Source organism: Varanus komodoensis, unplaced genomic scaffold (assembly GCF_004798865.1).
Source record: "Varanus komodoensis strain SLA01 unplaced genomic scaffold, ASM479886v1 scaffold85, whole genome shotgun sequence".
Lineage (NCBI taxonomy): Eukaryota > Metazoa > Chordata > Lepidosauria > Squamata > Varanidae > Varanus > Varanus komodoensis.
The window spans coordinates 1-253,147 of record NW_025336543.1 but is presented as its reverse complement, the minus strand read 5'-3'; the positions used below and the strand labels follow the sequence as shown (position 1 = coordinate 253,147).

Below are 253,147 nucleotides of genomic sequence, written 5' to 3'. Positions count from 1 at the left end.
TGGGGAAGGCTTCTTTAGGGGATAATCGTATGCATGTTTAGATCGGAGAAGTTCTTTATGCTGCCCAGAGAATGCTGAGGAAAATCGGAGTATTTTCTGTCTAAGCGTGCATAGGATATTGCCTTTGAGGTGCCACAAAACTTATTTTTAAAGAACTCTGTGACACCTTAAAGATGAACCTATTTTAACCTATCTCCTAGGGTTGTTGTGAGAACAAAATGGAGAGGAAGAGGCTGCCCTTGCGGGTTCTTTGCAAAAGGAAAAAAGGTGGGATATAATAATAAAATTGTAGCAGAAGGCTTCATGGACTGCACCTGTGTTAGTCCTTAGGCTACTGTAAGGTGGTTTTTATAGGTCCCACAAAGACCAAAGAGAACAAAAATCACAAGGGAAATAGCTGTGTTGGTCATTGTATAATAAGATGTGGGTCTATAGCATAGGGATCATTTTTGACGGGAATGGGGAACATGTGGCTTGCCAGATGTTGAACTGCCATTCCCATTAGACCTAGAGAGCATAGCTAGTATGAAAGTCATGCCTTAACATCTGGAGGGCTAAATGTCCTTCACTCCCATTTTGTGAAAGCCAGAAGTCCAGAACAGTGTGCTACCTTTCCAGCTTTTCACCGCTTTTTCTCAGGATGACTGTCAAAGAATGTATCATCCGTTTCTACGCCCCCCTCCTCATCTCTTAGATTTCTGTGAAACTCAAAAACTCACTGCTCTGATTTTTAGTTATGAGTAAATCTCATAACAGAATGATGCCCATGTGCTTTTTGTTGCCACAAAAAGGACTTGTGTGCTTGTAGCACCTTGAAGATTAATAGACTGCTGTGGTGGAGAAACTTTCATGGACAAAGCATAGTCGAAGTTAATGAAAGTTTAGATGACTGCAAATATTAAACTTCACCATCATCCAGTAAGCTGCCTTGAACTCTTTCCCAAAAGCATCATGGTACATGTAGTTCCAGCTTCTTCCCACAATATCTGTAGTACTCCATAACTACATCTCCCAGAATGCAAAGGTTCTCTCTAGGGACAGTGCAGGCTGTAAACAGCCTGTTGGAGCTATTTTGACAAATTCTAAAGGTTAAGGTACAGTGAATGCTGAGATTCCTTGAGAAACCACTAGAACATTATGAACTAAGCAAGGATCGCTCAATCCTGTGCCACAATTACAATAACAATTGAAGCAAAAACATTGTGGTTGCAACCCTATACACACTCATCTGGAAGTAAGTCCAACTGAACTCAGTAAGGTTTACTTTTGATTAGGCATGCATAAGATTGCACTGTAAAACATGAGCATTACCCCAACAGTGAGCAAGTTTGCTTTCACACCAATCACCTCACCACATAAATAAGTGGCGAATCAAGTGAATGTTTGCCTCTGCAACCTTTCTCTCTCATCTTTCCCTGGTGTGAGGCAGAATGTCCACATACACCATTTGCTGAGGATCTTCAGCAATAGGGAGCTGTTACACTCATTTCTTGCTTGTGACTGTCCCATGGGCAGCTGTATGAACAGAATCCTGGACAAGATGGATGGATCCTTGCTGGATTCCAGCAGGGCTTTTCTTATGTTTCCTAAGTATAAACATGGCCAAAAAAAGTCTGGAAATTTTTATCATGCACGGATTCAAGAAACCAGGATTGGCCACAACTCTTTATTGTGCACACACAGGGACGAGCAAATGTTTGCCATTGCTTTAATTTCAAACAGCTCTACACATTTATACCAAAAGTGCTTTAATTTGAATACCCTCTAGTCAACTTTCAGCCCTACCAGATTCACCATTAAATCATTTCAGACATTCAATCCCAGCATTATTTTGGCCTGCCAGAAGAGGTCACATTTGTACTACAGGAAAACAAATTAGCCCTTGATGCTGTTGCTGTGCATTAGAACAACCTGTATTAGCAAACTGCTCTGGGTTGTTGTTGTTAACAAGCCAGAATCTACCTATTTCATGAGCAAAGCTGGATTTTCACTTCTCACACAGTGTCCATGTAAATGACCCAGTACATCTTTACTCAAGTGATGCTGTCATCAGAAGGCTAACAGCCCTGTCTGGAAATAGAACTGGCAGCAGGAAGTATTTTAAAGCAAGTATAAGAACCTCAGCCCTGCATGGCAAAGCCAGTCTTCTTAGGGCTCCATCCTGGCTTTCCAGGGTTCTCCAAGTACCACCCCATCCACCCTTGCCTCCCTTCCCCCACCCATCAATCATTTGATGTTTCCATGCTTTTTAGCATTTTTCCCCATTCTGAAAGGTTGTGGTTTCTCCGAAGGCTTAACTACTGGTGGTAAGAGCTTTATGACTGAAACCTGAGCATAGTTTTTTGCAGGTAGCTCTACCTGCTTTGCTTTCTGCCTCCGTTACCAGTGGATTGCAGCCGCTCAAAGTTTCTCCAAATTGGCCCTCTGGCTGAAAGAATTTTCCTGCTAGGGATGCCCTACTTTTCTCAACAGTTTATGACAATTTTGATTGCTGGTGAGGCAAGAAATAAATGTGGAATTCATTCCAGATGAAGTAAGTCCGTCCTTGATTTCAGTGACAGTGATTTAAATGCTTTGTGTTTCTGCCTATTACTTCACTGAGTTCAATGGAACTCACTCCCAGGTGTAACTCTACATGGCATCAACCCCAGTGAACCCAAAAGGATGTATTGTTAAGTAAACATGCACAACACTGAGCTGCAATTTTGCATTTCAAATCAAAAGCACTTCAAATAACGTTGGCTGGAAAAAGCCCTGGGTGCTAAAGTTTTAATCCTAGACTGGCATACTGATTATAAAAGTTACAGAAATCACAAGTGGATTGACTCCCTATGTGAAGACCTGTTAGCCTCAAGCATTACAGAGCAAGAGTACATAACTAAGTATAATAATCTAGCATCACTTCTACAATGATGCTCGTTTCTTTATATTTGCCATTCAAATTAAGAATTTTAGAACAGGCACAATTTCCTGCTTCTATTTGTAAGAAATTAGGATAAAGAAAAGTAGACCATTTACCACTATCATCCCAATATCAGATATCTAAAATAGGAAAGTCCATGGGATTAAAATTATTTATTTATTTATTTATTTATTTTATTAAAACATTTCTAGGCCGCCCCATTCACCGAAGCCTCGGGGCGGCTCACAACATAAAGTTAAAATACAAAAAATAACAATATAAAATAAAATAAGTCACCCTGGCCAGATAAAATAAGCATAATATTAACAATTAAAATGATGCTTAAATAAAAAGGTCTCAGAAGAGTTGATAAACCCTAGCAAGATGCACATTGTCCTTGCTGTTAGAGAAACACTCAACTCAGCTCACACTGTCTCAAGTATTTACTGCCCATGGATCACGTCAATAAAAAGGAAATGGAATTGGCATGGGGTAACGCTCCTCTGAGACTCCTAAAATGCTGATCTGGAATGGCTGCTTTGATGTCTGAAGAACCAGAGGAAGGGGTGCTTGTACTGTACTTGCAGGGTCAGTCTGATTTCATTCCCATTACTCCACATGACTAATGTGGAGGTCAGCCTTTTCGGTAATGGAGGTTGGGGCCATTGAGAGAAGGGGACCCATTCTCTGCAGAATGATTGCATCTGGAGGAGCTCTCACAAATCATGGGTATTATGAACCTGATCACAAAATATCCTTCCTATAATGCTGGGGAAAGCAGACTGTATTTATTTTCAAAAATAAGCTGACCCACTGAGGCAAGGTATCATTTTTAAATCCCAGCCAGGAAGATACACAGGCAATCTCCAGTCTCCTAGAAGAGTCCTTAAGACACTATGGCTGACACAGCCCTGCAGGTGTACTTGAAAATATACCTCTCAACCCTGCTGGGTCCTAAAATTAGTGGCTAGCAGGGACAAAGTGCCATGAGAGGAAAAGAATAGGTAGGGGCACAAAACATTCTAGAAACATCTAAAGGGAGCCACACTTCACTGGACCAGAGAGCCAATTTACACAAGCCATTGTGCTGCAGTTTCCACTTCTGCACAGTTGGATTCCTACATGGTAGTGGGAATGTTTATAGCTAGGGATGCAGGGGGATGGGATGGTTGCTTCCCTCATGCACACTTCACAACACGGGGGTAGACTTAAGCATATAAATGACCACAAAAGCTACTGGGTACCTGGCTACAGATGTTAACACTGCAGTATAGGGATCTGAGTACACAGAAGTAACAAGCACATTATAATAGTTTATATATATTGGCCCAGAGCAGAGGTCATTAGGTGCAGTCAGTTGAATAAAGAGTGTCTGCTACTAATCTTTAGAAATCTACAGATGCTTCTATGAAACACAAACATTCTGAAATAAAAGCAAGTACTAGGGAGTTGAGTCACTAAGATTTCCTTAGTTTCCAATATTCCAATGGGATGTCACAAAAATAACAATATTAGAAGGCAATCAGCAGCCAGAGACCATAAAATAAAAGAAGTAAAGATATACAACATATTCCAAAATGCAGTATTATTTGTTCTAAAATGAAATATAAATAGGATATATTTTTTAAACATAACAACATTTTATGGAATGATCCATCTGAAGTTACAATATTATGCATGTTGTAGCAGGGCTATTTATGCATAGCCCTATAAAAGAGGTCAAAATCCCACAATTAGGTTTTTGGCAGAGAAGCAAAGGTAGAAACTAAATCTACCCTGTCCCTGCTTACAAACACATATACACACCCCTACCTCCCGAACAGCTAATTGGCAAAATTCTCCCTTTTTATCTTATAAAAATGGAAGTGTGAATATTTGTTTTCCTGATTTAAAGTCATTTGCAGGAACAATGTATGATATATCCCTTGCTCTGGAGTAGCTTTCCCCTACCTGGTAACTTCCAGATATGTTAGACTCCCAGAATTTCTGGCTATGCTTACTTAAACACATGTGGCGGGCATCTAGTTTGCCATTATACTGCTGAGATATACTCTGCCTCTTGGGAGTGCAATCTGGATGTAAAAACAGGGCATGCACTTGCTGTGCGCATTGGTTTATAGCAAAATTGCCAGGTTGTTGTGGCTTTTGCACTGCCAAATGTCTGTAGCAAGTTCAGCCTGACAGCAGACAGTGAACCGCACATTTAAAGCAAGGGTGAGAAATCTGTGGCCTTCCAGATGTTTGTTGTTAGACTCCAAATTCCATCAAACCCAGCCAGCCAAAATAGCAGGTCATCAGGGATTATGGAACTTGCAGTCCATCAGGATCTGGAAGGCTACAGGTTCCCACACCCTTGCCTTGTACTCAGTCTTTTGGGCAAGTAATTTGTCTTTTGCAACACCAGCTAAGGCAGCCATTTTGTGCCCAGTCAGTTTCTCAATTTGCCAAATGTGCCCATAGCCTCAAGCATTTGCTTACACCTGCCCTTACAGCTACTGATATCATGGCCCCATTTTACCTTCTGGTCCAAATCAGTCTTTTCTTCCATGCTCTTCTGAGATGTGAATCGTTCACTAACCTTCTTGCCCTCCCAGGCCAATTTGCATATCGTATTTTGATTGGTTGCAAGGAACAATGATTTTTCAAAAGGGAATTATTTATGTAACAATCATTGTACATTACAGTCATTATGACTCGGGGTGTAATTTTATGCCATGTTTAGAGAGAGAAAAGGCCTGCACCCTCCAGTGAGCCCTGGCTAGTTACACTGGATGGAGCATGCGGGGAGTGCCAAGCCTTTTCCCTCTGTAAACACCAGTAGGATTTTGCCTTTAGTGCTGCTTTTGGAGAAGTAGCACTTTATATAGTATTTTATGACATTGTCAGATTGCAAACTAAAGCGCATATTTTACAAGAACCTTTTTTTAAATAAAGGGATGTTAAAGAAGCAAAACTTTAACTGTGCATGTTTAATCAGTTATGTTTAGTATTTAAATTTTGGATTTCCACATAATTAGGATTTCAGCTAATGACTGCATCCACATTAACCTGCAATTATATCTGCAATGCCCACTGCTTAGCATCCAAATATATATTTCTTAATTTCTAGCCTGCCTTTCTGCATATCCAAGGCAGCTAATACTAACACATGGCATTACAATATAATCATATTACAATATAATCAAAAGGTATCAACATTTAAAAAGAGCAGTCACTAACCCCAGCAGCTGTAGTCCAACATGCCAAAGACCAATTTTTTACGCAGCAGCACTACACGGATAGGCCTTCCTAGAATTCCGGAAACCTCTTGCATTAATAATAGGGAAGACCCTCTCTTACACTCCCCCAAATCCTCCTTCAACATCAGTAGAAAATAGAGAAAGGTCTGTTGCAAAGATCTGAATGCCCACCAGTACAGATTTTATTGGACAAGACAGACCTCTGCTGGTTTACTTTGTAGGAATATGAGGTTTGAAACAGTTGATCACAAACCTGTGATAAAACTTCCACTGTTATTAATAAAGTATATATAAAGAGTTTACATGTAAAGTATATACAGAGCTTGATTGGTCAAAACTATGTCAGGTTGTTTCCAAGATCAAAACACTGCTATTTTAAATTTGCCTATTTTAAAGGATTTTGCCCAATGATGGTTGCAATAGTCCCTGATGTTTTAGAAATAACAGGATGTTGTTTGTAACACTCTTGAAAAAGAAAAAAAAGCCTCACATTGCAAAGACCAATTAACAAGGCACAGAAAATCCTTCTACCTACATAAATCATGTTGATTCTGGCCACTCTTGCTTCACCACTGGACACAAGTGATATAATTATGATCTCTACTTCCATTGATTCCAGGGAGTGCAAGGGGACTGGCCGCTCAAGGCACAAGGTAGGTAGGATGTTGCAATGATGCATGAGGCAACTGGATGAGCAGGCCATGTCTATGGGGCTACAAGACCAGAGGGGCAGTTACACGGGGGGGGGGGGGCGTTAGGGTGTGTGACCTATAAACACTGGTTAGTTCATGCCAGAGCTGGCCAGTGCTGCATTCCCCAACTAACTCTGGTACAGAAGCCCCTCCTGAAAGAGACCCTGGCAGCTCCTTTTTGTGAAACCTCAGGTTTGGGTGTCTGGTGGTTTGTTTTAATTAATTAGAGAGGGCACTTTTGGCCGTCCATGCAGTATTGGCATGTATGACCAGATCTTCAGGATGTGGGAGCGCAAATGTCCCATCATGTATCTGTCCCCTGTCTGCTGCTACGGCAACAGGAGCTATTCTATTTGCTTTTTTGTTGACATTATATGTCACTCTATAACAGATGCTCTCTGGGTGGCATTACAGGATAAAACTGAAACAAGTTAAAATCAATAACAGCATAACCATAAAATAAAATGTAATGTTGCATAAATTCAAATCAGACCCTAAACCTTTGAGTGATAAAAGGATGCCTCTTCCAGGACAACGCCTGCTGCAAAATGTGCAAACATCTAAAACCTGAGGGAGAGTTACTTTTTCTTATGTACAATAGTTTAGGTGCTTCATACATGTGCAAATATATAAACCAGATAAAAGTCGTATGAGAAACTGACTAGGATCGCTTTAATTAGATGGTAGCCCTACTCACTATTAATTAGACAGTGACATCACAATTGCAGCTTGATTTTGTGGTGCACCTATTAAGCCAATTGAGTTCAATGAATTTGTGCACCTAGATCTATATAAGCTGAGGCCATGGTACTGTACAGGCTACAAAAGTTGCCTTTAAAATGAAATGCAAGATCTTCTCATTTCTAGACCTAATAACCCAGTACCTAATTCTGCACTTGCCAGTAAATTGCGTAATACACAAAACTCTATAGACGGAGGCACAGTTCCTCCTCCAAGCTGCTAAGGATGCAGTTGGGATGCCCAGAACCCTCCAAATGCACGATAGAAGAGTGCAGAAGCAAAGTTTGCCTTTGTGCTCCTCCTGCTCTGTGAAGCACTTAAGTGGCTGATTTTGGCAAAGTGTGGTGTTTTCCAACAGGAAAAACATTGAGGCACTACCAGAATACATTGTATCTTGGTGGCATCAGTTTCCTCCCCATCCTGCCCCAGAAACTCCCCTGTAACCTTTGTATTTTACATAGGCTTCACCAGAAGAATGGTGAGCAGGTTATTAAAATTCTGGTACTGTAATGAACTTTCCCAGTGTCCAGAAGTGAAATTAGTTTTGTGAAGCCATGCCAAGGCCTAATGGCCTTCAGCTTGATAGAAGAGTACCAGAGATAACAGCCTTGAAGCTACCTCCCCCAGTCATTCTATAGATAAGGGCTATTGGAACAAAACCAACACCTCCCAGGAAGGGGTGTTGGAGCCTATGTCTGAAAAAAAGTGAAAAGAGGCATTGTTGCTTGCTCTTAGGCACAGGGGAGGAACTGATGCATCGCTTGCCTAGGCAATTTTGGAGGCCCCTGAGCCTATTCATGGAACCAGTACAGTCACAGAAAAGGGGAGCGTGAGCTTTCTTTCATGTGCTTATATGCTGCATCCATAATTCATCACTATATTCAATAAACTCTGTATCATCTTTGATCCAGGTAGTTTTATTTCATCCTAAGTGTCTTCAAATATAAAGCAGGCTGTGACACCAGGCTCTAGGATAAAAACATCTCTTCTTCAAGGTCGTTCTTGCAACTCTGAGGAAACAACCTGTGCGGTTATTTTCATGTCAATTTGTGAGGGGTGAGGAGCGGGATCCAAATGCCAATCCCCAGCTATGAGGTCAGAACAATTTTGCGCAGGAACTGAAATGGGCAAGTGACAAGACCGCTTTAGCAATCATCTGATTGAAGTGCCAGGGAGAAGAGAGAAGATTCCTGCTGTGCCTCGAACGCCAGCTCATTGCAACTTCAAGAGAAAGATCATCATCCTTCCTAATGGACCCCTGGAATAGTGTTAGAGAACCGAGTGATGAACTGGTCCCACTTTTTTTGCCAGATCTGCAGAGCCTTTTCTTTCTCGTTGGGTGTCATGCTGCTGTATCTGTGAAAAGAAGTCTGGGTCAGTAAATAAGGGATAGAAAAAAGTGCTCTACAGTCTGACTGATAAGAGCAAAAGCCAGAAATGGGCAGGAAATTAAAACTCAGTTGAGTTTGTGTTGCACTGAGTAGATACCTGCTGCCTAGGAAGAAAGTCTTTCTGAATTCACAACTGCACTCCCAGGTAAGTATACTTGGGAGTGCAGCTGTCAGCATAGCTCAGCTGAGAGCTGAGCTGGCAGATATGGATCATCCTAAGAGCCTGGTGACAAAATAGTCATCCTTATCTCTGAAGATTCTCAGGCTCTGAAGTGTGAGACTGGAGGGGCTCTCGAGGCAGGAAATGGTGGGGAGAGAGAAGTTTGAGAAATTGAGCTTTATTGTTATGTGTGTAATTGGAAAGGAGCAAGGGGAGTTTCTTTTATTGTTAAAGGTAATCTAAGAAACCCCTTTCAATGAACAGTAAATACAGTTTTGAAAGGTGCCATCTTTGTAGCCATTTTCTTTAGGCTGCCAATCCTAAACTTGCAAGCAGTCTAATCCTATGTTTATTAACTCAAAAGTGAGGCTTATCAACATCTGAAATAAGTGTAGATAGTTCCCAGCCTGACTTGAAGTAAATTCCACTGGAATCAGTGACTGGTATACTATACATTCCCATCATACAGAAATATATAGATTCTGTTTACAGATTATGAGCAGGCATTTTGCCTGCAGCAGCAAAATATCAAGCTCTAGAATTCTCTAGCAAGTACTCTCCCAAATCTGCAACACCTTCCTTCCAAGTTCTCTTCCACCCAAATGTTCATCAGCAATACTATTCTAAGCAGGAGCAAAATGCTACTTCATCATTTTCAAAAAGGGTAGTAGAAGGGACATGGGGAATTACAGACCTGTTAGCCTTACATCCATTGTAGGAAAAACAATGGAAAGGCTCATAATAGAGATCTAATGATGCTAAATAGGGAAGGGAGGCTGACAGCCACACAACACGGCTTCCGCAAAAACAGGTCCTGCCAGACAAACCTTGTGGAATTCTATGACAAGGTTTCGAGATGGCTAGATGGAGAGGATGCAGTGGATGTGGTTTACCTGGATTTCAGCAAGGCCTTTGACAAAGTGCCCCATGATATCCTGGTGGAGAAACTGAGGAGTTTTGGGATACACCAAAGCACTGTCTGGTGGATTAGGGCATGGCTGACTGACCGAAAGCAGAAGGTAACCATTAACAGGGAATCATCGGGATGGCGGCCAGTGACAAGCGGGATCCCCCAGGGCTCTGTCCTGGGGCCGATCCTATTTAATCTTTTCATCAATGACATGGAAGAAGGGGTGAACAGTCTGCTGATCAAATTCGCAGACGACACTAAAACTGGAGCAGTGGCCACAACTGAGGAGCAGGTACTCCAGATCCAAAAGGATCTGGACAGACTACGGAAGTGGGCAGGAGACAACAGGATGGCGTTCAATGTGGATAAGTGCAAGGTCTTGCACTTGGGGCATAGGAATAGCTGTCATAAGTACAGGTTAGGTGACAAGTGGCTGGAGAGCAGCACTTGTGAAAGGGACCTCGGGGTACTGGTTGACTGCAGGCTAAACATGAGTCAGCAGTGTGATACTGCTGGTCAAGCTGCTGGTCAAGCAGTGTGATACGGTGGTCAAGAGGGCGAATGCCACCCTTGATTGCATAGGCAGAAGTATGGCTTCTAGATCAAGAGAGGTATTACTACCACTCTATACGACTCTGGTGCGCCCCCAACTGGAGTATTGTGCTCAGTTTTGGGCCCCTCATTACAGAAAGGATATAGCCAGGTTAGAGTCAGTGCAGCGTAGGGCCACAAGGTTGGTGGCCGGTTTGCAGGGGATGTCGTATGAGGATAGACTGAGGGAACTGGGTCTCTTCGGCCTGGAGAAGAGGAGACTCAGAGGGGATATATTGGCGACATACAGGTATGTGAGGGGATGTCACATGGAGATGGGTAGAGACCTGTTCTCCCCTGCAGAGGAAGGCAGGACGCGCTCCAACGCAGCAAAATTCAGGGAACCAAGGTTCCATTTAGATGCCAGGAAGAATTTCCTGACAGTTAGGACCCCGAGGGTGTGGAATGGGCTTCCACAAGAGGTCGTTGAGGCCCCATCGGTGCGGATGTTCAAAGATAGGCTGAATGTGCACATAGTGGGCATGTCGTGAGCGGAGCCGGCTAGTGCCGAAAGTCAGACTAGATGGCCCGGGAGACCCCTTCTGACTCGCTCTGTTTCTATCATCTTTAGTTTTGTACATATCAAATAAATTTGCTGCATAATATGCATCAAAATGCATGCAGCAGGATGAAGCCGGTTGCTTAAGGCTGTGCTACGTTTGGTTGTATATAAGCTCTTCCCTCAACAGCAGCTGCTACCCAAGGAACAGGGAAAATGCACTGCACTCATGGGGTTTCAGTTCCTGGCATTAGCTATACTATCAGAAACATAACACATCTTAGTTTTTCAATCCTAATCTTCAAGTTTTCTCTTTCCTGATGGATTTCCAGTGTCATTTTTGCCTTAAGTTCCTCATCTGCTTCTGCACTCCATTAATTGTGGCAACTTTGTAAAACCATGCATTCAAACTCCATATTCATAGTCTTCTAGAGTCTGGACAAAATAACCAGGTTTGGGGAGGAGTGGCCCTAGGTTGTTTTCATAGCAGGAGTGGGCAGATGCATGGAAACCAGCATGCACAGTTGCTCACACTACATTTTCAACAACCATTAACAAACCATGGATTGTTGCCAACATGCAAACTGGGTCTTCATGCACATGAGAGCAGACATGCAAACCAAGGCAGATCTACTCAGAAGTAAGCCCTACTAAGTTTAATAGGGCTCTCTAGTAAGTATGCATAGGATGGCAACCTTATGACAGTGGAGTTAGGGAATAGGTGAAAACAAGAACTAGTGTCTGAAGTAAATGGATTGATAGGGGTTCAATATGGGCTCCACTTCAGTTATCAAAATGCCTGGAACCAGCAACATATGTGCCCTGACTCACAGAAAATAGTTTTCTTTATTGCAAAATATGGGACATAGCCATGAAGAAATGACAAGCAGATAGACATGGTTTTAAATCTGGTACTCCGGACCATGTGTGAGAATCCACCAGGCTCCAAACTCCACCACTTTTCTTGCCATGACTTCAGACTTGTGCATACATATATGGGTTAAAATATGAGAGAGAAAGAGATCACTTACTCTAGAGAGTTTAATGCCAGTTGTTTCAGAGTCCTTAGATCAGCTCTCATCCCTCCGATGCCCATAAAAATCTCATAGAAGTCATATGACACCCCCTTTGCCCCAAAGATTGGTGGATCGTCAGAGGCAACCACAATGCGATGGCCCTCTGACATCAGAAGTGCAGCAGGATGGTTCCTCAGATCTGACACTAACATCAGGACCTTGAAGAAGAGGTACATGTCAGAGAGATGCTACCACCGTTTTATGGAAAAATCTGCATATACTTTAGTATTTCACACAATGAATAGGGCAGAATTTCAATCTCACATGTTTCAGTGTTCTTCCTCCCCTCCTCTCTCAAAATTCTGCCCCTGATGGGTTACAGACACAAAACAAGATTCAAACAAAGTGAAACATTTGTGTGACTCAGTCCTATGCGTATATGGAAGCAAGTCCACTGAATTCAATGGCATTTCTTCCACAAAGGTGTACATAGGCTGCAACCCTACACAAACTTGTGAACAATTCTTATTAAACTGAGTATATTTCCACAGCATTGGCTAACATCTCCCTCATCTAAATGAGTGGAATTCCACACTGTTTCAGATAATGAACAAATATCCTGGTAGCAGCTGCTACAGACTTGCAGGGACATTTACAAGGTCCTTCTTACAAGGTCAGACTATTTGTCTTTCTACTCCCAAATGCCTGCTCTGACTAGAAGCAGCTCTCCAGGGTCTCTAGCAGAGGTTTTTCCCATCACCTGCTACCTGGTCCTTTTATCTGCAGCTGCCTGGATAGAACCAGAAACATGGAGCTGCATTATTAGAGTACATGAACTACTCTGTCAAGCTACAGTTCTTCTCAGTCTGTAGGTTCTGCACCTCTCATCTCATGCCTTTTACCATGACTCAGAGTCAAAAATATTCTGAACTCTGTGAACACCAAAGGTACTCAATGTATATAATACTTCAAAAGAGATAAAAATGCTAACAGCACACTGCACATAAAAAAGAGATGCGGAACAAACAGATTACAAAAATAACGCCCAGAAACAACAAAAGCTGGCTGGAAATGATCTGGTGCAGCTTGTGCCAAAGCACTGAAGCCATTCCGAATGGCTGCACAGAGGGAGATGAGAGGGAGCACAAGGTCATTTCCCCAGCCCTGCTGAAAGGCCTCACTCATGAAGGCGCCTCCCTGCTCAGCTCTTAGTACCAGCAGCCGTTCCATACACTTACAGAGATACATGAGAAGCAGAAGTGGAACCATTTCCCCAGTGCTGCTGAAATAATTTTGTTTCCTTCTTCCCTCCCCATCCTTCTTCCTTGTGTGCATGGCCTGTTCTTTAAAAAATGGCTAAGGAACAGAATAAGAATGTTTCAAATAAATAAAGGTGCCTTTAGAGGCATTCCCAGGAGGATAGCAGAAGAGGCCATGAACCAGAAGTGGGAACAGACAAGCAGTGAGTGGCACCACTGGCATCACAGCCATGTCAGCAGCTGCACAAGCAGCCACGGCACCAGCCTCCAGCCGTGGTGATAGTGACACGTGTGCACACAGCTGCTGCTACTAGAAGAGGAGCTGTTTGCTCAAGGGCTATTCTCCCCCTTCAATGAAATGCACCAAAGCCCCTCCCTTCGGGTGTTCTGACTGGTCATCTCCACCTCCTTATCATATGGTTACAGGAACACAGGAAACGGCCTTGTATTGAGTCAGACCTACACTGTGTCTAGTCTAGCAATAGCTCTCTGGTGTTACACGCAGGGGGTTTTTCAGCCCAGCTTGGAGCTTAGGATCAAGCTTAGGATCTTCTGCATGCAAAGACGGTGCTCTGCCTCAATGAGCTATGGCCCTTCCCAATAGTCTTTTACCATGGATACATGACATCATCATGATGGTCTGCCAGTAAGTGAGCCAGTATGCCAGTAAGAGATGCCAGCAAGAAGGTGAGTCCTGCCCACCAATCTGGAATCCCTGCTCCTAATCCTGGATGTGTGAACCCTGACTCTGGTTACTCAGCAGCAAGTAATTCTGCACAAGTTTGAATGCAATCACATTTTTTATTCATCACCACATTACTACTCCCGCTATGTACATACCATGAGCAGAGACCTGCTTAGAGAAGGCTAAGTAAAGGTGCAATCCTATGTGAGTCCAGACAGAAAGAAGTGTTGGGAGTTGCAGGACATTTTCCTTTCTAAACACAAATAGGACTGCGCCCTGAAACAGTTGCCATCTTCCCCATTATTTAAACAGTACCTGATTGGAAATAGGGCAGATTTCTATAGGAATATCCATCTTCAAAGCTAGATCTCTGGCTGCTGGATGTTTGGTGAAGGCAAATCCATGGCCAATGCGGCTGGTATTCAACAACAGAGCATCTAACAAATTTTCATCAGCAGGGGTGCCCTCCCAGTCTGAGTGATACAGAGAATTCTTACATTATTATATAACTACAAAATGTTTGTCATCACATTGCCAAGTGTTTCCCGAAGGAGAAAGTGTCAGTCCAGTATAAAAAGAATTGCCTGAGCTGGTGCCCTAAATAAATAATAATGAAGAATTTTTACTAGTGTTTTCTTCCAAGAATTTTCTTTATATTATATATCCAAAACAGCTAAACAGGGATGTCATAGATAGGGCATTTTAGAGGGTTTTCATTTGCAGGGTCACCATAGTACAGGACAACTTGACAGCACATAACAATATATTAAGTGCTCAAAACAGGTCACAATACATTAAACCCTCATTGTAAGAGGGTTTAAGACAAATAAAATAACTTACCCACAGTTGTCAAGCAAATTTCACAACAGTGCAAAAATATGACTATGAATTTTCCCAGATCCTGCCTTTTACATCACACTAGCTCCATGAAAAAGAATTAACTTCTAACACCAGAAGAACCATGTTCAAGATCTCCCACCATCATGCAGCAAAGCATTTTGGAGCTGTTAAACCAAAGCAGTCACCTGCAGAGGCTATAGCAGGAGCAGATGTCAAACAAGCAAGCTATTCTAGATGGGATCGCACCCCCTTGAGGGGGACAGGGTCATAACCAGGGAGTGGCTCCTTGAGCTATCTGTGTCACTTGAGGCCCAGGTGGTTTCAGTGGCATGGAGTGTGGCTCAGCCAGGTGTGGCTCAGCTACACCTGTGCCTAGTCAGAGATAACCTGCTATCAGTAATCTGCATTCTGGTAATCTCTAAACCAGGGGTCTCAAACTCAACTTACCTGGGGGCCACTGGAAGTAGAGTCTGGGTGAGGCTGGGCCGCATCAAGTATTCACCATGGTGGTGGTGGGCCGCTCATCCCGCGTCGCTCCCGGAGGCCGGCCCGGGCGCCGCCGGCGCTTTGAAGGCTGCAGAGCCCCTCCTCCGTGCCCCGCCCATCCCGACACGCAGCTTAGAGGGAACATTGCGCCCAGGGTAACGACTCACGCAGGTGCGTGTGAGAAAAATGTGCAGGCCACACAATCACTAAACTTTGATATCAAGTGGGGGCCACAAAATATCGTCCCACGGGCCACAATTGACTTGCGGGCCGCGAGTTTGAGACCCCTGCTCTAAACTATATTAGTGCAATGCATTCTATGTGAGGCTGCCCTTGACAATGGTTGTTCAAGGATAGGCTAGACATGCACATGGTAGGCATGTTGTGAGTGGAGCTGGCTAGAGCCAGGGGTCAGACTAGATAGCCCAGGAGACCCCTTCTGACTCGTTCTGTTTCTGTGTTCAGAAGCTGCAGCTTGTGCAAGATGCAGCAGCTGGATTAATGATAGGGAATGGATAACACTACATAACTAGTTCTGCCCCCCTTGCATTGGCTCCCTTTATGCTTTCAAGCCTGATTCAAGGTGGTAGTTTTGATCTATAAAGCCCTACACAGTCTTGGGACCACACTATCTGATGGAGCACCTCTCCTGACCTACCGGGACACTACAATCAAGTCCTGGGGCAAGCCTCTGATTGCCAACTCTAAATGAGGCTCTGTTGGTGGAGAAAGGACTTTTCAGTGATGTTCCCTCAGTTATGGAATGAACTTCCCACTGAGGCCCATCTGGCACCAACTTTAATAGCCTTTCATATTCCAAGTCAGAGGTTAAATGACCACCCAGTTCCAGACACACAGTTGTCTTAAAAAATCAGCAGGACTCCTTTAAGTATCTGACTAGAGAGAAGGACTCCTCAAGAGGATGGAACCCTATAATGGCCTATAATGTACTGCATCACTGCTGCCATTCCTGAATCTTATGTCCTGACTTGTGTATGGAACTCTGTTACTGATCTTTGGACATCTGCCCAATGCCGCCTCATGGAACTCTGATTATATTTGACTGATATCCCATGCATTTAGCCTGGCTACATCTAAGACTTTTCTCTGGAAAATCCATTTCTGTTCAGTAAATTGTGCTTGGCTTTTGGTTTGCCTTAAGTTCTCTACTGCAATTAGCTTTGTGTTTGCATAACAAAGAGCTGAACTTTGTAAAAGCAGTACAAAACCCCTCTGAGATCTCAGCAAGAGTTCAGCCCACAGAGTCCTCTGAATGAATGTTGGCCAAGAAGCCAATGGGAATGTTTGCATGCAACACAGATGGACTAGCAGACTGCCATCCTGTTTAAGCCTCTGAGATCACAGGCTGCTGTGGCAAAGCAGTCTGGAGCTGTTTATGCAAAATAATGGTTTGACAAACTGCTATTTGCTACTCACCATTCCTGTAACCTGCAGACCTGTCCACACTTTTCTTATGACCAATGCACAACAGATTTCTATGCATGTTTGCTCAGAAATTCAGTGGCCTTATTCCTAGGTAAGCACTACCTAGTACTGGTAATGCATGTGTAAGTTGGTCTACTGACACAAACATGAATGCACATCTGTCACACATACACAAGGACAGAATGTTGTCAACTACCTGATTTCATCAAATAGTTAAACTCACTAAAAAGGGCGCAAATTCCATCATTGAGATATTTAGATGGTAAGATTTTTGCAGCAGGGACTCATTTTCTTTTTCAGCATAAATTACTCTATAAACTGTATATCTGGTGTGGGAAACTTAAGGCCCCTCCACATGTTTTAGCTTACAACGCCCATCAGCACTAGCCAGAAAAGCCAATGGTGAGGAATTATGGCAGCTGTAGGCCAAAATGTCTGGAAGGCCAAAGAAATCTGGAGGGCCCACTCTTGCTGTATACAGAGGTACTAAATTAAGTAGTTGAAGTAACAGCAACAGTAGTCATTGTTGAGGTCGTATGGCTAGATGCTTATATTCATGGAAAGCCTTGGATCAGATGTCCATTTGCCTCTTATGGGTGCCTGCAGACGGGGCTCATAATACTACTAATACTGTACAGCTATTCCACCTTTTCCCTTTCAACAGGTTGTCTCTGGTAAGATTAAAGAATGGAAGAAGCAGTAAACATGGAAGAGTTAAGAATGGAAAATGACATTGTTTAGATCCCCTGTAAAATTCGATAAAAGAAGCATTCCAAGGCTGCGGTGGCACCACTACAGATAGAGTTATAAATAGCAAGTCACTGCAGAAAATGCATATGTGCCTTCTGGTCTCCTGCAAGACAGAAACGTGCAGCCTGATCCAAACTGTGCAGTGCAGATGAAGAGAGTTTTACATGCCTTCTATCTGTACAATAATGTGGATGTTGGTCCAAGAGACAGCCATATGGCATCTGTATATGCAGTTCCCAATCAAATGTTGTTTTCATATGTAAAAGTTTTTCTCGGCAGTTTTCTCTTTCTGGATTACAGCATACAATCAGAACATATTTGAAACACCAGCCCAACACATGTTTATGCAGAAGTAACCAAGACTGTATTAATGGCATTTACTTTGAAATAATTATGCATATGTTTTCAGTATTCATCTTGTAGTTACATATTACCTTTATATCCTACCTTTTTTCTATTTGTGAGGAACCCAAGTTGGCTTATACGGACCAGCTCCATTCCATTTTATTCTCACCACCACCCTGTGAGGTAAGCTAGGTGGAAAATGAGCGACAGGCCCAAAGTCACCCATTTATAGCCAAATGGGGACTAGAACCCGGATCTCCAACACTCTAAGCACCAGTTCACATTTGTTTTCTTTCAAGTAAGCATTGTGGTACATACTTACCAGTCTCACCAGCATGAAAAAAGTATGACAATTCATTTCCTAAAGTTTGTGGAAAGATCAAGGCATCCTTCAGCTCCAGGAGGGAGTATCCTCCATCTTCCCAGCCAACCTGCAAAGAAAATTGCTTTGAATAAGCACTCAGTTCTTAGATTTTATCTGCATCAAGAGTAAGGACCAGACCTGACATACTTTCAATCCAGTTGGTGAATAAGGTGGAAATAAGTTGTACCCATAATTCCAAGGCTGAGTGCTGCAAGCAGAATTTTGCTTTGCTTTATTTCTTAAGTGGGCACAATTACACACAAAGCTTAAGCATGGGTAAGCATATCTTGTCGATGTTGAGTAAACTGCTCTATTTAACTACTGTGAAAGCTATTTGATCATTTAAAGTCATGATGCTTTCATATAGCACCCATCACAATTCTAGGATGCAAAATGTTACAGAGTAAGTTTTGTCTCAGATCACACTTGAGACAGCAGGCAACTGCAAACTTTAAAGAGGAACTTTTATTAGTATTAAAAGATATAGCCTGAAACATTTTGGGTGGGGCCTGTATAAGAAAATCCCACTGCCCCCATCCTGTAGACTATGTCTTTAATAACATGTGTCCTATCTAAATATGGTTCGGAACAGAAGTAAATACTATTTATTTCAACAGGACTTTTTCGGCATCTTTTGTATAAAAATGTGTAGCCCACCATTCATTTACAAACCTCAAAGATAGTCTTGCAAGCACCTTTAGGACTACAGATGTCTTCTTCTAGTCATGATATACTTTGCTTACTACTGCTCTCTGTTTAAAACACACTCTGTTATCCTGGATGTCACATGCTAATCCTTAAAGGACCAGTAAGTGAAGAATCTTGCCTTTTGCCATGGTACTGGATAACCCTCAGATCCCTTCCAGCAATTTCTAAGTTCTAAGATTGATTTTTTTCCATTTAATAATTATTAGTAATAAGTATTTTCAAGGAATGCTGCATATATTGTAAGAACATAAGCCACGCTGGATCAGAATAAAGGTCTATCTCCTCCTTATACATGGTGGCAAACCAGCTGCTTACAGGATCCCTCAGGCAGGATGGATGCAAGACCTCCTCTTGTTCAAGCTCCTCAGGTAAAGGAGGTAGCACATAGCCCACAAGGCTAGTAGCCACTGATAACCTCATCCCTCAAAAATCTGTCCAATCCCTTTTTAAAACCATCTAGATTGGCAGCCATCGTCACTTCCTGCGGCAGCAAATTCCATAGTTTTAACTATACACTGTGTGAACAAGTACTTCATTTTATCTGTCCGAAACCTCCCACCAATCAGCTTCATGGAATGACCCTGAAGATTCAGGTGCTACGGAAGAGGGAGAAAATGATCTCCTTCTCTAATTTTTCCACATTATTTTAAACACATTTATCAAGTCTCCCTTTAGTTGCCTTTTTTTCTAAGCTGAAGGATCCCAGTTGTTGTAGCAGTTCCTCATAAGCAGCTGCTCCAGCCCCCTGATAATTTTTGTTGCCCTTTCCCTGCACCTTTTCCAACTCAATAATGTCCTTTTTCAGGTAAGATGACCAGCATGGAACACAACATTCCAAGCATGTTTGCACCAAAGGTTTGCATAAGGGAAGTAAGATTGTGACAGTTCTATTTTCTAATTCTAGTCCTAATTAAGCCCAGCACGGAGGTTGACTTCTTCATAGCAGCTGTGCATTGCATTGACATGTTCATCAAGCTGTCATCCAAGGTTCCTTTCTTGCTAGTCATTGCTAGCTCAGATCTCATCAGCATATATGTGACATTGGGATTTTTTGCCCCTACATGCATTATTTTGCACTTGTTTATACTGAACTGCATTTGGTATTTTTAAGCCCATCCTCTCAACTTCAAGAGATCCCTTTGGAATGCTTCACAATCTCTTTTGGTTTTAACCATCCTAAAAAATTTAGAGTCATCTGCACATTCAGCTATTTCCATTTATTCCCACTCTATGTCTTATGTTCTTTAACCCATTAGTGACCGATAAGACAACATCCCACCTTTCATTCCATGACTGCTCAGTTTGCTCAGTGGTGAGGAACTTTGTCAAAAGTCTTTTGGAAGTCCCAGTAAACTATGTCTACTGGATTGTCCTGTCTATGTGCTTAATGACACTCTCAAAGAATTCTAATAGGTTAGTGAGACAAGACTTCTTCTTGTGGAAGCCATGCTGATTTTTTTTTTTTTAGCAGGACTTGTCCTCTATGTGCTTACTGTTTCCATCTCTACTAATATTTTCAAGCGGCTTACCCAGAACAGATGCTAAGCTAACTGGCGCGTGATCCCTTTTTAACAAATTCATGTTAATTGGCCATTGTCCAATCCTCTGGTACAAGGGCTAATGTTAGGGACATGTTAAACATTTTGTTAAGAAGGTCAATGATGTCATGTTTGAGTTCTTTGAAATCTCTAGGATGGATACTATTTGGACTGGGTGACTTTTGTCAATAATGTTGAGATCGTTCTTTTTCAATACTATCTGCCCTAATTCCTCAGATTCCCTTCCAGAATACATAAGCTCAGGGACAAGTATCTGCTCTGCATCCGCCATTGTGAAGAACGATTAAAAGAATTCTTTTAGCTTCTCTGCAATCTCCTCCCCTGCCACCTTTGTGCTCCTGTAATTCCATTATCATCCAATGGCCCAAATGCTTCCTCAGTGACTTTCTTTTCATATTTTTAAAAAATGCTTTATTGTTAGGCTTGATATTTTAGTGATGTGCTCCTCATAGAATCATAGAATAGTAGAGTTGGAAGGGGCCATGAAGGCCACTGGATCCAACCCCCTGCTGTTGAACACCAAGTTACACCATCCCACTCAGATGGCTGTCCAGTTTCTTTTTGGATGTCTCTAGTGTGGGAGAGCCCACCACCTCTCTAGGCAGCCGGTTCCACTGACATATTACTCTGACAGTGAGGAAGCTTTTCCTGATGTCCAGCCTGAATCTGGGTTGTCACAACTTGAATTGATTATTCCGTGTCCTATACTCTGGCATTAGCAAGAAGAGATCTTCTAACTGTTTCTTTGCTTCTCTGATTGTCTGCTTGCATTTCCCTCGAGCAAGCTTGTAGTTCTGTCTGTTCGTTTCATTTGGGCAAGATTTCAGTTTTTTGAAGAACACTTTCTTCTCCCTAATAGCTTCCTTGATTCTATGTGTTATCTTTTGTGCTATCTTGTCACTTGTGGTATGCATATTAACTGTGCCTCTATTACAGTGCTTTTGAGTAATCTCCAAGTGTTTTGAAGCAATTTAAACTTCTTGATTCCCTTCTTTAGCTTCTTCTTTACAAGTTCCCTCATTTCGGAGAAGTTTCCTCTTTTCAAGTCAAATGCAACTGCATTCAACCTCTTTGGCAGTCTTCCAGCTGACTGTATATTAAATCTGATACCAGCATGGTCACTGTTACCCAGGGGATCAACAACATTTACATCCTGTACTATGTCCCGGGCAACCCTGCCTAGGGCCAGATCCAAGATTGCTTCCCCTTGGCTTGGCTGCATGGCCACCTGTTCTAGGGCACAGTCATTTAGGACATTGAGACATTTAACCTCTCTGTCAGAACTGGAACGTGCATTTTTCCAGTCAATGGGTGGGTATTTGAAGTCTCCCATTATTACCGTACTGCCTTTCTTGGAGGTCTCCCTGATTTCATTTCTCATCTCAAGATCACCCTAAGCATTCAGCCATTATGTTTCACCCAGAAACTGCAGCAACTGGTCAGAAGCTCAGCTGATAGCATCAAGTGTTATGTCACATCCCATGTAAGGCATTGTTACAATAGGGCTGAGGCCTAAAGAAAGCTCTAGCTCCCCAAGCACATTATACCCTTGTTTCCTGCAATCTTTCCAACATAAAACACAAAATATCTAAGCAAGGAATATTAGATATTACCAAATCAAATCCTGCCACAGTGTCTGGAAACTCAGCTTGGAGTGCCAGGGCTGTGCTAACAGCTTCTTTAATCTTGGAAACATCCTGATCCCTAAAAATTAACAGAAAGAGAAGAGTACTAAAAGAGTGACAGGTACCATCTGATTAAAAACACAGTTTCCAAACCTTGCATCAGTCTCTTGGAGGTTCTGAATAAAAATTCTTTAGTTAAGGATGTGTATAATATATGGACACTATAAGGGTGTGTACACTACATGGAGTATACTCACTTCCTTTTGTGCACATGCACAAACATTTACCCTGGATCAAGCTTGAGGGAAAGCTATTTTTCCATTTGCAGCAGATTTACTCAGCGTTGATTGGCTGGCCCTGGTTTTAACAATGAAGGCAGCATTCCTGGAGCAGTTTTTCATCTTGTTGAACAAGTGCATGACAAGGTAAATTTGCCAAATGCTCAAGAAATTAGCTAATACACAGCATGACCAGCCCACCTACAGAATGGGGAAGGGGAAATTATACAATCTGCAGCTCTTGCAGAAACAGTACATGTGACCTTTCAAGGGAGAAGGCAAGAGGGAGCAGAGCTGCCCCTGCAGCAGCAAAACCATACCCAGATCTCTGTCCACAGATTTGCCAGTGTGGACCCACCTGTACCCACATTATTGGGGGCAGTGGGGAGGGGCAGCCGAGGAACAGAATCCAGGAGCAGCCATTAAAACCATCCAAGGCTTAACAGGATCATTTTGCTGCTGCTGCCACAGCTGCAACAGCACATAAATGATGCCAAAAAATTCTTACAGAGTAATATTGATGTGCAAATTCCTCCAGAAGGAAATGGAACTTACCTGAAATAAGCCAAACTATTCTTGTATAAAATTGGCAGACAGCTTGGCTTAAGCCACAGTTCCAAAGAGATTTGGGACCCACTGCATCCTTGATGGAAGATGCAATTCATGGCCTGCTCTCATAAACTTCCATGCGCCTTCCCTACAAACCACATCTCCTGTCTTTCCCACTGAATCCCCTTCCCTTGCACCCATTTACTTGGCTGCTCCTCCAGCAGTAGTCAACAAGACAAAGGAAAACAAGGGGGGAAACCTCTCTCTCCTTCCTCTTTCTGGCTATTTTGTTTGGCTACAAGTTAAAACCTTCGCCAAAGAAGAATTACAGGGTCCTAATGATCACATAATATTTGAAGCAAACATCATGAGCTTTCAAGGTGATAAATTATATGATAAATTAGAAATGAACAAGAATCTGATGACTTGTTTTGCTGCAATTTTCTGATTTTTAACTGATTGCACTTTTCTTCTTGCTAACATGGCCTGTAGCTTAATCAATAAAATGATATTTAATTTTCAAACAGATGGGCTTGCCATTGCCAGCAGAATGATCTAGATATCCCTTACCTATGTGCTGTGTATATAATCTTTACACCCACAAAATCAGGATGGTCCTTTACAAATTGCTTGGCCACATCTTTGTAAGCTGCCATAGACCAGGATTTGTTATGTATGGTTCCATCCAACTCATATACCTATAGGCAGAAAAAATCACAGGCAAAGGCAAAAGTAAGAGAGAGAGGGCAGTAAAAGTCAAAGGTCAACTGCTATTTGCAACCAAATATCTATTAATACAATGACATTCCTCAGAATTGACTCTGCATCAGTATTGGCAACTGGTAACATGCAACAAATATGGTTTCCAGGTAGCGGTACCTGCCCCCCTTCCCCCGTTGCTAGCCCAGTGGGACATAAGGAAGCATGTGGATATGGGACCGGCTGCTGGTTCAGTGTGAGTGATGCAATCACAAGGCCTCAACCTAGTATCCTTCTTCTCAAAATACTCCTTCACTTCTTTCCATGAGACTCTATCTCTCTCTGAAAGTCATTTAGGCATAAGGGTCAACTACCTTCAACTAGTTTTACTGATACCTAAAATCAGAGTTTGTGGGAAAACTGCTATGTTGTAAACTGCCTAGAGAGTCCTATGGGTCTATTAGTACAGTAGACAGGCTTAATAAATTAATTAATTGCATAAAATTTTCACGCCATAGCTACTAGCCTGTGGAAAGCAGACCGTGGCTCATTCTCAGTACCCGTAATAATATTTTAAAACAATAGTGTCCATCCATCTACCCCAGATATTGCTCAAAATATCTCTCACTATGGGATGGAGAACCCTAGGAAGGAATGACTTTAAATAAGAATGAAGCAACAAAAGGAAGCATTACCGGAGGCAGCATGGCTCTTATTTCAGCATACTGAACATTATCTTCATAGAGCTCCAACAGCCCATGATAGAAATAGGCCTTGAACACAGGTGCATAGCTGATAAGGCCAGAAGCTGTGATGAAGTTATTTTCAAATTTCTTCCAAATGACAGCCTGAGTAGGGTAGGCCACTTCTGGGGCATCTGTTACAAGTGTTAGGTTCCTCAACAAACTGGGGAGGGTGGGAGAAAAGATTTAAGGTTTACAATTTTACAATGCCTGCAAAACTTTTGCCTCTATGACTGAACTGACGTAAAACTATAATACTTCCTATCAACTGTAACTTCAAAGCCAAGTATATTTGTGACATATTAATTCATTAGAAAGCTCAAGAAAACTCAAGAGGGATTTATTCTCTAGCAAGTGCATTTAGGAGTGCAAACTGAACAATGCAATCCTAGACATGTCTGTTCAGAAGTTAGTCCCCATTGTCCCCAATGGGGCTTACTCCAAAGCAAGTGTGCCTAAGATTAAAGTCCAAACTGTTAACGACCATCAGAATCTGTGGTGGGCAGAGCCTAGTATCTGCCTGAATCTAGCCCCTGATTTTGCTTATCCCTGCTAGCCAATTAAGCTTCCCCTTTAAAGGGCAATGCCACTACTGTCACCTGGAACATCTGTGGACAAAAGAGGATACTGAGCTTTGGCCCAACTCCTCACTGGTTACATGGGGGAGGATTAGAACGGATAAAGCCCTCAAGATTCTCTCCAGGGGAATTGGTGGTACCTCAGAAAAGGGAGGACTGTCTCTTGTAGCCTTACTAGTACTTACTAATTTTACTGACCCAAATGTTATAATAATAATAATAAAAAAAAATCCTAGTAAGGATTTTTTTCTTATTTTTTTTCTTTTTTTTTTTTCCAGCCACTGGGAAGAATATAAGGACCTACTGCTTTATTGGCCTTTCTACAAGCCTCAGCATAGCAAAACTGCCTCATCCCTTGTTGACTTGGACTGCTTGATTACAGGTAAGAATCAGGGATGTAGCGATTAGTGCTGGGCTAAGGCTCAGAAGATCTAGGCTCTAGTCCCCAATCTGCTATGAAACTCACTGGCTAACTCTGGGCTAGTCACTAACTCTCATCATCACCTAACTCATAGGTTGTGAGGATAAAATGGAGAGGCAGAAGACCATTAAGACCAGCTAGGCTTCCCTGCAAGATATACAAGGTGGGATATAAATATAAAAAACACATATATGACAAAATTTAGAGCCCACTTATCATGAATAATTTGCCACTGTCATATATATAGTCTGGAGAAGAACATAAGATGATTAAACTTACAGAGTATTGTGTCTAGGTTTGTACTGAATACTATTAGTAAACTCAGATGCTGAATTATGATGGCTATATAGCCAAAACAGTGCTACTGAGAAGCAAGGGAGAAGGTATTGGAGAATGCCAATGTTTGCAAAAGTAGAAATAATCTTTTAGCAGGGAAAAAATTTTGGGAGCAAACCCCCTGTATAACCCAACAACAACTAATCATTCTCAATAACCACAGAATATTAAGTGTTTTATTTATTTGATTTATATCTCACCTTTTTGATTTTTAAAGAACTCAAAGCAGCTTACATCATTCTCCTCCCACTGCTCTCTCTCTCATCGCCACAACAACCCTGTAAGGTAGATTGGGCTGAGAGTCTGTGACTGGTCCAAAGTCACCTAGTTGTTTCCATGACTTAGCAGGGACTAGAACCCATATCACTTGAGCCCCAGTCCCGCACTCTTAACCACTATACCACACTGGCTTTCTCACAACAAGTCTATATTGGCAGGGAATAAACCTGTTCACAGTCCTTTTGTTGTTATGTTTTGGTTACTTCTGGTACCTGTTGACCATCAGGGAGCCCACCTCTGGTTGGTGACTACAGTTTTGTAATTTTTCCTTCCAGGGAAAGTTCTGGCTTGATTTGATCTAGTACCCACATGAACACTACATACTCCAGATCAGGGTTGGCAGAAGATAGATCTCCAGATGCTCTAGAATCTGGAGATGCCTTCCCAGCATCTGGAGATTCAGGAATGCTGAGAGTTGAAGCATAAAATGACTGGGGTTCTACTTTCTACCCATACCTTATTGTGTATTCATATTGTCTACCGTACATGTACACACACACAGTCTAGAGTTCATCTCTCATAATTCTAGCTTTCCTAGTGATTCTTGCTAATGGTTACATAACAGAGTTTGTATACTTAGTAATTTATACTCATAAGCATTTTAAATGTCCCCAAATAAATGTTACTTTATAGTTCACAATTTCTATGTTCATTTTACTTTGTTCTTGTTCCTTGGTGGGGACTATACAACAAGGTTTTTCTCATCTGGGGTTAATCATTCTGAGAAACAGCCTGTATCAGAGTAAGAACAACATGCCCATCAGCTGTGGCTTGGCATATATCACACGCCCATGTGAATAATATGCAAATATGCTCACTGCATGTAACAAAATATGCAAATTGTGTCTGTGAGATTCCAGCTTGGTCTGTTTCTCCATCAGGACCCTTGATAATGAAGTTGCTAGCTCCTGGCCTAGGCCTCATTCCTTCGCTATGACAACAGTGACCACTTCCAAGGAGTCATTTATGTTTGGTGGCTTGCCTAATTCACAGCCTAAGCAATTAAAAGTACACATCATTGCACATGTGAAATCTGGAATGAATTCATACTTATTATCTGTGTCTAAAAATCTTTATTGTTCATCAGAAACATTGTGCTCATACAGCTTGCAAGAGGCAGCACTGCCAATTCTAATAAAATGAAGTAGCTCTGGGCCTGGTCAACAGATGGGATGGGAGAACACAAAATGGAGTCTGTTTGCCACACGTTTAATATGCCAGCTGCTGTTATCCTACCTAGAAGTCCCTTCCTATGCTTTGGACTGCAGTTATTGTTCACTCCATTTGGTTGTTTATTACTTTTTTTTAAATAAGATGAGGGGGTAGATTGGGGGAGTAAGGAACAAAACTAAAAATTCAGTAGCCCTACCTCATCCAGGGTGAGTTTTTAAAGTGCCCACCAGTCAAGGAATTCAGAATTAAGGTTACCACAGCAACCTTAACTCTGCCCTCTTGTGCATGACAATGCAGCTCTTTCGTTACATTAGCAGACAAAAGATCAGGCAATGCAAGAAACTACTCAGTAAACAATGCAACATAATGGAAAGGAAATGAACCATAGCTAGAGAAGGACACACACAGAAGCATTTGCTCCTAGTTTATGTGTGGTAGTAACTGGCATTTCAGGCCTATTCTGGTGACATTGCAAACATCACCCTAGAAACCAGGAATGAATGGAGTGCCAGAGGCATCTTTTGCAAACTTATCTGTAGTACAACAGCCAGCCAATGAATGGGAATTTAAAAAGATAGGATCTCCTCTGGCTCAGCAGGGGGGCAATAGAAAGATCTTGTGAGGAGGGTTGGGGGAAGAAGCAGGAACCTGGAATATTTCTTTTTACAGATGCCTTGGGCAACTTGGTCCCATGCATATTTACTCAGCTAGCCCAGCTATCATCAACTACTGAAGTTCTTGGAAAACCAAACAGCCCCAGTTCTCTCATCCTTTTCCATATTGGAGGAGAAACAAATTGGGTTCCTTGCAGATAAAAAGGGAAGACAAAGAATGTTTACCCTGGCTGACTGAGGTAATTACAGCTTCATTATGAAGAAATGTGAGGCAGTTGCTATGGTCAGCAGTTTCCAGAGGGGGGCAACATTTTCCTGCCGCCTACCATTATTCCCTATAACCCAAATGTAAAATGTATATTGCACTTTATATTTGATATAAAGGTGGCTCTTTTCTACTATCTTATGTTAATCACATTCAGACATGTACAAAACAATGCAAAAATGCTTCCATGTTGCTATTTTAAGGTTTACTTGGATGTAAGTCTCTGGGGTTGCAGTCGTGTTATTTCCACGTAGACAGGTTTAAGGTAACAGCAGATTCATGTGGCAAATTGGAACCCACTGCTGTCCTCTGTGTTCACTCATGCTAGTACACCATACTGGCCCTTCTGGGGCCCCATGAGATGGTTGAGAAAATGAATCAAGGTCTGGTAGAGGGGTTAAGAACTGCTGCTGTGAGATAAAATGCCTGTTTCAAATCTCCCTCTTCAACCATTAATTTGCTGAGTGGCCTTAGGGAAGTTGCTAACATTTGGTCTCATGTCCTGACCCCATCTTCACACCTGGCCTACATAAAATGTTGTTATAAGGATAAAGTGAGATAGTTTAAACAATTAAGGAAAGCATTATATAAATAGTAAGTTTTGTTATTTATTAGATTTATATGCCACCTTTTTCTTCTTTTTTTAAAAAAACTCAAAGAGGCTTACATCATTCTCCTCCTCCTGCTTTCAGTCTTATCCCCACTACAAGAAGTCTGTGAGGTACGTTGGTCCAAAGTTACCCAGTTACCTTCATGCCTAAGCAAGGACTAGAACCCAGATTTACCTTTAACACAATCTTTCTTCTACTGAGAAGTTGTGAAGAGTTCTAGATTAACAAATCCAGACAGTGATTTGGAAGGAATAAGCTTACATCACCCATATACCATTTTATAAACATCCAGCTGTTGCTCCAAACGAAGAAACAACAGCATGGTTCACCTGTAACTCATTGGAAAGATGGTCACCTACCTCTTATCAAATTCAGTCACATTGTTCACCTCCTTGCGGTAAGTCTCTAGCAAGACCCATTCAGAGCAGCCAGAAGGAATCATCTTGGGAGGAACTGGCCTGGAGAACTTGAACTGGACAGTCCACAAAGGGCAGAAGCAGATGTAACAGTCAGGCAGGTAGCTGGCATGGTACACCAGCCATTCAACACTCAGGATAGCATAGTCATGTAAGTGTAGTGCACCACCTGCGGTGATGTAAGACAATGCAAGAAAGCAAAACAAAAAACACAGCTGAAATTGTGTGAACAATGAATGGAAGAACTTAAAAGAGTATGGAAGAACTACATGTTAAAGTAGCACAGGAATTGTAGTGGTGTTGATGATAAAAGACCGTGGCTGTGATTGGCTGATCTGACCCAAACAGAAGGCAAACCAAGGGAGGAGACAAAGGAGGACTAGGAGAAGAAATGTGAGAGATTGGATAGGATTCCATCCACACAGGATATAGCAAATGAGGATCTGCATTTCCATCATGCTGTTTGTCTGTGAGTATCTATCAATGGAAATCAGAGAAACTGGTTCTCTCCGGTACACATGCAAAATATTTCAAAACCTGGGATAAAACTGGCTGCAAAATTTTGCAGCATAAAAATAAGCACTAGTCAAGATGTCTCATTTCTGAAACCCAATGAGCTGGTGGTTAAACAACCCATATACTGTCATGCATGGGCAGAAGACAGAAAATGTGCTGCCACCTGTCACTTCCACTTTTACTCCAAAATTGGAACCTGGACTGATGTATGATTTAAAGAATAAATGGGCCAGCAATTAACCCTTGGTTTGTTGTTGGATTAACTGCTTGGTTGTTTCAACTCCTAAATAGCTCAATGGTCCAGGTATACATGTTGGACTGTCTGTGAAGGAGTCAATCACTGGTCTTCTTTACTTCCTCTTTTACCACTTTGGGTGTCGAAAGAAGGAAATCATGTTAAAAGGTGGTTGTGTGGTAAAAAGGAGGATGTGAGCACACTGCAGGAAGGATTTCTGCCTAACAACCCAGTGGTTTTTAAATCAATAGAGGATCTCTACATGCAAACAGCCCAAGGAGCAGTCTGTGAATTCCTGAGATTATAGGATTACCAAAGTTGAAGCACAGATCTGATCTGCTCCTTGGAGGAGAGACCACCATAAGGCTCATGTAATAACATAAGTACAAGAAATTCATTTTTGAAAGATACCACATTTACAGTGCTTCTTTCACTTTCTAAAGTGAATTTCAGAATTAAACATTGTGCAGAGCTGAGACATTTCCAAGCAGTGAAAAATGACAAGCAAAAAATATGAGTCAATTCAACCTTATAGGCTATGCTATCAACACTAAGCAAAGCTGATGTGTTTTGGCAACTAATCACCTGAATGGAAATTGGGCAGTTGCCCTTGGGAACATTTTCCTGTTACACAGATGACTTGTGCTACAAATGGACTTGCAGGCCACTGTCCTGCTAAGTTATCTGACCAAAGTGCTGTAGCAAGTCATTCTATGACTTTTAGTGGAAATTAGTCCCTAAAGTAAATGACAGCAGGAGGAGCAGTTATATTTCAGTCCAATGCTCTTATAAACCAACATTCTGGAAAGATTGAGAAGAAAAAATATCAAGCAAACCCCAATATAAGAACAATAAGAAAAGTAATCTTTCTGTTTCTTTTCACTGAAAGAGAACTGGCTGCAGATAAACATGCACACATGCGATATTTGCAAGGCTTTGTTAGTATATGATTGGTAATGTTTTTAAATTAGCAACAACCAGACCTCAAATTAATATTTGACAAAGAGCCAGTGTGGTACAGCAGTTACAGTGCTGCATAAAACTCAGGAAATCCAGATTCTAGTCCTCACTCAGCCCTAAAACTCAGTCCTGGGTGACTTGGCCAGTCACAGAGTCTTGCCCTAACCCACTTGACAGGATTAGTGTTGTGAGGATAAAATGGACAGCCTTCTAAGCTGCCCTGGGTTCCTTCTGAGAGGAAGAAAGGTGGGGCATAAATACAATGGGATAACAATTGTAATAACAGCAGAGAGTAGACAGAATTTTACAGGAAGCCAAGTCATACCCAGCTACCATGAGGAATGATGGAAATTGCAGCCCAGCACATCTAGACAGTAACAGCTTGAAGAACACTGCTTTAGTGTCTTATAATCACAAGAATGTCTGTAATAAACTACTACCCTGCCTGCTTAATGCACAGAGATGCTTAAGGAAGCTGAAATCAGTACCTTTTGGCATCTCTTTCAGGATGCTGAACACAGCACTTTGGTCAATGAGGGCTTTGGCCTTGAAGAAATGCAAGCTAGGTGGAAACAGTCCAGTCTTCCTAGCCTGAACCACTTCATTCTCTTTGAGTTTCATGAGCTTCTCGTCTGCATATTCTTCCCCTACTCCAAGCACAAGGTTGCCACCTGTACGACGGGCATTCTCTTTTTCCAGAAGCAATTCCCGCTCATCCAATAATGGAAGGGGTACACAAGGAGAAATGCAAATGAAAATGAAGATCACTTGCAAGCCAATTCTCTGAGCAATTAGAGGCATCATGTGAGAATACACCTAGAAAACAAAGTCAAAATCCAAGTGTTAAAATAAATTTTATTTTCTTTGCAGGAACTGATGATTGATAAGGTCCAATGCTAATCATTTCAAAAATATACTAGCCAGCCGAATCATTTAAGGTAAATATCAAGGTTTCTCCAAAAGATCAGCCAATCAAAACCCCATTCTGCTTATGAATTTATGACAAAGTCTAAGCCAAGACCATGTCTTAGTTTTGAATTTACATACTTTTAGGTCAGAAAATAATTACAATCTTATTGGACAATTTCCTTCAAATAAAGAGCCAAATACTATAAAATATATCAGTAGTTTTCACCAAACTTTAACATAAAGTACACTACACCTGTCTGATAATGTGAGTGAAAAAGGTTAATGTGCCAATTTTCAGAACATGTTAACTCTCTTTAGTTACAGCAATTTTTAACAGATTGGAATATGGAACAGCTGTAGGCATTGTTATATAAGGTTTGCCAAGCTTCAAGTTACTAGAAATAAAATATAATTGACTCGCCTTAACTAAAGGAGCTCTACTGTTTTGAATACTGCCATCCAACTTATGCTACATCTACCTGGTAGGATTATAAATCATTTTTCTTGCGGGGCGGGGGGGATCTGTCTGCTCTGCTGGAGTCAACTGTCACTTGGCACCTCTCCTCCAAGAAAGGTCTATCAGCAATAACTCTACCTGGTTGCATCAGAAGAACAATGAGACAGCAGGACCCGTCCATTTGTGACCAACTGCCATGTGAAAGTCTCCTACTCTTCCAGAACTCTCTTTCAGTGACTATTCCGCATAATAACAGCAACAACAATACAGAAGTGGTAACTAACTATGCTTATTTTCCTTTTCCATTCTCATCCTTTCAGTGTTTTGCTTCTTTGGCTGCATGAATTTTAGGGACATTTCTTGGAAGAAAGCCACCTTTAACTCTGAGACCTTTTTCACTGTAAGCACACATAGGATGGTGCTGCGTGATTATAAGCTATTATACAACGAAAACCAAGTTGATGCTTCAGGAGAAAATTATATACAAATCTAGTAAATTACATAAGTAAACCTTAATACTAATGATAAAGCATCCACAGTGTCATAGCAAATAGGCTATTCCATTTATTTATTTAGGAGACTTCTATGCCGCCCCATTCGCCGAAGCCTCGGGGCGGCTCACAACCATAAATAAACTTCAATAGAATAACATAAATTAACAATATAAATTAAATTTAATGTCACTTACTCCCTAGTAAAGGTAGAATTGCAGCTTAGAGAATGTTCCAGGCACGATTCAAATTGAATCTGAGTTTTCCTAAACCATAATACTATTTGGCACACCCAGTACTAATCCCTTTTGGTAATCCGAGTTTAGCTCCATACAGCCCACACATGAACGCCATGATTCATTTCCTCTGTATTGTGGTGTCCTAGTTTTTTACATGGTTGCTACTACGCCAACACTCTGCTGGTATTCTCTTTTGCCAATCCTGTATCTGACTAATAGAAACCTGATCCAGTGGCAAAGAACCTCAAACAAACTGAGTCAGGAGCAAGCATGACATAAGCAGATTTACAGAAAACATACCTTAGTTGTGATAATAACAATGGCAAGAGCATCCTGTAGAGACTCCCCAGTGATTCACTTACTGATGACTTTTCCATTCATCTGTCTAGCACTCAAAAAAGTCAGAGCCCAAACAAGGAGCACACAGGCAGGTTTGGCTGGTGCTATAAAACTGTTCTCCTAATAAGAAACAAGCTAAACTCAACTAGCCTGAATTCCATTTTTAAGAGCTTTGGTGTAAATACTTGATTGCTACATATTAAGATGCATATCACTGTTTTATGGAATAGAGGACAAGACAAGAGAAGACAGTTCCTTGGACACTTACTTAAGCAAAGTACAAACATACACACACAAAACTGCATGGGCTTTTATAAATTTAATTTTCCTCCAAACACATTAACTTTTGGTCCAATCCTACCAAGGAGAAAGATCCATGCTGTGGTGGTAAAGCAGATTGACAATTCAATGGTACTAAAAGTAAAACAAAATCCCTACAAATTATTATTGCTGCTGCTAATACCTTCATCCTTACCTTAGAATATATGTCAGATGCTCCTAGAGAGATGCTTTCTGTAGCCGCTCCTCATTTATGGAAACTTCACCTGGCAGTTCACAGAATCTATGACCTTCAAGCTCATGTTATCAGCAGTTTATTAATGCTAAGCAGATTGCCGATGTACTCATTTTAGGTATATCATTTCTTGCTTGGAAACAACATGCAGGACTAGCTATTCCCTATTTCCCTTTCTAATATAAAGGTGTGTTTTGTTTTCTTAAGCTTCTCTGCTGACATGGAAAGGAAAAGAAAGCATAGCCATGGTTTCAGCATTGTTGCCACAGTCAAGACCTCTGGAGGTCCCTCTTCTATATGACAACAGAAGCCATTTTTGCCTCCTTCCATTCTGATCCCGCTCAGCAGATCTTAACAATTGCTACCTGCTGACATGCAACACAAGAGGGCCAAGGGAGCATGACACAAAGGCTTCTTTCACATGATGGGTTTGCCCTAGAGCAGCCAGGCTTGGAAGAGGCTCAGTGAATAGTCCCCTTTCCAATCCCCCTGCCTTGCATTTCAATCAAAGTCAACAATCAGCTTGGAATCCTTGGTATCCTGCTGCTTTCACATTGTATGGCTCATCCTACCTGCTATCTCCTGGTTACCAGTTTGACATTCAAGGAATTGAATGTTCATATTACTACAAGGGAAAGCAGAACTGAAGGGGAGGAGAGGCACTAAAACTAGTGCTTTATTAGCATATCATCCTAGATTAAAGTGGAAAGATGAGGTTGGCAACAATAAAAGTGCCTGCATTCAGTATCCTTGACCTAGGTAAGTTAGCACAGAAATATGCCATAACCTTTCAGGGTGAATCTAGGCAGTATAAATTAAGCTAGTTTAACAGTACTTCATTCCTCCTTCAAGGAAGGGCTGGCAATTGCAGTTCTGTGAGGGGAGATATGGATTTCAAACCAGTCATTCTCTGCCCCTTCAGCAAACCACATATCTCATCTGCTTTAACTAGAAACTAAGATTATTAAACTAGTAGAAACTTGATTATATTTTGTGGTGTGAATAGGCCTCAGATCGAAAAAGGTAGAATATATTTATTTTTTCTGACTTTCATTTATATGCCACCAACTACTATAGTCTCAAGGGACTAGGGAGGGTAGGATCCCAGGGCCGTCTTAACAGCATTATGGGCCCCGGGCAAAACAACTACAACTACTGTTAATTTTGAAACTTTTCCAATTTTCCAAGGGTTAACATACAGATTTGTATGGGGCCCATGGGCAAGTGCCCATCAGGCCCATGTGTTAAGACAGCCCTGTAAGATCCAATGGGGTGCTTATGCCCTGCCAATTCCTTTTTGTACAAAGTGGTTCCCTCCAATTCCACTGTCCAGGTGGGGATCCACTGCTTACTCATGAGAGATTTAGTATTTTCTAGGAGAGGCCTCAACATGAGTGGAAGCACTTGTTTCTGGAAGGATGCAGGTCAGTGAAGCTCCTTTTTGTGAGCTTCACCAACCTACCTCCTTCCAGAAACATTTCCACTCATTTCTGGTTGCTCCGGAAGCACTAAATTACTGCTTGTGTAACAGTTGTGCTGAGACAAAATATAACTAGTGTGGGTGGAAGTGCCCTTTTGGATTCTACCTACTGTAGACACTTATGCCCCATCAAAAAAGAGGCCAAAACAGGGCAAAACTTTGCATAAAATGTACATATGCTTATAAGTACTGTGATCTAAATTGAAATACATCTCTCCAGAGTAAAGGGGCCAGGGCTCAGTGAAGAGCACCAACCTTACATGCAGGATATGCCTGGTTCAATCCCTGACATCTTAAGGTAGGGCTCGAAAAATTCAAGCGTGAAACCTGGAGAGCCACTGCTGATCGGTGTCAACAGGACTGGGTTAGAAGGGCCACACGATAACTTCCTATGTACCTGCAGTGGCTAAGGTTGTGCCCCTTGCCTGCTCCAACTTATCTTTGAACAAACCTTCTTTGAACAAACCTGCTGGACAAACCTTCAGCAAACACCTTCAAATGGAGGTACTCCCTCAATAAAGTATGACATATGGACACCCTTTACAGAGGACAGACTTCAGTTTGAAGGATTGTCCAAACCAAAGCCCCCAGGGAGTCCCAAGAGACAGAATTCGCAATTGGATCTCACTGGGTCCAATCTGGCTTTCTACTGAATATCCCTCCAGTTGTGAAAGCAGGGCAAAAGAGGGATGTAAGTGGAGCGATGTCTGTGGCAAATCAACTTTGCCAGTGGACCACTTAGGGGTGGGAGGGAATTGGGTCTCCACCCCAACTCCATTCTCAGAAGTCCTTCTCCAGGAAACCTAGTTGTTGACATCTTAAAGAACAATTCAGTGTTGCTGTTTCTTGTCAAAGTGTCAATATAGGTTCATGTAGTAGCTGCCTAATAATTCATCTAATAGTACCAAACCTGGATAATTTTGAAGTGGTAAGCTCCACGTTGTATTAGAAATAAGTGCCAACATCCATCTTTTTGCCAGGGTTATAATGCATCTGCCTTTCAGGACGCCATCCAGCCTTCTGTATCACATTAGTATCCCACCATTTTCACTGTGGATTGTTTCACTATAGGGTGTACAAGGTAAGAAAAATGCAGAAGCGTTTACCATTGCCTTCCTCTGCACAGTATTAGCCAGAGTTAGCTTGAGCATCACTGTCATTGCCTGTGAAAGCTCCTCAGCTGGTTTTGAAAAACACAATGGTTTCCCATAGGAAAGATATGAGACAAGAGGGTTATTTTATATCCCTAGCTGTTCATTCTGTACATAGAACATTCCATAAGGAAAGCCAAACTGGGATCAGAGGAAGCAGGAGTAAAAATTGGTGGAAGATATATCAATAATTTAAGATATGCGGATGATACCTTATTACTGGCAGAAAACAGCAGCAAATTGAAGTGACTTCTAATAAAAGGGAAAAAAGAAAATGCATAAGCAAGATTGCAGCGAAGCATCAAGAAACCAAAAATCATGACTACAGAAGAATTACACAACTTGAAAGTCAAGAGTGAAGAAATTGAAATTGAGAAAGATTTTATATAACCTGGCTCAGTTACTGGTTCAAAGGGAGACTGTAGCCAAGAAATTAGAAGAAGCTTGAGACTTGGAAGGACAGCAATGAAGGAACTAGAAAAGATTATCAGGTGCAAGGATGTTTCCACTGTAAACCAAGGTCAAAATCATGCCTACTATCATATTCCCAATGGCACTGTATGGGTGTGAAGAAAACTAACAGAAAGAAAATTTATGCATTTACAACATGGGTGCTAGGGGAAAGTCTTGCAAGTCTTGCAACCAGAACTTGCCCTGGAAGAAAAAATGATGAAGCTGAGACTGGTATACTTCAGGTGAATCATGAGAAGGCAAAACTAGGGAAAGTCAAAGGCAGAAGAAAAAGGAAAAGACCACCTTGAGATGGATCAATTCCACAAAGGAAGCCACAGCCTTGGGTTGTGGTTCAGGTCCTCACAAGAGCTAAGAAGGGATCTCAAGTCAGAGTCAATTTGATTACACTTACCCATAAGATCCCACCATTTCTCTAGGAGTGCAGGAGTATGTTCATAAAGTCCTAATTCCACTCTCACAATAATTTATGCGAGTAGCCCTACAGAAGCATTCAAAACTTAATGGAGGGGATAGAGAGATACTCTGTCCTCAACCTACGCAAATTAATATGCCTGAAGTGAATCACTTTGTGCCCAAGTTCTGATTACTGCCCATAGGCTGGGGTGGAGTCTATTATTGAAGTGTTCTCCTGCAGGGCTCCCTGACATCAGATGTGCAGCAGCTGCCAATGCCAAAGGGAACCTTCTTAGTGGTGGTACCCAGCTGTGCAGAATACTCTTCCAAGAAAGAAGAGTATTCAGCCAATGCCTATTTTGCTATATTTCTGAATCCAAGAAAAACTTTAACTACATTGGACTTTTGAATAATTTTACTCCGTCCCCAAGTTGGCTTTATTCAGCTTTTTATGCCACATCTTTTTTTACAAAATGTTACTTATTGTGTACTTCTGATATTTTATTGATATTTGTAAGGTGAGAAATTAATTTTTAATAGATTACATACCCATACACTAATTTTCCATTGTGAATGCTTGAAAGTGGCTCAAATGATTTGCCCTAGGCCCCTCAACAAATGTTATGAGTAAGCAGGAATTTTAATGCAGGTATAGTGAAGTCATCTTTATTTTTCTTATCTGTTTATTCAATGGTGTAGTTCTTTTAAATTATTTCAAAAAGTACATCCAGTGTTCTTAAAAATGCTCTGCTTGAATAGATTCAACTAATCTGAATTGATTTATTTTGCTTGCCTAAAGTGAAATGACACACTTGGAATTGACCTTACTTGCAACTTATCCTTGCAATGTTGTAACAGTTTTCTAAATAAACATATAACTGTGGGTGCAGCTAGATAAAATGTAGAAATCACATGACCAAGTGTGGCTTCTCCTGATGAAGTTCCTCTTTCCAGGAAGCTGCTAAGGCACAAATAATAAACTCCTGTTTGGGTGCACAAAGGAGCTTGCCAAGACTGGACAAGTCCTCTTGCCCAGCCTAGTTTGTCCACTCTGGCTGACAGTGGCTCTCTGAAATTTTAGATACAGGCTGCTTTCAGCTCTGCTCTTCCAGATACATTTAGTCTAGAGAGTGGGAATTTATACATACAACACATATGCTTTGCCACTGAAAAGGAGATAAAAGCTTGGTGGCCTGGTTGCAAAAGCAGGTAGTAAGTCAGCTAGACAGGTGAGAATTTCATTACATGATATTGTGACCCAAGCAGATCACTTGCTAGATTTGTTACTCTTCCCTTCCCAGAATACTGTATAGGCCAAGGCTCAGTGTTTTAAGAGAGGTTTGCACTCAAGCATTATTTTATTTCCCTCATATATTTTTTTCAAAGGAAGTCTTGAAAATACAAGCACAATATGTTGATTCAGGTAAGAACATTGGATGCCTTTTAATTTCAAGAATAAACTGCAGTTTTCAATGGCAGATGTGCAGTTTTCAGAGGTCTGGCTGATAAAAAGTTTAAAGATGTTAAGTTGATAATTCCACAACTGCAGGCTCTCATTTGCTTCAAATGAAATGGCTTAATGGCTGCCAGGACCGCTTGTCCCTGTTGGCTGCCTCGATTAATCACAGAAGAGGACAGCTGCAGACCGCACAGTCCAGACCCACTTGGATCACATCTGGCTTGCAAGCACATTATAGCCACCATGTGTTCCACTGACATGAGTCCTTCATTGTTTTACTTAGTGACCTTTCTCAGTGAGGTTATTGCATACACAAGGCAGAAAGAATCCCTGGCAGTGGATCTGTTTCTGTGATATCGCTGCTGGGTTAATTGCATCAAGTTAGGGCACTTCCAGGCAACTGGCTTATTATACACATGTCAAAAAATGCTGCTGTTACTCAACTGTTGCAAGGAATTTAGCTCTATTCTATTAAGGCAGTGCTTCTGTGGCAGGAAAATTACATCTTGCAAGATTTTATTGCACATAAAACAAAATCCCCTCCTTTCCCCTCATCCCCAGGGCTTCTCTACATGAGGCATTTATTGAGCACTTGTGATCCTTCACTCATGGAATTTGACGGATCCTTTATATGATGTCATCAGCCTCCAGGGCCTCTCCCAAGGTTTGTAGCCATTTGGGGGCTTTTTAAAAGAGAGGATAATGAGGTATTAATTTTTAAAGGCATGGCAAACTGGAATAAAGGCTAGTGTAATTCAGCTGTTGTGCTGTACTGCAGTGCCACCTTGCTATTCTTACATACAGGAAAGCAAAGAAAGCAACACCTAAGGAAACCCATAAGTAAATAACACTTCTTTTTCTTGCAAAGTGAAACACCAAGTTAAATACCTCAGGTAGAAAAGCATGACTCAGGTGCAGTGGGGAAGAATGTGAATACCTGCAATTGCACCAGGGCCAAGAGACACAATCCCTTCCCACCTACTTTGCAACAGTTTGTACCTATACTTGGTACCACGTCTAGATTTTTAAAGAAAAAAGTATCACCAGGTATCCTTCCCTTCCTGCAGCAAGGCTCCCACCATTCCACAAAAGCTTAATTTTGTTCTGCTAGGGGTTTTTTTAAGATCACATGCTTCTGCTTTCAACTAAAATTGAACCAAAGTGAGAACAAAATAAAACATTATGGTTTTGATGATTCGATATTAACTTCATTTAAAGCCATTAGAGCAAAATAAGCCTCAACTTAAAAATTTCCCTTCTGCATCAGGAGTTAAGCACCAAGCAAAATATTGCCACTGTTAATAACCATCACAACATCAGGCTGGGGAAGCAAAAAGGTTTAGTCTTGGCAAGATAAGCTGCAGTTGGCATAACTTTGGCACATGAGGAGGCTCCTGCTAGTCTGACCGAGAGTCCCTGGCCTTCTGGCTGGCCCCGAAGGGCATTGCCAAGGCACTTAGACTGACGGAGCACAAAGCCTACTACCAGGAGCACTTGGAGAGGCACAGCTGTCCCACCCTAGGGGATGCTGCCTGCACATTAGCATGTGCAGAGACTAATGTTCATCTTAGAGACCACTGCCAAAGCTCCTGCTGGCACACAGCAGGGCCTTTGGTGGGGGGGGGGGAGAGAGAGAGGGAGAGAGAGAGGCAACCACCTCATGGCCCTATTAAGACACATCAGAAACCCTGCAGGGTAATACACGGCTGTACCGTGTACCCGAGGGCACTACCATGGTTCTCCCAGAGAGCTCTGTTAGGGCCTGCGCTGCAAGCAAATTGCTCTCTGGTTGCTGTTTGTGCTATGGTTACAAACCTGAAAGATACAGTCTTAGAGAGACCCTTGATTTCCTTCCTTCTGCCAGCTGCTTTTGTCTGTCTCTGTCAAGCCAAGCACAACAGCTGAGCAGATAAACAACTTGCCACCTGCTCCCACCTCCAGCCCCGCCTCCCCTCTGAATCGGATACATTTCTCCACCCATTTGTCAGAAGCTCAGCCCTTTCCTTCCCAACCCTTTTTGCTGAAGTCTTCTGCCTTAGTGTTTTTCTTTTACAACTGTTCCTGCTTCTGCTCCTGCCTGGAGTTGCAGAACTGCCTTCCAGCCAATTCTTATTTCTGCCACAGGGGGAAAAAAATGGTAAAACAAGGAAGCAAGTTCAATGTTGACACCCTAGGTATGAGGCATTTTCTGGTAAAGATGGGAGCCTAAAAGAAGCAGAATGCTTTGATGCTCCCTCTTTTGAATACAGTAGGCAGGCTTGGAACATCTACTTGTAATCCCAAAAGTTAGCAATGAAGGAAAGGAAAGCTAAGAATGGAAACCAGAACGGGGAGCATGAAACTAGAGAGCCTCTTTTTCCTATAAATGTGCAGATAAAACAATGGAAAGTGCTTTATGCTCTAACGTTAATTTTATGACTTGGAATGACTTGGTGTATTTCTGTTTCATGGGATGAACTGCTCAGGAGTGGAGAGTGCCAGTAGTTTTTTCTTCTGGGCAAAGGGTATCTTCATAATATCATGTGTTTGATTACACACTATAAGACACAATTCAGTCTTATAACTGGTTCTTGAACAGGATATTTCTCTTTTCTAAGTGGCCAGGTCCCCAAACCATGACAGTTTCAGGAATGTGTCCACAAACCCAACAAGGGTGGGGGATACCTGGCAGGTAGGTATCTGAACGTTAAGGTAAATAGCAATTTCAAGGACAAAATTTTAAATGGAAAAATATGTAGACAGATAAAGTATTAACCCTGCTCTTTCCCCAATTCCATGTGTCTGATCCCAAATATGCTTCCCCTTGCAGTTGCTATTCATACTTGAAAACTGGAACAGATTCTATTCACAAATCTCCTGCATTAGATCTAATTTGGCTAGCATTCAAAAGGGCTATACAGATCACAAACTTAATCCATTCCACGACTCTGGTCGCAACCCGAGTTGGTCGCAATCTAAGTCAAATTCCCCCTATAAGGTTCAATGTAAATAAGGTTAATTCATTCTGCAAATATTTTTTAATCACAAAATTTGAAACAAAGTACAAAGAACAAAACAGTAACAAAGTCTAGTACAGTAGAGAACACTAACCTATTGGGGGGGGAGGTTATTGTTTGGAGGGAGAGTCCAAACTATAATTGTGCGATAGTGATTACGCTCCGAGGGGGGGAGATAGCCACGATTATGCTCATGCAGGGAAGATGGCCATGATTGTGATCGTGTTCGTGCGGCAACATGGCCACGATCATGGTTGTCATCCAATGCGGAATTCACGAACTTAGGAAATTTTTTTCTGAAATTTCTGTTCGCGACCCGATTTGGTCGTGGACTGAGGCCTTCGTGAGCCGAGCTACCACTGCATTTAGTTATTTGAAAGATTTATAAGCTGCTGTACAAAGTAAATAACTGAAGAGTAAAAAGCATGCTAAAGGGTCTTCCAACAAACAATATACAGCGGAAGCAATACATCTCAAAGGCCATGGACAGCAGGCTGACGGGCTGGAAGGCAGGCACACAGGCGCCTGGGAGAGGGGCAACTAGGAAGGCGCTCACTTTAAGAAACCCTGAAGAACACCAAGGCAGGCAAGGTGACAGCCAAGTGCTTTTGCTTAATGGCTGTGCCATTAAGGTCAACTCTAGCAATACCAACTTAAGCCAGTGTAGTGTAGTGGTTGAGAGTGCAGAACTCAGGTGGTTTGGGTTCTGGTCCCCTCTCAGCCATGGAGCTCCCTGGATGACTTTGGGCCAGTCACAGACTCCCAGCCCAACCTACCTCACAGGGCTGCTGCTGTAAGGATAAGATTTAAAGGAGGAAGAGAATTAGGTAAGTTGCCTTGAGTTCCTGAAAGGGAAAAAAGTGAGATATACATATAATACATAAAAATAATAATATATAAACAACAGAAGTATATTCAATACTTTAAGTAAAATCCTAATGCAATTATGCATGCATTTGCCAACTCAAAATGTTTTCTGAGGTATGATTAAACCTGTCTCCAGGTATGGGCTGAAAAGCTTACAGAGCATTTGCTGCAGCAAAGGAGCAGCTGGTGGTGGGGCTTTCTGGTTGCCACGCATCTGGAAGATGTGGCTATGGTGGCTTTTAAGAGAGCTTGTGAGAACTTTCAAGAGCTCCAAGCTGCAGCTGTCCATAAAGCTGTGGTGGTGAAATGAAGGGGGACAGGGCAGGGAGAGCGGATGGGGGATGCAGTGAGGCAGCAGCAAAGTGTACGATGCAGGAGCAGGAGGGTGTTGGTACAGCGATGCTCTTTCCTACTTATGGCCATGAGGAAGCATGCCCAGCTATGCAATTGCTGTTTAGGTTCTTCGCTCAGCACAGTTGGGATCTCCTGCAACCCATTTTAAAAATAGACATACTTTTCCTCCAACCACAACAATTCTGGGATTTCAGTCTGACCCAAACTTCAGCTCCAGGAATAGGTTGTATGAAGCTAGGGAGAAGAATCTTCTGGGTCACAAAGAATAAGGCTATCAATAGCTACTAGCTGTATGCAACCTCTAATTTCAGAGGCAGTGTGCCAGCGTACACCACTTGCTGGGGAACATGGGCAAGAGGGTGTTACTGCATGCATTTCCAGGCTGTGAGTTTCCCACTGTGTCAGAATAGAATGCTGAACTAGATGGATCCTTGGTTTGATCCAGCATGGATCTCCTAGTGTTCCTATCTGTAAGCCTACCCTATTTCCAAAATGTTCTTGCATAAAGTGTAGCCTCTTTCTTGGCACCTTTGGGGGTGGCGTTTGTGTAAATGCAAATTTGATCTCATTCAGAATTGTATTTGGTCAGAGCCCCAACTACTTAGTACAGTGAACTAGTAGAAAGGATAGTGGCTGTGGTCCCTTTGATTTGGAATACTCTGCAAGTTTACTCAGAGCAGGAAAAGCCTCCCTCCAAGGTGGGGTGCAACTAGGAGGGTCCACTACTTGCCCTTCCAGTGGGAGCTTCAGAAAGCCCTCCCAGCTGCTCTCCTGCCATGGCATTTGCCTCTGGAGACCAGCGAGCCTGAGGAAGTGGCAAGCACAGTTCTTCAAAAAGCCACCCAGACCGGTATGACTTCCTGTGGGTGGAGAATCCCAGGAGATTGCCTCTGCAAGCAATCACTGGGGACACTTACCCGGTGCCTGGCTTTGAGGAAGGACCCCCTCAGAGCCAGACATTTTGGCCTCCTGGGCCCTCTGAAGAACCATGCTAGCTGCATCCTCAACGTGTATGATTCAGCAACAGAAGCAAGAACAAAGAGGCACGGTGGGACGGGATGTGCTGTTGTAACAGGAAGGGGTGTGGTGCAGTGGCAGTAAGAGGAAGATGGTGCAGCAGGCAAAAGGGATGCGATTCAGGAAGGGTTAGGGACATGATGCACATGGCATCCTGAAGGGTAGTTGGTTGGAGGTGTAACAAAATTAAGAGGTCGCAGGTGTCATGATGTGGGGGGCACTGCGGCAGCAGAAGTGGTGCAAGGCTGATTCAGCAGTATGTCTGCCTGTGTGCAATCTGACGTATCCCCTAATAAATGTGCTCAGAATTGCAAACCTGCCGTGCAATTCTAAGTAAGCCTACTCAGAAATGAAATCTCACACCTTAAGGCATACTCGCAGATAGCAGTTCTATGCATGCCTATCTGCATTTATCAAGGACAACCCCTTGCCTGCTATTTTTAAAGGGATGCAAAGTATGCTCTGGAACTGCAGCAGCTGGTAGAACACCAATTTTATTCATTTATATATTTATATATTATTTATTTATATACTGCTCCATTCCCATAGGCTTGGAGCAGGTTAGCTTTAATGGCAAAAGGCCACTAGGAAGGATTTCTGACTTTCTAACATCTGAGGAAGTTGTCATTCTGGCAGCTCAATCTGTTGCTTCATTGCCCTGGATCCCAACATGTTCAGGAATCTAGCCACAAGTTATAGGACTGGTTTCATGAAAGCAATCACCAGTTGAGGGAAGTTAGTAGAAAGGAACTGGTATGAGTTAAACCTGGGAATGTTTATGAGAATGAGAGAATATCCACATTACAAGCTTTTCTGTAATGTGCATTTCCATGGCGCATTAAGCGTGTAGATAATTTGGTGCAGTGCTAGTCTTTCCTCACAGAACAGCAATTCCTTGGGTTCCCTGGGAAGAGGGAACAATGCTTAAATCCATTGAAGTCTGTAGTGTAGATATGTCCATAGCCTTTGTAGCACATTGTCAGGGCGGCATTTTTACTGAGTGGATTTTTGAGAACAGATGGTCAGCCAGATCCTCAAAATACTTTACAGAGTACAAGCCTCATTGAAACAAATGGCACTTGCACCCAGCAGAGCACTCAGAGATTAATATCTTTCCAATGACACATTCATCGTCTCATCTGCGGAAAGCAGAAAAGGCTTAGCCCACATAAACTTGACACTTCCCTGTCAGTCAGCCAAATGATGACCTCGTATGCAGATAGTCTCCTAGTCTCCAAAGGGAGCAATTAATGCCATGCACAAGGTTCTCCAGATGTGACAGAATGGCTCGTTCCCATGGGCTGTAGTGCCACGACATTCTATTGCTTTTATAATATGCCTAAACATGAATGAAACCTTTTAAGTAGCCTCAAAACCAAAATAAATAAAGGATTACCTTTAGTTTCACTGAAGGAAATTGCTTGCTGTATCTGGAGCAGAACAGAGAACAACCCATGTAGTCATGACAACGGTCACTGCCATATTAACACTAACGGAGCGTACATCCATGAAGCCTCATCCTATTGCCTTTACCCGGAAGTGTCACACTGACTTCAGCGAGACTAATGCTCACTTACGCCTTCATCCTTTTTAATATTAATGCATTTGAGAGTATTTCATCAATGCTGTTGCTCTTTTCTCCAGCAGCAGATATCCTGCTGATTATATCAGCAAATTCACTCATAATTTTCAGTGGCAACACTCATGTTATGGAACTCCTTCCCTAGAAAGGCCCACTTCACTGTTCCTTTGCTGGCCTTTAGGGACCTTTTTCTAAATCTAGTGCCATGCAGCTAGTGGGTTTTTTTTTTTTTTTTTGAGGGGCAGTGTGTGGGGAGGAGTAGCATGTCCTTCCTCAGCTGCCATTTCAGTGAAAAATTCCCCCATTCCATATGTATCATTTAGGTTTTGGGGGAAAAGGTGCCATGCACACAAACTGCTGCATGGGGTGGGGAGTACGAATCGCAATGGCAACATACAGGGAGATAATTCTTCCCTTCCCAGCTGCCAACTCTATCAAATCCCTCCCCCTCCATGGGTTTAGGAAAGGTCCCATTTGGATCCTTTTGGCTGCAAGCTAATTTCTGTATGAGGGTTTGGGGGACAGAGGGGAAGTTGTGGTTAGATACAAATGCTCTGAGGACCACAACTGATTCATGGATTAGATATTCCCCACTCACTTAAATGTTTTCTTAGTTTTGATTGATTTCATCTAGATCTGTTTTATGGTTGTATTGTCTTCGTGATAATATTCTGATGTTGGTTCATGGGAAGCTGTATTTGAAATGTTGTAAGTTGCCTTGGGGATCTTTTAGGCTGAAAGGTGAGATATAAGTGTTATTTAAAAAAACAAACAAACAGAGCTGGTGTGGTATGGTTTAGTAGATAAATGCCATATTAGTAGGCTTTAGACTTGGGAGAACTAGAGTAAAATCCCTGTTCTATCACATAGTAGATGATTCTTTGATTACCAGTCACTGTCTCTTGGCCTAATCTACCTCACAGGTTTGCAGCAAGTATAATGGGAGAAGCCCATATACTAGCACAAGTTCTTCAGAAATGTTAATAATAAAAACAAATAAATGAATCAGACATACAGAAAACAGCTCACAACATTGGATCCTACTGGTACATACTTTCAACATCAGGTTTAAAAGAAAGGAACAGCTATCCATTCCGAAGATTTTTCCTCCCTCCAGTTAGTGGTTATTCCCTGAGCCCAGCTGATGAAAGACACAGATGTGGTTACAGAGAAGCAGCTCTCACTGCCTCCCTTGTTCCCCAGAGCCCTTCTCAGGCAGTCTGATATCTAAGTGGAAAGGAAGAAAATAGGCTGTCAAGTGAGGTTGCCACCCAAACGATTTTCTGACTTGATTAGCACCCCCCCCCCCACACACACCCCCATCACAGATCCAGAGATTCTGCAAGCAGGGATCCTTGCAGATCTTACAGGCTAAGTAAAGACACAGGGAAACGGAACTCTGGGGAAAACCTAGATGGGCTTCCCTCTTGTAGAAAATGAGACAAAGGGAAAGGCTGAGGGAAAAACAACCCAAAAGGGGCACTAAATAACTGCCAGAAAGAAGCACAGATTGTAACAGTCGGAGACCACCTTGGGGCTGCAGCTGGTTTTGTCTCTCTGACTTAAAGGAGAGGCAAGGCGAGCATGCTGGGAAAAGACTGCAGACTGAAGAGTTAATTAATAAGGGATGGACAAGCAGGCGGAGAAAAGGGAGGCTTAAATCCTCAACTTTTCTGTGGACCAAGCCTCTGAATAAAAGATATGCTAAGCAGGAGCCTGCTACAGAAGCTAGCTATGGTCAGCAGTGGTTGTACTAAGACTTGTGCACAGAACTGGTGCAAAATGCCACTTAGAATAGCAAACAAACAAACAAAGCAAAACCCACCAAGCATCCAAAAGTCAACATTTGAAAGTTCAGCTTGCATAATACTCAGACAGCTCTTGGGACCATTAAATTAAACTAGAGAAGTATTTCTTAATTTCTTGCTAAGTGACTTCATTACAAGCACCAAAGGTGTTTTGGCCTACCTCAGTTTCTGCAAGCTTAACACACTGAGCTCTCCACCCCCCACAGCCCATGCTAATCTGAGTTTGGAAGCAGTATGCTATTAAATATTGGTTGCTGCAGAACAACAGCAGAAGAAAGGTGTTATCTGGCAGCGTTGCTCATGAGCTTCCTATAGGCATCTAGCTGGCTACATATTGGATTAGATGATGGTGATGATGATAATTCCATTTCTATACTGCCCATAGCTGAAGCTCTCTGGGCAGTTCACAACATTTTAAGTCACCATCCAGATTTCAACTAGGCTCAACCCTGCTTAGCTTTCAAGATTAGGCAGGATCAGGCACTTCAGGCTATACGGAAGCTATATATTAGATGAACCTCTGGTCTGATCCATCAGGACTGTTCTGACAATTAGCGCAGATTACCTTGTCCAAATAACCCATGACCCTGGAGCAAAGGCCATGCTAGGTAATTAAAAGGTCCAGGGCTCAGCCTCAGGATGGGTTATGAAAAGTGGGATTAAGTGTTCTCAGGCTAGTAGCTGATGTCACTGATGGTGCTGAGGTTGGGTCAGTGGAAGAAGTTCCACGGGGGATCAGAGGAGGCAGAACAGTCTTTGAATCCCCAACAGCCAGCAAATTACACCACAGAAGGGGAATACTGTGGCATATGACCAGGGAAAGAGGGAATAGAGAAATTGCACAGCCATTTTAGCAAGAATTCCCATTCAAAAGAGAATCGTTTGACTGAGTTACACAACCACATACATGATGCTGCCACTGCTAATGATAATATTCTCAGTGTGGCACAGGCGGAGTCAGATCAAGGCCATGATAGGCCTCAGGGCTAGCTGTCTGTAATGACCCCCTGCTGTGTCCCCCATACTGAACTGGCATATACACACACACTCAGAAAGGAAGAAACAACAATATACAACAATAATGCAAAAAGCATTTCCAGTGCATAATTTAGTGGAAATTGGCTTTTCTGTTAACATCCATTCCATGGTAGAAAACTCAACACAAGCTGTCATTTTATAGCACACAGACCAAAAACAAAACAAAACAAAACACACAATGAACTGCTCTCTTTCTGTCACAATCAAGAAAGAGACAAGAGACTCAGTGTCTTGTTCAGATGCATCAGTGAAATAATCCACACACATATATAGCCACAGCTAGCCCAGAATATGTTGCTGCATGAGGAGTATCAGTAAATGCCTCCCATTTCTCACTTGATTATTTGGACCAATCACTACTTCTGAGCTTAACCTATCTCACAGAATTGTTGTGAGGAAACAATAGACAGGATGCACCACCTTGTAGGAAAGGCAAGATAGAAATGTAATAAACCATAAGTTCCTCAGGCCAATAATCATTCAAGTTAATTTTAGAACCTGGACTTTATGGTCTAAATCAGTTGTCATCACTAGAACTTCTGGTAGTAAACTCCACAGTTCAATAATGCATTGTGTGAAGAAGGGTTTCCTTTTATGTGTCCTGAATCAGCATGATAGGATGACCCCACGTTTCCCCTCCCATAATATTAGAAAGCAGAGTTTTCCCATGAAGCTGATTGGTGGTAGATTCAGGACACATAAAAGGAAGTATGAAGCCGGAAGTTAATCTACAAAATCCAGTTCCATAATGTGCAATGATGGCCACCAATTTGGATGGCTCTACAGGGGATTTCAAGCAATTCATGGGGGGATAAGGCTATCAGTGGTTACTAGTCCGGAAGGCTATATGCTGCTTCTAATTTCAGAGGTGGTATGTCTATGTACACCTAATGCAGCACATGGGTGGGAGAGAGAAATGTTGCCCTCATGTGCAGTTTGTGAGGTTCCCTGTGTGAGTGGAATTACATACTAGAATGACCCTGTGTCTTATCCAGGACAGCTCTTACTTTCTTACCTTATGGTCTTTTACCATCCCAGCAGACAGTTGCCTTTAGACAGTCATTTGTATTACTACACTTAAGGCTCACAATTAACATCCCCAATACTGTACAACGATTTCCCAAAGCTAATAAAAAACACTCCAAGCAGGTGTAGTTTTATACTTTAAACTCACTTAAATCACCTTATGACTGTAGAAATGTTTTAAAAGTTGCTTCTGCTGCCCTGACTATAAACACAATTAATTTGAAACAAGTTCCATTTTTTCCAAATAAGATGCTTTTAAGTTTTTAGAATGCAATCCAATGCACATGTAGACGGAAGTAAGTCCTACAATGCCCTGCATGGGTGTTGGGAGAAGCTTGGAATTTTAGCACTTCTGTCTAAACATATATAACATTATACCTTAATTGTTTTCCCTCAATCCTTCCTGAATCCATTTTTTCCTCAAGTGCCATGTTTTTTTAGATTAGAAGCCTGCTGGCAAAGATTGTTGTATTTTACTGATTATTTGTAAGAAATGTTTTCCAGGAACCCTTCTGGCAGATTGTAAGGCTGTGATCTTATACATACTTACTAGGGAGTAGCACCACTGAAATCTATGAGAATTACTTTGGAGTACACGGGCAAAGCATTGCACCATAAACAAGTTGCATACAGTTGTTGCAAATGCTTTCAAAAGCCATGCCACCAGAGACTGGTTTTGCTAATCTGACTATTCCTTGCTGCGCCCTTGCATAAAATTAGCAAGGGGGAGAAAAAGGGTAATCAAAGCACTGAATGTCTAAGCTTTCCTTCCAATAAGAATCACAGTTCTTACCTACCAAAACTTGCCCAAACTCATCCAAACAGAATACTCACAGAATCAAGGAAAAATATCTTTGAAAAATAATCATCATCTCCAAGATAGACAAGAAAACTCATTTATATCTTATTTGACTACATGTATAGAATGTTTTAATGCACCAGTCAGAGTCACTGAAGAGCATATACGAACTTTTAATACTTCAGTATGAGTGATAAGAACAACAGTAAGCCGTGTTTCAATGCACACACTAACTGGGCTACATCACAGCAGCCATGTAAAAGCAGCCCTGCTGGATCAGAGTAAGCGCTATCTGTTCACACAATGAGCAACCAGCTGCTCACATGAAACCTACAAGCAGGACCAGTGCAATAACACTTTCGTACCTGTATTCCCCAACACCTGATGAACATAGGCATGCTACCTCTGATATTGGACACAGGATACAGCCATTCCAAATATGAGATGGACTGACTCCATAAAGGAAACCACAGTGCTAAGCAGAGCTGTCATGGACAAGACATTCTGGAGGGCTTTCATTCTTGTAATCACCATAAGTTGAAGGATGGCACACAATAACAGCAACAACTTATAACAGCAGGACTAATAGCTATTCACCTTTCAAAGCCATCCAAATTGGTGACCATCACTACACCTTGTGAAAATGAATTCCATGGCCTAACCATGCACTGTATTTCCTTTTATCTATCTTGACTCTCCCACAAATCAGTATAATAGGATGACCCCAGGTTCTAGTATTATGAGAAAGGGAGAAAAATGTCTCCCTATTCACTTTCTCCACATTATGCATAAGTTTATACAGTTCTGTCATGTCCCCCTCCCCACTCACTTTTTCTTTGAGTTAAACAGAGTCAGATGTTGTAACCTTTCCTCATAAAGGAGCTGCTCCAACCTCTTTAAATTCCTCCACAGGGAACAGGTTTTATTAGAAGGCAAGCCATTCCCTTCAAGCCACTACAGCCATTTTTCTTCCACACCTTTTCTGAGCAGTTACATAAACCCAGTTTCATCAGAAGACAGTCTGCGTGAACAGCTTGCTGTGCTATGCAGCACCAACCTACATATAAGCTCTTAGCAAAATCAGATTGCAAATGTAAAAACTTAACATTAAAATGTTTCAAAGTATACACAACCAAGTGGGTTTGAAACATTACTAATGTGGCCACTGAGCACTGTATATCAGATCCTTTTAAAAGATGCATTTGGCAGGCCTACCTACCACAGCCAGTTTTGGGCAAATTGAGGTTTTCCCCTCTCCAAGGTAAAGTTTATGGATGCATTATTCTTTCCCAAGTAAACCACCAAGGTCCCTGTTGCCCTGATGAACTCTGCAGGGAATGCTACCTATTCTTTCTTCACCACGCCCCCCCCCCCGCTCCCCAAGGTAAGAAGCTTAAGAAATAGATGGTTCAAAAACAATCAGTTGCTCTGAGAAGGGAATGTGTGATCACGGCTACCAGTCCTAATAGATGCATATTATCCCCATGATCAGAGGGCAGTGGAGGGGTTCACATGACCCAACATGTATTACATTTCTATACTGCCCAATAGCTGAAGTGTTCTGGCTGGTTCACGTCCATTTAAAAACATAAAAGACTCTATAAAGCTTTAAACATTTAAAACTGCAGCATAAAATAGAAGTAAAAACCAGAGCAAAACCTAGCAACAGTACAAAGATTTAAAATACAGAAAAGGATTCAAATCAACAGAGAGTCAAAGCAAACTTTTTGGGAAAATCAGGTCTTCATCTGGCACCAGAAAGAGTATATTGAGTACTTAGAAAGCTATGCAGTGTGGCTTATACAGACCACTGGGGACATCTGGAGGGACACCTTCTTGTCCCTTGCGCCTCCTACGGGTGTCCCAAAGGAGACCGCCCACCCCCCGTAGCAAGGTCGCCGCTCTTCCCACCACCCCTTGTCAACTGTGGCTGTTGTGAGGGCCCACCATCCCTGCAGCCCCTTTGTGAGTAGGCTAAAGTGACCATAAACCACTGCACCTATCCAAACTTGCTTTTGCCAGTGACATCCTTTCAAAATGGGTGGCAACAAGAAACCTTCATTTTGTATTTTTTGCTTGTATTTTATTGTTATTTTAATGTATTATTGGTTTTTATTATGTTTTATTGTGTTTTTATCTTGTGGTTGTGAGCTGCCCAGAGGTGCTGTGGCACAATTTGTATGTTGTGGCATACAAATATGGGGGGGGGGGGTGAGAGAGAGCAAGAGAAATATTGCTGGTTGGAACTACCTCCTCTTCCCTGCTGGCCTGAAATAGCAGGTGAGGATGCAGCCAGTTATTACTGATCCTGGCAAAGAAGGCTGCTTTGTGAGGATTAGGAGCAGCTACCATGTGGGAATGGTAGCTTCCTTTTTTATGGCACTTCCAACATGGGTTTTGCACAGTGATACAATCTTGCTTTTTGCTCAGAAACACAAGCGGGGGGACACCTGGTCACCTCCCTAGTTGAGCTCCTCTTTGGCAAAGTGTAATCTCACTTTGTAAGGAGCCTAGTCCCAACTTGTCAAACTTTTTGTGAAGCAGGGGGAAGGGGGAATACTCAGCTGCAACCAGTGCTAGGCATTGTAGAGGGTGGGAAGCTGCTGGCTTTGGCCAGTACATGCCCCAGGATTCCCCATTTTTTACCCTTACCTGCCCTGTTTGCACAAATGAGGCAGTCCGGGGATGGGGGATGAGTAGAATTATTTGAGCACAGAATTCCATGCTGGAACAGACCAAAGGTTCATCTAGTCCAGCACTCTATACACACATTACACAAACCAGCTGCACACAGGATGCCTCAAGCAGGATGAATGGAAGACTTCTACCTGCCCACATCCTCAGGAACTGGTGTATGCAGACATGCCACCTCTGGTAAACAAGGAAGCATATAGACAGCAAGGCTAGTAGCCACTGATCGCTTCCTCCCTTATGAAACTATCCAATCCCATTTTAAAGCCATCCAGATAGGTGGCCATCCCCATTTCCCATGGAATCAAATTTCATAGTTTATAAGTTAAACTTACAGTTTTATCTGTTGCAAACCTCCCACCAATCAGCTTCATGGGATGACCCTGGGTTTGAGTATTATGGAAAAAGTGGGGAAATGTCTCACTTTCTTCACAGTGTGTATTATTTTGAACATCTCTATCATGTTTCCCCTTACTGGTGTTTTTTCTAAGCTGAGCAGTCCCAGTTGTTGTAGCCGCACCCCTGGTGCAAGGAAGCCACAGTGACTGTCCTGTGTGTCATGCCAACCCACCCATTGTAGCTCTTCTACAGTCAGTCATGTCTGTTGACAGGGAAGACACTCCTTTTGTACGCTCCATAAATGTCTTAATCATCACCTGCTGAATAAATGTCATTGTCTTTTGTAATGATGATTAATCCAATCTGAAATGTAGTGTCTTTGAGTGAGCTCTAAACATGGAACATGAGAACATTACATTCCAGAGTTTAAAAGCTCCTGTTTATTTTGGGTACATTTCAAATATAATGTTCCATTTTGCATACTGGAGTATCCTATAGACTCAAGGCTTGTGATCAAGTATCTAGGAAATGCAATAGCTTTCTGAACTATGAATATATTGTAGCTCAAGCATATGGGAGCAACTTTTGTCATTTCAGGTGCAAACCCTGGTTTATGGTGTTTTCCATTTAGGAAATACTAAAACAGTATATAGTGAAGCTACAATGCATTTTATCTTTGCCTTTCTTACATACCTGAATTTATAAACTTGAATTGCTTTTCCTAAATTCTTTGACTATCCTAAAGTTGTGGACCTACATTATTCAAAATCTCTCATTTAGTCCCACAAAAGAAACAGCTAGCTTGGTTCTAAGATAATGTATGTGATACAGAACTAGATATGCTGTATTTTCCTAAAGAAAATAAGATTGGCACATTCTTCTGCAACTTCTAGATTCACTTACATATTTATCTACCTGCATATAAATGCATGGTAAAGAGTCAAGTATTATCCTAACTGAGATGCCAATACAGAAGTAAGCTAGCCTATACCTTTTCTTGTATGTGCATGCAAGACTTTCATTGGATCTGCTAGATAAGTCCAGACACATCCAAAGAGAAGCCAGTAACTGGTCAGTTATATCCCCAAATCAATATATATTGAAATAATTTCATTCAAAAATGCTTGTATCTTGAAAGCTTCTCTAGGCTGTTCTCAAAGACTTCCAGAGAAATTTATATGCTACCAATAAAAATGAAGAAGTCACTGCCTGCAGGTGTATGATTTAAAAGACATAGCAGAAGAGGAAAAGATTAGGAAGAGGGGAAAAAGTCAACTCAGGCATCAATGGCTTGGGAAGGCTTGAAGTTGTAGGGCTTTTCTCCTATCTTAACACTTCCTGTTGGAAACTGCCCAGAGGGCTTCAGCTATTGAACAGTATAGAAGATAGGATTGTGCCCTGAAATGAAAGCAGGACTGGGTCAATTTCAGGCATCCCAGAATAGCAGCAGACATGTCAAACTAGAGTAGTTTGCATCCCCTTCTTTTATACTGGATTCAAAATTGCCAAGTCCAATAACTCAGTCACATACAGCTCAGCGAGTGTTATATTGTTAGTCCCTAACATGGCCACCATCACTCCTACAAGGGTATTATGCAAAAATATGTAAATTTGTTCATTTTGAAAGATATATTCAGGACATTAAATTCCACTTGTCTTTGCATAAAGTTTGGATTGCAGGGACACAATGTTATTTCATTTTTTTGTACCACACAGTAAACTAACACATTGAAGGAGAAGAAATCTATACTAAAGGCTGGCCAAGACTGGTGAGAGAGACTATGGATGCGATTCTGTGAACCAGTGAGTACAGTTTCTTGGAGAAAGGCATGCAGGCAGGGTGAAGGAAAGCAGAAAAATCATGATACCAACCCAGCCTTAGGAAAATGAACATGGTCATGCTCTGTCAAGATAGAATTCAGTCCATATATTTAGGGTCACTTAATTATTCCCTTACAAAGACAGCAGAATCCATTTTGTGGACCACATATTGCATCACAAGCAACACCGCTACAGACAATCAAGGACTGATTTTAGATAGCATAAATAGGAGCACCACACACACAAAAAGGGAAAATGCCCTACTGTTACACCGTAGTTATGGCAGAGCATGAAGGCTGTCATCTATCAAGCTCTGCCAGCAACTATCTTGGGTTTTCCTCTGAGGCCTTCTGTCTGAGTATTTAGACAGGAGGCCTCAAACCCATTTTATCAGACTTAATAAGATCACAGCAAATTTGCACCTCAAGTCACTGCACCGGTCTGTCCTGTCTCCCAAGGGAGGGGAAGGAAAAACAATATTCATTTGCATTTATTTCTGCTCAGAATTGTATCTGCCATGTGGACACCAAGTGTCTACATGTGTTCTCTCCTCTTCAAATTGCAAGAACAGCCTTGTACATCGGAGGGTGGGGATGAAGGCAATTCTCATGGGCAAACTGGAGATCTCAGGGTTCTCAGACATCACTGGAGTAAGGTGCAGAAGTGCCTGGCCTACCAACCGCTGTGTTCCAAGCCATCTCCTTTTCACTTCCACCCCTGAAAGCTCCTGTCAGATGTCCCTAGCCAGTGTTCTTTAGCTGGCATTTTAAACCAGCTGTTCTAAGAAAGGTGGCCTAAAATGTCTTCAAAGCAATTTCCTTACAAAGTTTGAGCATGGGCAGAAGGAAATGGACAGAAATGGTGAGGCAGGGAGAGATGCAAGAGAAAAGGGGGAGGTAAGGGAAAAGCAAAAAGAATCAGAGATTTGGAGAACAGGAACCTAGTGCACTGCTTTACATGCTGGTACGTATATACTTTGTACACCATGGCAGCAGGCAGGAATTTTTCCAGCCTTGCCTGGAGATGCCAGGGATTGAACAAGAGATCTTCCGCAAAGATCTACCATAAGAATAAGTAAAAGAGAAAGTAGATGACTTGGGGGAACGAGGCAAGAATCAAAATTGGGAGGAAAAGGCCAACGGGTCTGACAACTCAGGAGAGAGGAGGATTCTGCAAAATGCAGCACTGTGTGCAAGCATGTGCACATGGAACAGTATGCAAGTGGCTCAAGCTACAGGTGGAAGACAACCTCTGCATGGAGGGATGTGGAGGGTTGTAATACAGTAAAGGAGAACACATGTAAAATATGGATATTCTGTTCATATATTTTAATGCCATATTACTACCCATTCTCATCCTCCAGGCTAAGATCTAATCTACATTTTTAGACAAGGATTGATTACATTATTGCTTGTTCACATGACAGGCTAGTATCACTTTCAAAGATCCAATCCTCAGAGGAAAAAGTAAGGAGACATGTCCCATAATTTAGTGACCATTTTTTTTAAATTAGAAGGTTAAACCTTTGGGCGCTTCAGCTTGCAGTCTAATGTTTTCCAGTCTTGTTCTGTCTGGTAACGTGAATGTAACAAAGGCGATAACTGAAAGGGAATTTATATAAAAATAAATCAATTTATCCCTTCAGATTCAGAATATAGTCTGTGTTCAATAGCACACAGATCTGTGGTCAGAGTCAGCAAAATTTGCACCCTCTTTCATGAAAAGATGGATTAAGAAAATTAAAGGGAAAGGTTAAAGAGCAGAAAGACATCCATTCTTCAGATATTCAGAACTCCACACCCAGGCATATTTACTCAGAAGACCGACCAATAATTTCAATGGGACTTCCTTCCAGGCAAGTACAGATAAGATTGCAAGCAAGCTCAGCTGACTGAAAAGCACATGGCACCTATCAAAGAAACGCAAGCACATTTTTGAGAGCTGGAGGGCTAGGAAAGAGGTTCCTACAAACTAGCAACCTAAAGCTTGACACAGCACCAGTATTAATTGCCTGGCAGGGGAATAAGACCTGAATTTCAGCAACTCCATTACAAGAAAGACTCCTCCAAGAAGAGTCTGCAGATGATTAAACAGATTAGTCAATACTTTTCCTCTTGGAGCCAAAGTTAAGTCCCTTTTCACCATTAATCAGACAAACACAATCAGTCCCAAATCCTCTAAGCTTCCTGCTATTAATGTATACCTTCAGCTTACTGTTACTTATTATTTTCCACTTTGGAGCTCAATCTATAGCAGTTCCAAACAGGACATATGTCCTATATAGTATTTGTAACATCAATATAAAACCTCAAGAGTGCAATGAAAGCATGCTTAAGACTGTAGTTCATCCAAAGAAAAGGGTTAACTTACAACTTAAGTAAGGGTGACTTGTGGGGCACAAAGCATGGGAATGTTATAAGCTTGCACCTGCATGATTTCTTACCTTACATCATGCCAACTTTATGTCTACAAATATACAGACCTGGGCACTCTGAGGCAGGTGAGAATGCTGGGCTACCTTGGCAGTCCTTTTCCCCCCGCCCCCACCTTGTTTGCCTCTTTTACCATCCCTTCCAACCTGCCTGACTTTTCTCTAGGCTGACTTTGTTTTCAGCTCGATTGGGCCTCTGCCTGAGAGAAGTCCCAGGAGATCCAATCAAGAGGAAGAAAACTCTCCAGAGCCCTGCCTGCCCAAAAATGCCAGCCACCTGGGAAAGATGCTCGGCAGGCCATTTACTCTGCTAGCCTGAAGTGAAGCCTGGTTACCTGAAGGAGCGTCTCCTTCCATATGTGCCTGCCCGCCCCTTAAGATCTGGGGCAGACGCCCTTCTCCGGGTGCCCTCCCTGAAGGAGATTAGGAGGGTGACTACCCAGAAAAGGACCTTCTCTGCTGTGGCGCCCCAATCGTGGAATTTGCTCCCCAGAGAAGTTTGCCTGGCACCGTAACTTTATTCTTTTTGGCACCAGGCCCAAACTTTATTTTTGCAATGTTTTAAGACCTGACTGTTTTAATTGGGGTTTTATTATTAGTTGAATTTTAGGATGCTGTGTTTTAAATTTTTAACATTTTGTATTGCTAAAACCACCTTGAGACTTCAGTAATGGGACAGTCTAGAAAACTTTCAAATACATAAATAAGAGGCGCTGCTACCAAAGGAGGATTTCCCTTTGGGCAGGATCCACTTCAGCGGGGATGCAAGGAGTCACCCACTCTAACATCTTGCCCAACTTGGTTGTTTTTAGAGTTGGAGGGGCTTGTCCCTCCTTCACAAGACCTATGTGAGCATCAAAGAGGGAAGCTAAGGGGCCAAGTAGAGGGACTTAAGGGGGGCAATTTGTATAGTGATGGATAGAAAGAGATATGGTGTTGGTTTAGGGCTAGCCAGATAAGGGGAATGTGATGCAATCAACAACTGTGCTGGCAGTTGCATTATCAGCCTCCAGATGCTGCTCTTAAAATGATTTAATAGAGGATGAGGTCTGATAACCAGCTCCTGGGTGAGTGAACAGGAAGGCATTTCCCAGCTGAGCCCACTGGGTACTTGGTACACCATCAGGGCAGACTTGCAATAATCTATACAAATTCTCTCTTCTCAGGCTCCCTGTCCATCTGATTTCTAGTCTACAGTGCTCCATCTTGAGCTGGGCCAATGGAACAGGCTAGGGAGATCCAGGTGCTCTTGGCTGAGATTGATTATCTGGATCTCCATTGGTTCAATGTAGAAGGTCTATTTTCTGCTAGAAAGAAAAAAAATGGGAATCATTACTTCAGTGAAGGACAGCAGAAAGGCTGCTATGCATGATATAGTTTAGGTCAAGTCAAAAATATTCCATCTTTGGGAATATTTCATGCAGGTGCAGGGAACCCAGAGGAACTAAAGGAGCAGGCAGGAAAAATTATGCAATGGAAGGAGGGGAAAGCCTCCTTCTAGATATCAGTTTAGACTTCTGACAAGAGTGATCTGCTGTCTGTTCAAGCAGCCTGCTGTGCAGGAAGGAAGGAAGCAGAGAAAGGGACACTCTCATTCATTTTTGGCTTGGAGCCCCACCAACTACAACAGATTATCCCCAAGGGAGCAAAACCTCAAAAGAAGATGTTTTCTCACCTCTATTCTTCTCAACTTGAATGGAGAACACAACTCTTAAGTCCACTGGGATCAAAAGGAAAAATCACTTTACATATGTTCTGAAAGGTGGGCCAGGAATTCTAGCGCAGGCAGAGAACAAAGGTCAATACTTTGCTAAATCCTGGCCTGCCTCTATCTCCCCAAACTAAACGGTCACCTTGATCCAAGGATGACGTTTGGATTACTTCTGTTCTCCCAGCCTAGATGGTGTGACATGGTGTCCTGCAACAGCAGGGGGTTGGACTCGATGGCCTTCATGGCCTCTTCCCACTCTTCTATTCTATGAACCTTTCACTGGAGAACTTCTGTTCAAGGTGTTGGGGAAGCACCTGACAAGCATGGAGGAAAGTGGGCATAGACTGGGGAGCAAAGTATAGCGCTAGTGACGCTCTCCAATAACCAGGGCTAGCTTGCAAAAAAAGAAAAGAAATAGTGCCCTGTCCTAAGGCGGCCTAGAGAAAGCACGGCCTACCCTGCATCCCTGATTCCGTCTTCAGGTTAAAATGGCAGTGGGGAGGCAGGGTGGCCCAGGTGTTGGGACTTGCCCAGGCAGGAAACAGCAGCTGCTCCCCTCAGCATGGACAAACCCCAGCTGTCCGCAAGAGACAGTAGGCCAACAAAAGGCACTGGCAGGGACGAGCACGAGCCTGTTCTAACACAAGCGAGCCTCAGTGGCCAGGCCATTTCCCCACTGCTACTTCTGATCTCAGGGACTGACGTGTAGGCAAGGAAGGACAGCTACTTCCCCCAGCAAGGCTGGGTCAGGCCCAAGTTGCCCAGCATCCCCACTGGGCTCATTGATCACGCAGGGGCATGTCAGCAGAGGGGCCCCCACTTTTATCTGAGTTGAGAGTAGGGGGTAGGACTTGGAGCCTAGAGGAGGAACCCTGAGCTGCAGCCCTTGTTAGATTGGTCTGCCCTGTGGGCCACAGTTTCTGCCCCCCTCCCCACCTTGAAGATCCTAATTCAAAAAACTTAGGTGTGTTAAGCCTTTCTTCCTGCACCTCCCCCATTAAAATCCCTCTATCCATGCTGTTTGGCCCACTACCAGGAAAGCATTTTCCATCAGGAAAATGTAGGTGCTATTTGCAAGAATGCAAGAGAGACAGGTTCATAACTCTTCCTTACATATTTTCTCTTTCCCTGCATCACTCTTCTAGATTCTGAATGTAAGCAAGGCTGTAGGGAATATTTATCTTGTGACTGTGAACAAGTCAGTGGAGGCATAAAGCTTATCTCAAAAAATAAAGCCTATAATATTGGTATCCGGTAAGAATAATGTTTAACACTAATCGTTCAATTATATCTCTTTGGGCAAACTTTATCCAGGACTGCATCCCCTTTCTCATGTTATTTTTGGGCATAAATGTGTCATGAAAGAACACAGCTTAAAAGCGAGATTAGGAGTGTTCTAGAAAGTGGAGTCCTAATGCTTCCAATCAAAGCTTTTTGTGCACCTGCCCTGTCTTCTCTGTCTCAGCACATTCTCTGCAGTAAGTATGGAAGTAGCAATGAGAAAATGTGGATGGATTACAAGTGGAAAACTAATGGAAGTGCCTCTTCTACAACTCCTACTCCTGCTGCTTGCACCATAGCTACTTACAACACCAGCCAGCTTACCAGTTGTTGGGTAAACAGCAGGGCTCATGAAAACAGCCTATCAGAGGGGAGAAGATAACAGTTAGCAATTTGCGACATTTCATTTCTATCTCACTCAATTCTTGAAGCACTGGGCAGTTGACACTAATTAAAACCATAACATTCAAGACAAATACAATATAAAAGTTTAAAGGTACCGTATGAAAAATAAACAGAATCTAAGAACCATGCACATATTTAAAACACAGTACGGGGAAGTGAAAGAAGTATGAAATGCCTGGGAAAATAAGAAAGCTTTCACCTGGGGCTGAGAAGAGCATGATGTAGGTGCCAGAAAAGCTTCTCTAGAAAGCTCATTCCACAAGAGCAAAAATAGGCCCTTTTCTTTACAGGTACCCACCTTACTTTCTTTGGCTCCCTGAGAAGGACTGAAGAAGGTCTTTCTGCACGGGCACTTTGGAGGTGCTGTCAAAATGTGTCTCGTGAAAGCCAGCTGTCAGGTTGGCCTTCATAATCTCTAAAACGGAAGTATAAAGAGGAAAAAAGCTGTAGTGAGCCAAAAATGGCTTGTGATTGTGGCAGTCAGTGGCAAGCCAGTACCAGCCACTCCCAAGAGCTCTTGGCACTGCTAAGTGCCAAGACAAGCTGGACCAAGGGTGTTTTGCTGTTTTAGCAAGAAATTGACTAGCCAGTTCCTCGTACCCACAGCAGGATCAACTACTGAGGTTCAGATGACATGATTACCTATTATGGGTACTATAACCCATGGCTTATCAGTGTGACTTGTTGCTATTGACCTACTGATGGCCCTAGGAAAGCAACTCTTCCTCTCTCAGACCCACATCCTCAAGAGCAACCTGGGGATAATGATGCTACCTAGAGGTTACAGGTGTGAATTATACAATACAGGCAGAGGGCATTGAGCCATTCTTAAGAAATCCTTGCCTGGGAAAGTCTCAGTGGAAAGAGTAGGATTTTCTTTTAAGCAGGCACTACTCTGTGCATGTTGCTACCAAAAGTTAAGCTTACCAGAGCTCCAAAGGTCTTGAGATATCTTATACTGAACAACAATATCTCCTTTTCATCTTGAGTGGTACTTTTGTTAGGCTGTGGTCTTCTCTTATGTACTTCATCTACCATAGTTAGATCTTGTTAAATTGAGCAGAGGCTGACAGAAAACACAGGAGGCAGCTGCTTCCCAGAGCAGTGTTTCTCCAAACAGCTAAATGATCATTTCAGCCTGACATTTTATGGGCATGTTGCCAATAAATCACCTGTTCCAGCCCCAATTTTTCTTAAAAACGAATCATGTTCATAATCAGGGAGAAATAACACAAGAATAACAGTTGCAGGAAAACAGACAACATACACCCCACCTGTACGCACTGAAGTAATGAATTGCCAGATCTGTTGCAGGTGTTAAGATTATAGGGAAACCAGCTTCTTTGAATCTAAGGAATGTTGTTGTTTCCACTTGTTTTATAGTAGCACAAATACTTATCATTAAACCAGCCCTACTAAACCATTTCCATCATATTAGGAGTATTACACACCAGACCAATGGTCCATCTATTTTTGCATCCCTTTGCTGCTAGCTCCCAGAATGAAATGATTTTTTAAAAGTGCTTAAAATCCTGGAGTAGACAATTATTGAAGAACCTGCACAAAAAGGAAGTTGCTCCCTAATCCCCACCATCAGTAAGTTGTTATTCTGTGCCTTCAAGCAGGAGGATTTTTATATCCCCTGGAAAAAAAAGAGTTTTAGTCCCTACTAATGTAGTCACAGATGGTCTCAATAGCCATATAAATGTCTGCTCCTTTTTTCAAACCTACTAAACTCTTGGCCTTGGCAAAATCTTGGGATAATGAATGCCACATGTTAATTATGCATTGTGTGAAGTATTTCCTTTTATCATTTTAAATTTGTTGCCCTTTAGTGGCACTGCATAGCTGTTTAATCTTACGTAATGAGCATGAGTAAACAAGAAGTCCAGCCACTTGTAAATACTATTTGATTTTAAACACTAGAAGGATCATTGTTCCTAGATCATTCCACCTATGAACCAAGTCTAGAATACCCTTTTTCTGAAACATGCAAAGATTGGCATTATTCTTAATAAACCACAGAAGATGGTTTTAAGTGTCCCATGTTTGTTCACTCCAAGGAACCCAAGGTGGCTTCTCTCCTCCCATTTTGTCCCCAGAACAACCCTGAGGTACATTAGGTTGAGAGTGACTGGCCAAAATCACCCAGTGAGTTCCATGGCTCAGTGGAGTCTCAATCCAACACTCCTACCACTACACCACACTGACTCTCAGTTTTGCTCTGAACAACTATATTGTCCTGAAGTAAAGGGCACTTCCAACACTCTGCTTCTATAATTAAAAAAGGAAGCATGTATAAAAGGCCTACAATTTCTTTAAAATTAGCATTACAGATGAGGTACGTACCTGTGAAGTATTTCTGGATTTCAGTCAACCCCAGGCCATGGTGTATGGGACCACACCTGTGTATGTGCACATGGATCTCTGTAGAGTAGGGATGGGGAACCTGGAGCTTGTGGAGGCTTTGGTTTCTTTTCTGAGCCCTTCCTCCAAGCCCTGCCCTTAAGAGCTATCAGAGACTGCAGGAGAGGGATTGCTTTCTTACCTTCAGTCATGAAGTGGAAATTACAGAGGAAGTCTCCATACTTCTTGAATTGCTCAGTTGGGAGGGGAATGACACACTAAATTCTTCACCCACCCCTAATTCTTTTCAGCAGGAACACAGACAGTCACCCTTACTGAACCGGGGGGGGGGGGGGGGGGGGGGGAACAATCCTCTACCTTGTGTCTAAGTTGAAACAAGTTTGATTTCTTCCACTGGGGAAACACACTGAACACACTAAAGTCAAGATCCAGGTGAGGCTGTGGCTGGAGCCACCACTTCTGTCAGAATGCTTGTCTGTGTCACACCTTCACCACCACAGAAGGCATGCAGTGGCAAAGCAGTCAGACCAGATGACATACCCCGATACTGTTCAAACTATACACACTGTCCAAATACAAAATATAGATCGAGTACAATGGTCTAAGAGAATTTAAGTTGCCGGGTTCCCATGCAATTAGCACAGAAGTGATATGGTAGAAAAGGTTTGACCCTTGTTCCTCTATGCATATTGTCTTCAAATGACCAAGTTTTCTGGCATCTGCACCAAAGGATGTGCTGTCAAAAACAAAACAAACAAAACACACCTGAATGCAGTGGAACAGCTGGAAGTTGCATTTTCCCTCAGGCCACCTGTGATTCAACTGAGATTTAAACCCATGCTTCCTAGTTGATAGTTTGTATAGTAGTTCTCAGCTCAAGATTAACAAAAGTCACTCTGAAATCTTCAGGCTGACCCCAGGACTCCTCATGAGGCTGATGTTTGTTCCTTACATTATTTAAGACTATATACTCAAATGCTGCCTCAGTAAGTAGGAGTTGAATATCTCCACACTCTGAGTTCAGTCACTTCCTGGAATAAGCAGTTCATGTCCTTACCACTCCAGAGCTTAATTCCACAATATTAAGTTTGGTAATCTTGGCTTCAATAGGTTTACAACAAGATAAACTGTTGCTTAGATAAACAAGATTGCTGTGTCTCCTCATTCCATTGCAGGAGTGCTTCTGTTCAGGATTCCAGCTTCATGTTGTCCTCCACACTTGTCTAGCTCCCACCTCCATTTTTCTTTTCTAATCAACAATCAACATTCCTTGGTTACTGAACCCTTTATTGGGCTGGGTTTTTTGTTTTTTTTGGAGGGAGGGTAGTGACACATTTGGAGAGGAATTGGGTTGCAACTCTGATTTAAGTCCCACTGAGCTCCATACAGCTTTTTCCCAAGACACTGGATGTAGAATTACAGACTACAGTTATATGCATACTTAGCAGTAAGCTCCACTGAACATCACTGGTTATTTATTACTAGGGAAATGTGCACAGGACCAAGCTTCATGACACAGGTGAAAGACTGAAGAGTAGTCTGAAGCACTCCATTAAAACCATCATTAGATATACAGTGTGGGTAGTTCAAAGACTACAGCTGAAGTATTAAGCATACTTACAAGGAATTAAGCCCACAGAACTCAACACTTTCAAGTAAACATGTTTAGTTTCAAGCTGCCATCTTATGTTCACTTATCTGGAAGTATGCTGTACTGAATTCAGTGGCACTACAAAATAAAAAATTATAGAATTGGGTTGCAATGATATTTTGCTTCCATTTGGGAGAAGTATTTACGTCAGTATTATAACATGCTATTATGGAAAATCAGTAGAAACCTTTTCTAAGCCCAGTCCCATCACAGAGTTTAACATTTAAAAACAGGTTTTATTCTTGTTATGGGTTTATTTTTGGGGGGGAACTATTTTAAAAATAACTGAACAGTATTACAAGGTCTAGGGTTGTGGGGTTTGATTTTGGTAACAGTGAAATACAGTGCAATTGTCAAACAGTTGTCAAGTCATAAACAGACTGCAGCAACACTGTAAAGCTCTTACTGCATAAAGGCTAGAGCTAGACCAATCCTCCTGGAACCTGTGATCCATCACAAATAATAATATCTGCCAGTCTATATGCCACATTGGGGTCTTCTTGCACCAAGTATTTGTACACTGTACTGCTGAATTAGATCACAGAGAAGGTTTGCTTCAAAAAAGTTGATATTTTGCTTCAATTTTTTTTCTCGGGGTAGCTAGGTTTAGAAACTATTGGATTCAGAAATTTTTAATTATTTTAAGCAACAATAAATATATCAGACTGGACAAAGTTCATTTATATATACAGTTCTTCCAATTCTCTTCAAATTTTCTAATGTCTATGTACCCCAACAATCTGCTTCATGTTACAGAACAAATAGCTTTAAAGTGAAATATTACTAGGCTGATTGTTTAGGTTCAATTGTACAGAGCAGACAGAACTCAAATTATAGATCAAAATATTAATCCAGGTGAAATTTTATTCCCCATATTTGTAAAATTGACTGCTATAATGCAACAAAGCATTAAGTGTGCTTAAAGTCATTTTAACAAGCAGATTAAAACACTTCGTACTGGTTTGTTTAGATCTGTTTAGTTCATCAAACCCCAAGCCTCCATGCAAATTATTTCTAATGTATCACTCAAATATTCAGTAGAACCCACAAAAATGAAACTGAGAAGCAAACAGGAAAAAAAAAACTTTCAAAAACCATTTTTCCCAGTTAAGCATACATCAATCTTCCCTACTCTAAACTACAATCTATATACCGCTTATTCTAGTGCCATTTGCCAGGAGTCAGCAAAAGCATTTCAATTTTATGAACACTTGCTAGGGAGTAAGTCTCATGTAATTTCTTAGGACACTTTCGTACTCATCATGCAAAGGATCAGGCGGCACAGAATTTGCAGCACCGCTTTCTAGTCGGCAGAGAGGAAGGCCCCCTGACCAATAGAAAACCATTATGCCTAAGCAAGAACCTGTGCGCCACAGCAGTCTCATCCGCACTACGACTTAAATCCTAGACACACTTATTTGGGAATAAATCTCCACTGAGACAAGCGAGGCTTATTCCAAGGGAAACAAGTTCAGGATTCCATTGCCGAAGCCCAGAACATATAATTTGTCGCAACACGCAAACGATGTCTTTCTTCATTCTTTCTTTCCCACTTCTTGAGCATATGAAGCAAAATTTAACAAAAACAAGTTTAAAAAGTCACATTTTTAAGAATGAACAATTCAGTAGCACAGGGCCAGTGAACCAAAAATTTCTAAGTTCAGACATCTCGGGGTCCCTAAAAATCTTTCAGAAAACGCTCCGCAAACTCTTAATGAAAGTTCAGAAAAAAACAGCTAAAAAGCCAGTAAGCTAAATTTCTACCCAGAAAAGTCGGAAATATGCTCAAAACGCTGAAAAGAGAAGAATTCGGAAAAACTACTTTTCTCTTTTATCTCTGAGGACCATGAGTACCGTTGGCGGATGCGAGCTACTAGTATTAGTTAACTACAGCGTTGCAAGAATAACCAAACCCCAGAAAAAGGAAAGAACCTCCTCTTCAATCGACCCTCTTTTCCTACAAAGGAAGGATCCCGTTCTTCTCTCACAGCCATAGAGAACGCTTTCCTCCGGCGCCCCGCCCACTGCACGAGTCCCAATTGGCTGTTCGCTGAAAAAAGGCGGAGCAACTCTGTTGTTATGATAAAAAGCAGCCACGCCCACGCCTCGTGCGCGAAGAGCAACGCCGGCTTCTCGCTCGCGAGCCTTTTAACCTCTCTCAAGAAACCCGACCCTTTCGCTCTCGAGGCCACGCCCCTTTCCCCGCAGGCTTAAAAGTTCTCTCAAGACTCCTCCTCCTCCTCCTGCCCGTCTAGGTTACTCCTGACCCTGCTGCTCGCAATATTCCTGAGTTTGCTCTAAACGCGCACACGACCCCCTTGCTCACGCTCCTCCTCGAGGGGTTAAGACCCCCCCACGGCACCGTTTGAGGCCACGCCCTCTTCCTCGCAGCCCCACCTCTTTCTCCTCTCGGAGCCCGCCTCTTGCCCCCGCGCGCTCGACTCCCCAGTCACTCTCACCCGCTCCCCTCCCCCTTCGTAGCCCCATCTGTTTCTCCGGCTGTCCGTGGCGGCTCCTAAAATACATTGTACGGACAGGACAAGCGGCAGCGGCGGCCTGAGGTGAAGGTGGAAGATGGGTCCGCGCGGCGGCCGCCCACAGCAGCGCCGCCCCCGCCTGCCCTAAAGAGCCCCCGAGCTAGCAGGGAGGAGGAGCAGGAGGCGGCGGCTGAGGAGGCGCCAGCCCGGAGAAGCCCCATGCGGAGGAGCCGGCGCGGAGGGGGCAGCTGCGGCTGCTGAGAGAGAAAAGAGGGTCTGTCGTGAGGAATACCGCGCGGCGGCACCGGCGAAGCGGCGGTCTCCGAGGAGCGCCGGGCACGGGGGCGATGTGCCCGGAGGAGGACGGGGGCTGCGGCGGCGTGGCGGTCTCGGCGGCGGCTGCTCCCGCTGCTTGTTCAGCCGCGAGTGGCGGTCCGGAGGGGACAACGGCGACGGCCACCGGCGGAGCGGCGGCGACCTCTCCGAGCCTCCTGAGCGAGCTGCGCTCCTGGTGGGAAGTGCCGGCCGTCGCTCACTTCTGCTCGCTGTTCAGGACCGCTTTCCGACTGCCCGACTTCGAGATCGAGGTGAGTGGGGCGGGCGCAGAGCTGAGGAGAAAAGCGCGAGCGGGCGACCCGCGTGCTCCCTCGGTCGATGGGACCGGCCGATCGATCCACCGGCCCCGCCTCCGCCGGAGGAGAAGGGATGGATGGGGCCGGACAATAACTCGCGCCCTGCCCTGCTCGTGTGGGGAGAATCCTCTCGCTCCTGCCCGCGCCTTAGCAGGGAGGCTCTTCGCCAGTCCGTCCATCCGTCCGTTGGAGGGGGGCGCGATGGGGTGAGGAGGAGGAACCGACCGCGAAGCGGCCCCTCCCGATTATTATTTTCAGCCCCTTCCAATGTCCTCTGTTCCGTTCGCTTCTTTGAAAGGGGGCTCGCTCTGTTCTGCAAGTTCGAGGATGGTGTTTCTGCGGAGGGGAAGATGTTGGCTGAGCGTTTCCGCCCAGAGCTCCCATTCCCGGGGATTTAAAAAAAAGTCCTTTAAGAGGTGCTGCTTGCACACCTCCCCTGCTGAATCGGGTTGGCCATGCTGTGCACGCTTACCTGGGAGTAGGGAGCCCCACCGAGTCTTACGCGGCTTTACTTCTGAGTAAACAAGCATAAGTTGGTGCGGTTGAAGACGGAGACGGATATTGTTATGTTGGGTCTCCCAAGTACTTTCAGCGATTTTGTTAAACGGAGGACGCGGAGTTTGGGGGAGGAAGTAAAGTTGCATGACGCCCTAGGTATGGAGCTGTGTCTAGCCTTTTTTTCTGGTTTGCTTGTCATTTGTTTTAACCGTTTAGCTTGTGCTTATCTTAAGTGTTTTTGAAAAATGTGGAAGAGTGTCGCTGGGGCCAGCGCTTGGCCGCCCGGGTTCTCCCCCCTCCCTGCTCCCAGTATAAGTATGCTTTACACTAGAGGAAGCCTTCCTAGTTCCACCGAGGTGTGTGGTAAAGTCTAAATTAAGACATGTGAATTACCTCCAAGCCCCTGTGTCTAAATCTCAATCTCCCCCGCCCCCATTTTACCCACCATCCGCCAGGAAACGTGTGTGTGTGTGTGGGGGGGGGGTAATTTTAAAGCCACCAATTTCGCTGTTCTTCCTTCTTTTCCAAGCTCCGATATCGGGCAGGGGAGAGGGGGGAGAGAGAGGTTTTGATATGAAAGAACAGTCTTTATCTCTGTTCTTCCTTCCCGCCCCTTTCTTTGCCCTGGTTCAGTTCGATGGCTTGGAAGAGTTTGTTGTTTTGCTTGCATTATCCCTACATGGAAAAGATGGGAAGGAGCGAAGAGAGTTTCGCCTGCCTGCTGTGAAGGTGCCACACACGGCCACAGGGCTTTGTGACAATCACACTCCGGGCTTTGTGATAATCAAGCAGGATATGTCTGAATGTCTTGATTCTGCAGTTCTACTTTTTCAGCTTTTCTGCGGTGCTTGGACTAGTCCTTAGGATGGCAGCATGTTTAAATTCATCCAAATGGCTTAGTTCCTATTGATGGGTTTACCTACTTTCTATTACTAAGGTTCAGTAAAATGATAATAACTTGAGTTTCAGAAAAAATACTATTCTGCTAATATGCTGATACAATTTAGAAAGCTGGCTTTGCTTCTTGGTCTTACACTTTTAGTAGCTTTTTTTGTGGAACATTGGATGTTTTGCCTTTCTATTCAGCATTACAGTTTCAGGGTTTTGTAGAGTTTTCTCGAAATGGTTGCTCATATGTTTGTTCCAGTGCATATCCTGAGAAATATATAATGAGCATTGTTACTGTTGTACATTACGGATAAAAGTGCATGAACTTGAGGCAATAACCTTACTTCTGGCTTCTTGTAGAGTTTCAGAATTATGGGTAATAATGAGATGAGATTGAGGAACGTGGACTGGGGTGTGGGGGTGTGTGTTTGCATGTGTTACAGTTCCCCAGCAGACCTCCCGGAGGCTCTGGCTCATACTCCAAGATTCTAAGCGGCTTAGGCCAATGTGATTAAACCAGGGGTTTACCATCTGTTTATAGCAGATGTAACAACTTTGGTTCCTCTGATGCTCTTTCAAACTTTAAAGTGTACATGAAAAGCTGTTCTTGCCAAGTAACAGAGGTTGTTTTCCTGAGTGTCTAAGAGAAACCACATATGTGAAATATTAAGTGGTTGAGACATGATGGCCAAAGGGGTGCTGTGGGATTGGTGTTTCAATTATTATGGAGAAGTACATTTTGGAAGACAAATGAAAAAGGGTATTTATTGACATATACAGATCGTTAGAAGCCAATAAGAAACTAGGTTCCTATGATTAATTGGTACTTTAACATTGTGCATTGTCATATATCATTAGAGCAGTTGCTATCCATCCCAGGATTATAAAATATGTATGTCATGGACTGCACTTTGGAATATAGAAAACATGTTCCCTATCCTACAGCCTGTTTGAACTGGTGGCAGTGTTAGGAAGAGTTTGGCCTTCAGTAACCTATAGCCATAACATCCTCCACTGAAGAGATGAGAAAAGCAGTGTAGAGGTTGACTAGGCAAAACCGAGTATAGGCTACATTGCACCCCAAAGGAATAATAAAGGATCTGTCCATTTTTTCCTTCTAAAATGTCACTTACCTTCAAATGTATTGATGGGTATTGCCCTTTTTAAAAAGGCAGGGGATGATATTCTGCATCTTAATGGTGGAAGGATGCAAGTGTTCCTATTCCCTATTGAGATTCTGAGACATCTTACTGTTGGGTTCGAGGTCCTTTAAGTGGTATGTTCTATTAGTGATCTAGTTTCCAAATATTTATATATAGAATAAAGCAAATCTTGAATGAATTTGCACTATCATAAGCATCCTTCAAATTGTCTTTAAATGTTATTGTTAGCTAAATTCACTGCAGGAGAATTAAGAATAGAAGTGAGATGCCTGTGATTTTCAAAGGTGGGTAGGCCCCCTTTCCCAGCTCAGCAGGATGTAAGAATTCTTAAAACTCCTGGAACAGGATGTGAATTTTGGAGGAGGTGGGAATCCCTTATGCAGTGCTAAATTTTTGAAAGGGGAAGCATCTCCTAGAGATGCAGTTCTTAGCAAAGAGAGCCCTTCCCCCACCTATTGATGTAGACTCTTAAAAGAAGGTTCTCTGTCCAAGCATGTGAAGCAGGGAAAAGATCTTGAATTTACAATGATAAAGGGCAATTGCACTAGCCTTTCACCTTTGGAAGCCTGAATTAGCATCTGGTTTGCTTCATCAGTGAGTCAGTTTGGACTCCAGCTTCTAGAAACATTCCAAGTGGGAACATTTAATATAGACGACGGCAACTCTCTCCCCGCTTAGGGCTTGGGGAAGAAAGCATTGTGGTTATGTGTTATACATCATGTTTGATCACTTTCCTCTAAAGAAACTCCTGTGTTTTCAGGATGTGAGTGAACTAAAATTTGTCAGGAAATCTGGGGACAAGATAAGACTTTTTGGTGGGACATGAATTAGAAGCTTGTTATCAGTGAAAATAAGTTGGGACTGAGACACTGGCACAGAAACTTTAAAGACTCTCAAATGGGGGATACCATTGGTATGAAGTGGTAAAAGGGGTTTCTGGGAATGTGCAGCTATCAGTTCTTTAAAAATATTTGGGGAAAGCAGATGGGAAAAACTTAAGAGATGGAAGTCAGTGGAGAGTGGGGTGGTAGTCTCCATTTTCCCCGGAGCGATGGAGTCCCATATGGGCACTGATCTGTGAAGGAGCCTGGCACAATACAGTGCTGCTTGAGAGCCTTGGCTACTGGGTGGTATAAATAAAAGTGAAACAAATAAATACTTCATACCTTTTCAAGTCTTCACAGCACATACTGGTGAAGGTGCAACAATGTGTGCTTCTGCAGGAAAGGAAGAAGGGCCTGTAAATTGATAAAGTCCTGAATTTCCCTTTTCAACGTTGCTTTAGTCCACCACAAGGATCACACATTTTCTCTCTTACTATACTTCACATCTAATCCTAAGGTTACATAGGAAAGATGCACTTTGTATTAAATGATTTGTATGGCTACCACATCATGGGAAGAATCATGTAAATAAAAACAGCTCTTTTCCCTCAGATGTACTTCCTGCCTTCCCACACTTGTTCTAAGTACCATTGTATAACAAATGGTGACTCTTAGGAATATGCCTATAAACTGTGGTGTTTAGTATTACAGGAAGATACTAAGTTCAGTTGACATGCAATGATTTTTATTTATTATGTAGCTGAGTATTTGTAATCACTTTACAATGATTGTATGACTGACCTAGTAATCTTGTGAAGCAAATAATGGTGAATTGTAATCTGGAATTCTTGAAACCAAGGGCCTGCTTTTAATACACACAATTGCCAGTCAATTTCTGAGAAAGCCATTGCTCCTAATCTGGGCCACTGCCAGTGACTATCAAGTGGCTGGGACACTTTGGAGCCAACATCAGTGGTTTGGTCTCCTCCACGTAAGCTATGACAGCTTTTGTGGTTGTTGCAACTTGTGTTCCATTTGCCCTTCCCTCCCCCACTGCAGTATTGCTTTTTGAAAACTCCAGCTGATTGCCAGTGACAGCCCTTTCAATGAGACAGCCCATTCAAAGTGCCCAAGCAACATATTGAAATGGGTATCACTGGTTGTCCCATTTTTTAAAAGATATGTGCAATGTTTTTGTACTTCTTGTGGTGTATGTGTATTGGATTTTTAGAGCTGAGCAAGTGTACAGCTCTCACTATTCCTAAATGAACACCTTTGCCTTCTTAATACCCTGGACAATGCTTTCTGTCAAAGTGCAAGAGGCACTTTCCATGGATATTGACAAAGCAGCACTACAAAGAAGTTAATTTATTGTTTTGTTTCTCATTTGAAAGCTGTCAAATGATGAGCTATCAAGTGTGAAGTGATGCACAGGAAGATCTTTGCTTGTGAAAGAGGGCAGCATATATCTTCCCAGCAAGATCCTCTGGTTTGTTTGCTTTTTGTTTTCTTGGACTTGACTACATTCATTGTCTTCCACCTTTTCCATCCTTTTCTAACACTGTAGCTACTTGGGAAGGTGGAAAAATATGAACTGTCCAATATATGGGAGCCTGGAGTTTTGACAGCTGTCAAAACTCAAGTTTCCTTTTAAATCAGAGATTTTATTTATCATTTATTTCATTTCACATCAATTTAGGCAGGACTTCTTATGGTTTTTTGACAGGTACATGTGTAGGTATGAAATCCATGCAAAGTTGAAAAAGGAAAAGAAAAAATTAAATATTTGCACAAATCCTTGGAGCAACTGTAATTAAAAATGGTCAACAAGCTAGTGACTACCATTTTAATGTGCAGCTTGGGAGTTTGGATGATCTATCACTTTAAAAATTGTGCAAAGTGATCCCCAGGAGACAAAAGAAAAGAGGTCACAGCAGGGAGAAGAGACAAGATGGGTCCTGATACTGTGTCCCATGGGATAGACAGGACCAAGGGAAAAGGAATAGGGGGACAACCTATTATGAGCCTGATTGTCCAGTGCACTCTGGCTTGTACCATGAACAACCTGCAGTGTATCAGCGTATATGAAAAGTGTTTGCAAATTCAACTGGTATGTTTTATGGGTTGATTCTATGCACAGTTATGCAGAAGTGCATAACACTTTTCATGCAGTGAGACTTGTTTTCACATATGTGTAGCATAGCTCATTAGTGTGAATGTTTATCTTGAAAGAGTGACCACTTGGCATGTCTACAGTTTGTTGGGAATCTGATGAACAAGGTTAGGAAGGAAGGAAATAAGTTGGCTTTTCCACTTTTTCTGTGTCCAGAGATGGTGCATTGCTTTTCCAGAGCCAATGCAGGGAGCTACTTTGCTATGAATTGTGTGGGAAATTTGGTTACTAGATGTGTGCTCTTATTAAGGGAGTTTGCCTCATCTGCTGGCCTTCTTTGGGCTTCCTGTATTTGCACACAAAACCATCCTTAACCTTGCCCTCTGCGAGCAGAGGGAATGGCCCACACTTAAAAGTTCTTACTATTAGACCTCAAATTGACAGTATTTGATCAATTACTTGAATGGCATTAAAAGTCCTACATCTCTCTTTTGTCAGATAGTATATATTGATATGTACAGTATTTGACACATCATCAAAATTCTTATTTGGCCAATGGCATCACTAATTCCCAGATATACCTATCAACCAGCTGTCTTGTGCCTTACAAGATGCAAGATGGAGAGAAGTTGGAATTTGACATGATCTTGCATCAAACATTATTGAAGAACGCTTAATGATACATTTCTGGCCCTTAATGCACATTGACTTTGCCAGGCACGCATATATGTTCCTGGGACAAATGGCTAAGGATTTCTCAGATTTTGTATTAATGGTGAGGACTTCCACTGTATGTTTCTCTCTGGTACTGGGCGGCATGTGAATCCAGAAATAATAAAATAAATACAGAAAAAATGAACTGAGGGCAGTTTCATACAAAATCGAGTAATCACATGAATGAGAGCATTAACAGAGTTATATTGTGATTTTGTTATGAATTACATGGAAAATTTGCTTGCTAGATCTGCACTGTTGTTAAGGATGAAAGCTGTTGATGTTATTTGTAAGATCCTTAATGTTTGCTTTCTTTTTGAAGAACACAGAAGGCAGAATAACACAAATACATTGTAGGAGAGAGGGTGCATGAAGTCAAATCTTTTCTAGGTGTTGTACAGAGATTAAGGGAAAAAAGTGATTTCTGTCTAGTAGATATGGCACAAAAGAAAAAAGGGATAGAGAAAGAACAGGAAAAACAAAGTAATTTAGCACTAATTTTCCAGGACCTTCTCCATGATGGCTCACAAATTTGGAAGTATCCTCCTTAGAGAGGTCTGCCTGACATTGATGATGCCGGACAATAACTTTTTATTCTTCCAGACCTTTAACTGTTTTAGTCTGCTATTTGTTTTAAACTTGTTTAAAATATATATGTGCCAAATGCAGTTTTAAAGATATATGTAAAACTTGTCTCTAGAACTGTCTGGATAGTTCTCTTCAGCTATTCAAATGTCAATGTTGCTACTCTTGCTTTTATTTTTAAGTGATGTTTTTGGTTTTAATATTGGTGTCATTGCATTTGTTTTAATTATATACATTGATCTGAATACTCAGGCTATTGAGCAACTCCTAACCTCCTTAACTAAGCTGATGGTCATGCTGTCTCCCTCATTTTGCTGCAGCCAGGTAGAACAGCTACTTATACAATTACGAAGTTACCTGAGAAGAACTAGGTAGTAAGCAGTGGGCTGAAAGCTGTATTGGGTCTTTCCATTCTGTTTAATAACTCAAGACAATCAGAGGTTTTGGAGACCCCTCTAAGTTTTGATTGACTTAGAAACATGGTATTCCCATGGGTTCATAGGGTCCTTCAGAAAATATCGAAGAGAAGGAAATGATACTGGTTATTGATTGACAGGAACATGCACAAAATCAGAATTTGATATACATACATTGCTTCTTAAGTTTTAAAGTCTGTATTTGCTTAGGCAATAATAGTAGGCTTAGTAAAATATTTTACATTCCCAAATGCCAGCATCACGTTTTTAGATGACAGCCATATACAGCACAAAAGTACTTCAGCCTTGTATATGAGTAGGCAATCAGGGCATAGGGGAATTTTTCAGCTCTGAATTTATACCCCCAGTTGGGATGATCAGTGGTGATAAAGTACGGAAGAGATTTAATAATTATATCTCTCTTCACAGAAGATTCTTGAAAAAGAGTTTGGTTTTCATCCTTGAAACATGAGCCCTTTTCCATTGCCAGTCTTCAACCTTGTGCTTACTAGACTGGAAGAAGGTGATGCTTCCAGATGTGGGCTGCCACCAGCAGCTGTATGCCTAAGAATCTGGGAAGCAGATGTTTCATTTTCTTTTTCCTGGACCATCGCGTAATGAGAGGCTGAAGAAGGGGAATGGATTTACGAAGTTGTTTGGCTCAGATAAAGCAGTGCATCCATCAGACCAGGCTCTGGGTATTGTTATGGGAAGAGAGTGTTGAACAGCCAAGCCCCCATGCTGGCTTTAGCAGAGGCAGCTGCCTGACAAAGCTCAGGGTCCTTCTTTTCAAACCTTTGCAGCTGTGGGTTTGGAGGGGAGGAGGTGGCTCAGCATTGACCAGGTCAAAAGTTCAGTGGGACATGAGGGATATTCATGTGCAAGACAAATATTACACAGTTATGAAAAATAGATGTGGGGCTGATTATTTCTGAGGCAGGCCCAGGGCCTGAGAACCTCAAAATAGAGTGTATTTAAAATATAGTAAAAGCTTATTAATCTAGTTGAGGAACTGGGAATGATATCCAGGACTCTTTCAGCAGTTAGTTTTAAAGGTGCGCAAGTAAATGTTCTTTAAATCCTGATCTCCACTGGCAAATTGTCTGGTACTGCTGTCTGGTTCCAAAAGGATACCCTTTCTGAACTAATTTCTATTTATACCTGTTTTTTTCTTTGTCTTCTCAAAGAACACTGTCATATATACAATATAGCTTTGATGACTTGTTGCTTTTACTTATTGTCTTTTCCTCTAGTTTGTACTAGTCAACCCTCTTATTATTTCAGTGGTTATTTTTGAGAGACTGAAATAGTGTGTGTTTCAAGCACCTTCTGTAGTAATCAATTCATTGCTGCATACGCTTTTGGAAATTGGGCTCATTGGAAGCATAGAATATTATCATTAGTTAGCAGGTAAACACACATGAGTACAGAGGGAAAAGATTTTGAACAGTGGGATTAAAACATCGTGAAATTAAAGTGTGTCTGTTGCAAGATAAGAATGAAATGGCTTGCCCATTCACAAAAGCAGTCACTGTGGTAATACTATGCTATGCTAGCTTAATGCTTGTAGTGTGAAAGAAACCCAGGGTTCTGATTGAGCTCAATTGAACAAAATCAGATTTACTGATGAAGTTGAGTTCATACTAGTTCCTTACTTCAGTGTGATGAGTTATGCCGACTTTGAGCTAGGCAACAGAGAGTACTAGACAATTAAATGTTTTTCTAGTAGGTTCTAGATATTACATATGTTTATGTTGTATTTATTCTCTTGTGTCATAGCTGAGTGTTATGTATTATAAACAACAGAAAGATGTTGTTAGCAAGTGATGTTATATATGACATTGGAGAATGAACAGGTAAATGGACTTCTGGTATAATTAGGTCCTGCAACAGTATTACCTGACTAAACAGGACTAAACTCAGAAAAAGAGATGACTGATGGGTTTGTTACAAACCCTAATTACTGATATGAGTCTGGGCCTCTCTGTCCCATAGATATGTTACTGGTAAATATTGGAAATATGGAAAATCCTACAAGTGAAGGCCTATGGGAGGGAAATTTCCTTCTACAAGACTGGCTGTAGATCACCATTGATACATTAATGTAATAAATAGGATCTGTAAAGAACATCAGATAGTGTTGTGTCAACTTTCTGTTCTTGCTGCTCTGTAGTATATACTCCCAGGGTACCTGTCATTATCATTCTTTTTCTTCATGCATTGGGTGGCTGGATATTTTTGTTTTAAGAATGCCTGAAGTATTCCTAACACTTCTCTTTTAGACACGAGTCTCTGTCCAAAAAAATTAAGCGAATGCAGTTATATCTTAGGGCTAGTTTTAGAGGGTGCATTGTGGTATTTCCTGGCTAGTAGAAGGACATATTCAGATGTGTAGTTGTTAATGGGTTTCCAGTATAATGTGATACTTATATTGCATAGTTTCCTGTTTCAGAAAATGAAGTAGTTGGCTGATAGTAGGGTAGGAATACTTGTAATTATTCCAGTCAAAATTCCCCTATTTCTCAAGGGCCCTCATCAGGAGGGTTCAAATTTTATCTAAGGCAGAGGCCTTGCTCCATCAGCCACAAACAAGTTGTTAAGAGTTGGAGGGGATGGGGAGTGAAAAATTGCAGGGAGGCAGATAAGCAATTGAGAAATTACCTTTTTAGTGTAATATCATGAGATTGCAGGAACTTGTGTAGACCTAAATCAGTGTGGTACAAGCTTGAGGTTGGGACATTACCTTTCTGTCATCTAAATATATGGAAGAGGTTGAGAACAGAATTGTTGCCAGGGCCCACAAAGCCATTAATTTCCCTCTTTCCACAGTGCTATAAGCTGTTGGGAGCTCTGCTGTCTTAGTAGCTCAGAGTCTTTGGTGATGTGATTAATTGATTAATTAGAATTGAAGGTTTAAGTATAAATAAATCCGTCTTTCTGGGATTCTTTGTTTCAAAGTAGTCAGAGCTCTTAAAACATTATTTCATCATGGACTGAATGGGACAGGGAGAGAATTAAGACTGGAAGATGCACATTCATGGCACACAACCTCTGGTCCTAATTGCTTACCCCTGCTAGGATATTATAAACTGTTATGGGTTCAGTTAGACAGATAAGCATGCCCTGGCTGTGTCAGTCTGGAGGAATCTCTTCTTTTAAAGCATGCACACTAATAATTTTCTGCATATCAGGGCATCTACTACGTATGGAGAAACCCCTGTCTTCTCTGTGGGTGTCCCAAGCTTACTGTCCTGCTAATCATCACAGAATCATGGATCAGTGGCAATACTAATAATAGTATAGAGCCATGATGGTATCCATGGTGTTGACCTGCTTTCAGATCTGAAATACTTGTGGAGGAGGACAAACTGGCAAAAACTGTTGGTGGCCAGATGGGTTAATATTTCTGATAGTTTTCATTGTCCTTTATAGAGAGTCTTGGTATAATATAAAGCATCTTCATGGAATCCTGCCAGAATAATGTTCTTGGGTGTGATTGTCAGTAAATTATAGAAGGCCCTGCTCCTGCAATTTGTCTGCACATTTGCTCTTGTGCATCTGTAGGATACCCATTTATTCATGATGAAATTATTTGTATTCCACAGCATTGTAATCCATAACCTGCTCTGGTAACAATGGCAGAAAAGTGGAATATGGTTATTAATGTTAAGATGTGATGGTGAGACATGCCTCCTTACCATACTTATCACATACATACACGGATACTCCAATTTAGGATGACAGAAACTCATCCTTAGTCTGCTCCCTTGATTTTAGTATCTGAATTGCTTTTGAAACTGTGTAGCAAGCACAGCAGTTATGCTGGCCTGAACAAATTCTCTGTAAAATATGTAAGGTTAGGCTAAATCCCATTCCCATTTTGCTGAAAGTAAAAATTAGTAATTATTTGGGGAAATGATGCCAAATCTTGCAGGAAATTTACTGCCACTGTCCAGAGCTTCTTTTGGTAGCTACTAACTTGTTGGACACCACTACCCTCCAGTTAGCATGTGGCACTCTGAAAGTGGCTTCTAAGAAACAATAATGGATCATTTTCTCTGAGTAGCTCCCATTAGAGCAAAACTGTGTCATGTAGCAACAATCTGGGGATTTGCTTAGGAGGAACTGTAGCTGCTGAAGAGTTGTGGCCAGGAGTGACTTTCACCCCCTGACTTTCATTCGCTCCACCAAAGATTTCCCCAGAACCCTTGTGATTTAACTCAAAATGTTTTTCATGTGAGAATGCTTGACTTAATTGCTGTACCAGGCTTGGAAGAATTGGAAGACTATTTGGAAGAATGCATGAGGAATTCTTCTTCTGATACAACTGACCGAGGCAATGGAAGTTGTGTTGGTGAATTGTCCAATGGTGTAATTGAAATAGATGGTGAGAGTAGGATTTTGGGTCTTTGTAGAACTGTGCCATAGATATTTTTGCTGCTACAGATTACTCAGTATTTTATGAAGGGCTACTCTCATGCTTCATCAAGAAGGTGCAGCTAAAGTAAAAGGAAGTGGCCAGGATGCTGAATGGGATGCTTGACCATGAACATACTTCACTGGTTTTGAAACAAGTGAACTGGGTACCTATTAGTGATCAATTAAACACCTGTCTTTGGCAAGTAAAGTTCTGAATAATTTGGGCCTAGGTTGTCTTCTGATGACCTTCCCTGTTATAGACCTGTTCAATTGTATAGATCAGGGGTCCTCAAACTTTTTGAACTGGAGGCCAGTTGAAAGGTGCTGGCGATGGGCGTGAGCTGCCAAGGCGGTGTGGGCGGGGGGCACGTGCACATGCGGTGAGGCAGGGGCAGGAGTGTGCAGAGATAGTTTTCTCCGAGTGCGTTCAAAACAATCTCCTTGCGAGCAAGCCACTGCATGGTGAGGCACTGTCTTGCTCGCAAGGAGATCCTTTTCTCTGAGTGAGTCCAAAACTATCTCCACATGAGCAAGCCACTGCCTCGCCACGTGCATGCTGAGTCCAAAACCTTTATGGTGGGGTGGATCCAGCCCGTGGGCCGTAGTTTGAGGACCCATGTTATAGATGATCAGAGGTGGTGTTGCTGGTTCTATTGCAGCACCTTGATTTCTGTCTGGTGGCAACCAAGAAGATGGCTTTCAGCATGGTAGTACTCATTTTGTAGAATGCCATTACCCTTGGTAGGTTGGAGGTGCCAGCTGTGGCAATGAGTTAAAGACCTGTTTTCAACCAGGGCTTCCTTGACTGGTCATGCTACCCAGTATGTTGATTGTTGCTTTTTTGGCTTAAATATTAAATATTTTATTTAAGGATGGTTTTTTATTTTAACTTTTTAGAAATGAGACATCCTACATTTACTCTTTTAAGGATTTTAAACTGTGGATGTTTGGGATTTTAATTTTTCCTTTTATTATTGGATTGTATTTATATCGTTGAGGCCCCATCGGTGCGGGTGTTCAAGGATAGGCTGGACGTGCACATGGTGGGCATGTCGTGAGTGGAGCCGGCTGGTGCCAGAGGTCAGACTAGATGGCCTGGGAGACCCCTTCTGACTCGCTCTGTTTCTATGTTTCTATGTTTATCATTCTTGTGATTGAAGGTAGTTTACATAGTCCTCCTCCATTCCTTTTTTATGTAGTTAACTGTTTTGGATTTTTGTTTTGTTTTGTCAAGTGGTCTAGAAATTTGATTAAATAAATTACAGATGGAGAATGGCTCACTGGCTGCCTCTCCATGCTGAGAACATTTTCTTTAGAGAGGGAAAAAAGGGAATATTGTGATGGGTGTGGAGGAGACCAGGATATGATTTAACCTGAGCTTCTTCCAGCCTCTTTTCTTCCAAGTCCAAGGTGCACTCCATGGTGCACTAGTAGGGCATTAAGAGTCTCTGAAGTTTCAGTGTTCCTTTGGTCTGAGACCTAAGACTAAATTTATACCTCCTTTTCTGAGGAATAAGCCCCAGTGAATTAACTGTGATATCCTCATAAGTAGATATGAAGGATTCTGGTGCAAGTAGCCATTTAGTATTTGTCTCATTATAAAAGCAAGGTGCTCACTTTTTATGTTGTATTTCTCTATACTTGGCAAGTATTTCCAAAATATAAATGGTACAACTTCTGTTGAAAAGAGACAGATTTGGCTTCTTCGTGTCTTTATATCAGGCCAATTTGTTGAGTTGTTGTTATATTAGACTTTTCCTTCTGGTCAGATTTGCAATATTCATGCTTGAATTCTCTTCCCGAAGGGTTTGCCCTGGGTTCCCAGTATGTGAGAACAGATAGGGTGCTGTCTACAGGTACAGCTGTAAGAGAGAGATGGCACACAGCTCCATGTCAATCACGCTTGGAACTCTTTTAGCATGCAAATAAACTGTATGGGAAAACTCAGATTTAAAGAGTGATGGACTTGGATGGACAGGGTGATTTATACTTAAGATCAGCTTGTAGGTCCGGATGATGATTTTGTCATTCTTTATCCTGTTTGCTAAATATAATTTACCAGCTACAGTTGATTGGCAATACATGCAACTGAAACATCTGTTAGAATCTAGGTTGGCCGAGCTGGTTTTACAATTTCAGAGCCTTCTTTCATATTAGAAGTATTGAATGAGACCTGGAATCCACATTTATAAATATTATTGGTGAGGACATATGATACATAGAGTCTTAAGCAAGAATGTAATAATGAATTGGAGTATCTTCATTTGCCCAATTAATGGCTCATTTAATTAGCATCTGTCTCAGAAGGGATAATGGATCTTAGGTTATATTTAATTCAGCAGAAACTGATGTTTTAGCTATCTTGGAGGGCACACATCTTTTAAATAAGGGTTTAATAGGCCAATTGTTGGATGTGTAACTCAGCTATTATTTCTCTCATACGCATATTTTCATAATGCTCAATGGCTGAAGCTTTTTGAAAGCAACAATATGGATAAACTTTGTGATAGAAAGTTATTAAATATCTGTAGATACACATGTTCTGAATTAGCTGCCTATCTCTTGGAACTTAACACAATGTTGGCATAAATGGATCCTCTGCAGGTTTGGATAGTTAAAAGATTAATATTTCAACATTTGAAGGACAAATGGCCACATTAAATAACAGAGTGGGCTGAGGGCTGGATGAAACTTTTAATTTTTGAACCATTGGACTTTAGGCACAATTTACAATGGATAAATACATAGAAATTTGGGCTGTCTTTGTTGAAATATATGCATTACTATCCTTAAGAATTGTAATATATTTGGCTAACTATACAGTACATAGAGGCACATAGTATATATGTATTGGTTTACTCAAATTTCATGTAAGAAAACTAATTTCATTTCTTTATTTTTCTATTTTGATTTAAAAATCAAAACTCTCCATTTTAAAAATGCACATAGCAAGAACCTACTGAATGTTGTTCTGAAGTTTGACTAGATTGGGAGGAGGGAATTCCTTGAAAGATGTTATGTTAGGGTAAAAACAGGGGAGTCTATTAGAGGGTGAAATGTAGGGGCAAATAACTGAGATTTGTCAGTTAAAAAGCAGTTACTAGGTTTGGGGAAGGATACAGCTCTTATGTGAAGTCTAAGGGATTTTGTGTTTCTGTGCAAGGAGTTCTCATCAAAGGTGAAAGCATTTGTGGTGGCAGCCTTGTGCATTCTTCCCTGGGAGTAAAGCACTATTGAACACAGTAGAAAGTCTGAGTAAATATGCATTAGACTATACTGCATGGCTGGTATATGATCAATAAGCCAGATTTTAGCTAAAGTTTGTTATTTTAGTATATCTCCTGGAGAAGAGTGTATTAGTAGAAAATGTGTGGTGATAAATGATTTTCAGTGTCATAGTAAAGCTTTTTGCACCTTTGCTGTTTGCCACTTATTTTTTCATTTGTTGATTAATATAACCCTTCCCTTCCCTGTGTCCTTCAGATCAGTATATTTTGACATGAGCAAAAACCTAGTCTAGAAGACCATCCTCAACAAATCTTCATTGCTTGTAGACAGACTGATGAAATTGAAAAGCGGGGAACTTGTTGACCAGCCACACAGACCTAACTGGATTGCAGCTGTTGATTATATGACACAGTGATTTGATAATATGATGCAGAGGTAGATGTATCTTTCTACTACATTTGGGCAGACTGTACTGAAAAATGGCAATGAATCTTGACCAGTTATTACATGCTCAGATGCCACTGAAATGCAGTGTGAATAATCACCTTGTCTGTGTTTGTTTGTTTGTTTTTTTAGAGGCCTGAATGGAAAAATTAGAAAATACTGACAAATACTTTCTTTTTAAGGATGAAATGCTTGCAAAAGCAGTGTTTTAAAATATTTCTATGTAGCCTGTTTACATAACAAATCTCTTAAATTCAAAGTATTATTAACATTAATTTGTATTTAATTAGATTATGAAGCATGCAATAGAGAAAATGATAGAAATTTTGAGAACACTACAGGTTATATTAAAGATATTGTTACAGGACTGCAATCTAGGATTCTGCCAAACAGCATTGGTAGTAAAGCATTTCTAGATACAGCTCCTGACTCCACTTACGTCAGTTTAATTTATCTTCAGCATTAAGTGAAAGAAACTGATGAATGTTTGAAAGTACACATTCCAAATAAAGGAACAAAATATCACATGAAAAGAAATGATAGACTTATTACAGTTCATGCAAACCTATTTTCTGAAGTCTACATAGCCAAAATTAAAGTTTCAAAGTAAGCTGTGAATCTTTGACACTAATTTTGATTAGAGATATGAATTTGAGTTATACCATTATTTTCATGGAACTTATATTTATTAGATTTATATCCTGCTCTATCCTAACAAATAAATAAGGATATTTAATTTTGTCTGTGGTGATGAAACATTGAAGTTTTCAGTAGTATTATAAATATGATAGTATTTATAACTGAATATCCAGATTTATTGTTGCTTCTTAATTATACCATACAGGTTTATTTTATTTTTTTTTCTGTAAAAAGTAAGATTTTCTCTATGAGAAGTCACTTGAAAAAGTTTGTGATGAGGCAGACATAGTAAACTGATAAATATTAATGTTTCTAAGACCAGATACTAAAAATCCCCTTTAGGTGCACTGTTCATACTTTCACTTTCACTTTCTAGTCTTGCTTTCTTCTTTTCTGGCTAGGAGAAGCTGAGGGAGTAGATGTGGTTTTGTTTTCATACTTTGCATTGAGAATCTCTCAGAAATGATCCCTAGCATCTTCAGGTACAGGAGGAAATAATCCTTGGTGGTAGTTGGTATGAACTCTCAGCTAGATTGACCACCGGTCTTACTCTGTAAAAAGCAGCTAGCTTCCTGTGTTGCTATGATAAACCTCTGTACAGGCAGTCCCCAAGTTCTGAATGTCCTAGTTCAACCCATACTTCAAACTGCCCGAAAACCTATTAATTTAAAAATTAAAGTTAAAGGTATCCTGCAGGAAATCATCATCATAGACAGAGAAGGAAGCCCTCCAAAGCGTCACCAGAGAGGAAATGAAAAGCAGGTCTTCCTGCCCCATCCATCCAGAGAGGAAAATCCCTCAAGCAATGCCTTGCTGCAAAGAGGAGGCACTGGTCGGGCAGGTGGCAGCATTAGAAGTATTCAATGTTTTTCCACCTGTCCTGTGCTCCTAACCTTCGCAAATGTGGAGGGCCGACCATATGTGGTCCAACTTGCATACAAATTTGACTTAAAGACTAATTTTCATTTTCTCAGAAACAGAACTTGTTCTTAACCTGGAGACTACCTGTACCATAGGCTGCGCCATGATGCAGTCCCATGACTAATTCTGGGTCTATTTGTAATTTATTTAATTTTTTAAAATAAGGCATTTATAGTTTAAGTCATACAGTTCAGTCTTGTACACTGAAGTTTATACACAGCATATTTCATGGTTTAAAGCAATCAAAGTTTAGGTTTGATAAGAAAATATTGCAAATATTTCCCAACACTGCATTTTACGAAACCAAAACGAAAAACCAAAACAAAGCAAAACTGGTATAAACATCAGCATTTCAATAGTATTGCATTTCTGCCAAAAATACATGTGCTCAGTGCAGGTCCTCCATATCTCAGAAACAGAACCTTTGTTCTCTGGTATAAGTGAGAGATTAATAGTGATTAATAATAAGAATAGCTGTGAGTGTAAGCCAAGTGCTTTTTCTCTAACTAGTAGCCATTTTCTGAAGAAAGAGCTCTTAAGTCAAAGGCTATAATTTCATGGTAAGCTTCAATCCTGGCACTTTTCAGATGACCCAGATGAGTTGCTGTTTACAAGCTGCCTTAAAAATGTTTGATTGGTTATGACCACTGTAGGCCAACTAATAGAAGGGAGTTTAATAAGGGTAGCTGCAACTTGTCTGGTGCTAATGGATGCTGCTGTGGACCAGATAAACAATTTGGACCACACAGGTCCTGTGCAACATTAGTGCAAGAGCCTATCCATCTGTGCATCTGCTTTACTATTACGAACTGCCGGTATTCATTAGACTAGATTTAGTATGAGTAGCTATCATGGCTGATGGAGAGTCTTGAGAGACTGAGTAGAAAGGACTCCTTCAACTGTATACCCTCCCTCACACAAATCAGCAGTCAGATGAAGCCTGAGAGTGTGTACCCTCAGCCAACAGTATCCTAGTAAAACAATGCAACCAAGTTCTGTAGGTCTGCTCAGGATGGAAACATTGCTAATACTGTTTCATCAATTAGGATCGTTGTGAAGTTTTGTTAGTAAATGTTAAGTTTTAGCAGTGAAATGGGGAAGATGGAATCCAAATATCAACATAAACTCAAGGCTCTGTACAGAACCCCAAGTTTGATACATTGAGATAAAAAGGTAAACATTGTGCACTCAGATTACTTATAGAAACTTGGATGCAGGGTTGGATGTATTCTAAGTCCTATGATAAAGCTCTATCACGCAACTGCTGCAGCAAGGCAAGCCCTAATTTCAGCTCTAAAATGTCTTGTGTTAAAATCAGTCAAACTTTGTGTGCTGAGCAAGCCTAATGTGTCGGCTTTCTCTTCCTCCCTGCATGCCATTGTGTATCTGTGCCACTCCACGCCTGGCATCTGTTCAGTGCCTGTGTGGTGGGGTATGGAGGAGGGGAAAATCTTTGCCCTTCGTGATGTCTACAGATGCTTTCATAGACCTTTTCAGGAGAAATCTGTCTGAGAAAACGGGAAAGATGTCTGCTAAAGAATTAGAAACTGCTGCATCAGAAGGGAGACAAATTTAAAAATTTGTTGTAAAGACATATTTGGAAGGTAGATTTTTAAAATTAACCTAGTTGCAGCAACAGTACTTGCTTCTGCTTTGAGTGGGAGAACAATGCAGCCTAGCCTTCTTCCTTACAGTAGAAAATCCAGCTAAACATACAAGCTCTTTGCCTCAGAGTGTATCCTTTTCAGTAGACTTGTTCCTTTTAATGGGTGCCCATTCCTGGGGTCTCCATTGTTTCAACAACAATGGCACTAGAGGCAGCTGATTTGGTTGACAGAAAATGTGTTAATTTAACAGATCTATTCACTGTAGCAAGTCTCCTCCCTATTGTGCCAGTTCCCTTTTGGTTCCTTGGAAAGCTAAGTTAGCAGATTATGCTAGGTGGGGTACCTCTGTAATTAGAAGTTTTTAAGAATTGCTTGTTAAAAAGGAAACACTTGCTAAGAAAATTGATTATTTGTGGATGTTGTTTGTTACCCAAAGTTTTCAGAAATCAAATGTGTTTCTTCAAGTTATTTTTCTTGCCATTTTACTTTTTAAAAATTCAGTTGATAAGATTTTATAGGAATTCCTCTTTGAAATGACTCCTGTGGATTTAAACAGCTAAAATTTTATGAAGGGATTTTATTTTCTAATTGTTAAAGTGATTTAAAGCATGAACAGCACTCCCGTGTATAACAGCTGCAGAAGAAAAAGTGGTTTGGGGGTGAATACATTTTTCTCTCCTATAAATATAGCAGTTACTAACTGAAGTAAACATTACTTTCCATGCTGCTGTAGGTTTAGCAATTTCAGTGGAATATATGTTTGTTGAAGATGTCGCTGCTGTTAAAATGAATGCATTATTTTTTGGAGAGCCGAAAGCATTGGTCAGTCTAGGTAGGAGCTCAGGTTAAGACTTGTTCGGATGTAAAAATAGAATTCAGGGCCAAGATGGACAAGGACAATGTGACAATTCTACAAGCTTGTCTATTTTTCCTTTTTTTTAAATGTCAATATCATATGGTCAGGAAGTACATGAATGTTGATTGGTAGTTTAATTTTGTGGTGACCCAAAAAAACAACAATGGTTGTGAAATCTAGAAACTGAAGGATTTCCTTCACCTCTTTTTGTTTCTTTGTTTATTCTGCACTGACAATCTAAAATCTTGGCCTTGTTCATCCTTTGTGTGAACTTAGTAGACAGATCGAAGTAGTAGCACTAGATTTCATGATGGAAGACAGCAATCTGTATAAAGGCATCTTTATATGTTGTACTTCTAGTACATTTGTAATTTGTGTTCCATTATATATGTATGTATGTATATGTATGTATTATAAAATATGTCTGAAAGCATGGGTCTTGTTATGTGCTGTCAAATTATGAGAATATGAATGCCCTCCAAAATATCCTGGCCTTGACATACCTGCTTAGTTCTTGTAAACACAAGACTGTGGCTTCCTTTATGGACCAAGCCATCCCATTGTTGGTCTTTCTCTTCTTCTGCCTTTGCAAATTAGGCAGCTGAAGGGCGATGGCCTAAGGTTGTTGCCGTTTGGGGCTGTTCAGGGCTGGGCTGGGCCAGGAACTCTGTATTTTTGTTCAGGGGTAGGTTGAAGGGTTTTTATTGTATTTCTATACCACGACTGAGTTTTATTGTTTTATTGTCTGGTGGGGTTGCCGGGGGAGCGCTACCATTGGGGTGATGTTGGGCAGGGGAAATTTGTCATTTCAGAAGAAGGGGGGGTCAGATGTTTGGTATCTGTCCCCTCTTCTGGTTGTTCCCCCAACCGGAAGGTTCTGGGTAACTTTATCAACCGCTCCTCGGGCCTGATGGTGCTGCTGCTAAATTACAGGTCGGTCCACAATAAAACATCCCTCATCCATGATCTCATAGTGGATGAGGAGGGCGACCTGGCTTGCATTACAGAGACCTGGGTGGGAGAGGGTGGGGATGTAGCCCTCTCTGAGCTGTGTCTGCCTGGGTATCTGATCCAGCACAAGCCATGCCCTGAGGGGAGGGGGGGTTGGTCAGGTTCACCAAGCTGCAGTTTTCCTCACAGGGCTTCCTGTTCCCTCGACACCAAGCCTAGAGTGCTTATACCTGGCGGTGGGCAACAGAGACAGATTAGGGATTCTGTTGGTGTACCGTGCACCCTTCTGCCCATCAGACTCCCTGCCTGAGCTGATGGAGATCGTCTCGGACCTGGTGTTGGAGACCCCCAGGATGGTGGTCCTGGGGGACTTCAATCTCCACGCCGGGACTGTTCTGACCGGGGCAGCTCAGGACTTTATCGCTTCCATGATGGCCATGGGGCTGTCTCAACATGTCATTGGCCCAACCCACGAATGAGGTTACACTCTGGACCTGTTTTTCTTGATGGGGCAGGAAGAGGGTGATCTGGAAATGAGGAATCTGTGTCTGACCAAGTCATGGTCAGATCACTTCCTCATGAAGTTTGAGCTCGAAGCTGGCCTTTCCCTCTGTAAGGGTGCGGACCCCATTATGATGGTCCACCCTCAGAGCCGGATGGATCTGGATGGATTCCTGGGGGATTTTCCGGTTGATAAAGCTGGTGCTCCTGTTGATGCTCTGGTTGAACTGTGAAATGGGGAAATGACCAGAGCTATTGACACGATCGCTTCTAAGCGGCCTTTCCTGCCCATTCATCTCCATGGTATACATCTTTATTATGGGCGATGAAGCGGGTTGGGAGATGGCTAGAGCGCAAGTGGAGGAAATCATGGGATGAATCTGACCAAACATGCTTATATGCTCACTATTGAGCCTATGCTGTGGCGGTGAGGGCGGCAAAGAAGACATTTTTCTCCACCTCCATTGCCTCCTCACAGTGCCGTCCAGTGGAGCTTTTTCGAGTGGTACATGGGCCAATACATCCAGGCCCTAAAAAAGAACCTGTGCCACCATTGACTGCCCGCTGTGACAACTTTGCCCGGCACTTTAAGGAGAAAATCGCTCAGATTCGTCACAAGCTGAACTCCACAGTTGATACAGTTCCTCTGGGGGAGGTGTCCAGAACTCTGTCTGGTCCAGCTTTATTGGATGAATTTCTATTAATGAGGCCTGATGGTGTGGACAAGGTGCTTGGACAAGTACGTCCAACCACCTGCTTCCTTGACCCTTGCCCTTCATGGTTATTTACCAAAGCCAAATACGGGATTGGTTCCTGGATCCAGGAGATTATTAACGTCTCACTGAGGGAGGGCCAGGTCCCCGCTTCTTTAAAGGAGGTGGTCCTAAGGAAGGCATCCCTGGATCCAGAGATGGCTGCCAATTACAGACCGGTGGCCAACATCCCGTTTCTGGACAAGGTGTTGGAGCAGGTTGGTGGCAGGACAACTCCAGGCACTCTTGGATGAAACTGATTATCTGGACCCATTTCAGTTTGGTTTCAGACCTGGTTACGGTACTGAATCTGCCTTGGTCGCCTTGTATGATGACCTGTGCAGGGAGAGGGACAGTGGGAGTACATCCCTGTTGGTTCTCTTGGATCTCTCAGCGGCTTTCGATACCATCGACCATGGTATCCTTCTGGATAGGCTGTCGGGACTGGGAGTAGGAGGCACTGCTTGGCAGTGCTTATGCTCCTACCTTGCCGGCTGATTCCAGAAGGTGGTGCTGGGGGACTTTGGCTCTGCGCCATGGCTACTCTGCCATGGAGTACTGCAGGGCTCCATTTTGTCCCCCTTACTATTCAACATCTACATGAAACCGCTGAGAGAGGTCATCAGGAGGACTGGGCTGTGGAGTCATCAGTATGCTGATGACACCCAGCTCTACCTCTCCTTTTCAACTAATCCAGGTGAGGCAGTGGCTGTCCTGAACCGGTGCCTGGCTGAGGTAATGGGCTGGATGAGGGTCAATAAACTGAAGCTCAATCCAGATAAGACGGAGGTCCCGTTGGCAGGTGATTCAAGTTTCCGGGTAAGTGACCTGGGCCCTGCCCTGGATGGGGTTGCACTCCCTCTAAAGGACAGGGTCCACAGTTTAGGAGTGCTCCTCGACCTGGAACTGTTCCCGGAAGCCGAGGTGACAGTGGTGGCGAGGAGTGCTTTCCTTCAGCTCTGGCCAATCTATCAGCTGCCTCCTTACCTGGAGAACTGCCTGGCAACAGTGACACATGCACTGGTTACCTCCCGTTTGGACTACTGTAATGCACTTTACGTAGCGCTGCCCTTGAAGACGGTCCGGATACTTCAGATGGTGCAAAATAGAGCTGCTATTATGCTGTCGGGGACTGGTCGTTATTCTCACATAACTCCAGTCCTCTATCAGCTCCATTGGCTTCCCGTTGAAGTCCGGCCTCAATTCAAGGTGCTGGTTATTACCTATAAAGCCCTAAATGGCTTGGGACCAGGATACCTAAAGAAATGCCTTTTTCCCTATATGCCCTCCCACCCCCCAAGATCGGCAGCAGAGGCCCTCCTCCGGGAACCCTCTTTGAAAGAGGTTAGGAGACAGAGTACTTGAAGGAGAGTTTTCTCTGCAGTGGCGCCCCTATTATGGACTGCGCTCCCTAGAGAGGTCCACCTGGTGCCGTCATTATATGCTTTTTGGCACCAGGTCAAGACCTTTTTATTTAACCAATATTTTAACGTTAATTAATTTTAACAGTATATTTATTTAATTCATTTTAACTATGTAATTTTATACCGTTGTGGTATAGCCAATTTATTTATTTGTTTAGGATTGGTGGGTTTTAATGTTTGTAAACTACCCAGAGAGCCCTCTGGGCTATTAGGGCGGTATATAAATGCAAATAATAAATAAATATGTACATACGTATATGTACCTGAGGGAATATTTCATTTGCTGTAGCTCTCCGCAGTAAATTGGGGAACATGTGATTTCTCAAAGGTAGCATAAAGTAGTATCCTATATACTGACTATAGGAAACTGCTTTAGGCTAGATTATGACCCACCACGTCAATAATTCCAGGCAGATTAACACACACACACACACACACACACACACCAGAGAGTCATTCTTACTTCTTTTTCATGTGCTTATTTTTTACTTTTTAGGGCTTGCATGACATGACAGCCCATTATAGGTAACTAACCATGTTGACTTTTTGTATCACCCAAACCTAGACCACTTCATGCAGGGTAACTTATTTTTAGCAAGCATAAATGATAACCTTTAGTTTGACCTAAGGGTTGTTTGATCTATGATTGGTTGTCATATCATCTGAACCAGAGGGAATTATTCTGTTGTGTGTTGCAGAGAGCAGCTAGTAAGCTACTCAGCCAAAGCAGCTAAAAATCATCACTATTCTTCACAATCTTGCCCATGTGGCTGCTACTGACAGCCTTTCTAGAGATGCTCAAGTGGCACTTTGAAGCAACCATAACTGTCTCACCATCTTTTTTGTTGCACATCTTTTGGAGCCACAAATAGTACAGATGTCTTCATTGTGTGTGTTTGTGTGTATGTTTGAGGGAGGGAGGGTTACAAAAAGAAGTTGAAAGTGCACACCTTTTGGTCCTGACTGATTAATATCCTTGTCTGTTTCAGCAATCAAAGGGTGTAGCAAAATACAGTAAAAGCCAGTATGAAAGGGTAAAGACTACAGCTGTCTGTTAGGCAAACTGTAAGTTGTTCTATAGCTTATAATCAGGGTGACTTAGCATGATGTATGATTTTCTCTTTTTTAATATGGGAGAAGTATTAAAAAAATTGCAAGCTGTACTTGCAGCATGACTATACAAACAAAAATGATCATTTCCACAATCACATGGCACAAGTGGTAATGGATTTCTTGGAAACATGTTTTAATTTTAATACATGATCATTGTGAGTATTACTTGGTGCTTCCAACATTAACAGTATTTGAGTTGCAGCATTTCCTTTTGTATTCAACAGGGTGCTTCTTTGCTATAAGTGTTCAATGGTCATTCAACAGGATATAGATGCAAGTAATTGGATAAGAGGGAACCCTCACTTCACTTGGTGACTACAGTGTTTATTCATATTCCTGAACGTTAATTAAATAAACATGGAAATATTTTGAGACTAAATCTTGTAATGTGGATGTTTGTTTTAGGGCTAGGGTAGTGCAGTTTTTAACCTATAACATAAAAGTCATTTTGAAATGGAGGGGACGTGGCAGTCATTTATTCATGGAAAGATACAACAATGCATTCTATCATCTTTTCATTATCTATTGGATAAATTCTACTGTTCGGAGTCATAGTTGGAATCTCCCAGGAAATTTGAGTATTTTGGAGTCTGATAATTCATTGTCTTATTTCCTAATATGGTTTTCTTGGTAATTGGTATCTGTTATGGAGATAAAATGGCAAAGAACTTAGTAGAAAAGTTCATTAATTGCTACCTGTGGCTGGAATTTGACCAGTAACTCATTGGTTGGGTGAGTTGTTAACGAATGAGTGTATCAAGCAGAATCACATATATTTTCTAGCTTGAAGTTGGGCTGTCAAGTCTGGGGAGGGGAACTAAATGATTTTGCCCCCAAAACTTATTCTGCCTTACACTAAATATTGATAGGATCAGCCTACTGTTGCTTTTCAGGAATTATGTGTTCCATTGTAAAAATAAATCATGCTTGATCCTGCTTCCTACTCTCTTCTTCTCTGGTGTGACCAAGAGGAAGAGATGATACAGAAGCAAATGCATTCAAGTCACTGTAGTTTGTTGCTGAATTGGAACAAAGAACTGTGGTTAGTAAATATGGTTTAGGAAACAAAGTGTAAACCAGTGTTTGAAGTTTGCTTTTCTATTTCTTTCTTTTGTTCATTCATTTGTTTGTTCTTTCATTTCTATACTGTCCCACAGCTGAAACGCTCTGGATGGTTTACACTATCCATAAAAACAAATGATAAAATACTAGGTAAAAATAAGAAAAAATAAAGTTTATAATAAACCTATAACAAATAAAAACAATACAAGGAATAATAAAAAGAGTGACTCTACAAACACCTGGTGATCCCCCTTAAGCCCCTGGGTGAATGAGTAAGTCCTTCAAAGCCTCAGAAAAGATGATAGATTTGGCACTAGCCAGTTTACCATGGGGAGGTTATTCCATAGATGGGGAACCACCACCAAGGAAGTTCTCCCCCTTGTCTCTGTCTTTCACACTTCCCTCAGAGATGGCACCCGGAGGAAAGCCTGAGAGTTTGTGTTGTCCAAGTAGATTGTGATTGGGAGAGGCACTCTTAACAGGTTTTGTGGTCCTAAGCTGTGTAGAGCTTTATAGGTTAAAACCAACACCTCGAATTGGGACTGGATGCATACAGGCAGCCAATGCAGGTAGGCTAGAAACAGTCTCATGTGTTTGGACCTGTGGGTTTTAGTTATTAATCTGACTGCTGCCTTCTGCACGATCTGTAGCTTCTGAACCATCTTCAAGAAGATGCCCACATAGAGTGCAGGGCAGTAATTTAATGTAGAGATTACCAGAGCATAGATTACTGAAGCCAGGTAATCCTTGTTCAGCTACGGGTGCAACTGGGCCAACAGACAAAGGGACTTGGAGCCACTGATGCCACTTGATCCTCAAGTGACAAAGATGGCCAATTATGATTTTTAAATAAACATAGTTTGTCTGCATGCAGACATAAATTGCTCTTAGTTTAGAACAGAAGCAAATATTTCTCTCCCTTCACAGCAGCAGAGTAGAAAGAAATGAGAATGGTGTATGCTTGAGGTCAAGTCTTGGTCATGTAGTGCTAAGCCAGGGGTTCTCAGACTTTTTAAACAGGGGGCCAATTCACTGTCCCTCAGACTGTTGAGGGGCTGGACTATAGCTTGAAAAAAATATGAACAAATTCCTATGAACACTGCACATATCTTGTTTGTAGTGCAAAAAAGGGAAAATACAATATTTAAAATGAAGAACAATTTTAATCAACATAAACTTATTAGTATTTCAGTGGGAAGTGTGGGCCTGCATTTGGCTAATGAGATAGATGGTCAATGTCCAGTTCCATATTCACTCCTCTCTTCTGTATTCAGAGCCAACACATGCGTGCAATAGAGGGAAGAGCCAGCGTGTGTGCAGTTCACGCTGGCAAGACCAGCACAGCAGCAGGAGCTAGCCAGAGCTAGCAGAGAGAGCTCTCTGCTAGTCTCTGAAACTGAAAGAGGTTCAGGGTACACCTGTACCAGCTCAGAGCTTTTGGACTCGTTCAGAGATCGTTTTCTCCAAATGAGTCCGAAAGCTCTGAGGTAGGCTGGGTAAATGACCTTGGCAGGCTATAGTTTGAGGACCCCTGTGCTAAGCCATAGTTTATTGTCATGTCTGAATTTAGGCAGTAACTGCATCCACATGACCAGTGTGGCTTATTTCCATTGCTGAACATGCTGGTGGTGTACCTGGGATTTGCATAATTATTTACCATGTCATGTTAACCCACCAAGGTGGCTTGCTGCCATGCTTAACAAGCCACTCAATCTGTTGTAGGGTTCTGAGGTGGCTTGTTAACTATGGCAACAAGCCACCCTTGTCAGCTCTGTACAGCAAGTTGTATTGGTGAAGATAAATATGCAAAGCCCTCCTCCACTAAGTGATTGGCATGCACAGCAGGGAAATTTTTTCCTCCTCCATGTTGGTATGAACAGGCCCATTCTGTAACTTTCATGTGAGTAGGCTGGTATGTTAAGGAGAAATTATTATAAAACATAAAATATAAGATACGTATGAAGTAGTCATGAATCAAAGGCACAGCTACATAAATTGTAGACATAAGAATAAACATTTGCTACTGATATGATTTATTGTGGGTATCAAACTCTCTGTTGTGGGGGAAAGATCATGAATTTCCTTAGCTGCCTTTTTGTAACATTGAAGTATCTGTGAGTGTCCAAAAATGCTCTCTCCTTGCTGCTTTGTTCCTGTGTCACACTTCTTTGTGCCTCATCTCTGATTTTAGTTGTAATCTCCAGTGATTTTCTGATTATCCCTTAACATGAACTTGGTAAATCAGCAGTAAGAATAACTCTTTCCTTATTATACTTTATTATTGCTCTTCTGTAATCCCTACATTTATTTGCTTCTTTCTCCAAAAAAAAAAAAAAAAAAAAGCTAAGAATGGTGTTTCAGCTTCACAGCAGCCTGGTGAGTTGATTAAGCTAGGAGACAGTGTGGCTTGCCTACAGTCATCCAGTGGGCTTCAAACCTGAGCAAAAGTTTGAATGTGTTTCCCTGAAGGGACCAGCATTCCATCTCATCCAATAATGCAACATGAACTTCAGATCTACTATCTAGCAGCTGGCAGTTAGCCTAAATTATCCACATGTAGATTTACTGTATTCCCACATCATTTGCAATATTCTGGAAACTTGAAACAGAGCCAGAATGGTCATTCAAATTGTGGCGTCCACACCTAATGTCCTTGTATAGTTTACATCAGCAGCACCTCCATGTGGGCACTGCTTGGAGTATGGTTGGATCATACTTTTTTGTGGGTTTAACATGGGAGCTGATTGTTTGAATAGGAAATATGCTTCAATATTTTTATCTTGCTTATTGTCCCAACAGCAGCAGCCATGGAATCCACTGCTGTTCCCATTTTACAAGTGGGAGATAAACACACAAGCCTATTCAATTATATCCATTTAGCAAGTAGCTGAAGTAGGCCTTTTGCCTAGCCTGACACTATTCTCTTGACCAGCAGTTACCAAACTTTTTCAGTCATGGAACCTTTCTGAAGACATTTTTTTCCCCACGGAACCTTGACTCTTCCTGATTTTTAGTGAGCATTGTGAACTTACAACATTCTGCCTTCTTTCATCTGCTCCTATTGCCTGAGTGCTTTGCATAATGTAGCAGGTTTGGAAATAAAGAGAAAATACTTTAAATATAATGAATGGATAAAGCTACTATATGGTAATATCCCAAATGAATTCTTTTGATTATTCCCAACACTATGCAATAGAGTCCTAGGAACCAAATGATGTGATGCATTTCCTTGTTTGCTGCTTGAACACCAACTGACAATTCACTAGTTGGCCTCGTGTGTTTTCATTTTAAAATTTATTTTAAATTAGATTTTTTGTGTGGAACCTCCATGAGGCCTTTGTAGAACCTCTGCTCTAGACCATCCTGTCTTGAAATAGTTTTCAGAAATAAGTCTGTTGAATGATATGACGAAAGGATGTTATTATGTTACCTTAGCCTTCTAGCTAAGTCATTTGTAGGACACCGGAGAATTGAGTAAGTTTTGTTTGCAGATTTTCTGATAATGATGTTCAATCCAGGAATAAAACAGAATTGCCTCCATCAAGGAAAATGCAAGTTGATTATAAACTGATTATCTTGTATATGGAGTCTAAAGGAGTCATGTAGCTTGCTTCATAGTAGTTGTTGTCAATTTTCAAAGGAAGACAGTTTTTAAAAACTTGCTAAATAAAAAGTGCTGTACAGCAAGGTGTGTTGGGCTAGTGCTCCTTCCTTTGCTAGACATGCAGTCTTTAGCCAAAAGGTTTTTTTATGGTAGCTGGATCATCTAATAGAGCTTACTTGTGTTGTGTTGTCAGATACACAAATGCATCCTGCTTCACATAGAAAGTTCATCATGTTGTTAAGGAGCACAGACCAGCTTCTAGCTCAGTCCTCCCATTTTTATTACCTAGACATTGAGTTTATGTGTGACCTGGCCCAGGGAAGGAATTATGTTAATTTGTTCCTATGTTTGTTGTGTGAAGATGAAAAGCTTTGGCAATGACTAGAGCAAACTGTATAAATGCTGGCTTTTATTGTGCTGTCAAAATCTAGATGTCTAGGTCATTAAGTTCTGCCTCTGTAATCTTTCCAATTGGTATTTCTAGGTTAGTGCATATTCTGAAGAACAGTTACTTTGATCTTACAGTTTAGGGGTTTAATATTCTTCTATATGGACAGAAAGATTCCATGAAAGGTTGTTGGGAGTTGTATGAGATATTGTGAATGTATATGTGTATATATATAAAATAAATGTTGTGTTTATAATATAAACATACACAAGGTATTGCCTAAGAGCCCTTCAATTTGCTCCAGTTGCCTAGGAGACAGGAGGCTGCCCATCCATGAGGGAAGGGTCTGTGGTGGGAAGCACACCCACCTCAGGTTCATAGGGAGTGGCACAGTAGTGATTCTGTGTGCCTGGCATTAAATGACCAGCAGTGACCCATATCTCAAGTCCTTCTTTCATCACACACACACCCTCTGCTATTTACAGAGAGGTGCTGTGGGGGTGAGAAACTGGCCCTGGCTGGTGAGCCATGGAAGGAGGAAGTAGTGGGCCCCTGGTGAAGCGTCCATGAATCGAGCGCAGTGCTGGAACAAAGCAGTGGAAGAGACTGTTGCCTTTGTGCCTGGCTGGTGGACTCTTCCATGGGCAGATTAGCCTGGGCTAACAGGGTCTTTCCCCTCTTAATCCACAAAGTATTTCTTATGGGAAGGGTGGTAGGGTATCAGTCACATTAATACAATAAAAATAAATAATATAAATGAAATTAATTTTTGTGGTTCTTCTGAGTGCATGTACTAGGATGAACTGAGGGATTCAGTTCATCTTGTGCACCAAAATCACCTTTCCCCAACTTTGCCCAAAGCCTGACTCAGAATTAAACATTTCTGCAGTAAAAAACAAGCACAGGTTTCCCATTAAATAAACAAATTTCAGTATTTTCATTTGAAAAACTGCACTGCCTTAGCTGATACTTTGTTTATATTGCATTGATTTATCTTACTGTTTTTAATGGCCATACTATTCAACATTGTCAATAAATTTTCATGTTACAAATAATGCTAATTAAGATCATTTCGCAAACTTTATTTACATTAAATCCAAGACCTACCCTTAGAATAACTTCTATGCAAGGGTTCCCTGAGACATGAAACTTATTTCAAGGTTTCCTTCAGGGTAAAAAGTTTGAGAAAAACTGCTTTCAGTCTTTCAGTAGCTACAAAAGCTTTACATGCTGAGGTGTGTTACTGCAGTATCAGTCAAGTTACCTATAGCTTCCAATTATGCAGTTGATTCCACATGTATAGCTTCTGTGCATCCTGTATTTCTCAGCAGCAACTTGTACCTTGGGAATGGGGTGGAATTGCAAGGGAATCAGTCAAGTTGTGCATGTAAGTTACAGTGCCTGGAAGCCAAATTCCAAAGATCCTGCTACATGAGGAGAAGACATTTCTGCTCAAGCAGAGCATGTGTAGCTCCACTGGTTGTTCCCCCAAACCTGTGTCTGTAGCCTGGCTGTTAAGGGACATGGGGGAGTAGCAGAAGAGGAAAATTGGTGACCTCTCCCCCTGATTTGTGAGTGAAAGTGCCCTTTGTCACTAAAGTGAGAACTTTGCATTCCAGCTATTTGTTCTGTGGGATTAGCTTGTATGTCAGTTCTTTTAAGACTTAAGACTCAAGTCTTTGGCATGAGAAGTTAGGGCATAATTTAGAAATTGTATTAGTATTGTGTGCTTGAAAATCGGTTGTTAACCTAGGATGACTATAAAGCTTTGCTGTTTATATGCTTGGCTTGCCCTTTAGCATTCTAATGTAAATAGTCAGGAAAAGTTTGAGAAGCAGAAGTCCAGCAAGATGAGATGTATGTGTTGTCTCTGCAGTGAGGCTTAGGAGTCCATTGCCACATCCTGGAGCTCTGAACTTCCAAGCAGCCTTTCCCTCCTCTCCTTTCTCCCCTCCCCCAACTGCCTAGTCATGCTGTGTATAAGTGTCCCACTTCTTGCAGCTGTGTTAAATTGTAATGGATCATTTGGGTCCCAAATCCCTAGTAAAGAGAGGGGGAGGACACACACAGACCCTCTCTCAGCATGACAGCTGCTGGCTTGCAGTTTCCTTCAGGCTGGAATTAACACTATATGACATGGGGGAGATAATGGTGTGCATGACAGAGATTTTCTGGCTTCCTTTTGAGAGCTTCAATGGCTTTGTGTAACTTGTTTCCCGCATGGGTGACAGTCATGCCCTATATATTTAATAGGTCTTTTCACCTATTAAAGACTGTGACTAGGCTGAGGAATTATATTAGAAGAGATACTGGCCTATAGTTCTGCAAATGAAAGCCCCAGTTCTGAGATTGGAATCAGTTAAGCAAATTGTATGTTATTTTAAGTTAAAAATGTGAATGTTTATTTCATAAAACTCTAGTTTTACTCTACTCTGTGCTGCACTGAAATAAGTTTTGGAGAACGTACACTTATAAGATAGTGAGGCTAAGGAGTTAGACATGTATTGAATGTAGAAAGTTCTCTCTGATTTCACTTTGGTTTCAAAATCCTTAATGAAGGGTTTCCACACATGATCAGATATTTCTTTTGAAGCATAAGAAGTATAAACATTTATTGTTTAAAAATGAGAACTGAGATTTTAGATAGTACATAAAATGTATTTGATGGATGCTGTATTCTACAGTCTAGTGTAACTGCTAGCTTGTTGAATCTGAAACCCACTTCTGTGCAGTTTGATTGGTGTGGAGTTAGTGTATGTGGGTCTACATGAAATGTTGACAAGGGGCCATAGTTAGTGATATTCTGCTTTGCATATGCAAAGTTCCAGGTTCATTGCCTGGTTTTTTGGGGTAGTATAGAAAAGAAATATGCTTGAAAACTTGGACAGTTGCTGTCAGTCAGTATTGACAGTACTGGACTAAACGGACCAGTGGTTTGACTTGGTATAAGACCACGTCTGTGTTGCTGGACTGCTGAGAACAAGGCATATAGTTACATGGGATGGGAAAGAAGATGACGCTGATAGTTTCAGCGCTGATAGTTTCTGATATGAGTGTAAAGTAGAAGTATATGGAATGAATGAAACCAGGGATGGTTTTTGTTGGTTTTGTGGGCGTTTTCTAAGAGGAGACATTCATTTTTGTGAAAAGCAAAAAAGGGCATCCCTTCTTTCTCCTGTTGTTCCCTTTTCCAAATCCCAAGTTGGAGTCCATGGGATTCCTACCTGCTTTTCCTTCCAGCTGAAGGGCTGACTCCCAGTTAAAGTGACAGCTTTGTATTGGAAGGCCTTATTGCATTATCTGCTAATCAGATACAGAGTGTACCTGATTGGCTCCTTAATAATGAAATTAACTTGCTTGTAATTCCTTGAGCACACACAGGCTAATTAAATTAACCCTTTACTGTCAGGTATGCTTTGGGATGTAATGGAAAAGCTCCAAAAGCCAAATGTTGAGGAATAAAAATTGGAGAAAGGGGATTGCTTTCTTTTGTAATTGATACTGACCTTGCTAAAGAGACATACATACTTTTTTGTAAATTTTGTAGACATTTTAAAAATTAAGAGTTTGTGTTCTGAAATCCAGTTAGTGATAGTACAAGTGCAATGTTTTTTCTCTGTGGAAAGGTCTTATTTGAAAGCTGTTCCTGGGAACCTTAATCTCAGATATGTTTTCAATAGCTAAAAATGAGTGTTTATAACCCAGATTGTAGCTGTGATGACTGTGAGGATCCATTTATTTTAGCTTCTCTCTATCTCTCCCTTATTTGCATGTGCTGTGATTCTGCATAACTTTCATGCTCTTCTGTTCTGTCTCTAAGCCCACAGAATCCCTATATGTTAGATGTAACGTTCTCATATCCTCAAACGATGTCGATATAAGGTACTATATAAAAATTGGAACAGCACAGTCTTTGTTCTAGCGATCGCTTGAAATCAGCATGAATGTTTGTTCTACTTCATTGTAGTCAGCTTTATGCAAACTTGTTCATCTGTGTAATCCCAGGGAAAAAATAAAAAAATCATTTTACAGTGAGCAGTTCAAACTGAGAAGTATTAATTTGCTTACAGTCTTGCAAGAGCTCATGTAAGGATGCCCTGCACTGCTCCAGCTGATGAGCAGGCAGGCCATGCTGGGATGAATTCATTGGCTCAAGAACAAGAGGCTCAGCATGCCAATTCCAAGAAGGAAGGAAAGGCCAGGGGGTCACATGGGAGGGTTTCTGGGCAGGAGAAACAGGGAAGAAAAGGATGGGCCACCCCAGAGGAGCCATCATTGTGCTTGGACTGTGGTTGGAGAAGGAGCTGCCCATGATCTCTGCAGAGAAAAGTCAACTCTGAGACCTCATAATAGGTTTCTTTCTCCCTTGTTTAATGGTTAATAAAATATATTAATTGTATATATTAAATTAATAGATTGCAAACACTTTACAATATGGAAATGTAATTCATTGTGCAGCCCCCAGTTTCCATGTTGAAGCCTCATGTGGCCATCGAGGTATGAAAAATTGGACCACCCTGCCCTAGAAGGTTCCTGCCTCTCTTTAGTATATGGATTGCTAGATTGGTGACAGGGATTCTTTGTACCTCCCTGTTTGTTCAAGTAATATGCAACTGTAATGTTGTTGGTTAAGAGTAGAATATGCTGATGAGAAAATGTGGTTTTCAGAAAGGCCTTTTGTATGGCCAGCAGTTTGAAATAATCAATACATTGCAAATTTTCTCATTGCAAGCTTCCAAAAAACAAAACAAAACAAAAAAAAAAAGCTGGAGTATAAGGTGCATGGTCTTCAATGTCTGTATGCTAATATTCAAATAATGGGAAACAAACAGCACAAACTTGAACTCTTAATACAGGAGATGTATATGATATAGTAGGTATAATCATGAAACTTGGTAGAATGAATCCCATGAAAAATTCAGCCATTGAAGGATATAACTTGTTCAAGAAGAATAGAAAAGGAGGTGAAGTTGCACTGTATGTTAAAGATTAGATACATACTTCTGCACAGAAATAGTGGAAGACAAGCTTAGTAGCCCCATCCAAAGAATCTGGATTAATCGAAACAAAGCAAGGAATAGAAGGGACATGGTGATTGGAGTCTATCAACCAGTTAGTCAAGGAGAAGACAAGGATGAAACTTTTGAAATGCAAATTGCCTGTGTTTCAAGGACATATGATGTTGCAGTCACCAGGGTCTTCAATATCCCTGATATCTGTTCAGACACAAATTCTGCCAAAACAGTCCTTCCAAGAAATTCCTAACATGTGTTGCTGATAACTTCCTCCTGTAGAAAGTGCAGGAAGAAACTAAAGAAACTGCTGTCCTTGACATGGTTTCAACCAATAAGGAAGACCTAGTGGATAAAATGGCAGTTATGGAAATTCTGGGGGAAAATGACCATGCCATACTTGAATTCTTGATTCTAAAGGAAGCAAAAGCCAAGTATAGCCAAATATGTCCCCTACATTTTAGGAAAGCCAATTTTAATAAATTCAGAACATTAATAACTAAAGCCCCATGGCAAGTGACTCTATTGAGAAAAGAAGCCCAAGTGAGTGGGATTTTTTAACAAAGGAAGTTCTAAAGGAACAATTAGAAAAAATTCCAACAAGGAAAAGGGGTAGAAGACAACAAAAGAAGCCAGGGTGGCTCCACCAAAAGCTTAGAGATGATCTGAAAACAAAAAAGGACTCAAAAGAAGGGGAAGGGAAGGGAAGGGAGGCTATAAAGGAAGAATACGGACAGGTAGCACAGAATTGCAGGGATGGCCGCAAGAAGGCTAAAGCAGGGAATGAGCTGAGGTTAACAAGGGATGCTAAAAGCAACAAAAAAGGCCTTCTTTAAATACATTAATAATAAAAGACAGAGGAAAGAAATGGTGGTTCAGTTACTCAGTATGGATGGCAAAATAACAGCAAAGAAAAGGGCAGAAATGTCAACAGCAATTCCATCTGTATAAGGTAGCAGAAATGATTTTGATTGATGTCTTTAGTAAACATCACAAGCAGGTTGACATAGGACTAGAGACATTATTTTAAAAACAATCACCTGTAATTCTGCTGGCAGAACCCATCTCATTGAACCACCTATATCCATAATATTTATGGAAAATCATGCACCTTGGGTGTAACAAGATCTCTAAAGCTGCATGTATGAGATTCTTGAAATTATGCAGCAGCAAGGTAACAAAATAACAGTGAAGGTATTTCTATCAAAGTGTTGTGTTGTTTTTCTGGAGCTTCTCCCTTGATATTGGAATAATCAAACTATTTCAAGAGACAAAGGACAAGGACAAATGCTCTCCTTCATGAAGAATCAGTTGCTACGACAGAAAATGCATTGAGGAATGTGATGCCTTTGAAGTCCCCAGAAGATTGGTTGGTTATTTATTTATTTATTGTCTCTGCCAAGTGTAGCATCTGAGAAAGGGGCTGATCCTGTTGGGATAAAAGAGACCTAGTTGCATTAACTGCTGCTGGAGCTAAATCTACCATAAAACACTATAAATTGGGAGTTCGGTCACCATCGTTTGGATTATGTAGTGCTAGACTATTAATAGATAATAAGTACAGGAATTCAGCTTGTCCCCTCTGTTTACAAGTAAACAGTGGGTGAAATCATCCAGGAATCTGAAATACAGTTTTGCCAATATGACATCCCATCTGTGTTTTTTCTTTCTATCTCAAACCAGGGGGGCTGTAGAAGTGCTGAACTGGTGCTTGTGGGCAGTGATGGACTGAATGAAATTATTGCATTGCAGCCTAATCCAGACAAGGTGTGCTGCTGGTTCTTTTCCATGGCCCTACCTTTCACATAGGGGTTTTGAACTAGCTTAGGAAACGTCTATAGCTAGGCTTGAACTCTGATGGGAGCCATGTGCTGCAGGTCAGACTGGAAATCTGCTTCTGTGCAGTTTTGTTATTCCTTCAGATAAAGCATTCGTGAATTCGATCAGCGAAACTTTACTTACCTGCAATTGCTACCAGTGCTTTAACTGATAGCTCTTTTTTTCCACATAACAGTAACATGCTTCACAAAGAGGCTGCTTAATCTTTCCCTCATTAACTACCTACCTTTTCATTGAGTTTTATGTTAGCACACCTTGTGTTGAGCCTTATAACACAATCTGTTCAGCATCTGTCCTAGAAGGTTATATTTGTGCTGGCTATCACATCTTCTAGGAGAGCAAGCAAACTGCAGCTTTTCAACACAACCCGTCATTCTTATTCCTGCATAAGCATAATGTTCTTGGCTCAAGCATTACATTTCATCCTAAAGTAGTGGTTCCATTTCATCTTCAGACATTAATCTTATGTTATGTTTCCTAGTGTGTAATGACCCTTCTTAAATATTTTGGATGTTTATCCAGCATTGCCTTTCTTTCTGGACATGACTGGAATTCCAGGCAGGGCAAGACTATTTCTCTGCTATAAGTGTCTCAAGAGGGGTTGGACAGCTTCCACAAAATGCTTCTTGGGCTGCATTTCCTTTACGGTCTGATTTTTCTACTACCATCTGGTGAATCTTCTGATCCCTGCGCTGGTACAGATGTGTTTCACCAGAGTTGTCACAGCATCTACAAGGGGTGGGCAAATGTGGCCCATGCTGTTCATCATTGCCCTCAAAGTCAGATTAAAAAGTAACAGATTGACAAAACACTACAGAGTCTTATTGAGGACTAATTTAGCTTGTAATCAAGTTAAATTTGTTCTCAGTAAGTCCCCATAGTGGCTAAATCTGTGATTTTTTAAAAAGTCACTCTGAAGTGAGGGGGCAGCCTGTGGGAGGGTACAGGGGAGAATTGATTCTCTGGCTCCTCAGAGTTGCCCACCCTTGATGTAATGCCTTTCTCTGGGTAGTCGTATTGGCTAATCTCTGCCATATAAGAACATGATTCTAGCTCTTAAAATTCACCCACCAGTATTGACTAGACATCCAGGCTAGGATGTCAAAGGGCTTTGCCCAGATTTTTGGCTTTTAAACACCTGACACATGTCCAGTAAGCAAGCTCACCCATATGTAGGAGGCACAGACACCAGAAAGCTTAAAGACAGGTAGCTAACATATAACTAGTTCTTTGAGCAGTCATCTCAAATGTTACAAAATATATACATTTTAAAAATGTTTGCAAAACTGCTGTAGCAGTATGTGTGTGATGTACAAGAGCTAAGTATTGTCTTCTGCAGCCAATATCCTGCATATCAAATATAGCTATGCTGAAACTCCTGCTACATTGAACTTTCAAATTCATGTCATTTCTCCTGATTTGGTGTTGTTTAGATTTGTTTTTCGGTCGGTTAAATGTTTGAGACTACTTAATTAGTTTTTAGGACTGGAAAGTACTGTTTTGCTTATTCTTTTGGCTAGTCCACAGGACTGGCTCCTTAACACTGATTGAAGATAAACTTAGTGGAGAGACTATGAAGAAGAAAGATCAGAAGTGGGGCCATTCTACCAGCCTTGCTTAAGGGACCTCCCTCAGTAGCAGCCATTCCAGTAAGTTGTACAAAGAAAATGAGAGCAGAACCAGGGGTATTCCACAAATCCTGCTGAAAAAAAAGTACTTATTTTCCCCTTGTGCCATCCGTTTTCCCTTGTGTATTGTCTTTTTAGATTGTTAGCTTGTGGGCAGTGATTGTCTTGTTTTGCCACTTTCGTATAAATCACTCTGGGGCCTTTTTCACTGAGTCATAGAAAATACTTTACATGAATAAGAAATTAAGCAGAAATGATTGGAGACTCCTTCTTCCAGCATCAGCCAAACTGTTGCATATTGAATAATATAGATTCTAGGGCTAATTAAAATGAGCCAGAATTGCTTGTTTTCTTGAAACAGTACAGTAAATATCCCTTACATTTAATTTTTATTCAGAATTATTTTATTCAGTTAAAATACCTGCTTAGGAATAATTGAACCTTAACCGTGCCATATGTCTTGTAACTTTCATTGCACAGGATATAGGTTTTTTCAAGTATAAGCAGGCTTAAAAATAGTTTGGTGGCTGAAAGATTGTGTAAACTATACACTAGAATTGGAGAACAAAGACCTAATTGGTGATGCTAATTCTGGGAGCTGAAAATAAGGATTTATTTGTAGTGTAGGCACAGATTGTGTCCTCTAGGAAGCGTATTTCTGAGACCCAGTGCAACAAGCAAGATCCTGCTACAGCCACAAAATTAACTTCCAGCATCAGCCTATCACAACCTGGTACCCTCCAGATGTATCGGACTGAAAATCCCTTTACCCTCAGCAACAGTAGCAATGGCAATGATAATTTAGGCATCATAGTCAACACATCTGAAGAACCCTAGATTAGTGGAATAGTGTTGGGGCAATATACCTTAGGTTCTGCTACTCCTAATCTAAATCAGTGGAACATTCAGGAGCAGTTCCTTCAAAGATCTCTTTGTCCGAGGTTTCATACTTTTAAAAAATCATTACAGTATCTACTTTGAAGGGGCAGTGATGCTCTCATTTTGCACATGAAAAACTGGCATTTAAGTATAGCTTTTTCATCCTCATTACGCTGCAAAGGTATTTCATTCTGATAATGGAAACATTGTGTTCTTCACATTTCTAAAAACAACAACACTTTATCAGCACATTTCCCCTTATCCACAGCAATGAAACAAGCTGTTCATCATTTTCATGTTGCTTTTGTGTAAACAAGGCTGAGAAACTTGTCTGGATTACCCAGTGAGGCTATGGTAGAACTGTAATTTGAATCCGAGTTGAAGTCTGCTCCAGCACTTTGCAGAGCTCTTTGGGTGTTGGTTTGGCAATAGGACATCCCCCCCCCCCCCCCCCCCCCATATAAATGTATGTGAAAATGTAAAGTGTGAGTTAATAGTGTAGGATTTCCCATGGCCCATATCTGAAACACGAGAAGAAAACTTCCAGTGCCAGCTCCTGTTTCTAAAGCCAGAATTGGACAATTGGGAGGAGAGAGAGGTTTATAAGAGACACTACTGGTAGAAATAATGATGATCTTTAGAGTAGACAGCTTTTGTTTACTCAATTTGACCTGTGTTTCGCAGCTTGTTAAGCATAGTTCATTCATCTCATTGGCAGAATTGGATTTTTGCTTTAGAAATATACAAGAATGTCATTCATTTTTCCTAATATGCATGTGTCCTAATGTGTACGTGCATTACCACACATTAGTGCAAGTGCACATTTGTGCAAATCCCTCCCAACAATCTAAAAAAAAGTCTGCAAAACCACAGAATCTGCAGGTCAAATTCATAAAGCTGAACTTATTTTAAACCATTGCTCCAACATCTAAGTTAACGCTCAAAACCATGTATGCAGAATTGTGATGGGGTGTGCATAGAAAGGTTTTTTAACCACTAGAGGATAAAATAAAAAGGCAGCAGGATCAGCAAGTAGATGAAAGGCAACCCCTTTAACATTTGCTCCACGAGTTCTGCAATTCTCAGCAGTTGGTTGGAGACTATTCGGGATGATCCTGTGGAGTACTAACAAAGGGATGAAGCAAACTCTCACCCTCTGGGTCCCCCTCCCCAACAATGCATGAAACAACTTGATAAATGATTACTCTGTCAAAGGATGGTGAAGATGGAGATGTCTGGGAGTACAAGGGGGAAGATATCTAATTTGAGGAACATGGCTGTGACAAGTTAGTGGTAGAGTGAAGGGTAGTTGTGCTGCCACACTGAAACAACTACATAAGGTCATGAGAATGAGTTCAAGTTCATCTGCATTTCTCCCCCATCCCAAAGCAAAGAGAAGCCTGGAAGACTGAAAACAAAGTACCAAGATTCATAGTGCATCATCAAGTCGCTCTTTCCTTCTCTCCAAATGCATCTGGGGATTCATTTCCCAGTATCAACTGGGCTTTGGAGGTATTTCCAGTCCATCAGCTTACTTCCTCAGTTCTCGTCAGACAATTGGAGAGCCAGCAGACTTGTATAACTCTCATTGTGGCAGTGCATATCTTTTTCTTACCACAGCTTTCAGCCCAGCCAATAAGAGTTCTAATACACAATACAAAAACGCTACAGAGAACATAGGCTCTATTCAATGGAACATTAATTACCCTAAAACAAAAACAAGAGGAGTTCACAGCTGGGACCCAGCACTGCAAATTCCCGTTTCTCTCTTTCCACTGTGCCTCTAGAGTGAACACCAGCTATTTATGCAATCTCTCCCCGTCGCCAATTGCTATTGGACCCACAGGACACTTGGTCATCTTCCCCCCACCAACATAGGGTTTTATAGGAAACCATTGCTCACTGTAATCAAATTTCAGTCATTTTCAGAGCTGGCATGGAAGGATTCCAAAGGCAGAAGGTCCTGCACAACAAAACACCCAGTACTTTGATTTACAATGAAGCACTTGCAGGGAACAGTGCCAATTAGGATGCAAACAAATCCTTCTTTAGTTTGTTTCATCACTGGTTTTGTGCAAAGGTAGCCTCTGGTAATCTTTTAACAGAACAGTCAGTACTACATGACTGCACATTTAGTCTATAATGCTTGTTTTATAGAATGATATGGAAAGAACTAAATTTTGATACATACTCTCAAAAAGCTATCTCAAAAATTCTGTTTTGATAGGCTGCCAATTTTGCAGGATTTACTGAAACCAATGTAATAAATAGAATACTCCAGAGGCATATGTTTACACTGATTTGTTTTACCACATTTGAATTAACCTTTTGGGTTACAGCATTAGAAGACTTAGAAACAGGAAAAAAGGTTGGATTTTGCCCAGTGCCATAGCACTTTGGGTATTGCATTCTGATTGGTGAGACCAGAGAGTTATTCCAGATTAACCTAGGGTTTGTTGAACGTTTTCAAGAGATGTGGCATCTGTTAATAGAGATTTAGAGCATACGATAATGGGTTTTAAACTTTCTACCCTCATAGAATCCTTTTTCTGTTGACATCCGCTGAGAAACATTAGTTGTGGAATTTCAGGAGCCATTCTAGAATATACAGTAAGGAACTGACAGAAAAGCTCTCAGAACCACTTGTCTATCAGTTCTGAGAAATCATGGAGAACAAATGAAGTGGAAGTGCTAGATGACTGGAGGAACTAATGATTTGAAAAGCACAAATGGTCAATGTTTCAAGGAGGCATGATGTAGTAGCAATGGGTAATTTCACTTTCCCAGATATCTGCTGGGGACACAAGTTCTGCAAGGTCCCTCCAAGGATTTCCTAACTTGTGTTTTTAATAACTTCCTCCTTCAGAAAATTGGGGAAGGAACTAGAGGATCGTTTATCCTTGACTTGATTTTAACCAGCAGGGATGACCTAGTGGATAAAGTGGCAGTTACGGGAACTCTAGAGAAAGAGTTCTGTATACCTGCCTCTTACCCTTTTCATGGTTTCAGGCTGGGCAATGAATTCTTCCAGTCCAAAGTTTTCTCTTTCAGCCTACCCACAGCATGGAGAGCCTTTTCAAAGCGTATGCCAGTAGTGCTGGCACATCTGAGACTAAAAAGTGTTGTTGATTTTCCATACACAGATGACTGGCTCTTCATAACTCCTTCATTCCACCACCTCAAGCCCAACATCGCTATAGCCATGGCACTTCTAGACTCCCATCTTAAGTTCTTCTTTGTGGCCTCGCTGCATCACACATTTGGACTACTCACCTGAATGGGGCTTGTAGTCAGGGAGATTTCCTAGCTAGGAAATTTCATAAAGACATCCCCACTGAGATTAATTTTGGCAGGAGCCTGTCTCTTCCTGCCCCTTGGCATATATGAGAGGGGTTTCTATCCAATTCAGTTCTTCTCTGCCCTTGTGGGTGCCTCAGGGCTTTCATTTCTTGGAAGCTATCACTTTTCCCTGATTCATTTCTTTATTCTCTCTAACCTTTGCTACAGTTCTTTTTCGTACTACTGATCACATCTTTTACCCAAATCTAACCCTATGAACCCCCCCATTTATTTATTTATTTATTTATTTATTTATTTGGGTATTTATTTATTGTATGCTGTCCCATTTGCATAAACCTCGGGACAGCTTCTCATTCTCCATCTTCTTCTCTTTCTCCATCCTTAATACTACCATCACTTCTCTTCTCCATTTTTTCCCACAGTGCCACCCAAGTTGCCATTTCAGAAATGGTGGAATCAGGCTGCCCCCGCTGTTCTCTATATCTCTTCCACCTGAGAGAATGGCATCTCATGGATGCCCGTCCACATTATCAGACTTTGCTTATACAAGCTCAGAAGAACAGAGTGGGCAGAATGCAGGCTGAATTACAGAACTGCACCATCCATCCCATCCACTCTAGCATGTTTGGCCAAGGCCCATTGGGCCAAGAAAGCTAAGAGGATAGCGCAGTTGACAAAGCACAAGAAGAGGCCTCAGGCATGCCATCACTTCCTTATCAACACTGAAGGTGACTACACCACACATGGAACTGCCCCAGACTGGGTCTGTGACACTGATGGACCCAATTTGGGATACGTGAATCTCAGAGAGCAAGATCTGTGATTCGTCACTGTATTTACCAACTTGTCCTCCCTCTTAGATCTCTCTGTGGTGGTTAATACCACAACCAGGACCAGCAGAGACTTCACCGCATCCATTTGCTGCCTCCCCCACCCCCGCCCCAGCAGATTGAGGCCTTTTTGCCAACGTCATGCTATGTCAGAATGCCACCCATGTGATCACTCCTGATTGCCTCTCTCTGATTGGGACTGAGCAACCTACTGAAGATCCTACTTGAGAACAGTGCTGGCCAGGTTGGGAGAAGAGTGGACTTGACAAGGGACCAGGATTGTCTGGTTACTCTGAAATGTAGGTATGAGGACTATCCAGGCTACCATGGAGAAGGGTGCAACCTAGCACCAACAACAATATCTCATCCTCCATTGCCACCATGTCTTCCCTCTCTTCTGGCTAAGGCTTGACTCACCCTCTGTCCTGGAGGACTACATTTCAGGGTTAGATTTAGCCCAGTTTGAGAGCCTGCTCACCTCCTCACTGGACATGGTCATCATGTCACAGGAACTGAAATTGCCCTCTGAGGACATGGAACACTTTTCCAAGAAAATCCTCTGGATAACTACATCACTTAGGCTCAAGATGCAACAGGACCTCCAGATGGTCATGGACCCAGTTTTGACACCATCTGGGTGGAGGATTCAGTAGTGGTGTCAATCCTTTTCCTTCCAACATTCCTTAACTTTGTCAAGGTCAATTAGCACCTACATCGAATCAGCTTGAGGGCATCTACTACTTTTAGTAGAAGTAAATCTCATTCCTGCTTCAGCATCTAAGGCAAATTCAATAATTATGGAGTTGGCAGAGGGATGATCGCAGAGAGAATACTCAGCTCTCATAAACAACATGGGATGCCAACTGTATGTGATGGCATGCTGAGTCTACTTATCTGTGGTATTGGGCCTTTGTGTCTCCAATTACAAAGTCACAGTGGCCTACTACCAGATGTTTCTTTGAGAGAAGATGGACTCCCTCTCTGAACATCTCCCAGAGCAGGCTCAAGTCTTTCAATCCAAGGCCCTCCACCTGTCCCAACACACCAAACCACTATGTCAACTGTGACTCCAGGGCTCGTGTTGGCACAATGGTGATTTGTTGATTTGCCTGGCTCCATGGTCCATGCTATTGTAGGAGGTGCACCCCAGAATTGAAGATTGCCGTTTAACAAGGAGGGTCTCTTCAACACCAAGATGGATGGATGTCTTGCTTCAGATGACAGTACAGAGGACTGAGCCAAACACCTCAGTGGGCATTTAAGTGGACTGGGTCCCCCTGTGCTGCATGCCAGCCAGGTACAATATTCCCATTCTCCATGCCAACAGCCACCTGCCCAACCCAGGCATAGGGAGGCTGCTACTTGGTTCCAGCAGTCCAAAAGGAAAACAGACACAGATAAAAGGCAGCATTGACTAGTATTGCAAGGAATACACCATGGCTTACATTGGTGGTCCTCTCCATTCTAACCTCACAACAACTCAATATCATTCTTATGTATACCAAATGTTAGGAAACACTAGTGGGAGGGTGCTGTAGCACTCATGGCATATTTATGGGTTTCCTTATAGGAAGCTTATAGCATATGTTTGGCAATTTCTTAGACTAGATCAGGGGTCAGCAGCCCGCGGCTCCGGAGCCGCAAGTGGCTCTTGAATCCCTCTGCTGTGGCTCCATTGCTCAAAACACGCACAGGCACAGCCGCCCATCAGTGACCGACGCTCCACTCAGGAGACCAAAGCTCCACTCAGGAACGTCGCCACACTAGCTGGTTAAGTAAATTGCTGCATTCCTCTGCTATTGTGCAGGAAAAGAGTGGAACAAGCTTCCTGCAGGCTCTCATGTTACACGAAACACAGCTGAAAAGTTTCTCTTTGTCCAAATGTAATCTCCTTCATCTGAATGTTAAAAACTGCGCATCATTTGACTGTTTATCTGCTAATCAGTCACTAAACACACCCATATCTCTGGCACAATCTGCAACCCCACGCAGATTTACTGACCCCCCTCCCCCCCGCCGCCCACAGGCCAACCATGGATAAATCTGAAGAAAAGTTTCTGAAGAAAACCAAACATTTAATGGTATGTGGGTAGATTCATTTGCTTTTACTGCTGATGAACCTATGGGGTTTGCTGTTTAATGCATGCAGTCCTTTAGCACTGACTTTGACTGCAGGAAGCTGTTCTCCTATTCAAAATATATGAAAGGAGTCCTACTATTTTATAATGTAAGATTAAAATAACAGTTTTTAATGACTGAACAAGAGCTGCAGCTAAATCATAATGAAGATGTAGATCTACTTCCTTTTTTTAAGAAGATTCTTATAAAAATTCCAGCAACATTATCACATTGGGAGAGGGATGTTTGTTCAATATTTCACCAGACTATTATTTATATTTGTTGCAGAAACTCTACTTACTGTATGAAAGTATCAATTACTCCTTTATTCAGGTTGACAGCTGACTGCACCCTCCAGTACACATGATAAAAGGATGAGGGCACACAGAAACAGACAGCATTTTTGGTTTGCTGCAGGTGTATAATTTAAGTTTGGCTTTTTATTTCATTAATATGAGGAGGACTCAAATAGACATTGAGTATTTTATTTGAAAGTAACCTTCAACCCAGCATCTTTTTTTTTCGTAGTTCAAATGTTTTTGTTGCATGCAGAAATAAAAATTTGTTTTCTCTGTAGCAGTTCATTGATTTCATAAATGCAACACACTATAGTTTTTTAATACATAGCATGAAGGTAAAAAATGATATATGCTGTGTTATCTTCATTTTAGATGTCAAAAGGGTTTTGCGGCTCCCAGTGTTTTCTTTTCTGTGGGAAACGGGTCCAAATGGCTCTTTGGGTGTTAAAGGTTGCCAACCCCTGGACTAGATAGACCTTTGGTATGATCCAGCATGGCTCTTTTTATGTTCCTATAGCGATCCCATAGCACTACACCAGCAGATTATTTCTGCTAGCAATAATAGAGAAAGATGGAAGTAGGAAATTGAAGTTTGCCAAATAAACAGTGGGAAGATGCTAGAGTAGGGCTTGGGAGGCTTATACACAATAGGGATTTCCTTGAACTAAAATGGTGCAGGATAGACTATGTGGGGCAGAATGGGTAGATTTAGAGCATTTTAGTGGGAAGGGGAAGCAATGGTGATAAGGCAGGTATACTTGCCTTGCTTCAGAATAGTGGGAACCCAAAGAATCTCAGTACCTGGTTTTTCACAGGTACTTGGAAATGCAGGTAGGTACCGATTACTCTCTGGCATATATACTTTGGATGATGGGGAAACCAAATGGCTTGCTTTGTCATTCCAACCTTGGAATGAAACTTGTTCTGGCTGAAAAAATAGCTTTTGGAATGGAGAGCATAACAAAGAGATATTTACTAGGATTCTGACTAGTCTGAGCAAAATAATGAACATGGAGAAAGGTTATGGAACATGGGGGAGGGAAACAAGAAATGGAAGCTAGCTAAGCTGGGAGGTATGTGGTAGTACTTGACTCAAGATCCTACGAGTTCGTCAGCACAATGTCCTGGGATTTTAATTGGTTCACCAGTTGAGTACACCATTGGGCTTGAAGTCAGGAGCTCCTAAAGCAAACACAACCAACTGTGTAATCTTAGGAATCTGTGTCAGGCACCAGAGCAGGAGTGCTAGGAAGGATCATGAAAAACAAAATGTGGATCAGGTTCATTCCAAGTGATACCTGTAATAGTTCAACAGAGTTGATTTTGTTATGTTGGTGCAAAAAAAATAAAAATAAAATAAAAAATCAAAGGTACTATTGTGGATTACCTTGCTGGCATGGCAACTTTTGTCAGGATGGTATTTGCATGTATTACATGTTCCCAAGCTTTTCATTTTCCAGCAAAGCTACTCCTCTAAGGTGCAGTTGAGAACTGATGTCAGTGAACTATCAAGTGATACACAATGTTTAAGGTACCCAGGATTTCCTTGTCCATGATGCCTTAGAACAGGGGTCCTCAAACTTTTTCAACAGGGGGCCAGCCAACTGGTGTGGGCTGGTGGGGGGGGGCTGTGCGTATGGGCCCGTGAGGCATTGTCGGGCGCGCGCAGCGGCATCAGGCGCATGCGGCAGCATTGGGCGCATGCAGTGGTGGTTTGCTTGCTTGGAGATCTCAGTGAGCAAGCCATCACCTCCCACCTGTGCGGCGAGGCAGCAGCGTGCACGCGGGCAGCGGCTTGGGTCAGATAAACGGGCATGGTGGAATCCATCCTGCGGGCCGTAGTTTGAGGACCCATGGCTTAGAATAAGGTCTTCATTACAAATGGAAAACCCTCAAGAGTTAGTGTCTAGTGTCTACTGAAAACATACTTGTTACAACAAGCATTTTCAGGAAAGTTGCTGTGACTTGTGTATACAGGAATTAAACTGTATTGTTATATATAATTTAATATATATATTCATTATAGTTATACTGTATTGCTACATTGTACATCGCTAGAAATATTGCTAAATAAAACTACAAAAAAGCTAGACAGCTAGCATGCTACTATTAGAATCCTTTTGCTCATCTCATAGCTGCCATGAGACATCTGTTTCGTGTTCTTTTCTGGAATAAGGGAAATATTAGAGAAGGTGCAAGAGTGATGCCAATAACATATGGAACAGAAACTACACATACACAAAACCCATCATAACTGAGTTTTTAAGTAACATTGATGAAGAGTAAACATGCAAACATTGCTCTGGAGAGGAAGCATGGGAGTTCTAGCTGCCAAAAAAATTGGCTAGGCTTCCAAGGCTAGCCAGAATTTGGAAATCCGTGTTTCTAGGTTCGTTGAGTGCCTTTTTCTTGTTCTTGTTTTTTTTAGGAGGGGGTAGAAAGGCAGGATAATAATAAAATATTATTTATAATAAAATAAATCTATATTTCAAATAAGAATAGATATTGGGATCTAGATAATGAGAAAAGAGCTGGCCCAGTGAGTAGAAAGGAGAATATTGCAGATGCCATGCTTGGCATGGGAGAGGAAATGCATTTTGTTCTATTCATATCTACTTAGAAGTAAGTCCCAGTAAGTTCAGTTGGACCTACACAGGATTTTAGCAAAAAGCATACTTACAAGGAAGTACTTCCCTCCCTTTAAACGCAGTAGGACTAACTTTCAGTTAGACATGCACATGATTGCTTTGCACATCTAGCAGAAACCAGGTTTGGTAAAGTAGAAGTAGGTTTCAGGGCAGCGGGCAAGGAAGAGATCAGTGTGATATACAGATGTGGAACTGAACTTGAACCTTTGTCTCCTGTGTAGTCTGTGGTGTTTCCTATGACATGGAAACCATATCCATATTAATTTGCTTTAGAGTATTTGACAAATTAGGATTTCTATATTCTTCTGGTTTGTCTTTGGTCCTGAAATATATTCCTGCTCTAATTACTGGCTTTGTCCTGATTCCTAGCTGACCTATGATCTGGTCTACAGTTGTTTTAGACTTTCCACCAGCACTTTGATTTGGGCCAGGATACAAATTTGCATTGAAATAAAATGACAGCAGTTTCAAAGTTATAAGCACAATCTGATGGGGGTCTAGTTAATATGTCTGTCTGCCATATTTTAATGCAAATAAAGTTTCTAAGAAATGTTCAAAGACACCCTTTGTACTGCACATTATCACAGTCTGGTTAATCTAGTTAACTTCTTATCACTTTTAACTGTATATTCTTTGGGTTTCTTTATCTCCTGAAAATAACCTAAATATGAGTTAAAAGGTTGATACCAGATTTCTCGGAAAACTGACCAGAAAAAATAATTTCTTTGTAGAAATTGAGAGCCCAGGGAAGCACCATTCAGATCTACAAAGACCTTCTGGTGGATTGTACATAATATGGGCTTTATTTAGGTTTCAGAATCTATTGCATGCGTGCTTTTACCTTGGCTGGAATCATTTATAACAAGCCATGGTGTGTCAGCCTGCATTTCTTTGACATATGTATATCTGTTTCTTTGTATGTATTTCATGTAAAGCTGCAAATACTGCTGAGTTACAGGAAATTGTCAGTAATTTCAAAATTAAAAAAAATGTTAAAAACATATGTATTGGAAGGAAATGTTTTATTCAGGTCTAACCATATTAGCACATGCCATTCTGATAACTGCATCTGGAATGATACTAAGAACCTATTATTCAACTAATAAATTGCCACCACTCTGTAGTTTGGGGTCAGGAGAAGTGCCAAAGTGGAGTAGGACATTTACAAGGAATTGACAAAGTGACTGTACCACAAGATACTGCATTTAGTGGACAGATGAATCTGCGAACTTGAAAAAGACCAGGAAAAATAATTTTAAAAGTTAAGAATGTATTTGCACACTTGAAAAGCACCAGATGAAATGTGGCTTCATTTTATTTTATTTTTTCCAGTGCACAAATGGTTCCATAATTTAAAAATTATTATTCCTGGTCATAGAATAGTAGAGTTGGAATGAGTCAGTAAAGGTTATCTATCCAACCTCCTATGCAGCAGAGGTCTCCAAGTTAAAGCATCCCTAACAGATACAAGGCTGTCTTGAATGCTGCCAGTATGAGAGAGCCCACAACCTCCCCAGGTAATTTGTTCCATTGTCATCTTGCTCTAACAGTCAGGAGGATTTTCCTGAGGTTCAGCCAGATGGGCACTTTTCTTGACCCTGAACTGAAGAAGTGGTAGCAAGATGGAGGGATTATGGTGGACAAGTGTAATTGCTACGGGACTATGGGTGTTTTTCCTGCAAATAGGATTTTATTTTTCTGTTTGCTGGGGCGCATGACAGAAACATTTTAAAAAACCATTTTCACGCTTATATTTCCACCTAGCCTAATCACACTATTTTCTCCAGCTTGCTGCTTTCAGAGTTTGGAATAGAAGACAGCCCCAAAATGGGGGAGGAATTGTCAGTTCATGTGAGAGGATTAAATTAACATGTGCAGTTTTGACACCTAAAAGAAGGATAGTGATTTGTATTGCTGATGAAAGTAAATAGCAGACAGGAGCTATTTACAAATGTAGGAAACACACACATGTATGTATGTATGTACATAAACCAATCCATTTGCACACTTGAGAAACACCAGAAGGGGGTGGGGGAAGCTTGAGAACATTTCACTTCTGTTTTCAGTTCTGGAGCAGACAGCCCTAACTAGTGAATCTGGAGGCAGCAGTAGTTGAGATCATAAGGAATGCTTTCACTGCTATGCTCTTGCTAGGTGCTTCTGTAGCCTGAGCTGAGAACCCACTGCTCGGTTTGCATGTTACAACAAGCTATGTCAGCAGCTCAACAACAAGCCATGTGTTTGCAGGCTGGCTTGTGTGTAGCAAAAAGACTGCACTGAAGTGTCTGTGCCATATTCAGACATGATAGTAAGCTGAACCTTGTTACAGCAATGTTCATAACCTACCATGGCTTATCATATTGCGCGACCCAGGTCAATCTCAACACTATCCCCATCACTTCAAGATACTTGCAAGCCAGCCAGTTCACACAGTCTTCCTGCCCTCCATTTGAGGGGTGGATGTATGTCAACTAATCTCAACTGTTTTTAGCCACAATTTTAATTAGTTGAATCTGTCTATTGGTTTGTTTTAACCAGAGATGGAGAACATGTGGCCCAACAGATTATGTTGGTCTGCAGTTCTTATAATCTTGCACCATTAGACGTACTGGTTAGGTTTAATGGGAGTTGCAGTTGATACTATCGGGAACCATATGTTTCCCACCACAGCTCTAGACTCTGATAGGCACAGCTTCCATCAGCATTCTTCACAAGAACTGGTGAACTTTAAGAATGCTGATGGAAGGGGGTTTAAAGAAAATTCCAATCAACAAATTTCTATACTTTCCTTACCTAGAAATTTTCTCCAAATATATAAAAAGTATTACCCTGTTTTTGGGTGATCCTGGTTTGCTTTCAACCTGATCAATTAAGTTCACTGTTAAAAGTATAGTTGTGTAAGGTTGTGTATAAGGGGGTAGCTTGGTAAAAGAAACCTGTTTCCAATTTCTTAGCTATGACCATGGCTTGCATAAGTAACAATAAATAAATGTTCACTAGCACAAAATCTTGGTTGTGGTTTCCTGGTTGTTATTGGTTTTCAACAACTTCCAGGAAAACTGGAAAGGACACTAATATTCCTTTCCTCCTAATTGTGTTTTCCATAGTACACTTCTCCTTTAGTCATACTTAAAATCATGCCAGCGTGCTTTTCCAAAATAAGGCAATTGTGGAGCCTATTTTGCCATTATACTGTTTGTGACACCTGCTTCTTGACTGTTGTGAAAAAGCCTGTCTTTTTCTAATTCCTTGCCTTTGCTCCACAATGTAGCCAGTGATGAGTGTTAAATGTTTGTGCAGATGAACATTTTTTTGCTTGAAAAGCTGGACACACATTTTAAGGGATGAATGCTGTGGTCCAGGCTATATTCCAGCTCCCTTCAAAAATGCTGTTGGAACAAAAAACAGATCCCCTTTTATGTAGTAAGACCGCCTTTCACCTGAAAGTCAGTATGCATATTGGAAGCATGGCCTTTTCAGTCTTAGAGGCAGGTGGGAACAAGCTGGCTTTTGATTTTCAAACCCCAGTGCTGAAGCTTAATGAGCAATCAGCATGGCCTGGCTGTGGTTAAGAAATGGCTCTAATGCATTTTAAACAAGGCTGCTGAACATGGCCCTTGGTAAGGGAAGTGGACAAACATGTAGAATGTTTCCTCAGTACTGGGTTCTTAAGACCACCAGTGTTATACTGTCTTGTCATGGCTGGATAATTTCTGTATGAAAGGCCTGTTTGAGATCTCGGCCTCTACCATAAAATTGTAGTGCTTAGAATTCCTTGGAGAGAAGTAGTGGCATAGATCTAAAAAGCTACCGGAAGCACCATCTATGATGCTACAGGAAGTACCTGCCAAGTGCATGTGCTGTAGGTTTGCTGGAATTTTCCTGTAGGTGTGCTGTGATGTTGGAAGAGTGTTATAGCAAGTAAACAGTTAGTTTAAAAAATCATTTCCAAGTAGTGTAAGACCCTTTTAGACTAGGAATAAATTTTCTCTCAGGGTATTTTTCTGCTTTTTGTTCTGATATAGGAGTTAGCAGTCTCATAATGTAAATGTGCAACATTCTTTCTTTATATGTAATGTGTGGGGGCAGGGAGATAATTGTATTAGACTACAATTTTGGGATGTGATACCATTATACTATATTTTTATGTTAATCTACAATTATTTTGGAAAAAATTCACCTAAGACTTTCAAGGAGTCTATCAGAACTCAATTGTACTGTCACAATAATATTTTATATTGTTAGCTTTATATTGTTATTCTTGTATTATATTTTATGTTGTGAGCCGCCCCAAGGCTTCGGCGAATGGGGCGGCATAGAAATGTTTTAATAAATAAATAAAATAAATAATAAATGATAAAGGGGGTTAAATCTCCATCTTGGCAAATAAAACCAGTAGCTTAAATTAACCACCATGGTGTTAAAATTAATCTTAAATCCACTGTAATATCTAATATGGTTAAGGCCAGAAAGATTGCACTACAGAAAGGAGACTTTGTTGAAACAAAGCATAGAATCCCATGGCTCCCTTTAGCTTGTTTGATAATGGTTATATCATTGGTCAGTTTTATGGTTCATGACTGAGGCAGTCAGAAATTTTAAAAAGTTGCACAACAAATTTAAATGCCTTAAATATTCAATATCCAAAACTCATGATCTGACCAGTCTACCATTAACATTAATTTTATTTAAAAAACACTTGTCATTTATGCTTCTCATATAATGAACAGCAGCAAATTAAGTAAAAATTCAGAAAAATCAATCTGTTTGCAGATATAAGCATACTGCCGAATGCTATACTTCTAGTACTTCGGAAGTATAATACTTCAGAAGTACTTATCCGGAAGTATAGCATTTTAAATATGTTGAATAATCTTTCACAGCAGACAGAATTTGCCTTAGCTTATATAGGTCAGCCATATTGGGAGAATAGTGAACATCCCAGTAAGATTTTGTCTCATCAGCTTACACAACAATGCATCAAAATATTATTTTGGTGAATAAAGGCAATAGCAGCAAGATAAACACTCATAAATTTTCTGTTCTTAAAAAGTTGTTCAGAACTGTACAAGCAAGGTTGTGAAATATCAGAGCAGGGTATTGATTCTTCTTTTCTTGAGTTAATCATTCTTGTTGAGATACTTTATAAAGTCACTCTTTAATAGTGCCTTTTGATATTGAGGAAATGACAAAAGCAGTGACTAATATGAAAACAGGGAAAGCAGCTGGTCTGGATGGATTTCCAGTTAAGTGGTAGAAAATAATTTTTAAATTTTTGGCTCCCAAGCTTCATTGTCTGGGTCATAATTTTATCTTTGAATCAATTCTTTTTGTCAGCACTCAATAATGCTTATATTACTGTAATTCCTTAACTTGATTGAGCTCACACCTATTGTGCTAATTACCAACAATTTCATTTATTAATGTTGATGTTAAAATATTAACTACCCTTTTGGCCAATAGACTACAGGAAATGATTCAAACCATAACAGGTTGATTTTGTTTTTAAAAAGACAGGGGATTGGTAATCTTAGATTCATTATTTAGCTGATTGCATTACATTTTAGCTGGTTATTCAGCTGATTGCTGCCCAGAGACTCCACTTGGAGTAGGAAGCAGCATACAAATGTCAAATAAATAAATGGACAAAACAGATATCTGTTTTGAACAAATTGTTTTGGAAGTGGAGAAAGCCTTTGATCAAATTTATTAGACTTGTTTGAAAAACTGAGAAAACTTCAGAATTTCAGAAATGGATTAAAAGTTTATACTGAATTCCATCAGCCTAAGAGTCAGAACCAATGGTTTTTGTCTTTTTTTTTAAACTCAGGAGAGATGCCACCTTTCCCCACTGATGATACTCATTTTAGGGTTTAATTGCTGAGGAGTATACATGGAGTATGTAGTGGTTCAGGTTTTCAAAAAAGGCAAAAACCATAACATGGTAAAAGTACAAGACAGGATGATATTGTTAAGAAACTTTTGTACTAAACAGTTTAGAACTCTGAAAGTTAAAAAAGCCCCCACATCTTGAATTAACCATGGAAGTAAACTGGTAACCAGTGCAACTAACAAAACATGAATGGGAAACTGATAACATGTGGTCCAGCTCTGCTTCATAAAATCCTTTGTTCCACAGTTTCCCTCTTTAACCCTGATACAGTAATTATGCTTTAAAAAAAAACTCCCACCTTTTCAGTGGGAGATTTTTTTTTAAAGTAATTGCTGCACTGATGGTGAGGGTAATCAAGGCCACAACTTGGGAGTAAATGGTTAACTCCCTACCAAATTGGTATAATTTCAAAAGAGGAAGGTCACTTCCCTCAGAGCCAACAGTGAATAATTACCTGTTGCTGCTTATAGTTTGCTTACATGCTGTAAGCAGAAAGGATTTATGCTTCCTAGATAGTACTGTATTTGGTTGGGTGCTTTTTACTTTATAATTTCTAGAGACAGATAAATATGTGTGAAATACAGGATTAAATGAATCTTGGTTGATGTAAAAAAAAAACCATGGAGACAGGAAATGTGTAAGTATTGGGCTTTAAAATGTTTTTCCTGATATTTGAGACATTTTTGTCCAGTTCTGTACAAACATCTCAGGAAAGTGATACAAAACAATATGATGGCAGCATACAAAATATAATAAGTATCCAATAAAACCAATATTAAATATCAGTTAATATTTAAAATACAAGGAAAATAAAAAGGGTTTGGCCTGGTGCTGAAATGAATAAAGTGTTGGCACCAGGTGCATCTCTCTGGACAGCAAGTGGCAGATCCAGGGTGCTACTGCAGAAAAGGCCTTTCTCTGGGTGGCTACTCTTCTGATCTTCAAAGACGGCTCTTGAAGAAGGACCTCAGACACAGATCTTAAGGGATGGGCAGGTGTATAAGGAAGAAGAAACTTCTTCAGATATCAAGGCCCTAAACTGTTTAGGGCTTTATACGTCATCAGTAGCACCTTAAATTGATCCCAGACTTCAATTGGTAGCCAGTGCAGTTGGTACAGGACCAGTGTTATATCAGCATATATATCTTCCAGTCCCTGTCAAAAGCCTGGCTGCTCTGTTCTGGACCAACTGAAATATCTGGACCATCTTCATGATCAGCCCCACCTAGAACACCCTAGAATAGTCCAGTTAGGAGGTTACCAGAGCATGGGTAACAGTTCTTCTCATCCAGGTAAGGATGTAGTTGATGGCCCAGCTGAAGCTGGTGGAAAGCACTCCTTGTCACAGCAGTCAAGGATAACTCTGGGTCTAGGAGCACTCCCAAACTACACACCCTGTCTCTTAGGCATGTGCAACCCCTTGCAGAACAAGGCAAAAATCACTTACCTGGAAAGTTGAGCTGCCTACCAAGACCTCCATCTTATCTGGATTAAGTCTCAATCTATTGGCCTTTATCCAGCCCACCACACTGGCCAGACACTGGTTAAGGATATTCACTTTGTGTCTTTGGCATGTAAATAAACCCAATGCAGTGCTTTGTTTCCCAAGGCTATTATTAATAGTGCATCTTAATATTAATAATAAAACATGTTCTAATTTTAACAACCAGAGCTTTAAATTTGGAGAACTGAAATAGCAGAGTTCTTGTCTCTAGAGAAAGAAGCTCTTTGACAGTTGCGGCCAATCATTCTATTTCACTATGACCATTCCTAATTTTGTGGAAGAAAACAGGTCAGTGACTGTGTTCTTTTGTCTGGTATCTAAATAGATGTTCCCCTTTTCTTTTTCAGGTAACTCAGTTCACTCATACCAAATAAGACTTAATTAACTCTGTCCTGGATGATTTTCAAATATTTGTTTATTGTTACAAACCCACAATAGTTCAGCTTATACATAAAACAGCAGTTCTACTCACAGACTGCCTTTAGTCCAAAACAGAGTACCTTATTGGCAGTAACTGTGGACAGGACTGTAACCTACAGGTAGCAATTGGTCTCATTTAATATACTAGTCATTCCTTGATATAGTACAAAACATCATTACAATAAATAACTCTCAAAAGCTTTATTCTTTATAAAAATTGAAGTAAAAGGTATATTTTAGCTGGTAGAGAGTCATCCCAGTAGCAAGCTGTTCATGGTAAGCAGCTTTCCACATGGTTCTATACATTTTCACTACATCTCTTTCCTTTCTAATTTAAAGCCATTTATGTATGGGAGATCATCTTTTTCTAGTAGGACTCCTCCATCAAATGAAGCTTTTTCCATTCTTTTCCTGTATGCTACCTACCCCAACCCCATTTGAGTTACAGATAGAGCAGCTCTGCTCAAAATTTTTTGGCAAGCCTGGGAACAAAATGCATGAAGAAAAATAGTTGCAAATGGTAGGATCAGATTGCAGAGGCGCTAGCATGCACAAGTAATGGCCATCTTTTTGGATGTGTCATGGGACTTGAGGCAGAGCAGAGTGCTGTTAGGAAGATGATTTTTAAATGGAGATGTAGGTCTTAAGAAGGGGATTGTTGATCCTGAGCTCTGATAATATTCAGCTACAGGATCCTCTACCCAAAACAGCTTAGAACTCTAGAAAATAATGGTCTCTAGAAACATTTTGGAGAATGGTGTTAATTCAAAGTTCCTTTAAGAAAGTAGTTCAGGAAAGTCAGAAACCTGTTTTGTCAAAGCTGTTGTTGGAGTGCCAGAGCCTTCATGGATTGTAACTGCTATTCAGGACACCATTTGAAGGTTTACCTGAACTGTTCAATGAATCCCAAATAAGTTGGGATTGTTACACTATATCACTTTTCTGAATAACTGTTCATCTGGTTGTCCATAGCAAGTTGGAATTATTTCCTTGAGACTAGGTAGGAAGCTGGTAAGCCATTGTTCTTCTAGGCTATTGGGGTGCCATAAATGACCATCTCATAGTTGTGTGGGCAGGTGAGTAATAATAATGCTTGTGTAAATATTAAAAGTTTCTGTAGACTTAAAATTATCCCTCTTTCTTCCCCTGTTTTCTATGTCTTGTCATTCTTCCTGTATTCAATGAGATACGGAGCAAGAACATCCCTCTGCATTTGTAGAACTCTTAGGCCTTGTCTGTACATGTGGTAGAATGTTGAGCCAATAAGAACTTCAGACTTTAGAGTAGACAGAAAGTGCATTTAATGCATTTATATACTTTTAAATCCTTGCTACAGCAAACAAGCATAGCAGGCAAAGAGCTTGGCTTGAAATTTTCTCCATGATGTGCATATTTTTATCTGAATTTTTTAATGTTGGGAAGCAGTGAAAAGCAATATGCCTGCATAGTCTGTTCTGCAATCTCATTCTGCTGCTTGTGTAGATGCAGCTTGTTCTGGAGAAAAAAAACTGGTTTTATCCACAGAGACATTGTGATATATTTTAATTTGTGTTATTTTTAAATGGTTTAATTGGATTAATTTAGTTTTGTATGTTTTAAAAAGTCTCAGCTGCTGTAAACTACCCAAGTTTTTGTAGACTGCAAAGCAAAAGTAGTACAGCCAGTTGCTTGTCCTTTCATTATGGCTACAAAAACATGTTGTTTTTTTAATGCTTCTTCAAAATTGTGTCCCCACTTTTGTTCTCACAATGAAAACTACATACACAGTTTTAACTTTGAAACCTTCAACAGGATTTTCTTTTATATCACTGTTTCTTAATGGTAATCTTGATTCTTCTCAGCATCTTTTCCCCCAGCTGTGATTAGCAGAATGTAAATTGCTGCAAGGATCCTGGTTCTTCTCCCAGCTGCTGTGAAAGCAGTAGTCCTGGTCACTAAGCAACAGTGCTGGGCCCCCGTTTGGTTTTATTTTACTAGCATCCTGTGTAGGATGACGGCTCAGTGGAGCAAAGAATACTGTGTGGCCATTGGGAAAGCTGGGGAAATACAGAATTCCAGTTGGAATTAAGAGGCCAGCCTGAGAATGTTAGCTAGCTTAGTCAAGTCTCTAAAGGATGGTTGAATAGTTTCTATCAAAGTCTTGGCTGTTCATCTTCCTGGTGTAATCTAGATATTGTACGGAGCTCTAAAATTCTGGTTCACGTGTATACAAAGTTTTAATTTTGTGTTTTAGTGCTGAGGTTATGCTGTGTGCTATGATAAGTAATACAAATTAGATATTTTCTGTTGAGGTATCATGAACATTTTGATACAAAACTTTCTGTTACTGTATATTTCTTGTGAACTCTGTAGCACTTGGCTTAAAAATTCTTTCTGATTGCTTGAATGGGAGGTACTGGTCTATAACATTCATATACTATTTTCTAACATTCATTTGCTCATCTTTTTTATACTTTTTGTGTCAATTTAGAATTGCTTTAGCAACATAATATCATATTCTAAAGTTGTAGTTATTTAATAGTGAATACTAGTGATATTTTACATACTAAAATTTTCTACTTAGTTCCAGGTGTGACTGCGCACAATCTACTATATGAATAGCACATAATTGCTGCACTAGAAACTGGAACAGCTTGGTATGCCATGTCACTAGTTATGCAAGAATATCTTGCATGATGCTTCATGACAAGTTGCCACCCATGCTGCACAGTATGTGCAAAACCTAAGTATTTTGTCAGAAAGAAAAGGCAGCTCACCCTGAAGCTCTAGGTTTCCTGATGACTGAATTTTGAAATAAAAGCATACTATAGATCTTCAGAACATTTTGTGTTTTGAAGTTTTTCTCTGAGAAATGGTTAAATTAACAATGTCTGGATTCTATGGGAAAGTGCTGCAGAATTTTGTGGTTATATTGTACAATAGTGCAACTTAGTTTCAATAATTTAAAAATCATTTGTTTGATAAAGATATGAGGAACTAGGAATGACCTACATAAACCTTATATTAGCAATTCTGGGTGGCAGAGACTGTAACATCAATATTTTGTATGGCTATCAGGGATCCAGCTGAACACCTGTTAGAATATAGCATTAATACTATAATTGGTTAGAAACCCTTGGCTCTGGATTTTGATTATACTTCTATACAAAGAACAATAATACTGGATTTGAATTAAAATCATTGATTTGAATTATTTGTGTCAACTACTTATGCATACCAGCTCTGGTTAGAGCCCAAAAAAATAAAAGATGGTAAACCTTTTCCCTTAAGATTATTGGGCACTCTGTGGAAGCAGGTCTACTGGAGAAGTCTTCTGTTTCCTCTTTCATCTCTTCTAAGAATTGTATACCTGAGCTTCAATAATTATTTTATATTTTGGGAGAAATGTTTTTGTGACATTGCCTACTGTACAGACTTCACAGACCTTGGTTTGTACATCTTTTGAATATAAATTCCATCCAACTGAAAGGTGAAATCTGTGTTGACAAACAAAAATAGATGCAAAGCAACCAACTCAATCTAGATACGTAGAAGTATCTTGTAAAACTAAATGCATGTGTTTAGATCCGATGCTAAACCAGGATGTAGAACCTGTTTCAGACCATGGGCAGAATTCAGTTCTGGAGAAGCTCTCAGGGAGCTACATTCTAGGTGAGGCGGGGGACACAAAACAACAGATACTGAGCGTGGTTTAACTTAGGCTCTTACAACCTGTAACTAAGCTTAGGAGAGGTATTTCATCCTTGTAGAAAGGTGGAAGGGCACAGAAGTTAGAATTGCTAAGTGTTTGCCAGTTGGAAGGAAAATGTTTCTGGACCATTTTCCAAGGCAGCCCTACCGTTATCAGACACAAATAAGGTTATCAGAATGTAAGTAATTGTAACAAGGCTATCCCTGTCCAGGTAGGGTTGTAGTTGGCATAACAGGCTAAGCTAGTAAAAGGCACTTTGAGCCACTGAGGCTACCTGTGTCTGAGTGACAGTGTCAATCAATCCATCACAATTAGTGCCTCTGTCTACTTCTTTTTCAAGACCTTGCTGACCTCACAGGAAGTCTCATCATAGACTAATCCGCCACAGTGGCTACACATCCCTTCTGTATCCCTTCAGTTGCTCTGACTGCAGAGCTATGCAGCCAAATATCTGTCACTAGAGGCCTTGAGTAAAGATCCTATTCTTCCACAAGCCCATCCAGAGGTGATGTCCATGCTTCCTGCAGTGTAGTAATCTATTCAGCTCTCTTGGAAGGAGCTGTCATCAGTCCCACCTTCCTATTGAAGACTGGAACACATGTACAATATCTTGGATACAGACTAGGTGTGTGTTTCAAAACCTGTTCCCAAACAAAGTTACTGATGATGCAACACAGAACAAAAAAGCACATTGCACCTGATGAAAAACGGTTAAGGGGCAGGAACTTGTAAATCAGTGACTATGTTCCTTTACAGTATTTAGACTAAGCGTAGCTAACTAGCAAGCTTGCATGTCAAGGCACCAGCTTTACGTTGGCCCAAGTCTGCAGGCTTTTCATAAAAAGCAAGGCAGAGAGTATTTTTCATTCAGTGGCAATGGGCTGTTTAAGACAAAGAATGACCCATGTACAAATGGTTATTTATTTATTTAAATCATTTTTATCCCATCCTTTATGATAAAACGGTTCAGGACGGCTTACAATGATTAAAATAGTAATATAATAACACAATAATACAATAATTAAAACAATAGATAATAGGCAAACATAAAACAAACACTTTCATAAAACTAAAGAAAAGTGCATGGTGCCCATGCTTGCTGGTCTTTGTAATATGTTTGATTCTGGCTGAGAAAATACCTCATACAGGCAGTATTTATTTTATTTATTTATTTTTCAATTTATATCCTGCCTTTTTCCTACAAAGGGCTCAAGGCAGCTTACATCTCCTCCTCCATCTTATCCCCACAACAACAACCCTGTGAGGTAGGTTGGGTTTAGAGTCTGTGACTGGCCCAAAGTCACCCAGTTGGCTCCATGGCTGAGCAGGGACTAGAACCCAGATAGTCTGAGTCCCAGTCCCATGCTCTTAACCACTACTCCATACTGGCTCTCCTATTCTCAGTCACCTGGTATTCTGTCTTTACCAGAAGTTCTCTGGTAACAATAAGGGAGAGGACCTTATTGGTACTGACACTCTGATTTTGGAATGCTGTTCTCACTGAAGTCTTCCTGGAACCAGCATTGTTATATTTTCAGCTTCAGGTTAAGACTTTCACCTACACCAAGGCATCTGATGGCATATGATGGGGCCTCTTAATTTAGTTGTTTTAGTAAGTCATGCCATTTTAAATTGGTTTTAGCTGGTTTTAAATTGTTTAAACTTTTTGTGTGTTTTAAACCTTGCTGTAAGATGCCTTGTGTTTTTTTTAAAGAGGAAAATTGTCTAATAAATTTAATCATCATCCATCATTGATTGGAATATCAGATAGAGTTCTGCTCCATCCCTCCGTACCTTTTCCAATAAATACTCTCCACATTGCGTCCCTGTTGATTTTCCTTTTAGACGAGGTGCAGACTATGTTGCAGAAGGGAGCCATCAAACCCGTCTCTCTGCTGGATGTCAGATGCAAGTTTTATTCTCACTATTTTACCATGCCAAAGAAAGACTGAGGTTTCTGTCTGATCCTAGGCCTCAGGTAGGTGAATTTTTTCATCACTTCCTAGTGATTTTGAATGGTCACACTCACCAATATCCTCCTCCTCCCACTCCAGAAGAGAGATTGGTTTTCATTGTTAGATCTCAAGGACGCATAGATCCATATTGCCATATAATTATTCCACTAATAGTTCCTATGTTTTCTTTTTTAGGGAGGGTATTTTTCAATTCCATGTACTACTTTTTGGCTCACCAACTATCACCACCCACCATTATCTACAGGGCATATTTATCTATCCATACATAGATTATTGGTTTCTTGTGTCTACTGCTACAAATCTTCACTGCCACATTGTCTGCATATGAGTCATCCTCCATGACTTGAGCTTTTGTGTCAACTTTGACAAATGCCTCCAACATAGGATGGGGAGCACATTGGAGGACATTCCAGATATGGGGCCTCTAGTCCAAGGAGAAACATCTGTGCTTCAACCTACTTGAACTTCTCACAGAATTGCAGGCATTCAGTATCTAGACTTCATGGTTAAAATTGCATCTGACAACAGCACCATAGTATTTTACTTTCATGAGCAGAAGGGAAACTCTAATGACATTGGCATAATTGTAATTCAAGTGGTGTGCAAGTGTGAGGCAGATGGGCTTAATCATACTCCCTTATTGCATGGATACATGGTAGCTGCTGCCCTGGTGCTCCTCTTATTTCAGTGCTGGGGCACTCCCCAGCACTTTCTGTTATGTTGATAAACCATCAGTGTTGCAAGTTGGGCAGCTGAGCAGGACAGATCTGGGAATCATGCAGGGAGTTGTTCCTTTACTCCTGAGATGTTGCCACAGTTCCTGCTTGTCGCAGGTGCTCTAGCCAAGATGGGGTGGACAGGATGGACTGCATCTATTTCACAGCATGGTGGCCACATCTACTGTGGTTTGTATTCATTCTCTCCTGTCATTAGCATAGTACCTTTGACTACTGATAGTCTTGAATCTGCTAATAATGAACCAGGGCATGATTCATCATCTGGACCTCATGACTCCACATGCCAACTAGCACCTCATGAATGAGGTCATCAGTCATAGAGCCAAGTGCTATAAGCAGCACAGAAATTGTTTACATTTAAGTTATACATAAAGAATTAGAAATACTTTGTTGTCTTCCCCAATCTCTATTATTTTGATATTTTGCAGTATCAGTTGCATTACGCTTTCTCCTTTCCTTCATATGAAGGAGCTGGCATTATTATCTGTCAAGGCCTTATTTGGTCACAATTTTAGCAAGCCATGCCTCCATCCAGGGTAATCATATATTTGCTTATTAGGAAGTTCTTTAAGGATCTCTGGAACCTGGTTCTTCTAATACCTGATGGACAGCATGTACACTGTGTGTAGCTTTGAAGACTTGAATGTCTGAACAATTTTGGCCTTTAATAATCACCAATATTTGTGATTACAACTTCCTGTTATGGAAGATGGCCTTCTTGCTTTCAGTCACATCTGCTCAACAGTCTAATGAACTCTGCTCACCATTAGTGAACCACTAAGAATTGGATATCCAGAAGTTCCACTCAGAATCCTTTCGTAAGTCTTTTAGAGTCTGACTGCCAACATCTTCATAATGCATCTCTGCATTAGTGTGTGAGAAATTTGTTTAGCATTTGTATTCTCAGGACTTAATTTTTTTCCACTTAGTGTGCCAATTTTGGACTTCTACCATGTGGCAAACATATGCTGTCATCAGTATTGTAATAAGTCACCTCTACTAGTATCTTAGTTTGCTAGTTGCTAATATTTGTGATGCACAGAGATCATGGAGGAGGAAGACAGGCTGTGTACATGTACGTGTAACTCCAGTTCTTCAAGTTGTTTACTACAAATTCATGTAATTCACACTCCCTCCTCACTCTGATGCCAGCATGAAATCTAGCTGCAGTTTCAAGAAAAATAGCAGAACTAGGTGATTGCTGAATATAGACAGAGGGATGAATGTAGGATTGCTGGAGAATACAGTGGTACCTTGGCTCACAAACGCCTTGGTTTATGACCAAATCGGATTGTGAACAAAATTTCATGAACTCCAATGTGCGAACTCCACATTGGGTGGTGACCAAGATCACGGCCATCTTCCTCCTCCTCTCCGAGTGGGCAGTTGCATTTGTGCAGGGAAGACGTGCGTTTTCATGGGTGCACTTCTGCAGGAAAGATGGGCGCAATCTTAGCCATCTCCCCCACCCACCCAGCCAGCACGATTGCGGCCATCTCCCCACCCCCCAAGTGACTATACAAAAAGCAAGTGATTATAGACACAATTTTCACCAAAATTGACCCTGCAGCTAAGAGACAAGAGAGGAAACCCCTGAAAGAGATCTCTGCAATGTCCTTATGGAGGGGGACGCTCCCTCAAAACAATAACCTCCCACCCCACCTAGGTTAGTGTTCTCCATTGTACTGTACTGTACTTTGTTACTTTGTTGTTGTCACTTTGTTTCAATTTTTTCTGATTTTTAAAAAAATTGTTACAGAACGGATTAACCTTATTTACATCGAAACTTACGGGGAAATTTGACTTGGGTCACAACCAGTTTGGGTCACAACCAGAGTCGGAATGGATTAAGTTCATGAGCCAAGGTACCACTGTAAATTGCTGGAAGTTTGGCATGGCATTTGGAGTCAGAGTAGGATGCTCTTTAATACCTGTTCTTTGGGCTTCATGCTTGTGAGATGGAAGCTCCAGCCAGTCTAGATCTAAAATGGAGAGCATCCTTATCCTGCTTCTCTGCTTGTTGGCCATGAGGTGATGTTTTGAAATGGGATTATAGCTTTCAGCCTCCTGGCTTTGGAGCTACAGCCTGCTCACCATGTTGTCAATGGGCTTAAAAGCTTAAGAGAACTCCCACTAGGTACCCAGGAAGCCTCTTAGTATAGAAGTTGGCAACATTGTGGGATCAGCTGTTCTGTATTTATCCCTCTGAAGTGCAGCCTGAATGAGCACTGGAGCTACTAAAGCTGTGATGCTTCTGGGAATAGCATCAAGAATTAACTGGTTTGTTATCAGATAGTCATGGTGACGCTATTTGTAACGTCTTTGATTGCAGTCACTTTGCACTGTGTAAAGCAGCGTGGCTGAGAATTTTGAACATTTGTTCCTATTGCCAGAATATGTGTATGTGCATGCGCACAGATGGGAGGGAGGGAAAAATGCAACTTGTGTAAACTAGTTTCTCTGTTTTCAGCAGTTGGAACTTTAATTGTTACTTGTAGCAGGTGATAAGTGCAATGAGTGTTGGTTTGTTCTTTGCATTATTGATCACAGAATCCAGTACTTGTGAATACAAGATTTTGTTTTGTCCAGCCAGATGTATTATGAAGCAAGCAGTTTTGAAAATATTTTATATATTAGTAATCTATGATAATATTTAGTCATTTATTGTAATATTTTAAGGGTAGCTGCTTACTCGGGATTTACTTCTCCTGTTTGTTTCATTTAGGAGCACATACTTAAGATTAGTTATTTCCGATTAATTTTCCTTAACAGCCCCATTAGAAGCATTATCATGATAGGTTTTATTGCACATTTGTGTTGAGTGATTCTAGTGCAGCTAAATGACTGTAAATTAAGACCTAGGAAGTGGTAGTTTTGGATTCCTGAAGAATTTTAAGTGTGGTTGGTGTGATATATGTTGAAGTTTGCTTACTTTAGCCTACATATAATCATGGCAGTATAGCAGGTTCATTAAATAGGATTACACACGAGTTCCAAGTTAGCCTCCTGACATAGGCATATAGCAGGGCTTTTCCTAATTCAGGCGAAGGCATACAGAGAGGTAGGAGGCCAGGCTGCACTTTTATTGCAAAGACAGGTAATTCACTGTGCATGAATACAACTCATTGGGTACATTCCTCATGTGTTTAGGGGATCCTCAAAGTCCATATCTGGTGTTAATTTATCTACTGTTTATTCATGAGTCTAAACTGTTAAAGAAATTATTTTCTGGGCAATTGAGTTCATTTTGTTTGTGGGTAGAAAGCAAAGGTGTTGGAGGCCTTTATCTGGTCTCCTACTGGAAAGCTACAGCTTTTGTTTTCAGCTGAAGAGTAGGGTAAAATGCTTTAAATACATTAAATAAGTAATGTGCACAGTAGGAAGCCTGTACCACTCTTATCTTCATCCATTTACACCATGGCCTGATACTCCATTCATTCAGCAAAAGAGACATATGGATAAGCGGGGATAGATGCTCTGCTCTAGGAGAAAAGGGATGATTTGATGTGGTGGACAGGACTATTAGCTGTAGTGGGAGAAAACAGCATGGATTACATGATGCTTTGTCTGCTGACAAACACTGCCACAAAATTGACTGGAATATTGAGATTTTGAACTCATTGATTCTCTTATTAACTCAGGCACCAAGCTAATGCCCCTTTCCTAAGGCCTAGAAAATATTAGATATATGCTTATGAAGCATATTTAACTGTATGGAAAAGTATGGGAGAAGTACAATCATTTTTATACTTTTTTTTTTTTACAGAAAACCAAAAAGCTGCCAGATTTTTCTCTACCTTGATGGTGTTAAGTACTATTAGGGTTCAAAACAACTTGTTATTTTCTTCAATGCAATATTGACCAAGATGAAATGATAGAACACACAGTGGCATAAGTCTTGAGTATTTATTCCAACTGGGTCTTGGATTGTATGATCATTTAACACATTTAGTATGATGTTGTCCTTGTAAAGAAGCTTTCTGGCAGGTGCCATGGGGCTATTTTGGCATGGTATTTGTATGGCCTAATTTGATTGCTGTATATCAAGAGACTACAGATACAGGATTAGACAAACCACAAATAACCACATCGGCAGCACCATTGTGGGTTCGGTGAATGTTGTGTGAACCCAGCCACTGGGTGGGTTTGCATAGCACCATAAGACACTCTGTAAATAAGCTACACCAGTAAATGCTCCAGTAGCACTTTGGCTATTGGCAGTATAAAACTGAAACAAATAAATATTGTGACTAGCAAATTATTGAGAAGGGCCTGAAATAGCCTTACCAGTAAGTGCTCCAAAAAGGAGCTGTGAAAATTGGGATGGTGGAGGTTATTTGTTTGCCATCTATATCACCCAGTAGCCAAAGCTTTTTGGTCAGTTTATAACCATTTCTAAGGAGTGTGATGCAATAAAAATAATAATGGTTTTCTGTAGTACAGAATTTAAAAACAATTAAAAATTTAAAACAATCTAGTAGCTGAAAACAGTATTTAGTACAGAATACTACAAACACCAAACATGGATATTCAATCAAGCTATTACATAATATTAGTTATCTTTAAATGTCTCAGCATAGAGGGCTGTCTTAACCTGGTGCTGAAAGGATGACAAAGTTGCTGCCAGGTGGGCTTCAGTGAGGAGATCATTTCACAATTGGGAAACCATCCCTTGTTGCTTTGTTTTGAGATGCCCTTGGAGATGGCACTCAGGTGTTGACCATAAACTATGGGTAGGTTGCATTTGGGAGAAGTATTGTAGTCCTAAGCCATGTAGGGCTTTTTAAGTTAAAAGCACCTTGAATCAGTCTCCACATATAGGTAGCCAATGCACCTGAGGCAGAATTTACGTTTTGTGTTCCAGTTACTAGTTGGTTGGCATGTTTTGCACAAGCTGCAACTTTTGAGCTAGAGCCCTGTATAGACTGTATTGTAGTAATCTAATTTAGTGAGATCCTAAAGCATAGATTACTGAAACCTTGCCCAGATGAAACACGGACCACCAGCTGAAGCTGATGGAAGGAACTCTGTGCCACTGTGGCCATTTGCGCTTTGAGTGACAAAAATGCCAACATAAACCCCTAAGCTGCAAACCTGCTCCTTCAAGGGAAGTGCAATTTCTTTGACCTTTCTTCCCATCATAAGAACCATCCACTAACACTATCTAAGTCTAGTTTGGATTGAGCTTCAGTTAGCCCTTATCCAGTCCATTATTGCAGCCAAGCACTGATGTAGCATCTGATGGAGATGAAAAGAAGTAGAACTACATGTCAGCATACTGATGACAAAGCACCCCAAAACTCTAGATAACTGTACTTACGTAGTAGATGTTAAATAGCATGTGGGACAATGGAGAATGCACGGGCGCAAGTAATACTGCCCAAGCACTACCTGCTGGAGCCTTGTCTTCACTGCCTCTAAGTAAGCCTGATTATAGGCCCAAACCAGGATTTGGTTGTACCCATTAGGAATGTTTCTCCATTTGCGCTCAAGCTGTCACCCATCTCATTTCATCACTCTCAGCTCCAGGATATGCCACAGAGCCATAAAGAGAGATTTGGATTCTGGGACCACAAGCTGAACTTCCTGGAAGATGGACTACTGGCAAATGATGGACTGTACCTCACAAAGAATGAGAAGCAGGTGTTTGGCCACCACATGAAAAACTTCATCAGAAGAACTTTAAGCTAAAACCTATGGGGGGGGGGGGAATGTGCAGCATGGCATACCATCACCTGGTGAAGACATATATTTAAACAGAGTAAAAACCTCAAGCAGGGCCCAGGACCAGTCTCCCCAAAAATGTAGAAAGAAAACCAGGGCACAGCAAGAATGAACTTCGATGTCTCTACACCAATGCCCAGAGTATGGGAAACAAGCAACATGACCTTGAGCTCATAATATACGAGGGCAATTATGATCTTATGGGAATAACAGAAACTTGGTGGGATGACTCATATGACTGGAACTCTACAATTGCCTGTTCAAGAAAAATGTATACAGCCTGTATACAGCCTGTTCAAGAAAAATAAAAAGGACAAAAATGGGGGTGGAGTCACACTATATGTGAGAGACATATCTGCACAGAAATTCAAGAAGAACTTAGTAGCCCCATTGAAAACCTCTGGCTAAATTTAAAGGGAGCAAAAAATAAGAAAAACGTAGTTGTTGTCATACATTACTGTCCACCCAGTCAAAAAGAGGACAAGGATGCAACCTTAGAAAAGCAACTTGCCAGCATTTCCAAGAAGAATGATGCCATTATGGGGAACTTCACTTTCCCTGATGAATGCTGGGAGACAAACTCTGCCAAGCATGGCCTCTGCAAGAGATTCCTGACATGTGTTGCTGACAACTTTCTCCAGCAGAAAGTACAGGAAGGTACAAGAGGATCAACTATACTTGCTTTAATACTGGAGAAGACCCTAATGCTGTGAATAATAGATGGCAAAAGAAGAAGGTGATGGCAGAGGATGAGGTGGCTAGATGGAGTCACTGAAGCAGTCGGTGTGAGCTTAGGTTGAGCCTGGGGGATGGTGGAGGAAGAAGAGCCTGGAGGACTGTTGTCCATGGGGTTGTGATGGGTCAGACGTGACTTTGCGACTAGCATAGCATAACAGGGATGGGCTGGTGGACAAAATAACAACCATGGGAACTCTGGGGGAAAGTGACCATGCAATACTTGAATTCTCAATTATGAAGTGAGACAAAGGGTAACTGGAGTCAAACAAGCATCCTGGACTTCAAGAAAGCCAACTTTAAGAAATTCAGAAAAATGATGAGCGAAGTGCCATGGCAACACACGTAAGGGGAAAGGTGTCCAAGAGGGATGGGAAATCTTGAAAAGGAAGATCCTTGAAGCACAACTAGGAACAATTCCATCAAGAAAAAAGTGTAGAAGACAGCAGAGGAAGCCCACGTGGCTCCACAAAGGGATAAGTGACAGCCTAAAAATAAAAAAAGAACATGTGCAGGAAGTGGAAACAGGGCCAGGCCATGAAAGAAGAATATAAACAAATAGCTAGGAATTGTAGGAAATGCATCAGGAAGGCTAAAGCAGAAAATGAGATAAGAATAGCAAGGGATGCTAAGCACAACAAGAAAGCTTTCTTCAGATACATCAAGAACAAAAGACATGAGAAAGAGAAGGATGTCCAGCTACTTAGTGGATGGCAGAGTGATAACAGATGACCAAAAAAAAAAAAAAAGTGGGGGCAGAGGCGCTCAATTCCTACTTTGCTTCAGTCTTCTCCCACAAGGAAATCTGCAATCAAGCTGGAAGTGAGAGATGGCAGCCCAAGATTGACAGACAAATGGTCAAGGAATACCTAGGTGAAATAAACACTTTCAAATCTCCAGGGCCTGATGAACTCCATCCCAGAGTCATAAAAGAGCTAGCAGAGGAACTCTCAGAACCACTGGCTATCATCTTTGATAAATCATGGAAAACCGGAGAAGTGCCAGACAACTGGAGAAGGGCTGATGTTGTCCCTATCTTCAAAAAGGGGAAAAAGATAAACCTGGGAATTATAGACCAGTTAGTCTGACATCAATCCCTGGAAACATTCTGGAGCAAACTATTAAAAAATTCATCTGCAAGTATCTTGAAGACAATGCAGTGATTAATAGAAGCCAGCATGATTGTCAGACTAATTTAATCTCATTTTTTGACTGGGTAACTTCCCAAATGGACAGAGGAAACACTGTGGACATAATCTAGCTAGACTTTAGTAAAGCTTTCAACATAGTGCCACACGACATTCTGATAAGCAAATTAGCAAAAACTGGACTAGATGGAAAAACTATTAGGTGGATCCAAAATTGACTACTAAATTGGTCACAAAGAGTGCTCATCAATGGCACTCTTTGGATGGAGGTAACTAGTGGGATGCCAAAGGGTTCAGTCTTGGGCCCAGTGCACTTCAACATCTTCATTAATGATTTGGATGAGGAAGTACAAGGAAAGATGATCAAATTTGCAGATGATGCAAAACCGGATGGGATAGCAAACACTCTGGAAGACAGAATGAAGATCCAGGGTGAGCTTGATAAACTTGAACCGTGGGCTGAAACCAACAGAATGAGATTTAGTTAGGACAAGTGCCAAGTCCTCCACCTAGGAAGAAGAAACCAAAGTCATTGATACAAGATGGGGAATACGTGGTTTAACAAAACTGAAAAAGAAAAAGATCTTGGAGTAATTGGGGACAATAGGCTAAACGTGAGCCAACAATGTGATGCAGCTGCCAAAAGGGCAAATGCTATTTCGGGATGCATTAACAGAAGTATTACTTCCAAACCACAAGAAGTAGTAGTTCCTCTATATTCCTCACTAGTCAGACTCACCTGGAATACTGTGTGCAGTTCTGGGCACCAAGTTTTAAGAAAGATGCAAGTAAATCAGAAAGGGTTCAGTGGCGGGCAACAAAAAATGATCCAGGGTTTGGAAACACTGCCCTCTGAGGGAGGGAGGGAACTGGGCATGTTCAGCCTTGAGAAGAAAAGACTGAGGAGGGACCTGATATAAGTACTTCAAAGGCTGTCACAAAGGGGAAGGTCCAGATCTCTTCTTGCTGATGCCATAATGTAGGACATGGAATAATCAATTCAAGTTGCAGCAATACAGATTCAGGCTGGACATCAGGAAAAGCTTCCTCATGGTCAGAGCAATACAACAGTAGAACCAGCTGCCTAGGAAGGTGGTGAGCGTTCCCACACTAGAGACATTCAAAAAGAACCTGGACAACCATCTGAGTGGGATGGTGTAACATAGTATCCTGCAACAGCAGGGAGTTGGACGCAATGGCCTTCATGGCCCCTTCCAACTCTTCTATGATTCTATGAGCCACACAAATTCTACTATAATGCTTAAGCATGATTGTGTCAGTTGCTCAGGTGATTTCTGTGGTTCACAGCTTAATTAGAGCCTTGACTGATTGGCAGCTACATCTCCTGGAAACACCTCCCCCCTGAGCTGTCTGGAAACAGTCTGAGGCCATTAGCCTCTAGGTATGGATCATCTTAATAGATCTCCCACACTTGCAGTGGGGAAAGGCCACTGTCAGTCTAAATCTCAGTAGGTGTGAGACTGACCAGAATAAAGGGACTAAATCAAAGTCCCATACTTTCAGAACACCATCATCATGTCTGACCATAGAAAATCAAGCCTAGAATGTGCTCTAATACATGTGTTGGGCTGATAACATGTTGGGGCAGTCCCATGGAGACCAAGAAATCCTGAGTTGACTCAAACAGAAATGCCCTCAGCATGAATGTTGGCATCCTGCAAAGTCTCTAGCCTGCAGAACCCCAGTGATGCAGCTATAAACAACACTGACAGCTTAGTAAGGGAGACTGCTGGGTACGTGGGAGTAGACCAGCAGAATCCCCAGTTTGTCCCATTGGCTCAACACAAGTTGCAAATACTGTAGACTAGTAGTTGGACACACAGGACACCTGGATAGGGAGATTGAATTGTTAAAGACCACAGCAACACCTCTACCTCCCTAGCCCTTGAGACAAGCCTGTCTCTAGTGGGTGCAACTTCCTATTACCTCTTTATTCTAGAATAACTGGAAAGTTGGAGAAGCACTTTTGTGCTCAGATTAGCATATATGCACCCTTTGCATGTCAATGTCCACGTATCTTACCTACACTGCTTTGCAACTCCCTTTGTCAGCTGAAACATGCAAGCAAATAGATTGAGCAAGACTACACACATTGGGCAGTCGTACAAATGCTCTTGTGAAAGACTGGCAAAAGTTACTAAGAGTAAATATGATTGCATTTGTCCAATTTTCAGGAATGGGAAGAAGGGTACAAACCAGTGATGGTTCCTTGGGCATCAGTGAAGGGTCTGTTATTGAAAATCATGAAGGGTGGCAAAGGAAAGGGCGTCTTGCTAGCAGATCCTTGTAACCCATGGTGGAAATGCTCTCCTAGCTCCAGATGATATGAGAACTCATTGTGGATTGTACAGCCCCTAGAATAAGCCGTGGGTTGTCCACATGGCTTGTTGAAAACAGCAACAGTTACCCACAATGGCTTGTCATGCTGTGCAAACCTGGCCACTGACTCTCAGCCTAATGCAGCTCACAGAGTTGTTGTGAGGATAAAACAGAGGAGGAAGATCATGTAAACTGTTTGGGAAAAAAAGTTTGGGAAATAATAGTAGACAGTGACATTGAGGCTTGTGTTATCTGTGTGGGTTTGTGTTACCTGCATGTAAGGGTTTCTTCTTTTAAAGTTCAGGATACTGAAAAATGATTAATGTCACATAATCTAATGGCAAATGGTTTACCTGATGCTTGGAATCTAAAGAAGGGATGATCAACTGGTGGTTTTGGGTATTAGCATAAAGTAATTTTGGATCTCCTCCATAAATATATCACACTTCTTAGCAAACCAGAGGCACTTTTCCTTTTCAAAGCAGTCTCAGGTTTGTATTCTGCTTGTTCCCTCTCTTCCTGGTTTGCAGTAGCTGTATTTTATTTGTTCCGTGCAGATCATGCCAACTCTGCTTACTACCAAATGTAGTTTGCCCAAGCTACAATTGGAAATGTAATTGAAACAATGACTTGAAGCAATTAATTACACATATATCCTGCCTTTCTTCTAAGCTCTGCTTGCCCTTTATTTTAAAAATGAGATAGGTCAAGCTGAGAGATACTAACTTATCCAAGATCCCGAGAGAGATTCATAGCCCAGTGGAGATTTCAGTATAGTTTGGGGACCTTTTCAGGTCCCCAAACCCTGCTTTCAGGGTTTGGAACTCACCACTGTGGAGGTTCACTTGGCTTCTTTTCTGAGGTGTTTCAGCTGTCAGGCAAATAAGTTTTTATTTAAGCAGGATATTGGTGTGTAATTTGCTCTACTGCTGGAGGGGTTTTTTAACTGCTTGACTACAGTTTTATTTCTTTTCATATTGCTTTTATTACTGTTGTGTGCATGTATTTATTTTTGTACATTGTAGCTAATAATTTGTTTTAATCTGGATCTGAGTGTAAGCCACTTTGAATGCTATTTTTGTTAGAAAGTTAGAATACAACTTAAATAAATGTTTTTCTAGACCTAGTTTGACACTCTCATCTCTATAAACTGGTACTTAAACAGTTGGATGCTAAATAATATGATACCTCAGTTTAACATTAATATCATACCTTTCCTATAATATGGAGATCAAAATCACATACTTTCCAGTACAATATTAAAAATTAGTACATTTAAAGTGTCATTAGCTTTCATAGGCAAGGTCCTAGTTCATCTGTTGAGTACTGAAGTTGTTTTTAACACTGCATCCAACTAAATTAAGCCAACCGTGCCACTGGGAGCAAGATACAAGCCAAGCTATTTCATTCTGCTTTTCCCTAATGAAAGCAAACAGGAGTCATTTAAAAAAAGTTTTATTTTTCTTTTGCCGCAGTTTGCTTGCTGTGGCTATTGGACTTGCCTATCCAATGTGAAAGAAATACCACGATTTCTTTGTGGCTTTCAGTTTATAACCCTCTCTGTAACAAAGCTATCACCTCGCACCTCTGTTAAGCCCCCATTGTAACTTTATCCTCTTGTTGTAATGCTTTCCAAACAGCCTCCTATGTGTGGCTTTAAAAAGGTTGGGGGAGGGACCAAAGCTGTGAAGTCTGCAAATAGCAGTATCATTAAGACCAAACCCAAAGAGAAGCAGACTCTTCCATCATCATATTTTGTTCGTGGTTGAAGAGATGAGAGGTTTAGAAGAGTGGAAAGAGCAAGCACATGATATTATTATTTGATGCTGTTGAACGATGTTTAGTATTATGAGTGTTCTTCCCCTTTTTTCCTGTGAGAAAGTGGCAGCATTCTGGACAATGCCTGACTCCTTCAGAGTTAATCGTCCCTGGCAGATGAAGTGCCAAGAAGCTGTTTCCGTGGCTGGGAGGAGGTGTGTGTGTGCATGTGTGTGTATCTGCTGACTCCTAATTCTGGTATTGTCTTTTGTCTTTGCTGTAGAGGCAGTTCAAATACAGAAATTGAGGAGGGGGCAATGGAGGGCTTTCAGTTCAGGAAGCCATAAAGCACTTGAGTATCTTTTTGAAAGTGGGTAATATACAGTCCTTTTGCTATGCAATTGCCTACAGGCTGCTGGGAAATTGGGGAAGGAGTCCTTTAACTGCAGCTGTGACAGAGGAATGATGCACAAATACAAGTGGTTTTGCCAAGTTGCTTGCAAGTGAAATGAAGGCAGATGGAGTCGGAGAACACATTTTGCATTTTGGAGTTGGTTTGTACAAGGAATGTGAATACCTTAATTCTTGCAATTACAGGAGGGATAGAAGGCTGATTGGTCCACATAGGTACTGATAGTCCTGGGCTTGCTTGCCTTAAATGTAAATTTTTTAAATTTAATCACACAAAAGCACAGCTTTCAAATTTAGTCAGGGCAAGCCTTCCATGGTTCCTCTGTTTTTTTAATCTGGGCCTCCCTGAGGTTCATGCAGACACAAAGCAAAACACGGCTTGGTGCACAGTACTTACTCTCATTCTACTCTTCGGGGCAGGCAGACTTAACTCTAAACATTATGAAGGATTTATACGTTACTATGTAACTTGTCACATATAAATACTGATTAAAATACTGATTGGCTTTGTCCATTTGCTAGAAGAAATGAGAAGCTGCAATTCTGGACATGTTTTGTCTGAACTGTACTGCTGTTAACACTCTTCTCCCTTTCTAACAATGCAAAAGAGAATCTCCCACATCGGAGAGGCATTCACCCTCACATTTATTTATGTTCTGTGTTGGCAAGATCTGGTGCTCAGCTCACACTTGAACTGCTGTCCACAAATTCAAGAGCACTTCTGCCTGGCTTCCCCAAGCAGTCTCCAGAGACACAGGATTCATCCAACTTCCTGTTTTGTGCAGACCAGCAGCAGTGGTCAGCTCCTGGTTCTTCTTCTGTAGGATTGACAGCCTACTGGCTCAAGGCAGGCTCCTGCAACCTTCCACACTTAATGACAATTATATGAGGGATGAGGCTGTCCCTGCCATGGAGCTGGTGTCATGATGAACATTGCATCTTTTATCCTCCTTCTTGTCTGTTGAATGATAGTCTTTGGCACAGGAATACTGCTGCTGTGACCGGCTGCTAACTGCACACAGGTGTCTTTTACTTTCAGGATCCGCTACATCCCAGATGCTGTTCACTAATGACTTCAAATTTTCCACATGCCGTGTGTTTTTATTCCTGGCTAAGGTGGATAGGAATTCCTTTGTTCTACCACAGTATGATCTGTTTTTGGTAGCCTATAGACTTGAGCAAGAAGGAGCTTGAAGCCAGTGGCCTCTCCTCTGCTTATTCAAATCCTCTGAACTGGAAGGGAGGCACACATATGGGATGGGTGCTGCTACAAGGTTGTGTGAGGCAATCACTTGAGTGGTGGGATGGGGAGAGATGACAAGGGAGGCCATAAGTTCTGCTGGGATGCTATCTGGTAGGGCTGACCTATTTATTAAGAAACATAAAGTGGCAAGATTGATTGCTTGATTTGCTTGCCAGAGAAAGGGTGTGATCCGAAAGGATAGTTGGAATCATGCTATTGGCCCATGCAGTACACTTCCTCATTGGCTGAGCTATGCCTGGTATGGACTTCCTTCCCTTTCTAATAAGGGATTGCGCCCTGAAAAACATGAGCTCTACTAGCTCCTGAAAGATATGACTGGGCCCTGTATAGGTCCTGGATCCTATGGTGTGCCATTTATTTATTTGGATATCACTCAATAAACAGTGTTCTCTGTTTAATGTCTTCTGTGACTGTGTGTTAGAGGAGCTGCTCTGTGGAGCTTGCAGTATGGGTTTGAGTCCTGGAAGTTCTGTGTTTTGCCGGTCTAGTGTTTTGCCAGCCACGGTCCCTTTTGCTCTTGATGGTGCTCAAGCTCCCATCTCCTGCTTCCCAAACACAAAGGAAGTGAGGAACTGCAGGCTGTTGCCATCAGTGTGTGTTTATGGCTTCTTTATTGTGTGTTCTGGCCTCCTCCTGCTGCTAAACAATCTCTGTATCTTGTTTTCAGGCATTTTACCCAAGCAATTATTTGGGTGCTGTTGTTGTGTGGGCTCTTATTCGTTTTGTGTGTTGCATGCTTGTGAAGAGGAACATAAGGATATTTGAATTCCTTCCTATGGGTTTTGTAGGGTTCTAGAATGGCTTGTTAAGCATGGATGTGTTCACACAACACAGCAAACTGCACCACCATTACTCCAGCCACAATTTTGCGAACTGGACTACTGTGTCTAAAGGGGTGGGGCACATTCTAGTGTCATCTTACATGTTCTGTATGCATCAGAAATAATAGGAAACTACCTTATTCTGAGTCAGACCATTGGTCCACCTAGTTCAGTCTTGTTTACCCTGACTGTCAGCAACTTTCCAGGATTTCAGGCAGGAGTTTCTCTAGTCCTGCCTGGAAATGTTGGGGGTTAAACCTGGGACCTTCTGCATGTGAACCAAATAATTCTGCTCTATGGCCCTTCACTCAGTGAGGTGATGCAGGGATATGTGTTGGGACATGTTCCTCTCATTATGACTTAATAGGAATACTCTGTGGAGTTGACAGTACCCACACAGTCTCTGATTGGCAGATCCTGGCAATGTTTCCAGGGATGCAGGGGCTGGAGTGCTACTGTATATGTTGTCTTTGTATTTTATGATTGCCCGGTTTCCTTCTTTCCTCTTGGGACAAACATGTTTAGGATGCAGTGACTGTTCTACGGGCCTAGAAGTTTTGTATCTCTCCCACATCTTCCAGAATAATTGTTGTACAGGATTGTTCTGTTAGTTTAAGAAAAAGGAAAATATCGTGCTTACAGCCCATTTGTTGGTACATCAATTTGAGAAAAAAATGGAACGATCCATCAGAGGAGTGGTATTGTAGAAACCAGTTTTAAGATACAGAACAAAAAAAGTTTCTTTGGAAGATTGGAATAGATTGAATAGTACTGGAATAGAACTATGAAAATATCAAGGAAGAGGTATTAATTATAACTTAAATGATACTTTTAAAGTTTTTAAAATTTTGATTTTTCAATGTAGAATTAGAGAAGATTGACTTTTGATACTGCAGACTTTTTTTAATGTTAGTTTTAAGTAGATTTAGGATTCAATCAAATACAGATAAGATTTTGGTGTTTGTATATGGAATGAATTATTATATGCTATTTAAAACATATTTTATTACTTCAAGCATTTAAATTGTAAGAATATTTAAATTTGATTTGAATTTTAATTTGTGCTTTTTAATTAAACATCTACTTAAAAATACACAGGACAGTACAGGACCTGTGTCCCCTCATCTGTGCTTCTATGTGGTGTGTGTGTGAGAGAGAGAGAGATCCTGTCATGAAAATTTTTACCAATTTCTGACACTCACTGTATTATGGTGTGAACTATTCCTCCTCTTTCTTCTGACATCAAATATTAGAAACCTGTCAGTAATAATCCACTTTAATTTTTTTCTTGTAATTTTTTCTTGATCTAACATGTATAGTCAGTCTGATTGAATTTTTAAAAGAGATTTTCTTAATTGCTTGGTAGATGAACCTAAGTGTTTCAAGCAAATAGTTGAATACATCAAATGGAGATTGTTTCTGGGCTAGAGTAGGGGAATCAGTTTGAATGCTAAACATAGGGGAAAACACAGACTGATACACAAATACTCGTTCCTAATAGCAGAAATATAAATTCTTTCCCAGCCTAGTGTTTAAGGATCTGTATCTCCTTGCTATCTCTATTCTAGCCCTGCTGTTATCCATTTCTTCTCCTGGGTAAAGTAGAAGCCCTTGCTGTATGCAATGTGTGTTTTCCCAAAAGCCATTGCAAGACTCCAAGGGATTTAGTCATGGGGGTGGGGGTGGCTGGAGATACGTTAAACAGGCTTTTCCCTAATGAGCTGTGACGCCAGCTGGAAAGGGGAGAATATGGCTTTTCTCTCCTGTCCAGTGCTCTGTGAACATACAGAGGGGTGGAAAAGGAACTGTGTGCCTCCATTTTATACCTCCTCCCGCCAGTCCAGTACACATACTGTGCTGATTTGCTGCTGCCTCTTGTTTCCTTTCTGTTCTGTCCCCAAAGCATTTTGGCAAGGTTTAGATTTCTGTGCTCACAGCTCAATGCTCAAGGAGAAAAGGGAAAAACAAAGGATTTAGGGGATGCGGTTTATCTCAGGATTGAGCACTGTGCAGTAGAGCTAGTGAGAATCCTGCTTTTTCCTTCTTTCTTTCTTTGCCAGCAAGTCTCTTATAAGGAACAGTTGCTGTTTGTGTTATGATCTGCTTAAATATTTGTGTTAACTTCTGTCGCATATTAACTTTCATCATTAGGACTGAAATTTGTAAAAATTATCTGTTTCCCTAAACTATGTCTCTACTGCATAGACTTTTACCAACAAAAATTAATGCAACAAATTCTGTTATTCTCTTATTTTCCATCTTCATAGGTGGAAGGTATATACAGTAGAAACTGTAGATTTATTTCTTTGGCTATGTAATGTAAAAGCGTTCACACCTATTCAGACTTTCCCAGACTGCTCTTTAACACACACATCTGGTTTTCAAGCTCAAAACTGTGTAGTGATCTGGTAGAAGTGATGTTTAAAAGGAAAATGATGACATTTCTGCATTTCTACTGTTTTCACAGGTGGCATGATGCACTGATATGAAAGAGTGTGCATTACCTTGTGCTCTGTCTTTAGGTTTGTCAGATGTTGGCTATTGAAAGGGCTAAAGACTTTTAACGATAATGCTACATAAAAAACAATTAACATCCTGTTCAAAGAGCTAGCACATACAATATCAAAATAAAAGTTTCATAAACAATCTATTTTAAAAATTACATGGTCTGGGGACCTTGGAGGAAAAACAGAAAATAATATAAACAATAAATACAAGCAAATATTAATATTATTAATGAAACATATAAATAGGTTTTCTTATTTGTTTCTTGTATATTCTATTTCAATTGATTGTGGAAAGATCTACCAATAGCCCTGCAGATCCATAAGCATCTGTGTTTATATGATTGCATCATAGTATATCATTGGCAGCTCAAGACTAGGAAACGGAACAATTAAAAAATGGCCCACACTGAACTGTGTGCAAGATCGCACCATAAATGTTAGCAATTCTTTAGAATTTGTTAATCTACCTTTTGTACAAGCAGAGGTAGATTAATCATGTTGGGGTAACTTTTCCCCCAAGGAAGCCTTCTGTATAATTGCACAAGATGAGAAATTGCTTTTGTGTTTTAAGTACTCTAAGGCTAACATTAATTTTCAGTGGGGAGACTGTAAATAATAAAAACAACTAATAGTATGATTATGTGATGCTTGTTTGACCATTGAATAACCTATGATTGCGATGTTCAGATAACACAACACAATCCCCAGTCATTGTAATGAGCTGGCCATGTTATATAAACCTTCAGTGTGTGAGAGCTTTTAATGGAAAAAAAAGCCACACGCAAAGCCAATAAAGTTCAGTAGTCACTTAATTCCTGATATAGTTTAGTGATCCCCATCAGAAGAGTATATTAAACAGTAAGGTACATATTAAATCTCTGTCCACTAAGACATACGAAGAGCTTTGTCTTTAACATGACTGGCTTCTAGTGTGACGCATCTTGTTTTGGTCATTATTAAAGATGACATATTAATATTTGTAGAGATCATAGCAGATATGTGTATATGTTCTAAATGTACATGTAAATATTTCTTAGAATCTTCCATAGAAGAGGTGCTCTGTAGAACCGCTATATATTCTTCTGTTCTATAAAACAGAAGAAACCTTGAATTGATTTTGATGTCACAATAAACCATAGTTTATCAAGATGTGAATTAGTCACAGTGGGCCTAAGTCTTACACACTCCTATTCTCCCCCCCCCCCCCAACCAGCACATTTATGAGGAGGAAATTAGAAGCGCTCACTTCCATTTTTGGTACGCCACAATTTCTTTTATGTGAACCTTCCAAACTTAGGTTATGAAATCAGCTTATTTCTACAAACTATAGGTAAGATTAACCATATTTGAGGGCTCAGTTAATTAAAAACAGAAATAAATATTTCTGATCTCTCCACAGCTGAACCAGAGGAGAAGGAGAATGGAAGGGCAGGGCACTTGCCCAGGTCTCACTGCAGTTCATTCCTGGCATTCTTGAACTGGCACCCTAAGTTTAAAACTGTGCTGGAGAGAATTGTTATGCAATCAATTTAAAGAGAAACTTAAAAGAAATAAAGCAATTGCTCTGGTTTGTATTCCATAAAATATTTAACAGTTGCTGTTTAAAGAGCATTTAGAGAAGCACATAATTTTTGAGAGAACTCTCAGAAACAATAGGTACGCATTTACCTCATTATTTCAAAATACACGATAAACACACAAACTACACACTATGCTAAACTATTGTAGAAGCAGTGATAATCATACTTTGTGAATTTGGCTCAAAAAGAAAAGTGGCAAGGCAGTACCACTCATGGACCAAAAAAGTTGCTGAGATCAATTTTGCATATTTGTATTAATTACCATATTATGTTATTTAGACTGCTTTTTTTTTTACTAATTCTCTAATTTAGCTGAATTTGCTAATTCTGAGAAAGTCATAAATGTATGTAAAGCATTGCCCTCCTTCTGTTCCTTAGGGAGCAATCCTATAGCCTCTAGGCAGCGTCTGATTCCCAGATGCAGTGGGCAGGGAGAGGAGGCAATTGGAAGGGGCAGGACAAGAGCTATCCTGGGGCTTCTCCACCTTCTTTACCTCCAAATTCAAAATGCCTTCTCTAGACAGGCCAAAAAACCAACCAACCTACCTACCTCTGTTGAAAATACAGAATAGAAAGACAAATATAATCCCTGTCACTCCTTCCTGTATGAGTGACAATGATGTGTCTGTGTTCAGGAGTTTACATCACCCCAACAGGATTGCATCCTTAGAAATCTTGCTGATCTATAGGCCTTTGGCTTCCAAGATTGCAGCAAACATGCACCCACACATGTTCAAGCATATCTGCATAGTGGTAAGAAACTAGAAAACTGTTCTTTTTAAACATCCGATTCTCAAAAAACTGCATGGTGTGCCCAATACCATATTTTTCAAGTTTTGTTTCCATGGAACCACAGCCTGTTCTTTTCGAATTAAGAAGACCAAGAAAGAGAGAGAGGTAGCATGTCCGGAGAATAATACAAACATTAATAATACAAACAAAATTTTCTTCCAGTTATGTTTGTGGAAAAAAAGGAAAATCCATCCAAACCAGGCATGTTTGAGTTGTGTGTCATTGATCCTCTTAGTGGTTAGCTTTGGGTTAGTATTAGTTCCTTCCTATAAGTCAATAATAATAATTTGCTCCTATTTGTATGAAAAGTACAAATCATAAAGCGTTTGCCATGTTGAAAAGGTTCTACAAATGACAGTGGCAATGCCAATCATATTCTGCTAGAATTGATATTTGTTGAAGTCACATGTGGTGTTCCTCCCAGGAAGTAAGGGATTTGAGAAATTTTATTTCATTTTTTCTCTCATTAGGAACTTGAAGCAGCTCTTTACAGTGATGATGTGGATTTCATCAGTGATCTGATTGCCTGTCTTCTTCAGGGTTGTTACCAGCGCAGCGACATTACGTGAGTAGTTTCATTCCATAGTTTTATGTTTTCAGGGATAAACAGAATAAATACCATCAACAAGTATTCCACAACTTGGTAAACAAAGAAAATTGTTGATGCTAGACTGAAGTGCTAAATAAGTGTAATATTAGCAGCTTTCTGACCTAGAGTGCCTATACAGTTATTATTTTAATCATTTTTGTGTGTTGTATTTGGATTCACAGCTTATGCCTGGAATATTTAAATGTATTCAGTGTTTATCCTAAATTTTGGATGGCTAAATGTGAGGACCCACTGCCCACCACATCTGACCCCACATAAATTTCTGCAGAGAACACCAAAAGGCTGGCGTGGGAGACCAATGCAAGTTACATTAAAACAAATGCAAGTTGTGCAACTTTGGGTATATGTATGAGCTGAAATTATTTACACTCAGCCATCATGCATCTTAATTTTTTCCTTTTCTTTACATCCTATGTAGCCTCCTTGTAGAGGAAATGGCTTAGTAATATATTAAACAAGTGAAATGAAATAAATTTTTTACCCTTTTGTTCACCTGAATTTTAAGATTTTTCTCTCTTAACATCATTTACACCAATTGCATAAATGATAAAGTATACTATAATAGAATACTTTATAAATTATGCAAAATATAAGTATAAATGATATTTTTAAAAAACCTTAAAATGCTTACTAGTATTTTATAGTGCTACATGTTGTAATATATACAGAGTTAGGCTAAGCAAACCCTTTTTGTGGATGGCACTTACATATGGAACCATCAGTGCATTTGCTGATAATCTACCTGATTTCTGGTAGTGCTTGCATGTGTCATTCTGCACAAAATGGAATTAGTGGAAATCGATGATGGACATTCTACCTCGTCAGAGTTTAGACAGGAATAGTGTCATTACATTGGAGCATCTGAATTTTGATTTCTCAGAGCAATTTCCCCCTAAGGATTTGATAGTGATTCTCATATATATGAGAACAACCACATTCTAGCTGAAATGTCAAAAATGGGGAATATAATGAAGAAGACACATGAACTCCCATTAACATGGCAATATCAGAAAGATTCTTAACTATGTGTGCTTTCCCTTCAATAAATACTGTTGGCCCACCTGTGAATGGTTTAATTTTTATATAGTGATTTACATCTACATGTGCCTAATTATTTATTTATTTTGCACAGCATGTAAAAATTGTGGACTTGGCTGGAACTGCCTGGCTATTGTTTTCTGTGTACAGCATGATTAGACTATTTCTGCTAATCATAATGTACTCTAGAGTCATTTTGGAAATGAAAGCCTAGCTGAGAACCATTCTGGTGCACCATTTAAATGTACTTTGGGTTAATTTGCTTATCTGTCTTGGAATAAAAACATGTGTCAAAACCATTCCCACTCAGCCTTCAGTTTCTGGCATTTTTTGATCAATGTTTGTGGCTGCTGATTGTGGGATAACATGGTCATTTGATGGGTATTCTGCAAGACAACTATATGTTAAAATTTCAAATATATAATATGACTAGATACTTACAGTGCATACAGAATAGTAACTCTACTTTGGAAAATCACTCACTGACGAATTTCTGTTTTCCACAAGGGAAGAAGCCAGCTAGGTCTGTTTTGCTTCCTGCCTTCCCAGCCCTAGAGGCAAGGCCTTCACCAGACTTAGCTGGCCCCCTTCACTTGTTCTCTGTTGTCAAAACCATATACTGTGGGAAGCCATTTCATATAATCAGACCCTCTCCTGACTGTGGGCTTCAGCAATGACCTTGCTACTGTTACTTCTTTTCCACTCTCTTCCTTTTTGGTAGCAGTGAAGCTGGCCTGCTTCAGCTGTCATCCCTAGGTTAAGTGGCTGCATTTGCTTCTGTCAAGCTTGTACATGTGTCTGCGATGTGATCTGTTATTAGATTAGACGGCCCCCATCGGCTCTTCATTCCCCTGGCTTCCCCAGGGATTTCACTCTGCTCCAATCCTGTTCCATTTCTGACTGCAGAAGTGCTGTGGGAGTCATCACATCAATGGCCTCCTTGCCGGGCAGTGAGCTTTTGCTTACAGAGCTCTTCTTGGCAGGAGTGTAAATATTTTTAAGCATTCCTAATGCACAGAAAATTGAATAGTTCTTGACTTAAACTAGTTAGTATCCTTCATTCTGTATTGGCTGTTTCATGGAAAATAGTTGGGTATGCATGTGAAATATGCATGCCATCTGCTGTTTCCAAAAGGATAATATTCTGTGTATGTCAAGCCTGAGCACTCTGACTGTGAACATAGGCAGAGACTATGCATGAAAGGAAAAAATGTGTTTTATTTGCTTCTGCACACTTTTAATCAGCATAAATTGTGTATATTTTATACTTGAATGTGGGACCCTGGTAAGGCTTGTACGAAATGGCACTCTTTATGGAGCATTTTAGAGTATTTTTTGTTAACCACTAGGTTGCATAACACTTCATAGTTGGCTTGCTGCCACTGATACTGCTCATGACATTTATTTCCAAGTCAAGAGTTGCAGTCTAACAGATGGGACCTAGGCGAAGGCCAAATTCTCTTCCTAACTCAGATATTCGTTTCCAATTTATAGCTTCTCAGTTGGGGAAGTTCAACCACTTTTGTACAGATGAACTGATAAAATCCATTTCTGATAAAAGTAACTTTTAAAAAATTCACTACAATGCATGGGAAATCCTTGTCTTCAATAATATATCCATGATGCTAGTCTGGGAACCTCACCACAAGGCTTCTGTTCTTACCCACCACTTTATCGGACTTGGAATTCTGATTTGGAGAACCAGTGTGGTATAGTGGTTAAGAGCACAGGACTGGGACTCGGGTAATCTAGGTTCTAGTCCCCGCTTGGCCATGGAGCCAACTGGATGACTTTGGACCAGTCACAGCCCAACCTACCTCACAGGGTTGTTGCTCTGGGGGATAAGACAGAGAACAGGAGGAAGAGAATTATGTACGCTGCTTTAAGTTCAGTGTAAAATAAAAGCAGGGTATATCTAATAAGTAATAAAAAGTGACTTCCTTGAAGGAGTCACTCCATCTTTTATTTGGTCTTCCTTTTCTTCTGCCTTCAGCTTTCCCCTTCACATAAAAGAAGAATCCTGCTGGTTCAGAGCAAATGCTGCTGTTGAACAGCATTCTGTTTCTCACTGTGGCCAGGAAGCCCAGAAGCAGGTCTAATTCATTCCATACTGTTTGTTCTTATCCGTATGTGGAACAATAGAACAATGTGGTATTCAGAGATACACGACTCCTAGACATGAAGGTTCTGCTTAGCTATCATAGTCAATGCTGTTAAAATTTCCCCCTCCCCATTAATTTGGCTAAGGAAACTAGACTAGTATCTGTCAGCACTTTGGCTAGATAAATATAAGTCTTTGGAAAGGAATGGCACATGTACATTATTTAATTTCTTTTCTTCCTCTAAGCAGACAATACCTTGCTTGGTTTAGCTTCTTCATAGCTTTAAAAGACATTAGCTCTGCTACAAGCCTTCCCGTTAGGATCCCCCACCCTCAAAGATAAGCAGAGGACTCCATTGTGACTGTCTAGGGTCAGGCCTGCAGCTGTAACTCAGATTAGGTTGACCTTAATCAGAAACAAGCCCTTTTTTTGATAAGTCATGATAGATAGATTGCTGTAGGGGAGAGAGCATTAGCCATCCCTTAGGTTTTCCTTTTCTCCTTCTCCTGATACAAGCCTTGCTTCTCCTGACCCTACTAATGATGTCTGAATGAGGTCATTCAAACACATATTAGACTCTTCCTCATAATCTTCATTTCCTTCTAGACAAGTTGCATTTGTGAAGAAAATATTGCCAGGTATTTAAAAATAAAACATTCATGACCTTGTCTGTCATTAGAAAAATGCTTCTTTTTGCTTCAGAGAGAAACATTACACTTTTTACTCTTTCATCTCTGAGTGGATGCTTCCGTGAACTAACATTGCCTTCTTCTAGCCTAATAAAAACATTGTAAGTGAGCGTCCCTGTGGAAGCAATGAGTCGAACTCTTTTTTTGGTAAGAAAGATAACTAACCACCAGTGAAGATTTGCCTTTATTTGGGCTGCACATGTATATACTGCTGTCTTTTCCAGTGAGGCATTCTACTTACAGTGCTCAAAATTTTGAAAACTTGAAGAAAAAAATGAAGAAAACATGAAGGTAAAATGGATGAACATATTTTCTGTTTTCCATGGAATGATTAAACAGTTGTGGAATTCTTCCAATTATATGACATTGCATGAATAAACATGCCGTTTCAGCACCTGAAAAAGCTGGAGCCAAATTAATTTGATTACAAATATACCTAAGTTTCTTTGCTTAGTGAATCTGGATTGCAGAAAGCAATATACTCATAATGGATATAAAGTGAATGCACATCTTCCTTTACATTTAATAAAATGCCCCTTTGGGTAAAAGCTCAATATGTACCTCTGATTTTCCATTATTACATCTTTGTCCCTTCTTTGCTTCTGCTTACAACTGTATTGGCAGAGCAATTAATTTCTGCCATAGTTTCAACCATTTGAAGCTCCTCCTTGAATCCCTGCAGTCAACTCGTATCTGCTTCTAAATGCTACACAAACCTTATGCTTAACTTTAAAGTCCTTCATGGCCTGCCATCCTTCTACTCTATCTGTTCACGTGTCCTTATGTATTCTGACCCATTACTGTCACCCCTTCAGAGTGCTGCTGCAGTCAGCTTTCTGTCCTTTCTTCCTTTCAGATTACTCATCCCTTTCTATTTTATTTCCCGTGAACTTTCTTGCTTCTAGAACAGCTGCATGATTATGTTTTTCTTCCTTCAGAATCTTCCTTGATGTTCACATTTGGTTTGAAGCCTCCAGTACAACCTTTTATTCTTCATCCCATATATAATTTTGACAAAGAGTAACTGAATGAACCCACACTCTTCTCCTGTTTTGTATTCACCTTCATATTCCTTCTGTTTGTGCCTACCCTCCATCAAATTTGAGATGGTAAGCTCTACAGGCAGGGACTTGTCTACTCTGTAAAACACAATACACTTTATGGTATTATATAAATAATAATCCTAAATCTCTTCAACCCCTTGGTGGTTTTCCACATGGTCAACCATGGCATCCTCCTGGATTGACTTGTATGGTTGGAGGCTTTCTTCTATACAGGCTCCACTCCAACCTTTCTGGGAGGATTCAGAACATTTTGCTTATTGCTGCTGTTCTTCCTGTGGAAGCTCTTACTTGTACAGGGACTATATCTTTTGTGGGATCCTGGAAATACTTATTTTGTTCCTTGTGATTATTTAAGCATCTATGTGAAACTGCAGGATGAGGTTATCAGAAATTTTGGGGCTCTACAGGGGCTCAGCCCTGCTTGTCTGGGCAGTGTCTGTCCACTTTTATCCTTGAACTGTTGTCTGGGCTGAGTAATGGACTGCATTAGGGTGAATAAATCAAAACTTGATCCAGAAGAAATAGGTTTTTATGATGGTGTTAGAGAATGCTAGTTCTGATGTGTGTTGGAAGTGCTGATTTTACATGTGTTTGTGCTCTTGTGGGAGGAGCAGTTTATAGTTTGGATCTGGATCTTTTTCTTGGATTCTCCGGTTGAGACAGTGGCCAGAAGCATCTTCTGTCAGTTTTGATATGCCAGCTACATCTCTTCCTGAAAGAAACACACTTGACATTTTGCTAAAATGTGTTCTCTGTAGTGCCTTTGGGAATGATCTAGAAATTCCAGCTAGTAGGAGAAAACAGAAGCCTGTATTCCTTGAAAGAAATGTTTTTCACTTGGGAAGTTTGGGAAGAGGCAGTTAGAGAGAGCTATCTGTCCAGAAATGTCAGTTTTTTGAACCATTTTTGACTCCGTTACAATCAGTAAAATCCTACTGATGTACTGGAAATCCTGATTCTGTGAAAAACTTTCCTGATAGTTACTTTTGTCCCAAACAAATAGGGGAGAATTCATTCCATAATAGATTAAAATGGCTTGAAGCAGCATTTTATTTGAAGTAGTCTTAAAATCCAACCAAGCATAACTGATTATAACATCAACTAGTTGAAACTGCTGCTATCAATCTTGCTATTTTGTACAAACCATCTTTTCCCCACATTCCTATAAACATGATTTCCTTTTCACTTTCTAGAACATTTGCTGACCTGATTCACATGACATGACAACCCAGTGTGGGTAATTAGGCACAACTGGTTATTATAGTATCCAAAGCAAAACTGTTGCCTGCAGAGTGGCATGTTTTTTTGCTACCAGCCCTAATCCCAAGTATGGGTTGGGACAATCTTAAATTGTCTTTACATGTGAATGTGTAGCAATGGGTTGTTAACCATGAACAACCCAGAAAGTGAAGCTGTGGTTTGTTGTCAGGTTGTGAATGTTTGGTCCTTTCCATAATAGTTTGTTGTTATATGCAAGGTATTTTTCATATAGTGTTTTACCAGGCTATACAGGAAGTGAGCAAGAGTAATTAAAAAAAATCTGCCACTATACCTGCTAGTATTCCAGAACTGCAGAAACATTTAAGATACAGTGAGGGAACAGGTTCAGGAGGAAGAATTCAAGCAATCAAGGAATTGAAAAAAACAAATTTGTGTGATTCTCTGGCAAACAAATCATGGGTAAACGCTGGGTAAATCAACAACCTGTACTCTGGGTTGTCATTATGCAAGAACTGGGTCATACTCTTGTTTTTCCTATATTGTGTCTCATTTTGCAAATGATGCCTAGCAAGGTAGCTGTAGTTTCACTCGTGAGAATTGAGTGAAAATAAAAAATTAAAATTTGTTTGGAAAGGTAACAAATTTAGACTTCTTTGAAAACCTGGCTTACAGCAAAAGGAGGGATAAAGCTGGAGTTGAGGATAACTAGAAATTCCATCAAACATCTGGTTCCTATTTCAGGTTCTCATTAGAGGCTGAATCAAAGTGACAACCATGCAATAGTAGCCTATACAAACTGACAAGTGAACCTGGAGGGCTGTACTAAGAATTGAGGTTCATTGCAGCTTCCATGGGGCAGAAGGGCAGAAGCTTCTGGTTTTAGCCACTTAAGTAAAAGTCAAACTCATATACCCAGGATGATTGGTTGAATCAACAGACCCATTCCCCCAGAGAAAATGAAATTAAATGCTCAAATCTTTGCCATCTTCCTGAAATTGAAATTTTCATGACTAAATGAACAAGACATGGAAAAAAAGGAAATTTCAAAAACTTTTGAAATCTCAAAAACTGCTGAGATTTTTCTGCTTTATTTTTCAATTTCATCACCCAACATGTCTCTTCTGACTTTCGATAGTGCTCATGCAAGGATCAAATGAATGTTGCTACTGAAAACCAATCTCACAGGCTCTGATTCATCAAACCTAAAGAATTAGTAATTTGCTCAAGATTGCCACTTAGACTCATTCCCCGTATATTGGGCCAGTACTAACGAAAATAAAAAACAAAACTGGGTTATTGGAAATGAGGCAGTGTGTTGGTTCTATTGCCTGGTTGCTCCCATTGTAAGCAGGAGCAGCTAAAGAAACTGCAGACTATCCCTTTGTATTTTGGTTAGGATTATATACAAACCCAGCTTGTTTCTAGACGAAAGAACACCAAGAACACAACATAGGTGGTTTTTCTTATCAACATAAGAGAGGCAAGTCAAAGTTCTGGGTTCACAGATAGCACTAACCAAACCATAAATGGAAGATCTGTGTGTTCAGTTGCTCCTCTTTGCCATGTGAGCAAGCAGGCAGTATACCTGATAAGCCAAAAAAAAAAAAAAAATTACAATTTTTGGGTTTATCCAGACTGTTTTGTTGCTGTTGAAATCTAGGATTGGAAGATTTAATTGAAAAGCTAGCATTATATCATGGAGCAAGTCTTAGTGTGTGTGCATGTTAAAGAAGTATGCCAATTATGGATCCCTACCATGTGTTTCTGTATGACTGAGGTGATTAAAAATGCTCTTAGCATATACAATGATGTTTCTTAGCTGTATCTATGACTTGGATAGCTACACTTAAAATGGCATGTGTTAATTGGTGTGTTCTAAAACTTAAAGTTTTAATTAGAAATCATTTCCTTGACTGTTAAATTCTGGGATTCAAGACTCTTGAAAGCTTTCCTGCTGTGAAATTTGCAAGGAGATGTCAACTGTCCCCAGATTTCATGGGTGGATCCTAAAAGTGCCTTTTCTTTCTATTGTTTAATGTAAAAAGATGAAACTACTTATGGCTTTCCTCTCTAATAGAAACAATTTGGGGTTGGCTTTGGTTTTTAACTCTGGGTTGTTAAACTTTGGCAACATAATACAAAACGTAATGGGAAAATAATGTTCACTTCCAATAATAACGAATAGCAAAATGATAAATTAATTTACACTTTTCTCCTTCAGAATTTGTGAAAATAAAGAAAACAAATCTGCATGAAGCTTGCAACAAAGATATGATTTAAATGTAATTAAAAGTCTGAAACACAATCAATTAAAAATAAATATTTTCATCAGTTGAGAGCCCAGATATGATCCAACACGAATAATAGTTTAGAACTTCATAGATTCACCTTTTGGAATTTGGGTGCAATCCAAACAGAGTCTTAAGACTGAGACATACATTTGCCTGATGCAATGGATTTCAAATCTAGTTCTCACTTGTCAAAATCCAGGCTGAAGAACTCTCTAATTAGATTTTTATTATGTCAGTCTAACTGCTGACAATCATAACTGGTCAATGGTTTTAGAGAGGGGTCTGCATCATTAATCACAGGATGATTGGAAATTTGAGGAAATCCGGACCTGGAGTTTCTTAATTGGATTGTTGATGTCAGCAGTTTCAGTTGATGGTAAATCATCCAATGTTTGGATGTAAAAGAGTCATAAAAGTAATTGTTTGGCTATAAGAGCATGCCTGTTTGAATTTTTCCCCTTTTTTGGTGGTGGGTTGTTCAGTGGCTGGGAGTGTTACACTGTTGCCAACAGGTACAAAGAAGCAGATGATTGTAATTAGAACTAAGGTTTAAATTAATTCAGTATTCCAAGTTAAATTTGCTAAAGGAGATTTCAAAGATGGAACTTTAGATGTGAATCTCTGATGCTAGAATTACAGGATTTTAGAGGTATGAGGAACAACTGTATCTTAACTGCTTATTACCTTGCTCTGATGGAAATTCAATAATATTGTATACAGTAAAGAAATCCAAGAAGTATACTCTCAAATCATATTCTATTCTTTAGCTCCCGTGTTTTGGAATTGATTCATTCCCTATGTTCATATACAATGCTAAAACATGATCTGATCCTGCTTTAATATCCTGCTTGGTAATCATGGCTTGTAGAAATCATAGGTTCTCTTATTTTGATGAAACGGAGGGTTGCAGTGTATTGCAAACAATGACTACTGGAAACTTTAAATTTTCTCCTCTTATGTGCAAAGAGGAAGCTGAGAATGTGTAAGCCTGAGGCTTACCATTCCATATCACTAAATCATAGTTTAGTGAAGGATCCAAATGCAGGTAATTATTTCCATGTAGTTTACTTTAATTCGGAGCTTTCTAGAAGCATCTGGCTGGCCACTGTTGAAAAATTAGATGAGATGGTTCTGGATTGTGCTGGATTAGAGTGCTGGATTAGATGGTTCTTTGGTGCAATGTAGGTGAACTCATCTAGTGTGTATCTGTTCCTTGATAGTTGCACAAATAATGTAACTTCTAGAATGAAGTGTGGAATGTTTATTATGTGACAGTTAGTTGCTTTATAGATAGCATCATGTATGCATGACTCCAGGTGCAGACTATGGTTTTCCATATTGGACTCTTATCTTGCAATAAATGCTAAATGGGGCAAATTTTGTCTGAATCCATCTGAGATGTATCTGTGCTGTAAACACCAAACTAGATGGTGTTATTTGTTTGCTTGTTTCTGTAGACCATAGGTTTGTATTCACAGTTGTACTTCAGCCAGCAGCATGGACAATATTGGTGAATTGAATTTCTCCTTACTCCAGTACGCCTCTGCTCAGAAACTTTTCCAGAGCTTTGGAGGATTTTCCAGAGCAGATTTGGGGACATGCAGAGAGCTACACAGAGAGGAAGGGAAGGGAAAATCCTACTGTACAAGACTTTGATTTAGTCTATGGGATTATGGTCTGTTCCAGGGCTGGGTGACACACATCTCATGCTGCCACCAGGCAGTCTGTGGCATCCTAATGAATTTAGTAGTGGCACCTACACGCGCGCATGCACGCACACACACAGGCCTCATTAGCAGTAGAGAATGCTAAAAGGGTCAAATTTAGCTAGTGCACTAGGTGCGCTAAAGTGCACTCCGTAGTACTAAAGTGGCCATAAAAAGTACAATTGTTTTTCTGGGCTTCTTATTGTGCTCTGTAGAGGGCAAGATGTCCAGGGCACAAAAATGGTCTCCAGGCTCCACGCAGCTGCCCACCGTGGGTAATTTTAAATCCTGTTGATAAATGAGCCATCCTATATTCCCTGCAGTACCTGAATTTTCTTTTAAGACTTTTGTAGCAGGGGGATGTTCCTTTGATAATACTGCGATCAGAACTTAAGCTGAGCCTTCTGAAGTGAAAATGAGAGACTTTTCTCATAAACCTGTTGTACCCATAGTTATATTTTAAGTGTAATGATCTGTAGAGGTATAGAAAAAAAACACAAAGGAAAGAGAAGCGTTTTCATAATTTTTCTGATTAACTGCTAAGGTAATCAATTTAAATTACCTTGTAACACATGAACAATTTTATTCAGTTTCATTTTTGCTGGTTTTGATTTAGTTAAATCCTTTCAGAATCTTATTCCCCATATATGTCAACCTCCTTTTGATCCATCACTAACTTGAGTATTAATCTTGTGTAGTCTGTTAGACCCAGCTTCCTTAATTCTTTCTTTAATGATAGATTCAGTAGTCTTTTATAATTTTAGTTAATTACTTCTATTCCACATGGAGATTGTTTTTTTTAATGTAAGAGTAAGCAATATGAAAATACCTATCTGCATGATCAGTTCTGATATTTTTTTTCCTACATACACCTTCACTGGAATCACACTACAATATCTTCTCAGTGAAAAGAAATATTATACAGGAGGTACTCCATTTTATCTTAAGTTCTTAATTTATTTTAACTTAAATTCTTCCATGAGTGAAAAAGAACATGTCACCTAGTTCTGTGCAAAGAACATGGCCAAATTTGAAGTACCTGCTTGCTTAAAGTTTTTATATTTGTTAAAAGATGGATTTAAAAAATCCCCTTGTTCCATAGAATGCTTTTAATCATTTATGCGAACCTGTATAAGACAGCATTTGTATCCTTTTAAAGATCTCAGACATTTCATGGCTACCTTGAAGATATCATCAACTATCGCTGGGAACTGGAAGAAGGAAAGCCCAACCCCTTACGAGAATCTACTTTCCAGGACCTGCCCTTACGCACCCGTGTGGAAATACTGCATCGTCTTTGTGATTACCGACTTGATGCTGATGATGTCTTTGACCTGCTCAAGGTGTGTTGAAAGATGACAGATCTTGGATGCAAAACACAGAAAGAAATTATACATGTTTTCCACCAAGAAGGCAGCACACTGTAGTCATAGTTAGCTCCTGTGTTAAGCACATTTAAAGGGTAGTATCATTTTATGGGTTATATTAAGCTTTTATAGTCTCCCAGGTTGGAGAATAAAAAGTTCTTCTTTGTGGTCTCTGTGCATCATACATGCAGGCTTCAGCACCAGCACAAGGCCTAGATCTGAAGAAACTTCTCAGCTTAGAGTCACAGAGTGGGCAGGAGCCCTTTGCTCCTTCCAGCTCCTGGCTATAAGAAGTGGGGACTTCTGCCCAGTCCCTCAGCTTCTTTTTGACCACACTTCACCTATATTAGAAATGGCTTCAATCTGCACTTGAAATTTCAAGTACTTTGTTTCCTTCTTCTCTTAAAAATAATATTTAAATCTCCATATCATTTCCCCCTCCTTCTTTCAATCCTCCTTTTCCTGTGATGGCCCCCAATCTGGCCTTCCACAACTGCACCTCATGTGCAGCCCACCTGCCCATGGCAGATGGCCACTCCCTATGCCTCAGCAAGGGATATGTGCTCGAAACCTGCCCACACTGTCAGGCCTCAAGAAACAGACTTGTTGGCATTGGGCAGATCGCCTCAAATAGGCACTCTGGCAGCGAGCCCTCCAAACTGGACATGCAAAGGCCCTCCACCTCTATGGGCAGTGAGACCATGAAGCCAGGGAAGAGGCCCAGGAAAATGGCCGCTACCTTGACCAAGAAGAGACCTGTGAGGGCCAAGACCACTGTCTCTCATAAAAAAGCCATTGCACAGTCCTTGCCAACAGCTGGCTTCTCAGTCTGTGTCAATGACCTGCTACACTGGACTCCTGGGCCGCACTGACTGGGACCCCTGCTGTCCCTCAGATGGAACTACTGGGCCCTTGTGCTTGCTTCTGGGCTAGAGACTCCTATCCACAAGTTTCCACCACTGACACCTGTGACCTCCAGGCAACACTCCCTCACTCCATCATACAATCCTCCAGTGAGCCTGCCAACCCCACTCTTCGACTGTGCCCAGGCTACCAGGGAACACCAGGACTTGCCCCACTCTCCCCTCCTTGATTGAGAGCATGACTCCACATGATCCCTGGCCTCCACCTACTCCAAAGAGCTGTTGAAGCTCCTGGACTACTCGATCAGCCCCCCTGCTGCTACTGTGCTCTGCTGGAGAGCTTGCCACAAGGTCACAGAGAATTCTTATTCCTTCACTGAAGACTTTGCTTCAGGCCACCGCTATTCTAGGTGAAATGCCCTGTGATGCCGGCTCCACAATGGCAGCTGCTGGTGGGAGCCTACCAGTCATATCGCATTATAAGACCTTTACTATCAAATCAGTCCCCTTACCTTCGTATCTCTAAATCTTCATAGCACTTTATTCCAATAGAATCCAGACATTTTGCTCTGCATCTAATGGTTTTCACAGCAAATACCGCAGCCCTCTGTATCACATATGGTTGGATGTTTGTAATAATTCAATTTCTCCTTTGAATCTCTATATTTCAGTTTCTTCAAAAGAGGATCTAAATAGCATTCTCTTATCTCTCTGTCTACATGCCACATACATCATGTCTCAAGTCCTCAATGGCTGATTCTCCACAAACACACAATCTATCTTCCGCTACCCAAGACAGCTCCCATGCTACCCCCCCCACTCCTCCTCTCCATTTTATCCTCACAAGAACCCTGTGAGGTAGGTTAGGCTGAGAGCGACTAGAGGGGACCATGGCTTGGTGGCTTTGCTTGCAGAAGGTCCTGGACTGGACCCCGGGCAACTCCAGGTAGGGTGGAGAACACTCACGCCTGCTATCCTGGAGCGCTAGTGCTGCCCATCGCTACCAGTTTTGCCTTACACCAGCATTGCACTGATGCCAAATCCCACTGCTGAGGATTGCAAGCCGCTTCTGATGCCCACTGCCAGCCTCAAGCTCATGTGTTCTCTGGATGTTTGACTCACGCTGACATCACTCACACCTTGTGCTGGCAATCAGCCATGATGCCATCTCATGGCCAGCCAATGCTGTTCTGAGTCCTGATTGCCATCCCCTTTCTGCCAGCCTTGCTGCGAACAGTGCAACAGTTCTGGAAGTCCCCTGCTGCCATGCTGTCCACCTTGCGTATGATTGAATCCACCTACCAGGTGGCAGACAATACCATTCCTCCATCAGCACCCTAGACTTAACTCCGTGATAGTAGAGTCAATGCAGGGGACCTCTCAATGAGAACACATTGTGCCAGTTGACTGAGAAGGCTGATGCCTTGATGGCCTTGCCGGGTGTGTCTGCTAGGCTTGCTAGGACTCCCAAGCCACCATGGCCAGGTATCAGCTCTTCCTGTGAGAGAAGATGGGGTCCATGGCTCCAGCTGACCTCCAAGACACTGCCCGCCTGGTATACTCAGGCAGTATACTCAGAGGCAGCAAAACTGGCCAGACATCAGATCAAGGCAGCTAGATACCAAGTCAACTGCAACAGAAGAGCGATGATGCGTGCAGTGGCCATCTTCCACCATGCATGACTGCACTCCACAGGCCTCCCCCAAGAAATGCAGGTGTGCACTAAGGGCATGTCCTTTGATAGAGAGGGACTGTTCAGTGTCCACAGACAGGAAGGTGGACTCTTTTCAGAAAGCCTGGACCACAGCCAGTTGCATGGGATTCAGTCATCAGCTGAAATAGCATTAGTGGACAGGGCCTCACTGGGCACCAACCACCACCCCTTCCCATAGTACCCATTCAGGACACAGGCAGTGCCTCCTTTCAGGAGGCACAATGCCCAGCCCTGCTAGAAGCTCCCACCCAAATGCCAAGAGCCCGGGTGCAGGTGCTGAGGGCCCTGTCCAAGCAGCACCCCTCGACCCACCCCACCTGCCCCCACCAGCTTCACTGGACACCTAGCCCAGTTCCTCCCAGCATGGGAGGCAATAATGTCCAACTCTTGGGGCTGTATATAGTGCAACAAGGTTACAGGATTGAATTTGATGCCCTCCCATCCCTCAGCCATATTAGGATCACCCTGCTCTCACAGGTACTGCTGGTGGAGGTGGAGGCCCTGTTGTCCAAAGGAGCCATAGATAAGGTCTCTGCAGTCCTACATATGGGTTTCTCTTCTGCTACTTTACTGTGTCTACATGGAACAGAGGCCTCAGACTGATCCTCAGCCTTAAATGTACCAACAAGTTCATTACATCCAGGAGGTTCAAAATGACCTCCCTGCAAGGCATCATCTCCCTCCTACAGCAAGGAGCCTCTATCGACCTGAGGGACACCTGTTTCCATATCTTGGTCAGCCATACCTATAGCTAAGCTGTAGAAGTTTCTTCTGATCTGAAGCCCATATGTGTGAATGCACAGATGACTATTCAAATGACAAACACCTCGCATAAACAAGGTGTATAAAACTGGTTTTGCTCTCTGGTTCCTTTCCTATTTTGATTTATTTGATGACTCACCTGATAGATTTTTTTCACTGAATCTGCTCTATTCTGAAAGGTTTTTATATTTGGACATTGCATTGTTTAAAGAAAGATTCTTTGAGGTTGTGAATATGTTGAGAAAGTGTGTAGGTTTTAGTGGGTGAATCAGTCAGGTGAGATAATCTGGGCTTGCCACACTCTTATGATTCTAAGCAAAAAAGAATTATATAGTATTTATTAAAAGCTTTAGAGTTATTTTTATGGAATTTTATGCAGCATGTTAGCAAAGCAAATGTAAATTATGTATGTCATAGGTAATGATAAAATTTTATTTTGATTTTAGAAGACTTAGTCCTTACTGTCTTGGTAAATGAACCCTAATATGCATATGTCATGAAAACCTTTTGACTGTCAAAATGGTTCATAATATTGCTAATATCAGCTCTGAAGTGTGACTGGTTAAAAGGAAATAAATGTTTTAATGATTGTAATATTAATGTAGCTCATAACAATTTCTGTAGTTCCCAAGATGTGAATCTTAGCAATTGTTAAGGAGATTAGCGCTACAAGATACTTGTCTGCTTCACTGCTGTGTACATCTTCTAGTCAATGTTTTGGCATTGGTGAGTTTGCTTCCAGATGGCTGTTTGTGGTGAAGTGTCAGTTTCTAAACTCAAAGAGCAGAATTTTCATAGAAATGTGAGATAGGTGGTAATACTTGCCTCATGATGTTGTAAGAGACTACAGATTAGTGATAATCTGAGTTTTGGGGGATAGTCTAGTAGTATGGGGTGCCACCGGTGGTAGTCTGAGATACTGTTGAAATCCTTTTGAAAAACATGAACTTGATCTTGGTCAATTTATCAGTAAGCATCTTTGACCAAGAACAGTAGGAATCTGGTCTTGTAGTGAGATTATTGGCTCTGTCACCGAAAAATAAAATGACAAGGATGACCAGCTTTGTATTGCCTTTATCCATGCATAATACCTTTATGGAAATAATTCCCTGAACAGTCTTATATTGGTAATCATTATATCAGAAAGTCCCTTTCATAGTTGCTTGAAGCAAAAAGTTGAGAAGGTATGGTTTCTCTTGCTATACAGAACTGTGGTAAGAGTTAAGCAGGTATAAGTAAGATGCACCTGCCTACCATTGAAGCTAACCATGGCTTCTGCAGAACTTTAGACTTCTGCCACTTGAAAGGGGAGCACATCTGCTCTTTTACTAATATAGGAGACCACTTTAGGTTGGGCATCGGCAAGCATTACTTAGCCTTTCTCATGAATATATTTATACCCCATAAATCTCAGTGTGAAATTACACAACCACTTTTTTGGCAGACAGAGGTGTGAATACCTATAGTAGCTCCACACAATACATGCATGTTTTTAATTGGTTTTAAAAATAGGGTAACAACACTAGGAAACAGAAAAATTCTGGGCCAGCAAAAGTGGGATATATCAATTAAATGCTTTCTGCTAAATTTCACATACAATTTTGTCGTACTACATAGAATGGTACCTGGTAATACTTGTCCATCTTTGTCAGCAGCAGCATTTGTTAGAAGCAGTATACTAAAATGAAAAGAACATGACCATGAAAAACTTGGATTCAGCTGAGAAAGAACATCTTATTCTTTTAGCTGCCTTTCAACTGTTGCCAATTTATGTGTGCACTTTCAAATGCAGGGTTTGGATGCAGATAGCCTCCGGGTGGAACCATTGGGTGAGGATAGCAATGGTGCCCTCTACTGGTATTTCTATGGCACTCGGCTCTATAAAGAGGAACCCACAAAATCAAATGGAGAGTTGTCTTCTGACAGGTACAAATATCTTTTTGTTAACAGGGACACAATGAATACAAATATTAGACAGGAACAAATTCAAGAAGGAAACAGTGCTTAGCTATCTCCCCAAGAACTACACAATCAGCAGTTTACTAATTTCCTGATCGCGAATGCCACCATTTTTCATTTATAAATAGAATACACTTTTTTGGAGTAATTTACTGTTTTCTTTCTGTTTGCCTCACTAACCCTGTGAATTAGGCCACTGCTATTTCTCTGTTACAAGTCGGGAACTGAAGTAATACAGTGACTATGTAAAAGCCACACAATGATTCCATGACAGAGATGGAAATTAAACCCATGTGTCCTAAATGTTATACCACAGCTGTTCTTTAATAGGGCAGCTAAATCCAAGAATGGCCTTCCATAGGACTTAAGGCTTCTGTGACCTGAGGTGGAAGTGTCCACCTATACCAGGGAAACAGATCTTTTCAGATAACAAGAAATTGTACCTGCTGTTTAATTAATTTCCCACCAAATAGCTGTGCCCTTTTGCCTCCCATTATCTTCTTTGGCGCTAATCCCTCCTAACTTGGCTGGCAGCAGCTGTTCCAATACATCTTACTGTCACTGCTCTCTCCTTACCTCCACGCTCTTGCCAAGTGTTGCTATCATGTTCTGTAGTTATTCTTTAACTTTTCAATGTGTTCCAGGGGATGTGGGACACAGACAAGCGCTCCCAGTGTTCCTGGAAAAATAGTAAAAAGACGAGGGCGTCCTCCAAAACGGAAAAAATTGCTGGAGGAGAATCTGTTGAGGTAAAGAAATATTAAGCTTGGAATGTTAACCTAATGTTACCCTAGTAAGCAAATGAATTATTTGTTTAGTGTCAATGTACATAAATCCTTTGCAGAGTAGAGGAGGTTGCAGTCTAAATGCTGACAGTGGTGAAAACTGAGGATGTGTGCAAAAACCAAATGGCAAGGTTAACAAGGGATGAATGTGAGCATGTGAGTTATGAAGGGTGTCTTGTATCCTAACAGAGCTTTCTAGTTACAAGCAATAATTCTCCTTGCATCTGTTGCAATATCAACCGCAACTTTTAGTAGAACATTTCATTTATTTCATTTTAACCTGCCCAATAACTGAAGCTCTCTGGGTGGTTAACAACAATTTATACAATACAGTAAAATACAGTACAATAAAGCAGTATAGCATTTCAGTACAAAATTTAAAACAGTATTTTAAAAAACCAGAGCAACTACAACAAATTCAGGTGTTTTTCCTGTAAAGCAGTGTCTCTCGCACTGCAGTTCTATCCTTCCTTAAAAGGTCCCTGGAGGTTGGGAGTACGTGGAATGGATTGCTCTTGATGGAACTGCATCTTTCCCCCAAAGCAATGCCTTTCAAATTGCAGACCCAGCCTTCCACATGAAGTATTTGGGGGTGGGAATGAATGCAATGGCTCGTATTTGATGTAACAGCATCTCTCTCTCCCAAAATACTGCTAACTTGGTCAACTGTATGCAATATTTATATTAAAAAGAAGCAGTCTGAATAAAACAGACAGTGTAGTAGTAACCTAATTTTGAGTGCTCCTTATAGCCATTTCCAAATAATACCAGAGATGCTAACCTTTTTACACTGATTTCAATATGACCCAAGTGCAACAAACTTAGTCCAAATCCAAACTATGCTGTTCTATCCTCAGTTCATACTTGAGAACTAAAAGATTTCTGATTGCCGCCTAACAGTGGAATAGTACCTCCCACTTTCACTCAGCAAAGCCTAGTCTTTTTGGTTTTACAAGGAACAAGAAGCAATGAAGCAGGGAGAAAGGTAAGAAAGCAAACAGCAGAAGTCTCAAAGGAAATCTGACCAGACAAAGATGACAGTAATGGTACATAATCAATTCTTCTGTGTGACCACTTTATCCCTTAGGGTGGTGGCCTACTGAGCCTTTCTGAGTAGTTTAGGGTGTTCTTCAGTCTGCTCCCCAGTGTCTTACTGTGGCTGGTTCAAGCACAGTCCTAAAGTATATGGGACAAGTCCCTCTATGAGGGCAAAAGGTAGACAGAGCTCAGAAGCACAGTTTTAGCATTCAAGCAGAGAGCAGTTTTAAGCATGGTTTGAGGCTGAACCAAACTCAGCCACAGGCAAATATACCAATACAAACACAATCCAAGCAGCAGAGTCTAATCAAGAGTCTAGAGGTCAGCAATACAAGACCAGTCAAACAGAGAAGCACAGTACTGGGAACTTAAACTCAGACATTATTTTGACTCCTAGTGATTGAAACTGAAGAACCTTCAGTTTGAACCTTCAAAACCCCACTCAAAGCATAGCTGTAGGTCATTAGTGTCACCTGAGGAAAGGTCTATTCACAAGCAGGTCTTGCTCACAAAGATGTCTTTACTCATGAGGATTCACTATTCTGTCAGCACATGAAGCTTTGACTTTTTGATGTCTGCATTCCTGCCAGCCAAATGGCTACTCAGCATTTGTCTCTTAGTCTGTGGTAAGAGTTGGGCCTACAGACGATTCTTCCAAGAGCCCAGGATCCCATGTAGAGGTCCCCAGGCAAAGGAAGCTCCTCTGTGACACTGTGCTGGGTGGACTCTTAGTCATTCTCTGTAGAGGAGTCCACTAGTGGGAGCAATGACACAGCAGTTAAAGAATGTGGACATGGTGCTTGGAGGAGTGTGACTTACTTAATGCACTACTTGGTGCAGGAGGTAATAAATGTGTTTGACAAAAAAGCAGTTGTAGCTGCTTTGAAATGCTAGAGTTTATACCTGGACCTGGAACTAAGACAACTTTTATCAGTAGACTTGAGTACACTAGATACTAGATGGGGAATTTCAGCCCTGTTGGTTTTACTGTTGCTCTTAGTGTTGGCCATTAAACATGTTTCTGAAAAATATTTTACCCTTTCTCTAAAAGTACACCAATTTGGTAGTAACATATCAAAAGAAAAAGAACCAGCAATGTAAGAATTAAATAGCAAGTTTTAATTTAATGGTAGTAATTCTGATGGAGAGAAATGACAACTTAGAAATGACACAAGAGAAAACTGTCTTGTGTACCTGTCAGGCATACTTCCACAAGTGATGGTGTTCTCAAAAGACCTTCTGCTGCAGATCATAATATCTGAACAGGTTGACAATGATGCAAACTGTTCTTTAGATAGCCAGAACCTAAGTCTTTAAAGGTTAAAACTGACACCTTAAATTTTCTCCAGATAACAATTGGTAACCAGTGCAGCTATTTCAATATTGGAGTAATATCTTGATTACTAACTTAACTGCTGCATTTAGCATCAACTGAAACTTTCAGATGTTCTTCCAGGATAGCTCCATATTGAGCACATTGCAGCAGTCTAACTGCAACATGGCCAAAGCATGCATTGCTGTTGCTAAATCAGCCCATCTCAGGAATGTTGCGGCTGGTATGCTACATGTAATTGCACAAACACAAATATACTCCTTCTCACCACTGCCAACTGAACATCCAGGAACAGTGCGTAATCAAAGAGTACTCCTAAGCTATGGATCCAGCCTTTCAAGGGAAATATGATTCCTTATATAAATACATTAAGTTACAGTCCCTGAGCCTGACTTTCTACTGAACAACAGCACTTCTGTCTTGCCTAGATTCCATCTCAGTTTGCTTACCCTCATCCAGTCCATTATCAAGGCCAGACAACATGCAGATGTCATAAAAACTCCCCCCTCAACGTGTTAGGTGACAAAGAGCAATAGATTTGGGTGTCATCTCACTCAAAAGCTCCCAGTGGCTTCATGTGGATTGTCATGAGCAGGTCTCTCCCTTCCTCTTTTCCTCTCCATCATACTCAGATGAAACTTTAGAAGCACGATCGTTTTATTAAAGCTTAACAGGTTACAAAGCAATATAAATCAAAGTAGCATTCTCCTTGAGATGTGGGAGAAACATCTGCCCATGTGAAGAGCTGGATCCAAACTGAAACTTCCCCTCCTTCCCTCCCTTTCAGAAAAGCTTCTGACTCCCCCCTCAACATGGATCCTGATGCTTGAGGGCTAGATGGTGGGAACACCAGGCACTTGTTAATTGGTCCATTCATTTTGCTTGTCATCTCCTGACAAGGTCAAGGAAATCTCTGTCAATTGTCTCTTCCAGCCCAGAACTGAAATGTCTGTCTCCTTTTCCAAGATAGGCTGGTTCTCATGCTCTACCTAAGAATCTTCACTATGTAATCTTGAAACAGTCATCTGTCAAAGTTTGTCCCTCAGCCTCCTCTGCAGAACCGGACAAATGTATCTGAGCAGACTATAATGTGCACGAGCTGGCTTCCTTCTCTGTATAGATATCAAATAACAAAGGGAACAAAATAGAATCTTGTGGGACAACAGAAGCCAAAGACTGAAGCTGTTGCAAAGCAATTTCTCAGTACCACTTTTTGGATACGACAGTTTAGAAAACACTGGAATCAGTGCAATTCATTGTCCCCCAAGGCCCAACCTTTCCAGGCAACATTGAAGGATATCATGGTTGATAGTACTGGAATGTGCTGAGAGGTTCAATAAAATTAATAGATCCACACTCCAGTTCCCAAGGTGGTGAAAGCAGTCATATTTCCATATCTCATTGAAAAGCCCAGTTTGAAATGGATGCGGATAATAGTATTATTCAGATCATCACTTCAACTATCTTAGCCAAAAAGTGTACATATAGTTATAAGCATATAGTTACTTAATTCTCTGGGTGAAGGGAAGGCTTCTTTAATAAAAAGTCTTATTACTGTCTCCTTTAAATGAGAGGGAGCAATTTCCCCTGAAAAGACATTAATCACCTTCCTTAACCATAGCAACATTTTTGTCTTGGCTGATTTAATCAACCAGGAAGGACAAAGGTCAAGTAAGCAGGTGGCAGCCCTCTCTGCAACAGACACCCTGCTCACATCCTTGGGATCTTAAAGCTGAAGGAAATCCAACATGACTGGACAAGCAGTTGCCAAAGTAATAACAATTTGCCTTTTCTCAATATTGGAATCCAAATCAAGATGAATCTGAGCAATTTGAACAACAAAACATGAAGTAAGTGCTCACATGGAGCCACAAGTTGCTCCAGTTCCGCTCCTCCAGGATCCTGATGACAAAGGCCCTGCACAGTATGGAAAAACGGTATTGGTCTGTTTTCTGCAGATAAGATAGTGGCAGCAAAGTAAGTGTTGCTCTTTTTGCTATGGAGTAGCTTGCCATTGAACTTGTTTAGTATTATTTGTCCTATGTTTTTCTTCAGTGGTACTCCAGGCATCATCCCTCCTGTTTCACTAGTCTCAAATCCTTGTTAAACTGGGAAGTAGATGACACCCCTATGCCAACAAATATGGAGAGCAAGGCAATGTCCCACATTCTGGGAATGCCTAATGGACATTCCAGTCACCAAGAAAGGAAATGCAGAAGAGTGCAGGAACCATAGAACCTTTGCATTAGTTTCCTGTGCAGGCAAATGATGCTCTGAGTGATGCAACAATGAAGACTTCTCTATATGGGGTGAGAAATAAAGAGGCACTAGAGATCATGTTACAAATATATGTTGGGGTACACCAAAGAATTTCAGAAAAAGAGCAGTCTATGCTTTATAAACTACAGCAAAGCCTACTGACGGAGCTGAAACAAATGATTTGCCTGATATGTAACCTGTATCATGGACAAGAAGCTATAGTTAGGACAGAACATGGAGAAACAGTTTCCAATGGGAAAAGGTGTCAGATAGGGATTTATTTTATCTCCTTATTTGTTCAACGTGTATGCAGAACATATAAGGAAAATTGGATTACAATTAGAGAAAGGAGTGAAAATTAGCAGAAGACACATAAATAACTTAAAATATGAAGCTGACTCCATACTGCTGGCAGAAAGAAGCAATGACTTGAAATAACTCTTGATGAAAGTGACAGAAGAAAGTGCAAAAGCAGAACTGCAGCGGAACGTTAAGAGAACAAATATCAGGACCACAGAATTACAGAACTTTGCTCTTTACAATGAAAAAATTGAAGTTGTGAAAGATTTTACATACCTTGGCTCGGTCATCAATTCCAAGGGAGACTGCAGCTAAGAAATCCCTAGAAGACTGAGACTTGGAAGGGTAGCAATGAAGGAACTAGAAAAGGTTATCAAATGTAAGGACGTTTCACTATAGACCAAGGCCAAGAGCATCCAGACTCGCTTATCTTCAAACAAAATGCATGGATGTGAAAGCTGGGCAGTAAAGAAAGCTGACAGGAAGAAAATCAATGCTGCTGGAGGAAAGCTTTGCCAATATCCTGGACTGACAGTCAGATGTGTGGGTCCTGGATCAAATAAAACCAGAGCTTTCCCTAGAAGCAAAAATGACAAAACTGAAGCTGTCATACTTCGGATACATCATGAGAAAGCAAGAATCACTGGGGGAGGATGATCATGCCAAGGAAAGTTGAAGACATAAGAAGAAAAAGAAAACCAAATATAAGATGGATTGACTCCATAAAGGAAGCCATAGCCTTGAAGTTAGAAGAGCCAAGCAAGGCAGTTGTGGACAAGTCATTTTGGAGGGCTTTCACTCATGGAGTTACCGTAAGTCAGAGATGACTTGAGGACACATAAGAGCATAGATGGGGTTGCACCAGAGGGAGAGGGCATGTAGGAGCACCATGGCCTCCTAGGCCACTTCTGTATTCCAGAGATCAGCCAGAGTGTCTATACTTCAATAGTGGGAAAAGGCACAGCTCCCCACCCCCCACCTTTCCTCAGCAATTCCCTGTGTTATGTGCTTGCTCAGCATCTTCATTCTCAATCAAATAAGAATAAGTGATGTATTCCCAGCAACTGACCTGGAAATGAAAAGACTTTAGGAAAGAGTTACTTTTGCTTAAATTGTGGTTTTCTTGGGCAGATAACATTAAAACAGGGAAGGATGGCCAGCAGGTTGTCCTCGTTTTCCTGGAATGGCCAGGTTGGAATCTTGCACCATATCTTCTGCTGCTGGTGATTTATTGACTTCCTCTAATTTATTGAATAGTTGCTCTCAGCTCCCTCCCATTTCTCCACTCTTCAAGAAATATTTCAAAAGCCTACTGGAATAGTATTAAAACTAGCTCCTAAAAATACTGAGTCTAAAAGGCCAGTGCGCACATTTAACTGAAAGCACACATGCACTCAGTGGGCCACCTCAACCTTCAGACCTTCCAAAGGGATAACCTTCCTTCTGTGTTCCCTTGCCAGCTGTGAGCCTACCGCCTCAGGTCACTGTTTTTCTTATAGCCTTGGGTCCAACCAATAGTCTAGTGTGATTGGGCCTGCTGGAAGATGTCAAGCTACTTCCCAGCTTCCCTAGGAAGCAGAGATTTTCTGGACAGCGAGATCCCTTGTTTAACTGCCACAAACAGCTAAGCAAGCAAGATGGCAAAAGTTCAGTTTGAAAAAGGGATGTTTGGAGGCACCAGTGCAATGTTCTGGTATTCCCCAAGGTATGATTTCATCTGTCATGTTGTTAAACATCTATGTGGAACTTCTAGGAAAGGTCAGTTGTTGGGCATTGAATATATTGTTACTCATGTGCTTGTGAGACCCAGCTTTCTATGTTTCATTTTAATACCAAGGAAGCTATTGGTCTTTTGAACTGGAAACTAGAAACAGCAAAGGACTGGAGAAACTGATGTTTATGAACTGAAATTTAATCTAGACAAGAAAGAGGTAGACTGTGAAGAAATGAACTCAACAACTATTCGGTCTGTTTTGACTAAAGCAGTGCTTCCCTTGATGAATAGCTTAGCAGTGCGGGGATTCTCCTGGATTCATACTTACACCTGAATGCCTGAACTGCAGTCAGAGTGCCTTTGCTCAATCTAGGCTGGTACACCTTTTTCTCAGGTTGAGCTGCATCTAGATTGGACTATTGCAGGGCATTCCACATGAGACAATGTTTGAGGAATTTTCAGAAATTTTGGTTAGTCCAGAATGCTGCAACAAAGATACATATTCATCCATGGATTCATATTACATTTATTTCGCAATGCATTGTATTGGCTACATCAGTTTCTGGGTGGAATTCCAAGTGTTGGTGATTACCTTTAAACCCTTAAATGGAATTTAACCTGAATATCTGAGGAACCACCTCCCCCCAGATTAAGATTCCTTAAGATTACTGTATGTCAGGAAGTCCCTTTTCTGTATCTCATGCAGGTACACAGTAGGGATAAAGGATAGGACTTAATCTGTGCCACATGAGTACTGTGGATAAGCTTGCCCCATTGTAGCAGGCTATTAATAAACAAAGTTCAATTCATTTTATTGAACAGTGTATTTTAACTGTTGTGTTCAATTACTTCTGTATTTTACTAATTGTGATTTTAATTTCTCTAAGTTGCCTTTATTAATATGTATGTATTGGAAAGATGGAGTATAAATCTTAATACATTTTTATAAAGTAACGTTGTGGGGTAATTTCTGAGGAAGCTCTGAGAGTTGCAGTAACAACTGAAGGCACTATTGGATAAAACGTGCTGGGAATAAAAGAGGCCGGGGAAACTCAGACTCTTCAGAGGGGAAGGGGGATGAGCTCTGGGAAATGGGGTTCCAGATTTCTAGATGGAAGAGGTGGGATCCTTATCTAGATGGAAGAGGTGGGAAGTCTGCCCTCTTCAGGTGGACCGTGAGAATAGCCACAGCCTATAACTGCCAGGAGGGGGCATGGTGCATGAGCCAGATTAACTCGGTGCAATTCTTGATCTCATGGCACAGCACTGGGAGAGAAAGGCTAGCCAGCTTGAGAGGCTGGCCTGTTTCCAGAGGGGAGGGGCCCAGGGATATTCAACAGAAAGTTATGGAGATAGTTTCTAGCTCCTGACAAAACTGATTATGTGGTTTCATTTTGGTCTGGCTTCAGGCCTTGGTTTGACACAGAAGCTGTCTTTATGAGCAACATGCACCAGAGAATTTTCTTGTGACAGGTAATTTATGACTTGCTGATTTACCTGGCTTTCTCAGCAGCTTTAGATGCTACCAACCATGGTATTTTTGGATAAACACTCTGGGCAGTGATAAGCACAGCATTTTCATAGCTCTGCTTCTGTCTAGACAACCAATTCTCGAAAGTGGTGCTCCGTCTATACTTTGTGCAGTGCAGCCACACTGGTTTCAACAGCATGAAAACATAAAGACTAATTATTTATTGTGAAAGGGTATTAAACCAAAAAGCTGTTTCATCAACTGCAAAGGCATACAGACATTTATATTTATGCATGCATGTGTGTGCACACACACAGTGAAATAAACCAATTTAGCAAAGGTGTTTATATTATATTTCATAACTTTTTCATATTGCCCTAAATAAGTTCTATAAGAGTAGGGCCCACTGAATTACCTGGGCCTAAGGAAGCACAAACACTAATTTCAGACTCGAAAGCATGCTAGTTTGTATAAATGTCCTGTAGCAGGGTCCTTTCTTTTTCCTGTTAAGGTTGCATTTTTAAAAACGGCACATTTCTTTAGGGGTAAAATAGTGGAAATGGGGTATATGTGTGAGAATATCATGGGAGCACAGAGGAGGGAAACTGTGTAAGCCGTGACCACTGAAAGCTAGTGCTTGAATTATGGGCAGGAGGACGGCCTGCTTTTGTGGGGGTTGCCTAATTGTTTTTAAAGGGTAAGAGGGAATGTTTTAGCTAAAACTAGTGGGAATCATTAGATGGACTTCTGGATTTCATTAGGAGTCCTTCTGCCTTTCCCATCATACATTCAGCATTAACCTGTTTCACATTGATATCTCAGCTCACCATAGCTTAATTTACCCATGGAGATTATTGTATCATGCTTGGCATCTGTGGATTCCATTTTTGCATGGTGCCGATAGGATCTCAATATGTTTGAAGGTTAGACAGCCCTCAAATAATACACAGCTTATTTTAGGGTTATTTGAGGTTATTTAACCCTGCAACAACGACTGCTGTTTGGTTTCTCATTGTAGAACAGGCTACCAATGTGAAATGACTTCCCCATGAGTAAATTAAGCCATGGTAGACTGTAAGACTTTGTGAATGAAATCAATGAATGACATGATAAGCTGTACCCCAGTGATGATTATGGAAATAATTTCTTGCATGTGTAATGATTTAATTGTATTGATTGTTTATTTTGATGGTGTAAATTGACTCATTGATTCCATGTAGTCCTAGTATGATTTCTGAACAGATTTGCAGATTCTGTTCATAAGTTCTCAGGCTTCTTCCTAGAACTGTGAAACTTTTTGCTTTGGTGGAAGGTTGATTCTAAAGGCTAGATTCATTTGGACTAAAATAAGCAGTGCTGCTATCTACAAAATTCTGTGACATCTCAGTACCAGTATGTTTTATTCTAGCAGTGGGTGTATTTTTTGTTAATTTGCTTTTTATCATTTTCTAACAGTACATTATATTTTCTTTTTGTTTGTAGAGAGAAGGCAGAAGAAAATGCACTTGTGCATGAGTCACAGTTGAGAAATGGTAAAGTTCAGTTTAAACACAGTTAATCTAAAAGTGAAATATCCCAGAAGGCCCGGAGTGGCGGGGCGTGTCCTGATATTCTTTTCTCTGTTTTGTCCATTTCATTCAAAGCAGTTGGGGAACAAGAGGGTGGTTTGTATTCCTTGAATGTTCAGAGAACAGTTCTTCCCTTATTTAAAGAAACAGCAGCTGAGTTTAAATGAGTCTGAGCTATTTGACTGCTCTACAACTGGAGATACTGCCTTCCTTAATGTCATGATATTGATATTATTTCAGTCATATTTCTTGCAAGGCACATGATACCAAATTTTCTTCTGAAAATTATATTCTTGCCTTGTTAGGTCATATGAGAAGGAGGGGAACCTTTATACTTTCTAGCCAAATTCACTCTCTTTGGTAATAGAGCCTCTGACTTTACTGGAAGCACTACATTTCCCACGTTCATTCCTTTAGACCTATCCACCTTTTGCATCTAGGAACTCCAACTTGATAAAGACTGAGATAGGATTTTGGTTTTCTGGGTTTCCTATCATTTTAGTATTAAAAGCTGCAAAGCCCCCTTTTAAACATTGTTGTTTATCAGTGCACAACTACGTCTGGGGGTAGACAGGTTATTTAAAATATACAGACACAGTCTTCCAGATTCCAGGTATTTAAATTTTTGCAGATACTCACTGATGCCAGAGTTTTTGTTATGACTAGGCTGTAATCCTATTCATATGGAAGTACTGATAATACGTCTTATGAGAATAACACACTTAAGCAATACCATGTATCAAAACTTATCTACAGGTGGATGGACAAGTTCAGTTACAGAATATATGTGGGATCAAACTAGACACAAGATGCATGGTGCTTTTTACATGCCTATTTCTTCTAAGTAACAGCCATCAAGGGAAGAGATCAGGACTGTGTGTGTGTGTGTGTGTGTGTATGCACGCGCGCGCACACACACACACACATGTTGGGGGGCAGAGCAAGAGTGAGTTGAAAACGTAAGAAAAGTTGCTGAGTCAGACCAAAGGCCAATCTAGTTCAGCACTTCTGTTCCCACAGTGGCCAACAAGGTGCCTTTGGGAAGCCCATGAGGTCATTAGGGCAACTGGCATTCAGAGGCTTGCTGCCACAAACCCTGGAGACTGCATGTAGCCATTCTAACTGGTAATCACTGATATCCTTATCCTGCGTAATTTGACTCATTCTCTTTTGAAGTCATATGCATTAGTGGCTTTCACCTCATCTTGAAACTGCACATTCTAGGGTTTAACTATAGTTTCACTTAAGGTTACTCCTTTCCCCTTCCCATATTCCGAATACATATTATACATACAAACCCAGAGTTGCTGTCAACCATTATTTCATTACTGCCAACAGCTGAAATTCTCTGGGAGATGCTTCCATTGACACTTTCATGAACCTATTGGCAACTTCTGATGGAAGGATTTTTATCAGGACCACAGACAAGGAGAAAGAATAAAAAAACTTCTTCCTTGCATGCTGTATCCAAATCTTTAACCCCCTTCCCATCCTCAACATTTAGCATGTCCAGGAAAAACACTACATGGGTTAAATGCAATCATGCATTTAACCTCACCTTTAGTTTAACACTTCAGTAGATGAAAGGCATGGTTACCTTTTTAAGGCCTTTAAATATCCACAAGGAATGCAAAGCACACTACAAGTTACTAGAGAAAATAATTTGATGGAAGCCAGTTACTCATCTCACCATGGTACTTTGCTATTTGTTTTATTCAAGTTTTCAGTTGAAAAGCATTAGAATTAGTGTGAGTTGAAAGATAATGTAGTAAATGTAATAGCCAGCAAATTGTAGCTGAAATGTTTCAATTAAATAGCTGAAATCAAAAGATTGAATCTTATAAGTGTATAAGAAGAAATTGTTGAATGCATCCTGCAAGAGTGTGAATTCTGTTGTACTGTTACCACCATGTGGTTGGGACCTAAAAGACCTATTAGGGATAAAGTCAGTGTTCTGTTTGATTAACAGCAATACATCTTTATCTTATGGAAGGTTCTCAAGGACCAGGTTGTGGAACATGGTGGCTGCTGTGTCAAACAGAAGAAGAATGGAAGCAGGTTACAGAGAGCTTTCGAGAAAGAACATCTTTAAGGGAGAGACAGCTCTACAAGCTCTTGAGTGAAGACTTCCTGCCAGAAATCTGCAACATGATTGCACAGAAGGTAAGGCATAGTATTTGAATCCTTTGAGATAGCCTTAATTATTGAGAACAACCAAACAAATACGCTTCTTTCTTGAAAGAAGAAGAAAAAATTTGCAGGGCTCAGATTCTGAGGACAATTAATTAAAATTAACCACTTTGCTGGAATAAATTATCCAGAATGCATTTTAAAATGTATTAATTTACATACTTTTAAAACATGAAAAGTTGCTTCATGTGATGTTTTCTGTGGGAAATGCACTGATTAATGGAGGAGAAACCAGAACGTACACAGAAATAATCTTGTAGGTGCAATAGTTGTAGAGAAGAAAAGAGACAGGACTTGGTACTAGACAAACCTGTGCGTAGTAGAGGACATTTGGCTACTGCATTATTTGTCCAAGTCCTTGAAATTCTGAGGCATTTACATACTCTAACAATAAGTATTAAATATTTTCTTCACAATCTTGAAGATTTAGAAGAAGATCTTGAAAAATACTCTTTTTGCAACATTAATTCTGATAGCCATTAAACATTGGGGAAAAGTAGAAATAGGTTTGGCTGTCTAGAACTGCAGAGGAGATCGTTTGAAGAATAAAATTGCGTTCTTTATCATAGAAAAGGCCAGATTAGGAAAATCCATTGTTTTGTTTAGGAACAATTGGTAACCTCCATGAGAGTTGGCTGCAGATAAAGCTGTGATATTTAATTGAACTAAAATGAACAGAATAACCTGTCTTGAAAGTGTTTTAATAAATATGGATTGACTGGTGCATATGGATATACCTGTTCTCCTCTTTGAACACATTAAATTCTAGGTTGAACAGAACCATGTAAGGTGGGACTAATAGTGGTTAGAAGGAGTAGTGAATAGACAAGTAGATCACTTATGTTGTGGCATAGAGGTGGACTTGACTAGCTTTCTAGTTTCTTTTCAGCTTTCTAGTTCTGTAAGACTGGAGAATACTTCACCACAGTAGCTTTTTGGAGTCTGTTTTTTATTTAAATTTGTTCTTGATGTCATTTTAAATACCAGCTAATAGGAACAGCCCTAGCAATTGAATAATTAGGGCAGTTCTTTGGGTAATTTTTGTATGAGTCATAAGTCATTAAGACTTCATGGAACATAAATGAAAAATGTATCATGAAATGGTTTGCACACTGAAAATATAGTAGAAATTATTAACACTAAATAATAGATACTGACAGCAGGCACTTGGATGATTTGTGTTACATTTCTTCGTCATTTTTCTTTTTTTTTAAGGAAAAACGTTTGCACCGGATGGAGTTTTCTTCCAGATGGATGTCAGATCATCAGCACATCAAACCAATCCAACAGGAGGTAAGACACCTCTTCAGAATGGGAATTCCAGGCGTGATTTACTTGATATTTGTGCTATTTATGTTGCTTTTAACAGTAGGTTCTCTTGATGACCTACAGTGTAAAATAATACATTCAAAAACACATCACAGTAGTATACAATAATATGTGGCAATTAACACATCAATAAATCAGCAGAGATCAATTAAAAGCAAAGGAGCAGCAATATAAAAAAACACAGAAAAGGAAAAATGTTTTGCCTGGTACAAAAAGACATTGAAGTAGGCATCAAGTGAGTGTTTCACAAATGAGGAACCACTGCTGGAAATGCATTTACTTGCCATACCTCACCGGGCAAAGATCCTTGAAGAAGGTCCTCAGCTGATGGTCTCAGGGCTCAGGAAGGAACACACAGGAAGAGGAGATTCTTCAGAATTTAAGGTCCCAAGCCATGAAGTGCTTTAAAGGTCAAAACCGATACTCTGAACTGAGTCTGAAAATGAACCACAAGCAATTGAGGATGATACTATATTGTCATATGTTCATAATGCCTGGTCCCTGTTAATATCTGCAACCTTGTTTTGTACCAGTTGAAGTTTCCAGAGTGTTTTCAAAGGCAGTTCCATGTTCCACCCATTGTGATAATATAAAGAGGATACCAGGCCATGGATCATGGATAGCTATCTCTGTCCAGATAGTGTTGAGTATGACTATGGCACTCCAAGCTTCTAGTAAACAGTATGAGTTCCTTGTGTATTCCAGTGCAGAAGAAATTTTCATGTATAAATGGCATTAGAAATGGTAAATTGTAACATAAATGTGTAATTTTACAGGATAGTAGAATAGGCTAGCATTTCCAATAGGATAAACGTTAATAAAGTCCAGCAATCTATAAGAAAAACAAAAATGATAAACAGTGAAGTATCCTTAAAATGCTTTACCAATATTTGGACTTATGGTTGTAATTGTTAATTAAAAATCAATAAGATATTTAACCCTGAGATGCAAATCTTGTTGACTGCTCAGTAATGAATCAGTATTCAACACTGTGAAGGTGTGCAATATAATTACTTGAAGGAGAAATATTAAGTAAACAAAAACAAATCAGCATTTGTTGATTGTATAAACATTCACCCACCTTGCTGTGATAAGTCTAAACAAACTCTGGTATGCAACCCACTCCTTCTAGAACTCAGTGTACATAGTTGAATGGAGTCTACCTGGGTGCAATTACACAGTCTCATGATCTTAGATAAAATACACCTGTTTCTGGAAGGCTCCAGAGTTTGTTGGAGAGTATATCTAAATAACAGCATTGTGAAGACCAGGGAGCTATCAAAACAACTTCGAAATTAAGATGTGAAGAAACACCATTCAGTGCTGAATCATTTAAGATGCATGGAGCCAAATATAGGACATTTCTAGAAAAAATCTGGGTGTGCAAGAGATTGGGGTGGAGGCTCACCTTCCAATACAGTGATCCTAAATACATAGGCAAACTAACACTGTACTTAAAAACACAAATCTGAATGTTGTCTTCTTGTTGTTGTTAGTTATGAAGTCGTGTCCAACCCTTCGCGACCGCATGGACAACATTCCTCCAGGCCTTCCTGTCCTCCACCATCCCCCAGAGTCCACTTAAGCTCACTGCTTCAGTGACTCCCATCTAGCCACCTCATTCTCTGCCGTCCCCTTCTTCTCTTGCCATTTATTGTTCCCAGCATTAGGCTCTTCTCCAGTGAGTCCTTCCTTCTCATTCGGTGGCAAAAGTATTTGAGTTTCATCTTCAGTATCTGGCCTTCTAAAGAGCAGTCAGGGTTGATCTCCTCTAGGACTGACCAGTTTGATCTCCTTGCAGTCCAAGGGACTCACAGGAGTCTCCTTCAGCACCACAACTCAAAGGCTTTAATTCTTCAGCATTCAGCCTTCCTTATGGTCCAGCTTTCACAGCCATACATTGCAACTGGGAAAACCATAGCCTTGACTATATGCACTTTTGTTGGCAGGGTGATGTCTCTGCTTTTTAGTATGCTGACTAGATTTGCCATAGGTTTCTTCCCCAGGAGCAAGAGTCTTTTAATTTCTTGGCTGCAGTCTCCATCTGTGGTGATCTTGGAGCCCAGGAAAATAAAATCTGCCACTACCTCCATTTCTTCCGCATCTGTTTGCCAGGAAGTGAGAGGACCGGATGCCATGATCTTAGTTTTCTTAATGTTGAGTTTCAAGCCAACTTTTACACTCTCCTTCTTCACCCACATCAAGAGTCTCTTTAGATCCTCTTCACTTTCTGCCATTAGAGTGGTATCATCTGCATACCTGAAGTTGTTGATATTTCTCCCAGCAATCTTAATTCCAACTTGTGATTCATCCAGCCCCACCTTTCTCATGATGTGCTCTGCATATAAGTTAAATAGGCAGGGCGACAGTATACAGCCTTGCCAAACTCCTTTCTCAATTTTGAACCAATCAGTGGTTCCGTGTCCAGTTCTCACTGTTGCTTCTTGACCCGCATACAGGTTTCTTAAGAGACAAATAAGATGGTCTGTTACTCCCATCAATTTAAGAACTTGCCACAATTTGTTGTGATCCACACAATCAAAGGCTTTAGCATAGTTAATGAAGCAGAAGTAGATGTTTTTCTGGAACTCTCTAGCTTTCTCCATGATCCAGCATATGTTGGCAATTTGATCTCTAGTCCCTCTGTCTCTTCGAAATCCTGCCTGTACTTCTGGTAGTTCTCGGTCCACATACTGCTGGAGCCTAGCTTGTAGGATTTTGATCATAACTTTGCTAACATGTGAAATGAGTGCAATGGTGCGGTAGTTTGAACATTCTTTGGCATTGCTCTTCTTTGGGATCAGAATGTAAACTGACCTTTTCCAATCCTGTGGCCACTGTTGAGTTTTCCAAATTTGCTGGCATATTGAGTGTAGCACTTTTACTATGTCATCTTTTAAGATTTTGAATAGGATCAGCTGGAGTACTGTCACCTCCAGTAGCTTTGTTGTTGCTCAGACTTCCTAAGGCCCATTTGACTTCACATTCCAGGATGTCTGGCTCGAGGTCAGTGACCACCCCATCGTGGTTATCAGGGACGTTTAGCTCTTTCTTGTATAGTTCCTCTGTGTAATCTGGCCACTTCTTCTTAATCTCTTCTGCCTCTGTTAGGTCCCTGGCATTTTGGTCCTTTATCATGCCCATCTTTGGACGAAACGTTCCCTTCATATCTCCAATTTTCTTGAAAAGATCTCTGGTCCTCCCTATTCCTCAGCTATTTGTAAAGCTTCCTCAGACAGCCATTTTACTTTCTTGCATTTCTTTTTCTTTGGGACGGTTTTAGTTACCTCTTGTACAGTGTTGCGAACCTCTGTCCATAGTTCTTCAGACACTCTGTCTATCAGATCTAATTCCTTAAATCTATTTGTCACCTCTACTGTATATTCATCAGGGATATGATTTAGGTCATACCTGAGTGGCCTAGTGCTTTCCCCTACTTTCTTCAATTTAAGCCTAAATTTTGTAACAAGAAGCTCATGATCTGAGGCACAGTCAGCTCCTGGTCTAGTTTTTACTGACTATATGGAGCTTCTCCATCTTTGCCTGCAGAGCACATAGTCAATCTGATTTCTGTGTTGACCATCTGGTGATGTCCATGTGTAGAATCGGGTTGTTGGAAGAGTGTTTGCTATGACCATCGTATTCTCTTGCTACCAGCCTGTGCCCTGCTTCATTTTGTACTCCAAGGCCAAACTTGCCTGTTATTCTGGTTATCTTTTGGCTTCCTACTTTAGCATTCCAATCTCCCATGATGATAAGGACATCATTTTTTGGTGTTAATTCTAGAAGGTGTTGTAGGCCTTCATAGAACCGGTCAACTTCAGCCTCTTCAGCACCAGACTACTGTGGACTACTGTGATGTTGAATGGTTTGCCTTGGATTCGAACTGCGATCATTTGGTCATTTTGGAGATTGTATCCCAGTACTGCTTTTCCTACTCTTTTATTGACTATGAAGGCTACTCCATTTCTTCTGAGGTATTCTTGCCCACAGTAGTATACATGATGGTCATCTGAATTAAATTCACCCATTCCTGTCCATTTTAGTTCACTGATTCCTAAGATGTCGATGTCCAGTCTTGTCATCTCTTGTTTGACCACATCCAGCTTGCCTTGATTCATGGATCTTACATTCCAGGTTCCTATGGAGTATAGATCTTTGCAGCATCGGTCTCTCCTTTCACCACCAGATACATCTGCAACTGAGTGTCTTTTCGGCTTTGACCCAGTCACTTCATTCTTTCTGGAGCTACTAGTACTAGCCCCCCGCTCTTCCCCAGTAGCATATTGGACACCTTCCGACCTGAAGGGCTCATCTTCTGGCGTCATATCTTTTTGCCTTTTGGTACTGTCCATGGGGTTTTAATGGCAAAGATATTGGAGTGGGTTGCCATTTCCTTCTCCAGTGGATCACGTTTTGTCAGAGCTCACTGCTATGTCCTGTCCGTCTTGGGTGGCCCTGCACGGCATAGCTCATAGCTTTGCTGAGGCAGAAACAAAAAGCACCATACACATAATACAGTATTCTGTGTATTAGTTTTCAAATACAATACAAAAAAAAGAAAAAAATTCTTCAGAACAACCAGAAACCAAGCAACAAAAAATGCAAACAAGAGAAAAAAATTGGTGCAGTGTGGCTCCAGCTGGCTCTCACTGAGCCTTCTCTCTCCTCCATGGTCCCCCTGGCAGCATCGGCACACCGCTCACAAACATGATGCCAACTGAGGAGCACAGCTGATGGAGCACAGCCAACCTCTGCGCTGGTCTGCGACTGGTGGGATGCACTCCCCCACTGACCCACAGGAAATCTCCTGTGGACGGGTGCCAGTCCACAGACTGCTGGTTGAAAACCACTGCTATTGAGAATGTGTGGCTAGATTTGAACAATGTTGTTCACCAGCAGCCCCCATCTAATGTGACAAAGCTGGAGCAGTTTTGCCAGGAGGAATGGATGAACACTGCAGGATCCAGATGTGCAAGTCTAAGAGACATTTGCTCAAGAAGACTTGCATCTGTAACTGATGCCAAAGGTGCTTCTCCCCAGGAGGGTGGATATTTAAGCAACCAACAAGTACCAGTTTGTTTTTAACTTTTGTTCCACAGTAAAAAATCTTTTACTTCTTCATAGTATTGACTATCCTGTGTACATCAAGTGATTACAATGCCAGTTAAATCCATTTCAGTACCAAGTTGTAACACAGCAAAATGTGGACAAGTGAAAGTGAAGCAAATACTTCTCCCAGACACTGTTTCTGCCAACCGATAGTATAAACAAGCAGCTTATTTGCCAGATTTCTACATTTAAAGTTTACTATTTTGGTGAGAATCTTCCAGATCTTTAAAGTAGGCTCCTCTTCAATATGTACTTGCTTTGACACAAGAATCTTGGGGATAGTTAATGTTATTTTGATAAAATCCATAATAAGCCACTTTTCTAGCTGAAAAAAAACTTGTCCATTGTGACTTCACCCAGAAGTGGATATGCAGTTATATAGTTTATGATTGCAAACAAACAATTTTTATGTTCTCAGTTACAATTTTATATTATCGGTTATCAGTTCAAGGTATTCTTGAAGTTATTTGGCAGTAGAGATAATGTTCCTGAAATACCATTATTTAATCTGTAAACAGGTTAGGAAGAATATTTGACGTTATACCTAACCCCCAAATAGCCATCTGGTTGTCATCACCACAGAAAACTTCCAGGCTTCAGTGTAGCCCAGAAACAAGGGTCTCTGTTAAAGCACTTCAAAGCTTTGAATGGCAGATGCAGCCATTTATTCCACATCTGGGAAGCAAGATGGTACACAGTGGCAGTTCCTGCACTATATCATTACAAATCGATGCCTTCCTAAACCCGAGTTTCATGCCAAATTGTTTCTGCCTTGCTAAACTACTCTTGCACATGGAACATTTCCAGTTGCCTTTCTTCTTTTATTCAGCTGGAAAGTAGAGGAATAGAAATGTACCTGGAGGACCTGCAAGGTTGATTGAGAAAGGTTGCCAAGAATGTCAAGCTAGCATCCAATAGAATCTGGGATTGTAAATGTTGGAGGGTCATAACCTCTGAAAAGTTTGGGTGGATTTCTTTAGGATGTAGCATATTTTCCTGGATTTTGGAAACTACAGGGATATAATGTGGAAAGATTAACACACACTTTTGGTCAACAGATTAAGAGGTAGAATCACCTTCTCATGGCAGGCGTTCCAAAGAGATTTACAAAGAGACTGAACATGATTCTGTGAGAGCACACCCAGAGAGGTTGTACAGAAAATGCTGAATGAACTCCTTTAAATAATGTAACTTCCAGGGAAATGCTTAATTTGCATAATGTATACAGGTTGTGGAATTTGGTTTTTCAAAACAATGGCCAATTCTTTCATTACAACCTTGTGAAAGTATGAGCTTATGTCTTGACTCTAAGAACTACTTTTCTTATTTAAGAGAAGAACCCCAGGAGAGATCTTCTTTATTTCCATTCTTAAACTTGAGAGTGCAACAGAAAAAAATCCATGAAATAATATTGAGTATATTTATTTGTGGCAACAAAAATCAGAAATTGGAATACAGACAGGCAAATGAGTACTAATCAGTAGCTGGCTTGCTGTATGGCACTTATAATTTAATTGCCACCCATCAGTCAGCATGTGTTTCAGGGCTCCTGTTTGTGGTCAAGTTCCTCCATGTAGTTTTTTACCTAAGTGGGGAGAGCAGGAAAGGAAACAGCAATTATTCTGGATGAGGATTTCTGAACATGCACATTTCCAGGAGAACAGACTGTCAAGGGCAGTTGTACATATGCTTCTCTTTAAGTTGGACAGTTTGTCAAGACATGGCACAGGGAAGTTGGGAAGATTGTAGTAGCAGCACAAAACCTTCCTTGTTTCTAAAGATGCATCACATCTGTGTAATGGCACTTTTCTTCTAGCTGCAAGATGTAGATGTTACTTAAATCTCTGATGTGATTGTTCTGTAGGCTTCTAATCCTTCAGGGTATTTCTCAAGACAGGTGGTTCAGATTAGCTCCTCATTAAAAACCTTCTGCACAGCACCTTCATTAAGGAGAAGCTGCGGAAATCCTAGTAGGAATCATACAGAGAGAGGTGGAAGACGGGGGCTGTGCAATGTCTGTGGCAAGACCAAGGCAGATGGGGCTGCAAATCTTGTATTCTTGAAATCTGAGATAGAATGTCTGGCAGGGAGTGCTGTATCAGACATGAGAGCAGAAGGCAGAGATCAGAAGTCTTCAGTGCCTGCTCTGCATAACCCACCATGCCCTCAGTTGCAGGCATGTAGCTTGCGCTGTAGCAAACCCTCAAAAACACATTTTTCAGGCCCAACAGCATTTCCACCCATATCACACAAAACACTGCCTCATGGTTATTGTCAGGTTCTGCACACAAAGTACTTTTGTTGCATTTTTCCATTATTCAGAAAAGTGGTAATTCATATGGGGGCTGGAGGGAGATTCATGTTGAATTTAACCAGTTCCTGAAATGTTGTTGGTTTGAACCAAACTAACGAACAGTCAAAAAGGTTGGTGGCTTTCCTTTCCTTTTTAATGTCATCAGTCTCCATGGTGTTTTGTGGAGTAATATAAGGAAAGACAGGTCCATGTAAAATTATATTTTAGTAGCAAGGAACAAAAAAGGGAGAAGGATAATAAGATGAGTATTTACAAATGCAGTTATATGTACACAGACATTATTTGATCTGGGAATAGAGACCTAATGGGATTATGCAAAAAGGTCTTAATCTCACATTATTTTGCTGGGCAAAGTTTGGAGACAGGAACAGCCTTGTTGACCCTATAGGTTGACTTTTGCCAAGAATGAGCATTGGAAGTATGACCCTGTTGATTCTCTCTGACCTCATGGAATCCTGGAGAGGTTGACTGGGTTGGGACTTGACTTGTCATGGGGTTCCACAGAGCTTAATGTTAAGCTGAATGGTATATGAGATTTACTTGAAATAAATGGGGATTCCCTAAAACAGTAATCAACTTGATGAGGGCCAAGATCACTTGAAGAAAGACAGTTACAGGTAGGCACCATGCTTTCATTAGTAGTGTTAGTAGGCATTTCAGAGACATAGGTCAAGATTTTATGGCTATTTTACTGATTCTTGTGCTGCTAATTGTTTTGCTTTCTACTGTAGCATTTTAAATATGTGTATTGTGTTTTATATTTTAATTCTGCTAAGGCACAAAAGTGAGCCAAGCTGCAAACTATAGCAAATTGTGCATATATTTATATGGATAAGGCTAAGAATTAAGGAATGCCATAGATCTGGGAAAATGGATCAGGTAGAAGCTGATGGGAAAGACTTCTGCAGCCAATCAGAGAAGTCTGGCCTAGATGCTTGAGAGCTGCAACCAGTCAGAAAAGTCTGGCCTAGGTAGACAAGTGATCTGACTCTGTAGAAGGCAGCATTTACCAGATAAGTGTATTGAACCATCTGCCTTTAGCAAGGTGGAGGCAGCTATGTAGTGCAATCTGTACCTCACTCCTCATGTAACAACCTGAAGAAATTATTTAGGTTGCTGAGGTGTACTCTTTTGGAATTTAAAGAAACAGCCCCCCTTCACCAATCTAGCTGCCCTTTCAATTCTTATTTGTTGACACCAGTTCTATAACAGTCTAAAGTTTAGAACAAAACTTGTTTACAAAAATGTGAAAGTCCAGGGAAATAATTCCCTAGAAAGTCCATTTAGGACAGACTGTGTATTTTTGGCAATTTTCTTTCACTATATTTACCATTACACAGCCTTAACTCTTGGTAATGTTGTATCTGAATAAGTTCTTGGAGGACACTCCTGTAAGTGGTCAGATGAAATGGGCTTAAATAACTTAAAAGGTCTCTTCATATAATTGCTCTGATTCTTTTTAAATTATTCTCCTGGGATGTGTGATTGGGTTCTGAAGTAGTGTTAGTTCAAATACACATGTTCACCCTGGTGGGTAATGCTACACTCAAAGGATGCTTTTTATTCTGATGTGAGGAGCAGGTGTTTGTATCCACTTCTCTGCTCTGTTTGGACTTTTCTCCCAGGATCTGGCATGTGGTAAATCAGCCTAATTCTTGTGATATATTGTTTTAACCCTTGTTGAACTGAAGTGTTCTGCTGCTAGAGGACTTAACAGGGGCCTGGGGTACCTTCCTTAATGCATGGTTGTTGCTGATGGCAAGGCAGGGATCGGTGATGATGTCAGACAATTCTCAATGGGGTCATTACTGAAGGAAGTAACTAAATAGTATTTCTGCAACAACACAAATAGAAAAGCACTTAGGAAGCTACCCTCCCTTCCCTGCAATTTATCACTGCCCCCTCAGGTCCTATTTGTAGGCGTGTGAAAAAAAATGAAGCAATAATAACTAAGACACAGGCTTTTTCTCTGGATGAATAATGGGCCAAGGCCTGAAGGGTAGTGCAGAGGCTCCAGATTATAATTAATTCTCAGGAAGTGCATGGTCCCAAAGTCCTCACTGAAATGGCAAACCTGTCTGGGTTGTGCCTCTTCTGACTGGAGGTGGAGGCTTCCATGATTGAATGCTGCTTCTACATATCTCGTTGGCTATGTTGACAAAGCAATCAGTCATGGGAGCCTCCACTTTCATTCAGAAGTAAAGTAGATGTAAGGGTTCTATCGTAGTCATCTGCTTGGCATGGTGTTTTTCCAAACATGGGGAATGTGTTGTATAGAGAAGCATTTCATTCTATGATTCTGTGGTGCTACATTACATTAGCAAGAACTAAGGTAGAGAGACCATTTATAACCTATATGCTTGTAACCTATAAACTAGCATGATTTCTTCAGCCCAGAGGATTATATTCAATGCTGGCTCATGAGTCAGGAGCAGCACACACCCCAGTGATCCTGATTCAGATGTACTGTTGCCATACTGCTAGCAATGGCAGAGAAGAGAGATCTATAGGAGGATCTCTGGAGAAGAAGGTGAAGAGTGGGGGTGGGGGGAAATGTGGGGCAGAAGTGGAGAAAAGGGGTTTTCAATAAGGGCCTTGAGGTATGCAAATTGTGAACCACTGCTGCAGAGTTACAAGAGTATTCTTTCCTCTTGACATTAAGGAGGGATCTCTGCTAAACAGCTATGCAAGTAAGATAAAAATGTTGCTTGATGATGCAAATATTGGCTGTCTATAGACGGCTGGTAGTATAACTGCCTTTGTAAAGAAAAGTATGTCAGCCTTGATGCCAAAGACTGAGGATTTCTATCCTGATTGACCAGAACTACAATGCAAACCATGGGAAATCCAAGTTTATAACATTGATGGTTTTGATGAAAACCTCAAAGGTTTTTTTTTTCTTCTTGTGGTTTTTTATTGTCTGGGGTTGTTCTTGTTTTTGTTTTTAATACAAGTTTCAGTCCCTCCTGCTACCCTTTAGTTTTTCAATACTTTCCCATTCCCAGTGTGTCTAATGAAACTATGAAACAATATATATGCATATTTTTCACAGAACTATGCAGAACAAACTCCGTAATTTAGCTGAATTTATTCTGTTTTTCATGAAATAGATAGTACATTTGATTAATAGAATTTGATACAGTAGGTAATGTTTCAGGCTTTCAGGAGAAAGGTTTATAATGCATTTTAATTCAGTAAATAATCCCAGTTTTCCATAGCTATAGAGAAAAATGTTTCATCATGGTCTCTCAGCAGCATTTCACATCAAGAAAACTCTACAAAAGCATAATTATCAGCAAATGTTGTCACTGCGAAACAGGTAAAGATGTTCTATCACATATAATAGAACTGTAGGAAAGCACTAAAGCTTTGGCATATGGTAATCAAATGGTAATCAATATTATGTGAGATGTTTCAACTGGATATCTTTGAATCCTATAATATCATCTTAGTTACTTTTTTAATAAAAATGTCTTAAAATGGACAAAAAGCCATTCTTGTGTATTCATAATTACTAAAATATTTTTGCTAGGTATTTGATGTCTGAGTTGAAACCAGCGAAGATAGAATGGTTTAATAAGGATCTGGGAACAGTTAATGCTAGTTAAATTGACTGTCTTTCAGATATTGTAAGCTATGGTGGCAATATCATACACATTTACAAGGGAATAAGTCCCACTGAATTGAATGGGAATTTCTTTCTGTCCTGACATACATTGAAGTACCCTGCAAATGCCAAGAATGGAGACCAAAAATTACTTAATTGGGATCTGCAACAAACTGTAGCACTGTGCAGAGTTTTTCATTCCCTGTGGTCCCTCCCACACAAGAGCCAACTCAGCATTCTGTGCCCACTGAGTCCACCTTCCTTCATTCCTCTTTCAGCTGTGATTTTTGTTTTTTTTTTCAGGGAGGGGGTTCTTCCATCCTTAATGATACATGCACACACACCTACCTCTCTTGTGGTTTCTCCAGGCCTGCTGAAAAATTGTCTTATCCATTGACTTTATCAGCAGGCCTCATTGGCTTTATAAGGATATTTACTCAGAGAATGAATTTGCTATTAGTATACAGAATTATGAATAAGCTACAAAGGTCTAGCACCAAATGCGATTGTTATGAACTATGCTGAATGGTGTTCTTTTCCATTTTTAATTTATATTTTGTTACATTTTAATATAAATTTGAAACCTTGGTCATGTGTGTGTATATTGTTATACATTTTCAAATGTATTTTAGAACTAAATATTTTTTTACTTGAGCCTCTTTCTGCATTCTTAGGAGCTTAGGAGCATTTATAACTGATTCTGCATTTTAAAGCATGGCTGATAGACCGTGTGTGTGTGTGTGTGTGTGTGTGTGTGTGTGAGAGAGAGAGAGAGACAGAGACAGACAGACACCACCACACTGAAACCTGTCAACACTGGATATGAGCTTCTGAAAACTGACAACAATATTTTTGTTTTGGTAATTAGCTTGATTTTGTCATAGGAAAGTACATTTATAAGACCAATGGAAGAATTAAAGGGAGAGGCCATTCTGTGATGATATTAATGCAGTCTGAGGTGGAGAACCAGTATGTTGTATTGGCTAGGGGGTCAGACTTAGGACTGGATTCAAGTTTCCATGGAGCACACTTGATAATCTTGGCCAAATCACTATATTTCAGCCTAATCTACTGAAAGAGGTTGCATATGCTGCCATGAGTTCCTTGGAGGAAAGATCAGACATAAAAGTAATAAATAAGCAGATAGAATTATCCCTTTCTACAGGTTACTCCAATGGTGCTCAGCAGAATGGAGAAGCAGAGACGGCGGGAAGAGGAGGAGGAACGTCAGGTCCTTCTGGCAGTTCAGAAAAAAGAGCAGGAACAAATGCTGAAGGAGGAGAGGAAACGAGAAATGGAGGAGAAAGTCAAGGCAGTGGAAGGCATGTAGATCACCTATGTGAAATGGAATGCCCTTTTTTTTTTGAAACGGAAGCTTGAACATTTTGAAAACCTTTTCCCATGAGTGTGGGGAGATGCCCTTCCAACCACTGTTGCTGAAGGAGTGAGAATAGAAAGGAGGGTTAAAAAGATGGAGTTTCCTGGATGGGAAACAGGCACAAGATCCATTCTGAAATTTGGGGTTGGGGAAGAGAAAGTAACCAGTTGCTTCTTGTCTATAGTTTATTTTTATAGACATTACAAATATCTCTTCAACATTTCACTCTGTTTGGGTACTGATCTCTAAATAATAGCCATATATAGATTGTCATTTATATAGTTTTTATTATATTTACCTTTGAAAAAATGCACCAGACTTCATCACATGATAATCTCTTATCCCAGCTGGCCATTATAAAGAAATAGCAAAAGATTTGTGTGTTAAAATCCATTTCGTTATTGTTTTTTCTCATACTCCAGCCTGCCGTTACACGGATAGCTAGCCTCTATACTGTAGGGACCACTGTTGTCTCAGAAGTGTCACACAAAATTACTTCCTCACAGTTGACTGGAATTCATGACTATTGCTAGGCCTTGGCCAGTCACCACACTTCCAGGTCTGTTTTCCATGACCCTGGATACCTTGGAGGCGAGCTTCATTCCTAATTTCATTCACTACTACTGTACTTCGATGGCAGAGGCTACAGTGGGGAGCACAAAGCCAGACTTGAGAAGAGCTAGCTTTTGTAGCAGAAGAGGCTGATAGAAGGGGCCATTGCCTTTTGTTGGGGTTGGGCTGGAATAGGATGGAGCAAGACATACGAGAGGGAAATAGGAGAAGACTAGAAAGGTCTTGCTTTTGCCTGCACTTAAAATGGGCTTGTCTGGGAATCTGCCTCCTCTCCATTTTAAGCATTATAACATTTAAAGTATGTTCGCTCTAAATTTGTATATGTATATTGTAAGTTAGTGTATGCAAATATGTGAAATAATTTGGGTACTACCAAGCAGCATCCCTGGTGGGATTCATCCTGTAGTTGATGCCATCTGATAGCAATGTTTCCCATTTAGAGAGCAAATGAGTTCCCTGTACATGCTCACCTAGCTGCACAGAGACCACTTCCTTGAGATACTATCCCACTGCATTGTGGCTGTGTTATGATTGTCCACAACCACATGAGCAAGCTGACTGGTTCTTTCTGATACAATGGAGATCTCCCTTCTAGCATCTTCATGCATTTAGAGAGCAAATGAGTTCCCTGTACATGCTCACCTAGCTGCACAGAGACCACTTCCTTGAGATACTATCCCACTGCATTGTGGCTGTGTTATGATTGTCCACAACCACATGAGCAAGCTGACTGGTTCTTTCTGATACAATGGAGATCTCCCTTCTAGCATCTTCATGCTACTTACCTGGTCAGGAGTGGACACAGTAAACTGCTGGCCTCTTTATGATGATTGGATCCATCTGATGTACTCTGCTAAGCAAGATATTACAGGCAGAGGCAAGTAGTAGCTTTGCTGCAAGGGTACAAGATTCTACTGGAGTCCCCTTATGTAAGAAAAGCCATGCAGGCTCAGGTCATGGGTCTGCCTAATCCAGAGTTCTGTTTACCTTGCAGCTAAGCAGTTGCCTATGGGTGATCCCAAGAAGGACAGGAGTGTAATAGTACTCTCCTGCTCTGGTTCCCCAGTAACTTTGCCCCTGGCTCTTTTGAAAAGATGAGAACATTCTGGTACTGATACCCAGGAGTACATATGCCCTCATGAAAGCTGCAAGTGAGCAACTACTTGGTAGATTTGCAGGGAAGTCTCTCAGGAACGCAATGGCTACTTTTCCCATCTGTAGAACGAGCCAAGAGAAGGAAGCTCCGAGAAGAGAGGGCCTGGCTGCTGGCCCAGGGGAAAGAACTTCCTCCTGAGCTTTCTCATTTGGATCCCAGTTCACCTGCTAGGGATGACAGAAAGACCAAGGACCTGTAAGTATGCTGCACTGAGTTGTCTGTAAATACAGAAAAGTCATTAATGTACACAGAAAACAATTGGTTGTTCCTGATGAGAAGGAAAGCTATGGAGGAATGAAGTGGGATGAAAAAACGAGTGGGTGGGAGCAAGACTTGGAAGTGATTTCAGTTGAAGTTGACTGTTCAGTGTTAAGCATTATGTATACAAGCCAGAGTTGAAAGAATGCTAAAGAGACTTTGCACTCATTTGTGAATTTCTTTTCTTCAGCTTTGAATTGGATGATGAGTTCACTGCCATGTACAAAGGTCAGTCTGCACTCCAGGTCTTAACTTTGCAAGTTTGTTTTTGAGGTAATAGTATTCCATTATTATGTGCAACAGCTGACCATATTTTTGCTACTGACAGTTCTAGATGTGGTGAAAGCTCACAAGGATTCCTGGCCATTCTTGGAGCCAGTTGATGAATCTTATGCCCCAAATTACCACCAGATCATTAAGGTATGTAACATGTATTGTCTGTTGTATTTGCATATAAATCAGAGGGTTATAGATGATGACATGAAATGTGCCTTGCTCATCAGAGGAAATGAAAAGACTTCTATGTAAGAATTAGTATAACTCTCAAGGTCTGTTACTTAGCTTGAAACAAATAGCAAGTGTGGTATAGTGGTTAGAGTACTCATCTGGAACTCAGGAGACCTGGGTTCTCATCCCCACTTGGCATCACTGGGTGACCTTGGACCTGTTGCTATCAGCCTCATCTTATTTCATATGGTCGTTGTGACAATAAAATGGAGAGGAAGATTATGTAAGCTGTCGCAGGTTCCTTGCAGGAAAAAGGTGGGCTATAAATATAATAAGTAAATATAATGAATACATTTTCAGTGGTATTTTTCAGGCTCCGATGGATATCTCAAGCATGGAGAAGAAACTGAATGGTGGCCAATACTACACCAAGGAGGAATTTGTGGGTGACATGAAGACCATGTTCAGGAACTGCCTTAAATACAATGGTGAAAATAGTGGTACGTGTTTGGAAATACGGGCTCTAGCTTATGAATGCATGTAGTTGTGAAACAGTTCAAGTCTTTTCCAGCCTATCATAGCTGGATTGGAACTGAAATACAAGAAGAAAAAAATGTCCATAATTCTTCATTCCGAACACTTTCCAATATTGGCTCTGTGTTGCTTTATTTCAACTTAAGATACCTTAGACTAGAGCTGCAAGCAGGGACTTTTCTTAGCAACTCCACCTCTGTTAGTTGGTGCAGAACCTTGCCCCTGTTAGAGCTAAAAGCACATGAACAGCACCGAGAACACTGTAAATTGGAGGTATAGTGCAATTTTGCTATATGTACATTATCTGTTTACACATCACAGGGTTTATGGTTTGAACCCATATGGGTTTAAAATTCTTTAAAATAAAGAACTGAAGTGAAGTGATGTGTTGAAAACCCTAGGACTTAAGGTCTTCTGTTTTCCAGCTTTCTGCTTGCATTTTCTTTCTTGCTTAAAATGAACTTTGTGAAGCACAGATGGGGAATAGCCCAGATTTCAGGTGTAGATCTAATCAAAAGAGAAATGTACCGTATTTTTCGCTCTATAAGACGCACTTTTGCCCCCTCAAAAATAAGGGGAAATGTCTGTGCGTCTTATAGAGCAAATGTGTGTGTGCCCGATGCCCGGGACACTGCCAGCCCGCCTGCACCACATGGCACCACCTGGCTGGCACGCGCTTGGCGCACCCTGCTCCGCCCCCCACCCCCCCCGGCACAGGTGAGAGCTGTGCTGCTCAGGGGGAGTGGTGAGGAGGAGGAGGAGCCGTGGGCTTTAACCCGCCAGTCGCACAGCAAGACGGACTGCTCACCCCCACTGCCCGGGAAGACCTGCCACCCCACCACCTAGAAGACCACCGCCGGCACGCTGCCGGCCTGGCTGCCCCACACCTGGCCGGCACGTGCTCGGCGCGCCCTGCTCTGCCCCCCTCCTCCAGCGCACGTGAGAACTGTTAATCACAGGTCGGTGTGTGTTTTCAAATGGCAACCCGTCTTTTAATGAAGCCCATGGGAAAGTGATGGGGAATGTGCCTGTGATTAACAGGAAGCTTTCCATGAATCCCTCCTCTAAAAACTAGGTGCATCTTATGGTCAGGTGCGTCTTATAGAGTGAAAAATACGTTAAGTCTTCAGAAAACTTCTACCTATGAAACTCAGTTTCTTTGATTTGTTTGCAGAATACACTAAAATGGCTTATAACTTAGAGAGATGCTTCCACCGGGCAATGATGAAGCACTTCCCTGGAGAAGAGGGAGACACAGATGATGAATTCTGGATCAGAGAGGATGGGAAGCGGGAGAAAAGAAGTCGTCGGGCTATACGTTCTACTGCAGGAAATGTTTGGACCAGATCCAGAGATTCTGAAGGATCTGGTAGAAAGCAGCCACACGTACAAAATGGAGGAAAACTTCCACCACACAAGGCAAAACATCGAGTTCCCACTTCTTCCTCATCTTCCTTCTCCTTTTCTGTAGAGGATCCAAGTAGCAGCTTAATTCAGCCCTCTGGAGAAGTAGCCTCTTCTAATGGGCAAGGGTTCCTGCGCTCACACCACTACAGTGGCGCACCCAACCATGTATCCCATCCTGGGCAGATGGTGAGTAGTAGCCCAGTGGGCCAACCAGAGAGAAAGAAAAATCTTTTGGCAGGGTTTCAGAAAAACCTTACCCAATCTCAGATGTGATGATCAGTCACAGCCCCTTGGTATGAGCAGCATAACTGCAAGGAAAAGTTGATTTGACTTGTGTTGAGGCCATACCGCACTCGCTATGGTCATCCTTAATAATAGGAAAAAAGAAGTAAAGTTCATAAGGAAGGGGAAAGCCCCTTCAAAGGAGCCCCTTTAAGCATGTTTATTATTAAAGTGGGTCTTACACATATCTGTGCCTTTCACATCCAGTCAAATTCTATTTTTGAATAACTGTTCTAAAATGGAAATTATGGAACTTCATACCTTTGATAGCTATATTTTACATATGAATTTGATTTTAGATTTTCTAGTCTTGCAGCAAAGCTGCCCCACAACAAGTCTGTGTATAGCCTATTGTTAGGGGAAAATGGGATTTAAAATCTTAGATGGGCAGAAGGAGGTAAGCAGGGAAAATACCATTCTTATTGTCTCATTTGAGCCTAAGGTGCTTAGAGTGCTGCATCTTTTTGCTTCTGAAGTCATTTATCTATTGAGAATCAGACATAGTAACATGATTTCTCTATTAGATTTATCTTCCACAAGAACAGAGAGGTCAGGCAGGGCATGGAAAGTGATGTTCTTTCAGGCACAGGTATATTTGGTTCTGCCGACTTGAAGGTTCATCAGCTTTTCTTGTGCATTGATCTTCCATGGCCTTGACTGGTCAAACAAGATTTGGTCAATCAAGTGGTCAAATAATGGCCAAGAATTTATAGTGTGTTACTGTCTTAAGAATAATAAGGGGTTTAATGTTTAAACTAATTATAAAAATAGTTAAACAATGCCAAACTTTAAAGAAAATGTTTAATTGTTTAATTTATTACACTTTTATCCTACCCATAATCAGGGTAGTATATATAGTCCCCTGTCCCAAATTTTCTCCTCTCAACAAACCTGTAAGGTATGTCATGCTGAATGTGTGACTGGCTCAGCATCACTTAGTGGGGTTTCTGGCTTAGTGAAGCTTTGAAACTGAGTCTCACTGCTTCCAGTCTGACATTCCATCCACTAGGCAACCAGCCTTCGCCACTGATGATTGCTTGTGTTTCTGTTTGGAGATTCCTGCAGTTATATCAGGTGGCCCATGGGAGAACTTTTAGATCACTCCTGACTCCTACACTGCTAAGGGATAACTGTTTTTAATAAGAGTATGAAGAAGAAAAGGAGGAGTAGAGCGACTGAATTCTTAATAACTCTATTATTGTTATAGTTTGAAGTTAAGGGTAAGTTCCATTATCTGAAATGACTGAAGATTGCGATTCAAAAAGCTCCACTTCTGACCAAACCTCACCTGTGACTTTTGTTTTCTCATTCAGAGAACAGCAATGCCAGGAACATTTAGCTCTCTACATGGGGCTGATCCAGCAAAACCATATGGGTCACCTCGAGTACCAGAACCACACCCTAGTGAGCCAGGTCAACAGCACCAGCACTTTGCCATGCAGGTAAGACATGTAGTAGAAACTGCACTTCCACCTGTGTGTATACCAATTACATGTAAATCTGTGGTCAGGAAACTGAAATTCTGTGTTTATGACTCAATTTGCAAGCTGGTTTTATTACAGTTGCTCCTTCTGTGGGGGTTTCTGTATTTGAACAAGGAACAAGACAACAAATGGGTTTAGGGATTGGGATTGTTGTACAGGTAAGTGAAACAGATAACAAAATCAGGAAGATTTGCAGTGCAGGAACTTTTTTTGGCCTACAGGCTGTAGACTGTTTCAGGGAACTTTCATAGGATGCATATGAGAAACAATAGACACCCACAAAAAGTGAGCATAGTTGAAGCTAAATTGAGCAGGACCACCCCTCACAGATACATGCATACACACATGTGATTGTCCCTCTCTGCGCAGTCAAGAGGACAAGGGTCACAGCTGGAGAGGTTTCATTCTTTCATCTGCAGATGTATCCCTAGTATACTCACACATACTGCAATTAGGCTTGGAAAAATGCTTCCCATTAGCTTTGAAAGAAGACTTTTTCCAAACAAATGCAGCACAAGGGAGCTTTTTGAGGGGGCTGTCATTACTTTCCATTTCCTTCCTCAGCCTGCAGTTGGATTAAATGACCCCAGAGGACATCGACTTCCTGCTCCAGACAAGCAGGTGTGTACAGGACCAATGCATCTCTCCACAATAGGTCCTCAGCCTGGGTCTCTGCAACTTGGTCGAATGAGTGTCCCACCCTCAGAGGCCAGTATGTATTCCCCTGTACAGTTCCAGCAAGGATTCCTTTCTCCAAGGCACAACGGACCCCCTATGAGACAACCAGAGACCTCAGAGCTTCCTCCTGGCCATATATACAGAAGCTATAAATACCTAAACCGTGCACATCCTGCTGTGTGGAATGGAAGCCATGACGCAGCAAACCAGATGGCCCTGGGAGTAGACAAGAAACCTCCAATGGGCCCATGCCCCCCTATGCCCCCACGTGCTTTGAGCCACATGATGGAACCTCGGGCACTGAGACCACCTTTGCCACCTGGTCAATGGACTGAACAATCCAATTTCCTACCTCATGGAGCTCCGCCCTCAGGATATATCCGACAAGCAGGCAAAGGATCTGGCCAGAGAATGCAGCAACAGCTACCAGCCTCATTATTTGGGCCTCCCCCTCAAATGCAGAGAGTAGCCCAGGGTGGGGATTCCATGATGGACAGTCCAGAGATGATTGCCATGCAGCAGCTGTCCTCTCGGGTATGCCCACCCGGTGTGCCTTATCACCCACGACAGCCTCCTCCCCCACACTTACCTGGACCATTTCCACAACTGGCACGTGTGGCATCTACGAACATTCAGCCTCCAAAACCAGTTTTAGGAAATGGAAACTCTCAGGACTCCAGTCAGACGACAGAGATGGAGAACAACCGAGGTAATAGAATATCATTGCTTTGCTTTGGTACCAGCTGAGCTCATTTATTTTCTGTAGTACTTAGGGGCTTGTCTGATTTGATGCTTTGCCATGTATAAATCTTGATTTAATATTTAATATAAATGTGATAGTTATCCCTCCTGTGGCCTTAGTCCACAGTTTGTGATTTTGTAGAATACCATGAAGGTTAGCAGAATACAAGAAGGCTGATTTGATAAATATACAGGAAAATACTCCCTATCAAATGGCACAGGAGCATTATGATTCACATAGCATTTTGATGTCTGGAGCATGTGTGCAGAATACTACAGCCTTTCTCAGTCTAGCTTAGTTTTCATTTTATAGTCAGTCTGATAAATTTTGTTTAGTATGTTTCTGCTCTATTTATAGCTGTCTGTGAGAAAATAGGTGTTTTGCTCTGACTTTTTGCAAACATAATATTAACTGGAGTCAGCCTGCAGAATTGTGTACTCCCTCTTAATACTTGTGAAATTGATGAACGATTCCTGCTTCATCAAACTAACTTATTTCTCATACTTGAACACATACATCTGTGTCTTACCCGTACAAGAAAGAAAACTGTGGCCATATAGATATACTGCACTTAGTCCCAGATGAGTGTTCTGGCCTTCAGTAATTCTTACAATTGATGCACTGTGATCCCTGAAGCACCCCTCAATCTAGACAATACAAAGTGGCACCACAAAATATATTTAGTATGCACACAATATTAGAAGTAAAATAGTGCTAGAAATAGTAGAAAGACCTTGCAAAGTAAAACAAGCAAGACATATTCTACACACAGTACAATTAGGATGATTCAAAGAGTATTAGAAATAATAGTGCTCAGCCACATTATGATCTTATTATGTATAACGTTCTACCTGTAGTTTCTTATTTTAAAGAAACATCTATGCAGTTGAACATAAACAAGAGCTTCAGGCACAGTCATGGCTTCTGCTCCTAAACTTTAGAGAGAGGCTCCTTTAACACTTCCAGGTTTTGAGCTCACTTCAGGGCTCTTCACTTCTGTGCTTTCACAGAGGTACCCTTAGGAGACAAGAGTTTTTCCTTTCCAAGAGTGAATCAGGCCACCTGCAACAAGCTCCCTTTCCCTAGTTTCAAGAACATATTTTTGCACATACAGCTAGCTTATAGAATATGTAGAACTAATCATTATATACTTAGCACAGAGAGACAGTGATGAATAACACTCGCATAAAGTACAGTATGTTTTTGTTTGCATGTTATGTTGCGTGCATTCACGTCTCCAACACAGCCTGTTTACCACAGAATAGCATCATATATGAAACAGACATGCTCCTATCCTAAACTCTCATCTCAAGCAATATAATGGAGAAGCCTTGAGGTACTGGAGGGAAAAATATACAGCCTTAGAATTACAGTTAATTGTTTAGGTTGTTAGGTTATATGGAAGAAATGCCCTTTGATTTGTCTTTGTTTCTCTTTGTGCAGCAGAGCCTCCAACAGGAGTGGAACAGAAAACCCAGTGTGTTGGCCTCCTAGAAGGGACATACCCCAAGCTGCTACCTCATTCCAAGCCTCCCTTGCAAATGGATTGTTCCAGGCAGAACTTGACACAGGAAGGGGAGGGAGATGACTCTGGAATTAAAAATGATTCTAAAGCAACCCAGAGCAAGAACACATGGCCAGTGGAGAGTAACTATACAAGTCCAGTAGCCCAGGGGTGTGTGAGGGACATTGCAACAACAGAAAGAGGACCTGTGCCTGAAAATGGTGAAAGGCCATCCAGTGGTTCAGAGGGGAAATCAGTGGCTGCTAATATAATGGAGAAGCCCCAGTGTACTGGGGGGAAAAATCTTTTGGAAACTACTGTGCCTTGCATGGGACAGAGTGCCAGTGCTCCTGCTGGTGTGGATGGCAGTCCAGTGGGAGGCACCTCTGGTCAGTTTGCTCCTCTCTACATGCCCAACTTGGAGTATCCAAATTCAGCCACACGATACCACATTAATCCAGGATTGCAAGGATTCAGTCCTATGATGGGAGGGAAGCCCCCTCCAGTGTCCCACTCCCAGCATTTTTCTGTTCGGGGCTTTCAACCTAATAATCCCCATGGTGTTTTCCCTCGTTACCGTCCTCACCAGGGAGTGCCATATCCTTACCAGCCTCAGCCTGCCCCTTCTTATCACCACTACCAGCAGCCTCCTTACTATACTTGCCCACAGGGTTACTCAGATTGGCAGAGGCCTTTCCCACCTCAGTCCAGTCCTACGGGGCATCCATCTGCCCAGTCACCTCTGACCAGACCTCCTTTTTCAGACAGAGGAACCATGGGAAGTGGCATGCAGGGCTGTGAGGTGCTTAGTGCTGCTCTGACTTCCCCTAATCTAGTGGACATGGCAAGCACCAAAGAGGTTTCAAGCAGTGGGCAAGAATTGTCACCAGAGGCTGAGAAACCTGATGAGTCCCAAGAGAGATCTGAGAGTCCCAAAGAGTTTCTTGATTTGGACAACCATAATGCAGCCACCAAGAGGCAGCGATCAGTTGCAGCAGGAGAGTACCTGTATGGCTCTCCCCCACCACCTTTGAGTTCTTCTGGGCTTGGATTTAGTCCATCTGCTTTTCCACCACATGGTGTCATGCTGCAGGCAGGGTCACCTTATGCATCACGGCATCCAGCCAGTCACTTCCAGACCAGAGCTTATGGGCCACCGGTGAATGCTCACTTGTCGCATCATCCAGACGCTAATCAAGCCAATGGGCTTACTCATGAAGGACCTCTGTACCGGTGCCAGGAAGAGAGTGTGGGGCACTTTCAGGCCTTAATGATGGAACAGACAGGACGTGGAGGTGGCATGGGAGGACTGTCCCCAGATATGTACAGGACAGCAGGGTAAGAGTGCTCTCCATGGAACAGGGAGGTGGGAAAAGTGGTGAATTGTGCTTACTGTTTTAAGATAAGACTCCAAAGAACTGCGAGCAATTATGAACAGCACAGACCATTATCTTGCTGAAAGGGTCTCTCATATAACCTTTCATGTTCAGAGAGGATGTTTCTGCTGGTTTATTATGTATTACTATTCTTACATTGCATTTATATTCAGCCTTTTGTCCTCTTGTGAGGTAGCCTCCACTCTATTTTATCCTTACAACAACAATTTTCTGCAAACATGACATTTGCCCCACTGCAGCAAATGATTTTCTCAGTTCAGGAACGTATGCCTTTGGGCAATCTGTGTGCAAAGGACAGGGCACGTGGTGGCTAATGTTTCCTTCTGATTGTGTGGTTCCAGGATGCACATGCACCAGCTGCAAGCCCCATACCCGAAGGTGCTTACAGCAACACCAGCCCAGGAAGAGGCACCACCACAGAAACAACCTGCATTGCCTCTAGATCAAGTAAGTGCCAATAAAGGACAAAATCAGTGGGGAAACTTTTGCTTATTGTTAAATGTCAAAGGTGTAAATCTTGTCACAGTTTATGCAAGAAGAGAAGGAATAGAGCCCATAGTAAACCATTCTTTTCAGATCCTCTGTATCTTTGCATGTGCTAAGGGGGTTTTTTTGTTTGTTTGTTTTTTGCTAATAAGCAAGTCATACTATATTTAACAACAAACTACCTCTCACATATTTAGTTCTTTGGCTTATTCAGAGCCCTTCTTCATAATCCATACAAGAACCCTATATGGCAGGCCAGTGTTACAGTACCATTATTGCCAATTGAGGGATGCAGAGGGAAGCTGGGGCTGAAGTGAGAGATTGTGGCTTGTCTACAGCAACCTGATTAAGTTGGTGCCTGAGGCAAAAATGTAGTTCAACACATAACAACATTACCACTATAGTTCTTGCTTCTGATTAAATAGATACTGACTGACATGACATGATGTGACGTGATGTGACAAGCAATAATAGTTTTTTACCATTGTGGTCTGATGTTGTCCAGACCTAGTCATGGTATATCGGTATGGCTTGTTTGGGTCTTGAAAAACATGACAAAAACCATGATCTGTCGCATGGTTTTTGCTTACCATGATAGTCTGGGCACCATTTTGCTGTTTGCAGTGAAGAAACACCTTTGAGTCCCATGAAAAGAGGAGCAACAAAAAGAGCCACTCTAGGCATCCATTCACTATTATACATGGCTTGATATTCCCATTTCTCTGATTACTTTCAGAATTGGGGAAAGTAGATAAATGCAGAGATAGAGAAGGGGATCACAGCAAAAATGTTTTAATTTAAACACCTGTGGGGATTACATTGGCTAGAAAGTATTTATCTATCACACTTGTATTCTGTACCTCATAGCCATAAGGTGTGTTAAAAAGCTAGGTACAATGAGGAGGGGAAGGAGTAGTAACCAGCTCCAAACCTCTGTAGACCAATCAGGGAGAAGCAGCTGAGATAGATAGGGAACAACAACAAAGAAGATTTAGCTCACAGCGACTGTTGGGTTGCATGACAAAGTTGTTGGAACTCACAGGAGATGGGGTAGAGTGGGCAGAAAATCACAGAACCAGGTTTGTGATCATCTGTTAAGAAAAACATGGTATGTTACTACCACTTGTAGCAGCCCTCCACTCTTGTTAGCCCAAATCTGTGAACCCACCTAGTGTCTCTCTGGTTATCCCTTCTGGGACAATGAGAAATAATTTATTTCCAGTGCTAATGAAGTTGCTCAAGATCTTTGTTCTCCGTGGGTGTAAAAGGCAGTTTTGTTAGGATAGCTTGATATTGCATCATATAAGGGCTAGCATAGGGGATACATGAACAGTACCAAACCAGTATAATGTCTACTCAGAAGCAAGGCCCATACAATTCAGTGGGCTTAGGAACATAGGACTGCAGCACAAATATATGTTTCTGCATTTGTTGTTAAGAGCACAAAAGTGACAATCCAATTTTTGTTCTTTTCCAGAGTTAGTCTAAGAATAGAGGATTCTTAGAATCTAAAATTCAGAGAAGATGACACCTACATGTGACTGGATAAGGGCAAAGGGGAACATGCTTTCTACCCTCATCTTCTTTCCCAGCAGCATCTGGCTTCCAAGGTCTGGTGGATCAGAGTGCCTTGGCAGCTTTCAGTTAACATGGAATTGCCCTGGGCCTGAGTCAGCCACAGGGCTGCCACAATGACACAGAGGGAGCATCTCAAACTAGAAAGCTTGTTTCTGACCAGAGATTTTGATTTCCTTCAGAACTTAAAGGGGCTCTGTTTGAGGGACGTTAAATTTTCATGAACTGCTAAAACTCAGGTATATTTTTCAGGGTGAAAGATAGGAGAAAATGAAAAATACTTGTATTAATATTTGTGTTTGGAACAGAATCCAGTTTACATATTTTTTTTAACCTGTTGCCTTTTAAAAAATATTTCTGTTGGTGAATGTATTGTACATTATTAGGCTGGGAGTGGTAGGCCCAAAATGTTGTGGGCATAGCACTGGGCTGATCATAAACTGTTTACAATCATGTCACACTGAAATCCTTCAGGAGAGTGTAGATATGGGAAATAGTGGGACTTTGTGTGATTTATTTTTTTATTGACATCAGCTGTCAGTAGATTTGGTCTGAATAGTCTGAGCCTGGTAACTGGTTACAGGGACTGCTCAGTCAAAATCTCAGTGTTCCTCTCTCCTAATCATGGATTGTATGCACTGCCTTGCCTGTTCCTTCCTCCTGTAGGAACAAGGAAATCAGGAACTGGAATTTCCAGGAAATTGGGAATTTTGTGTGAGACTGTAGCAGCCTGATAGTTTCTGACTGGGAATCATCCTTATGTCAGTAAACCTCAAAACCTTGGTTCATATGGTGCTGGGATAGAAGAAATCCTTACAGGTATCATTAGTGAAACTGCTGTGACTTTAGGACAGGGCAGACGAAATGCATATTGAGCTATTTGGTCTCACTGTAACTTGGCTTATACTCCCATGAAAAGAATACTGAAATAGAGTTCCTCCCCTTAAATTTCAGCCATCTGTTATTGTAGGATGCAGACATGCTTTCTGGATAACTTTTGATCCTATATGCAAGCACTGAAGTGTGTGAGCTAAGAGAGAGAAAACTTGGTAATCGGAATAGCTGTTTTACAACTGGGAATATCATAAGACGTAGCGAACACAAGTTTAAACCTTCCCTGAGTTGGAAGTATTGCATGTTTGGGACTTCAAAAACAACTATTTTGACTATATGAAGAGCTTGCCAAATAAAGAAAGCTGTCTGATGACAGAGCTGAGGTGTGTGTGGGGGGGACATTGTTACAGGGGATGTCGATGTGTTGGCTGATCTTTATGGTGTTACCAGGACTGGCAGCGAAGAGCACTTGGAGACATTACAGACCTTTACAAAGCTACATAAAAGGTTCTTACACAGACTCTGTGACACTGTAGTCACTTGTTAATTCTGGCATACAGGAGATTAATTTTTAACTATAAAAATGATCATGATAGGAAGAAACAAAGCGCTCTGACATAGCGTGAAGCAATGTGGTGTTCTGTTTTGTGAACCTGTGGTTCTCATCAGGTCTGGATGCAAATTCATTAGGACACAAACACATTCCTTAGACACTACTGTTTTCTGCTGATGGATGCCATAGCTCTGTCCATTTGTTTACTTGGATTGTGCCTGCAGTGAGGTTAGAAATAGGCCTTAAGACAAGTGCTCCCTTACGCCCAGTACAAGTCTGTTGTTGAAAAGGGAAGATTTCATGTTTATTTGATTCCTGTGTTGAGTTCCACCTGTAGCAGGAAAAGGTTTTTATACATGCAAGGAAAAGAGAGTATGGGCCAAATGCCTGCTTTCAGTCTCATCATTATATCAACCCAAAGCCAAAAAGTCAGTAAACAAGCCCGCATCTCCTCATAGCTTGTCCAGCTCACTTAATTCATTTAAGACAGGTTAGCATCCCTGTGCAGTGCATAGATCAAATCTGCTTTAGACAGAAATGCTTTTTAGGAATATATTGAAGGAGGCAGGTATTAACTCCTTAGTCCCTGAATTTTTTAAAAATAGTTTTTAGATTTTGAACAATATTTTTTATCTCATCTGCTTCTCCAACATTAATTTCTGTTGCTAAGAATTTTAGTCCAGATGAATCACCTTTCTGAATAAGCTCACTGGCAGTTATCATAACAATTTGGTGTAAGATCCAAAGAGGTCCTATCTGTAGCTATTGCTAAATATTACTTGAGGGTTTGCATGGTTCTGCTCTTCTTTTTCATCTCTTCTGATGGAGTGCCTGATAACTCCATAACCCATCCAGGAGAAATCATTACTCATTGTACAGTATGTGCTTTTACTTTTGGAATAAATTCTAGGTGCATAGCCATTTTACTCTGTGAAATTAAAACCAGTGAATGCTGTGGCACTTTCCAGGCTAACTAGTAGTGGGAAGTACCTTGAAAGCAACACACCAACCTTATCAGCAACTGTGTTGTTCTGTGCATGTTGTTATCTGTGAATGCTTATGACACAATAAGCTTGTTAAGGTGGGCTTAACATCACTGACATAGGCGTGGCCCATTGGATTCATAGAGTAATCTCTAGTCTCTGTAAACATGTGGTTGTTTATTGCTCCGAGGGAGGCATTGCAACTAGTTATTGATTGTATTTCTTCTAAAATTGTATGGAAAGCTTTTCCTGTTTTCCAGTTTTTGCTGTTATGCTTTTGACAGTAGTGGTTGAATAGTACATATGTGAGCCTTTTGCATGGCTAAGAGAGAGGAGTAGCACAGCTGCAGATTGTCTGATAATGGGCTTCAAAGCTTGTGCTTATTGTAATGAAGGAGCCGTTTCAAGCAAAACCTTCTCACTCCTATCCATCTGTATCTGTTTAACATATAGATGGGGTACAGTGCATTCCAACACTGCAGGATTCCTACCTTCCATGGAGAAAGAACACTTAGAAAATAAAAACGCTAGCACGTAACACCCTGTATACTTCTAACCATTGGAAGAAATGTGCATATATTTCCTTTCTTTTTATGCCATTTACCCAAAGTAGTACTTCCAGAAATAAATAAAAAAATTGTGGGCAATCATCACAAAAATGTTACTAAAGCATTGTGTATTCCCCTCTCAGAAATAAAATAACCATTTAGGAGCTAAAGAAGCTCCAAGTGACAGGTATTAATTACTACTTACTATTAGCTGATCGTAATATCTACTATTACCTAATAGTAATAGCTACTGTTAGCAGGTATTAAGTACATTTAATTGTATATTTTTATCCTATTAGTAAGTTATTCTCAATAATAATAATAATGTTCTTAATGAGAATGGTATAGGAAACATCAGTGGTACATCCATAGTTTGAATAGTGTCAAAAAGTGATTGTTTATTGGGCCTCTAAATTTTAGATTTGAAGCAGGTTTATTGAAATACAACAGGGATAAGGCAGTTTCCTTTGATTAGGAAGTGGTGCTAACTGATAAAATTAGGATTTGCCTGCTTTTAAAGAATGACAGTTTAGTAAGCTTTCTGAAGGTGTGCAGTACTTCAGTAGCATTCCAATGTAGCCTTTATGTATGAGTTAGTAAAACTCTGTTTTACTAGAGTCTTCTGCTTTTTCTTCCATGTCACAGTACATGCTACTTAGTGAAATTCTCCTCTGTCTTGAAGCCTAAATGGGGTGCAGGATCTTGTCTTCAGAAACTGAGAAAAGTCGTTAGAATGTTTGTGTGAGGGAACTAAACTTTTTTCCCAGCAACATTGGATTTTTTAGTCAGTGAAAGGAAATGTTTGCATCCCATGTTTCAGAATACCACTCAGGTTGACAGAGAAACTGAAATCCCTCTGTGATAATAGATTCAGAGAGTTTACTTTGTGTAGGATACAGCTATTTTTCTATCCCCTCCCAGCAGCCAGACATTTATCCTGAAATAATATTACCTAATAATCTAAAAGGAACTGGTGAGAGGATGGATAAGTAGCAAATCACTGGTGAATCAGAGTCACCTCTGGACAATAGCAAGTTGCTACAGGACATTATTTTGAGAAGCTTGACACCAGTGCTTTAAAGTGGATGAGAAAAGATAGGGAATCCATTAGTGAAATTCCCAGGCCCTACCTCCTGGCACCTCCTAGTTTTAGTTAAATTATTCCTTACTGTAGCATTCTTAAAGCTTTAACTGTGAGCCTTATACAAAAGGTAAGAAGTCCCACTCCACTCCTACTTCAGTCATTTAAGCAATGGATGAAACAGCTGCATTGAACATTTATTACCATATTCAATATTTCCTAAATAAAATCCTTTTATTCACTACTTTGACACTCTCTTCCTTGAGAAGAGATTCTAGAATAGCTTTTTCCTGTATTCATGCCTAAGAGAGCCTTTGGCTGTTGGGTGGTATAGAAATGAAATGAGTTTCCAGTGGTGAAATGAGGAGGTAACAGGTGTGGAAGAGACTTGGAGATGTCAGAATGGTCCATGCTCTGAAAAACAAGTAGCAATAGAAACAAAGATGTTCCCTTTTCTTATTTACTTCTAAATTAGTCCTGTTGGAAATGTGGAAATAATGGCAGTTACAGGTAAGCAACCTGCCTTTAGCAGTTGTATAAGAAATGAAATTTCAAATCAGAACCCAGTTTGGTTTGGGGGGTTGGTGGTGAGCCGGGCTGCACAATTGTATTCACCAATGGCAAGCATATGGATGCCTGCAAGGTGGGAGGTATGCTTTTTCCTGCCTTTTGATAGACTGCAGAAGCAGTAACAAGGCACACTTCGGAAGTTGAGTGCAACTGCACAACTGAAGTCACCTACCTTTCTCTAGAACAAGAGTGAGTAAATTGTAGTCTTACAAGCTTTCACCCACAACTTCCATCATCCCTCAGCCTTTGCTGCTGGGAGTTGTAAGTCCAAAAATTTTGAGGGCCTGCTTCAGAGTTTGAAAGAAAAGCAGGGGTTTACCCTTGCAGTACTGTTGAACAACCAGGACTTTCTGCTACTTTGGAATCTTTCCCAAGCCTGACATGCTAGAGGTCACTGTGCCCCTCCCCAAGCAGAGGGAGAATCAGGGTCATTGGCAAGCAGGCTGCTGCAAATCTTGGCAAGCTACCAAGGCCAGGCACAATTTTAGATCCTGCTGATGAATGTTTGGGCCAGAGAAAGAAAATGCTCACTGGCAACGGAGAAACAAAAGGCGTTCCTACTGATAAATTATATGTCAAAAATGTGCTTTACTGTGACATGAATGTGTGTTGACACAGATTCAGATGCTGATGAGTAAGAGCACAGTGGGCATATTGGCTCTCATGGCTGAGGAGCTAGATGCACTTGGCAGGTCCTAGTGTTTCAGCATCCTGTGTCTTCTGGCAAGGTTCTGCAGGAATACTTTGTATTGTCAACCTGTGTAACTATCACTACTAAGTTCTTGTTTAGCACTGGCACCAAATCAGATGTTCATCAGAGAATTATCAAAGGCTGCCAAATTGCTGCATGTGTTCTGTGGTCAGAAATATGCAAGTTCTGTTGTATCCCATTTATGAAGACCCTCAAGGAGAATTCCTCTCACCTTTAGGTGTTCAGTGCTGCCATAAATATGAACAGTCCTCTGAATTTAGCATGCTTTTAACAAGACCACAAGGTGTCACTACCACATGTAGAATCACCTCTCAGCAATCAACTTCCCTGAAACTAAACATGGGCTTCCAAATGTGACACTCTGACTTCTCCTTCAAACAGATATAAATGCAAGTTAGAATTAATTACAGTCCATGTGTTCTGGGGACCTGCACAAGCTGGTGCTTTGCTCTTTCATAAAAGTTCAGTGCACCCTACAGTTTGATAAAATTATTTAGCAATAAAAGCATGATAGTGAATCTGCTGCCCCCTCCCCCCACAGTTCTATAGTGTACAGGAAATTTAGGTAAGAACTATATCATAGGACTGCATGGCAGAGGTGCAAAAAATCCAGAAGCTACTAGTGCCTAAAATTGGGATTGGCAACTGGCACTTGAATTGCTGTAGAGGTCAGGAAGTTGGCTTCTTTTATTGGCTCCTATTTTTTGTTTTGTTTTGATAAGCGTTTTTGCTCTGTGGCTTAAATAACCATTTTTCTACTGCCCAGCTTTTTGTGCTCCACTTAGTGGAGTGCAAAAAAAGGAGGCCTGTTGCTGGGGAATATAGTTGTCCATGGTCTAAGAATTTCTGAGAATACTCTGGTTTTTAAATTCAAGTGATTGAGTTTTGACAATTCTTTGCCATTCTCAGTCATCTTTGAAATACTGTGTTCTTGGTTGTTTGGGGTGTGGGTTGGGAGGGGCTGTATTATTGTAATAAAGATTGTAAAGAATGTAATTTGCCTATTTGTGGGGCATAAGGAGAAGAGAGAACATTCCTCTGGCTGGAGGCTGATTTGGGGTAGATGTTTGTCTGTCTGGAGGCCTTGCAAGTCGGATCCTGGTCTCTGTCAAACAGCTCGAACATCTTCTGATCAACAGGAATGTGAGCTGCTGCTGCAAGAGTCTTCTCACCATCAAGCTGTGAAAATACGTTACTGATAAACTCTGGGAGGAATCTGACATGCTCTGGGCTGTGCACAGCAATGTTTGGCTGGATAAATGAACTCCTCAAGTTTTGAAAGGGAGCCAGCATGAATCTTCCATGCCACAGCAGACTGACCCTTTTGTATACAGGAAGCTTCTATCAAGAGAGCCCATCGTCTGGAGAATTAACACCGGATACAAGAGTGACTGATCAAATTCTTCCCCGTGTGTTCCTCTGTTTTCCCCAGCTGGGGCTCAGGTACCTCACTTGGCTGCCTTTTCTGCTGCTCCTGAGAAGCCCTGGTCATTTTCCCTGCCCATGGAGCACAGCGTCAGGGATCCTTTTTTCTCACCTCTTTTGCTGCTGCAAAGAGCTGGGTTTGAACTCTCCTGGTCAATACTGGAAAGGGGAATGCTATTTATTTTTATATTGTGTATATTTTGTCTTGGTCTACTGATTCCCTGAGAGCGACAGTTACCTCAATAGTTAGTTTAATATTGTGTGTTTCGGTAATTTTTTTAAGGATCCTTTTTAAAACAAACAAAAAACTTTGATCCATGGAGATCTGTAGATTTTATTTCCATAAGAATTTGTTATTTTGTATAAAGTATGTTCTTAAAATAGCAATTGTTCCTGGTCTCTGTGTATTTCATCTCTTTTATGAACTTAACAAAGCTATTCCTATGCTGTTTATACTGTGACTGGCAGTGACTCTCCAGTCTTTTCCATCACCTGCTCCCTGAGATGTTTCATATTTGAGATGCTGAGAACTTGAACCTGGGACAAAACTACTGAGATCCATTATTGAGGTACTGCCCCTCTATTACTTGTCACTTCATATTTGACCACTTTGGTAATAAAGACCTGCTGGGAGCTTCATAAATAGCTTTGGAGCAAAGGTAGCTGCCTTGTACTGAGTCAGGTCATTGCCCATCTGGTACGACTAGCTCCTCTTTGTTCATCTACCCAAGTCTCAGATTGGTTGCCTCGTCCAAACTTAGATTGAGGATGAGGGTGGTCTTATTCTGTATCAGTCTGGCACTTAAAAACACTGTCTGGAGACCTAGGGCAGGTTGATAAGGTAACGATTAAACCTGTGGATGCAGGGAGGGCTACAACATGGCACAGGCAGCATGGGTGCATATGTTTTCTCTCAGGCATGTCCTGTTATATATGCCCACTCAGCAAATACAACCTCGGGAGCGAGTGAGGGTCAGTTCAGGGCAACTTCACCCTTGTGGCATCCCAAAGTAACAGACCCCCTTTAATACCATCCCTTACCAGAGCAGCCTACTCATGGTGGCTGGCCACCCAGCATGGATATGTTTATATGCCCTGGGGGACTGCTGGATTGCCAAGGGCCAGTGGAGTCCAATCTGCAGTGATGTGGTCAGCCTGAGTCCCATGGAGATTACTGGAAAGGTGGAGGAGGAGTGCAGAGTGGCAAGCAATCTATTTTCCCAACATCCTCAAGACCTCCTCACCACTTTCAGGAGTGCAGTATGTCCAGGCCAGGGTCTTGCTTCAGTCCTGCAGTGGCCCTGGTTGTTTAACCCAGTGTTGTCAAAACTGACTGGCAGTAGTTTTGTAGAATTTCAGGCAGTTTTTCTGACCCTACCTGGAGAAGCTGGGGATTGAACCCAGAAACTTCTGCATGTAAAAAAATGGTTCTCTAGCACTGAGCTACAGCTCATCCCATTGTTCTTTCCTTACAATATTTGGAAGATATAATGCTAATCCTCATGCAGTAAAATAGAACTGCTTTTAGCTCCTGTATAACATATGTCACATTTTATTAAATGGGATACCAGCTACTGTCATTTCATAGAATCATAGAATAGTAGAGTTGGAAGGGGTTATTCCATGTCTTGCACTCTGGAACGAACAAGACGAGATCTTATCCTTCCTGTTTGTGACAGCCTTTCAGGTACCTGTAGAGTGCTATCATTCCACCCCTCAGCCTTCTCTTCTTGAGATTGAACATGCCTAGTTCTCTCAGTATTTCCTCATAAGGCCTTGCCTCAAGTTCATGAAGCATTCTTGTTGCCTTCCACTGTACCCTTTCTAGCTTCTTTGCATCTGTTTAAAACTTAAGGTGCCCAAAACTGGACACTGTACTCCAGGTGAGAGCTGACCGACCAGTGCTGAGTATAGTGGAACTAATATTTCATGTGTTTTGGAAGTGATGCTTCTGTTAATGCAACCCAAAATAGTGTTTGTCCTTTTTGCAGCTGCATCACATTATTGGCTCATATTTAGCTTGTGATCTCCAACAACCCCAGGATCCATCTCATTTGCAGTATTGCTGAGCCAAGTATTCCTCATCTTTTAGCTGGTGCATCTGGTTTCTTTTTCATAAGTGGAAGACTTGGCATTTGCCCTATTGAATTTCCTTCTGTTGTTCTTCATGGTCTTCGTGTATCACACACATATGGGCTTTGCTGCACAGCACAAGGCCTGAATCAGAGAAACTTCCAAAGTTCAGCATCAGGACCTCCCTTGGGACCTTCCTGCTGAACTCCACCACCTAACTCCTGTTTGCTGTCCCTGCTGCTTGTATCTCAGAAGCCCTAGATTAGCTGGGGCAGCTTCCTCTGATCTACTCAAATAGGAGTCACGAACCAGAATTAATTACCCCACTCACAGAGCTGCTGCTAGCTAATCAGGCCACTTCCCTTCAGTTAATCAAGCACTCCTTTTCAGTTTAAGTCTCAGAGCAGACTGTTGGCTGGGCTAGTGCAGGCTCCTCTCCACTTTGCCTCTGTCTCCTCTTCCACTGCAACTCCACCACCAAACTCCTGGTCACACTTACTCCCTAGTCTCTGGGCTGCTTGTATCCCAGAGGCCCTAGACCAGCTAGGGCAGTTTCCTTTGATCTTTCCTACACTGGTTCAACCCCACTTACTTTATTATCTCCTGAAATAGCTTCCTTTTATAAGAACTTTTTAAGGGAGAGGAATTAGGAAACTGAGAGAGAACTGGGTGTCATTTCCAGGAGATGTGACAAATCTGCTGCTAAGAGATCAAAATATTCTGTACAGTGCACAATTGCCAGAGGAAAACTGCAGACAAGAAACCTGCAGAACAAATAGCTCCATGTGACTGAAACAACTAAGCCAGGCCACACCAGAAGGAAATGTGTGGGTGCATGTGCACACACATGTATAATCTGAGTGTATACACCATATCTTGGCCTCTCTCTATTTAAGAATGTACGATTTAGTTTCCTCAAAATTTGAGGAAAGTCTTCCGGATCAAGTGGGGGATTTTACATCAGCTGGAGCTCCAGAACTTTTAAAAGAATTAACCATAAAGAATATCCAGAGGAGTTTGTAATGCAATCTGATTTTGCTCTTGATTTATAACAGTGTTGTCTCTTCTGTTGGGCGGGCAGCCTCTGCTTTCTTTTCACCAGCCCAGCTTAACAGACCACATGTTCTACTTTTTTTTCTTTCTATTAAAAAAAAACCCTCACTGCCTAGGGACTGTAAAAAGTTCATAACTCACTTTGCCACTGCAACAATGCTTCTATGCCTGGAATATTGACAGCTCAGATCAATAGCTTTTCATTAATGAATGCCAGGCTGCAGGGCAAGCAATTCAACAGTCTTCTTTTGCACTGATGCTGTTTCAGATCCCCAGCTGTGTCCCCAGGGCAGAAATTCCTCTTGAAACTATTAGTGCAGGCTCCTGTTACAAGTTTTCCTGTATGTGGGCAGACAGTGCTCATCCCAAAGACTTCCTAGAGTTCAACAGACTGTTCCTGCCATAACTCACTGGCTGGAAATGTATCCATGACCACATTAGGCCTTCTCTCCTATCAATCTATTCACTAAGAAACACTTTTAAAGATTTTTTTTCTGAATCTGCTTCCCAGGCTGTGCAAGCACTAGAGGCAATTTCCACTCCTGCTGCTAATTCCTCAGTGCCTCCTACAGCCAGTCAGTCCAAGATAATAGTGACCTTTAATAATCACCTCCTCCCAAAGGGAGTCTTTCCTTTAGAGCTGTTAACATAATGATTAAAGGAGCAACCAGTGCATCCCCTCATTGTTCTCGCTGTGGGTGCACAAAAGGCATCCCAGTGCTGATTCAGCATCCTCATTGCCTGTGTGGTAGGGAGTGACAAAGTATGCACCCTTCAGAGGAGAGAACTCCTGGTGGATTGGCAAGTAGAAGCCTGAGGATTCCTTTGCCTTAGTGTGCTTGAAGCATTGGAAAGAAAATAAGCACTCCTTTTTGGCATAAGTTGATTTAATTATGACCAGTGTTCATTCTTCCACTGCCTAACAGAAATACACTTGTAAGAGAACCATGTATTTGTTGCCTGAAACTCCAGAGACATTTGTTCAAGCAGTATTTTGGATATTCTCTGGATTCAGGAGCCAACAGCCTGACTTGCATGGTCAGAAGAGGCAAAATACAAGGATCCTTGGATTGGCTTAATTTTTCTTGGAGCCATTATAGATTTCAAACTTGAATGCTTTTTAAGGTGAAATGAGAATAATCTAGCAGAGCTGCATTTGGATTACTCAAGCCCTCATCAGAGATTCCAGGAAAGTGTCTTGAGCTCACTTATGCCACACTGCTGACCCCTTCACTGCATGCATGTAAAATTTGAGTTGAGCAATAGACCGATTACCTGCACATAATCTTTCATTGATTCTGCAAAATTGAAAGCAAGGTTTTACTGTGCAAAGAGTTTGTGCGTATAAATACCATGGAACCCTTCATTCTTTCCTATTTATTTCCTGACTTCCTGATGATAAAAGTAACATGAGAATTTGTTTTTTGATTCTACATTTTTGATTAGCAACTAATTTTGACAGAGGAGATACTTTGATGTAGGATAGAGGCCTGACTAAACTCCATACACATTCTATGATTTCATTGACTGCTGGAGAGTCCAGATTTTGCCTCTGGGTTGATTTCTGGGGGTGCTTACTTAGGAATATACAAAGGTACACAATACTGTGAATTATCTTGCCTTTAAGTCTGATGGGTTCCACAGCATTTCTGTTTCTGCAACTGGAGGCAGGCTGTAGTACGGGGAGGTCTGTTCAGGAAACAATGTTAACATTTCTTCTTTGTGCTCCACCATTTGTACACATTTAATTTGTGTAAATTTGGGCAGGAGACATTTGCACTGATGGTGTCATAAATTTTAAACATATAATTGCCCACAAGTGAAAGTCCACTAATCTGCTACATTGCCCAGCAGAGTCATATTCCCATCTTATATTCCCACTCCTTTTCAGTTTCATTCTTGCCACACATTACTTTTAACCCCACAGAGTTATATTTGGTACTTGTCAAACAACTTGTCCAGTTCATCTTCTAATTCAGCACTTCATGAGCAAAGCCAAGAGAAAATTGGCAAGTGTGGAGAGGATGAAACTGACAAGGATATTAACATCAGTAGTCCTGCTCGACTACGTAGTGGACAGGTGGACTCACAATTGTGTGTCCTTGTGCAAGGTCTCCATTTAAAAGAAATTGCAACTCCATTTACACAAATTTCAGAATCCCTGCCACTCTAAACTGCTGCCATTAAAAAAAAATGAATCTGCATATTGGCTCAAACTGACAGCAGCAGGGAGGGAGGAAACAGAATGGAATTTCCACAGCCAAGTCAGAAAAATCTGTTTTCACCCACAAATGGAATTCTCAAGCATTCCTATGTCAGGGTCAAATTTGGTTTTGGGGCCTCCACTTTTTCAATATTTTATGTAGTTGAAAACCACTGTCAGATTTCAGAGAGATTCTGAACTCTCTTGGAAGACTGATGGCTAGGAGATTATATTAAAATACAAGGTTGGGGTGATTTTTTTCTCTCAGTCTTTCTTCCCATGTATGTTTCTCTATCACTGCAGGAGGGGGGAAAACAGATTTAAAATGCAGCTATCAGCGGAAGACAACATGTTGGTATCCATCTCACCCCAGGTAAACATTTCTGAGAAAATGAATGCACATCTATTTTTCTACACCAATTGCCCCTGAGCAAATGTGTGACACAGAGAGAGAACCTACACAAAAAAGACATTTCCCTGCAGTAACTCGATTCATGGCCTAGGGCTTCCTGAACATCCTGAAGGGATGAACAGAGCTGCAATATGTCTAAGTGTGTTTAGGAAGAATAGGATGTAGAAGTAGAGGATGGAGGGGAGGACTCCTACTGCTACCAATCAGAAGATTCTGTGCAGCTATTCAGAATTTTCCATCTTAACATTTTTGCCCCCCTGGTGAGACAAAGATGGAAAAAGTGATGGGAAAATACAGGAGGGTTACAAGCAGAAGTTGATCTTTCCCTGTAAAGATCCATAAATGGAGCAGGTTGTTTGATATATATCCTGCTTTTTTTCTCTTTTTTTAAAGAACTCAAAGAGGCTTGTATCATTCACCTCTGCTGTCAAACTTATCCCCACAACAACCCTGTGAGGTAGGGTGGACTGAGAAAAGGTGACTGCTCCATGACTGAATGGGGAATAGAATCCAGATCACCTGAGTCCCAGTTCCATGCTCTTAATCACTGCACCACACTGGCTCTTCTGAAAGAACTCTGAACACTTCATGTTTGCCTAGTGAAGATGGCTGGTTTTTTTGGACTTTAAGAACATTTCATTATGTTCTATAAAAATACTGTGGCATATGTAGTATGAGATTGTTGGATGTACTCATACAATGGCAAACACAAGGGGAAATATATAACATTCTATTTTGGTTTTTCTTCCCCTGCCACAGCTGAAAGGAAACTCTTCTGAAGTGGTTACATTCTTGGGAGGGAAATCCTGGTTTGATGGCAATCTGTGATTTCCTCACAATGCAAAGACTGACTTCAAAGGCATTTGATACTGAGTTTAGCCCTATCTTTATGTAAAAGCAGGAAGGAAATGCCTGACATGAGTTAGCATTATCCTTTTGGATTAATGGATAATTTATGTTACCATTCCAAAGACTCCTGTGGCACCTCTAAAAAGTAGCCTATTTATAAGTTTTTGTGACAATGCACTTAGTTGTCTTTAAGATGCCACAAGCATCTTACTGTGCTTTTACTGTGTTGAAAGCAGTCAAAACAAATACGACTTCCTCTCTAGAATTTGTGCTTGGTTGTTTGAGAGTGTACCTTCAGATAGGTGGGATTCCCTGCAGCTCAAGGCAGTTTATTCTAAGAGCTGTTCCACGTTAAGCAAGACATGCCTGAAATCAAGCATGCACTGGAAACAAAGTAATTCAACTGATGCAGTGGCTGGGCTTCTCACCGACTCTGACAAAAACCTTTAAAGTCTGTACAATGCCTGTTAAGTGTCCAAAATACTTCCTGGACATGTTCTTGGTAATCCTTACAACAATCTGAAAGAGCATCATTCGTACCTGCAATATAGACGGCGGACAGTCTTAGAAGCATGGTCTTGCATATTGTCACCTGGTGAGTACCTTACTAAGGTAAGAACAAAGCTTTTTACTGGGTTCTCTCTTCAGCAGTATTAGCAGAAAGCAAAGTTGCTGTTAACAGGCAGTGTGATTACAGCCAGCACTTGGGAAAGCAGGACTTGCCTATGCAGGCTGAAATGCAGATACCGCTTGCCTAAAAACTGGTTTAAGGTTAAAGTTAAAAACAACACATCTTTTAGACATGTTTAGTCTCCACCCATCCATCCCCACCCAAAAAGAAAAGCCCCATGGGTGGGGTTTGGGGCACCAGTCCCAGAAGAAGAAAGTAAAGCAGCAGAGGGATGGTTGGTTCGGGTTTTGCTTTTCCCACTACTATATGTTTGAATAAAATCACTGGGAATTTGTGAACTGTCCCTTAAACATGGAATGGATTTTGTTAGTGGGAGGAATTCAGATGTGAGTCAGATGTTTAGCGCTGAGAGAGAGGGGAGGAAGGGAGGAACCCGGTCTCTTGCAAACAAGGAAGGTAAGCGGCCTTTCTTTTCCCTCTTCTGACTTCTAGCTCGGCACATGTGTTTTATTCACAGTGATGTGTTTAATGCTTGTTATTTCAGAGTCAATCTACATATTTTGCCATTGTTTATACATTACAAACAGACTTGGAGGGGAAACTGTTCAACTGGAAATTACTCCCCCTCCCCCACACACACATGCGCACATGCGCACACATTTTGAAATCAGATAAAAATTTCCCACAGGTAGTGGGGTGGTGTTGCCCCTTCTCACTTCTGTAACAATGCTACACAATGGTCCTTGTCCACACTTCAGTTTTTCATAGTTTCTAGATGCAGATATCTGCACCAACCATCACATCTAGGTAAGCCTGCATCAATACATAGCATTTCTCCTCCGTAAATCCCTGTGTAGACATACCCAACAAAGAGAAGAGAATTTATTCAGCTTAGCAAGTGCAGAAACTGCTAGAGAATTTAATGTTCTGATAGTCTCAACATGCATGTAAGTTTCTAGCTCTTAACACTAAGAAAATAGGTGAAAATGTATAGGACATAGTTGGTGATATTTCAAGGTGAAACTAGTGACAAAAAAATGTGCATTTATGCACTGAGGATACAGTTTGAAGAACTCAACTTAGTTTGGTACTGAAGGGGAGCCAGAATCTACAGAACCATCCAACACAGGATCAAGCAGAGTTGGAACTTCAAATGACAAATCTTCAATATTATAAATTCTAACTCTTGACTCTGTAAACTAACTCTAAGCAAGGGTTTTCTTTCTAGGCTATGCAGATACTAGATATTAAAACATTCTGCAGCAAACTGAATTACTAGAAACTTCAATTTTTAAATTAAACTTCTTGGGAATTTTCATATTAAATATTAATAAAATAAAATCCAGTTTCCGGATAAAGTAGTAACATCAGCAATGCTTTCTTTCTTGCAAGTTTGCCTGCTTCTCTCCCCACACTGCCAGGTGAGGCTTTCTGGATGCTATCAAGGGAAAGTCAATTGCACCTTCCATGACTGTGTTACCTATCTGTGTTGGACAAGCTTTGAGAAGCAACGATTCCATGGCATATCCACAGCTCTGTAGCTTGCCAAGGTGGGGCTCAGGGCCGCTTTATGTCCCAATACTTAGTATCAGTGAAATTCTGAATGGAGAGGTAGCTGGATTATCCAAATTTATTTAGACCCCCTCCCCCAAAAAAACCTACCTGTCTTACTGTCAGGATCCACACAAATGACACACCTGTAAAATTGTGGCTTATTGACTGACATGAGCAAGGGGTCAATAGCAAAACTGCCATATCTTTCTGCCATCTTCTGATAACAGACTAATGGGCTTCTCTGCAAGAGTTGTCAGTTGTAAACTTGTGATCCGTCACTTGTGAAAGTTAGTGGGGACTTTTCACACCGTCTTTTTCTAACAGGGTCTCTCCCAAGTTCTTCATCCTTTCTCACAGGTTTGTTTTAGAGTGAGGAAAATCTGATATTAAATTTTAAATCACAACAAACCAGAACAAAAGTCTCATTAAAAGATGAAAATCCACTGTGCTGCTGTTATACCACGTCACCAACTGATGATGGGTTAATAAAATAAGCAGAAAAATACAAAGCCCATGAAAAAGCCAGATGTAAAGGATACATTTTTCTTCAGAATGAAAATGGAAGAAGCCTCCATACAGCAGCAGATGAAGCACATCATGTAGAGAAGCTCTTAAACAAAAGTCACAGCAAAATATCCTACCTTCGACATCCTGCAGTTCTGATCTGTTCTGATCAGGTGAGCCTTGCCCGACCACACGTGCTACAGTCTTTCTGGCCGCCATTGGCTTAGCTCAGCCTCCCTCAATTTGGTGCCCACCAGAAGTTTAGGTCTTCATCTCCCGTAAGCATGGTCAACAGTCAGGAATATTGGAGGTGTCAGCACCCTTCTCTGGGCAGCTGGGTGCACAGAGCAATGGGAGACTTCACATCTTTGCAGGTTCACTGAGCAGGATAAACTCTGCAGCTACAGCTTCTGGAATGTGATTGTAGTATGAGCTCACTGCTTGACGATTTCGCAGGGTGTGTGTGTATTACACATTGATTTCTGGCAGCTATGCAATACCTGTGCAGGAGTTACATCGCGTGACAGGTCAGACGGGTCACAAATGCCAGTTCTGGAGAAAGGCATACGGGCTGCTGTGATCACACTTCAGCAGTCTGCATAGCTTTAGCAGCCTGTGTAATGTTGTATTACCCTGTGCATTGTTTCTGTGGGCTGAACTGCTCCTGCTTCCTGCTTTCTCTGGTGAGAATGGGTGGCGCAGACAGCCCCTTAGCAAATGCCTTGTACCAAAACTAACTCATACAAGGGGCTAGTTCTCTTGATTCAGAGAAGACTGCTAGGATGGATTGCTGGGGATGGGGGCACCAGCAGCCAGAAACGCACGATCCATATCATAAACAAAACAAAAATCAAGTCACTGTAACCACTTTTGGTAATAGAGCTTATGGACATTTGAATGGTGGTGACTAATACCAGCAGTGCTATTTTGGTCACGCATGCAGATCCAGAGAGTTTTCCTAGCAAACATGTTACTAGATAATGCGAACTGCTTGTACATGATTCATTCTTTGTGTGTGAGTCATTAGGCTTGCAAAAATTGTTGCCTGGCTTGTTTTAGCACGGCTTACATAACACAATGATGCCCATAAACACACGAGGTCTTTAACAATGACTAAGGCAGCATCAAGGCTTACCCAACCCACTTACAAGTGGGCAGCTATTTTTATTGTGAACATCCCCTCCCTGGATGGCTTCACTAATGTTCTTTTCCGGCCTTCTGAGGAGCTTTTGCTGCCACCTTCAGGCACAACCAAAAAGAGAAGATTAGTCAACCTCACATTTCTCCCGCTGATCTGTGGACCTCATTTCAACTACTACTTCATAAAAACCTGTTTCAGTGAATCTTGGAATTTCTGACCTTCAGAAAAATGCAACATTGGTGATCTGAAAGAAGAATGTACTAAACAGCTATTTTGTGCTTGCTTCTCTCTCTTCATCCAAAGCAAGTCATCTAAAGCACATCTCTGTGAAACCTTTGCTTGATCACTGCAATCTCAGTTTTCTGTACCTTTAGCTATCTCACATCAGGGATCTGTGTCAATTCCATAAATCTAGAAATTCCAGTCACTCTTTCCCTACTAAATTCTGTGGTGACTAATACAGGCTTGAACAGTGCAACAGCTGGTTGATGCTCGCAAGCCTTTTATTGGTTTCCTTGGGTTTGCTTTTGCCCACATTCCCTTCCTTCCACGTGGGTCCCTTGCCCCAACCCCATAATTTTCAGTATGCTGTGGATTTCCCAAGGACTTCATTTGCAAAATGCTGACTCAAAAATTCCCAGGATGGCTTGTATTACAGATAAAAGCCCTTCTGCAGGTCTCGGGGTGCTTCCAAATAGATGTCAATGGCTAGAGTTTCTATTCCCCCCAATCACCATGGATTTTCTATGGAGGGAAAAGATGGAAGACAGGGTAGGAAAACACGGGGATCAGTTGCAGGACATTTTTCTTGTCTCAGATTATACTGCAGAAGTCTCATCTAGAAGCACCTCAAGTGCCTCATCTTTTTCTCTTCGCTTTGGGGCTGGTGAATCCCAAACCCCTTTCCTTTATCTCAGAGCAGCCGTTCAACTGGCTTTCTTCTGAGTAAACATTTGGAAGATCGTGGTGCACTTTTCATTCTAGTGGCTCTGAATTCTTATTCCGAGCTTCCGTGGATTCATGGCACATCTGCGCTCCGCTGGGAGTGTTGGTGGGGGAACGTACATCCTAGCAGCAAGGAGAGAACAGGAAATAGTCCAACCTGGTTTAAGCGGGAAAACATTGTGGAGAGAATCTATCCATCTGACTTCACTAAAGATCTTACAAGTCTTCTTCTGGAGTTGATTAAATGATAAAGGGCCATTCTCCTTTTGAACTGACAATGCCATTTGTTACCTGAATTACACCCCTGGCAAGTAGTATATCAAAGAGGCAGTAATGATGTTCTCTCTCCCAGGTGAGCAGAGGCAAAGAGGAAAACACGCCTGTGCTTGAGAGTTTTCCTGTGTCAGCAGCTGTTGCCACCACAAAACTACATCCCCAAGGAGCAATGGGGAACAAGAAGAAGATTAGGTCAGCGCCTTTTGCTTCTTTTCTTTTATAGTGTGGGACTCCGCTCTCCAGCAATGCAAATGATGCTTGTCAGCTGGGAGCTGGTGGACAGGGTGTGGGAGGAGCATAAGATAGTGAAGGTAGATTTCCAGATGATTTGCACTAGATTGGCAAAGGTTTCTGACTGCCAGTTAACAACAGCAACAGGAATATGATTTTTCCCATTGAAATTAGACTGCTGAAATGAAGAAAGCTTAGGAAGAAGCAGATATGTGTGTGAAAAAACCTGTACATTCAGTTAGGTTCTGGTGCTTGAAAGCAATTTCAGAAGCATAGAATATGCTGAGAAGCACTCTGGTCTTTAATTCTGATGTCTGCCCATCCTGCGATAATTAATGCCCTGTCTGTTTAACCCATTTGATTTATATATATAATCATAGATTAGTAGAATTGAAAGGGGCCAGGAAGGCCACTGGAGCTAAATTCTAGCTCAGGGCAGGACCCCAAGTTAAGCCATTACTCTCAGAGGCCTACCCAGCTGCATCTTGAATTCCTCTAGTGTAGGAGAGCCCACAGTCTCCCTAGGTGGTCAGTTCCATTATTGCACTGCTCTTACACTCAGGAAGTTCTTCCAGATCGTCAGCCAGAGATTTTAAAAGGCTTCATGTTGATCAAGCAGTAAGATAGCCCCAAGCCATGATGAGGCCTGCTTGGTGGGTATCAGCTGAAAACTTGCTAAACTTTCTCCTTCTTTCCAGCCTTCCAGCAAAGTTAATCAATGGAGGTGTGGCAGGGCTTGTGGGTGTGGCTTGTGTTTTCCCCATTGATTTGGCCAAAACCCGTCTTCAGAACCAACAAGGACGAACAATCTACACTGGAATGTATGTATGCCAGAGTTTGATTTAGTATGATCTGGGATGGTAGAGAACATCCAGACCAGAGTTTAAGGAAGTCCAAGCTTGTTCTAATTATATATCTTCTATATATCGTGTTGGGAATGGCCAAGATCTTTCCAAGTTTCCTATCTTTGCTTCCTATTTCGCAAAGATCATTTGCCTGGATAATATTATGTAATTAATGTTCTCGGTCTTCAGTATTTTATACATCCTGAGAACTTAATCAGTGTCTCGCATTTCAGGTTCTGCTGCAAAAAGTGTGTCTTGTTTGGGAAAATCTGGAAGCCATTTCCAGGCCGGTTTTGGCAGTTAACACACATGTTTATACACATATATGCCTTTGTTTCAAGACAACCCAATTTCTCTTTGGAAATTGCAAAATATGTGGCAACAACGAAGAGTCTCGTGACACCTTAAAGACATTTTCAATGCATAAGCTTTTGTGGCCTAGAGTTTGCTTCAAAAGATGTGCAAAATAGGTTACTTTGGATTGGTCTCGGAACGGCTGGGAGTGCCAGGCAGTCTGACTTGTGCCAACCTGCCGTCCCTCGATCTGTCTCATTACCAGTGATGAAGAATGAGCCAGCTGCCAGTCCATTTGGCTTCCGTATACGGAGCATGTGCACCATTAGTACTTCTGCTCAGCAGAAGAATGTCTCAGGCCAGATAGGATGCTGGCTGAGGATCACACGTCATGTTCTCTGATAAAGGTAGAACCTACAGAAAAAGGAAGAGAACAAGGGGGAGAGACAAAAGGAGGTGGCCCACCCGCTTTTTGTTCTGCCTCACCTTCTTTGGTCTCGACCCCACCGACAGCCTGCATCTCCTGAGGTCCCTCCACGATGCAGAGTGGAGCCCCTGCCTCAGGTACCACAGCAGAAGGACCAGAGATGACACCACTTGCCCCCACTCCTGGCCCCCCTCCCACCAGGAGGTATCACCACTGCTGCCGCCAGCAGGTGCCCTGCAGGGCTCTGCCAGATGTTCCTCCACCAGGGCATTTTCTGCAGCAACAGAATGTCTGGTGGGCCACTCTTGGGAAGAGCCCCCTGCTGGACAGCCACCCTGGCCTCTCTTCAGAAAGCTGACCAGACAAAATTCCTGGCTCAGAGCCAAGCATGATGGGAGGAGTGTCTGCAGATGTTCCCCTGATCCCCTCTCCCTCAACACCTGCCTGTGAGAAAGGTGCTCAGAGCTGGGCATTTGTCCTGGCCATCTCTCTGAAAAGCTGTGCTGGCTGCTCAGGGTGGTGAAGAAGAAGGGGAGTAGGATTACCCCTGGGGAAAGACATCCCTTGGATGAGAGAAAAAAATGTACCCAAGGGAGAAGCAAAAAGTAACTTGCAAAATGTTGTTGCCTTCACCTCCCTGAAGCACCTGCTCCTGGCCATGAAAGATCATACTGCAGTAAATCTGCTAGACTTTAAGATGCTGCAAGCGTCTTGGTTGTTTTGTTGCAACAGACTAACACAACTGCCCTTCCAATTAATGGTGAGCAATTATAGAATATTTTATGAGATCTGAAGTATTTCACATATATTGCCTGAGTAACATAATACAGCTGGCAGGTTGGGGGTCGAGAGAAAGGGGTGTGCTGAAGGCCACCTAGTGCAGCTTTCCACAACCTGTTGGCCTCCAAATTTTTGGGCCACAACTTCTGGCATTCTTGATCCTTGGCCATTCTGACTGGGGACAATGGGAATTGAAATCCAAAACATCTGGAGGATACCAAGTTGAGGAAGGTTGATCTAGTGAGTTCCCAACAAAGTCACAACTTGGTTCACTGGGCTACTGTTCAGACAAGGTTTCCTGGACATCTCTCTTGATGCCCATCAGGGTGTATGAGAAAAAGTGTATTGCATATACATGCACCATGCATGAGGTACTGGTATGACAGTGAAAAAGCAAAGAGAGAGATTAGTTGGCCAGCAGAGGAATAGGGGGAGAGAAAGAGTGGCTTTCTGTGAAATAGGTTTAGGCTGGTGCTGGAAATTGTGTGTTAAAAGCATGTTGTGGCATGCTGTGTAGACAGTCATTTGGGCAGGTTTCTTTGTAACTGCCAACACCTCCCCTGTTGGCTATTCAGTGGTGATGCCCAGGAAAGTCTTTCAAGTTGCCAAATGTGCCCCTGTGCCCCAAAATATTGCTCACTCAGGCTTAGACTAGCTAGCTTTAAGAGAGGACAATAGCCAACGGTTGGCTATTTTATTTAGCTGTCTGCTCATGTATCCGTGTTCTGCATCTTGATCAAAATTCCACAGTGTAGATGACCAGTAAAGATTGAGGAGAAATATTTGGGATGAGTGTTTTAGACATACAGTGCCACAAAGAAGAAGGCCCTTGCACCATGTAACTGCGCACCAAACTCTGAACAGAGAACACGGAGAAGAGGGAGCGGTGAGATAGTCATAAATATAATCTAGAACCTTGGAATGCCTAGCATGCATGCATGCTCTCTCCCCACCCACTCTCTCTCATTTTAGGTGGGACTGCTTGGTGAAAACTATTCGCTCGGATGGGTTCTTCGGCATGTATCGAGGTAATCCGTAAAAACTGAAGGCCTTTTCTGTATCACTGAATTGTGGAAGTATCTTGCATCTATGAAAATGCACTGTTTTTGCTTGTAATCAAGGTGCTTACAATAGCCCCTGAAGTCCTAAACAACTTGGGGCCAGGTTATCTGAAGGAATGTCCATCACCATATATACCAACCCGATCATCTAAGGCGCTCTTCTGCATTCCTCCACTGATGAAATAAAGGGGGAAATGGCAAAAGAGAAGGGCCTTTTCTGCAGTAGCACTCCAGTTATGGAACTCTCTTCCATCAGAGATCCAGATGGTGCCATCACTTTACTCTTTTAGGCACCAATTAAAAACTTTGCTTTTTCACCATTACTTCAGTGGGTGAGCCCTTGGTCTATGGTCTCAATAGCTTATGCTGCTAATTGCTGCTGCCTGCACCAGCTTTTATCTTATGTATTTTATTTATTTAGCTTAAATTTACTAAGATGATAATAGCTTAAGTTATTGATTACTTAATGCTATGTCTATTTTTATTATTGATTTTATTTTACTGTTGTTTTTATATTATAAACTGTTTTAAAAGTATTATGCATATTGTGTATTATGTGCTATTTTAATTCTAGCTTAAGGGCCTTATGGCTAATGGGGTGGCATGCAAGTCAAATACATAAATGAGTGAGTAAATCCTATTGGAAACCTTCAGGGCAGGGATGTGCGTGTGTGTTCAGAAGACATTGCTGTTAATGCACCATAATGCAAGACCACCTGCCTCTCCCATCCTCTCACAGGAGCCGCTGTGAACCTAACTCTCGTCACGCCTGAGAAAGCGATCAAGTTGGCTGCCAACGATTTCTTCCGGCAGCTGCTCTCCCAGGATGGGTATGAGGCAAACAGCGCGCTCTGCCTTTAATCTTGCTCCAATGTGGGTTTTTCCTTCCTAGGAACACTGAAGCCTAAAATATATGAGGGCGATGTATTGACTGTGAGCCACTGGTCTAATTACTACATGTTCTTGTCTTGCTCTGTGTTGTTGCTGATGAGAACTCTCTGCAGATGTACATATAGTTTCTTTATTTGTTTTAAAGATTTTGGTACTGCCCTTCCCACGCATAAGTGGGTTCAGGAGTGGGGAACTAAGATATCATTCCAGAAAAAAAGGAATGCTAAATTTCCCATAAATGTATGCTTAAAATTAAACTTCTCTCCTATAGTTGCTGTGCTTGCCTCACTAGGCTTTAAGGAACAGAAATACACAGTGAAAGTCAGATGCATTTCAAGGAATAAAGGATAGATTTAAAAGGATAAATTGATATGGGTACAACTCTGACTACCTTCCACCACTTGGGCAAGAATGTTTCCTTTACAACATCGCTTTCCCAGGAAGTAATCATGGGTGCAGCCAAGAAGGTTGCCAGTATTTGAACAACAACAAGGAAGATTTTTAAAAGCAGTTGTAGAAGTCCCAAACAAAAAAAAGGCAAAAATAGTTTGATAACACTTATTATGGTGCTTGGAAGCAGTTGTGTTTTAGCGCTGGTGGTATTTTCAGAATATGTAAAGTTATGTTTAATGATCTTTAAAAGATGCTTTACTTGCTTTTATGATTTCTAGTTTCCTTTGATAAACAGGCATCAAAACATGGTGGGAAGAATGTATTGGCACAATTGTCCATTTTGTCAACATTTCAACCAGCTCCTACTTTTGCCCCTTTACCATTGATCTTCTGGGTAAATCATGATCATCTTTAGATGTTCAGAGATTTTGTCTGGCCTTGGTAGCAAACCAAAAGTCATAATCATACTCCACTTCCTTTCGGTTCAGTCCTATGTACATTTACTCAGAAGGAAGCCCCATTGTGCTCAGTAGGGCTTACTCCCAGGTAAGTGTGCATCAGATTGCAACTTTAGTCCCTGACCTGTGGGAAAGGCGCAAAGGCTTGTCTTAGTGTGGGCTGGCTGAGGTGTGCCACGTACCGTGGTCAAAAGGGCCAACCTTCCTCTCCAGAGGGAAAGGGAAAGATGGGGGCTCGCTTCGCCAGCACGCAGACCAAGGCCCCAGGAGCTCCTCAGTTCCTTACCACTATCCTGACCTTTCTCTGTAGCTTGGAGTCAGAGAGGATGCTGCGTCTCCATACTTGCAGCTCAACTGTAGGCATGATCTCCAAGCTAGACGGCTCACCTGGGGCTGCTCTGGTCGCCATTACCAGCAGCCAGGGAGTCACTCAGCGCAGGAGTGGAAATATGGGCAGCTGCTTCTCTCCAGGCTGTGAGTCGCTTCGCTGCCTGCTTTCTGCACCTCGCGTTGCTGTGGCAGGCAGAGGAACGGGCCAGCCATGTTCTTTCTTGGTCTTTTGGCAAGCCTGAACGAGCTCCGTGAGCCGCTTCTGAGCTGTCCTGTGGCATTTGTGCTTCTCTCCGCAGGAAAGAATTGCCATTGGCGAGGGAGATGCTGGCTGGCTGCGGAGCTGGGATGTGCCAGGTGGTGGTCACCTCTCCAATGGAGATGCTGAAGATCCAGCTGCAGGATGCTGGACGGCTAGGTGAGGCCCTTTGTGACCAAGGAAGGGGAGCGCTGCGTGGTTCTGTGTCCTTTGCAGCAGCTCGCCGTAGCAGGCACAGCTGTGAGCTTTTGTTGCCTCCCCGGTAAGCCTGGTGTGTGTGTGCGCCTTGGAAATGAGTTGTGAATACGCTGCTAGAGCCGAGGGTGGGGCAAACCATTTTGCAGGCGACATGACCTCCACCCCCAGACCAAACCAGTGGGTCTGATGATGTGAGTAGGCAGGGACTCTCTTCTGAAGTCCCTCCCACGACATCACCCACCTTCCACCCGGTTCTTTCCCTCTCCAGGCCTCTCACTGCCAGGCAAACAGGACTCAGACGGAGCTTGTGTTTGGCCTCTGTTGCAGATATGGATAAATTTTATTTATTTATTTAAAACATTTCTATGCCTCCCCCATCGCAACAAAGCCTCAGGGTGGCTCACAGCATAATTAAAACATATAAGCAACAATTAATACAATTAAAAATTAAAAAGCCCAGTAACATCTCGGCTTAAAATGTTAAAACCTATAAATACATAATAAGTTAACAATTAAAATCAGTTTTCAATAAAAAGGTCTTAGCCTGCATGCATGTGATGCGCACCAGGACACTATGCCAAGCTCAACGGGCTGTTTCTTGGCCTGCAGGAGCTGAAACATCTGTTAAGCCATGGCAGCGCTCGTCAGACCATGTGTTCCTTTGCACCACAGGTATACTAGAAAAGCAGCTTCCTTAGGTTTTAAACCAGAACAGGGCAGGCTCTTGCAGGGTCAATGAACACAGCAGGCAACAGGCCGCAATGCATTGTGGGCCATCAGTAGTCATCTTGTGTAGGCGACTAAGCAACTTATATCCTCTTTGCACATGTGCAATGTTGAGGGACTGCTGTTGAAAGTCTCGGTGTTACGGCTTTCACAAGAAGGCAGGCTTCAATGCTCTCAGGCAACCTTTCTCCCAGATGTGTTGGATTGCAATTCCTACTATTCTCAGTCAGCATGGGCAAAGGAGGTTACCCAGATTGGGGAAGATGGCTCAAGAGTCCCCAGAAACACTGTCTGCAGGAGCACTTATCTCTCCTAATTAAAGGATGCCATGGATTCTTATTACATTAGAGCTCACATAAAATTGATTGATACTGGCACTGGTCATAAAAGTATGTTCTTCTTTGTGGTTTTTGTGCATCACACATATGAGCTTGGGGGCCTGCACAAGATGTAGATAAAGGCAATAGCTCAGCGTGCTGGATTGGATGGGAGCCCCTCCCCTTCTCATTCCTGTGTTCATAGGGGAGAGCCTTCTGCCTTGTCCCTTAGCTTCTTTTCAATCGCCATTGCATAGACTGTAGAGATGACATTATAAAATTGATTGATGTTGACACTAGTCCTGAAAATATGTTGTGTGTGCACAGGTCCAAACAGATTAGGAATGGGGGGAAATTTGCTTGGTTTACATTTTAATACAAGCCAATCTGACTTAATAGATATGTAAATCAGGGTTTTTCTACAAATGGGTTTTCACACATCTCTGAACTTTTTCATGCAGTTTGTAGACAAAAGCTGTCTATAAAAATGCATGTTGTTGCTGCTGCAGTTGCTATGTGCCTTCAGGCCGTCTCCCACTTGTGAATGAAAGCTCTCTAAAATGTCCATGTTAGAGAAAACTGCGTGCCCAAAATGCATGTTAGAGGAAATGGTGTTCACAAATGTAAATATTAGAGAATCGTGTACAAAAATGCATACAGGTTTTCATGCTGACTTTCAATCAAAACTTTAGCAAAGTAATGTGGAAATGGGATAGAATGAATGTGTGCTTCCAAGTCGGAAGCAGAGGAAGGTGAAAGAGACAAATATGTCCATCCACTGGTGAAATCCAGTTAAGTTTTCTTTCCTGTTTTCTATTAGCTGCTCATCAGCAAAATGCCTTGGGACAGGATGGAGCAGCTGCCGCCTCCTCCCGTCTGCCTCCTGGGCACTCGCCCCCCTCAAATCGCCCCTCCGCCATCGTGATTGCCAGGGATCTCCTGCGCACCCAGGGACTAGCAGGCCTGTATAAAGGGCTAGGAGCCACCCTGCTCAGGTGAAAAGACGGTGGGACCTCCTTTTCCTGACTTCATAGGATGGCAACCTTTAGTCGTCCGGAGAAAGAAAACCTGGGGGAGATTGCACACAAGATGTGCAGTCTTTGCATATTGGTCTCTGCACCATGGGTTGGAGGCAAGACTGTGCTCCTTTCCACATGTTTCATATTGGGAAAGCATTTGCTTATCTAACCCAAGGGAGGGCTTTGGCTTCCTAAGCAGCACCTGGATTCAGGTGCTCCACATGATCTCCTGTGTGCTTAAGACTCCACTGACTTCAGGATGAAGGACAGCTCCGTGCACATAGGCTAATTGGTTGCTTGCAAAGCTGCTCTGTGTGTATGTGGAATGCTGGATCCAGGACAGACACTGTGGCTCTGTACAGAGAGCAGTCCTGGGGCTTACAGGCCTAGGTTCGTGACTGCTAATCTGGAATAATAGCCACTAGTTTATTGTCCCCAGTTCTTCATCCAAAGAGCATAACATAGTTTATATGTGATTCCCAATGGGCTTTCACTGAGACAGCTTAAAGCGCCAGAAGGGCTTAGTTTTAGCCATCGAGAATGTCATTTGCCTTCAGAATATTCTCTGGGCATAGGAATTTGGATTCAAGTTGCACTGCAGCTGGGGCTTTTGCCCAAAACTACATAGACTTTCATCTGATTGCATTGTGACTGTTGCAATTTCTGAAAGGGAAAGAGCACTTTTATTGTTCATCCACACAACTAGGTCTGAAAAACAGCCTTCAGCAAGAGACTTTTGGGAAGGGGGGAATCAGTCAACTACTATTGTTTACCTACAGTATCCTACTTGCACTCCCAACAGAGATGTGCCTTTTTCCATTATTTATTTTCCACTGTTTGCCAACATTAACAAGCTGGGGCAGGAGAGCAGTGAAGAAAAAGCCTCTTTCTTGCATTCATTTCTGTCTGGCTGCGGGGCAGGATCAGTGGCTGCAGTGGCAGTGACTCCCCTGGATGGTAGGTATTAGGCTCCTGTGAAAGAGTTGGGATGAGGGTGCGGGGCTTTTTCCTTTGGTTTGGTTTCCTTACAAACGCTGGCCATGATGCCACCAGTGAATGATCCAGGGCTCCTCAAAGCAGCTCCAAGATCATGCAGCTTCTTTCAGGGCTGCTTTACAAGTTACTTTTCTGGGTTCATGCACTTGGCAAAATGATCTGCATTTTGCACATGCCTTTTCTCAGAGAATAATATATGAGGTGGCTCCCAGCTATTAAGAATAATTGGTTGATCTCACACAGCATTTACCCCAGGAAGAAATATTTCTTACAAGCTGTCGTAGAGGTGGTAATAGCTGCTGCTACTGTTAAATTTATACCCCAGTCTTTTTTCTCTTGCAAGGAGCCAAGTCACCTTACATGGTCCTCCTCCTTTCCATTTAATCCTCACAGCAATTCAGTAATGCAGGTTAGGCTGAGAATCACTGACTGGTCCAAAGACTCCCATGCACCTGCATGGGGACCAGAGCCTGGATCCCCTCAGTCCAGCATTCTAACCACTGGCTCTCAAATGAGTAAACATTGCCTGGAGCAACACTGTCCTGGACAGAGAGGCCTGGCTTTAAATCACTGCTCAGACGGGGGATGATCATGGACCAAGTCTATCCCAAGCCTAAGCTACCTACTGGATATGGGGAAGAACTGTATATGCTACTCCGAGATTCATGGCAGAACTTGTAGATTTATTTTTCAGTTAAAATCTCAGTCTTTCAGCTAGAGGTCTCAATTGAAACCTGAGTTCAATAGGTACCCTCATGAAAATGAGATGGCACCATTTGGGGGGAATCCTTGGAGCCTTGCTGGGCTACCTTACAGCACTGCTGTGGTTATTAGACCTGGTGCCTGCAGCTACCGAAGACAAACCTGGACTCTCCCAGGGAAGTTCAGGACGCTGGCTTTACCATCCTGCCAGCCCTTTCCCACCTGGCCTGGCCTCTCCCAGAGGCACCCACGCCATCCGGCCTCTCCTTCTGGCTGACAGTGTTGCTGGCTGGACTGGGCTCTGGGAGTTGGAGCTGCTGGCAAGAGGGGTGACAATAGCCCTGAAAGGGACAACACCAAAGAGGGCTGCCCCTTGGGGGAAGCTGTTTTGGTGGGACACAAAAGTAAGGATCCCCTCTCTAACATTGCACACACCTGTCTGCTTCCAGTCTCTTGGGGGAGGCTTGCTCCTCCTCCACAGATGTTGAGCTCGTACAGTAGAGGGAGGGTATGGGACTAAGCAGGCCAGCTAGTGAGTGATGTGTAGAAGGAGATAGGGTGCTGGGTGGACTAGTATCTATTTGCTAGATACTTCCAGGACGAAATTGCTTGCCTCCACTGGGGCTTGAACTCCCATGTTATCACAGTGGAATCAGGTGGGGTATCTAGAGCAGAACCTGACCAACTTCTCGTGGATGAGTTCCAGTTAGTAAAGCTTGTAGATGATGACAAAGTGCTTGGACAGGATTGTGCAACCACATCCGTGCCGGATCCTTGCCCCTCTTGCTAAAAGCTAGCAAGAAGAAAGCAGCTGGCTAGGCCACGGAGGTGATTAATGCCTCTTTCCAGGAAGGAGTGGTCACATGACCCCTGCATTACGTGGTAGTGGAGCCACTCCTAAAGAAACCTTCTCTGGACTCAGATCTTATCTTTACGTGGGTGACAAACATCCCCTTCTTGGGCAAGAGTGTGTGCAGTGGCCAACCAGCCCCAGGCACTCCTGCATGAGACTGATTATCCGGATCCATTTCAGGCAGAATTCAGGCCAGGTTTTGGCACAGAAACAGCTTTGGTTGTCCTGTAAGGACAGAGAGGGGGAAGTGCTACGCTGTTGGTTCTCCTAGATCTCTCTCAGCAGTTTTCAATACCATCGGCCTTGGTGTCTTCTGGGTTGGTTAAGAGTAGAGGGCGCTGCATTGTCGTGGTTCTGCTCCTGCTTAGATGGCCGCCTGGCTCCAAAAGGTGGTGCTTGGGGAATCCTCACACGCCCTTGGACAACCGTTAATGCTCATGTTGTTATCAAAATTACAGAGCTAATCCAAATCAAAATTTACACTTCAATATCAGTATACAAAGAATAAACTCTACAAGCCAGTTAACAGTGCATTAGTTTAAATTAAATAATCATTTGTTTTAGTTCTAAAAACCCGCATTCAAACTCTCAAGAAAGGCCTGGGAGAAGATACCTACAATGGAATCATTGACTGCACCAGGTAAGCAGAACTAGTAGTTTACTAGCTGTAAACTACTAGGGGGTGGCCAGATTTGCTCAAAGGAAGAGCCACATATGGTGCAAGACAGGTGTTTGAGGGCGGCAAGCAAGCCTCTGCGGGTGGCAGTGAGTGGCGAGGGGGCACCTGTGGCAGCGTGGTGAGCCACAAAAATGAACTCAGTGAGCTGCATGTGGCTCCCAAGCCTGTTTGGCCACCCGGTCTATACCAGTGGCAAAGTTACACTCCTGGTATGGATTCTTATGCAACTAAATCATCGCCGTCCACATACAAGAAACAGGTTGAGCAGGCTTCTGGAAACTCCAACACTTGTAGGAACACCAGAACTATTTAGTAAAAAACCTAAGGGGCTCCCTCGCCTTTACTTATAGCCCGGTGAGAACCCCAGCAGGCGCAGTGGCTACAAAATGCGGACTGATGGATGTGGTGGTGGCGGGGAATGGACTGCAGCGGACAGGAGAGAGGCACGAGAGGCGGTATCAGGGGCCGTCGCTGCCTCCCCAGTGAAGCCTGTATTCTACGCAGAGCCCTTTTGTGGCTGACTCGAATCCCCAATTTTTAGTAGCTGAAACGACTCAGAATTACTTAATCAACCCACTGTGTTTTTCCCCTGCAGGAAGATCTGGACCCACGAAGGCCCCGCTGCATTCATGAAGGGAGCGGGCTGCCGCGCGCTTGTGATAGCCCCTCTGTTTGGCATAGCTCAGGGGGTCTATTTCATTGGCATTGGAGAATATATCTTGGGGTTCTTGAAGTAAGGCCAATTCCAGCTGCAGGGACTCCAGCTCAAGGTTGCACGAATTCAGCTGAACTGCTTTGTGACAATGCCCTGTAAGACTCTGTACTGTTGTGCTCATCAGTGCTTTTCTTCCTAAAGAAGCTTCTGTCCACTACAGAGGACCATCAAGTGCCTGATAATCCAAGCGACCACTTTTCCTTCAGATGCAGACCCTCTCGCATTGCAAAGATAATACTAGAAAAGCTGAAAGCAAAGTCTGCAAAACAATTTCCAGGACTAGGAGGAGCTGGAATGGAATTCTGAGTGGCACGGAGACCCCAGTGCTTTACCAAACCCCACTGCTTTTCTCCCTATGGAGAAATGATAGCAGACGAGCTGCACCAATGCAACATCTTCAAGCAAGATTGAAAAGATGCTATTAAAAAGTCACGTTTCATATGGTGAAATCATATGCCAGATTTTTGAGACACAACAGGAAGTGCCTTGAAGAATCTTTGTTACTCAAACGTACTGGAGCTACATAGCAGTTTAGCAGAACCTTGCTCTTCTTTTGCCTGTGGCCTCTTCCTTGAACTGTGGGATTCTGATTTGCCAGTCCTTGTCCTACTGCCTGCCAAGCCCCTCTTAATCTTCTGCTACTGCATCTTGTAACTTAACAGCAGTACAGCTTGGCAGGCATGTCTGCCAATGTTAAGCTGAGCTTAACAGTGTTTCTGCTAATGTTGAGCAGAGCTTGTCTCTTAATAAATCAGTATTTGTAAATAATGGCTACAGTGGATTTTTTCCACTATGGTCTTGAAGCAGTGGCTTTCGTTTTCCCATAAAGTTCCTCCCCATGAGTAGTAGTGGCACTGTTTTCCAAATATCTTTTACTCCTCTAACTGAAACTACATCCAGGGAAGGCACTGAACTGGAGCTTTGTAGTACAGTTGCTTGACAAACCTCACAGACCTGCTCCTCCAGGTATCGTCGCAAAGGAGTAAACACTGTTTCACACACTTTTATTTTAATAAACCAATACAGGATGAGGGAGTATGCACTCAAGTGTGTGTGTGTGTATAATTTAACCACATATACAGAACAAAAACCTGAAGCTGACCAAGTTGAGTTACACTGACCCTCAAAACAAAAGTATACTTTATACAGGAGCTTTTCTATAGATGGGAAACAGGAGATAAGCAGCACAGATTGGCAACATGCATCGAAGGTAGCGATCAAAGCAGAGATGGACCAGTGATCTATAAAGAACTCATCTCCTTGATCTATCTCCAGGAATGCTTCCATTTTTGTAGTGCATACCTGTGCTCTCTGGACAAAGAGGTCTTTCTGCCTCTCTCCCAGCCAGATTAAGTGTAGCAGGTATGCTAGGAAAAAATGCACCTGAGGAACATACACAGGACAACACGATATATCGCTGAGCAGTTTTGAAAGAGGGGGGTGCTGTTTTATTAGAGATGCTCCCGCGTCTCCCTTCACTATAGCAGTGGGACAGATTCTACCATTACTTCAAGCAGGTTAGTCCATGAACTTCCTATTGGTGTTGGCACCAAAAAGTGCCGTTCGGATATCTGGCATCATCTGTTGCGGGAAACAAAAGAAAAAAGTCACGAGCTGTTTGAGCAGTCCTTGATGACAACACGGAAGAACAGGCAGGCTACATTATGCAGACTGTGAGGTGCCAATGGAAACAGCCCTCTCTAGGCCATGTGATCGCCTCCTGGGAAAGGATTGCAAGTGGGACTGTCATCCTCACAGTAAGTGTCGGATGTCACAGCAAGCAATTTGAGCTATTACTCTTGGGGCAGAGCGCATCTGCCCAGAAAGGCTTCTCCAGTGGGACTTCCTCCAAGCACAAAATGGAGGGGAACCCTGCTCTCAGTCTACTATCACAGTTATGGTCAGTATCAACAGGCTTCAGGCAATACGCTGGTTTCAGGAAACATCAAATCCTCAAGCAGTACCACCACAGAATCCATCACCACTCAAAATTCACTCCTAGGTTGGTCTACCTGGAAGCTTCGTTCCAACACTTGGAATATGGGTTCTACCTTTGCTCATTTTGCAACCAAAAATGGGGCAGCAGATCTCTCCTCCACCCTAAGTCTTCCAAGCCCAGATCCATTTCCTAATTGTACTCCCTAGTTCAAAAAATTCTTTATTTGGCCATGTTTTGGTACTAGGGCTTGAGCCTTTTCAAACACTACCTATGGAGTCAGTTGCAGTCCAAGAAAAGTGGCTGGATCCAACAGTTCATATAGCAGTCTGTGCTATAATATTTGCAAACTTTTCTTCTTTTGTTAGATGGTCCATGAAGATATCTGGGAACTTGGAGTAAAGCTCATCACTATAACAATGACACTTTTTGTCCATTCACATGCCCCAAAGAGCCGGGCACTCCATGAATGAGGAAGCTCTTGGCAAAGTGCCCACTAGCGCAACCTCCCAGTGCTTGGGCTTAGCAGGCTGCAGCAACGTTCCGATGGCGCTACCATTAAGTGTCCTAGAGTAACACTACACTGGGGGCATTGTGTGAAAGTAAAAAGATGGCCCTTTGACACACCGCTCTGGTCCTCAACAGAGCATAATGTCAGTTAGGGGAGGGCCCAGGGAGGTAAAAGCGGTGGGCTGGGTGGCTGCAGCAATTGCTTTAAGGTGCTGTTCTGACTGGCCAATTTCATCAGATTTATGGCTCCAATTTTTTAAATAATGTTAGAAACAAATGACTTCCTGCCCCATTGCCCAAAGTGTACTCTTGAAGAAAAGTTTCCAGATAACCAGGGTTTGGGTTTTAAAGGACTGTGAGGCTCAATTCCTTGAATTGTGTGGGACTGTTTGCATTCCTGGTGGAACTTGGAGGTCTGTTAAGAACAAAGTAGATCCCACAAGCCTGAAGTCTGTCCACCCACTGACTGTCTGGCTGATTGGAAGGAAAGAGAATGAATAGAAGGGTCCTCTCCAGGCTTACCTGCTGAGCGATCAGATCCAAACGGCTTTCCAGAGTATTGGAAACCTTAATTTTATTGTTGCTGTTATAAATTTCAACACCTCCAGCTCTGAAATAAACAAACACGCTTATCAAGAGCTTAACAGAAGAAACCAGTCACCCAAACAACTGTTTCAGGGGATGAATGCTAGAGAGATGCTAGAGAATGCTAGATTGAATGCTAGAGAGATGAATGCTAGAGAGATAACCTAGACAGCTGCCTTTGCCAAGCTGGTGTCTCTCACTTTAGAGTAGAGGAATCTTCCTGACCATGAGCCATGCTAGCAGATGCTGATAGCAGCCGAAGTACAAAACATCTGAAGAACACCAGCTTGCAGAAGCCTGCTTAAAAATATGATTCTCCTTTCTAGGCTGCTGTGCTGCTTCTATGTTCTTGAAAGTAGCCACACTCCCCCAAACAAGTCCAGGGTCTGGGATGATCAAACCCTATGAAATGTTAGCTTTGCCTATCAGGGATGGACTGATAGTATGGATGTAAGTATTCAGCAGTTTGAGATCATCACTGAAGGGGGGCAGAGGAATTACTGGACAGTCTCAGAGTACAACTTTCGTACTTGTCTTGCTGAACTTGTACTAAACCAAAAAGTACTTATGTGGAATAAAAGACACAAGTTTCTGCTTTTCTTTGCACATGAAAATGAGTGCGACTAGAACTTTTTGATAGGGACACCAGCAGGCAAACAAAGTTACTTTAGGGATTGATGAGACCCACAAGCCAGACATCCCTAATTGAGTACAGGCACCTTGGCCAGCACTGAGATCAGGATGGCAAGTGACTGGCTCACAATTTTCATTTGAAAGGAACTATAATACTGAATGTGTGTGAAGATTTTATATGGCTGTGGAGCACAAACTGGTGAAGTGTGATCATTTGGAACAAAGATTATGTTTCTGACCATCCTATGGAGATGTGAGAGTTACCAGAATATCGGACTTACTTCAAGGAATACATAAGATCACAGGTTAACCCTTACTTGAAAGTAAGTTCTATAGCATTCAGGGGAATGCTAGTGCCTAGATAACATCCTACCTATCTGGAGGCTAAGAATTAGTCTGTAACCTGCAACTAGGTAATTCAGCATCATGGTTGTTTCTTCCCTGCAGTTATGCATAGCATATGAAATAGTTAGCCAAAAATGCAAGTTAGCAAGCACAGGGCAGTGTCGAACTGTAGATGATGCTGGAAAATTCCCAACAGTCACTAACACTGCTTTCCTTGTGTAAGTTCTCTCTAAAATACTCCGCACTGGTAACGCTTTAAGTGTTGTACACTTCTTACATGTCCTCTGGGAGAAATGTTTCCTGGTCGATATGAACTTCAGGTTCATTTTTGGTGGCAGTTTTGTAGATTGGGATGCTCTTCTGGACTGCAGCCTGAAACAGGACATACACATATGTGAAGGCGTAACATTTTGTGGGAAAACCACCCACAATTCTATTCCGCACCCACAATTATACCACAAGGCGAGCCACTCAACAGACAGAGCATATGGGAATTCCGGCCACTCACAGGACAGCCACAGATCACATGCTTTGCATTGTCCTTCTGGTCCTATTAAAGAACAAGCATAGCCTGGTGCTGGGAAAACCTGCTGAGAGCCACAGTCACGAAAAGACGGATCTGAGCTAGACGGTGTGATGGTGTAAGGCAGCCCTTCAGATCCTTATTCAGGCACCTGTAAGAGTGTGTCCAACTAACTACTTAGTTCACAGAATACAGATAGATGCATACATCTGTTTTAGATGAGGCCTTATAAAAGATAGATGTGCTTATTTCAAAAGCATCATAGCTCTTTGGCAAAGCCAGAACAGTATAGGTGTGTGTGTGTGTGTTTTCTACAACAGGTAAGTAGCAGCTGATGGATGTGGAGAGAGAGAGGAGATTTAGATCAGGTAAACACCCACTCAGGCCATGCTGCTTTTCAATCAATTTTCATTTTCTTTGTGGTTGCTTTTAACTAAGAATGGAAATATATTTCAATCATGCCTTGCAAAGTTTGGACTGAAGGACCTCACCTGGTGCCAGATGTTACTTCAAGCCCATTTTCTCTAACCAAATCCAGAGAAGCCTTACCTTAACCAGGGGAAGATCCTGTTTCCGGCAACGGATTGTCATTTGAGGCTCAAGTAACTGATAAAATCCCTGTATAAGAGCAGAAGAAAACATGACTCCCAATTTAATGAACAAATTAAATTATGATATCATGACACAGAAACAGTTACAATAGTATATTATAATAAAGGTAGAAATAACACACTTTTGTAATGGATGTTCACTCTACAGAAACCAAGGGCAATCTAAAGCTGTACTGGAGCCAAGTACACAGACCAGTTTAACATTGTTTACCAAAGTACAAAATGTGAGCTGCAGAATGCTTCTTTGGTAACAGCCTCTGCAGAGCTGGGCACCAAAGCTGTAAAAGCTCTGTTTTGGCTAACAAAAGATTTAGCCTTCTGAATGAGCGCCTCTGATGGCCTTTGAACTACCCCAAATGAACAAGCTAAGAACTTGGCAAGTTCATGTAGCACAAGGGTTAGTAACTGATAGATGGTATACCATGGCTTTGCCTGTTGATACTGTCCATGGGGTTTTCATGGCAAGGATACTAGAGTGGGTTTCCACTGTCCATGTTGTCCATGGGTTCGCGAATAACATACATACTATGGCTTGTAACCACCTTCCCCAACTTGGTGCCTTCCAAATATTTTGGGACTACCAATAGTCAGAAAGGGCAGGATTTGTAGTCCAAAATGTCTGGAGGTCACCAGGTTGGGAAGGCTAACCTATAATCTGAGTGGCTGACTCAAGCTGTCTTGGAAACACAAGAGAAGGTTGATAGTATAAACAGAACAGAACCTAGAACTGTGGTGGGAAAAGTTTGACTTTACAGAAAGTTCTGGAAAGAGATATGGACAATGCATTTACCTGTAGGACCAAACCATCTAAAAGTGTTTGGTATTTGCTAGTATCCTTCACGACTTTAGCCAGTCTCTGCTTGGCTTCATTGAGCAAATCCTGCAGACGAGAAAGGTCAGGTCAGAAATGCCCAAACTGCTGTCCTCCAGTCACGAGCTAAAACCTCCTGGATGCAACAACTTAGAGGGCAGGAGAAGATCTGGGGATGCTACTGGGGTGCAAACTCTGTCTGTTCCCGGCCCACAATAGTCTCAGTCTTTTGGATGAGAGTCTGCTCTCAAAATTTATTTATTTATTTATTTATTAAAACATTTCTATGCCACCCCATTCGCTGAAGCCTCGGGGCGGCTCACAACATTAGGTTAAAATACAAGAAATAACAATATAAAATAAGTCGCCCTGGCCAGATAAAATAATCAAATAATATTAACAATTAAAATGTCGCTTAAATAAAAATGATCTCCCAGACTGCGCTTCGTTTACTGTCCCATAGAACCAAGTCTGAATCACCCATCCTTTGTTTCCTGGTCACAGTACTGTGAGACACTGTGCCAGAGTTATTTAAGTGTGATAAAACCTTGGGAATGGATTGCTGATAGGCACCTGGGACAGTACAGAAATGAAATAAATAAGAGTAACTTTACATAAGACAGTGTCTTAAGTATAGCTTTGACTCTCTCCTTAAGGAGGAAGAAAATTATTATTTTATTATTGTTATTATAACATTTCTATGCCGCCCCTTGCCGAAATGGCTCCTATGACTGGGCTCTATTACTTCCAACTGCAGACTGGAGCTCACATCACTTTGTTTGTCCTTAAAAAAGATTCCTGCATATAGAAAACTTGCATCTCGGGGATAAGTTTGGTTAGAACACCTTCTGGCATCCTAATTTTCCATATGCAGGAAACCGCTTTGTAAAGAGGAGCATTCACTCTTATGAGCTTTCATCTGAGATGGTGCAACCAAGACACAAGTTTACTGCCTCAATGAGAATTAGGCTAGTATCAACTGCCATATCAATTAGGAAGAGTTTCCTACTCAGACATAGCACTTCCACACTCCTCAACCAGTATTCCCTCTTTGTGCACAACAAACTGTAGAGGAGTCACGTGCTGACTAGGGAAAAGCAATCGCAGGCTATAATAACGAATCTGGAAAATGATGGTATCTCTACTTTGTGTTTCTCTGGGTCAGCAGAGAGCAAGCTGGAAATCCATAGGCAGGACAGAATAAAATTTGAAGCTATTTTTCTGTCAGGGAAATGAAAGAAATCCTTATTCTTATGAAAATTATATACTCACTGTAATCATATCATCCCTTGCTTTGAGAACTTTCAGTCTTGCCTGATTCATCAGATTGGACATCTGACTGCACAACAGAAGGAAAACAATACTGAGTGCAGCACACTTCAGACAGTGAAACAACAGATACCAGTGAGGCACACATTTTGTTCAGAAGGCCTCTCTCATGTGCTGTGACCAGAAGAACCCTTTCCGCTGGGCATGCAAGGGAAGAGGAGAGGCAGGAACGTGAGCGGCTGCCTGCAGTTGGTTCGTGCAAGCAGCAGGAAGCTTGGGCAACCCTGGGCTGCACCCTTTGCCTGCAATTCATTTTGCTGCAGACAACAAACGAACATGTATGCTAAGTTTTTCCATCTACTTGGTAACTCTCTGACATTTCTCCATGCAGCTACGACTGAAACGAAGCAAGATCTAGTTTAAAGCTGATTTGGAGAAGTTCTGAATGGTCTTCAAATCCCACCACCGTTGTAAGCATGTGAAAGAAGTTTTAGTTTACAGAATGTATTCAAACTTAGCATGCATTTGGCTTTACCATGTTTTCCATTAGTTGAGAGAGGTGGTTCTCAACAATAAAACTAACATTTTCATTTTTTCACAATGTATAACAAACTTGGTCACTTTGAACTACATACATTTTTTTCTGTTGTTCTATCTGTTTCTCTTTTTTTTCATAGTATTCCATGATCTTCAGTCTCTGCGTCTGAACAAGGCGACCCTTCTCAATGTTGAATTCTTCTTCGGCCTGTAAGGAAGAATTAGGTTCAAACTGGCTTAAGATGATCTCAGGTTTTGCCACTAAAATAAAGCTGGGTAAGAATTATAAAACTTAGACTAGAGTTTTAAAGCACTAAAGATATTGAAAACATAAGCACAAGCAGTTTTACCTCAATACATACAAAACGTTAAATGTATTCAAAGTGCTACAGCTCTTTGTACATGGAAGTGTACTTCTGTCTTTAAAGAAAGGCTTAAGCTAATGAGAAACACTAGACTTCAAATTATGCATACTTCCCTGAGAGTAAACACTACAGAATTCAGTGGGACTGACTTCTGAGTAAAAAAGCATGGGATAAGGCCGTGTGCAGCTTTTAAACAGGCACTCTAATGCAGGGCAGGTGAGTCTGTCGCTCTCCAGATATTAGACTTCATTTCCTATTAACCCCAATCAGCCAGGCCAATGATGAAGGATTGAGTGGCAGTTCAGCATTTCAAGGGCTATAGGTTCCCCAGTTCTGCCCTGACCCATCACCTCATCTAATATGTGTGCGTGTGTAGCTATATACAGGCTCTTTAAAGAAGTTTAAGGCACAGAAGAGAAACTAAGTCATGAACTAAGCTTGGCAGAAGTGAGCTTTTAAGTATCTGAAGTAGTCCACATCTTTCATGGAGTTTTGCACAAGAAAAAATACAAAAACTGTTTATTTACCTTAGCATCTATTTCTTCTGCCTTTTCATTAGCTTCCTGTTCAATGAAAGCCATCATGTGCTTGATCTGTAACAGAAAGAAGAGTTATATTTTCCATGGAAACTAGCAGAAGAATTTTTGTCTTTGGAAATCACAAGATTTCCCTTACATGAGTGGTTCTTCTTACCCCCGAGACTGAAAAATGAACCAGTAAGTACCAAGCATTCCAGTTACAAAAGAAAAAAAGGCTTACTATGGATAAGTAATTAGAGTTTGCTCTGAAACAAATTACACAGTCCATTTTTTTTTATTCCCAGTTTTGATCATGGTTTACTTCTTGGTAGCCTCAAATATACCTCAACATAATAGGTACTGGCAAGAAGTAAAGAAAGAAAAAGATAAAGCAACCACAGCATTCCTCCAGCACTACGTCCAGTTCACAAAGATAAATACGGCCCATTTGGGGACCGCAAAGTTTTCTTTGCAATTTGGATGGCTAGCAACCGAGCGAGGCAAGCCGCATGCAGCTTGGTATATCACAAGCTGTGGAGGCCTGCTCTAGCAAAGGATTAAGAAAGATAACCTAGGTAAATAGAACAAACAGAAAATGACTTAAAATCAACTGAACTGCACTGTACTTGAGTTCACTGCAGTTAATACCTATAGATCTCTGCCATTTTGATATACCAGTCACTATGCTGAATTCTTTGTGGCCAAAATGCAGCCACTCCCACTGTTCACACAACCCTTGTGGCTAGGATCAGAGTTGAGTATCTGTGATGGCCTATATGGGCACCATGGCATGTTGCAGCTTAAACAAGCTACAATGTGTTGCCGTGTGTCATGCAAACACAGTCAGCATCTCCCATTACTCTGCAGAGCAGCCAGTACTGAGCTAGATGGGCAAGTATGGTGCCCTGGTAAAAATCACTGTACAATTTTATTTGGCCATATTTTAGGAGAAACTCCTAATGACAGTAATGAAATATGAGGAAGACAGCTCTGTGGGAGAATGCATTCAACCTACAATGGCCAAGGCCATGCAAAACGCAGGTACCCTGCCCATCAACTGTGTGTGAGGAAGTGCTGCTTTCACCAGTATGGGCTGGTTCTTTGCAGTATTCAGTACAATACTCCATTCCAAACCTAGCTCAGGGCAGTTCTGCTAGTAAGGGCACTATTTACAGTCAACAGGACAAGCACTAAAGGACAACCATACCACACAGCTGTATCTCGTAAAATTCCACCATGGAAAGGCCCCTTCAGGGAAATTATATCATTTAAACTGACTGGAAAAACTATTTTAGAAGCAATTTAAAAACAACTCTCTTTTATGTCTCATCATTTGATGGCATGGGTTTGCTATGCATTTAGCTTTTCGAATAGTTAGAAATGTATTATTGTCACTCCTAAACATGAAATAAATGCGTGCATTGGGAATGACAAAAACAGTACAGAAGAAGCTTCAACAGGGACGGTTAGGAAACATTGTACATTCTTAAGTTTCACAAATTGCCCTTTAAGTGTATTGCTTGCCATGCAGATGTTCCCTTTCTAGTGGCAGAACTTCCTATCTTCACCAGTTAATATGAGCATTAGTCATCGGCTTTTTCAGTTCTTCTTTTCCATGTATAGTCAATGTCACTGCAAAAACAGTCTTAACAATGTGCTTAAGGAATATTGCTATTTGGATAGAACCAGTTGTCTTTCCTTTAATGCCTTCAGTTCCACAGCAGATCTTCTTGTCTTTCTAAAGGAAAGATATTCCACCTTTCCACTCCACATGCGTACGGCTAGCCCCTTGAACTTATCCAATTTCAGGTGTGCAAGTGACATTCAAATAACCTGGGCATCTGAACTTCCAACTTCTACCTATTCAATATCCTCACTCATCTCCATCTTATTCATTAATGTATTTCGGGTCACACGGAGAATCTGAGAATCATCATCCATATAGAGAATTGTGAACATGGCAATAAAGCATTAAATTTATTACAGATTAACTGAGACATATTTCAATGCTGCAACCTTGCAAATTAATCAGGACTTCAATGCAGCAGTCTTGTGTAACCAACACACATTTTCCAGCTCTCTACCACCAGACATGGTCTTAGTCATTTTTGTAGCAAGTAAGTGCTTCATTGTCAGGGCACCTACTCAAGGTCATTTAAATTAGAGGAGCTACTCTTATATATAGACCTGCCATGTTCACATTAATGGCCAATACTAGCTTCTCCCACATCTTCAACGTTTCTCAAAACTAATGTTACTGGTTGTGCATATGGAACTGATGAGATAGTAGTTTTTCACATTAAAGAAGAACACATTATTCTGCACATTATAGGTGATGAAAATCTCTAATATTGCCATTTTTATTTCCTGTGAAGCATCTCCTGAGTCCTAGTGCAATTTCAAGAGAAGAGCTCACTAAGCATGGCCATAAAGTATATTTACATGAAAACATCAAAAGTGACAGGTAATTCTGTTGATCTTATGTACATTTATTTGGGAATATACCCAGTGGGGCTTTACTTTCGCATCAATCTGCAAAGACTTGGATTGCAAACTGTGTTCCTCTTCTGATCACTTCCCTCTTTCTATTATCTCACATGAAGAACCTTCCTGTGTGCATTCAAAATCTGAAAGAGACCACAATTCTGGGCACACTTGCTTAGGTGTCCCATTAAATACACTGGGGCTTAGTTCCCAAACAACATTGTTAGGACTGTGCTACAAGTATCACAATGTATGAAATACTGCAAGAGCCTTATCCCATGAACATAAATCTCAGTGGAAGAAATCTAATGGAATTTAGAACTGGAACTTGAGTTTCTTCCAAATTAAGCCAACACAAAATCAAGTTACATTTCTTCTCACCTGCACAGAGATAACAAAAAGTTGCACCAAAAATGAAATGGAACTCCTCATTTTTCTCCTCCAGTCCTTAAAATAGTGGCTCACACCACCTATAAAACAGGCTTTGGGGCTCAAAAGCAGGCAAGCTTGTACTTTCTTTTTTCTGAAAGCAAACCCCCCCTAGGACTTCCTCGAGAGTAAGCAACCTCATCCTCCCATCTCCTTCAATTTGAACCCCTCCTCATTCCCATTCCCTTCTACTGGACCCCAGGCAAGAACACAAGTCTGCATTCCGCCTCGTGCAACCCTGGAACCCTCTCGATGTTGACTGGGGATGATGACAGCTGCAGTCCAACATAGAGGGAGGGTACCAGATTTGGAAAGACTGGTCTATTATTCAGTAGTTCGAAAGGCATCGCATCACGAGACCGACCGGCCAAGGCAGGGCTGCGCAAGGTGGAGCGGGCGAGCCACCGATGTGAGGGTCTCCTCGCGGAGAGGCGCGGCGAGGCGAGCCGTACCTGCTTCTGGACGTCGGCATCGCTGAGCGCCATGGTGAGGACAAGCGAAGGAGAAAGCGGGCCCAGGCGGCAGAAGGAGAAGAGGAAGGCGCGTCCGCTCCGGCCGGTGCTCCGCAGGCTGGAAGGGAATCAAATCCGGTTCGGGTCACTCACAGCTGCTGGAACCACTTGCGTCATCGCGGCCCCGCCCCTCGCCCGCCCGGACGTCACTGCAGGGCGGCGAAGGCGCCTGCGTCCCGCTGCGGCGCCACAGAGCTACGGCCCCTTTCCAGATAAGAAAAGTGTGTGGAGTGGCGCATTTCATTGTTTTCATGGATAATTTACGAGTTCACAATGATTTTTTTTTAAATCCCAGCTTGAGGTGAAGCAACCCATAGCAATTTAAGATTGGGGCGTAGCTATAGTTGGAAAGTAAGCGTCCTCTTCCCCGAAGTGAAAATTGCCGGTAAAAAGCAAAATCCCTATCTGTCTGATTAAGTCTTATTTCATAGCAGAATATGTGTTTGATCATTTTAAATTCTCATGCCAAAGCACATCCCCATATTGCAAATTGAGAGGGGAGCACTCGAAATTGAGAGTGATTTACAACAACCCCGCAAAGTAGTTTCTGTGGTTTGCTGCGATTAGCCCTCCCCGCACCCTTTTTGGCAATCCATCGTATTGTAGGTTATAGTTTAGGTTAAGGAGGTAAATGTGATTTATAATAATTTACAATGGCATTACAGAATGACCCATTCTTAACACTGTAGGTTGAAGATCAGACAGAAGCTTACAATAGCTCTGTAATATAGTCTGTTGTTAGAGGTGAGGCTGAGCCTAAAATCTTCTATAACAAGGGGAAAAGGTGTCCTTAAATAGCCCTCTTCTAGCATCAGGCCAGTGCAGAGCTGCATACTCCACTGGTTGGCATACAGACATATTACCCCTCTAAGTATTGAGAAACTCCAACTATATAAACCTGAATACATTTTTCATATGATATAAGACTAAAGTTAGGAATTGTGTCACCTTCTTTTATCCATGCAATCTTTTTTTCCCCCACAGGGCACCTTAAGCCCTAAAGCAAAATCCTAGATTTCTGCATTGGTTTTTATGGGAAGTTCTCACTTTTGCCTCAGGGAAGAGTGGAATTCAGAATGCAATGCTCTACTTGATTCAGCAGTAGTTTTATGACACTGGCAGAATACCAGACATGCAGATATGTCAGCAAAACACTGGTCCTTTTTTCTACTCTCTGCATCTTTCCATGATCCCACCTTGGCTGTGCTCTTTCCTGGCACCCCTAAGTTGTTTGAGTGGTGTGGGATACCATAATTGTGTTTGAAATTGCAAGGTAAGGTACCTGTTAGGGTTCTAGGCAAAGAGTGTTAGCAATGTGCTCAAGTTCTCATATATGCTGTGACATTAGGCTGGTTGCAAATGCCCCCTTGGCTTTGTTTCCCATCAACATTCTCTCTTGCAAGTGTGGCATGCATCCGATAAGACAGAGTCCTATGCTGTGTGCTGTATCGTCTGGGAAATCGTCTTCCTCTGTAGGCTGTATAAAGTGGCAGTGGTGTGTTCTGATTAGGCAGCATCTGCACTGACACTGAATCAGTGGTACCCATCACCAGTGCAAGAGGCTAGCGCCCCCTGAAGCAAGCAGAAACACTAATTTCCAAATGAAGCTTGCAGGAGGGAGCCCCACTGATTTATCCTGCTCTAGAAAATAGTTTTTCAGCTCATTTCTGAAGCTGTTTTAGGACACACTATTTTCCTCTTGCACCAGTTGTGGATCTCACTAGCGCAACACAGCCAGTGGAGGAACAGCCAAAATCTTGGATACTTCCCTTTAGTCTCTGAGTTCTGTCGTATCCTTTTATCTTGACAGAATAATGTGGGTGGAATGAGAGCTCGTAATAGGGCCTCTCCAATGTTTCAACTTCCACTGAATTAAATGGGGGAATTCTCTTTATGTTAGCACTGCATTTGTTGTAAACTTACATTGTTTGGGGGCATGTTGAGGTCCTGAAAAGGTACAAAGTCATATGATATAGCCGCCCCCACAGTGGTACAAGTAAAGTATATGCAACCCAAAATGAAACCAGTTTATTTACTCCCCCAGTGTGTTGTGGTGGTTAGTTTTGGACTGAGATTTGGAAGATCCTAGTTCTCATCCCTATGTAGTTCAATTGGTGTATTTAGATGAGTCACTGATTTTCAGCCCAAGCTACCTCAGAAAGCTGTTGAGAGGATAAAAAAAAATGGAAAGGAGAACTGAGTAAGCCACCATAGAGTCCCTGAAAGTGGAAAAAGGCATGGTATAAATGTAGTTAGTATACTTTTAACTTATTGATTGGAAGCAGATGCTGAGAAGTCAGTTGCTTTCCCAAGGCTTTGCAGGAAATTCTTGACTAGGTGGAGCACAGATGCCATGCAAGGGCAGACTAATATCCTTTTTGTTGAACTGCAGTAGTTTAGAGCAGATTCGAGGCTTACAAAGAAAAAAAGACCTGTAAACTTCAAAACACATTTCTGCCTAAACATGCATAGGATTGCACAGTTTGTGTTTCTTCTATTTCTTTATCTGGGTTTTAACAACCACAACAACTGCAACAATATAATACTAGTAATGATAACAATAATGAATCACTTCAATTTTAGCAAAGAACACTATAAAAACTATATAGATTTTAGTCCTAAACTCACTTCGACAAGACAGGCCCCCGCATTTACAGGGCAGTAAGTAAATTCGGCTCAGTGATAAGAAGGATAAGTGGTACTCAAGATATGAAGGAAGGACGTGCTTGTGCATGCGTAACTGTCAAGAAGAAAGGGGGGCGTGTCACATGACAGATGACATCATGCCGCCTGGATTGGTGCTAGGGGTGGAAGTTACTACACTCCTCCTTGCTGCTGCCATAGAAGTAGGAAAAGGCAAGAGTTGCACATTATCGAAGATCTTGTGGGCACAATCAATCTAATACCAAGTTTGGTTTTAACTTAATTTCCAGCAGCAAGCATAAAGGGCTTTCACTACAGTAAAATCACAGAATAGAAGGACGGCCACCCACTCTGCACTGATAGAGCAGGACCAGACAGAAAGAATCTACTAGCAGATCTCAGGTTGATCTGAAAAAGATGGGGAAAGCCATCTGATTTCCAACAGTTTAAGAATTGCAACAACAAAAAGCGTCCAACCTGACCCCACTTAAGTCACAATGCTGAAAGGAAGAATGGGTAGAAGGTAACTAGCCGTTGATATATTGTGAAAGAACTGCGCATTCAGTTCTGCTATTGAAAATAAATTCTTGGTCCATGCAGCTGTTTAGACTCGGAAATATTCTATTGTTTCTTAAGTCTAGAACAACACATAGACTTACGGCAACTTCACGATGAAGGGCACAATCCTATGCAAGTTAAATACGGAAAAAAAAGTACAACTCTTAATGAGCACGAGGCAGCTGTGATAAACTTGCATAGGATTGCAGTATATTGTTGTTAGGTGCTGTCAAGTCATTTCCAACTCGCGACAGCCCCGTGAATGAATGCCCTCCAAAAAACCATCCCGTCCTTGACAACCCTGCTCAGTTTTGTGGCTTCTTTTATGGAATCAAGGGACATCATTGTTATCGCATTTCCTCTTCTGCCTTTGACTTTCCCTAACATGATTGTCTTCTCCAGTGAGACTTGCCTTCACTTGTTGTGCCCAAAGTACACAAGTGTCAGTTTCATCCTTTTTTGCTTCCAGGGAAAGTTCTGTCTTGATTTGATCTGGGATCAAATTGTTTGTCTTTCTATTGTTACAGGGTATTTGTGAAGCTCTCCTACACAACCATGTTTCAGACACATCAATTTTCTTTCTGTCAGCTTTTTTCACTGCTAGCTTTCACACACATTCCCATTGATCAGGAATGCCATAGTGTGGATGACCTTGGCCTTGGTCTCAAGTGAAACATTCTTACACTTGCTCTTTCTTAGTTCCTTCATTGTTGCCCTTCAAGTCTTAGATTACTACTTCTTTCTTGGCTGCAGTCTTCATTTGAATTGGTGATTGAACCAAAATATGCAAAATCAGAGTTTTAATTTGCTGTTGACATTGAAGTTGTGTAATTCTTCTGTAGTCCTGATTTTTGTTTTCTTATTGTTCCGCTTCACTTTTGCTTTTTCACTTTCATCAGCCACAGTTCATTAGGGCATACACTTTTCTGGATGCATACAATTTTATTTTCAACAGCAGGAAGAAACAGTTAGATGAGAACACCAGGTTCAAGCTAGAGAGCAGGAAAAACTTCCTAAGTGTCAGAGCAACAGGGCAGTGGAAACAACTGCCTAGAGAGGTAGTGGGCTCTCCCACATTAGAGACAGTCAAAAAGAAACTGGATAGCCATCTGAGTGGGATGGTGTGACTTGCCGTCCTTGCACCAGCAGGGGCAAGGACCTGATGACCTTCTTGGCCCTTCCAACCCTAACTATTCTATGGATCTATGAATGTGGAGTGGGGGAAGTCAACTAAGTCTGAAGAAAATGCAACACAAAGAAAATAAATAATACCAGTTACGTTCCCATTTAATTATACTGAAACAAGCATAATAATATTTTAAATATATGTCCCCGCTCTGAGCCACTATTTACTCCAATGGATGGGCCCGAGTTCTAATAGGAAAACAAAACGGATTCTATAAGCCCTAAGTCTTCCACTCCTGCCCCTGAAAAAGTATGTTTATTTAATTTCTAACCCAATAGCCGAAGTTTTCTTCTGCCAAAAGCCTCCCCGCAACGCTTATAATAATCTATTAAACATAATATATATATTATTTATTTAAAATATTTTTACCCCGTGCTATTAGAAAATCGTCCCACGACGGTTATATACATCATACGGGTAATCCCGTGCTTCCATTTTCACCAAGTTAGATTGTGTATCACTCCAGCCTTTTTCCAATCTCTGCAATGAAGCCAATTGGAAGGAGGAACGAAACTTTTGCGTGAAGTGGATTGGCAAGGATGAAAACGCCGAGCTCCGCCCCCTGTAGAAGATGCGTGAGCCCGCCCTCGAATCCCTTCTTCCGCCCTTTTCCAACATGGCGGCGTCGGAGGCTTTCATTTAGGGCAGAGTGGAAGCGCCGCCCGCGCGCACAAAGACACGCGAGTATAAATAATAATACGGCCCACAGTCGCGGGTCACTTCCTAAGGAGCTTCGCACGCCCTCTCGCTTTGACCTCCTCGACTGCCGCCCGCCCTCGCGAGACTCAGGTAAACAAAACAATATTCCGTCCCCCCCCCC

General features: G+C 41.5%; 4 protein-coding genes across 4 annotated transcripts; 2 read left to right on the top strand and 2 right to left on the bottom strand.

Annotated features, from left to right (window-relative positions):
• Positions 1–8,473: 8,473 nt before the first annotated feature.
• On the bottom strand, positions 8,474–44,003 carry ADA2 (adenosine deaminase 2). Its single transcript, XM_044417044.1, has 10 exons — positions 43,922–44,003; positions 31,370–31,697; positions 29,114–29,339; positions 24,430–24,640; positions 23,606–23,733; positions 22,197–22,287; positions 18,275–18,383; positions 14,401–14,558; positions 12,157–12,359; positions 8,474–8,930 (listed from the first exon to the last, which is right to left on the bottom strand). The coding sequence occupies exons 2-10, from the start codon at positions 31,683–31,685 to the stop codon at positions 8,822–8,824; spliced, it is 1,551 nt and encodes a 516-aa protein (XP_044272979.1). The 5' UTR covers positions 31,686–31,697; positions 43,922–44,003; the 3' UTR covers positions 8,474–8,821.
• Positions 44,004–67,795: 23,792 nt separating this feature from the next.
• Positions 67,796–208,430, top strand: LOC123016507 (cat eye syndrome critical region protein 2). Its single transcript, XM_044416946.1, has 19 exons — positions 67,796–68,035; positions 149,515–149,609; positions 160,925–161,108; positions 166,264–166,397; positions 167,075–167,179; positions 176,813–176,862; positions 178,892–179,061; positions 180,304–180,381; positions 192,616–192,772; positions 194,623–194,752; positions 195,006–195,043; positions 195,144–195,235; positions 195,636–195,762; positions 196,971–197,389; positions 198,799–198,927; positions 199,534–200,356; positions 201,833–203,231; positions 203,632–203,737; positions 205,254–208,430. The coding sequence occupies exons 1-19, from the start codon at positions 67,796–67,798 to the stop codon at positions 205,257–205,259; spliced, it is 4,482 nt and encodes a 1,493-aa protein (XP_044272881.1). The 3' UTR covers positions 205,260–208,430.
• Positions 208,431–223,797: 15,367 nt separating this feature from the next.
• SLC25A18 (solute carrier family 25 member 18) lies at positions 223,798–235,972 on the top strand. The gene is made up of 9 exons (XM_044416987.1): positions 223,798–223,890; positions 224,628–224,750; positions 227,248–227,303; positions 228,076–228,166; positions 229,708–229,826; positions 231,729–231,903; positions 232,730–232,884; positions 235,043–235,118; positions 235,753–235,972. The coding sequence occupies exons 1-9, from the start codon at positions 223,868–223,870 to the stop codon at positions 235,892–235,894; spliced, it is 960 nt and encodes a 319-aa protein (XP_044272922.1). The 5' UTR covers positions 223,798–223,867; the 3' UTR covers positions 235,895–235,972.
• An 883-nt stretch (positions 235,973–236,855) lies between these two features.
• ATP6V1E1 (ATPase H+ transporting V1 subunit E1) lies at positions 236,856–252,804 on the bottom strand. Its single transcript, XM_044416988.1, has 10 exons — positions 252,697–252,804; positions 247,881–247,998; positions 244,525–244,590; positions 243,731–243,840; positions 243,099–243,165; positions 241,806–241,895; positions 240,954–241,022; positions 240,159–240,253; positions 238,841–238,928; positions 236,856–237,453 (listed from the first exon to the last, which is right to left on the bottom strand). Exons 1-10 carry the CDS (start codon positions 252,738–252,740, stop codon positions 237,391–237,393), a joined length of 810 nt encoding a protein of 269 aa, XP_044272923.1. The 5' UTR covers positions 252,741–252,804; the 3' UTR covers positions 236,856–237,390.
• Positions 252,805–253,147: the final 343 nt, after the last annotated feature.

What these genes read in the sequence shown, in the direction of transcription:
- ADA2 (XM_044417044.1), bottom strand. Translation starts at nt 31,685, where the DNA reads ATGATGCCTCTAATTGCTCAGAGAATTGGCTTGCAAGTGATCTTCATT. An exon ending in CTGTGGCAGGATTTGATTTG is followed by an intron (nt 18,384 to 22,196) that starts GTAATATCTAAT and finishes TTTTCTTTGCAG; the next exon opens with GTTGGCTGGGAAGATGGAGG. An exon ending in TTTTCATGCTGGTGAGACTG is followed by an intron (nt 14,559 to 18,274) that starts GTAAGTATGTAC and finishes TGTATCACTCAG; the next exon opens with ACTGGGAGGGCACCCCTGCT.
- LOC123016507 (XM_044416946.1), top strand. Translation starts at nt 67,796, where the DNA reads ATGTGCCCGGAGGAGGACGGGGGCTGCGGCGGCGTGGCGGTCTCGGCG. An exon ending in TCAAACCAATCCAACAGGAG is followed by an intron (nt 180,382 to 192,615) that starts GTAAGACACCTC and finishes CCCTTTCTACAG; the next exon opens with GTTACTCCAATGGTGCTCAG. An exon ending in ACCAGCACTTTGCCATGCAG is followed by an intron (nt 198,928 to 199,533) that starts GTAAGACATGTA and finishes TTCCTTCCTCAG; the next exon opens with CCTGCAGTTGGATTAAATGA.
- SLC25A18 (XM_044416987.1), top strand. Translation starts at nt 223,868, where the DNA reads ATGGGGAACAAGAAGAAGATTAG. An exon ending in GGGAACAAGAAGAAGATTAG is followed by an intron (nt 223,891 to 224,627) that starts GTCAGCGCCTTT and finishes CCTTCTTTCCAG; the next exon opens with CCTTCCAGCAAAGTTAATCA. An exon ending in CAGCTGCTCTCCCAGGATGG is followed by an intron (nt 228,167 to 229,707) that starts GTATGAGGCAAA and finishes TTCTCTCCGCAG; the next exon opens with GAAAGAATTGCCATTGGCGA.
- ATP6V1E1 (XM_044416988.1), bottom strand. Translation starts at nt 252,740, where the DNA reads ATGATGTATATAACCGTCGTGGGACGATTTTCTAATAGCACGGG. An exon ending in ATAGAACAACAGAAAAAAAT is followed by an intron (nt 243,166 to 243,730) that starts GTATGTAGTTCA and finishes TCTGTTGTGCAG; the next exon opens with TCAGATGTCCAATCTGATGA. An exon ending in AGGATCTTCCCCTGGTTAAG is followed by an intron (nt 240,254 to 240,953) that starts GTAAGGCTTCTC and finishes GTCCTGTTTCAG; the next exon opens with GCTGCAGTCCAGAAGAGCAT.